Source organism: Betta splendens, chromosome 6, assembly GCF_900634795.4.
Source record: "Betta splendens chromosome 6, fBetSpl5.4, whole genome shotgun sequence".
NCBI classification, from domain to species: Eukaryota; Metazoa; Chordata; class Actinopteri; order Anabantiformes; family Osphronemidae; genus Betta; species Betta splendens.
The window spans coordinates 14772269-14976142 of record NC_040886.2 but is presented as its reverse complement, the minus strand read 5'-3'; the positions used below and the strand labels follow the sequence as shown (position 1 = coordinate 14976142).

General features: G+C 46.3%; 14 protein-coding genes across 46 annotated transcripts; 5 read left to right on the top strand and 9 right to left on the bottom strand.

The window, feature by feature from the left end:
- Positions 1-14693: 14693 nt before the first annotated feature.
- On the bottom strand, positions 14694-22607 carry LOC129604257 (uncharacterized; the record flags this gene model as incomplete). Its single annotated transcript, XM_055509838.1, has 4 exons — positions 21983-22607; positions 21808-21900; positions 14900-15039; positions 14694-14790 (listed from the first exon to the last, which is right to left on the bottom strand). Coding segments are annotated over exons 1-4 (648 nt in total), but the record flags the coding sequence as incomplete, so codon positions are not given.
- A 1256-nt stretch (positions 22608-23863) lies between these two features.
- On the bottom strand, positions 23864-71948 carry LOC114857087 (contactin-1a-like). 3 transcript variants are annotated; one of them, XM_029153221.3, is made up of 24 exons: positions 71802-71948; positions 44563-44694; positions 43507-43545; positions 38136-38262; positions 37310-37488; positions 36886-36981; positions 36165-36371; positions 35443-35542; positions 35002-35183; positions 34641-34765; positions 34067-34184; positions 33722-33869; positions 32754-32881; positions 32082-32254; positions 31375-31498; positions 29347-29508; positions 29090-29239; positions 28484-28554; positions 28095-28329; positions 27383-27486; positions 26992-27178; positions 26799-26911; positions 26557-26713; positions 23864-25811 (listed from the first exon to the last, which is right to left on the bottom strand). In XM_029153221.3, the coding sequence occupies exons 2-24, from the start codon at positions 44612-44614 to the stop codon at positions 25735-25737; spliced, it is 3054 nt and encodes a 1017-aa protein (XP_029009054.1). In that variant the 5' UTR covers positions 44615-44694; positions 71802-71948; the 3' UTR covers positions 23864-25734. The 3 variants fall into 3 exon arrangements, with proteins under 3 accessions (XP_029009054.1, XP_029009055.1, XP_055365998.1); XM_029153222.3 differs by lacking the exon at positions 71802-71948 and adding an exon at positions 54218-54489; XM_055510023.1 differs by lacking the exons at positions 43507-43545; positions 44563-44694 and having other exon boundaries at positions 71802-71934.
- A 4105-nt stretch (positions 71949-76053) lies between these two features.
- On the bottom strand, positions 76054-125671 carry LOC114856860 (neuronal cell adhesion molecule-like). 13 transcript variants are annotated; one of them, XM_029152673.3, is made up of 30 exons: positions 125501-125671; positions 104083-104160; positions 92542-92695; positions 91568-91673; positions 91042-91235; positions 90578-90700; positions 90057-90227; positions 89557-89613; positions 88648-88759; positions 88381-88565; positions 88079-88213; positions 87850-87993; positions 87663-87774; positions 87409-87575; positions 87185-87332; positions 86984-87108; positions 86751-86780; positions 86020-86121; positions 85671-85868; positions 85393-85463; positions 84958-85183; positions 84746-84861; positions 84461-84665; positions 84238-84360; positions 83664-83840; positions 82302-82421; positions 81295-81456; positions 80618-80749; positions 80452-80530; positions 76054-77984 (listed from the first exon to the last, which is right to left on the bottom strand). In XM_029152673.3, the coding sequence occupies exons 3-30, from the start codon at positions 92624-92626 to the stop codon at positions 77738-77740; spliced, it is 3852 nt and encodes a 1283-aa protein (XP_029008506.1). In that variant the 5' UTR covers positions 92627-92695; positions 104083-104160; positions 125501-125671; the 3' UTR covers positions 76054-77737. The 13 variants fall into 13 exon arrangements, with proteins under 13 accessions (XP_029008506.1, XP_055365989.1, XP_055365990.1 ...); XM_055510014.1 differs by lacking the exon at positions 125501-125671 and adding an exon at positions 107198-107347; XM_055510015.1 differs by lacking the exon at positions 125501-125671 and adding an exon at positions 107141-107296.
- Positions 125672-129213: 3542 nt separating this feature from the next.
- Positions 129214-143360, bottom strand: LOC114857414 (calcium-independent phospholipase A2-gamma-like). Of its 4 annotated transcripts, none has more exons than XM_029153877.3 (10): positions 143200-143360; positions 141650-142933; positions 141286-141435; positions 140490-140641; positions 140252-140346; positions 139294-139465; positions 139016-139073; positions 138576-138770; positions 132080-132275; positions 129214-130940 (listed from the first exon to the last, which is right to left on the bottom strand). In XM_029153877.3, the coding sequence occupies exons 2-10, from the start codon at positions 142862-142864 to the stop codon at positions 130663-130665; spliced, it is 2511 nt and encodes an 836-aa protein (XP_029009710.1). In that variant the 5' UTR covers positions 142865-142933; positions 143200-143360; the 3' UTR covers positions 129214-130662. The 4 variants fall into 4 exon arrangements, with proteins under 4 accessions (XP_029009710.1, XP_029009711.1, XP_029009712.1 ...); XM_029153878.3 differs by having other exon boundaries at positions 141650-142748; XM_029153879.3 differs by having other exon boundaries at positions 141650-142732.
- Positions 143361-143793: 433 nt separating this feature from the next.
- dnajb9a (DnaJ heat shock protein family (Hsp40) member B9a) lies at positions 143794-146848 on the top strand. Its single transcript, XM_029154761.3, has 3 exons — positions 143794-143980; positions 144646-144876; positions 145172-146848. The coding sequence occupies exons 2-3, from the start codon at positions 144660-144662 to the stop codon at positions 145606-145608; spliced, it is 654 nt and encodes a 217-aa protein (XP_029010594.1). The 5' UTR covers positions 143794-143980; positions 144646-144659; the 3' UTR covers positions 145609-146848.
- A 773-nt stretch (positions 146849-147621) lies between these two features.
- Positions 147622-155559, top strand: dnm1l (dynamin 1-like). 4 transcript variants are annotated; one of them, XM_029153471.3, is made up of 20 exons: positions 147622-147848; positions 149077-149221; positions 149788-149817; positions 150358-150404; positions 150622-150693; positions 150800-150886; positions 151270-151432; positions 151515-151635; positions 151747-151878; positions 151977-152183; positions 152274-152394; positions 152479-152634; positions 152735-152824; positions 152905-152997; positions 153265-153315; positions 153555-153626; positions 154367-154540; positions 154646-154755; positions 154844-155003; positions 155137-155559. In XM_029153471.3, the coding sequence occupies exons 1-20, from the start codon at positions 147747-147749 to the stop codon at positions 155191-155193; spliced, it is 2190 nt and encodes a 729-aa protein (XP_029009304.1). In that variant the 5' UTR covers positions 147622-147746; the 3' UTR covers positions 155194-155559. The 4 variants fall into 4 exon arrangements, with proteins under 4 accessions (XP_029009304.1, XP_029009306.1, XP_029009307.1 ...); XM_029153473.3 differs by lacking the exon at positions 149788-149817 and having other exon boundaries at positions 147623-147848; XM_029153474.3 differs by lacking the exon at positions 153555-153626 and having other exon boundaries at positions 147624-147848.
- Positions 155560-155793: 234 nt separating this feature from the next.
- On the bottom strand, positions 155794-167623 carry cald1b (caldesmon 1b). The gene is made up of 28 exons (XM_055509837.1): positions 167440-167623; positions 167199-167299; positions 165727-165852; positions 165130-165442; positions 165018-165056; positions 164173-164943; positions 164032-164067; positions 163887-163954; positions 163567-163810; positions 163342-163467; positions 162712-162755; positions 162557-162635; positions 162334-162468; positions 162077-162238; positions 161295-161366; positions 160625-160661; positions 158508-158514; positions 157959-157969; positions 157824-157865; positions 157700-157721; positions 157557-157614; positions 157358-157474; positions 157213-157290; positions 157026-157136; positions 156829-156938; positions 156671-156761; positions 156423-156460; positions 155794-155980 (listed from the first exon to the last, which is right to left on the bottom strand). The coding sequence occupies exons 2-28, from the start codon at positions 167270-167272 to the stop codon at positions 155935-155937; spliced, it is 3057 nt and encodes a 1018-aa protein (XP_055365812.1). The 5' UTR covers positions 167273-167299; positions 167440-167623; the 3' UTR covers positions 155794-155934.
- Positions 167624-172293: 4670 nt separating this feature from the next.
- On the bottom strand, positions 172294-175381 carry bpgm (2,3-bisphosphoglycerate mutase). Of its 3 annotated transcripts, XM_029154681.1 has the most exons (4): positions 175230-175381; positions 174294-174737; positions 174115-174224; positions 172294-173607 (listed from the first exon to the last, which is right to left on the bottom strand). In XM_029154681.1, the coding sequence occupies exons 2-4, from the start codon at positions 174713-174715 to the stop codon at positions 173432-173434; spliced, it is 708 nt and encodes a 235-aa protein (XP_029010514.1). In that variant the 5' UTR covers positions 174716-174737; positions 175230-175381; the 3' UTR covers positions 172294-173431. The 3 variants fall into 3 exon arrangements, with proteins under 3 accessions (XP_029010514.1, XP_029010512.1, XP_029010513.1); XM_029154679.1 differs by having other exon boundaries at positions 174115-174737; XM_029154680.2 differs by lacking the exon at positions 175230-175381 and adding an exon at positions 174909-175087 and having other exon boundaries at positions 174115-174737.
- Positions 175382-175678: 297 nt separating this feature from the next.
- Positions 175679-178120, bottom strand: LOC114857679 (troponin I, slow skeletal muscle-like). Of its 2 annotated transcripts, XM_055509700.1 has the most exons (6): positions 177977-178120; positions 177127-177171; positions 176890-177021; positions 176617-176706; positions 176292-176465; positions 175679-176126 (listed from the first exon to the last, which is right to left on the bottom strand). In XM_055509700.1, exons 3-6 carry the CDS (start codon positions 176998-177000, stop codon positions 176040-176042), a joined length of 462 nt encoding a protein of 153 aa, XP_055365675.1. In that variant the 5' UTR covers positions 177001-177021; positions 177127-177171; positions 177977-178120; the 3' UTR covers positions 175679-176039. The 2 variants fall into 2 exon arrangements, with proteins under 2 accessions (XP_055365675.1, XP_055365676.1); XM_055509701.1 differs by lacking the exon at positions 177127-177171 and having other exon boundaries at positions 176890-177108; positions 177977-178099.
- On the top strand, positions 177418-188845 carry LOC114857678 (interleukin-17 receptor A). The gene is made up of 12 exons (XM_029154405.3): positions 177418-177511; positions 185644-185761; positions 185857-185884; positions 186017-186160; positions 186255-186373; positions 186460-186583; positions 186795-186842; positions 186936-187093; positions 187200-187274; positions 187354-187423; positions 187555-187650; positions 187736-188845. The coding sequence occupies exons 1-12, from the start codon at positions 177471-177473 to the stop codon at positions 188644-188646; spliced, it is 1932 nt and encodes a 643-aa protein (XP_029010238.2). The 5' UTR covers positions 177418-177470; the 3' UTR covers positions 188647-188845.
- Positions 179491-181573, bottom strand: tnni4b.2 (troponin I4b, tandem duplicate 2). The gene is made up of 5 exons (XM_029154409.3): positions 181446-181573; positions 181217-181348; positions 181020-181109; positions 180758-180931; positions 179491-180649 (listed from the first exon to the last, which is right to left on the bottom strand). Exons 2-5 carry the CDS (start codon positions 181319-181321, stop codon positions 180557-180559), a joined length of 462 nt encoding a protein of 153 aa, XP_029010242.2. The 5' UTR covers positions 181322-181348; positions 181446-181573; the 3' UTR covers positions 179491-180556.
- On the bottom strand, positions 182515-183702 carry LOC114857681 (troponin I, slow skeletal muscle-like). The gene is made up of 6 exons (XM_029154410.2): positions 183666-183702; positions 183537-183578; positions 183315-183446; positions 183145-183234; positions 182905-183075; positions 182515-182824 (listed from the first exon to the last, which is right to left on the bottom strand). Exons 3-6 carry the CDS (start codon positions 183417-183419, stop codon positions 182738-182740), a joined length of 453 nt encoding a protein of 150 aa, XP_029010243.2. The 5' UTR covers positions 183420-183446; positions 183537-183578; positions 183666-183702; the 3' UTR covers positions 182515-182737.
- Positions 188846-188995: 150 nt separating the features above from the next.
- On the top strand, positions 188996-193879 carry zgc:136858 (uncharacterized protein LOC678543 homolog). Of its 6 annotated transcripts, none has more exons than XM_029154401.3 (18): positions 188996-189044; positions 189478-189571; positions 189641-189755; positions 189841-190015; positions 190110-190221; positions 190411-190517; positions 190590-190716; positions 190828-190948; positions 191027-191112; positions 191212-191480; positions 191547-191610; positions 191686-191780; positions 191868-191996; positions 192285-192399; positions 192486-192623; positions 192730-192896; positions 192986-193068; positions 193185-193879. In XM_029154401.3, exons 2-18 carry the CDS (start codon positions 189499-189501, stop codon positions 193375-193377), a joined length of 2169 nt encoding a protein of 722 aa, XP_029010234.1. In that variant the 5' UTR covers positions 188996-189044; positions 189478-189498; the 3' UTR covers positions 193378-193879. The 6 variants fall into 6 exon arrangements, 5 of the variants coding, with proteins under 5 accessions (XP_029010234.1, XP_029010235.1, XP_029010236.1 ...); XM_029154402.3 differs by having other exon boundaries at positions 188999-189044; positions 189485-189571; XM_029154403.3 differs by lacking the exon at positions 188996-189044 and having other exon boundaries at positions 189051-189571; positions 191212-191348; positions 191421-191480.
- Positions 193880-194008: 129 nt separating this feature from the next.
- On the top strand, positions 194009-202022 carry cnot4a (CCR4-NOT transcription complex, subunit 4a). Of its 5 annotated transcripts, XM_055509696.1 has the most exons (14): positions 194009-194242; positions 194979-195038; positions 195690-195912; positions 196261-196458; positions 196726-196812; positions 196992-197093; positions 197182-197307; positions 197388-197512; positions 197604-197810; positions 197899-197956; positions 198043-198298; positions 198903-199403; positions 199559-199807; positions 200157-202022. In XM_055509696.1, the coding sequence occupies exons 3-14, from the start codon at positions 195739-195741 to the stop codon at positions 200483-200485; spliced, it is 2412 nt and encodes an 803-aa protein (XP_055365671.1). In that variant the 5' UTR covers positions 194009-194242; positions 194979-195038; positions 195690-195738; the 3' UTR covers positions 200486-202022. The 5 variants fall into 5 exon arrangements, with proteins under 5 accessions (XP_055365671.1, XP_029010230.1, XP_055365672.1 ...); XM_029154397.2 differs by lacking the exon at positions 194979-195038 and having other exon boundaries at positions 197607-197810; positions 199559-199792; XM_055509697.1 differs by lacking the exon at positions 194979-195038 and having other exon boundaries at positions 197607-197810.
- The last annotated feature ends 1852 nt before the right edge of the window (positions 202023-203874 follow it).

Sequence of the window (203874 nt, the reverse complement as noted above, 5' to 3'; positions counted from 1 at the left end):
AGACCAACATGAAGCGGGATGTCTGGAGTCCAGTTTAGAAGGAATAGTAATTACAGTCTGTTCTCTCTTCATGTCTCAGTGCGGTGATGGTGAAGCAGCTTCTGTTGGCTGCTTGTTTGGTTAGCTGGCTGGCCGACAGGTTGTGAGAGGCGTCATCTATCACCTGTGAAAAGGCCTGAGGGCTCGGCGCGCCAATCACACCGGTGCCAGATGTTACGGCCGCGCACACACGTACACGCACACGCACACGCACACACACACACACACACACACACACACACACACACACACACACACACGCACGCGCACACACAAACACACACACACAGGGACGTAAATCACACACACACAAACAAGCTGGTGCTCAAACATGCAGAAAGATACGACTGTTATTCACAAGAGAACCGGCTGTACACAAATAAAGATTGTTGCAGAATAGTTCCTGAATGCATAAACCGCAAAAACAAAGAAAAGACCCCCCGCCGGCCCCGGCAGACAAAAACGAAGACCACCTCCCTCCACGAGCAATTACAGCAACGACTTCACGTGTCTCCGTCCCTCGAGGGACCAGACACTGAGAGCCCACCTGTCAGGAACCCACATGCCTGTCCATGATATCGTCGCATGCTCCTGGGAGCAGCAACCCTCAATTAGCCCGACGAGGGGAGCATTCGACGCGAACGCAGGCATCAAACCTTTAAAAACAACTCTAATTAAAGGTCGGGGATGAAAACGAAATCAGAAATTTAAAAACGTAATGTGCAAAAGCTGTCGTGAGGTTAACAGGATCTAAACAATTTTAATAAGCTGGATGATGCAAATGCACGTGCACGCACGCACGCACGCACGCACACACACAAGCGCATACACACACACACACACACGCAAATCAGATTGCTTTCATGGGTCCATTCCCTCCTGCTCCGCTCTCTAACGAACGAACCAATTACTGATTGGAAATGGTCATATTAGACTGTGTAATAACTCCTCTCAAAGCGCATCGCCCCTAATTTGATTGATGACACTTGCAAACGTCCCGAATCCGTTTGGTGCACGTTTTTTAACCTGCAGCATCATCCATATGCAGCTGGCACGGCTCTGAGCGAGGCTCGTTGGGTTCTCCGTGTTCCTTGTGCTGGCGAGGGCGGTGCACGAGCGGCAGGGCCCGTGTAGAGTTAATGGACCTCTTCGTGCTGTGCCTTCGCAGCATGAAGTTGCTGAGACGGACCCGGCGTGATCCCGCCTCGATTTCACGCTCCGGGAAAGTTAAACCGCTACAGCAACGTCAGTGTTGATCTACTGCGTGAAGATGAACTGATGAGCTGCCGTCACCGTGTTCACAAACCTCGGCAGCAGGAACTGCATCCTCTGAATCACGCCGTCGGTCCGAACAATTCACCTGCGATTTCACGGACACACGTTTAAGCAGCGGTTACAACTTCAATGCAGTGGACGAGGGAGACTCATCCTCTGCCAGAGGAGAGACACAACTCAATAAATGATGCCGCCGCGCCTTTGTGGCGACAAAATAAATTTCAATTAAGGCCGTGTGAAATTGGATTTCCTCGGAGCATTAGGGGATTGAGAATCGTTGGAAGGTTTCACGCTTCTGCCCGGGCCTTTTCTCCTGCACGCCTCGGTCCCGGCACCTGCAGTTTGCCGCCGCCCGGCGCCGTCGCCGGCTTTACCGGCAGCCTTATGAAATCAATAACTCACTCTGGACAGATGTGTTTTCTCTGGTAACACCTCACGCCGAATTAATACTGATGATTGCAGGCTGCAGCCATTGTGGCTCATTTTCCTCCACCTGATGACCTTCCGCGGCGACGGCGACCATTTTGCACCCATTCTGTCACGTTCCCCAATCAATAACGCGCAGAGCTCTATATTATGACTATAAATAAACCCTGTGAGGTCCATAAATGACGCTGTCATCCGCGGGTGACGGCGTACCGCCCAAGAATTTAGATGAAGTTCACCCATGTACGATATGAATGTTAGACTGTTACAGGAAACCATTCCTGGTAATATATTGCTTTTATATAAAGGAACAAATGGCTCAAAGGAGACGGGAGCGTTCCTGTTCTGGAGCCTGGATTCAGTCACTGAACAGACCTATCTTTCGGGTGGTCGCTCCATCTGGACCGTCGCACCCTGGGGTTAATCCAGCTACACACGGCCTGTTCTGTGGCCAGGCGTGACCCCGGCCCCTCGGAGCACTGAGCCATGCGATGGCCTCAGACAGCGCCCGGCGCTTCCCACACAGCCTGCGTGTTCGTCACTCTGCCTCGCTCACATTTCCTCCCTGGAAAGAGGATCCTCGCACATTTCAGGTGACATTTCCCTCTTATTCGTCGATGCCGCGCGGTTTCACTGTTGAATGGCTTCCCTGAATGTGCCAGGCTTCAGCGAGACTCATTTTCACAAGGGGCAATAGCGATAAGACATTCACACACTTGGCTCCCGCTGAAATCTGACTCTACAGTACGAACCAGCGTGCCTGAAGCGAGGCAATGAAGACACTGCTGGAACATTCACCTGCCTTGGCATTACAGTAAATATACCTTTCTTTTTGTAGGTACAGTGAGGCTCGAAGCCTCTGATACCACACGTCTCTTGGTACTAAACCAAGCGGTGTCATGAGCTTCCTCATACCCATGTCCTCACTCAGGCTGGCAGCCGTAAGACGTGAGATCTGGTCAGATGGGCTGAACGGGGGGCGACACCAGAGCTCCACCACAGAGCACGGTGTCGTGCCTCCATTTCACACAGTACAGACAGTAGTAACATGTCTAGGGTAAGAATGAGCCTGTCTCTCTACAGCTACAGGCCTTTTACCTTCTACTTCTAAACTTGAGCATCGTCTCATTGTTGATATTGTCCTTGACAAACCAATCAGGTCATTTGCATTAAAACAGCAGAATGATCGGTTTTCTTTCAAATCCGAATTGTTGGTCAAATGTATGGTCAGAAGCCTTGAATCAAAAACCAAACACTGTTACATCCTATTGATTTCTCCCAACACGTGTATTTGCTGCAGGCATCTTGTTACATACTGTATGAGTAGGTGCGTGTTTGCATGCAGAAAGATTTCCTGGATGTCAGCGAGCGCGTGACGCGTCAGCCTGGTTATGAATTCCCGTCGATGACTGCAGCTCATTTCCATATCACTCCTCCCGGTTCACTTTAGAAGCGGGATGGGAGGTTGAGGGCTCTCAGCGGGGGGTACTCGAAGGACGGAGATGGAAAACTAAGTGTGTAAATGTGTAACGCTCAGACGAATCTGAGAAGAACTGATCAAGGGAAATAGAAATATTGGCCCTCTGCAATAAGCGGTAATCTTTTATTACATCTTCACATTCAGCTTCCTGCTCCAGCGTGAGTCACCTTATCAGCGTGAGCAGAGTGTGTAAGGAAAATGCTAAACCTGAGGACACGTCACAGCTGATCGGTGTAGGATGTTTCACTGAATCACGTTGGTGTAAATCGGCCTCATCTTTAAATGCTTTGTTCACTACAGAGTATTAAATGGCAAATGGCAGCACTTCATACAGTGAACTCACTTTGCAGTCTGTGTCCATGTATAATAGCTCCCTGGGCCTCACAGCTGGCTCTGATGACACCCTCCAACGGCTTCATCGAGCAGAGGCCGGGTAATGGCAGTGTGAGCCACCATGATTGTCAGCCTCCATTACTATTCTCACCTCAGACGAGGGGGGAGGAGGGGAGACAGCAGGAAACAGGGAAGGGCTGCTTCGGAGGGACATTAACCTGCTCAGGTTAGGTCTGCTTTATAACACATAGATGAAACTTTGAGAAGATGGTTGGAGACGTACAACTACAATTATCATCATCAGTGCAGCTTTACACCGATGCCAACAAATGACAAGGTTATTAATTAGAGGGATAAAGTAGAGCTGGAAGGCAATTACTTCAGTTGATCTAGTTTCTTTTTCAGACTGGAAGCAGAGGAGATTGTCACAGCAAAGCTAATAAGCATATTTTCAATAAGTGTCAGACTCCAGTTTTAAAAGAAGAGATTTCTAAGGTCTGTTGATTTGTGAACCTCATTTGAAGCCTGCTTGGTGTCGGCTCATTGTAGATGTCAGCGCTGACACATCCGTGGGCTCATAAGTAATAATAAGCAGTATTCCACCTGGAATACACAGCTACAGGAGGAGGCTGCTTGAGCTTCCTCCTGCTAAGAGTGATTCAGTTATTACTTTGGCCTTTGCTTTTCCACGATGACTTTGTGTTTAATAGCTACGTTGAAGACATGCGAGATCAAACCGGGGGGTATTTGTTAATAAGTTCCCTTGATGTAATGTACACAAACAGCATCCACATTGCTTGGGCATCAATCAGAGCTTCATCCTGGTGTCGGCGGAACAGAAGCAGCAACACAAATCAAAGCTAGGCCGCGGAGCGACGCCCTCTATCTGCCCCCTCCCCTCCTCGCGACGCACGCATAAAGGGCATGGGCGGCATAAATTTGGTGCTAAATGGCCCACTGTCATGTAGAAGGTGAAGGAGCACGTCACATCGCAGGCACGAGCAGATGCCTGTGAAGGTCTAATGACGGTGACCGCGTCACCTCTGCCGGCGTCTCCGACGGCGAGCGCACAGACGGGGACGCGACGCCCACGCCGCCAAAACCTGGAGTCAGACTTCAAGCGGCGGTGATGGAAGCCAGATGTGGTGATGTCACGCATCCACGTGCGTTAATCCAATGAACGTTACTGTAGCTCAGCATTAAGACGCCAAAAAGGCAACGACACCAGCGCATCAGGCCTATTAGCGGGATTAGAGTGGGCAGCCGGGGTGGAGTGGGCCCAGCGTGTCAGGGTGGGTGTGGGAGGTGCAGAACGGACGCCGGGTGGCAACTCTTTAGCCCTGATTAGCGTAATGCACAGTGACAACAAAAAGAGGCTGTGAGCATTAATACATCGTCCATCATTGCTAACTGTGGACTGGACCGGGCCGCTTTCCTAATGGGAGCCAGACCCAGCGTCCAAACAGTCAGTTTAACGACAGGATCAGCTGTTTCACTGTGCGTTGGGGCGAAGATGGAATAAAGTGCTTTTTAATTCACAGCACTTTGTGAAAGACCCATCCCCCAAATACAGACGGAACTAAGGATGCAAACATCACCTTGAGCTTCATATAGTAATTGGTTGATCCTACATGTGTAATTATAATGATACAAAAACCTAATGACGTCACTGCTGCGTGACCAGCACCTGAACGTCCCACAGACACCACAGCATCCTGACATGAGCGGCTTTCTTCAGCGTATGACATCATCCAATACGAGTTTGTTCACAAAGAGCGGCTCGTGGAAAACAAACTGTTTAACCTTGGCGTGAATACATTTGCATCCATTACAGCGGGACCCCATATTGTGCGAGGAGGACAAAGAGGAAGACGGGCGCTTCCCGCCTCCTCCCAAGCGGAGGTAGGTCACACGAGTCTACGGAGGATAAGCAGATTCATTAACAGCTTCTGGCAGCACAGGAGACGGGATTAACAATCCCTTTATTCCGAGATGTAATTGAAAATATGGCCCGTGTCATTTTTCACTCAAATGTGATTGGATATGCTCCCGTCGCGTGGAGGCTAGCCGCAGTTAAGCCATAATTCGATTTGAAGCTACAGAACAGACGCCGCGTTAGATGAACGACGCCACTGCAGGAAACAGGACAAGTTTGAAACGTTAGATTAAATGTTAACTATGACTGCATGTGTTGGAGATCCAGTCACAGATAAATCTACAGTCTAATTAGAACAGAGCTGATATAAACAGGTCTCCCATATAGATGCGTGTGATGCTGCTGCTTTCATCATTTAGACTAGTTTAAGTTCATTCTCCAACTCTAACTCCACAGTACGACCACTACTGCATGTATCCTCATGTTTGTAGTTCACACAGCGTGTTCAGCCCCGGCGGAGACGTTTATATCACCTCTGCAGTAGCTGGAGCTTGGAGGAAATGATGCTTCTCACTCAGATGACCCGTCAGGGTACGAGACGCCCGTCCACACTTGTTAATGATGATGGACGACCGTCGCCCAACGTCTTATTACGACGGCGAGGAGCCAGAGTCCAACTTTAATCAGGGCGACATTCAGATGCAGCTACTCTCAGCTATCGCGCTAGCGATCAAAGGTCACGGCGAGGACATGTGAGACGTAACGTGTGACACCAACAGCCACATTGTATCATTAGACGAGAAAAGCGAGAGAAATCAATAGCGTCGCGCGTCACGGCGGTATTAAAATAGCCTGAAACGCCGACTGGCCTTTTAGGACGAGTCTGCAGGCTGAACAGGAGGATGCAGAAGAAGAATGTATGAGCATCTGCGTTGATTACTGTCAGTCCAACACGTAGTCTAACTAAGGGTGACAACTAGCACACACGCTGGTCACTTATTATGGAAGAGAGTCTGACGAAGCGAAGGTGTGAAACAGAGACAACTCCAACAATAAAGTCAAGTCCATGGTGCATTTATTAGGGTAAGTAGGAGGACAGAGCAGGTTGACTGTGAATTAATGTACATATAGGGCTTTGCCATGAATTACACACCATAAATAAACGACTTGCTCTGGAGTTAAAAATCAATGAGAGTCTAATATAAAAGGCGAAGGCCTGCAGGTAAAACCTTCATTGTGACTTATGACACTAATATAAATTTGCCACAAGTGACCATTCGCCGTAGAGGAGAGGTGGCAGAGACCTCTGTAATGACACATGGAGAAAATAATAACTCCATTACCGCCATTGTTATGATCGATATTTAATCCGCGGAGCAGAGGGGCCTTCAGGTCGGAGGAGATGAGTCGAGGCGTCTGGTTATCTCAGCCGGGGAGCCGTCTGATTGGCAGCTGCTGATGAGGCGGCGCCGCTCTCATCCGCGGAGGCTGCCGTCGAGCCTGGCACGACGCCGATGGGACGATAGCGGGGGAGAACTGGCCAAAGACGGGGAGGAGCCGAGGCAATATTCACCGGCCCATGAATCCATGCGACTTTATGTAAAAAAGGCCCCGCCGCCGTGGACGGAGCATCCATCACATCCACCTGGAGCCAGGGGGCGGTGGAAGGTCGCCACTGAGCGTGGCCTGGGCTGCTGGGGTGAACAGGCCTGATTGTGAGAGGTGATTCACTGCATCCTCCGCTCAGGGCTCATAAACACGGAGGCGCAGGATGGGCCGCGCGGCCCCTGTTTTATGTAGATTCTTTGCACCATTAGGTCCATTTGCTGACCTGCAGATCCGACGTGGCCGCAGCAATAAAACACCGCTTTGTGGTTTGTTAGTCAGCTACATGAGAGGATTAGTGAGAGGATTCTGCTCTGCACTGGGGCCAGAGCGGCAGCACGCCGAGGTCAGAGACACCTGCTCATTTTACGGCTACGGAGGCGATAAACAGGCTTTTTATTAGCACGCTTGCAGAAAACCATGGATCCTACCAGGGGGCAGATATCAAAGCCTCTCACTTCAGATATAAGCCAGAGCTAAGCTTTGGAAAAGCTGCAAGTGTGTGATGCTCAAAGAGGAGTCTCCAAGAGGATTTACTGCATCTTCTTCTGTGGCCTTCGTTTAGCACCATGCAGCAGAAAATATGAAATAATAGTTAAATGAGGTGAATCAGAAAGACGTCCTACTAAAGTGTGCTTTGACTAGTGACTAGATTCATGCATCAAACCAACATGAGACCAACATGACTGTGACCTCAGGGTCATGAGCTGAAAATAGTTCTTTATACGACCATTATGAAATTGCGCCACAAAGCCCAGCGCGGGTCCATAAAACAATGAAGGCAGAACAAAAGAAGCCTCCGTTTCTCAGCACAGACCTGATAAACGGCACGTCCCTTTCTCCACCCGCGGATGCAGCACGTCATTAACCATCTGACTCTTAGAAAACACCTCAGGGAATGTGAGAAAATCCACCAAGTTCCACTGGGAGTGTTGAACAATAGCAAAGAACAGGGCGTGTATAAATGGGCTTCATCTCTGGATAATTCATGCTTCAGATTCACCTTCCACTAAAACGACAACTGTGGTTCCTCGTCCTCACAGTGAATCATTCATAAAAACTGGAATTTCCCCAAGAAAGAGAGGCCGCGACAGGCAGAGCCGCTCCTTCACTTCATGCCCATCGTCAGATGAGGTGAGCGCCAGCGTAGGACCAGCACACAGCGATGCTCCCTCCTGCACACTGTAATTAACTGTCAGGGCTGATCTGGAGGGAAGGCCCGTGTCTCACTGTCAGGACCACTCATTAAGAACCTTAAAGGTGTCTGACGGCAACAAAGTCGAATCCGGCGCGGCAGCAACGGCGACGCGTGGAGACGCTGCCTCTGATTAGCTTCAATTAACTAAGCTCTGGAAGAGGTCCCTGTGTTTTCTCATGTTAATGCGCTCCCTGGGCTGATGGCAACAAAGAGCTCTATCCTCCCTCTCCTCTCGGCCGTCCATCAGTCGAGAGAGGAGGAAATCACAATCTGTGCGTCGGGGGAAATGAAGGCTTTGATGCCATCGGTAACATTTTATACGTCGTGGGTGATATCGCTTAATTACGCCGCCGCAGACGTCTGTCCGTGCGGCGCTGAGCTGCTATTATCACGCTGGACATCAATGAGGTAGGAAATTATTCATAATATTTCTGCACATCCTCCGTGTTTTTTCATTTCAACTATTGTGTTCGCCCTCGCCGGCCTCCACTCGTTCACCGCTCCCGTGTTCTATTAAAGCGCTTGTTTGTGATTTCACCGTCTTTGTCACCGAGTCGGAGTCCTCTTCACCGCGTGATGCCTCTTCCCACCTCAATCCCACTTTTCTCTGTGTGTTCAAGCAGCACAGCAATAAATGGCTTCCGTGTGTGTGTGTGTGTGTGTGTGTGTGTGTGTGTGTGTGTGTGTGTGTGTGTGTGTGTGTGTGTGTGAGTGACAACAAGGATCCGTCTCATCCCGTTTGCTTGATTGCAGGCTGCTGTGACGAGGCAGAGACAGGACGGCCCCCGTGACCCCACCCCTGAGACCACCTGCAGCCAATCAACCCTCTCATCAACCTCAGGGAGAGACAATCAGAGAGAGCAGCGCTACAGGTAAACAAGGAGAGGCACGGGAAGAGAGAGAGAGAGAGAGAGAGTAATTAAAAAAACGGGAGCTTATTGTGCAAATATGCATCTAACTGGGGGGTCAATTGGAAAAACGAAGGTGGAACAGCACAACGCGAGAGCGCCGCACGCGAGCAGATGGGCCCGTTAGAAATGAAAGCAGCTCGTTTGGAGTCGCTCGTCGCCCGGCGCCGCAGCCGAGGAGCAGCGGCTGGATATTGCCGAGCGGGTCTGCTCCGCCATGGCAACCCAGAGTAATCAAGTCCATATCTCCTCACCTCCCACCCACTCCTCCCACCGACGGCATCACACGCTGCCAGCTCCGCAGACAGGTCTCCTCCATGGCAACCCACCCTCCAACCTGCCCACTCACCAAAATGAGATTTAACATTACATTAATAGCGGACGGAGGAACCAATAGTTGGCATCTACAGACAATGAGCGCGTCCCCTTGGACGCGATGATTCTGTTACTTCACTGGAGGATTTTACAAAGACTGCAACTGTAATAATCAGTTTGTCTTATTGTTGCAGAAGCTTCTTTGGATTCTCAAACACAAAGGGCTGGTCTGCACCACTCACTACAGCGTGTGTCAAACATGCTTGAAGCCATTTGCTGTGAGAGGCGACCTCAGGACCGTCTGGCTACGGAGTGAATCTGGGCTTTAGTCTAATGATGGGAGCCTGTGTGTGGATTCTCCCTCTCTGTAGCATCCAAGTCCAAACTACTGCTGCAATAATATCTATTTACGGTTTTACTGTAACATCTTGTTACAGCATCTGGGCCAGAACACTTCCGATTGGTCAGTGACACCGATGCGGTTTCAAAATAAGAGCCAAATATTTGGATGAGCTCACATTCAAATGTTGACGTGTGGGTCTAACGTGCAGATTCACCAGCGTGTGGCTCAGTTCTCACATATCAACTCTGAATATGCGGATTTCTTCTCATCTCAAAGCATATTAACATATTACATATCGATGCTCCATGAAATTGAACAGCCTACAACCTTTTACAAACTGTTAACTCCTTTCAGATGCTTCCAGCGACTCCGGAGGACAAAGGAGACGCACTCTGCATCTCCTGTCACTTCACCCAACTGCATCTGCATGCGCGAACGAGCGAAAGACTGAAAAAATACAGTTTCAAGACGCACGGTGCAGTTTTATGGACCTTAATGCGACGGTACAAACGCTACACAAAACATATTGATTTCTGTCAATTAAAGCATCTTTACTTTTCAATGTCAATTCCAAACGCCTATTAAAACTATGTAATGCTGCTGTGTTCTCTCCAGAGGACGATGTGCTGGTTATTTGCAGTCTCTTACGTCTAATAACTCCTGGTGACAGTGTCTCTAGCACAGAGCTCCACTCCACAGTCATCCATAAGCGTAAAGGCCGGGCTGGTGGCGTTTTGACTGTAGACAGGAGTTATGTCTAAAGACAGCAAAACATAATAGGATCTCCTCCTAAATTACATCGGACGTTTTCTTGCACCATCCTGGAGAAACGATGTCAGGACTCGGGAGCGCCTCAAAAATGGGCAAAGGTGGAATGTTGTTGTCCTTTATTGTGGTTTTCTGTCGGGGACCGAGATGAAGAGGCGGCGGCAGAATCATCCCTTACATTGATTTTAAAGGACACGGAAAAGGAATGGCTTCCATCAGCGTTACTGAGGGCGAACAAAGACTTTCAGCTGCGCTGCCTCCGACCAGAGATGAATGTTTGACTGAGGGCTGTTCTCCGAGCCGCAGATCCTAATGATCTGCAGCCGCCGCCCTCCCATTCCTCTTGTGCTCCACGAGGCCCTGCGACTCCACGCTCCGGCCCATCGCTCAGACCGCAGCCTTATGTTGATCCACCGCTCCTCCGCTGCTCACGGCAAACAACACACACAAAACCCACCCAGGATCCAGGTAATGACGGCAGATTGGGACTGAGCGAGGCACCATCAACATGAATATTAAGCCAAAGAGGATTAATTATGTTTATCTTTTAATCCTCAGATGGAGCGCTGCCCCTAAAATAGCAGAAGCAAAGCTCCTGGGCTCCAGTGGAGCTTCTGTCAAACACTGTACAGTCAAATGAGCTGCTAATGTCATGGCTTCCGAGCTATGAACACCCTTTTCCTCCCTTCACTCTCTAAATGAGCATCAAGCCGCTGGTGCTGCGCTAACTAGCGGGTGGAGTGAACCTCCATTAGACCGGCAATTACTGCCACCCCCATTAAAGAGGAGGAGGAGGAAGAAGTGGTCCCGGCTCAGCCGCACAAATCAAAAGGAAATCCAAATATGAGCTTTAACGCTAACCTTTGGCCGCGGCGTCCTTATTAGCGCCGCGTGCTCACCCTCCCCGCCCTCCCTCGACACAACATCGCTGGAGCCGCCGACCAAACGATGGCGGCCATTAAAAACATATCCATCTCAATTAGGCAGCGCATTAAGGCGGTCCCACGTGAGGAGCCCTGCGCCGCTGCCTCTCCGTTCAGGCTCATGACAAAAACCCGGCGCAATGAGGTAATGATCCGCACACTCCACAGATGGGAAATGGGCCCGACTGCCTAATTATACAGAACCCCAACACCGCATCCATTGCACCTTCTATTAGTTTGCCTCCATGCACCTCCGCACGCAGAGCAGCGTCTGCATCCATCAGGTGCGGTTCACAGTCCAACTTTGTGCTCTGTTTGTATTAACAGCCACAGACTCAGTGGAACTTTCTGAGTCAAGGTTAACTCCAGCGCCCGGCTGCTCTCTGGCGACGCGTCCCCATTGATTTTGATTAGCCGCTGTCCTCCCCACTTGGCTACAGGGTAATGCTGGTAATGACAGTCCCTCAGATGTCTTCATGTCAGCGGCGGAGCCATCCGTCAGCCTGCAGTGCTGTGTGAAAGTGGCTGCGGTGCCACCTCCCTGTCTGATCTGATGGATGGAGCCTGTCCCTCCGCTGCCAAGCCTTTTTTCCTTTTATCTGCTGAGGAAAGCCAATCCCTCTAGATCCACCTATAATCAGCCCCCCCCCCCCCCCCCATCCCCGACAAGAGCTCAGACCCCACATCTCTTCATGCTTAATGTCAGATAAGAAATTGTTTGTGTAATATACAGCCCGTGTGCGGAGCCCTTCTGAGAAATTGCGGGTCTCCAACCAGGTTTACAGCCTTTTACCGCTATTTTGTCTTTGTTTGATAGATGGATTTTGATTTGATTGCCTATTTAACCTTGAGGGAGGCAGAAGAGCGGGAGTGGGCTCAAAGAAACGAGAAATAGACCTGCTACTGTTGTTGGATGTACTGGGTAAAAAATAGGAGCACAAACAGGCGGTGAAGCTCCTGCAAGATGGACTAAAAGCCTGTGGGACGAATAAAACCATGGAATAATGTCTATACACACACACACACACACACACTACAAACTAAACACACAGACATGTCTTCCAGCAAGGACTTAATCCACACATAATGTCAGTGTCAGTGGAATGTCAAGGGTAAGATCTGGCGTCAGAGCATGTGAAGTGTTAGTGGGAGGTGAGGTCTTCTTCTCAGACCAGGCTCATTTAAGCCGTGGACCTCCTCCGCCGCAGTTCACTGCCCCGCGTGTCAGCGGGAGCCCGTGTGTGACGCGCCGGGCTCCAATAAAACCTTAAGTGAGCAAAAATGTCTTTCATAAAATGTGTTGGTTCAACAGCTTCATCGTTCCGGCTGCAGCAAATGTCAAACACGAGAGTTTTACCGACTCTGTCAAAGTCTCTCGTAAAACGGCCAGTAAAACTTTATTTGGCCCATGAAATCGAGTATTTGGTGCGAGCGTAGTGGCTCTCAACCAGTGGGTGTTGATCTCCTAAATTAGGACAAAAACTCTGTCAGTGGAGACTTTTCCATTAAAGCTTTGCAGCTTTTGTCAAATATGATAATACAGCAAATGATGTGGTTTTCCCCTTTTCTGAGTCCTAGACCATAATCTCCTTGCCCTTCTGCAGATTACCAGCAGGAACCTTTAATTAGCTCTGCAACAGTTGAGACAGCTGTTAACCTGGACAATCTCAGCCAGCAGGCCTCACGACATGGAAAATAAAAGCGCACACTGGCGCAGCCAGGACAATAGATCACAAGAGGCATCAATAAATAATTACATTTAAATGTCTCCTAATGAGTGGAGTTTGCTGACTGGGCCGATGTTTATGGCCTTTGATGAAACTGCGCGCACAAAGCATCTATAATACAGAATGTCATAAAAGACTGGCCTGTTAATGGCTCTCAGCGCTCTGACTGCCATGATAACAGCATCCTCCATTACACTGACGCCGTGCTACGAGCTGATAGGCAAACACACCTAGAAAACGCACCGGCAACAGCTCCGCGTTCATTAGCTATGCTAATTATGCATCTGATGCTACGGGGAGCGAGCGGCCGGTTTTATTTAAAGTGGAAACGTTAAAAGGGTTCAGCTCCATCTTTACATGAGCACAGAGGAGGACGACGTGCAGTAGCTCGGTGCTAAAAGATCGTTCTGACGGTGAAGTGTTGCCTCTTCTCTCACACAAACATCTTATTTTTACCTGAGCCACAGCGAGACTGAAGAAGTTGGTTCTGCGCAAAGACAGATGTGAGCATCATGTTTATTTGGTTTGATCGAACCAGTAAATAACCACTTCTGAATGTATGTAGACACTAATGAGGTCAACCCAAGTGTGTGTGTGTGTGTGTGTGTGTGTGTGTGTGTGTGTGTGTGTGTGTGTGTGTGTGTGTGTGTGTGTGTTGTCTTCCTTAACCTTGACTTGACTGACAGATGTGGAGTCAAATAACTGGGGAAACGGAGGATGTTGAATCACGGCGTGTTCGACATGAAGGCCGTGGGTGAGACGCCTTTCATCTACATGGGTGCCTGCTTAATTATTCATCAACCATGTAAAGCAGAGTGTGTGTTGGTGTCTGGGGCACAATGATGAGCACGTCGAGACACATGAAGCAGGTGTAGCGGTGTCACAGCACAGCATGTGGCCCCACACACACACACACACCACTGACAGACAACTGCTACAAAACACAAGGGAGTGTTTCAATTTAATGGTGTCACGCAGGGAATGAGTTTGAGGAATGAGAAGACAATGGGCACACACACACACACACACACACACACACACACACACACACACACACACACACACACACACACACACACACACACACACACACACACACACACACACACACACACACACACACACACACCTGTAGAACAGCCTAAGTCACCAGTGATTGACCCGACACCAAGCTTCCTTTGTGCTCATTGTGGATATTTGCCACCATGAATGAACACGGTGGAGTTGACAAAGCTCCACTAGCTGGAGGTCAGACTGAATTTAGAGGTGAACCTTTAAAATCAGGAGACACAATAGAAATGCCAGGAATGGGATGAACTGATTTATTTACCTTTGCCTGTGAACAAATCCAGTAATGACTGTAATCCAGTCTAACCTGTGTGAAACCACTTGGATCATTATGGACTGGGAGTAAACCTACGAAATAAAGATAAATAAATAAATAAATAAATAAATAAATAAATAAATAAATAAATAAAGAGTCCTCCGTCGCCGGCCGTCTTTGCTGCTCATCGCGCTCGTTCATTCGCCACAGAAGACGACGCCTCCAGCAGCCGCGGGCTCTGAGCCGGAACCTCCAGAAAGGAGATTAAAGGAAATAAGAGATAATAACTTGGCTCACATCTGAGGCTCGACGGGCCCAATGTGAGCCGGACGCGAGCTCTCACCGCTCATCACACTTACACATCAAAAGCAGGGACACGACTCAGGACGCCGCTAATTCCGCCGCGGACCGTCGGGCTGAAAGACGCGCGGCCGGATGACGTTTGATGTTGATGCTTCACCTCCGGCCGCTCGGATGCGGGTGTGGGGTGCAGGTTCGCCTGGTTAGGAAACAGAAGGTTACTTACCCCCCCCCCCCCGCACGGACACGTATGAAGAATGGCCGTGGACGGGGCCCGACAGCCGCCATCCATCAGCGCGGCGACGGCGGCGAGGCTCCCGCTCCATCGCCCCCCACTCCCACTCGGAGCGTGTGAATGAAGATGGTCAGATTTGGGCGGCGATAACAGCGAGCGGAGTGGCCTTTGGCCCCGGGCAGATCAATCAGTGAGCCCCTTCTGATCATTACACCCCCCCCCTCCTGCACGGACACCAGCTCAAAGTATATCAAGCAGCAAATCCATGGGGCCCTTAGGAGAGCATTGCAGCTCACAAACAAGTGCTCCTCGCAGACTAAACAGACCCATAAAATCCCCATAGAAGAGCCAATTATGCCAGGAACCTGACATCTCCCCGTCGTAAAAGCTACAGGAGGCCGTAACTATCGGACAGAGCGTGAAATACAGCCCGTTGTTATCGCCGCCCATTTGAGGCGATTAAAAGCCACCCTGGAGGACTGAGGGGGGTGAGGGGGGCATCCTGAGCGCCCCTCCTCACCCCATGGCACCGCTCCTGGGGGGGGGCTCCCAGTGCCCAGCAGCGCTGTGTGCCAACGGCAGATTTACCGCCCGGCGTCCGCAGCTAATGCACCCACATTCTCCTGCTTGACCCCCGATAGAAGCCTGCTTCATTATCATCATCAGCACTGGCATCGGAGACGGAGCAGCTTGTATTATTCATGGGATCACCCACATTTCCTCGTCCAAACGCCAGATACATTATGCAGAGAGCAAGCGCAGATCTGATTTATGGCCTTTTGTTGTGTACAAACACACACACGCTGGGAAGATGGAAATACTGTATTTGAAATAACGCAGCTTCATAATGAATAAAAAGACGAGCAGGCGAGCCAGGAATGAAAATGCAGCTGCCTCAAAGGCCCAGATGACTGCAGACAAAGGGAATGGCAAATTATACAATCGCTCAATAGCAGTGAACTTTGATTCTCCGCCGACATCCTCTGCTCCCACAGACCTGCTGGATTCCACGCAGCACGAACACACACTGTCGCCGCCTTTACAGTACGTGCGTCACCAGCGTTTATCAGCTAGAGCCAATTAAACAGCCCTAAAAACAATAAGGAGCAAAGCTGCAGAGCACAACAGGGTCCAACTAGTCACTGTGATTAGCCACAGTGCGGCTGACATCGATTCCAGCCTCCCTCCGCTGGGCTTCATCTAGAAAAGGAACCACTGGGCAAGTAAACAAAAAGAAACACGCAGAAAATACTTCAAACCATTGTTTCTCACTTTCTCTTTCCAGCACTTGCACAAACGCAGCAATTAGATGTATTCATTCCAAATCTCCCTCTCGCCACACACACACACACACACACACCTCAAATCACTCATCAGTAATCTGCGGGAGCTCGAGACTCTGATAGTCCAAGACTATTGATTTCAAAGAGCAGCAGCACTCAACGGTCATTTGCAGTGATGAGGGAAGACAGTCGCAGCCAAAGCACCCCTGGCCTTCATTAGGAGCCTGAGCGGAGGAAGCCGGCTCGTGAGGGCCTGTTGAAGCCTAATGAACAACTGGCGCGGGCTAATGGGGAAAACAGGCAGGTTTGTCGTGGTCGTCCCAGTGGGGCAGTCTCTGGTTAAACAACTAGAAATCACATCCACCGCGGCTTCTATCAATAACCCAAACTATAGCTTGTGCAAACTTCCTCCCGACAGCTCGATGCTGTTCTTCTGCAGAGCGGAGCATCAAAGGCCGCCGGCGCCGTCTCTGTATGGGCGCTTCCATACGTGTGTGATCCATTTCATACGAAGGCGCACAACAGAGGCGGAGCGCATAGCTTAGATGAGTCACACCGAGGAGCGAGCGAGAGGGGGAGAGAGAGAGAGGGGAGCAGCACATCGCCACAAAGCCTTTCAAGTGTTCGCTGTGTTGTCCTGAACACAGGAAACCAGGAGCAAAGACACATCTGTATGGAAACATCTGCAAAAAGCCTGTTTGTGCTTAGACTACACTACATATAGGAATATGTGATATATTTAATGCGTCTATATGCAACTTTAACTATTCAACTCAGATCCTTTGTAGATTAATTTCTTTAATTACAAGCACCATCATAAGGACATTGTGTTGAGTGTTGGCTTTAAATGCCATTTATGTTTAAGTAGAAACAACATCTTCACGCAGCTGTCAGATGTGCAGCCAAACATCTGAGCACATTCTCCTCATGCAATCGACTCCTCTCCGTCCTAATTAACTTAATACGTATAAATAAACAACTCTGCCAACATCTGTAACAGGATGCGACCGAGTCTGAGGCACGCGTGTGCTTCCTGCCATCTACTGGTCACATGCTGCCATTACATGTCATGTGACTCATGTTAGAAGGAGCGCGCACACACACACACCTATTTAATATCATCCTTTAAGTTCTGGGTGATACAAAATATCAAATCCATCACAGTGTCTGTCACTAAGTCGTTCTAAGCGACCGGGCCTCAATCAGTGTAACGAGGAGCATTTGAGCGGTGATGTCGCTCGCAGAGCTTTTCTCTGTCTCTGTTGTTCAAAGACTTGTTTTCCAGCATCCAATGATGAACCGAGTCCTTGAGTCGAAAGACAAGGGAGATAGAATATTAATAAGGCAGCGTTTTGCTGGAGATGGAGAATGAGGAGCGGTGACCATTATTTTGGCTGCTCAGCGAGGGAAACTCTCTGGGTTCTGGTACAAAGGCAACAATTTGGGAAAAGAACAATAAAATGGCACCAGCTGCAGACGGTTCTGTTCAGCCGGAGATTCAACATGGCGATTAACTGGCTACACGGCGCTGGAAGGAGCCCTGACGGCCCAGAGATAAGCTGGGTTCACACGCGTTCTTTTAATTTGAAACGAGGGCAACTCCCCGAGTATCAGATTCCCTTATCTTCCGTGCATGACGTCGAAGCCACGCCTCAAAGATCAGATCTTGAAGTGAAACCACGCGCGGCCAGCGTAGGTAACTGTGACGGCTGCAGCTGATCTGCCCGTTCGTGTTCCTCCTGATTCGCTCTCTTGGGCCAGAACTCAAGGCGGTGGCTTCATTCCGGTCCCGTGTCCTGGCAGACGCACAGCAGGGTGCCAGTGTTTGCTAGCGCACCTGGCGCATCACACCGCTCATCACCCTCCTCAGCACAGGTGCTGCGATGATGCTGCAAAGGGTCAAAGGTCACTTCGTCTCTGGTGAAGGTTCCCAGGCACAATACGTCCAGAAAAAACCTGCGGTGGGAGCTTCATCATCTGATTAAACGTATGATCCCACGATACAGACTTCTTTGACTCAGTCTCACTGTGGAAGGTCTGACCACAACCTTACAGTACATCATCACACTCATTACAAGCTGTATGGAGAGTCCCGATGATGGAGTGGCCGCCGCCGCTGTGTGTGTGTGTGTGTGTGTGTGTGTGCGCGCGCACACACATGCAGCTGGCCGTGTGCATGTCTACATTATGCTGACTCAAGGCTCTCGGGCTAATCTCCCAGTAACAGCTGGAGGCTCAGCCACATGTTTATCAGATAGAACTCACTGGGCCCACGCGAGTTCAAAAGGCAGCAGGTCACTGACTAACCCAAAGTGATGGCGCAGATGGGAACAGAGGGGGCGACTGGACTTCAACCCGACCGCACGTATTTAGGTGGTGATTCAACTTCACAACAAGTCCCTTTCTCAGCGCTGAGGCAGAACGTTTGTTTGAACGATGGTGGAGGCGGAACGTGAGTCAGGAGCGTCTACATGAACGCGTCGGACGTGAAGGGAACGACCTGGAAAGTTCATCAGCTTCCTCCGACCCCTCTTAGACGCCATCTCTGTTCCAGATGTTGAACCTCGTCACTGAGGGGGGAACGGAGCTGAACCGCGCGGCCGTCGGCTTCCTGCGTTACACCTGAGAGCAGATTCAGCCACAAGTCGGTGGATCAACAGCTGCTGCCTCAAATGTCCACAGGTCAAACACGGGCAACAGCTGATAATGAGCAACGCATCATCTGCCGAACATCTGAGGAGCTCAGCTCGTAAACGTCAGCATCCACTGCTCTGGATGTTTTGATGCTTTTGAGCAGCTTCCAAACGAAAACAGCCGCCTTATTTTTCATTAGACGCATCTAATTAGGTGCACGTTTCATCAGCGGCGTGTGAAACAGAGCCGGGTCCGGGCGCTTCGCGGTCCCGCCAACATCCACTCACATGTTGAAAAGGGCCCTTTGAGCCGGTCAGGACCGGAGCGCTGCTCTTTAGCAGCACGGTGGTCCTCAGTGGAACACTTTCCCTATTCACACGTGCCGCCTGCAACAACAGAGCGGCACCGCTAAAGTAAACACGCCGCTGAAATATCCCAATCTCAACATCTGCCTCGTTACCAGCACGGGCACGGGCCGGGCCGAGCAAACACCTACGAGAGCGCTGCGAAGCGTTCAAACAGGGAGACGCTCAGAGATAAGACGCTAAAGCGCTGCTAAAGACGCACCAGATAATTATGGGCTTATCTGAAATGAGGTTTATTTTACCAGAGGAGTCCAAGCAGACCGGCGGTGTGTGTGTGTGTGTGTGTGTGTGTGTGTGTGTGTGTGTGTGTGGCGCTGCAGAGGAAACAGGAAACGGAGCGCAGGGCGGTCCCGCTGACAGGCGGAGGATAAACAGCCGGGGTGTAAATTCTGTGTAATGACGTCCTAAACGGAGCAGAACCGGCGCAGGAAACACCTCCGTGGGGCTCCGCGTGCCCGGGGGCCCGGCTGATCCAGGAGCAGCTCCCGCCCTCGAGCAGACGGCAGCTTTAAACAAATGACTTTACGGCGTTTTCCGTCAACGCCACCGCTCTTTCCCACTTTCTGTGGGTGCTTTAGGAACTGGAGCACAGAGACTGTGAAGCTGTCTAGACGTGCAGTAAAAGACTCATGACCGTTGGACATCTGCCTTTGTTTGCAGCACTGCACAGAACCACCCCCCCCCCGTGCTCAGGTAGTTCAACTTTTCATTTTTCACTTGTTGACGCTTAAACGTCTGCGCTCGTCATCGAATCAACCGACATAAAAGCAGAGAGCTCATAAATCTCCGCCGTCTCTGTTCCTGAGGAACATTTTCTTGTCGTCTGTCATTTTGGAAGCAAACAGTCCGTCGTGCTTTCATCCCCCGACACGCAGCGATGAGACCGATACTCTGTAGTCTGAACTCTCAGAAACTAACTGGTTGCTGCAAGGTCTCGTCTTTGTCCTTTGGGACAATGAGGATGAAGGAATGTTTTTTCTCCCCTTTTCGCAACAGTGACTAATCCCGGTTCCTCCATTATCCCCCGTCATCTTAGCAGAACCGTCTGACTCCGCCGAGCGCATTCACTGTCAGTGAGCACTCAATCAGATGCATCTAGATCAGGTGGATGTGCCCAGTCACAGCAGGGGGGGGGGGGGGGGGGGGGGTCAGCTGTGTCCTCAACCACGCTCAAGGAGCTGAAGCAACACGATTCTGCACCAGCTCCAGAGGCCCAGCAGGAGCAGAGGACCTGGTCCATCACTGTCTGGAGTCAGGGAACAGTCCTACAAATAGCATCATGAACATTTTAGCGCAGAATGGAGACGTTGGACGGGTGTAGACGGCAGTCGGTGTCTTATCAAAAGGGCAATTACGCCCGTTTCCAACCACACAAAGCAGCGTCTTTGGCTGCTGCTCGCATGTTTTGCTCCTCTATTGTCCGCGCCGACCCTAAACACGTCGCTTCTCCAACAAAGTGGATTTCCACTTCACTGTAAAAGTTTGAAGTGCACCGCGTCCGTCTCCGCCGGCGGAAAATCCATTTGGAGAGCGAGGGGCGACGACACGCGGCGAGAAAACTATTAGAGACGGGTTTTTAGACGAGGACAGAAAATAAAGAGCTGAAAATAGACGTGGCGCTGCTGCCCGGTGCTGGCGGAGAGAGAGAGAGAGAGAGAGATTTTCCACATTAATCAAAAGTGAGCGTCTCTCTCTCTCTCAGCGTGCTGCAGGCAATTAGAGCCGTGCTTTATGTGGCCATTACCACCATTAAACCCGTCCACCCTCGGCTGCAGCACAAACAGCGCTCCGTCCAGAGCAGCAAACTTCGAGGCTACTGCACCTTTAAGATGATTAAAACTAGGCCTATTATTAGATTTGGCTCCAATAAATGATTCCCGGAGACAAAGGCTCAGACACCGTGAGTTCAGCCCATTCATTACACACCGACACGGAGGCTGTAAACCATTGCAGGCGGCGTCAGGCCCGAGGTGTCGGTTTAATCCACAGAGACAACGGAACACGGCACGTCCGCATCCCGCTTTGTTCAGAGGCCTCGTCCACACTGATGAGACCGTGAATCTTCATGACCGCTGCGAGTTCTGACTTTGAACTTTCCAAACAATCATCGGATGAGCGGACACCCAAAGACAACAAAGCCCGCTTCAAACGGCTCAGCTGGGCTCCCGTGGCCCGGACTTATGGCGGGCCCCAAGGGTCACTAGAACGGCGTTTTAAAAACGCCGTTCTTTTGACCCTCTTGGCTTGCCATACGGACTGGCCCTGCTCCGTGGCCACGCTCGACCCAAACTCAATATTTACAGTGAGGCAGCAGGTGAAACTGGAGTCAGGTTCTGGAGGGTTCTCACAACGTTCGCACCAGGCCCAAACACTGACACGCAGAACGTCGCTGTGTCTGCGGGTCTCGGGGAGGCACCGCACGGTTGCGGGCTCTCGGTGACGCACTGTACCTCTGCTCCGACCCGCTCCTGCGCGTCTCCCTCCGCACGTGTCGCTCCGTCCGCTATTCGGCTCCGCGCGCTCTCCGCCGTCCTCGCGTCGCCCTAGAGCACACGCACACGTGCGTGGGTGGGTGGGTTTGGTTCGTTAACAGCCGTTAATCGCGCCCGTCGCCCTCGCGCTCACCTGGCAGTAGCCCACGACCTGCTCCGCGAGGCCGCCGACGCGCAGCACGTACTGGTGCAGCCTGCGCTGGTGCCTCAGCGCCGCGAGCCGAGCCTCGTTCTGCAGGGACGACACCTTCGTCAGGAGCGACTGCTCCCTCCGGTTCCACCGCAGCCTGGACATGCGGAGGTCATGCTCCAAAGTGGCGCTTCTCTCCTCCAGCGCGTCGCTGAGCGCACGCAGCGCGTCCACGCAGCGGTGCCCCCGAGCGCCGGCGTCCTCGGCGGAGAGCGGGAGTCCGCATCCTCTGCGGCAGACCGGCTGCGTCTGCGCCTCCATCGCGCCCCGGGTCGAGACGTGGACCGGATCTGGGTCCCGGCGAGCGGTCGGACAGCGGCAGGAAAGTTCCGTGCGCGCCGCAAATAGTTTTGGCCGCGGGAGCGCGGAAAAAGTTTGAGGAGCCTCGCGCGAGTCCCGCTGCGCTCCGCGCTTCCCGCACGTGTGACGTGACGTCGCTGTGGGCAGAGAGCAGGCGGCTTCACCTGACTCACTCCACGCGTCACGGCGCAGAGGCGACGCGGTAACTTGCTCCTCAGACCAGCCGCGTCGTTTGTGATCAGTTCAACGGGCGCAGTTTGATTAATGGAGTGCAGGTGTGTTGGTTTCTGAGAGGTTGCGTTATAAAACCTCACCAGCAGAGGTCGCTCGTTTTCTGGCGCTTATGTTAGTTTGACCATTGTGGCCCTTTTATAAACCGTATAACCACATTAAATGTATAAATCTGCTTTTTTTCCTCAAGGTTCCTCAGTAATGACACAACACAGTCACTGCCTATTGAAACCCTTGCTGTAACACAACATGTGGTGTGGCCCGTTTCACTGACAGCGTGACATACTGCAGGAATGAGCGGCGGCGTCACATGTGAGGGCTCCCAGCGACGCAGTCTGGCTCCAGGTCCCGGTCTGTGTGCAGCACGTGAAAGTGTGTTTGTGTCTGAGGTGTCAGGGAACAGGTGGGGTCTCACAAAGGCAACGACACACACACACACACACACACACACACACACACACACGGCGTCAATCACTGCAGATGAAATAATACAATAACTGCAGGTGTGTGTTGGGGAGAGTGCTACACAACCACCTGTGATCACTTATCACACAGGCCAAAGTCTGGACTGATGGGACAAATCTGGAAAAACATCACGGTAGGAAATTCACGTTCCTTTTGTTCCCTCCATGATCCGATCTCATTGAACGACCTGAAACCGAGAGGAGGCTTGAAGAATCGCATTCATTTGTTTTCGACTTGATCCACGAAGAGAAGTGAAGTGAGATCAGGCCACTTTTCATCTGCCGGACACCTGATAGGAGGCGGCAGCTGTTTCTGCCTGAAAAGCAGCCTGGTCTGTAACAGCACAGATCCAAACGCCGCCACCGGTTCAGTGTCAGCATGAAATAGAAACGGAATGAAAGTAACTCATTAAATTAGCGACTCTCTGGAACCGGTCTGACGTTACGGATCCGAGGCGGCGCCGACCGTAGGGGCTCCAGTACTTCATCACATCTGAGAGCGCAGCGGCTCCTGAGGCCCCGGCGACCTGATCCTCAGCGGAGAATCCGTCCCGGTCTCAACCTCGGACACATTTGCTTTGTGTTCTGTGAAGTGTTCAAAGTGAAACTGTGACAGTGGCTGGTGAATTAATGCACCAGAGCAGCTGCAGCTGCTGTAGATGTCATCTGTGGTGTGTTTATACTGTAGTCCATAACACTGAGATGTACTGTATATGTACAGTACATATATAAAGTACTTTATATATGTACTGTATATATACAGTACACATATAAAGTACTTTAAACCAGCAGCTGAGTACATGAAATCAGATTAAAGAAGCAGAGCGAGTCAGTAGTCAACTACATCTTTATTGTTCCTTGTTCAGTCAATGAAAGGTTCCAGTTTCCTCCCTCACATGTGCTGTTCTCAACCAGCGAAGCACCGAACTGTACAAACAGCCGAACACGCCGCCGCCGCCTCTAGAACCCCACACACCAGGACCTGATGTGAACTGACCGGTTTAATGGAGCTCAGCAGCTACTGTACACGTGACTGCCGTGGACCGACGCTGTTCGGTCGTAAAGGGGTGTCACTCGGTCGTGGAATGTATTTTACCGCACGCGAAGCCGATCCGTCGCAAAGAAACGCACCACTTTGGTCTCCGACGTCATGCGTGTTAGGATGGAGAGCCGCCGCTTCGTCAGCAATGTCAGCGTTCAAGGCGTTCGTGCATTTGGCAACTCTTTTTATGACTTGTTGCATGAAGGGAAACTGGGAAAAGCACTTTGTGGTGGATGTTGATTTAGTCACAATGTAGAAGCCTGGTCAGAAATCAAAACTGCTTTTCATTCCGCACTCCAAATAAATGTTAAAGTGTCTAATCGGAGGTGGGTGAAGCCACATATATAAGAGTCAAAAACAATAGTTGATAATGTTTATATATTTCTGATCATTGGATAATCGATCTAAACCGTGCAGTGGAACATCGTGAGCTCTTTGTGGGCTCTCACCGCTGACGTGGAGGGTTTTTCTTTTCTGCGGATACTGAAAAGTGAATTAAACTGTAGCAGCTTGCTGCAGCGAAGCAAGTTGTCTCATTGGAAAAGAAAGCAGCCACTTTGTCAGACACTCGAAGCCATAAACGAGAGGAGTGAAATGAAAATGTACACAAAATAAAAGCCAGCGTTCTACACAAAGCTCCAGCTGGTTCCTCCGTGGTCAAAACAAAAGAGGGCGAACGTGGAGCGGTTTCCAGCCTCGGTTCCAACAGTGACCCAGATTCTACGGCGAAGCCTTGGTCGCCGCACAGACGCACACATACTGTATAACATTTAGAGTCTCACACGCACACGTTCGATGCAGCGGTTGAACTGCACGTCCGACAGGTCGCTCTGTCCTTCGCTTTACATTCAGCTTTGCACACACGAATTATTGTAGCTAAACATGGAACGTAGATGGATTTGGAAGTCAGCATAGATTGCAAGTCAGACCAATCACTTCTCTTCAGAGAGCATCCATAGTATATTAGATAGCAAAACGATATCTGTTATTGAATATATTATTTCAGCATGACATAAATGGCTCTTTTCTCTATGATGCTTGTTAATAAAATCATGTATAAGAGGTTAAGATTCGCTTTGACGGTATCTCTGTAACAGAGGGTTTCTTCATTTAGAAAAGAAAATTACACTGAACTGCAGGTAAAGAATGACATAAAGACAATTTCATAAACTCATACACTTCTCCTTCACAGCTACTCGTTCACCTTCAGCTATGGAATGTCCTGCGGGATAGATTTTACCAAGTGAAGCCGACGCTTCTGATCGGAAAAGTCGGCTCCATGATGTAAAAAGACAAAACATCCAACTCATGCAAAGTGAAACATTTGCACCTTGGTTATGATCCATTACACAAGTTTCAACAAGTCACTGTGAATGACAAGTGCAGACATTTATATAAGGCATATTTAAACAGCTGACATATCTCCTTTGACACTCCTTCAAAGAGGCTTTTGTGGATAAATAAAGGATGTCTTCGTCCATTTCCAATTTTTCCATTTATGTGTCTTTTTCCACAAACATATTCCAGAGGGTGGGAGTTGGAATATAACGTCCAGGGTTACGGGGTCGAACCAAAACATCGTGGAAAGAGTCCTAAAGTCCGCATAGGCTTCAACCACAACAGAGTCCTCCGCTCGGGAAGTGAAGATGGTGCTACATTCAGAGGCTGAGGCAGAGGAGGGCCACCAGGAGCAGGGAGAGGAGGCCGAGAGACCGGGCGGCCATGACACCCCCACCTGAGAGACACACACGCACACACGTCAGTGTCTTCTCCCACTGACTCGCACATTTGTTGGCGATTTGGGGGCAAATGACACTGCTTGAGTGTCCAGCTCCTGCCGTCAACCTAAAAGAGCGTGTTTGGCGTGTGAAGTGTGATATTATGTACCATCTGTGTGGAGGTCGCCCTAAATAGCCCCTCCATTTGTCAGTGCCCCGCATTTGAAATCCCCCTTGGCTTAAATTCCCGGGTTTAAGGAATCAAGCTGTCATTTGGGGTCTGGACTGAATGATAAGGGATGAGGAAAACCACAGGGGGGGTTTCCTTTACTCATCAAGATCAATTACAGAGGCTTAAGTCCTCCTCCATTCAGTCAGCTACCTGTCAGTCTATCAGCCAGTGAGAGGATCCAGTCAGTGGGCTATGAAGGCTTTAGTCACGGACCATAAGGTTTCCCATCTTAGCTTCCCAATCTATGAAACCGAAGTGACAGCTGTGCTCTGGCCCATGGGAACCCTGTGGCTGTGACAAATGATAACCCAGCGCCAACTCTGGACCTGCTATAATCTCCCTAACAAATGGTGGGACTGGAAGGAACGGCCACAGTGCGTCACCTCATGACCACAGTTTGGATTTTCTTACTTAAAAATAACCATTAAAGATTATTCTCATATATTTTTATCATAGATTATCGTCCTCTCACATCAATGTGGAGCGTTTTGCGATTTTGCTTTGAGTGATGTGAGTGTTTCGTCTGGTACCTGTGATGTTGATCCGCGTCACAGCGCCGTCTCCTCCCTCCGTGTGCGCCCGAACCTCCACCACGTAGTTCCCCTCCTCGGGCAGGGGAACCTCTATGTGCCTGTGGCTGGTTATGTACACGGGGCCTGTGGAGTGGCCCTGCTGCCTGCACAGCACCTGCGTATGGACACGAACCAACATAACCAGAACTGTAGTGTTGCATCAGAGGCATCAGTGCTGCCAACGCTGGGATTTCACTCACCTTGTAGCCATTTATCGATGCTTCATTAGCCAGTGGTTCCACGTTTTCCCAGGCAAGATTTATAGACTTGCCCTTTAACTTTTGCCGTATTATTCTGGGGGCTTGGCTTGGAGCTGGTCAAAGGAAATACATGATTACTACTGTGCTTTCTAATGAGATGGTTTACACTAAGCTGCTATGAAGCTCGACATACGGGCTTTCTTGGTGTGGATGCTGATAGTGTTGGAGGGCCCGAATCCTGCAGTGTTGTAGCCCCGAACTTCAACAACGTAGTGTGAGTTGGGCTTCATTCCCTCCAGCCTGGTGTGGTTCTCCCGGCTGGGAACCACCACCCTCTGGGCCCCGCCCTCGCTGTCTTCCTGATTCCTCCAGTACTTCAGCTGAGACGCAGAAGGACAGTAGTTAAAAGGGCTGTGAGTATTATAGTAAATGCTATGGAGGCCCTGAGGACGTGCAAAACACTGAAAAAAAATGTCTGCAATGATTCAAATATTATTATCGAGAATGTTCTGGACTTTATTATCACCAAAACAGACATTTTTAAAGGACACATGCGGCATATGGAGACATTGCTCAGTAACAACCTGGTATCCATCTATATTGCTCTGTGGGAGAGGCAGCCACGACACAAAGGCTTCTGTGGCGGAGAGGGCTCTGCCTTCGACACCCGAAGGGGCTTCAGATGGAGCTGAGTGAAACACAGAGAACATTGTGAAGAGGTGGAGGTGCAGCAACAAGAGGTGGTTTCTGTACAGGACACTGAGTATTTCACATGTATGAATATGTCTTGTTTCATATCAACACACTAAATGGATGCTTGAGCCATGAGCTTTAATCTGCAGCACTTCCTAAACTGTGTTACTATTGGCCTCATTAAGTGAGTTACCACGGCAACAGGGCATCTCTGTAACCCATCAAGTCTGGGTTTCCAGTGGTTATCGCAACTGTCTGTCAGTGAAAGTTAATAACTAGGCTAAATGCTTTGCATCCTTGAGCGAATTATCAGCTTTCTGGTTCATGCTACACGGATCCTGATAATCCCACTGCAGGGAAGGAGAAGGGTGGCTTCACTTTCATGAGGTATTAAAATTCCTCACAGCTATACATGCAGACCTATTAAATGGGTCCTGCTTTACTGGGAACCCTGGTGGGGACGCTGACAGACTGAAATAGCAGCGTGTTGGCATTTTGGCACATTCCTGGTTCTCTGACGCTGAGGACAGAACCAGGATGATACACAAGATTATTCTCGCACACTCTCTAGTGCTGAGAGCTGTGATTCCCTCCAGCACTCACCATCCTGAGCCGAATAAATGACGGCTGTTAGGCTGTAGGGCCCCTCTCCTGCGCTGTTGAATGCCTTGACTTTCACGTGGAACTCTGTGGAGGGAGGGATGGACGAGTCCTTGTGGACATAGCGTTTGGCCTGCGGATCAGCCACCGTCACCTTCATCCACTCGTTGTCGTCTTGGGGTTTAAAGGCCACAATGTAGCCGAAATTAGGCCCGTAGTAGTACTGTGGCTGCACGGGCTGATAGGGAACACACAAACAAGGCAGGTTATGGGCTGCACCAGATTGCCACATTCTCCTCCTTCTCATTTTCCTACACTGCACACTCCACCAGCAGAGGAGCGCAGCTCGCTTCCATGTGCTGCTAAGCTGCCAGTGGAAAGTCCAAACCTACCGTCCATGTAATGGTCAGTTCTCTGCTTGTCCCTCCACCCCCGCCGATGTCCGAGGGCGCCACCACAGGAACTACAACAAGACAGCACAGGCACAACTGTGAGCCCACACGCTAGGAATCCACACGAACAGCGCCAGCCCACACGGGCCGCAGCCGAGCCCTGGCAGCACTACTGAAGCGTCCCTTCCTTACAAATGGAATATCAGTTGTCTTCTCCTGCGCCAAACGCAACACCTTAATGTCCATGCGGGAATCTGACCATAGAGTCGAAGGCTTCAGTGTTTTGCCTTAGGTCGTTGTTTTAAGCTTAAAAAAAAGTTTATTGTTGGCATGTGAGCTCCATATTATAATTGAATTTCAGTATACAGTTTCAGCAAAGTGCTCATTTGTAGAGGTTTGTGTGGTCAGTTTGGCAGCAATAGTAGAAGAAAGTGCAGCATAATGGGATTTCTGCTGACTTACTTCTACCGTGATACTGTAACACAAGTAAACAGTGCAATAAAACAAAATGATGGCTAAATATCAGAATGGAAAGCTGGACTGTAGCGTCTCGCTCTGACTCTTTCATCCATGAACCTCATTCACCATATCAGGACAGACTCTCACCCGCTTCCAGTGTTTTCTCTTTAGGCGACGGGCTGCTGGACTCTCCTGTACCCAGAGTGTTGGTGGCGATAACCCTGAACTCATACTCTGTCCAGGGGAACAAATCGACCACCGTGGCCGCCTCTGCGTTCCCTTCTACATCCGCAGGGGCTGAAGAAGAATGCGCACAGACATTAAAGCACTAGAACCTATTCTTACCACTTCAGTTGACATCAGAGTCAGCTCAGCTTTAACGTGAGCTGCTTTGAGCTACTTACATGTAGTGGCATTCTTCCAGACTTCTTTGGAGAAGGCGTCCCTGTACTGGATGGTATATTTGGAGATGGGACTGTGGTTGTCGGCTCCACGGCTCCACTGCAACGTTACACTCTTGTCACTTTTGTTTATCACTCGAACCCCTCCCGGGGCGCCGGGCGGACCTTGGTATGGAGAAAAAAAAAGAAAAGGCCACTTGAAAGTGCGTTTGATGGGCAATCAACACAAGAGTGGCTGCAGAGGTGTGTAGCGACAAGTGACATTTCCCCGTAGGCCTGAGCTCGAAAGAGTAGAAGGACAGAGAGAGACTACAGAGTTATTGAAAGCTTGATTCAAGCTTCAGAGGAGACTCTTGAAAAAGGTCCCGAGCCAGTGAAGATTTATACAATTCAACATACCTTCAAAATGTCTATTTGACACTAATGAAAAAGCACATGAAGTCGCCCGCGTTTGCTCTTTTTAATCTGGTCTTTAAAGACACTGGCAGGAAGTGATGGATTAGGGCATCGCAGCTTAAAGAGCACTGACATATCCTGTATGAACTTTATCTTAGGTTAAGCTTTTGACTCCAGTATTTTTCTTGCCCCTCTTGATTCTTCCAGTGGAACATAAAAATGGCCTAATAGAAAACCCAGACTGTATCAGGGTCAATCTCCCAACCCGCAGCCTGAGGAATCAGCCAGGATTTACTTTTTCCAAGTCATGAATATGAGCGGAGTCATGTAAGGCGATTAGACGGCCAGAGCTGGACTACGCTTTCCCCGCTCCAAAAGTCGGGACGGAGCAAACTGCAAAAATTCAAACTTTTGTTACAGTTCAATGTAAGGGATGAAGTATGGGCCAGATTCTATACAGCTGCATGTCATGTTGAACGCTTAGGATACTGTGAACTGATGGGCTCCAGCATTAACCACGTTGAATCCAGTTCCTAATTCAGAGGCCTACATTTTAACACTGTTCCTGGCAGGACTGTAACTTCATGCTCCAAAAACACACACACACATGTGAAAACATCTCTCAAATCCCAACTAATAACAAGCTACAGGTGCAGAGGTGTGCAGGACGTCTGCAGCTTCAACACGCTCACGCAGCAGATCTGCTTCCTCATCTGCCGTGATAAATGGACGTCTTTCATCTCCCTCTCGCTCCACTGCTGGCATTTGGCACTCCATTAGGAGCGGCCCAGGGCCCGTGTTTTGCTTTCACTCTGGGAAACGTCACATTCAGCCTCTGTGCGTTCACCTGGCCATCTGTCAAGACCTGCTCTGAAAGCCGCCGCGGCGGGCGCTCACCCAGCGCACAACAGGGATCACTGGCTGCCAGATCGCTGCTAGAGCTCTGGGTGCCTCTTTAAAGAGACCCTTTGTCCGACAATCCTGGCCCCGTTTCAAGGACTAATGGGAGGGATGTAAGGCAAGCTCTCACTCATCGGGATGCGGCGGGGGGAAACAAAGCCCGGTGAATCATCCAGGAGGTGAAATACAGTAAATGACAGACAAAGTGTGGCAGTGTTTACCTTGCGCCGGCTGACGTCCGAATGAGGCTGGAAGGATTGGGCGCCCCCAATCAAAACAGTGCGTCGTGTGATAGAAACCTTTGTTGTTCTAGACACGTTAGTCACTTGACATCAGACAACTAATAACTGCAATTATTTATTATAAATACTGCAATAGCTGCTGCAACGCCAACAGCTCTCACGCTGTATGCAGTGCCACTTTATTCATCTATAGCCAAACCGATTCAAAACTGTCTTTATGACACAGAAACACTGCTTCTTCTGTGGTGTTTAATCACAATAACAGCAAAGCAAGTTATGATAGCAAACAAAGAGAACTGTGCCAACCTCAGGTCACACAATGCACCAACAGCTGTTTGAATTGACTCCCTGTGTTTATACACTGTATCATAAAATAAACAGGGACTGGATAAGGTTCTACTGGAAACATCTACTTTGTGCTGGGTGTGCTTTGGACTTGTGCAGGTTTTAGGTACATGATGACTAGATAATGCGTTACTCATGTGTGACTCACCCCTGACAACGAGGTGAGCAGAGGCCGTAACATTGTCAACGGGCGTCTGTGCGGTGCAGGTGTAGAGTCCGGCGTGCTTCAGCTGGGCGTTCTTGATCAGGAGCTCACCGTTGGAGCTTCCATTCTACACAAAAAAGCACAGGCAACATTGAATTAAACGTAGAACAAAGCACCAGCGATCACGATACAAACGCCGGGCTGAGCGGGCTGAGCTGAACGGCTTCAGATACAAAGGGGCGACCGCTCCACGGAGTGTTTGTTACAGGCAGCGTTCTCACTGTATGATGTAAAAGCTACTATGAAAATATACGGCTGTAATCAAACTGTCTTTGCGGACACCAAGTAGAAGCCATTTAACAAAGGGCAAAATCTTCCTTGTGTAAAAAAAATGGGCCATCATTAATCACAGTCATAATAAGCTGTTTGCCTAGTGGTCAGAGTGACAAATGAGTAATGCTAACCACCAGTTTATGGTTAGAGCTCCACATCATGCCATCAATAATGGGCACTAGAGGAAATTGCTATTAAACTAATATAAAATGTACTATTACACTCAGGGAAGCAATGAACTGGCTCCAAGAGTCATGTTTTTCATTTCAGGTAGTCCAATGAAAACACTAAAAGATCAAGTCAACCCCAAATATGATTTGATCATGGATGAAGTCCAGGCTGGAGCTAAATAGAGTGCAGTGAGTGAAACGTCTTACCGGGGTGCGCTCATAGTGTCGGCTCTCCTTGTGTAGGTCGATAACCTGACCGTCCACGGACCAGATGAAGGTGATGTCCAGGGCGGGGTCATGAGACGCGGCGCACTGCATCCACGCGTTCTCACCGACTTTGACGTCAGCGTTGGACGGTGCCAAGGTGATCTTTGTGGAGTCTATGGCAGAAGACAGAAGGTAGCACCATAAATGGGCAGTAAAGGTGTAGGTGATGCTTGTAGCCTTTGATCAATCAAAAACAGAAAAACTGCATCGTTCAATGTTCATAAATGTCCAGAAGAGGGCAGAAAAGAGCTGTGCTCCATGCACTGCTAGGCAAATATTCAACAGCTGACACTGCATGTCTAAAGAATGGCAATACACTCAGTGATGTTCACGGAATAAATTCAGTCCATTTTTAAGTAAATTTTCACCAAATTTTAAACCCTGCTCCTACCACTAAATATGCAGTGGTCTGTCTACTGCTGCTCTGCTCAGAAGGCCATAATTCAACAATAGGTGTTTGGAGGTCAGGACTGTTTGCTTAAACTGTGAGCGACAGGAGGAGTTGCAGTCAAGGCTGTCATCCATCAAAGCAACACCTACTGTCCTGGAAACATCAGAATAAAGGCACCAAGACATTTATTGCTTGTTCATTTCTGCTTGGATGACACTTGCCTGTGACTAGTAGCGAGCCGGTACTGTTGGCCTTGCCTCGGTCATTCTCGGCAAAGCAGGTGTACCTGCCCTCGTCTGCTCGCGTCACGTTGAGGATCTCCAGGCTCCCATCCTCCCAGATAAACACTCTGGGGAGAAACCACAATTAATTCTTCACACTGCGGAGAAAGCGCTCAGTATATCAAATATTCAGCACAATGTGAAGGTCGAAAGTTGACTGTGTATTATTCCCCGGCTATGTGGATGATGAAAAATGAGGAAAGAACTCTGACTGTCTATCTGACATCTAATGGATGTGTTTCCAAAAAAGAGAACGTAAGAATATGAACTTAAAAATAGCACTAACTTCCACTACAGGCGAATGCAACAGTGTTCTATCAGCTTTTCTCTGCACATTTCATATTTGTGCATGACAGGCAGTCTCGTGCCTGCTGCCCTATCACTGCTCCACACTCTCCCTCACACAGACAGCACCCATACGGCGCATTAGGAGGTGCATGCTGCATAGTAATTTGACTGCTGCTCCTCCTCCATCTAAGTCCCAATATGGTGAATGGGGTTTGTAGGGTGGGGGTGTCAGAAGCCTCCAGATTAGGCTTGTTTAGTCAGTGTGGAGCACAAGGCAGCGCTTTACACATCCAGTCTGACCAGGATGAGCTTTGGAATGAGATTAATGTCAGACGCCGACAGACAGCAAAGTGGTGCATACGTGCCGATCACTTTGAATTTATGTCTGGTAGATTTGGGTGCTCTAGAGCATATTAAGTTCCCTAAATCACTACATATACTTCAGTGTTTTGAGACTCGAAAGGGGATAGACTCTTGTGACTTCAATACATCAGATACTTCTTGTGACAACTTGACCAAGTTGTCGCTTGGCTGAATACTTACAGAGACAAACCCAAGCAGCTTCTGTGAGGGAACTATTCTAAGGTTGATGCGCTCCTTCTGATTAAGAGTCCGCTCACCTGGTGGAGTTGGAAAGCAGCTCCGTGTCTTTGCTCCAGGAGAAAGTGGGCTTTGGAGCCGCTTTGGGTCGACATACAATCACCACCCGGCCGTTTCTAGCTGCGAGGACTCTCTTCACCGGGCTGTGCTCGAACGTGGGCGCGCAGGCTGGGGAGGGATGGAATGAATAAGTAACATTTTCAATCATCCCCAATCTATGTGCACTCCATCTACGTAAATCCACGTTTTGCTCTGATATTACACGCCACGCGTCCTAATGAGCTCCAATTAGTCAGCTGGAACGGTGACCTTTGAACGCCTGACGCAGCCATTTGAGCCGTGGCCGCAGCCAGAGTTTGACTCACCGAACACACGCAGCTCTGCGTTGGCATAGACGACGCCATGGCGGTTCTCTGCCATACACTGGTACATCCCAGAATCATCGAACGTCAAGCTGCTGAACCTCATCTCCTTCCGGTCCAACTGTGGAAAACAGCGGGAGTCACGTTTCTGCGTGTAGTTCAAATCCCCTCAGCAAATAGTTAAAATCACGCTGCGCATTGTTGACATTCACACAGGCAAAGATGACAATTATGTAATTTGACATGAAGGCAATTTAATTATTGCATAATGATGCAGCCAGCGGTATATATCAAACAACCTCCCCCACTCTGCTGTCTCCTGGGTATTTTTCAGGCCTGATGACAGTTGCTTCTATAGAGAGTGAAGCAGCCAATGCTGGCACTCGCTCGGTAACAAGAAGTATTTTCTCCTGACATGATGTGTACCCACGGCGCCAGCTTCCTGTCACTGCTGCGCTACTGTAACAACCCTGGGCTGCTCACTGAACAGACTCGGCTGCCAAGGTGGCTCTGTGTGTTTTACGACCAGAGCTAAATTGCTCAATTATACAACAATAAGGATTGCGCTGGGTATTACCGGCTCGCCGTTCTTCAGCCAGCGGATGTGTGGTTTGGGCTTGCCACTGGCCACGCAGTTCATGGTGTAGTCACTGCCGAGGTCTTTCTCTGTGCTTCTGATGTGCTCCACCCACTCAGGAAAAGCTGCAAATGAAGAAAATCGGAGCTGAAGTAGCTGAGAAAAATCCAGAGGAGATGCTCGAGGCATTAGAGTAGGTGTTAGACCTAAAAAGGGGGAAACCTGAGAAAGTGCACCAGGAACTCTAAGAACAAGGAGCTGTTAAATATATCCTCCACAGAGAGTCTTAGAACGGAAAACAGCTGATCAAAGACTGCAAACTGCATATTTTCATTGTACTTTCATTGTAACACACTCGTACCTTCTACATACACTCGTGCCGTGTGATGGTCCTTCCCTTTTGAATTCACGGCTTCACACCGATAAGTCCCTTCATCTTCAGGCTGCACATTGAACAGGTGAAGCTGAGCCCCTGCCATCCGCACCTCATGACTCGGGGGCAGATTTCCTCCTATCCGCTTCCAGTGGATCTCAGGGACGGGGCTGGAAACAGCAGAGAGGGAGAACAAAAATACACACGGCAGTCTTTAACTAATGCATATGCATCATCATCCTGAAATATGCTTTATAAATCATTCAATACAAAAGAGGGGAGTCAAAACTTTTTCCAATCAATTTATCATGCATATCATTTATGTCTGGAGAGACCAATACTTTCTTAATGTAGTCAGTAGTCAATATGTAAGTACTGTAAATGATGCACCACATAATTCATACATGACCAATAGCGTCTCTCACTTACTTCCCCAAAGCAAAGCACTCCAGTGTGATATTCTGACCGACCAGAGCTGTGGTGTCTGGGAACTTGACTTCGAGGTCAGCGGGGTATTTCCTGTTGGGACCTGTGAGGAGCAGGAGGACAGGAGGACAGAATTATGACTCAATTTGTATTATCTCAAAAAGCAGCTTCCCCAACTTGCAAAATTACTAATTCAGCCTCACATGCAAGCACAAACAACGCAGAACCAGTCGAGGTCACACTAAACCCAGAAGGCGTCCTATAATCCATATATGCATGAGAGAACCCAAACTGTTCAGCTCAGTTCATAACCTTTTCCCAGGAGCAAAACATTCCAGCTCACTATTTGTGAAATGCTATTGCCACAGGTGAAAATGGCTTAATGGCAAAGAGAAAGTCTGAGGCATTCTGGGTAAATCCCTGAGGAGTATGAGTTATAAGAGTATAACGTTCCCGTTTGTTCTTCTTAACACCCTGGCTCCGTTTAGAGACAGTTCTCCTGTGTCACTCCACTTCTGACATACAGTTTGTTGCAGTCAACAACAGCGGTGTGACCTTATCGCTTTTAGTATGATGAAACATAGAGCCTTCAAGAGTAAAAAAAACAAAACAATGATGCAGTGTTTCCCTGCAACCATTACAGAATGTCATTTCATTATCAGACTGTTGTTGCTAAGGTCATAAACAAGCAACAAGTAACAGAGAGTAGGAACAGAGGTACTAACGCTCAGCCTGAGGCACTAAGGGAATGTAGTTGGAGAAGACACTCTTGGAAATGGATGGGCTGGACGCAATGCAGGAGTAGTTGCCGGTGTCTGATGAGTCCACCTTGGAGATGTGAAGGTTACCAGTTTTCTGGGAGACAAATCGCCTGTTGTCCAACGGGATGAAGGTGGGAAATTCATTGAGGATCCATCGGAACGACAGATCAGCTGCGCAGCGGGAAACACAACAAACACCATCATGTTTTCTGGCTTGTTTAATGCGAAATTGGGCATACTTTAAAATATATATATATATATATATATATATATATATATATATATATATATATATATATATATATATATATATATATATATATATATATATATATATATATATATTTTATGGTGGATGAAACAAAACCAACACAGGCTGCACCCTGAGAATAAAAGTGAGAGAGCAGATATTTTTATATCGTGAAGGGCATGAAGAAGGGCAATTCAACCTCAACAGGGAACAAAATTTGGTTCATTCCATTTTTTGACTAAATTGGTTCATCGTTCATCATTGGGATGTAGAAAAAAATGAAACACAATATGTCTGATATCAATCACACTTACACAGATAAAATCTTCAGTGCACCTGACTTACTGTACACACCTACAGCAGAATGACATCCACACATACAATGAGAGAGAGGAACCCTTCAGTAGATTCACACTCATGCATCAGGTACCACACCTGGATAATGCGGTGGGGGGGCACAAAGCAGCACTGCCCCTTGTCCCTCTTTGACTTTCACTGTCTCCCTCTCCTCTGACGAGAAGAGATCGAGGTCTGAGAGAGGCAGACGGAAAATTCAGGTGTAAGAGCGTTTCACACTCAACAGCTATTCCACTATTACATGACATCTGCTACGGCCAACTTTCATAAAACCTGTGCGTTCATGTAACAATTGCTTTTGAAATGAGCTCTAGTGTTAAAAAGAAAAGTGCATTATCCACAGTAGCAGTATGAAGTTATAAATGGCCCCTTCCACTCCACTTACACTTTTGCACCAGCTGCCCTTACAATTCCCAAACACCTAATGTGCATGAAAGTACAGCTCCAGGCCAGTTCTGTTATGATACCGTCTCTAATTGAGCTTTTACATTTGGCCACTTACATCCAAACTGGACGGAACCCTCCTGGCTGATGACCGTCCCATAGGGGTTCGTCGCCAAGCAGCTGTATTTTCCTTCATGTTTGGTTTTGATTGGGCTGCTGATGACCAGGTTGCCTCCTGCTAAGCTGTAGTGGCTGTCCTTCTCAGTCAGATCAATGAGCACATTGTTCAGTCTCCACCTACGAGGAAAGCAATCAGGGTCAATGAAGAGATGCATTAAAGCCGTTGGTAACTACTACAGTACTTGATTCTAAATACAACTGTTTGTGGCATGTAAATGAGGTACAACAGAGACATGTTGAGGCTGTTCTTTTCAGAAATGACCGGTAGTGTATCTATAAACCAGGAGTTGCTGGCAATAACAAAGGCAATATTTAGAAATACATAAGATAAACAAACGCTCTTAAACGCTGAATACAAATTATAGTCAAGGCTAATTCCTTCACGTCTGACATCTAATTCTCTCTGGCAGTAAAGCTGAATTGGGGGATGCGGAGAAATATCATTTACATACATTTACATCTAAATTGAAATAGATCTTGAAAAAGGCTTTCAATTTTGATCTGCAAGATAAGGGGAAGAAATGATGGCAATCCTGTCTGTGCCACAGCTTGTTTCTAAGCTATTTGTTATATTCTTGCGTGCAATATTTTGGCATTTAATTTATTGTTCGCCTGAGGAAAAAACACGTGACAAACGGCATTTTGAGTCACTAGTGGATAGTGGCTGTACAATATAAACGTCCCAGTGAGTTGTGAGCGTGAAGAGGCACAGAGAATGCACAGTGGGCCGTAATGAGGCTGGGTTTATGGGGAACATATGTTACTTGTATGTGGCAGGTGGATTGGCTTGAGCGCGACAATTCATGGTGATTTTGGCCTCGGGCGACTCCTCCGGGTAGATGGTATCCACTGGCTGCTCCTCAAAAAACGGCCCGTAACCTGTGGCTTCATCTGCCGAAAATAAACAAACGAGACCAGGCAACATGAGAACAAGCTGGGTCTGGGATCCAAACAGGAAATATCAAGGCGTCAGAGCTCTGGCAGTTCTGGGGCAGTTCTATCAAAAACTTGACAGCTGGGATCAGATGTACAGGTACCGACAAATGACTAGACTGACAGACTGCGCCTTGTAGCATGTCAGCCTGGCGCTCAGAAGCTGACTTAGGATCAGTCCTGGTCATCGCTAATCCTCGAACCCAAACAAACTCACACTCTGTCCTGATGCTGAATATTAAAACCCTGCTCGATTTCAAATCACATCACACTAATGATGACTGTGTTCTCACAGGTGCCAAACCACAATAACGCCTTCATCTGTTGCCAGCGGATATGATGTTGTTACAATTACAATCGCAGCAGCTACAAACAACACGTTGACTTAGCATAATCCAAGAGCCTTCCGTACTGCATGCGTCATCCTCAGTGTAGTGAAGCAACCCTTGATGCAAATGCCTCTCTTGGTTCACTGTGCCTTTTACGCCGCCAACGCACACATAAAATTAGCCACAATTACTCATTAAACAGACAGACATCACGAGCGGTGGCATGAATAAGACATAAACACAATGCTGAGTTATGAATAAGCGATGAGGCGAAATGTTCCCAAACGCTGATTATTCTCTCAGATCAAGTGTGTAGGTGACTGCAGGAATACAAATGTGAGGCGAGCGCACACGCGTGTGTGCGAGCGCACACGTGCGTTATGTCCCTGCGCGTCTGAGTTCTAAGAGAGCACAGCTGACACCTCAATGGGGAGAAGCTGCCGCTTACAGGCAGTAATATCCTGCTCCTATTCAGTCCTGCACTGCACCGACTATGAAAACGTCAGAGTGACAGACAGTGAGAGACCTTTACAAACCTGAACAAGAAGGGCCTGTACTCAAAATATTAGTCCATTCTCTACCACCTTCTACTACAAAGGCAGCAAAATATGTGTGTGCAGAATATTACAATAATAAAGCGGTAATCTCATACTGTATATATTAGAGAAGTTCAACACAAGTACTCTAAAACTTAAAATACTGCATGAAACCATTTTGAGCTGAGCCGAATCGTAGATGATTCAATTCAAACCTGTATGAAAAAGGATCAGGAAAGCAGCTGTGACCTGTGTGGCGGATATTAAGACTCCATTCACGCACGTCAGCTACCAACCGTAAGCGAGCTTGACTTTGATGCAAATCCAAAGCACTGTGGGTTATTGATGGTTGAGACAGAATAAGAGGTGCCATAAATGGGCCATTGTGGGGCTGATGGGAGGCACTTTAAGTGGGAATCCATGTCCTGGAAACAAAGGCTACAGTGGAAGAAACAAGGGGAAATGAGTACAAAAGGAGTGGAAGGAAACAGGCTCCAACAAAGGCGAACGGTTAAACCTGCTCTACTGCTGGATTTACGGTGTAATAAGCTGTATTATGTATATGTCACATAAAGATGAATATGAAGTATGAACTGCAGGGGCTGGAGGAGGGACTGAGAAGGCAGTTGGAGTGTTACTGGGCAGGACGAGCGCTGGTGCTGCTCCTATACGCTGCCTGTAATGTGGGCTGGGACAGATGGTGAAGGGGAGTAAAGCGGCCACATAAGGCCCAGCGCCTGGAGACACGCGCAGGCCTCACACGCTCCCTTTGCCTCGTTTCACTCTCTGTCCGTCTCTAACGCGCTGCAGCTCCGTTCGGTCCTCTGTAGCTTCAACCTACAGCTACCGTCACGGTCGGCTCCTCCATCTTTGCCTCCTCTTCACCTGCGTCCTCCCTGAGATCCCAGTGTTAGCAACTGGCACGATGTCCGTTTGCTCCCTCATACTCATACATCCCAACGTCCAGGATGATTCCTCATGGAACGAAGCACAGGCGTCGAGGCTTTATCCACTGCATTGCCGCGTGCTCCTCGTCTTGTTTTCCCAAAAAACTCAATTCCTCATTTTTCGCTCTGCCTCCTACTCTCAGTCGCCTCCTGTTTTGTGTAGCGCACTGATCTGTTTTGTCAAAAACACAGCAAAGCTCTCCCCAGCTCGCTCTGCAGCCCTCTTCCAATCTCTGCTTTTATTGTTTCTTCTAATCTGTGAGTCTCGCATGCTCTGTTTTCCCTCTATGCGAAACTCCTTCCCCGACGCTATTTGGCTTTGAGTTGCTCTGTTTACGCTTCCAGTACATTGGTGAGAGGCCACCTTCCACACGCACATACACAGGTTTGTCCATCCACCCATCACAAATCAGTGACTGATGCTAACATTACAGTCACCTTCATCTAATCCTGACCTGCACTAAACCGAATTATAACCCTGAAAATGCTCAACATGTTCTCACTAATAAAGATGTCAGCGCTTGATGGGAGTGATCAGACTTGATTATCAAACGCAGACTCCGTTCTAATGGAAAGTGGGTAAGTTTAGACTCTCATTTGAATTGGAAATACCAAGAAGCATGTTATTTTAGGCACCTGCTCTCTCCACTAGCATCGGTTTATAAAGGGCATAAATCCATAAATTCTTTACATTAAAACAGGCACATAATTACCCCAACTCCCAAATGAAATGAACCCTGTGATGATTGCAACCCACTCACAGCTGTGGTTTTCAGCCACAGCTGCAGAATGATTTGTCTCAGTCTCCAACTGGGACAGTTAACATATTGTTTCCTCAAGGCACCAAAGCACAGGGTAGCAGTAATTATCAACAATCCTCTGAGCCATAGTGTACAGTGAGGCATGGTGGAGGACCGAACTGCCCTTTAGTCAAATATCAGCTGATTTACTATGCGCTGAATAAATGTTATTAAATTATTCTGCTTCACAGGGAGCAGGTTATTTGCAGAGGTACGGCCAGTGTCAGTTACTGTGTGCTCAGGTGTGGTGCCATCTGCTTTCGCAGATTCTGTCACAAACAATTAGACTCTAGAACAACGTCTGCAGCACAGAGGAGCTCTTTCAACATGACTCTGAATTTGAAGCCAATGTTCACAAGCCGTAACATATCACTCTGCTTTGGAAGAATGCATGTTTTATAAAAGTGAATCAGTGGGATCCCTGCGTTAGTTTAACGTCCAGCAATGAAAAACAATATCTAGAATTACAAAGAACATAAAAGATGAAAAGCACATCCCCTGTTGGATTGAGTGTGGTCCTTAAAAAGGTTTTCAGACCGCTACAGTTCTATGAGGAATACAAAGTGGATCCATGGTGTTTGCAGTGAACACCTGCTGTGAAAAATTTCAGCGCTTTAAAAGGCCTAAAGCGTCCACACACACACACACACACACACACACACACACACACACACACACACACACACACACACACACACACACACACACACACACACACACACACACACACACACACACACACACACACACACACACACACAGCATTGTCCATTTTCAGTTGTCCATCATTCAGTGTGTTCCACTCTCCAAAGTGTCTAAGCGTCTAAAACTTTAGCTCTAAGACAGGTGCTCAAATGAGCACGCACCTCCTCAAAGCTCAGCAAAGTCACTGTATAATGACAGTGACACAGCACGGTCAACACCATCAGTCTGACGGGGTCACGATACCAAGCTGGCACGTTGGGTTAGTGCATTATTAGTTTTTCAGCCGGAGTTTGGCAGGTTGTAAATGTATAAAGTACAGAGCATATCGCGGAACAGCTGCCAATAGTTAGACAAGTCACTGTTGGCACATTGATACTTTTTTAATGCTGTGTAAGCTACAAACCTCTAACAGTCAAAAGAGAAAGATACTGGCTGGAAAAAGCCTTTAACCGCAGAATGATGGGCACTGCAATTGATAAATGATGAGCAGTTGGGATTTAGTGGTGTATTTCAGCTGGAAGACTGCCTGCGGTGATCTGACCTTTACGGAGCGTGTTAGCAAGCCTTCAGCTCCGTCAAAGTTTGACAAAGTGCTCAAAAGAATCAAGCCAGCAAAACATTTTCTCCTACATTTCAGTGTAGAGTGGCCTTAAACAGTGCAGCCTATGGTGTTTTGGAGAGAGAGCAGACTACGGGCTACATACAGGGTTTTTTGGCCTGGTAGCTCAGGTAGTAGTGCGTCGACCTCGGAAAGCAAAAGGTCTGCGGTTTGATCCCCCGCCTCGGCATCGGGTGTGTCCCTGAGCAAGACACTTCGCGCTAGCTCCCCGAGCGCCGCTGACGTGGCAGCTCACTGCTCCCCCAAGAGGGATGGGTCAAATGCAGAGAACAAATTTCCCCACTGTGGGACTAATAAGGGTTAATTTCTTAATTTCTTTCTTTCTTTTCTGCAAACAAGTAGAGGTGTCAGGTGACACACTAGAAATCACAAAGACTGAAACAAAAGCGAGCATATGGTTGGAAATGACAAAAAAACGTTTTCAACTCTTTGATTCCATCCAAAATTCAAACTGCACGCAGCATCACAACTTCCCACGCCGCAAATCAGCAGCTGCCCTTTTCCAATTTACCCCTGGCTGACAGTCTGCCTCCACTTCATGACCCTCACGAGAGACTAACCCTGCAGGTAGCAAACAACAGTATAGAACAACTGTCACCATCCAGCAGAAAAAAGAGATGGCTCTCAAATTATGATTTAAAATATAATATCTGTGCTGTCTTTGTTGGTAGAGTACATCTTTATACTGTATCTAGGAGATTTGTTGATAATTTGCCATTATAGTTGAATTAACGGAAAAATAACATTTGGGTAAAGACATTATTCACTTTCTAGCCAAGATTTAGACAAAATAATCAATAGGGACTATTTCTGGACTCCCTCGCTTGGCACGCTGACTTCCTGGAGTCTCTGTTGTTTGAATAGAAACTTCACAGTGAAAGCCCACTAAGCAACAGTCCCGCACACAAAGATTTACTGCACATACTTCAGCTTGGTCAGGTTCAACAGCCCCACAGTGAGTGATACAGTAGCTCAGTCTCTCCTCTACTAATGCAGCTTCGAGCTTCATTTGCGTATTGCAGTGCAGTGTCTCACACTTTAACCGTCTCTACTACTAAGACTTAGACTACTGTAATAGGAGAAACCCAGAAATATAAGCAGTGGAAAAGATCAGGGCTCCCACATTGTTCCACAGTGTTATAGATGCGTTGAATGACACACAAAATAACATTTAAGGTCTCAATTCTTTACTGTAATTTAAAACTTCAATGGTAGAATAGAATTTAAAGGCACTGAAAGTATCAAGCACCCTTTCTTTTTTCTTACCTGCATAAAAGTCAGGTACCTCCTCATGCACTGATGCATCTATAAGAAAATACATTGCATTAGTATTGTAATACATAATAATACAGCTCACTCTGGTTTCAAACAAGGAGAATTCAATATTCCCCACCTGAAATACAGTAACAGCCATGGATTGCTGACTGGTTGCAGCCATACAGCTCAGCCCTGTGTGGGTGAACGCTGTATAGCCAGTGTATGTGTAAGGTGCAATCATGTATGCAGTGTCTATGTACTTCTATATTATAGCTGCAGTCAGCCGAAGAGCACTTCCAGCAGAATATTCTAAGCTTTAGCTACACTGCTGCCACAACCTTTGTGATCTCAGCTCCAATGATTCAACAGACCCGTGTAAAAAGAAAGAAAAAAAAAACGAAAGGTCCTTGATCTCAAAGTCTTGTGGAGAAAGATGTGATGTGAAGCCAGGAGAATTCCCCACACAAGCTACTATTTTTTGGGTCATGTGAAATCCAACGTGAAACAAGTGCGAGTAGCCCAAGGTACGAGCACAGAGCAGGTTGCACCGTTTTTAGACAGGTCATTTTCAGGCCTGCTGTTTTCTGTCCTCTTTGCTTTGTGTCCAGGCCACATCAGTGCACAGCAGCGTTGCCCAGCCTGTATAAAAAGGCTTTGGACCTCAGCCCTAATATTTTCTGTATATCAATGACAGATGCATACACAGCTGGATTGTATCAGCTCAGCTGTTTGACCATATTAAACTATCCTTTAAAGAAAAACTAAATCAAGCTTTATTTGATTTTGTACCGTGCACATGATCAAATCCAGTTCTGCAGATATGCCCATGCAGGTTATTGTTATTAGTTCTGAAGGACGGTAGTTCATCGACTGTAAAATCTTTGGCTGTCACGTGAGCCCCCTTCCCTCCCATCTCCTGGAGCTGCCGCCGGGTTGCACACGCAACTGTCGTTCTGCTCCTCGCGTTGCTCTTTTTGAAACACAGGTAGAAGCTCACGCTGCAGCGCCTCCAGGTTATTCTGACCACTAATTCAGCCATTCCCTTTCGGCTGATGGGCTACTGACCTGCAGAGAGGAGGAGGGCCAGGAGGTGCAAGAGCAGCGTGAGGTGAAGCATGATGCTGATGTGAGAACCACCTGCTGGGGTTACAGCTAGAAGCTCAGCTGATGGAACATTAGCAGGACTGCCAGGTTTTCCTTGAAAAGAAAAAAAAGGAAGAGAAAGAGGATGACACAGATTGTCAAATGATGGTAAAAATAATGATTCTGAGACTGTTAAATGACAGAGATATGATAAAAGCTTCACTGCCACTCACATGAATGAAATAAATAATTTGGCATGAAGAGGCTTTTGACCTGAGGCTGTTGCTTTAATTTCACAAAGCCAATATTTACTGTTTGACAGCAAAGTGTAGCTTTCAAACAGCACCAACATACCCCGAATAGAAAAAAGCATAGAAATGGTAAAGCCTTGGTAATATCCATAAACTGAAAAACAAAAAAACATTCCTACACTGTCTCAGCACCAGCAAGATTCAGCAGTCAGCCTGTGCCCCCATGTGGCAAACGCCTTCACCGCCTCTCCGCGTGCTCTTAGCCTCCAGGGCCGGGCCCCTTGATTAGTCGACCCCCCGATGACTGATATTTGGACAGTTACCAGAGGAAGCTGTGTCCGCAAGCATTTCTCTGCTCACACCAGTGATCACCAGCGCCAGCACCCAGGCTCCCAGTTAGTAACGCCATGTAAGAAGCAACAGCTGTCTGAGTTACAGTAGGAGAATGCCGTCAAAACGAGGAGGACGTGTAAATGTCTACACATCAGGTGCTTCCTCCTGCATGGACCTCATATTTAAATACACTCTGTATCAGAGAGCAAACACAACATAGATGCTAACTCTAACACCTTCTGGACTGAAACAGAGGGTTGGGAGAGATGATGTAAATGTGGGTTACCACTGACAGAGCAAGATGAGTCTCTTTAGACTGTCCAAGGACTTTAAGTGATGTTCAATTAATTAGCTAATTAGTCACTTAATTACCATTTACACCAGTTATAAGAATAAACCTTGAGGGAAATTAGACGGGATAATGTGTCAGTTATACTTTACCACACAGGATAAGCGTGTATTCGTCGCATTAACATAAAGTCTTTGACCTGATAACTGAAACAAAAATACATCATTAGTATCATTTTTATCTGTCTGTCATGTTTTGTAGTGCTCGTTAACCAGAACTCACAACCAAATTCAACATATTCATATATATATGTACTTGTAGTATTAATCCCAGCATCACTTTAGTTCTATAAGACCCGTCCGCTCATCCCCAGGTCGTGCTGGGGTGTTTTGTGTTGATTAGAGTGTAATTGAACATGTGGCAGACACTATTGATTCTTTGCTCACAGCCTGAGGTGTCAGCTGGCTGAGCGTGACAGCAGGATTGAGATTTTAGTCTCCAGACAAATTGAAGTCTTATTACAGCAAATGGATTTCACTAAAAGGTTGTCTGTGGAACAGTGTAGCTGCGCAAGGCTCGAAAACAGGCGCACAACAGAACATTCCAAAACACGCACAATGAATTAAGCAAAATTACTGTGGCAGCATATGCATATGACGTGAAAAATCAGTTGACCATAATGTCTGAGCTGTTTCAGTTTCAGGGAAGGAATACAGAGGGAATTTAATTTTCACATTGGCCTGTATCTTAGCAACACCTTTCAAAAGGAGCAGTTTGTGTGCTGCGGGGGGCCTTTTGTGACCAGCCACGAAACCGGGCTAACACTTATTTTAATGTGGAACAACACTGTTGTTGTGGAACAAAGACCTGGGGAGCCCTGCTCACCTATTAGACGCTGCTATCTGTCAAAGCCTAGGCTCGAAGGCTTCACTGAACGTCAATATTGTTACTTAGGTGGTATTTTAAATGATCATAACAGATGCACTTAGGTGATTGGGTGAAACAACAAGGAGCCTCATTACAGTGTCACAACACAGTGAAAGTACTGATCCCCTTTGTCTATTAAGAAATGTGACTTAATTGAAATACTGTAGAGAAAGCATTGGACCAGCACCACACAGCTCCTGTAATAAGCATTAATGGGCCCTCCTACCTTTCCTGTCTTATCTTCGCAGCCTGAACACACTTGATGGGAGCGCTCCAGTCATCGCAGTAAATCACAAGGGCCACATGTGACAGCCCTCAAACAAGGCCATTTCTTCTCCCCCATAAATCACACCCTGGATGTTGCCAGAGCTATTACTGCTTATGGTTTGATTTTGGTGTTTTTTCTTGTCAAGTTTTTTTCCACTCCCACCTTCGCTTTGCTCGCTGAATTTCAATCTCTTTTCTCTTTTTTCTTTAACTCCCTCTAGAATTTTCAACCTCATTGCTCTCAAATCAGAAATCTATATTACTGCAAGTTGAGGCTGCTGGGGACAGATTCTGGGAATATACGGCTGCACTCAGACCAATACTATCATCTCTGCTTCTTAGCATGACCCCATAAACCCCTCGGAGTGGAATAAGCCAAGGGAAAGTGAGTGAAACCCCTGCTTTTCTGTTCCAAGTCTTCCCGTCATATCCAGATCCAGTAATGTGTGGGAGGAGGAATGAAGGGAAGGACGACAGGAAGCAGCAGAGTATGATCAAGATCTCGAGAGAGTGATAGTGTTATGGACAAGGGTCAAACTGGACTGAACTGTATTTTAAAACACACTCACTATGAGTGGGGAACAGGCTACAAAGGCCTTCAAACTATACTGGGAGGGAGGACCCAAATGCACGACCCACAGACAGGACTGACAATAAGTGATTTAATAAATAAATAGAACATACAGACTGAGAACAATACAAACTAAGGACGCTGCGACTGCAGGATAAGCCAGAAACAAAAAATGCAAACTAACACATATAACTCACAGGTAAAACAAAAGATCACTGCAGAGCAGGAAACTAAGTAGCCATACTAAAACACAAAACATGCAACCAACAGTATCCAAAACAAACAGTGAACAAACACACAAACCTGGACAGAGCACAAGAGCACGACGACACTGCAACACGTAACAAGTAACCCATAACCAGTAACACGTAACGAGTAACGAGTAACGATTAACAAGTAATGCACCAACAAAGACTGTGCACAAACTGAGACCTTAAATACCAGACAAGACAGGTGAACCCAATCAAACTAATACAGGAAACACAAGACAGGAAACAAGGACACAAAACCAAAAGGGTGAAGCCAGGCTGCCCCTGGTGGCGTGGAAGCCGAGTCACAACAGAGCCCCCCTCTCAAAGCCGGCTCCCAGACGGCGAACTCGCACAAACTAGACGAGCTGGGCGGGCGGAGGGAGGCGAGGAGGAGGGCCAAACGAAAAGACAAAAACACAGACAGAAACGAGAACCCAACATGACAACCAGACAGTAAACACTCCAAACAAAAATAACCCATAACATCACAAACAGTTGTATGATCAAAACACAACCCCACTAACGTAACTCCCAAAAGTAACCAAGTCCAAAACAAACTGAGGAGTCCTCCACCAGTCTCATGGTGGGTGCCAACGAGGCAGGGTCCAACCCAGCAGCCGCTGGGAGTCGACTGGCACTCCTGGTGCCCCTGAACACGGGTCCAGCTCCCTGGGTGGGCGTCGACGGTAGAGGCAGGGCCAGCATAGCAGCGGGAAGTTATGGCGGCAAGGCGACCAGTCTGGTGGCCTAGCCCCCATGAGGCCCAAGGCCACTCGTGGACCACCGCGACGACGAACGGGAACCAGCGGCGTCCTCCTTGGACCACCGCGACGACGAACGAAAACCAGCGGCATCCTCCTTGGACCACCGCGACGACGAACGAGAACCAGCGGCGTCCACCTTGGACCACCGCGACGACGAACGAGAACCAGCGACGTCCTCCTTGGACCACCGCGACGACGAACGAGAACCAGCGGCGTCCTCCCTGGACCACCGCGACGACAAACGGGAACCAGCGGCGTCCTCCCTGGACCACCGCGACGACAAACGGGAACCAGCGGCGTCCTCCCTGGACCACCGCGACGACAAACGGGAACCAGCGGCGTCCTCCCTGGACCACCGCGACGAAACGTGGCCTCCACTGGACCACCAGGAACCTCAAGGGTCAAACGTGGCTTGGCGACAGGAACCGTACGAGGTGCTGCCCTCGGGGAAACAAGAAGCAGCCCCACCATCAGAGAAGCGCCCTTCTTGGAGGGCAGACGTGGAGCCGGAACCGGAGACGAAGCCAGACGTGGAAGTGGAGCCGGAACCGGAGACGAAGCCAGACGTGGACGTGGAGCCGGAACCGGAGACGAAACCAGGCGTGGACGTGGAGCCGGAACCGGAGACGAAACCAGACGTGGACGTGGAGCCGGAACCGGAGACGAAGCCAGACGTGGACGTGGAGCCGGAACCGGAGACGAAGCCAGACGTGGACGTGGAGCCGGAACCGGAGACGAAACCAGACGTGGACGTGGAGCCGGAACCGGAGACGAAGCCAGCGACGAAACCAGACGTGGAGCCAGAGCCGGAGCCAGAGACGAAACTAGACGTGGAGCCGGAACCGGAGCCAAACATGAAGAGGTGAAGGCAACAGCTGATGTGCTGTCGCGCTGAATCGCACTGAACGGCGCCGCCACCTTATGGCACCGTGGTGCAGGTACTGGGAAGTTCGGCTGCGGCGTTGACGTTCCACGCCGAGGGGCCGAAACCAGAACCAGATGTTGTGCAACGGGACTGCCCCGCTGTATTTCCACGCCCTGCGTCTCCTCCAAGCGCTGGGGCCGTGGAGTTGGCACAGCAGTAGTGAACTGCCAATCTGCACCCGTCGACGCTTCCTCGTGGAAGTGCCTTGGTGCAGGAGTAGGAGTCTGAACAGCGGCATCCTCACGCTGTGACTCCCCATCCAGTGCTCCCTCCCAAGAGCGCTGGGTAAGAGGGTCTCCCGCTGACACGGTTGCCGGCCGACGGCCAGTGGGCTCCGACACTTGGTCCTCCAAGTGCCGGTCTGGAGGAGCGAGAACAGCAGCCCTCCATTGCTGTCTCGTCGAGCGCAGCGTCCTCCGCCTTGAACGCTGACGTCTCGGGGGCTGTGCAACAGACGCAGTGAAGTTCGTTGTGCGAGCCGAATCAGGGACGCCCATCTTCGCGCCAACCCACGAGCTGGAGATGAGCGACTGTCCATGGAAGTCTGGGGGCCCGGTACAAAAACGAAACCCCGAGTCTGGAAGAGGGGGGCGAAATAGTGCGCGTTGTAGCTCATCGCGCATCGCACCCACCTCAACCCACAGCTTTGCCACACCCGGGAACTCAAACAACCAGGGTTCCTCCCACAAAATGTCATCCAGCAGCTCGACTGCTACTAACCTGGCCTCCAGCCTAGGAGCTTCAGTGGCTGCTTTCAATATGACCCCGTAGCGCATCAAAAAGTGTGGGGACAGATCTGGTCTTGCTGGATCCATGGCACTGAACTTGAACTGGACAGGACACGATGGCACGTTAACAAGTGACGAGTAACAAGTATGAGTAACGCATAACGAGTAACGAGTAACGATTAACAAGTAATGCACCAACAAAGACTGTGCACAAACTGAGACCTTAAATACCAGACAAGACAGGTGAACCCAATCAAACTAATACAGGAAACACAAGACAGGAAACAAGGACACAAAACCAAAAGGGTGAAGCCAGGCTGCCCCTGGTGGCGTGGAAGCCGAGTCACAACAGATAGAGAGAGTGATAGACTTCAAAAACAAGCCGTTGATGCAAAAACCCTGCCCCCTTGCCTGAGCGTTAAACACACAATCAACACCCCCATCACAGCCAGTCACTAACAACAGATTTGCAGTAATCCTGCAAAGGATGGGGTTAACACTGGATTGGTCTTAATCAGATAGAGGAGGGAAAATGAGCACTGCTTGGACACAGTGTCAGCTAATGCCACACAAAGATCCAGGAGGTCACAAACACTTCTGACACACAGTACACACACACACATCGTACTGTTTGGGGCTAAAATGATTAGTCAGCTAATAACTGAACAGCTGATTGATTGAATGCAATCCAAATTCAGCCAGAAAATCCAACTCCAGCAGTATATCAGAAAAAATGCTAATGAAATCATTCCCAAATATGAAAAATCTGCTGTGTAGACCAGCAGATATAATGTGTTACTGATACAGAGGCATGAGACACGAAAGGCTACATGAACAATCTGTCTGAGTCAGTCTGACTCAATCAGCATTTTGCAATTGAGCAGATAAGATTTAAACTCATCACCCAATGCTGCTGTGGGAAAAACAAGGGAGACGGGAAGAATAATATCGATCCAGAATAAATGAAGATGAAACAGTGGGATGCTGGGCCTGACATCATCTCCTCAGTCGGCTACAAAAGGCATTATGTTCTGTGTTCACTTGTCACCATTCTTTTCTTATTTCTATTCATTAAATTCTGTATTTAATGCTTTGCGGCTGTGGTGGAATACCACATTATTATAGCTTTACGTGCTCAGCCTTTATTAATACAATATGTGGAAGGCAGAGGAAGAATGTGTGCAGCAACAGAAAAGCAAAAGGCAAAAGGTAAAAGGCGAGAGGCAGAAGGCAGCAAAGCCTCTCGGTCACAGCTCTTCTAAAGGTTGGGTCCTTCAACATCTCTATGCTTCCATCCTGGCTTTAATCCCATATATTCCCAACAGACGCTGATATAAACACACCATAAAACTACAGTACAGATCATCATGGTTCCTTTCTTTCAGCCATCAACGGTTTTTTTAACCTTTTATACACATAAAAAAAAGGGGAACAGACACCTGATATGACAATATTTTTTTATCAGTCAGGGTGAAACACAAGCTGTTTCATTTTTATACCTTATCACCAACAACAGTGATACGTTTAGTCTAAGTTGAATTATTTATGACAAAAAAAACATGACTTTGATTTCAGACCGAGCCTCAGACAGGCTGTGTGTCGCTGAAAGGTGCAGTCCGTCTGTTCCGTATCTCTGTGGACAAGAAGACTGGGCTTGTCTACAGACAAACAGGTTTGTAGCGTATCTCCCAGAAGACCGAAAGAATGATTCGATTAAATAAAAGGATACAGACGCGGGCAATTCAAGCCTATTACACAGCGGCTAAAGCAATAACCCCAAGACACACACAGCACCTGCAGAACGAGGCCCTCCCCACGCTTTGTACAGTACACGGACCCCCTGCTGCTACAGTAAGCAGGAAGTGGATTCAGAACGTGATAGAACACTGGGATATAGCGCTGTTTCAGAAAAACTAGATATTTACTGCAGTAGGAAGATTTAATACACCTTTAAAAAGATGTATTAATTTGTACTATAATGTAAGAAATAACTCAATGCTCCAGTAGTGTCTGCATCCATTTTTCAGGCTGTCTGTGTTTCATCTATTGCATAAACTGCTTCCAACTGTAGTATATTTATGTATCATATTATATAGTATATATTATTATACAGGCAGTCACCAATCTGTTCTGGTCATGTTAAGGTGCAGTGACTGTACTATAACCCTTGTATTTTGGCAGAGTCGTTGTCTAAGGAATGTCTGGGATAGACTCCAGGAAACAGACATTTACTTTTGAGTAAACACTTATTGTTGGCCAGTGGTATCAGGCCAGAAGTTAGAACGAAACCAGATGTCTAGCTGACGTAGGATCAGGGTCTATAAGCTTAGAGGGGCAGAGCCTCACGGACCGATGGACGACTTGCTGTCTGGGACGATGGGGTTCTCACTCATGCAGGAACCAGGCGACTTCTCACCGCTGCTCTGTCCTTTCTTCCTTGCTGAAAATATTATGTCACCACTTGTAATAAATTTGAGATGTATCTGTTTAAACGTTAATGTAGTGGTGGTTTGAGTTTGTCCATTTCAATCTGGCAGCTGTAAATTTACTACACAACTGTTCTTTTACTCCATCCTAAAAACAAACTAAACACCTCATGCTGCCTAGAGCTGTCAGACTCAGAACGAAGCATAGTTCACAATGTAATCCTGCTGCACATGATCCGTCATGGCGCTCACCGTGCCACTCTGTCTGGCCCCCTTCCTTCACGCTTTCATGGTCTCTCTGGGTTTCCCTGTCTCTCACCCAACAGACGCAGTCGTGCTAATGCGAGCTATTTATCTCCACCCCTGCAGTCAACACCAGGCCCCCCATGGCCACACAGCCTCAGCAACTTCAGCTGACCTGAATATCAATGACAACAGGCATTTAGTCAATGGAAAGCGGAGCTGAAGAGCAACGAGAATTACAGAGCAGGTAGAGGCTGGTCTAAGGTGCAAAAGTGAACATGACCTGAATTATAAAAAAATGATTATGAATTTCATCTTCCTCTGTCAACCATCAGAAGAGCCATAATTTGGTGCTGTTAAAGGCTGGAGGAACAAATCAAGAACATGACAGCGGAACGTTTAGCTCAGCTCAGTAAGTATATGGTTCCACAGAGATGATTTATAACTGTGCTTTGTACAAAATCCTACTGCTGCTTTATTCATCTGACCTTCCTTGACTTCACCTACTGAGTGATGCTGCAGCGAAATCAAGTATTAAAAAGCACTGCAAATAAGACAACGGAATAAAACCAAAGAGACTAACATTCATCTCTACTACATGTTTCACCAGGGGATTCCCCCTGACCCAGAAAACTGAACAGTGAGCGTCCAATCCGAGCAGCCAAGGTTGTCAAGAAAAGAATCCCTGAGGTTGTGAACCTGTTTTACCCATTTCCCTGTCAAGTAATGTCTATCTGTCTATTGTAGCTACAGTATAGTAGTTTTACCTTTCCAAGATTATAACAATCTGTGGTGCAATAAAAAGGTAATGCTAAATATCAGAAGGCAGCTACTGTATTATTACTGTTTGCTTTCAACCTGAATGTCCCCTTACATTTTTACAATGATCCCTTATAACACAGAAATGCAAAATCCATGGCTGCGTATATCAGATTCTCCTTTAGGATAAAAAAATGAGCCTTAAAATGTCAGTTACTTTAAATGTGCCTCCAAGTAAGGAAAGTATGTCAAATCATGAATGATAAATAGTGTCATACACGCAGAGGTTGGAGCAGCTTCGCACACCACAAACGTGCTTAGCTTAATTACCTCATCACATATCTGTCCAATAAAGCCATAAAGACACAGGCTAAGAGGATTCTGTGGGAGAAACACTGACATGCTTCACAAGTTAAACATCTTCACTGATGCCGTAATTACAAGGTGGAAGAGCTGTACAGATAAAAATGAGCGGTTCCTATATACAGTAGCAATTAAAGTGCACTGACAATCAGTCCACTCAGACTTCACAAAGGAAGACATCGGTGGGACAATGTACAGTGTTTTTATTCTGCATTGCGTAGCTACAATAAATGGAAACAATGGAAAGATTAATCTAAGTCCAGTTCACCACAGCATTTTCCATTCATGCCTTTATTGGATTAGTGGGGGTGAATCCAACATTAGGCCACAGATTAATTTGACAAAGGGAATGTTGAAATGTAATCATAAAATAAGCCACAATCACCCTCATTAATTGCATTATGGTCCTGGAGAAAAGGAGGTTACCTTAACTATCAGGATTAGTGAAAACCCATCACCACCCAAACTGCTGTACACCAGAGCCACAGTAAAACAAACACAGCTTAGAGTGAGCACCATGTGCCTCTGCTCAGTGCTTACCTTGCTACGGAGAAGCTATCATGCCAGCGGCTATGTGACGAGATGAGCTACTTAGCAGCCCGTGTCCTCAACATCCCCTCCAATAGGCCTTCCCTGCCAAGTGTCCTAAATACTCTGCTCCATTGTCTGCCTCAGAAAACAGAAATGCTGCTGAATGGAAGCACTCTCTCTCCGAGGTGCAGTGCAGGAGGGAGGGTTGTTTGGAAAAGAAAAGGCTAATTCCCCGAGCAGGACAGGGAGCCATGCAAATGGGACACCAGTGAAGAAGCCTCCCTGCAGTGAGAGCGCTGCACGGAGGGGTCTCCGCTCGTCACCGCGGCCACGCTGGGGTTTAATCTTTTAAGCCCTCCCATCCCACTCGCACACGCTTGCAGACACACTCTAGCATACACACAAACTGAAAGGGCAGCCCCTGTTCCCTGCACCCACTCTTTAACCCAGTCCTCCACAACCACAACTTCAGTCTCGTCATTAGTCTGGCATCGGGCCGGACGTATCACCGGCACTGTCATATTCATCATCTGTCACAGCAAAATCCTTCTGCCCCTGGAAAATATGCTGAACACTGCAGAGCAAGTGACTTTTTAGTACAACACCAGAAAAGTGCTGGTCACACTGTTTTGTTGTGTAACCCGCTGATGGTCCCTGTGATATATTTTGCTTTTTTAAAAGTTGAATTAATTTCCCCAGTCTGAAGTCTATTCTACAGGATATTTTCCTTTGCCCTTTGCTTTTTACTCTCTAAGGAAATTCATGATTAACAGAGCTCCTCTTTGAACTACATTCATCGTCTCTCTGTTAAAATTCGGGGGATCATGTCTAGTTTTACCTCTATGAATGAAAAAGCACAATGAACATCTCAGTACTTGCTAAAACCCACAAAGACCCACAGAAAAGGCCAACAAAAGATTAAAAGCAGATCAATACAAAATGTTATTTTAAAATGTTTAATTTTTGAGCCAGTGTATTTTAACATAACTACATTCACAATGAAGTAAAGTTGACAGGTAACAATTACACTGCTCACCCAATAAACATACTCCTCTCAGTAGTAATATTTTTCAAGACCATGTAAAATATTAATTTCCACCAATACATTTTTTACCATTTATAAATGTAATTTAACTCAAATGGTTAAGTATTATTCCAAATAAAAGCTCCACTACTAACACTTAAAAGGTTAGACCGGTGATTTTTCAAACCGAAGGGTCATAAATAAGTCTTTCTGAAGAGGGTAGAACGTTGAGTGGGAGAGATAAGCTAAAATAACAAATGTGCCTTTACTCAAGAGCCATTAAGCAAGACACTGAGCCTTAAAGGTCTTGAGTGGGGCTGCTCATGGGCAAACAGGGATGATATATTATTCAGCTGCTCCTACTTGTGAATTCCTAAATTCGTACTCTGTGTGATGACATTAGGTTTAAGTGAACTCCACTCTGTTCTGGAGATGGGAAGCAGCCACCACATATTCTCACACAGGGAACTTGCAGTGTGTTGCACTATGCTGTGCAAGGGTTGCAGGGACTTGGTCGTGGGGACAGATTTAACAAATCTGTGCGACTTTCCCTGTGCTTTATGCCTGTATAACTACACACGGGGTAGCGCTGTGTGTAGCTAAATCTGACAAGATGAAGAATGTAGTCAGGCTAAAAACACTGCACTGGGACAAGAAAACACAGCTCTGCAGTATATTGATTCAATTGACCAGGTTTCACATTGTTAAATAATGCAAAGATCCCAAATCTGTCCAGATAACCTATTACCATCCATAACTGGGTAATTCTTAATGAGTAAAGGGAAGGAAATGTCTTGGCTGAGAGAAGCATTAACTTTGTGGGTCTTTCGGTACAGAAAACAACCACAGTTACTGTAGGTTCACTTAACCTTCAAGTCATTAAAGCTAATGGTTCAGGTCAAACGGGCTACAGATGACCCTTAAGACCAAATCCTACCTAATGGCTTACACTTCCATCAACCAGGACGGTTAAAGTCAGCCATACCTTTCCTTTCTCAGCTCCTATTCATTAACCATGAGCTGGCTGGATAATAAAAACCGATCCCGATCTCTCAGGAGCACGTGGAGCAGGGCGCTGAGTGCAGCAGTTGAGCAGGGCTTGTGTCTGGCTGGCTCCAATGCTTAGTTGTTTTTTTCTTTCAACGTGATTTACCCAATATTTCTGACTCGGTAGAATCCCATAAGTCACTGCTCAGGCAGCGGTCCATTCGGCCTGCGTGAGAGTTGTGTGCTTTTTCATGCTGCTGTAGAATTCTGTGGTAATAGAGAAACTTAACACTGATGGAGTTCATGTGATCCACATTAGAGATAAGTCTTTTAGCTGTCTGACATCTGCTGTGCCCTGGTTTTATGCCCACCACGTCCGATGTGGTGTTGCATCTCAACCGTATAATTAAAACACTGGATGCATGAAAAAAAGCCTGTCCTCCATCGATCTGCCTCCCTGCTTGTGTGTGTTGCGAACTAGTGCATGTGCGTAGATGTGAAGCGTCAGCGTGTGGGTCATCAGCTTCGTCTTAATCAATAGATAGTGAGCCATCAATTCCACGGCAGGTCAAAACACTTTAGTGATTCAGAACCTAGACTCGGGTTTACTGCTGTTGTTCATGGTTGATCTCTAAAAGGGGGCTCTGCAAAGGCTTTACTTTAAACTAAACCGTCCGGATCGGAACCTTTCTTTAAAGCCTTTTGTTGCTGCTCAGTGAGTCAAACACAATAAAAGCAGAAGCCGACAGTCAACCTGTGACTTACAGTAGGGGAGGAAATCAATGGGTGTAACCTGTCCACCAGCTCTTTTGTGTACATGTTAATTTGAGTGTCGCGAGGTTCGGAGGTGAATGAAGATACCTTGAAAAGCAGTCGGCTCTTGGTGCCAGTGCTTTCCCAGTATCAGCTGGGACATGAGGGAAGCGGTACGAGACAGTTGGGCTGTTTAAAAATGTAACAGGCGAGAAAACATCCAAATACAAACAAACCACAGTTACCACATACAGTACGACCCATGCGTGAGAGCATCCACTGAAGCCCTGAAATCCTAAGGAGAGAGGTTTGGAGAAATCAACTCTCCTAAAACAGCAAGAGTGACGAAAATTGGTTTTCACGTCCTTTATAGACAGGAAAATTCAAGCTTATGTTATCTCACCTTGGTTTATCGCTTCATTCAATTCACTGCTGCATTTTCCAGAATAATTTGGACAACATTCAGAATGCTCGATTCAGTGAAAATAACCCATCCATCACTTTAACACAGTGATCAAACAGCGCAGTGTTGGCTTTCACATGAAAGCACAGAGAGAGAGCTTGATTCTGAGGGTGAGGGGAGCATGACAGACGTCTGTTCATGGAGCAGGCCAAATGAAAATTATGCATAGAAAGTCATTACATAAAGGTCACAGTGACACATTATGTGTTCCTTCACTCTTGAAGCGGCTTCTGAGATGAAAAAATACTACACCACAAGCTACAGTATATTTCCAACCATGCAATAATATTCACGGCCAAATACACAAACAATGCACATTCAGTGTACAGCATTTAGTAACAAGACACAGTGGGAACATGCATGTAATGTACTAACAAACCAAAATGTAAACATCACAAGACTCATGCAAAGAAGAAAGGCCCCAGATGCTACTGGTAAAATGCCCCCCACCAACCACAGACTGAAACACTGTAAAGGAACCACTGGGAAGCCCACACAAACAAACACAGTGCTGCAATAGGTCCAGATGCATCGACTGTATGTGAGCAGCGCCGCAGTACTGAGGTACGACGCTTCTTTCTGAGAGGCAGATAATGAGCTGTTCCCTTGGCACAGCACAGAATCCTGGCACTAGCGGAGTTGAGCTGTGTTGGAGAACACACACACACACACACACACACACACACACACACACACACACACACACACACACACACACACACACACACACACACACACACACACACACACACGCACACACACACACACACACACACACACACATCCCTGCAATAACTCAGGAGAAGCTAGCAAGCTTCCTATCGCTCCTCTCTCTGCTCTGGCTGCTGCACACTATGTATACAGAAGCCAAACAGGGAGCCCTCTCTGCCACCCACCTCTGTTCCTGAGGCCTGACTTGCACACAGAGGAACCTCACAATGCCTGTAGTTTGTGTCCCCTTGGTGCTCAGTTGGCAGCCGTGGAGCCAGCTGTATATCTCTCCTTTACACTATTCCCTAAGGATAAACGGCTGGTCTGCTAGTGCTGGTTAGCAACTGCTGTCATGGCACCCTGCCCCTTCTATCACAGGCTGTAAAGAGCACAGAAGCCCCCCACCATCGCGTACACCCTCACAAACATTTAGCTGTCAAATCATATGGCTCCCCAGCTGTGACCCCACATCACAGAGGAGGAGGAGGAGGAAAAGGAGCAGGAGACGGATGAGGGCTAAGGAGGGGGTTGGGGGTGCATGTGTGTTTTCCACGGAGGATGAGATAACAGGGTATGGCCAGAAAGCATGGCAACTGGCAACATGGCAAAAGATCAGTACAGTGGGAAGGATGCGTAAGCAGGGAATAATAACGAGAACTGATACCAAAGTTGAAGGGAGGCAAACAGGGAGTTTGATTTTAATAGCTACAAGGACTGTCCATTCCCTCAGCTGGAGGTAAACATCACAACACTAGGAACCAGCAGCACCATAAAAAGAACTTGCCACTCATTTCACCTTTACTTCCTCCTACTCAACTCTTCCTCTTATCCATTATGCTCCTCTGCGTCCTCCCATCCCTTGTTCCTGTTGTTTCCCATTATCTTGCACCCCTTATGTCACCAGTTCATTTAATCCTTCTTCCTCTTCCTCTTCTCATTCATAATAGATCGTTTGGAGATATTCCTTTCCTGTAGTGGGCCTTACGCCCCTGGAGCCAGTCAGCCTGTATTGATTCTTGGACCAGAGGAGTCATCAATGCATAGATAATAAGCTTTGAAGCTCCCCCGACTCTTCTGCATCCTCCCACTGTAAATATCTGATGGAAGGTGCCTACAATGAAAGATACTGAACATTCATTAGTTTAGCATCAAAAATGATGCAGGTTGTTTATGAGATTGTGTTCTGCGTTACACAATGAAAGCACAGTGGTTTTAGGTCAATGTCCTCCTCATGGCCGTGACGCACGTTATGTCACTAGGAGCCACATTAAGCAATATTAGACTAGATATCTGCCCTATGCTCAGGCCAGCCTGCCCCTCCTTTGACTCAGGGTTCCAAATATAGGTCAACTGGCATTTAAGTGACTGATAAATGTCACAAGGACAATGCTGCTCTTTTTAGGACTGGACAAAATATGACTTATGCCCTGCAGCACCAGCACGTAACAATGTTCAGTACAATGCAGATAATCCAAAAATCACAAAGTGAAATCTGTAATCCATCTAAAGCACCGATGTCTATACAGTTGGAAACCCGTAAATGAAAGGTTGCTGAGTTGAGAGGCATTGCATCTTGAGAACTATGCGAGGGAGTCATTAAATAGGGCAATTTTCATGCTCGCTGAACAAAACACATACAATTTGAAGTGTGCAGCCAGACGCGTGACGACAGGCGGGAATTTATCAAGGAAATAACTTCCCAGCCGGTAAAGGGAACCTGGAATTCTATATTGGCTTTACATTAACACAACAAGAAACAATGTGATAATCTCCTTCAACGCCGCATTTTTACATACAGTACAGTACTGTATGTAATAAGACTAGGTAAATTACAAAGTTAGGAACTAGTAAGGAACAATATTTGTAAAATTATACCTGCTTATTTAAAAGAAACTCCAGATCCCTCAATATCGAAAATGAGATAAGACAAGATTTGAATATAAACAAGCATAATCAACATATCAATAGAAGATAATGCTACTTTTTACACCACGGTATTGATATTAAAATCATTCTCTTTCCGTCACACATGCTACTTGCCACTCGGTCAAACTGTGCCCGTGTGATCACTGGAGCACTGGTGACAGTAACAGTGACATTTTGCTATGTTGTTACATCTATGTTCACAGCTTTTGCAGTATTCATGAGACAAGGCTACCCACACTAATGATACTGCAGACTTTTATCCACATGCACGCATGCCCACACAAAAAGACCGAGGCCCCTGGGGAGCGAGCCAATGGTAACAGAATGCGCGTGTCCCATCGCCCGAGATACTGTATGAGCTTTTCATCCTGGAGTGGCGAAAATAGGTCTGACACTTAATTAGCGAACACGGTCACAGCACAGAACCCAGGTCCCGTCTTTGTGTCTCCCTCTGCTCTGGAGATTTCACACCATCTCCCCCTCTCTCTCAACAAATGCAGACATGCACAGATGAAAACAAACATGATCTCCTACAACTTCATGTCAGAATGAGCAGACAAAAATTTAGGAGGATTCCTAAAGTAGGAACTGTTACCAGAAACTAAAACAGAACTGATTGTATGTGTTTTAATGGCCGTAATCTTTATTGTCCTCGACAAAAACTTAAAAAATAGTCAATCTAGAGTTTCTTCTCATCCACATGCTTTTTAGTTCTTTTTCAGCTTTGTCAGTGAAACCTGGCAACTCCAGAGTGATTGAGGTTGTGGGTGGATATGTTTAAACAAGGAGGAGCGAACAGGAGTCCTGTCCGTTCCCTCGCCTCAGCACTTATAGTGATTATGAAATGGCACAAAAATGTACTTTCTAAGCACATTAGACTACAACGACTATTGACACACAATTACAGTCAGTGATGGTCACAAGATGCTGCACACTGCAAGAAAAACAGCCGCATCTCTGTGGATGTAGCTGAATTATGTGCCAGTGTTTGACATTTATTCACCAATCCAGTCGTATTTTAGAAGGCTCTGACTACGCCTGATAGGTGCTATCAGCGTAGCTGAGGTAAGTCTGAGTCACACAGGCTGATTAACGGAACTGTATAGATTTATTAATCTGGTACTAACCAGTGTGTATCACAGCAGCAATTAATCCATAATTAGGAGGATTACAGAAGAAACCGTTTCTCTAGTTCTTTATTCCTTTTCCCACTGTTTCAGTTCCCAGATGGATGAGGTTGCTCTCACGCTCTTCACTTTTCCTTTTGTCAACAAAGCCCAGAAAAACATCAAAATCAACAACGTTCTGAGAGACCCGATATTTTATGTTGTTTTCCCTCAGTCCTAAACACATTACTGAAAACAAACATTTGACTGGCCAAAATAAAGGCTAAATTTCAATATACTAAATAATGTATATAATGAATAATGAGCTGGCTGGTATAGTTTACTTAATACGGACAGAACTAAGGCAGAGGGACATATCAGTAGAGATGCTTGTAACACAAATGTATTGTTGGTCCTGGCATTTTAATTGGTTTTCCATCAGTAAGAAAAATATATGGTAGCAACAGACTCAGACTGACTTAATTGTTCCACCTTTAGTAACAGTGGGTGAGCTTGTTTTCTCTGTTCGTACTGTGCTTTTATGTCCTTTTCCATTTTACTAAAGCGAAAACACCCTGGGCATTATTTTACCATTGTCATTGCCATTATTTTCCTGCTCTGAGAAGATTTCTGCTTGCATTAGGATCTGCACAGACTCCATGTTGCAAAGGAAAATCTGTGAAAAAGTCCATAAGGTCGTTTAGCGGATCTTTTACGGATGTGCTTTTAGAATGATGGCTGTATTTCTTCGCCACGTCCAACATTTCTTCTTCTTCTTCAGCCAAATCTATTCCGGTAAGGAAACATGTGGCCTCAGCTTTACTCTTATTCTAATATCAAAACTAACACCTACAGATGACTACATGTATATTAAAACATGTTCTGCATGTGCTGAACATTTCAGAATGATAATTCGATTTAGTGACACCACTGTGGCTGCTATGGCTCTGGTGCCAAAGCTGACACAATGCCAAGGGCCTCCTTGCATAATTTCTAGGTTTAAAACTTGAGGAGTCCTGCAGATATTTATTCATTTCTTATTTGTCATGGTCGCATACTCCCATTTAGGCAAATATGGATGGAAAGGTGACACATTACACATGGCTAGAACACTAAAAGTAGAGGAACATGTCAGCTACATTGACAACATCTGTTTGGACCACAAGAAGAGGGAAGAAAAATAGACCAACAGGCATTTTTAGAACTCTCTAATGCACCAGACACATGGTGAGTTGTTTACTTTGGTAAATTCTAAGTAAATCATTTATTGAACTAGCTGCAGCAGTATACCAAAAATGAAACATCATTATTCCAAGTGATTTTGGAAATAAATAAGTCATTAAATACTAAGGAATTATGATTAGCACAGATTTAGCCTCCTCATATGAGGTGGCATGTACTGTATAAGATTTAAAGATTTTCCCAAGCAATATTATTCTGCAGTGGAACTTTAGGGCTGAGCAGTTTAAGCAGAAGGCTCAGACACCTCCTCCAGAGTTCAAAGTAGACAAGACAAAGCCTGCTCTGTGAATCCATTGACTGCCATACTGTATTAGCCTGTGCCAGTGCTTTTAAGCAGTGCCATGCATATTCATGGTGGCCCATCAGGAAGTCTTCCTCCACTACATGTGCCACTACAAGCTCCTTGGTCTTTCTCAATGGGTGCATTTATGCGTAAAATAATATTCTCATGTTATCTGGCACTCAAGCAGCTCTTCCTTGAAATGCTGCATATACTATAACAAACAGTCAGCGTGGGCTCTTGTTGAAAGCGCCAACAACTGAGTATAAAGGTATGCAAATATATTTAGACATGTTTAAACATGATCCAATTTAGTTTTTTTCTCTGTTGGTTGCTTGTTTATTTAAAAAAATCAATGGATATTTGCTAAGGCTTCATCTGGACCAGGCCTTTCTATCATCACGTCGGGAACAGAGCGTCCATGTCAACAGACCCAGTCACCTGTGTTTACTGCCAAGCACATGGCCACAGTCAGACAGCCTGTTGGGAAGCAGCGTGTGTGTCGACTGACAATGAGCGCAGCCCGAGTAAAGACCTGAGTCATCTGGTGCTTTTTGGCCAAGTCACGGCATGCGATCACTTCCCATAACATAGAACAGGTGCCCCCTTAAACAACAACACAACAACAACAAAAGAAGGGGGGGGTGTACTGAATGTGACAGCTCACTGTGTAGACAGGACGTGTGTGTGTGTGTGTGTGTGTGTGTGTGTGTGTGTGTGTGTGTGTGTGTGTGTGTGTGTGTGTGTGTGTGTGTGTGTGCTTCCACTGAATTCAGATTACAAGATTATTAACTCTACATAAGAAAATCATCTCTTCACTGTAATGAGGCTGTTTGCACTAAACCCACCTGAGGCTCAGACATCATCTCAGCCGTCCACCCAACTAGACGGCTAACAGCACTTACTATCACACTTGCCTTTCCTCCAGTGCCCCGATGAAAGCTAGACTAGGTTAAGAGACATTTCACATATTATGCTTCAAACAGATGTTTGTGCTCTAAAAGTGCTGCCTGTACGTGACAGCACTGAAGTGTCTGGTTGTATATTTTGTATAACGCTTGAGGTCTATTTTTAAAATGTTAAAAAACAGCCTGCAGCATTATATTCATCGGATCAGAACATTAAAATGCATAAAAGAACATAAAGAATGTTAGCTTGTTTCAGTTTTAGCCTTTTGGCATTTAGAGGAATACTTTCTTTTTCTTTCTAGAGAATTAGATTAAACGATCCATTTATTCATGAATCATTCAGTCTATTGTTGTGCATACTGTATAAATTGAATAGAAAGCTGGAGCTAAGAACCCGCTAGACGTTAGCACAAATTAGCATAACTGAAAACAGAGGAAAACTTCAAACCCAGCTGGTGTCATCTGCTCTGGTTCTGGTCATTTTCTATCAAATCATTTTCTCATTACTGTGTTTTGTTTATTTTCCTGAGGGAAATGTGATTCATCAGTTATTTAGCGTGATGCTGTTGTTTACTGTTGCATACATGGAAGCCTTCCTAGTTGCAATAGACTGAAGTCACATAATCATAATCTGTTTAGTCATGCATGGATGTGAATAACATTATGTACTTCAGCAGACTCTATAAACAGCCACTTTCAACCCCTCCTCCTCTCACTCAGTCATATGGAGGAGCAGTGTTTTGCTTTGTCCCCTGTGTGTGTGTGTGTGTGTGTGTGTGTGTGTGTGTGTGTGTGTGTGTGTGTGTGTGTGTGTGTGTGTGTGTGTGTGTGTGTGCAGATGGGAGTTATGTGTGCTTGCCGTGACACGGTCTGTCCTCCACACACCACAGCCCTGTGTGAGCAGCGTGAGTGGAGCTGTGTGTTGCAGATAAGAGTCACACTACTGCAAAACGGGGTGAGTCGGGGTGGGGGGAGCATGTGTGAAAAGAGCTCAGGAGAAAAGAAAGGAGTGCACATTCTCGCAGTCAGATTCACCTCTGGATGCCCTTTGCTCAACTCTGTGCCACTGCACCTTTCTCATGAATAATCCAGGCAGTGACACTAGCTGCTATCCTACTAACACATTTCATGAGGCTCTACAGTATGGCAGCTGGCCACAGCCATGACCTACTGAGCTGGGAACCAATAAGCTCATTCATTTGCATGCATGGTTTATTTTTTTTCCCATAATAATGAGATACAGTATTTCCACTTGGCAGGGAGAGGAAGCTGTGACTGCTGGTACATCCCTCAGTCTAGACGGCCAATAACAGGAATTATAAGGTGGCCATTTGCCTGTTTACTCTTCTTATAAATTCCTTTACAGGGAGGCTGAATTGTACAACAGAAGAAGAAAAGGGTCTGTAATTAGCATGCTGGGTTTCCTTCCATCTCTCCTCCCTTTTGGCATCAGGGTGACTCGCTCAAACAGTACTCTGACTCATGATAATTAAAACACAGGGAGGGTATACACCGCAATCGCATTTTATATTTCATGGGATAATATTAGCTGCTTCTTCTCAGAGGCGATTTGCTGTTGCCAAGTGAAAATTGTGAGAATAACGTCAACAGCATGAATTAGCAGATTGCAACAGAAGCTCCTGAAGCTACAAACCGAGCCAGGGAAAAGAATCTGGTGCATAATTAGTGCACAAGTCTCATGCATAAGTCAGCCAGACTCCCTCACAATGCTGTGTTCAGATCTGAATAATGACACGCCAACGGAAACAACTGTAGTGCTGGGACACTTAAGGGCAGTTTGTCCAAAGCTATTAGCGCTGGCGTCTGGTCCCAGTAGCTCTTACAGAAACCATGACGCAGGTGGTTACATCAACTTGTAGGGTTCCAGCCAGATGTGACAGTATCATCATGTCAGTTGGACATGTACCTTGGCAGAACAGGGCCTTATACTGTATATATACACTGTGTATGTATATATATATATATATATATATATATATATATATATATATATATATATATATATATATATATATATATATATATATATATATATATATATATATATACTGTATACGTAAGCATTCTTTGACCCCTTTAGTCCACATTCATTAGCTATGCAACAAGAGGGCTGATTTAAGACCCTTTGAGGGGAGCCAGCGAGACCAGGTTTGTTAGTGTGAAACAGAAAATCAACCCGTTTGTCGTGCTCACACACAGCGAATGCTAATGTTGCCGGTATCAATGGGCTCTTCATGTAGAAACACAACCGAAGGCCCAGCTGACCAGCAAAGCACAAACACACCGGCAGCACAGCAAGAGAGCCAGAAGAGGACAGTGGAGGCCCACAGCCCAGACCGGCACCAGCTCCGCTTTTATTTCTGGTTACACTGATCTCAGGAATGAAGGAAGAGCTCCAAATGTTTTGTGTCCCTCTGTTTCATTATACCTCTCATTCCTCCTTCCTTCCCCTTCTCCTTTTTACTCAGAGCTGGGCTGAAAATCAACACGCATTCTAAATAAGTATTTAATCAATACAGACACGCAGCAGCTCGGCGAGAACCATAATAAGCAGCAAATACACAATCAGCAGGACAGCACCCTAGACCCTCTGAATTTTTAAATGATCCTGTCTGTAAGAGACTGTTCCAGAAATGAACATGATGCGATGAATTACTCAGAAAGCACAGTGCACAGACAATTATTTTAAAAATATCACCAAATACAGTAAGAATATTTGGGGATATTAATGCATGAAATTCTACTAAAATAGATTAATAAAAACATAGCATCACTGTAAAATACCAGTGGGTGGTCTCAAAATGACTGCAGGTAAACAAAGAGGCAGATTGAATAATGGCCATAGAAATAGCACTTGCAGAGGCCCCATAGTGCTATGCTCCCCATCTCTGGCAAGTATAATGGGATTTCTTTGGTTTAAATGCACTTCACTCACTCTGTTGAGCCAGTAGGAAACTAATCTATTGATCCACAAACAATTTAGCTGTCCAGCTGTCCAGAGAGTGGGAAAACAGGACGCCCCTAAATGTATAATGAGGCTTCCCAAGTGCTAAGCTTCTTCAGTATTCACTCCATGTGCCAGGAGACCTTCGCCTTTGGACTCTCTCTGCGATTACTCTTTTATCCATACAGTTCTCACAAATATGGCCCCTCCCACAGGCGGCTCAAGGTAACGCGCTTCCTCCCAAGGACGTTTTTGATTAGAGTAAGGATCCCCTTTGACCCCATCGGGCTTTCATTACTTGCAACATACAACTGGTGGCGGGTTCACGACTTGAGTTTAGTATGCTGAGCTGTCGACCACAGCACAGCAAGCATCATCACTATAAGGCTACGTATACTGTGATTAGCATATCAAGCCTTTTACGCTGCAGTAGCATGTAGGCGAAGTATCATGGCAACAGGCCTGTAGACAGCGCTCCAAGCCTGGCTGGGCCCTGACAAGGAAGATAATTTTGTGCCTAAGTGGACAGCTCGCTTCACCGCCGTGCTTGTTCTTGATCCCCAGGACTATAAGATAACAGCTCAAGCCTTTGAATCGACAGTAAGCTTTTACATCCCCACAATGAACCAAGATTAAAAAGGATTAAATCCAAAAGAATGTAGAGCTTTGCCGAGAATATCAGTGATAAAGGATGGTCTCTACACTTTGAAATGCTGCTACATGTAAATAACACCATTTACATGCAGACTATGGTATCTAAGGGTATGTCAAAGAGGCTATGCTAAACCTTCCAGCAGCAAAAAGTGATCATTTTTCTTTCAGTCTAATTAAATATGAAGTCACTAATCTCAGACACTTAAAGGTCATTACAGATTCTGTCATTAGTAGAATTTAAGATGCAGGAATTTACTCGTAAACAACTGTTTTCTACATCGTTGCCCCCTGATTGAAATCCCAGGGAATAAATTAGATGTGCTCTATTGATTTTCAAACTGCATGAAATAAGCCATCTCTTGGACCAAAGTAGCGTGTAGTGTTGTAAACAATATACTCACTATATGTGACTGCTCCTGTGAAGGTGTAAAAACAGATGGCTTTAAGACTCCCGCGTGAGAAATCAGTCCTGTGCGTGTAACACGGTATTGCTATGCGTGAAATGTTAAATTAGCAAGAGATATTCTTGAAATTGATTAGTTAATTAAGGACCTGGACTTGTTAGCCTTCAAGTGCTGTCACTTTAACTTACTGTCAATATTAAGGTTCAGCCTCTTAAGTGCTGGCTAGTAGGAGCCGAAATGCAATTAGCTACTTAATGAGCAAATAACTCTTTATATTATTGTGAAAACTGAACATATCCCAGTGAGTCCGTGCTGCTAAAAAACAAACAAGCAATTTTCTGTGCTGGCATTGTGATAGAAAAAGCCAAATATTACCAGGAAAAATTAAAATAACTGATTGTGCCATTAACAAGAATTACTAGGCAAAGGGCACACATCTGTAATCTCCCTCTAATTGAGTCTGTAAATCCCTGAAGATTTGCTTTGATTGTAAAGTCTAATAATATCCCAGAGAAAACTGAGTGAGAAATCATAAACAACACATGAAATCTTGTCAGATTTAACCTAGTTACAGATTCCATTCCTTTTCAAATGTTGCATGATGCTGATCACTATCTCAAACTCATCAGATACATGAACACTACTGTAAATGAATCAGTTTGCATAAACAATGCTGTTATTTACTGTACACAGCTTGTCACTGACCTCTTTTATCTATCATTGATGTTTTTTATAGGCCAGTTGTACTTTTTCTGATGTTTTGCTGAAAGTGCATTTTCTGTCACAATGATGTCATTGATCAATGTCATTCTACAGAAACTTCCCTGTGAGTGGCAGAGGAAGTAACCAGCAGCTTCTAGACACTATCTGCATGTGCACATCACATTATCTCAAAGGAGATGGAGCAATCTGATGCTGGACGAGACATCACCTGGCAGACAGATAATCTAGAGAAGAGTCCCCAAAGATGCCCGTCACTTTATCGAGCAGCTAAATGGAAGTGGAGCAGATAAAAGCTTCTTTGATAAAAGACACTTCATGTTACGCGTTCAGAGCTACACCACACAACACAATGCATTTACCTGGTCACTGTATGAATAATATTTCTGCAAAACTATTAATAGGCGAAAAGACAGTAGGTCAAATCAAACACATCTATTTTTACCTGCAGAAAATGTAGTGCATTCATGTAAATCCAAAAAAGGCCATCAGCGCAGGCTGTTGTGTATTATCCTCATCATAGAAACAAGTGATTCCATTATTTCTGTGATGTATTGTATAAAAGTAACTGGCCTCCTGAAGTGCTATTAGACATCATTAGATTCATCGTCTTCATTACAGATCGTGTTAATCATTACAGGCCTTACACTACACTGGTATAGAACATCCAGAAAATGCCCCCTCCCCCAGTTTCATAGTCTAAGATGTTTCAGGAACTGAAAACAGGCAATTATAAGTAATTTTCCATTGTTATCTTCAAAATAGGGTGACTCCTTTCTGCAATCTGCCAATTACGCTAATTCTTTTGGCTTCTGTTGATACGTGCATGACCACTTCGCAAGACGACTAGAATAACAAAACTGCTGAAAAAATAACATAGCAGGAAATAAGATTCACGATCAACAAGTGGCATACAAATGCACACTGTGCCCACTTAGCCCCGTCTCTTCACATGAGACCTATGGGGTCACGCGCATGCAGAGATCAGGGAGCAGGTCCACAATGGGAGAATGAACGGCAGGCGCTGCACACTGTACTCTACAGCAGGGGACAGCAGATGAGGACTGAGACCCTTTCTCCTCCGTGGGCTTGAACAGAGGAGAGGCCTGTATCCAGGCAAACACAGAAGACGTCATGTGTCTGCGTTGCTGTCGTACCATTAGTGGCTCTCACTATTGAATATGAATATTGCTGAGCCATCTAAAAGGAGCACGGAGACTAGAGCCTCACGTGTTTTGTCAGCAGGGCTGAGGGAGTCCCTTGTTTAGAGGTGCAGTGCAGAGAGTCTCAGCAAAATGTGCTGCTTTTTGCATTTCCATACACAATGCTCACACGCATGGACCGCCAGGTCTTGCTATATTCTGTCCTAGCATATCTACTTCAACAATGATAGAAGTCCATGATGTATGTGTTTTTCTCAGCATGACTGACACTGTACCCAGTGTGGCAGAATGAGCAGCTCCTAACAAACCATCCCTCCTGCTGCCAAATGCCGGCGCTCCTAATCAGTCCAGAGCCTTTTCAAAATCACACACGAAATCTGTCTTCCTTCATTCAGCTAATGCTTTGAGTCCTTGCCCAAGACTTTGTCGTCCAGGGCTCAGAAGGACATCTGGAAACAAATCTAATCTCTTAAAAGAAGTCTAAAATACCTTAATCTTACATGGAAAACATCCAAGATTCTGTACTGAGCACCAAAATCATAATGTCTAAAGACCATGTTGTTTGACTGACACTGGGAAACAAAACAATCCTTTTCCTGCTAAATAATACAAATATTCACAAGTGAATTGGAGATAGATTGGTTGAAGACGGCTCAAGTGCTGTTAGCTTGTCTACAGCAATATGTGACAGAAGTGTGTGACTAAATCTTTAAACCCAAAGAGAAGCAAGACTGTGACACAAATGGGAAGTAAGGCTGTAGCCTGTAGAGTCAGCAGAGAAATTTGCAAGCACAGTTATTTAAATACAGTAGTTCCTCATTAGTCAGGGGAAAAATCGTATTACAACATTTAAAATTCCACGTATTGTGGCGCAAGAAGTTCAAATGCAAGATGCTGCTTTGGACGCAGGGGACTAGACTCGATCGGAGCAAAAGGAATTCATTCACCTACATGAAGGAGAGGGTCTGTCCTCGGGGGGTACACAGGACAGCACGGCATGCATTAGCAGCAGTCAGAATTACAGGCTTCGCAGGTGGCCGTGGAATCCCTCTGACATTTTGCGCCACACTTATTGCTCTGATTTAGTCATGACAAACACCCAACGAGGGTCCTCACACGTGACACCAGTTCAGAAACGTACATCCACACAGTGTGTTAATCACAGACCCGTGGAAGATACAGAAAACACAGGTAATGATCCGTAGAGAACTGTAAACAGCAAAAGAATATAGAAGTAATTTCCTCCGCCAGTTTAGTGCTATTGATTAGAATGTGAAATGCTATTAGAAGCTAATTTCAGCAAAGTACAAGAGATGCAGCAGCTTTAGTGGCGTAATTGATGCTGTATTGTTTGTTACAGGATACTGTATTTTAAGAAATGCACTTAAGGCAATCTTTAAGAGCATTATAAAGACTGTTTTATCTATAGCTAAAGCCATTATGTTAGTGGTGAGTGGTCATTTATATTTTCTATTACCTTACCCTTCCTTACACCTAAAGATCTCTTCAAGCTCATTATTATAGCAGCACGTAGGATGAGCAGGCTCTCACCACTGAACCCTCCTCATCTCCTGACTCAGGACGCGCCCACACACCTTTCGTGGCACCTGACGCCCTGACGACGTGAATGTGCCATTACACGGCGCTTCGGCTGGGATCTGCCGGCGAAGATGACAGAGCCGAGTCACACGCCTCAATCAGCCGCCGCGCTGAAACCAAGACATGCGTCTTAGTTCCACCCCAGATGAAAGCGCTCGCCGCCACGGGGTGCTCCCTAATCTCTTGGCTTTGAGGCGGGCGGCAGTTTGAATCATCGGCATGTGCGGCGCTGTTAGGCGATGGCCTCTGGCGAGCTCCAATTAATGCTGGATTTAATAAGGAGACTTACTCCAAGCCCGTGTGCTGCAAAGAGTTAAAGCATTGCAAAATCGGTACATCGACTATTTTTTTTTTTTTTTGCGGGGGAAGGAGGATGCACGCCCGCCAGGATGTGCAGCGGATCATGTAACAGCTTCATCCCCGCCGCACCGCGATAAGTCAAACCCCGCAGCCTCCGTATCTCCCCGCATCTGTCATTAGGACACAAACGGCCAGCGCCGCTTCCCCGGAGCCACGTCGGTAGCCGTTCTGCATTGCGGTGGGCTGAATGGGCTCCATCCCATCCGCGCAGCCCACTCAGCCCGTTGTAAACAACACTGATTTCAGCTGTCAAAACGCAGCGCCTGGCGTCCCCGCAAATGATGTCAAACGCACAGTTTCCCCCCGCGACTCCGGCCGCCGTGCTCACCTTTCGTAGCCGCGTCCGTCCGTCCGTCCGTCCGCCCGCGCGCCCGTCACGATCCGATCCTCGCACCTGCTCAGCAGCGCGTCGCCGGACGCTCGGGAGCGGGGAGAGAAAGTGGCGGAGCCGCGGTCCCGTCCCCGTGGGTTGGATGGCGGCGGCGTCTGGCTGCGGACGCAGGGGGCGCTGCTCCGTCCTCTTCCGCAGGAGGGGCTCCGTCCCCGTCGGCTCCGGCTGCGCGTGAACGGGAACGCTGCGAAGTTCACACGCGTGACACCTTAATACAGCGCAGTCAACATCATTTATTATGGATGTTGTGACTCAGCGTTGCCTCCACATGTGAGCTTCGTGCAGCTGTTGCTGCCTTTCATTACGCTCAGATTTAATGTGCTTTCAAGCTGTTCTCCACGGTTTACCTTTAATTTACATGGAGACTTTATGAATGCACCACTGTCTAATAGATAATCCTCTGATGATGTGCTCTGGGTTTTAAAGCCTGTGAGTCAGCGTTTGTTACCACAGAGCATCGCTGTGTTCATCAAAAGGCTCGATTTCAGTCATTTCTCCTCAAACTGGACATTCTGCCCTCGGGCTTGTACCACAGGGACACAGCGTTCTATTATATCAAAGATCACCACCAGACTCGAGGGGAAACCATAAACATGTTGTGCAAAGGTTGAGCACATTTCTGACAAACATCATGGCACAAACGACTGTTGTTGAGCAGCGGAAGTGCTGAAACCTACGACTGTTAGCTAACTAGTTGTTAGCACTAGAACTCGTTAGCTAGCTAAAGCTGTAGTTTAGCTAAATTAGCTAATATTAGCTAAAATAGCTAATACGTGCCATCGGATAAATTAGCTAATATTAGCTAATATTAGCTAATATTAGCTAATTTATCCAATGGCATGTTATACAATTCATGACTAATAGGATTACATTAAAATATTACACATATTTGAATACTTAAACATATGTAATAAAGGTCAACTAGCTCAGGTACAACCCTTGCTCACTGGCTCGTGGCAGGATGCAAACAGTGGAGTTAACGGTAATTGCAGCTTTTATCCAAGCATACAGTAAATGTGCAGTCATCAGGCTTAAAGCCGTGGAGGTTCTGTTGAGCTGCACATCATCCTACTTAGGCACAAGAGCTAGATGTACTTTCCACACTGTCCTAAATGAATAGCTTGTGTGGACCTATTAGTCATTTGTGCTATTGATTTACGTTACTCACTCTTCCGTGATGGAGCGGTTCCATCTTACTCACTCCTGAGTCTGTTAGAGTTACTTACCTCCCAGCTTTAAATATGGTAGTTTGGGTTTTTGTCCTGCATTTCCCCACCTGTACACCAGGTGTCCCCAGTCTCCGCAAACACCTGTCTCGTTAGCTGTTCCCGCTCACGAACTCTGACCTCTAGCAAACGCTTATTCTTGCCAGACTGTTTGTATGTATTAGCCTTTCTCTGTTTGTAGCTCAACCAGTCTGTGTCTGATAAATGCCCTTTGTCTTTTTGTGTTTCACTAACAATGATTGTCATTTTTTTATTTGTACCTCCGATGCTGCCTCAGTGTCACAATCCTAGTTTCACAAAATATGCCAATGATAAAATGTATTTTTATTTGACAGGAGAAACCTGATGCACTCCAGACAGCAGTATTATTCCCAAAAGGCTCATTTAGATCACAGTTTATTTAACAATGTGGCGCTGAGCTACTGTAGGAATTACTTTGAGAGAAAAATTGTCCCTGTAGGAACAGTGAGTTTTATGCATGATCCAGACTGACATGTATTCTGCAGAAACATCTTCTTTTGCATTCTTTGTTTTCGGTTTCAGCTCTCAAAACACGAGCAGATGAATTGATCTGCATGGCTAGACAGCAGTAGGAGTAAATAAGAAATGAGTGCGGCTGCCTCCCGCATGTAACCGTAAGCCTGTTTTTCATCAGGCTGATATCAAAAGGACACGACTACTAATTACAACGCCTTGCCCATGTGTTAGTCCAAACATGAGACCCTCGCAATCCCCTGGGATTAGATCTAAATCTTGGATGTAAACACCACACAGCAAATAATAATCTGCTGTGGCGTCTGCTTATAAATAATGCAGGAATCTTTGAAAAAGACCAGGGTAGAATTAATTGAAGGACTTAGCCTCTTTGGCTGAATTTAGGGCAACATATCAAAAAACTTCATCTGAATGGAATCAGAAAATGACTTTACATGAAGGTTAGAACTCTGTATCGTGTTGAGTGTTGCTATTCATTCCCTGAGACTGATGTTTGTTTTTTTTTATCAAAAGATGTTTAGTTGTTATTAGAGGCATGCATCATAAGATTCACTACAGAGGAAATAGCCAAGGCAAGGGGATTTGGAGAAACTGAGGAAATTCATGATCAGACAAACAGAGCTGCATAATACAAGGCCCAAAAGGATATTATTTTGCGGTTGGGTTATCCTACATCTACGTGGGTTTAATCCCCAGACAAACACTTTTGTTCCTCTTATAACATCGAAGGCAAATAGAGACAGATCCTGCTGGTGAATAACACTGTTACAAGGCCCCGGTCTCTGGGGTGGCAAAGAGGAACAGCAAACACCCTGCTGTCTGGAGGGAAGAATGGGTGGCTGTCATCTATGTGCCTAGCAGAGGACGAGGGAGATGTATGAGGAGGAGGGGCGGGAGGAAGGGTAAATGTGATTTAGCCCCAATGATCTCCATGGGGAGCTCATGTAAAAAGGTAACCCCCCACCCAGTCCAAATACACACGGCACATGGTGGGGGCTGCTTGGGGAATAGGAATTGGTGTGGAGAGGGTTATAATCCTGGCGCTGTCATAATAAAAAGGGGAGCGTGGGCTGATAAAGGGCGTCAGATCAATGGAACAAAGCAACCTCGCTTTATGCACCGTTCATTCAACTGGAGTGCAATCATGGCTGCCCCCGTATCAGCACATCATCCTTGCCATCAGACTGGGATGGGATGATACCTATAAACTGGAAGGTGGATTATCTCCCTTTAGTGTGGCTTTTTTTCAGTTTTAAGCACAGCAAACCTGCAGCAGCAAACTGTTGAGGTTACAAACAGCCTGGGCGGACGGAGCCATATGGAAATGTCACACGGTAATCATAAACAATTATATTCCTGGGCTCTGAGGGCATCAGAAAAGGGCAAATTTACATAAAGACACAAAGGCTCCTCTTACACTTAAAGCAGAGCCACTGTGCAGCTCTGTACACATTTAGAAACACTGGAACCTTAATGATGGTGCTTGCCTTTAACAGCCATTCCGCTATGGTGGGAGATTGATTGTGAAGCTGCTCATCTTTCAGTGGAGTACCACTGATGCTAATGATGCGCTTTAATGCTTCCAGGTTGTTTGGAAACAGGCCATCGCAGCTACTGTAGCTCATCAGCTTTCCCCACATTGGGAGCGGACTTCATGTAGACATGAAATCAGCCGTGGATCAATTCGAAGCAGGCGTCCGTCGTGGCAGTAAATCTACAGCGGACGCTGGACGCAGAGGAGGTGGGACGGGTAATGGATGCTACGGCAGACGTACAGCCGACACAGGATGAATCCACTGAGGCTCGGATGAGGGATGAGCGGCGGGAGGGAGGGAGGCAGGGGTGGGTGGTGGGGGTTCAGAAGGCTAATGGGGCAGCTGCTTGTTGGGTGGCAGTGATCACCAGTCAAAGGACAAGTAATGTGATTCTGTTGCCATGAAAATAAATAAGCCTCTTACAGGAAGCTTTTGTAATTGAGGGCCGTGGATGTCAACAGAGGGCCAAAAAATGCTCTCAGATGTACTTTATCGACATTTTGTACGCTTCTTTATGAAAACTACAGTTATGTTCATGGCTTCTTTTCGATTATTTGTGACACAAGCCTGTTGCTTGTTTGAGCCATCAGCGTGAGGGTTGGTATCAGTAGGTGGCAGTAAAGTCAAGGGGGAAAACCTGTCAACAACAAGCCAAAGGATGAATCATGCGTCAGCAGCTCCAAGGCCTCCGCTCGTCAAGATCGTCTTCGCTGACAGTGAGAGTCGTTTGTTTTAGCAGAACTCTTTTTGATGCACAAAGACGAGAAAACGTCAGCAATGCACAGACGTGCAGAGCAGAAGGCCATGTTTCCACCAATGCTGTTATTAACTACAGGCAAATAGTCCCAAACAAGTGTTGTTGTGGACATACAAAAGTGGACGTATAAAAAGGTGTTGGGTATAGAAATGAGTACTTTTAAAACACACGCCAACTGAAGAATTAAAGCAGATATTTATTTATTCATTCACCCATTATATGTCCAGTAGCTTGAATTTCATACTTGCACTAAAAGAAGAAACTTAAATAGAGACAAAGAGAGTATCTGTTAGTACAAATCTGATTCATAAATACAAAACCATATGCAATACTGTCAGAAAAGAGCATCATTTGGCAGTTTGCCAGAGCAGCGCACAACCAACACATATCAGAGTGGAGTAATTCTGTGCACCAGTTAACCTTAAACTACTAGATACCAAAAAATGTTACTCCCCGACAAGCAAGTAAAACACAATCAGGATTTTTTTTGTACTTTTCTGTTCAGTTAGTAAAACAATATTGACTGGGCACAGCAAGAAAAAATGAATATATATGCTGCAGATATTCTCTAAATACAGGAGTCTATTGTTCATACAGTGCTATAAACAAGTGAAACCGCACCATGCACAGCTGCTTTACAAGCTCGTGTCCCTGTACAATCAGCAAGGTATGTACAAAAATCAACACATATTCTACATGTCTTAAAAAAAATAAAACTTGATGCAAGTTAAGAGAAAGGAAAACTTGATCCCATCCACAGGCCCTCAAGTGTAGTTAGTACAAGTGAACGATTGAAGAAGTGAATGATGTCCTGTATTCACATACACACGCTCACACACACGCCCAGAAACTCGTAGATCTCCAGACATTCTGTCACTGCAACACTGCAGAAATACAATCAGGTGCTGCACAAGTTACCTGCAGACCTCGATGCAAAATAAATGCTTTGAACAAGCTCCTAATCCGATGTGGCTGCGTTTAACGTCTTGGAGGAATCAAAGCCAGTGCTCTCCCTCAAACTGGGAGTGTGTTTCACTCCACGGCGTCCTCATCTCAACCCTTTACACACATGCTGATCACTTTGTTCCTCCTACAGTCTGTTCCAATCATCCAACAGGAAAGAGAATGGATTTGTTGAACGTGTGTTTTGGGGGAAAAAGGCACTACCTGCTGAAGGAGCACTGCAGGAAATGACTGGAGCTCTGTTCCTCGCTGATCCTCAGATCAGGCTGATAGGAGGAGCGTGCGTGCGTGCGTGCGTGCGAGCAAGGCAGAGGTCACGGGGTCACGTAGCTCGTCGTGCAGCTTCTGGATCGTTCGACGGATGAGGACGACGCTGCTGTCTGCACGGCTCCCAGAGTTCAGTTTACAGTTTACACTATGATCTGCTCTGTGTGTAAATGCATGGTGAACCTAAATGCATTTCATTACATACAAACTCCTGTACAAGCTTCTGGGTTGGAAAAATACACAATGTAATTGTAATTTACTGTAGACACTGATTACTATTTGAACATAGTATATAATATAACTAATAGTTCAGACAAGCACTGCATAGTCCATCAGAGATTCTGGTACAGTCAGAAACAACCGCTTGTTAATATCAATATTATTGTTATATATGGATTTAGATAATATCAGGTAATTCATGCGCTGTTAAACTCAAGCTCTGCTTCCCACGCCTCCATAACGATTCCCACTGAAAACAAATGTCTCTGATTGGTCGACGGTTTTTCACGTGCGCGCTGAGGATGGACGTGAGCTCGTAAAGCCGTGCGCTGTCGGGACAGCCCTGTAATAGAAGTGTGAGCACTGAGAAGTCAATGCAGCGCCTCATACGGGTCTATGAGGACCCACTGGCTACACAAAGGAGTTTAGTGAGTTCATGGCGTTAATGGGGGAGGGGGCCTCAGACCTCTCAGGGCCCTCACCAGTGTCCCTGCTGACACTCTTTCCGCTATACTGGCCGATAAATGAGCCATCCTCGTTGAACTGTCCGTCTTCTCCTTCCCCGTAGTCAACTAAACTGTCATCACTGTCGTCTCGCTTAACTGTCCCATTAGACGGCGTGCGGCTCCCTTTTAACGGTTTATGGTCCTCATTGTCACTGAAGGAGAAAATAACATGCAGGTGTTACAAGTGGGATGATGAGACAGATGCAACATGGAGATTAATGATCACTTTTTTAGATGGAGCATCCAAGTGCTAATAGTCGCCTTTACCACGACCCACTGTATGGGTGTATGATGGGCCGGGTAAAGGGAAGGTGAGGTACGTTTCCAGATTTCAAATAGAATCCATAATGATCAGCTTTTATTAATATGCAACAAGAAGAACGTTTGAAATTTGGTCTGCTCCATGTCTAAAAAAACCTATGAAGCTATGGATGATTAGTTGGTTTCTATCAAGCACCAGGGGAATAAAGCTCAAGCAGTCACACCCCGTTCAAATTCCCCCTGAAACCAAGTGTGAAGTGATTACGTGTTACGAAAGCCCCTCCCCCTCAAAACCGAGGTAGCGATGAGAAACAGAAAACCCAAGGAAATGTTATGAATAAAGCAAGGTTTCAGCCAAACATCCTTCAAAGCGAGCACGGCTAATAATCACAAGTTGGCAAAATGCATGGAACATCTGCAAAGAACACTTTCTTTGGATATCACATAGTTGGAAACATTCCACAAACATGAGTTGAACGTCAATGAGAGACGATCACAAAGCCGTCATAATGCTCAAATGCTTTGATTCAAACATAAGTGGTTTACATTTATGGATTTCTGACATTATAAAACCTTAACTGACTCCAAATGCACACGTGTGCGCATGATGACGACTCTGTGAGCACACATTGAAGTGGATGAGCTGAGAACCCGGGGTGCATGTACAGCGAGCGAGCGTCCTTCCTCCACGGCGACTCCACTACTCACTGACCCTCCTCCCATGCTTCGCGTACAGGAAGTCGCGCCTGGAGGCCCCGCGCGCCATCGACGCCCTTACCTGTTCTTCAGACCTACACCTTCGCGATCGGATGAGGCCGAGATCCCACACAACAGAGCAGCGCGGCTGCACCGTGCACGCGCACCGAAATGTGAAAGATGCACCTCCATCAAGAAACGAACAGCTCAGAGGAGATAAGTTACGGCTTTATTGACATACTGTAACATTCCAGCTGAGCTTAATGAAACAGCATGGAAATAAATTATACTCTCACCAAGGCACTAGAATAGCTGTACACTTTGCCTTGTGATTTATCGTCTACTGTCTGTACTCTGACTCTGTCCTTTGGATTTAAATAGGTTTGTTTTGTAATAACTAGATGAGACCTACTGTAAAATATGGTCATATACTGTATGAGTCTCTGGCTGACAAATCCCACAAAAAGACAAAAACCAACAATGGATTACTTCTACTTGCATCGTGTCAACTTTGTGCTTAAAGCCGACAACACAGCGGAGTTTGGCTCGAAGCACAAAGCTCAGTGAAGGTTATTTAGCTTCTAAAGGCATCGCCTTCAATCTGGTACATAATGTACTGAAAGACATTGTTGGTCTTGAGCTTTTGATGGTACTTTTTTTGAATGTGACCAACCTCACCCTTTAAAATCATTATTGTTAAAGGATGTCTACCGTTTGGACTGTTAAAACTGTGCTAACCAGCTGAAGTGCTCTCAGTGATCACCGCTTCTCTCAAACATGCAGAAAATGTCATACTAGGTTCATATGCATCTATAATATGTCTATATATGAACAATAATCCCATCCATTACATTATTGCCTACAGCAATATCCAGCATAAAATCCATAGAACACATTTCTGTTTACATAATACAAAAAGGAATATAAAATATAAAAGCAAGACCATTTTATAAATCGACTTATAAAACAATATTCAAAAATGCTTGTTATACAGAAGTAAAGTGCTTTGTTTTTCTTTCTTTTTCTGCGTGCGATTGGAGAAGCAGGCTACAAAGAGGATGCTAACAAGCATAACTGATCTGAGTTAGCGAGAAAGATGGCTTGAGTGGGTTTAGTACCAGGGTGATGTACGTATGTGGAGAGCAACACACCAGGCAAAGTGTTAATAGTACACATACTGTACACAGGTTTTATGAGTAGCTTATTAGTTGGACTGGGATCTGACGATTGGGATGGAAATGGTCCAGCTCTATTCTTTTTTTTGTCATACAGTAACACACTCAAACCCTTCAAATCCCCTAAACCTGAAGAATCCTGCTTCTCAAATAACGCCAGAATGTGATGTCAAGCACGCACACGACACAGAATCCAACACCGGCGGCTCCCGGGACGAGGGGCCTGAGATCTTGTGCTCCGTGGCGGCACGGGGTCCAGGTTCTTCTTCTCGTTTGCAATTTCTGTTACTGGCGATCCCGGGTCGTTAGTGGGAGGCTGCAAGGGTTGGGAGGAGGAGGGGGGGGGGGGGGGGGGGGGGGGGGGGGGGGGGGCAGAGCTCCAACCCAGTCAATGAGAGCACATCTGTGCACAAATGCAGGGACGGGGCAAAGGCTGATGGGTAAAATGGGCTCTGGGTGCTCCAGAGGCCGGAGCACTTTCTCTCACCTGTATTCCCCAAAAGTACAGTCATCTTCTTTCATGGGCTGAAACTCTGGGTCCGTGTGCGCGTCCTCCTTCTCTTTGACTAGAAAAAACCATTCAGACAAACCAGGTTACAGGATAAAACCACTACACCTCCGTTGGCTGCATCAGTTGTGGGCGGAGCACTCACCGGGGTACTTCCCTCCCTTGTTCCTCTGGATGAAGCAGATGATGAGGAGGATCAGGATGAGCAGAGCGATGGCACACATGAGGCCGATGAACCACCCCTGAGTGGCGATGTCCACCTGCCTGCTCGCCACAGCTGGCCACAGAGGAGGAGAGGAGACCTTCACACACCCAATGTAAACCCCCCCCCCCAGCGGGGGGCGCTAGCCATCTTTTAGTCAGGAATTCATTGACGTGAGTGCATTATGTTGCAGACAAGGCAAACTGGGTGTTAGAGGAGCTAGACATTAACTAAAGCAGGCTCATGGTGACACACTGTTGAAATAAACGATAGTGCTAAATGCAGGAAATGTGCAAAGTGCCTCCATAAGACAAGCACAGATACACAGAGACACAGACAAAGACGTTACACACAAACACATGTTTACTGTATCTGAGGTAGACAGCAGGTTGGACACTACTAAGGTTCTATATTAGAGTAATGGCCACGTTTCTGCCCGACTGGTTGTAGTGGTTCTGCCCAACCGAGCCTTCATCATGCACGCTGCTAAACACATCCATCACTGAGGCACCACCACACGTCTGTCAAACCCATGCACGGCCCGGGTCGCTGCGCGCCGAAGCGAACGCGTGACGCGGGGCCCGGCCACGGTGGACGCGGCCGCCCGCGAGGAGCCTCACCTGGGAACTTGACCAGCAGCTCCTCGGAGTGGTGGAGCGGCTGGTCGCGGTGGCCGCTCGCCACCACACGCACCCTATAGGAGAGGCCCCCCTTTAAATTCTTCAGCACAACGTTCTGAGAGCCGTTGACAAACTCTTTCTGCCACTCGTCTTCACCGTCACCTGCAGGGGGACGTTCATGGAGAGAGGCACATTTGTGGGAGCGAGCGGCGAATGGGCAATGGAGGCTGCGACTACATGGAAGCTAATGGGTTGAATGAAGTCTGCTGAATGGATGTAATGTCTAGAATAAATGTAATAGTTCATATGAGTGGAACGATGCCGTTCTAAAGACCCATTAAGTCTCTAAATGAATTACTGTGACGCAAGAATCTCCACAACGTCTCAACAAAATCAGGAAGTTCACACGTGTAGCATTTCATTCCATTCCGTTTATGGAAACTGTGGTTTCGATAGCTTTAGCCAATTTCCTTTCAGGACTGTTTCTGTAAAATTTGGACAGAACTCAGAACCAAAGATCATCTAGAGGCCAGAATTTGATATAATGAGTGCTAAATGCTACACGTTTTGACTGATGGTGTATATGAAGGATTCTACTGATGTGACTTATGAATACAGCATTCTCTAAATGACTGGGGTCTATTACTATGAGACCCCTCCTTGAACTGCCTGAACCGTAGGCGTGAGAGACCCCCACTGCAGCGGCCGAGTGCGTTCCTGCCTCGCTGGTGCTAAACAATAGGCGGCGTTTCCAAATCGCCTGGCATGAGAGTAGTATTTGTGCTGCCTTTTACGGTGTTTGTGTTTCTGAATGAGCTCCAGCGAGACCGTGGTGGGAAACGCACGCACCTCTGGTCTGAGCAATTAACAGACAGCCCGGTTTATCACGTGGGGGTCCGGCCTGGCTGCCAGGCATCCTACGCACTTGCACAAACAGTAATGAAGTAGGGGTCTCTTGCCACCTATGTGCAGCACTAACACAGGCGAAGGCGTGTCGCGTTGCTTACTGTTTTCTACTATGTATTCCACATAAACATTTTTCTCCGAGCCCCAGTACTCCCAACTGATCAGCGCTCCTTCCTCTCCCACCGAGGAGCTAAGGTTCCCAAAAGGACTCACGGGCCGCGCTGAGCACACAAGAGAAGAGACTTAAAGTTACAGAACAGGCCAGGATTCAATCACTGCCGTCGTATAACAGGAGGTGATGTGAGGAGGAGGCCGGGCGATGGGATGTTTTCTGTAAACCACACCAGACGCACACACAGACGCAAACGCTGCGCACATCAACACATACAGACAGACAGACGCACACAGACATAGCAGCTCATTCACATGCAAAGCAGCCCGTCGCCGTGCAGCGCAGCATCGCCAGCAGCCGCCGCGGAAGAGGTGAGAGGCGGTGAGCGACGCCGCAGGCGCGGCGAAAGGGAGGAAGAGAGCAGCCGGGCGCTTTGGAAGCACTTGTGTAGTTTTATCACAAGACATTAAAAAGCACACGTCACACGGCACCTCTATCTGCGCGGCTTTGAACTACTTTGCCCGGCTTTGAACCTAGCGCTGCTTTGTGGTGCGCGGCGTAATTTAAAGGAGGCGAGGGCAAAGAGGAGCGCGAGCGGTTCTGAGGCCGCGGCCGGATCCGTTCAACATGCACCGGCCCAGATACGGCGGCGTTGGACGCGCGGCACTGCAGCAACTGCATCACAGCGAGACATTCAGGCGATCATGCTGCGTAACGGGAAAGTGAGTAAATGAAAGGGGATCGGTCTGAGGCTGCAGAACAGCATGGGTCACGGTTCAACGGGGTCGCTCCCCACTGGCCACAGGTTTACATGCACAGTATTACGCTCAGTAAAACACAAATGCTAGGAAACGTGCCACACAGACAAATATCAGGTTGAGGAACCAATGTTCACAAACAACAGATGGTTTTATCGCTCATCATCATTTCATTTGGAAAATAGTGAACAGCTATAAGAGCAATTTTACAAATGCATTAAAATGAATTATTAGTGATCTTAAATAAGTCATTTAGTTAAATACTTGATACCACACTGCAACAACAGCCAAAGTCTTATTGAAATTTAAATATTTATGGCTAATAGTGAAGTAGGTGCAGCCCTGATGCATGTTCAGAGCAAGTCAGCCCGAAATCAGGATGCGGTGATGGAATCTGACTGGGTTCTATACATAAGAAAAACACTAAATGCTTAAGAAGCTTTTTTTTAACCACACAACAAATTCATTAAATCATCCACATCCAGACAATGTGTGTTCGTCTGATCGTCATACCTGAATTATAGGAAATGTTGAGGAACCACAAATACTAGTCAGGTCATTTGCTTTGCAGCCGGCTACAGTTTCTGACTTACCCTCGTCCATGATGATGACAGCTTCCTGAGAAATGGCAGGGCCTTCTCCACTGCCTGTTCGCGCATTCAAATAAAACTTGTAGCGTGTGTTGTACTTGAGGTTGAGTAAAGTGAGTGAGGTCTCATTGGGGGCCAGAGCCATCTCCATCACTGGGCCCACCTCATTGGAGTTATTAACTACAGGGGTGGAGGGCGGGTGGCAAGAATGATGGGATGGAAGTGGGTGGAGGTCAGAAAGTAGCGATGCAGGTTGGACACAAGCGTGATGAGGAGGAGGAGGAGGGGTCAGAGTGTCAATGATGAGGAAAAGTGGAAATGAAAACGATTGGAGCACAGAGATGGGGGGTTCAGGAATAAAAGGTGGGAGTGACAAAAGTGGATTTGTTAATTTGTGTTGTAATGTAACCATAATAACATCATAATAGGAGCATGCTTCAAATGCTCGTTCATTTTAATGACTGGGCCTGAACAGGGTGACACATGAGAAAGAATGGCTCAAAACTATAAACTACATGACGGAGGGTGATGCTACTGTTACTGTTACTGGCCCAGGCTTTTAAAGAAGGCGTCTCACCTGGCTGATACTTGAGCGTGTAGCCCAGGACGTGTCCGTTGCGCTCGTGAGGAGGACTCCACTCCAGCGTGAAGGAGTCGGGATTCGGGTCGGTCACCATCAGGAAAGACGGAGCGCCGGGAACTGTGGGACGTGAAACGAACCGGACGTGAGTCGACGCGTTGCCGCCGGACCGGACCGGGCCGGACCGGACCGGGCCGGTGCCGCTGCGAGCGCCTCCTACCTCCTTCGGGCGTCTCGAAGCGGTGCGTGCTGCTGGCCGGGCCCTCGCCTCGGCCGTTGAAGGCCCGGACGTTGAAGGCGTAGCGGCTGAAGGGGCGCAGGCCGGGCAGCAGGCCGTGGCTGCGGTTCCCGCTGAAGGTCAGGACGTGCTCCTCCACGTGGTGCGGGTTGTGTTTGTGCAGCGCGTGCTCCCTCCGGTAGTAAACCTGCCAGGGTTGAAGGGCGTTAACGCGTCTGTCCGCTGGGCCGGCGGCGCCGGAGCACGCGGCCGGTCCACTCGCTCTACCTTGTAGCCTTTGAGGATTCCGCGCATCTCCCTGGGAGGAACCGGGTCCCAGCGCACCTCCGCCAGCGTGCTGTTCTGCACCTCGTACCGGACGTTCTGTGGAGCCGTCAGTGGCACTGTGACACGGACAAGAGCAGAGCGGCTTCAGCCACAGGGGAAACGCTGCAGGTACGGTGCTGTGCCGGCTCGAGGGGGGGGGCGGCGCCACTCACGGTCCTCTCCGGAGTAGCCGTGGGCGACGTCGGGCTCGGGTCCGGCGCCGTGATCGTTGATGGCCTGAACTTTGAGCTCGTACGGGACAAACGTGGGCGTTCCAGACACGACGAACTGGGTGTAGTTGGAAACGGTCACGGAGGTCCAGTCGCTCTCCACCTTCTTCCGCCTCCACATGACTCTGTAATGGAGCCCGGGCCCGTTGGACTGGAGGCCTGACAGCGGCTGCAGAGCACAAAGTTTAGGACCAAGTAACTTAGTATATTACACAGACTATGGTTTTTGTAGCTGGTAATAAAACAGCATAAACCAAATAAAGGCCATAAAAACAGCAATAAACACAATAGTTTTTCACAGTACGAGGACACGCTCATGTTTCATGTCACTCCCCGGACGACGTTAAGGCCTTTACAGCCTTTTAACAACATTATTACCTTCCATGAGATTACGAGATTGTCAGGCTCTGTTCCAAACCCATGCACACCTGTTGGGTTCTCATCTGGAGCTGGAAAACATATTAACAGAGAGAAAATGAAGGAAGTCCTTCCCCGAGGCTCAGATCCACAGGCTGATTTGCTTCTGAAATGATCCCTCTAATAAAAGCGGTCGCGTGCGCAATCTCGTCCCTGTGTGTTTGCTCATTATCGGCTTGGTGTTGGGTTATTATTTGTGGGCGCGCGGATTCGTTTTACGGGCACAGGAAGCTTCGTACCTGCTGGCTCCGTCCGGTACATCCTGGACGGGGCGCTGGGGCGGCTGAAGCCCACGGCGTTGAGAGCCAGCACTCTGAAGGTGTAGTGGATGTAGGGGGACAGTTTGAGGTGAGCCGTGGTTTTGGTTCCGGGGACCTCGGTGAGATTGTGCCAGTGGCCTCGATGGTGCAGCGAGTCTTGATACTGAATCAGAAACTCTGGAAGAGAAAGCAGTTGTTTTAAAAAAAAACAGCCTATAAATAAATCTACATTTTCCCAGCAGCTGTTGGAGACTTTGTGTTGCCGCTGTTCACGCCTACAGGAGAACTGACCCCCACGCTCCTCCACCCACACGCACTGAGGACTCACTCTGAATGGGGCTGCTGTGCTCGTCCCCGGGGGTCCACGTCAGCTGGACGCTCCTCTTTTTCAGGTCCGTGAGCTCGAGGTCCGTTGGGGCGTCAGGTTGCTCTGGGGAAGACACAGAGAATATGAAGGTTTATATGGTTTCGTGCCACGAGAAGATGAACCATCATCACAATAATAATAATGATAATAATGAAGGCCACGTATCAAAACACTTTATTCAGAAAGGCCTATTGCATGACCTGCTTCATTTCACAATGTGTTTTGCCCTTTGTGGCACATGCAGACGCTGCATCATGCATACGAAATCACCCATGTTGAACTTGAGCATCTTCCATAATCACTCTGCATGAAATTGAGTCTCAGACGCACTAGAGGGGCTAAATTTATGCTCATGTTTTGGATTTGTAATGACAAAGTGAAACGCATGCTATGAATAAATGAGTGAAGAAATGGAGCATTTAAAAAGATGCCGAGCGGCGGAGTGGGGGAGGCGGCTGCTTCACAAATGATCGTTGCATCGGAGTGTGAGCCCAAATTGCTCAGAGGTTGAATGCATCCGCACTTACAAAAGATTAAAAGCATAGGGTTTTTAAAGATTAAGAATGAAAAGCTGAAAAAAAAAAGACGAAACAAATCCTCTGTGGTTTTCAAAAAACAAACAGCATCTTCAGGCCACAACATGCGACATCCAACAACACAAGCCCACGTCAGCGGAGCACATCTGGGTTTACCGTAGGCGACAGCTGGAGTGGGCGTGGCCTCTGCCAGGTACGAGCGCAGGAGTGAAACAGGAAGTTTAGTGGTCAGTCAGCAACACAACAAACACGATCTGCTTCGCCAAGAAGGCACCAATCAAATATTAATGCTGCTGGCACCAACCTGGACGTGCTGAAAAGGAATAACTAGTGCATTATGGGACAGATTCGCTTTACTGGGAAAGACCTGACATGGAAACGGTTCTTACCGACGACGGTGAGCTCGGCGCTGGCGGAGTCGCGGTCCAGAGTGGTGTTAGCGATGCAGGTGTAGACGCCGGCGTCGTCCTCCGTCACGTCGGCGATGGTGAGGCTGTCGGACTCCACGGTCAACCTGCACACACATCCTGACGTTACGACGCGCGGCCCCGACCGCGACCCGCGAGCAACCGCAGCGAGAGCGCGCCCACCTCTTGTCCTCAGGAAGCTCCTCCTTGTCTTTGAGCCAGGTGGTGGAGGGGACGAGCGACGGGTCGTGCTTCACCCTGCACTCAAACACCACGGAGCGGCCCCTCTGCACCACCTTGTACTCCGGCTGCTTCAGGATGCGGGTGGGCTCTGGCGGGAGGGAGGACGCTGTGATTCTGCATGCGCTCCCCCACCGGACCAGCGCCTCTGTTGCGCGAACCCTCACCTTTGACCTCCAGGTACACGTGGTTCTCGTAGTTGCCGAAGAAGTTCTGGGCCACGCAGGTGTATTTGCCGCTGTGCCGAACTTGAGCCACGTGGATCCCCAAGGTCCCGTTGTCGTGCACCACGTACGGGTCTCCATCCAGCGTGCTGGAGCGACTCTCTTTGAACCTGAGACGGAGAGCGGTGCACCTCAGACCCCCGCGGCGTTTTGGACAAACAGTACAACACTTCGCTCTGTTGCGCGCAGCAGCTCACCAGGTAATTTTAGGCACGGGCGACCCAAAAGAAGCACAGTCCATCAGAGCCTGGTGATTTTTGATGACCTGGTAGACTTTGTTACTCGGTGTCAGCACTCTGGGAGACTCCGCTGTGAGAGCGAGGCAGGTGTTACCACATTTAAGCTATCGACTCAAATCAAAAACACTGGACTTTGAGTCCTTACAGAGAACATTGACGAAGGCGTTGGACAGGAGGTAACCGTAGTCGTTGGACACGTTGCATTGGTAGACGGCGCTGGAGTCGGTCTGCACCTCCGTGAATATGATGGAGTCGCCCTCCACCTTTCTGCTCTCATCTTTCGGCGCGTCTGTTTAAAGAGAAAGCTCCACGTGGTTAACGGGTCGGAGCCGGCGGATGCAGAGCCCGGTCCCAGACCTCCAGGGGCCACTCACTCTCTATGGGGACGCCGTTCACGGTCCAGGTGATGGCGGGCTTGGGCGTGCCGCCGGCCCTGCAGGTCAGCACGCCGTTCTCCCTGGGAGCGAGGACGAGGTTCCGCGGAGGGCCGGCGAGCCAATATGGAGCGGCTGGAAATAGAACGGGGTGCAGCAGGAGGCTGGAGAATTAATCAGTGAACACACCGGCCTGCTGGCACGTGCGCATAGATCATTTATGAGATAGGGGCAGAGGGGAAAATGAGGCGACGGGGAGAGGGAGTGAGTGCGCCGGTGCAGGAGCTCCATCAGTGACAAACCTCTGACGGTGACGTGGATGGCGTGCTGCGCGGAACCCAGCCGGTTCTTGGCGGTGCAGCGGTACTCGCCTTCGTCCGACTGCGACACGTTGACTATGCGCAGCGTCTTCTGGTAGTGAGGGAAGGACGTGCGCTCGACGGGGAGGACGCTGCTCCTTTTGGACCATGAGATTTCAGGCGTGGGCCTGGATTGGAGGACAGAGTGGAAACGGCGGTGATGACACTCGAGCCTCCAGGACTAAAGGAACGGCGGAATCTGTCACTTACAGCCCTTCAGCAATGCACTCCAGCTCCAGCACTTGTCCTCTCAGCACCATCTTGGAGCTGGAGGGGCCAGATGGGATGAGGAAGGTTGGCTTCCTCTCCTCCAGTGGGTCGTCTGTAGTGTCATACACACACACAAAGATGCACAAAGACAGTTATTACTTCCTCCTCTGCATCGGCCGAGCGTGAGGACACAGACTCACACCGCGGCTCTGCATCGTGCCCCGCGGCTCTACAGCGCGTCATCGCCCACGGCCGTTGTGGTATTTTATGTTTGGATGTAAATTTTATGGCCTCGTTGTGTTCTATCGCACTGCTTTCTGCGGGTGTTTACTGCCAATTAATTACCCTCTGAGGTTATACTAAAGGCTAGAATTAATATGTCACATATAATTAGGTCCCAAAATGAAATGCAACAAATTGCCATTCCACTGGCAAAGAAATCATTTGCTAAACTAACAATAAAAGCGAAAGAGAATGTCAACAATGATGGTGATGAGTATATTATTCAAGTTATATGGAGATAAACTGCAGATCTTCAAAGCAATGAGAAATGAAAAATGGATGAAGTAATAATAAGATGAATGGAAGACAGAGAAATAAAAAGTAGGTGTGCTCTAATAGGCAGGTAAAGAAATCACATGAAATTATTTATGATGCAGTAGATTTCATGTTGAAAAGAGGTTTGTTTGGAAAGAGCAGGTATAGGGAACAACTGGAATCTTTGGGTTCAGTCAGTGGGTCACAGCTTAGGTCTGGACACTAGGGGGCGCTAGATCTCACCTCTGAATAATAGAGCATGATAGTAAAAAGCCTTGAGGTTGTCAGGTTGAAGGGTTTGATGTTAGTGGGTAAAAGCTGGAGCTTAGAGCTCCTGGTCGGAGGTGAACAGTAGGAGGTGCCAAAACTCACCACTAAATAAATCAGTGTCATTGTAAAAAGCTGCCATTGTGTCATTGAGTGCATCCACTGGAACACAACAGAAAAAAAATCAAACACACAATCAACAAAAGGAAAATCAACAAAAACAAAAGCTGAATGGTGAAAACAAAGACATGCACGTTTAAAACTGCCCTGAACAGAATCAGCAATTACTTAACGGTTGCAATTAAAGAGCAGTGAGGGGAACGGCGCGCTGTCACACGCTGAGAGAAACGAGGGCTCTCTGAGCCGCTGCTGGAGCCTCAGAGCGCCATCAAATGAAAGCCTTGCTTCCCAGCAGACAGGGCAGGGCTCTGACAGTGTGTCTTTTCAGTGGGATGACGACCGCCATCAACTCCAAGGATGGGATCACAGACAGCAAACACTGTTCCCCGCCTGCAGTCACACCAGCGCAAAACACCGGAGAGGAGCTCGAAACAGCGCCCGCTCAGCGCGCGCTCGTCCATCGGCGCTCACGCCGTCACACTTACGGTTGATGACCTTGACGGTGATGGGCTGCTTCTGCTGGATGGTCTGCGTGTGCGGGAAGCGGGCGTAGCAGATGTAGTCGTTCCTGGAGTCCTCCACGAGCACGTTGGAGAAGTACAGGTCTCCGTTGAGCGACTGCGACACCCTGCTGCTCTGAGGCAGCTTCTGGAAGTCTGAAACGGGCCGGAAACGCCGTGAGCTGCCTTCATTCTGTCACTGATAAACAGAAACTAATCGCCCCGTACTTCAACAGATGTAGCTGCAATGCTATTAAGTAAAAGCAGAAGTGATACAATCAAAGACGCTTAGAGATGATTTGTTTTTAATCTCATTTCCAAGTCTTCGTGGAGGAAAACAGGAAAAGGCTTCAAACATCTGCATTCTCAAATGGGGAAGCTTTGCCTCATTACCTTCGTAATAACAGGAGGATTTGATTCTTAGAAGGTAGAAAAAAGGAAACATCACCCGGACATAAACAGAATCTAAAATGCAGGATGCGCAGCTAAAAGAAGGAAGGACTCACTGTTGTCCATCCAGAAGATGATGGGAGGCGGCAGCCCAGCAGGGGGTCGACACGGCAGCACCAAGGACATGCCCTCATGGACAACGATGGGCTTGATTCTCTCCTTCGACCACAGAGGAGACCCTGGATCGGTTGGAGGACACGGGCGAGGGGATGAGTCACTTGATTTGAGACATTTATTTTGAAATGTAACAGTAGCTGACACTAATGGAGGCATCGGGACCAGAGGAGAGGGACTGTTTAATGCTCAGCTACAGGAACAGTGTGACAGGAAGTTCAGCTCTAGTCACTAGTTACACCCGGCACGATAAAACATGCTGGTTCCCACATGCAGCCTTTACCTGTCAGCAGCGCTCTTATTATGGAAAAGGCAACTTTATTGTTAGAAAAAGAAAAAGGCGTGATGTGAAATATGCGCGTCATTAGCATATTAGCCAAGTAGACTGAAACGGCCGCACACTTACGCGACTGTCGCACCACTATGTTGTTGGACACGGCGGTTCCGTGCTTGTTCCTGGCCGTGCACTGGTACACGGCCTCATAGTGCTCGGCCTTCTCCCGGCTGATGTCCACCACCAGGGTGCCGGAGTGGGGCTTCATGGTCACATTGGGGTCCTCGTCGGTGTCAAAGTGGGTCCCGTTCCGCGTCCACAAGAAGCTGAGCACAAACGTTTGTCGCCGCCGCGTCAATAATTGCTGTACGGTAGTTGACACTAAACTAACCGGAGGAGGGAGGTGGTTCGAGGCTACCGACTCAGAAGGACTAATGAAGCGCCAGCCTCCGGGAAGGGCAGCATGCGCTGAATAAAATGATCCACTGTAGATGTATGAAAGTTGGAATCTACCACAACTTCCCTCATTATACTTCAAACTAAATTTCTGGAGACTCGCTGTCACTGAGCTTTTTTTTTTTTAAAGTTGAATTTCACAGATGGGGGTTTGATCCACGCTTGGAGTCTCTGCATGCTCATTCACATCACAGACTCCTACCTGGGATGAGGGTTCCCCTTGGCCTCACAGTGGATTACGATGCTCTCTCGTGGGTCGATGATGTAATCCTTGGGGGACTGGTGAGTTATGGTCGGTGGCTGCGACACTGGAGGTGATCAGAGAGAAGGCGGCGGTTAATCGGGGCCGCGGCTTCATCGCGGAGCCTGTGACGGCTCCGCCCGCTGCATGCAGACCTGCTGTACCGCACGGCTGCCAGGCGGCCGTTTGCTGACAGACACAGAAAGCTCTCATCACGGGTGCGACGGCAAACGGGCATGCAGAGCGCAGGTACATTTCACTTTGCTGTAATGATCCGAGGCCTAATGCACTCCTCTCCGTACTGGGGAGATGACTAATGGGCCAAGACAAAACAAATTATACAAGAACTCATGCCGTTTGCAATATCACTCGATGGGAAAGCCTGCGCTGCACAAACACACGGAATGAAAACGGCAAAAAACTACATGAAGAAATCAAAGCATGCGATACAATGCAGAACACTCCAAACCACTCGCATCTGCACAGTGAACGCGCAGACCTACTTCAAACAGTCCGCGACAGACCTCACACTTCAAACTTACATTTCTCCAGAACTTTAGTGTTTTCCCCCAAGAACCAGCAATGGAACGGTGACAGTAAAGAGAACCAGACATTAGCAGGAGAAACATGCTTTCTGCAATATTTATGCCTCAGAGCAACATTTGGACAAAGCCCGTCCCCGCGTGAGGAGAACCGGCCTCCAGACCAAACATGTGGAAGGTCTACAGGAAACAATCATTCACAGCAAAACACTGTGTCTGAGCACTGAGGGAATAAAACAGGAATCTGGCAGAGACTGATTACATCAATAAATGATAGAATAATAGAAAAATAACTGCAGATTAGAAAAGTTATTTTGATGAAAATAAGGAGCAGAACCACCATATTTAAAAACCATTTAAATGAACCACTCAGTGTGTGACCTGGCGACTTACGGTCGAGTGGGACGTCCAGAGCAGAGGCGAGCTGTCCCAGCAGCACCAGCAGCACCACGGCCTCCATCCTCCTCCACTGCATCATCGCTGTGTGACGCCAAGCTCCGCCCACGAACGCGACCGCGGCCCCGTCTCCTCAGGTTCACGCCCGCAGCTGCAGGAAGAAGGAGAGAGCGAGGCGTGAGAGGGGTGAAGTGGGACAGCGAGCGCGTCCGCTAGGCGAGGACGGCGGTCTCAACGCTGCGGTGGAACAGCTGGTGACAGAGAGAGAGAGAGACACGGGGCGAGCGACGCGGGCGCTCACAGATCAATGCTCGTTGCCGTGCAGTTTGTCAGAATCTATACTTCGGATCTGGTGCACTCCAACGCCGGCTCATTCCGCCCGCGGCCACGAGGCCATTAGGCCCCGGTGCCGTATCGATCACGTCACAGGCACAGGACGCGTCACGGGACAAGACGAGGGGACCGGCCTCGCTTCCCATCTCACTCCATCAGTCTGTGTGATTGACTGGCCGGCCGAGTGGCCCCGCGGCCAGCGGATCTGCGCCGGGGTCAGATTTCAGGCCGCGTCACGTGAGGCCGGGCAGGTCTGGCATCCTCACAGACACCCTCCAGAAAGCAATCAATCCACAAGCAATTATTCCCCCGAGACAAAGCAGAACAGGCACGAACGCAAAAGCGTTGAAAGAATCACTTTCAAAGACATGAAAACCACGAGGTCTGAACTTCAGACTAATGGTATAACTGCTGAGTGAAATTAATTCTGTTTTTACTGACATTTGCTGTAAATTATTCACAGCTGTCGCCACAGAATGATCAGCGGCGCCTTTGTTTTTTAATGCGGGTGTGGGCACAGCTCGCGACTGACGGCTGAGAAGAACAGGGAAACTGGAAGGAGAACTGTCGCTTTCTGCCGTTTGAACATCTGCAGCCGGGCCTGTTTGCAGGGGACTCTCCTGCCCAAGGCATCTCTCGCCTGTTAAAATGCCACAGCTTAACTCACAGCTCACACAGACTAATTTCCTGCACAAAAAAGCGCCATCAAATGTGATATATTCATGCAGCGTTTGTGAGAAATCAAACAGAGCCCATTGAAGGTGGAGCCTTTGGGTGTGTGGGCGGGTCCGTGCTGGAGACGAGTGGTGGAAGCTGAGTCTGGGACCAGACCCAGGCTGTCGGGCCCAGGCCTGACCCTCCTCAGGGATCTGATGTCTTTCTTAGTGCCGCCCTGGAGTCACGTTCAGGACGAGCCCCAGAGCTGGTGTCTGGTGGCGTGGGAGACCGAGGCCAACATCTGCGCCCCCAGCTTCCACTCCACCTCTGGAGGACAGGGGGGGTATTAGCCGCCCAGGGCAGCTAATCACGCGCTGCGCTCACCATCATCCACACACAACTTGGGGGGGGGCAATTACATCAAGCTGCTCTACAGGCTGCAGGCAGGTGGTGCTGAACCTGTGCCGAGCTCAGAACCTGCGGCAGACTGTAGCAGGCGCGAGAGGAAAATGGGAAAAATAAAATACACCCCGAGCTCGGCAATGCACAGTTAGAACGCGACGTACAAAAAAGAAAAGCCTGTGACAGCCAGAGAATAAATGTGTTAATTATAAACGTTACGGTGAATCCCTAAAAGCCGGGTGATTCTTATCTGGAAGGGAGCCAGGGTTTCATCCAGGATTCATTTCCCAATTTAATGAGGTGTAGAAGCTCGTCTCCAGCCGGTCAGCGTGTGTGTGTGTGTGTGTGTGCATCCTGGGTGTGTGTGCTCGCGTTCACTGTGTGTGTGTGTGTGTGTGTGTGTGTGTGTGTGTGCTGTAATTATCCCTGTGAGCTGCAGTGATACGAGGCCAACCCCTAACAGCGGACTGACAGTGGAAACTGGAGAGGGGCCGTTGAGATGACGAACCAGCCACCAGGGCCTGACGCTAGCCAGTGTCTGCGCCAACAGTGAGAACAGGCTTTAAACTCGAGTATTGAGCTCCTTGTGTTCCTGGTTCCTGCTGCGCGTAATGCCAGCACCATGAACGCAAGGTAAACTGCACAGACAGAAGCCAGCCTATTTCACAGTCCAATAATTCAATGCTACACATACTCTAGAAATATCACTATTGTTGAACGCTCGCGCGCACCTCGTGCTGATGGGACCGAAAAAGCCAAAGTCAATAAAGCTTGTTTCACTGCAGGCTGCTGAGCACAGATGAAGCCACAGCGCCAAAAGCTGTCCGACAGCTGATGAAATCGAACAGGAAGTGGTCCTTTACAAAAGGGGGGGGGGGGGGGTCAGAACAGGTAGCAAAGGACCCGTTCAACAACGATTAACTGTCACAAAGTATACACGGAGCAACTCGTTTAGCTCAGTTTTTGGTCTCCACCACAGGAACATGTAACTGTAGAATAGTGTTTTAGTTGGTTAGTGGTAAAATGATTAAAAGATAATTCACACTTTTTTCTTCTTTCTTTAAAAGCCACTACAGCAGAACTAGTGGTGGTTTCGCAGCACAGGGAAAGTCTGCAATGTAAATGCCAGTCAGGACCGTGGAGAGAACACTGAGCCTCGCATTCAGGGCGCCTCTTCAATTACCCCCGTCTTTTCCCCAATGCCAGCTCCTTCAACATCCCAAAACTAATTGGTTTTATGCACGTCAGACATGCCACGCACTCGGCACCGGGCACAGAGGGCGCATTCACGGCGGCCGCGGGTCGGTGCACGTCTGAGCACACGGAACACGAGAACCCGAGCCCACCCAGCGCTGAGAGCAGACACCATATGCCCAACGCTACCTTCCAGCAAATATACTGACATTCTGTGTGACGAACACCGCAACAGCGACACGATAGCTGGGGTTGCGTCACCGCTGTATAGTTTTACCATCTATGATGAAAGAGCAGCCTTTCTCTCACGCCGAGCGCCGTAATTAACTCCCATAATCAGGGCTATTGATGGCTCACGCAATCAGGGGTTGGGAGCCTCGGTGCGGCCTTAATGGAGCAGCAGGGATCCCCCGCAGACGGCGGAGCGTGGGGCTCTAATGATGAGAATAGCTCAGCGCTCAGGAAGGTGGTGATGAGAAAACGGATACAGATGGAGGAGTTTATTTTCCCGAGGCCGCCGGCGGCTCCCGCTGCAGCTCAGGATGCCACTATTCATGCCCGGCCGCGTTCCCATTCCTCTGTGCTGTTCAGCGTCTACGAGGGGAGAGGGAGGTCCCTTCAAAGGCCACACAGGATAATGAGCCAGTCCTTCATTTGCTTACCAAAGCCTGAGAAGTCACGACCAGACAGGATGTGAATACAAACCAAGGTGACTGAACAGTCCCAGTAGATGCTTACACGCAAACTAATGCAGTAATACAGTTATAGCCATAACATATGAGGGTCAACATGTTATGGCTTTGACTGATACTTCTCACAGGCATTTTATGTAGAGCTGCAGGATCACAATAGGAATTCCACGGACCGGCTTCAGCACGCTCGCCATAATCTCCTCATTAGCTTTTATAATTGGGAACCATATGCAAATAATTGGTGTGCTTAACATATGAATTGGGGGCTTGTTGTTTGGGAGAAGACCCAGCAGTTCAAAAACATGGCGAGGCCCTTTTATCTGCACTGTAGAACGGCAGAATGAGGCCCCTTCACCTGTGAATGTGCTGTTTTCTTGCTGGAAAACCAGGCTCTAGTAGAGAAATGGGGATATTTAAGATCAATTGTTAATCCGCTTTTTAAGATTTGTCTCTTGAAGGTGTCTCATGTTATGAAATCAAGCTTGCAGGAGCCCTTTAAACATGTGTTGCTCCAGTTATCAATCTACCATTAGTGCTAATGCGCGTCTGAAACGACTGAAGCGTGTCCGGGTATTAGTCTGGTCCTCCTTCCTCAGACGCCGGCGCATCGGCATGCACCGCGCTCCTTCCTCCCCTCACGCCTAGAGCTCCCTGGGATCCGCTCGCTGTCGGCCCTCGGCCCAAACGCTGATCGCTGCCAGGCCTCCTCGTCAGCATGCAGCCACCGTAGGAGCAGCACCGCCGGGCGGAAAGACGGCGTGGAGAAAATACCTGCCTTCATCTCACCAATGCTAAATATAACGGTGAGTCACGTCCTCGCACGGCGGCAGCACTCATAACGGCGAGGGACGCATTCCCTCTCACCCCTTAGGAGAAATTAGAGGTCTCTTGACCTTTTACTGCCTCGCGCTGCGGCAAATGCTACAAATCATTAGTTAGTAAAATAAGAGTGACAGCAAGGCCACGGAAAGTTAAGTCCCCAGAGCCTGTTTGTGCACCTGACTCGTGCAGCAGCTCATTACCCGAGAATTAAGTACGTCGAGAGAAGCTCTCATTAAAATGAGATCGCGAGGCAGCGCGACGCTCAATGAGCAACTCAGAAGCTGAACTTGACCTTCGTTTCAGAGCTGATCCACAGTAGCTGCTGCTTAAAGGAAGATGCTCGTGCACGTGTGTGAAATCACTTAAATGCATCTGCATATGCAGCCTCCTCATTGTTTATGAGCTGCTGAGACAACGCAGGACATTCACATGCCGTCAGAGGCCGATTATCGTGAGCAGATGCAGGAGAACGGGAGACACGCAATGACTAGCTAACCGCTCAGAGGTCTGTACAACACACAGTCGCAGACACGTAGCGGCTTTGTGAAAGCAATCAACAACCAGCCGTCATCAACCCTCCTGACTTCCATACGCCGCGCTGCATGTGGCCTCAGCAGCCGTTCAATTGGCTCCCGGAGCCCCAAAGTTCAGCTAATGCTGCAAAATGTGTTACAGTTAAATATAGAGACTCTTCATGCACTTCTCAGCAGAGCAAAGCCACTCAATAACGCACTCTAAAAGGCCACTCCGTATCCATGGCAATGCTCCGTGCTCTCCCATCGCCATGCCGACAGAAAGATGTCAACCCTCTCATTAAACACGGGCAAATGAAAAAGCGACGCAGACAAAGAGGCCGAGGCCCGATTGTGGTTTGAGGAGAGAGCTTGGAGAGGGGAACTGTACGCTGAGCATCTGCTGAAGCCCCGCATAAAAACAGTCTCAACCTCCTCAGAGCTCCACAAAGGAGGCGTGATTAGAATCTCAGTTTGCCGTCGCGTCTGCACCGGATGGCTTACTACACATGTGAAGGGGTCTCTCAAGATGGGGCCAATATCTGGAGTTTGCTTTAAGCTTAGGCTGCAACAAAAAGGGGCCTGTGTGAGACAGTCAGAGCAGGAAACGTTCACAACAGACGCGCACAAAAAGGCGGCAGCTGCTCTTTGTGGCAGATGAATCCCCGTGGGCCGTGTCAGCGGCGCGAACACAGAGGAAGCGCTCGCCGCGAGTCAACCGTGGACGCGAGCGGGCCTTTTCTAGAAACGTGAATGTGCTGATGCGGCGCAGGCACAGGCGCGCAGGCGGGTCGTCCGGGGCCGGCGGCGCTTTGCATGCGGCCGCTCAGCCTGGAGAGAAATCCGCTGACAACGTATGATGATAGAGCGCCAACACTGACTGTGCAGCGCAACAATTACCACCGACGACGGCGCGAACTGCAATTGACCGGAGGGAAAGTAGCAGGTGGATGGAGGCAGCTCTGCAGCCAAAACAGCTCCAATTCAACAAAGGATTTCATATAAATGAGTACAATACACTCACTGGCCACAGGTAGAGTGCATTCCAATACAATACAGCAATTCATTCTACTTTTACGTATTCCAATATGAAATAAGAGGATTACAGAAGGAAACATAATTCATCCTAAGAAACAATGGAAGAGCTGTATATTACAGTACCAAGGCACCACTAAACATCCACCCATCTATTATCTTAACAGCTTTTCCTGTAAAGTGCTGGAGCCAACCCCAGTCGCCAGTGGAGAGAGAGGCTCGGTCGCCCGTCCATCACACAGCTAACAATAGCAGTCCTAGAGGTGGGACCGCATCCTGGACCGAGTGATGGACCGTCCGGAGATAACACAGCATCAGGATGTGAAACCGTAAGCACCACCTCTACGCTCACAGAGCGCCTCAACAGGCCTCCTCCTCCACTCCACCTGTGTCTGTGAAAGGTCAGCGCCCCCCCCCTCCACCCACAGCTCCCACTCCCCACTCCCAGTGCCAGGAAACTCCATCAAAGAGGGGCTTCAGGCCTCTCAAAACCCGCCATTGTCTCCGGAGGCTTCCCCACACCGCGGCCCGTCCATATGTAACACTGTAAGAGGAGTTGCTCATTACTTCCCCGTCCCGGCTTCCACTTTGTCTCCTTTGTGCCGCTGACAGAAGAATCGAGTTGCCCGGGCCGGCAGATAAAGGCGAGTGGCGTTGTAGAGGCGAAGGAGGAGGAAACCAAGTAAGAAAAGAGCTTCGTGTTCAGGCGTGGACGGGAACAAGGCCCACGGAGGGCGTCGGACGCGGACCCCGGTCCTGTGGCATCGCACGGTACACGCCGTCACCTGGCGCGTCACCGCAAGAGCCGGCATCTGTTTAAAGTGTCACAACTTGCCGAGTATTGACTGATAGACACACCACAATGTGTGTGAATGTCAGAGCCATCCATTAGCACATAAAGGAGGCACTATGTAGCTCTTTCTCTCTCTCTCTCTCTCTCACAGCCTCCTCAGCTCTATTCAGATACTGCAGGTGAATACAAATCATTTCCCCTCCGCTGCCTCCCAAAAGGACTCACCATCCAATTTCAGACACAAAGGACACAAACAATAGTTCTTTCAAAGTGTGAGAAAATCAAATCATGCTCTTTTTTAATGACACAAGACGCACTCAGAGGTTAAACCTTACAAAACGCTGAAGCAAAAATGGTTTTAATTGATTTTTTCCCCCTAATGAAGGTTGAACGGTTCAAATATGCTCTACCTTAAAAGTTCATAAAAAAACTGTTTACAATATGTTTAATTTTTGATTATTCATCAATCATCATTTATTTCCTAATGAAGTGGTGTAATGAAAATGACATTCTTGCATATCTACCCATCCCATATGTGTTTACTTACTGTATTATGATCATTTTAATAGACTCATATTCTTATGCCTGAATAGAGCAGCGTGTGCGTCACCTCAGGCATTCACAGCACTTTCCTGTTATGATGCCCATGAGTGCAGAGGATCCTGGGTTCTTTCAAACTCTGTTGCAGAGGGGTCTGTCTTTCCAGTCTTCACTGTGTGTTTTAACTTTCAGGAAACAGAATAATCCTGGATTCTTCCAGGATTCAGTCAGTTTCACAATCCGTTTATTTCCTGACAACTTCAGACCTACAATTAGCGGTGAACAAATGCAGAAACAGAGACGCGGCGGATGCTACAATGTTGCCTTCTCCATTAGCATAGAACAGCTGAATTATACACAGTATCACTCAAGTCAAATGATCAAACAGAAAATCCCCCGACGCATGCAGAAGCGCTGCTTAATATGAGAATAACGTGTGTGTTTGTGCCAGCTGCACTCATCCAAGCGCTCTTCCAGCCAAGTGTGAATGAGCTTTGATTACATAGGCCTGAGCTGGCCACGCCGTTCCACTAGTCAGGTTTTCATATGCTAAACTCCACAAACAACTCAAAGAGGACAATTCATCACAGATAGGCCTGAGTAAACACCTTTCACTGTATTTGAATTAAAGAGCTGCGCTCTGCGTTTTCGTTTGAAATCTCCCCCTGCAAAGAATTTGATCTAATTAAATTCTGCGGCTGAGCAACGTGTGATATTTTAGCTATAAATGAAATACCACGGGGACAGAGAGACAACACGTCCCTTTAGGGAGTGGAAGTATTTCAGTTAGGGAGTAATTGGGTGACCCTGTTTTCTTTTATGAATGTAACAGGGAATTTTAAAGATTAAAGCACAAGGCAAAAGCCCCTGGTGGCGACTGCTGGCGCTTCACTGAGGCTCAGTGCGAGTAGCTGCTGTATGTGTCCGTCTCATGGGCCCAGATGACTGAAATGTCAGCTAATGAGTATTAATGATTGACACGGAGGACTTGGCTTCCTCATAAAGGAGGTCCTTGATGTGCCATAAAGCCGCTACAAGTTGACGACGTGGCGTGAAAGCATATCAGGGAATTTAGGAAGTGAAGGATTCCTGGTGGTAACGTTGAGAAATGTCCCTGTTTCATATTTGCTCTGAGTCCGTCGGCGCTCGGTGGCTTTTGCCCAGCGGGGCCCGCGGCTCAGGAAAAGCTCTCCATCCTCACACATCATCCGGCCCCTTCAGGAATAATGGCTTCGACGAGATCCGCTCCATCAGCGCTCGCCTGTCAGACCGCGGTTCCGGAGGAAACATTTTCCCCATTTACAGTAACACTAACAGTGGGAGCGACTTCCGCTAACAGCCTCTGTCCCGTGTCTGTGTTTAGACGGGGCCGTGGGCTGAGTGCTGCCCGATGCCTGAGTAAACCTGTGCTGGAGATGGAGCGCGCCTCCGCTGCAGGTACGGGAAAGGTCAGGACGGGGGGTCGGAGCGGCCCGACCGCACGAGCAGCGCGACCCGCCTCCAGGGAAGGATGCCGCGCTTCAGTTTGTTGGAGCGCGCGGGGTTAAAAAGGACAGAAGAACGAATTAGGTCTAAAACAGATAGCGTCTCTGCAGGGACCGCGCTCCCTCCTCCATCGTATCCACACATGAAGGATGAATAAGTGCAGTTTAAGGTCACCTACATGCGGCAGAAACATTAAACAGTGTTGAGTTCCGCTGATACAGTATCAGATGTTGTGCACGTTGACACACAATAAACTATTCCTGGAGAAATGCTAGCGATACTGCTGTTTTTCGTGCTCCAACATGTCGAGGAGCCTCTTGTGTGAAGCAGATTTTCGTGGCGATAAAGGCGGGTCTTGTTTAGCCTGAAGGCACATCGCAGCGGCGGAGACGCGGGTTCAACGCTGTCCGTACCCGTCCGCTCCTTCTCACGAACAGGTCTGAATACGCGAAAGCACCTGAAGGTGATGAGAGGCGTAGAAACAGGCAGAACGTCTGTTGGTTTAAGCTGAATGGAAGCGTAGCCGCTCAACATGGTGATAAAAGGATAGAAAAAACAACCGACTGTATTCACAGATGCACAAACGTGCATAATTTCAGCCCTGTTGAAAATCAACAACCAAAAAAAAAAAAAAAAACAGCAGTGTGGAAATTCATTCTAGAAATAAAAAAAGCAGAGGCTAGGTTTTATTTACCGAGCGGCAAAAATCCCCAAACAAAGTCTGTCCATGTTGAGCGCGCTCACAAACACAGCGTTCGCGGTTCCTTTGCTCCGCTCCTCGCGCTCGACTGGCTCAACTCCCATTAGAAGTGTCTCGCATGCAGGTGAGTGAGGGGTTACATCTAAATTCAGCCATTTGTATTCCAGCACAACGCCCAGGGAGCAGGTTGTTGATAGTGATGAGCAGATGGACTTGGCCTTGAACCAGGACCCAGAGCCTCACACACACACACACACACACACACACACACACACACACACACACACACACACACACACACACACACACACACACACACACACACACTCGCACACACACACACTCGCACACACACACACGAGCACACACGAGCACACACACACACACGAGCAGCAAAGGTAGAACAGGCCTGAAGGAAGGTGCAGATGGAAGCAGGAAAAACGAGGGCGAGGATGGAGACGCGGCGTCGCTCCCTCAGACTCCAGGCTGTCGGCGTGTCCGTCGAAGCCCACTTTCTCCCTGGAAGATGGAGGAGAGCGGAGGTCCCTCAGGACGGGCTTCTTTCACATCACTCAGCCTCTTACTCCGCCTCTCCGCCTTTGTCTCCGTCCATTCATCTGTTTGTTTGTTCACGTCTTCTGTCCGACGCTTTCCGCGTCTTCCGTCACCTCCCTGTCGCTGCTTGTCAAACGAGCACTGAGGTCCTGGAAGAAGCGGCCGCCGCTCCGTCACGTCCGGCCCCCGGCCTCTTTCTCACAGTGGCTCGGTTTAAACACGCCGCGCTCAGAGACCCCCCACGGAGCGGCTGGTGGGGACGGGAGGGGGTTGTGTTCATTAAAAGTCGGGGCGCTAACAGAGTCCATCCTGTGAAGCAGCACGTAACAGATGGCTTCGATCCCGAGAGTCTGGAGTTCACGGCGGTGCCTCGACCTCCAGGCCACATGTTCGCTTCTATTCGCTTTCAAGAACCACTAAATATTTGGTTGTATATCATCGGATGCGCACGCGTCAGAGGGTGGTGGACGCTGGCATCTTCCCCGGCCCCGCTCTGCCAGGCCTGTGCGGCCATCTGCGCTCCTCCGCGCATGTTTCAGCAGCTTCAATCACCTCCGGTCCGATCACACGAGGCGCCGGAACGAGGTCCGGTGGCGCCGTGGTCTAAAAACGGCCCGGCTTGTGCATTTGTTTGCATTGTCTGTCCAATAGGGCCACTGGTATAATGAAAGAGTCACTTCCATTTTAAATCCAATGTGCTGGAGTTAAAAGTGGAAAATGCACCAATGGAAGCATCGGATGCAGCCGTTTCATCTGGGGCCTTTATTGTGAACTATACGTGCAGAGACACTCATCAGGCCAACTTTGATATGTTTCCCGTCCACCTGGCATCGACACAAACAGGCACCAACAACAATAGCAAAGTCCCTGAATGCCACATGACAGAAACCAGTGAAAGGCAGCGGTTTGAAGGTAAACAGAAACCTCTGCGGCCTTCTATTGTAGCGCCCGGGACGCGAATGCCGCGGCCCACAATGGCCCTTTCATGCCCGAGTGTGTTTCAAAGTGCGGCTCCTACGTGTGGCCTTCCATGACTCATGGAAACCGTAGACTCAGCCCCTCCGACAACAGGCCGTCACAGGAGGGAGACGGGGAAGTGAGCGCCCCCCCCCCCCAACACAGCACCGCACCAGCAGCGGAGGCAGACGAGTCCCTGGGCTCCGCGCTCGGATCCCGTCCTCTCGTCACGCTTCGCTGGGCGGTGGACACACATCACACCGCGTCATCTCAAGCCACAGAGCATTAGATCAACTCCCGCTGAGTCGCAAGCACACTTTCTTCCCCCCCGGAACGAAGGGATGAGCTAAAGGTCACGAGGGTCACCTTCTAAACCCCTGTTTAACCTGCCAGTCAAGTCTCTGGGCGCTAATGCACGCGGAGCCTTTTTAGTTCTTAATTGCGCCTCGGCCATTAAAGGGCTTTTCTGCCTCTGCACGCTTTTTGATGTCACAGTGGCACTGAGCACAAATTGGGCTCTAAGTGCTATCTGCTGCATCAACGCCTGCCGTCCGAGCGGTGGGCGAGGATGAGAGGGCGTGTTACCGTGACAACCGTAAGCGCCGCGCAGAGCGGGACACCGGAGCCCTCGGCGTTTTGTTGCTTTCTCTCCCCTGGCAAAAGAAAAAGAGAGCGAGCGGTGGCCTTTGCCTGGCGGACGGAACAAAGCAGCGGAAGACGGGCCGAGCTGGTCCGGTCGGGTCCACGTTAACACACTGGCAGCGTCACAGACGCAGACATTTGGTCCGCAGACGTTCGCCAGGCACAGCACACAGGCCGACATCTGTGCAGCAGGGAGAAAAACAAGAGTTTCCAACTCACCAGAGAAAGTCCCGTCCTCGCGCCGCTCCTCCTCGCTGCTGATTACAGCCTTCTCCTCCCTCCGTGCGTTTCTTGCGTCTGCTCGAAGAGAACAAGCGAAATTCAGCATTCATTATTCAGATTTCCCCGCGACTTTGAGGCGAGCAGATTGGAAAACCCAATCCTCCGTCCTCGCGAGGGACCAACAAGCAGCGGTGAATTTGACTGCGTTTGGTTTTATTCTAATCTGCTGAATCCTGTTCATATTGGACGCGTCCCGCTCTGTCGCACCCCCACCCCCCGAAACGCTCGGCCTTGTGGAAGCAGAGACCCTCTAAAAGGCGCCAGCGATGATCTCCGAGTGCGTTGACTCACTTAAAACATTCCCGACTGCGACAGGTTTTGGGGGAGAGGAGGAAAGCAAACATCCAAGCTGTGTAAACCGGCGTGTGGACATGGATTTTCAAAGGCTGGAGTGTGTAATCCAAAGTGATAGACACAAAACCCAGTGGCTGAGAGCCGGGGGAGAGGAGCATCTCCTCCTCCTGCCTCGTCTCATTTTGTTGATCTTTTCTCTCCCCCGTCTCTCGCTCGCCCGTCTCTCTCTCGCTCGCCCCTTCCTCGCTGCCACCCTCACTCACGTCCTCCTGTCTTCATCCCGCTCGGCGCCGGCTTCGTTTGCCTCACACCTCCAGCGTTACCTCCCGCTCTCCCACCTGCCATAACCAATACCCCCCCTCCTTCCTCCCTCCTCTCACTTCATCGCCTCCTTGTTTCTGCCTCAGCGGTTCTCCAGCCTTTGGGCCGGGATCCCACGCAGAGGCGGAAAATCCGCTGAAGCACGGCATTCAAAACACTGATATCAAGACGTTTGTCAATGCACGTCTAGGGATGAACTGTGATTTCTATGAGGTCACAGTGAAGATGCCTCTCTCCACGTGACTCCTGCTTCTTTCCTCCACCTCCTGCTGTGACGCGTGTCAGTACGTGTGTCTGGGCATATTTTCAACTGGAGATATGTTTCAACAAATGTTTTCTCAAAAAGTGAATATACGACATGTTGAAGCAGAGAGAGAGGATGTGAGGGTGTGTTACCATGGCAACCATACGCCCCGACCTGACTTGACAGCTCCTCGTAGTGGAAACACGAAACCCTGACATTTGAACAGACGAAGGCCTCAGACCGAAGTCGTTCAGATCTCTCAGGTCTCTCTTCTCCTCAACCGTCATTATCATAAGCGTAACTTTATTTCATTTCATTTCCATCCCCTCCTCTCCTTTCACAATAAACACGGGCACACCAAGCAGAATCGATGGGCGAAGTGATGGAAGGAGCCAATCCAATTTGCTCTCAGCGAGGCCTCATCGACGGCCGCCGCCGTTTCCACGCCGTCCAATACGAACGCTGGCTCCTCCGCAGGTTTACATTAAATCTGCCTGACGCAATCACACACGCTGCTTCTTCAAGTCCTTGTCTCTCAAGAGCCGGATTTCATTGCAATATCCAAAGTGTGATTCTGCACGTCCCCGTAGTATCGGCTTGTTTTCCACGCGATTAGTTCAGACTCTGCTACAATTTGCAGACGCTGAAATCGCTGGCACCGAACACGGAGATATTGCTCCATACAGAATATCACACCAGAAACCCCGGTCTTCCCACGGGACTGAGTTTCAAAGGATCTTGACCCAGATTTTAAAAAAACACCGACACGCATCTATTCTCTGGCAGAACCTCATCATATTACTGCTGACACCGGCGCTGACGCCACACCTGAACACACCACCGCCGATCTGCCATCCTCGCGTTCAGATCCTGTATTTTGACTTTACAGGAACACGCTTTATCAAATCCCGCCTCTCTCTACTGGGACTAAATCAGGGCAAAACATGAGGCAACGGCCCAGATCTATGAATAAAACAAGACGATGACCTTTCAGCATCCTGTTTGACTGAGCTAAACGGCTGATCCCATCAAAAGCAGCCTCCCACCAAGACGTCGAGCCAGCGACCCGGCCACCCCACCACCCCACCTCCACCCCCAGGAACCAAAGAGCCCAGTCCAGCTCCGCTGCCATGGTGATGGGCAGAGGGACGGACGGACGGACGGCTGAAACTGTAAACAGCCGGAGATGGGATGGCGACAGAGAGCAGCACAGAACTACAACACTCACTGCATCTCCCAACGATAGAAAAAAATAAATCAACGAGCAAACAGACAATGAGTTTAGAATCTGTTCCAATAGGGATTTAAGGTTCCTCCTGCTCCGAGAGTAAATTCATCCATTCATGTTTTATTGCACCGTAATCACTGTGACATGACATATTAACAAAAGCATGTGCAAAAGAGGATAAAACCTGTGAAGCACACGTTGAGAATTCTTACTTAACTTTATAGGGAGTTCAAAATAAAAAATACAAGTAAACATGAAAAAATATTTGCTATTAAATAATGCAGATGCGCTGCATTTAGTCCAGTTACAAAGTTGATTATGTTCAGACAAACACGTTGCACGCTGTATGAATAAACCAGTGCACAGGTTAAAGAGGAACGCTTCGCTGCACATGACGCCCGATAGCGAGGTCTCACATCTCTAACGAGTGTCTGCTGGTTTTCTCCTCGGGGCCGCGATGTTTAGCGCCTGTGACGGGAGAAGACTCAGCGCCGCAGCCTGTGGGTTTAATTTTAGACTCCTTCCTAATGAGGGGGAGCGAGCGTGGCTGCGGACGGAGCGACCGTCCCACAAACAATTAGAGCCGGAACGCGCGCTGGCTTTGCCTGTGACGCATTTACATTAGGGGCACAGGCGCTTCTATTGGCGCCACGACGAAGACGGGCTGAGACTCAGCAGAGTCAACAGCAGAATATGTGCTGGAAGTACAAAATATATATAAGAGCTGGTCTCTGCAGAACGTTTTATATCATTTATCATTTTTTTATATGATTTCGTTTTAGATCATTTAAACCAAACTGCTCGTTAAACTGAGCCTGAAAAGTTTGTGGTTCTAAGTTCTAAAAGTTTTATATCATCGAGAGCGGTTTTAACACACAAAAAAAGAGAAAATCCAGCCAAATGATCACCTTCCTCCTCCTCCAACAGGTAGATGAGCAGCACCAACAGCACAGGGAGTACGTCACCTTGCGATGTGAAAGCATCAGGTGGAGAACTTCCCCTCGGCGCGTGCGTCCGTCACTCGGGTCTCATAATCCCACTGGCTGCGTCCTCCTCCATGCGTCTGCAGTGACTGACACACAGCGAAGCCCGAGGAGCCCATTCCCTCACAGCGATCACCCCCCGGCCCTGCTCCTCCTCCTCCCACGTCCCTCCCCCGGCCCCCCTCCCAGTGGGATTAAAACAACCTTTTGTCTCTCTACAATAGGGGTTAAACATTTCCTGGTATCACATGAACGCTGAAAAAGTTACCGCGCGGCTTTTTAGCCACGTTTGGCCGAGTCTCATATGAGATGAGCCGTCTGATGCAGGATGGAGCCGTAACGCAGTTTGTCAGGGCATAAAAGCTGAGCCGCGGCAGTTCTCGCAGGTTAAATCAAACGGCGCACTGAGAGCTAAAATAACTGTCAGCCGCACTGACTGTGCATGAGTCAATGCAGGTTTGTAGTTCAATAGCGGGTGGAGGTGGAGAACCGGCAGCGCGGTGATGCAAATAAAGGAAAGCGCCTGGAGGCTCACGCTAAAGACTTCCTTTCTCATACAGCGCTCACCTACACTCAGCAGATGTCCCCTGCAATCTAATCTAGTCCACTCAGAAAGGGGGCGGCTTATTTATTGCCGACTCCTCGCCGGCATTATTGCGACCTGCTTTAAAAGAATAGACGTGGTAAAAAAAAAAAAAAAAAAAAAAAAAGGTCTTTTGGTGTGTGTTAGCTATGGTTCCAGAGGCAACAAAGACAGGAGCTGCCCTTTGAAAAGAGTCACTATTCTCTAGTCCGGTCCTAAATAATGCTCCGCTCGCTACAAAAGCACAGAAATGTAACACAATACACCTCAAAGGACATTGTCCATTAAAGTGAACAATGATTTCAACTCAATCAGCCCAGAAAACAAAAGCATCCTTTCACATCCTTCATTCATTGCTGGGCTGGAATTCAACTAATTGCAATTACTTGGGTCATTACAAAAAGAGAGAGTGATAATAAAGTCTACAACTTTGATTTCACAGGTGATGCTCATGTTTCAGACTAAAGCAAGTGATGCATTCACGCAAACCTCCCCTCAAAGTTGAAGCTGAAGCCTTTTAAGAGCAGACAGTGGCAGAGCAGCTTCCTGTGGTCTCTGACACACCCTGATCCAGCAGGACTCTCTTTACTTCAGTGGCTCCACAACGCGGTCCCCGTTCAACGTCCACCCGCTTACAACAAAGCAGCCGCCTCCGCATCAGAGCGTCGGTGGTGGTCAACACACGTGAAACCTGAGCTCCGGAATTCGGCCTTCATCGGCTAATGAGCGGCTTGGGTCGATCCCCGCGTGGACGTAACTCAGCGCGCTGGGCTTTCTCAGCAGGCGACGCCGCGGCATGAGAAGGCGGTAATTTAAAAAATGTATCATAAATAATAGCATTGACCGTGGCGGACGTCTGTGAGGGGGATGATGGATAGCAGAGAGGTGTATGGATTATGGTATGAAATGAGTGAAAGGGCCATATTTCATGGGGAGGAGGGCGTGATTGACCAAGTCTAATGGGCATTATTTCTGCACACTGACTCCGTTGAGCAGAGACACTGGGCGATCCCAGTCGGCCCATTGCTCCCGCAAACTCACACTGGGACAGGACCGGCACCCTCCCTGCTCTTTGTCACAACACCAATGGAAGAACAATATTTCAATAGCAACTTTTTTCAGAACAAAGTTTCTGCTGCAGAACTGCTCCCGCCTAACTAGAACTGCACACTGTCTGTGTGTGTGTGTGTGTGTGTGTGTGTGTGTGTGTGTGTGTGTGTGTAGCCGCACGCACTCGTCTGCCAGTGGGTGTTCATGGCAAGGACTCCTTTTGAGTTTCCCATTCAGAAATGTGAATGGGAGTGAAATATGATTGGTTCAGGCAGAGAATAAAGGCCCGGGTTCACAAGGCTATCGAGGCAGGATAGGGGACACTCCAAATACTTCAGTGCCGTCAGGAAAGAATGAGAAGCCGTGTAGGAGGATTCCGGCCTCTTAAGTTTTGCTTCTTACAAGTCATTTTCCAAACTGGTTTGTGCGGATCCTCGCAGGATTATCGCCTTATGTCACATTTGCTGCTCTCATCAAAGTTAAAAAGGTTTGAAGGTGATTCTTGAAGCCACACATCACTTCATCCACGTCGGCATCAGTTTCATCATAACTGTTAACACAATAACGCACTGTTGCCACACAGAAATGATCATACTGTACCATGAGGCCGACTGTCACAGGAGCCACGAGAAGGAATTTTACATTTAGAGGAAAAGATTTTCATTTCAGGGGGACAACGGCAAAAACAAAGACGACGGGGTCTTAAGGGAATTTACATTAATTACAGCAAGAGGCCCACAGGGACGGCCGTGACCTCTCCTCAGAGCTCTGAAAGTAAAAAGGATCCTGATCCCGCCCATCCACACACACACACACACACACACACACACACACACACACACACACACACACACACACACACACACACACACACACACACACACACACACACACTGATGGGGAATTGGGGAATGGTGGGACCCGTTTCCATGGTGCCATGAGGCTCACTGACAGGGCTGGAGTGTTAACATGCTCGCAGACAGAGGAGAGGATGATGGGAAGAAAGAGAAACGGAACACACACACACACACACAACACAAAGAAAGTGAAAGAGACGAGGAGATTTGCCACACAGGCAGCAGACCATCCCTGAGGTTAAGGACCTGTGGTGGCGAGCATCGTATTTCTTTTTAGCTTCACTGACACAATTCAAAACACACAATAGTGCGACTGAACAGAAGCCAGAGCAGCACTAGTAGCTGCTTTGTTCCCTTCCTCCAGTTTACAGCAGCTCTCAACAAAAAAAAAGGGAGCGAGGACACATTTCTACAAACCCCTCAGTTAATAATCTGACAGAGCGCTTTACTTCACAGTCACGATATTAAATATTAAGCGCTGTGATTCCGGTGTTTACGTCTTCATCCCCGTGCCTGTTCCTGTTTACTGAGCTCCCATTGGCCGGCTGCCTCTCAAGCGCCGGGCCCAACTGCGTGCGAACCGAAACTGGGCTAATCAAGTCAATCTGTTGGCGGCGCCGTAGTCGCCGAAGCTGTGAAATCCCTAAAAATAGATACGACATCACGACGAACAATCAGAACCATGTGATGATACGTGTTCAGACAAGTAGTAAACAAAGCAATTGTGTAATTCAACCTGTTAAACAGTGTGTGATGAACGTTAATACTGTATACGCGCCTGTGCTCTGTTGTGTTACCAGAAAAGAGCTTAAAAACACGGCAGTAATGAAACATCAGCCTCCTCGCTCCATGGGCGTAATAAACATTAGACCTCAGGAGACGTAAATGTGTTTTCTGTGGCTGTACAGAGGCGTCTCTCTGTTGTTTGCACGACCTCCCTGTACAGAGTTAATGCCTTCATTCTTCTTGGTGTCTCGTTAAATGTTGACCCATCTCATCATTTGGCCACCAGACATGGATTTAATCGGCATGTGGCTTTTCCAATGCATCAGCTGAAACAGGAACCTTCCTGCTGCCAGTGTATGTCATATATGGCATCAGTCAGTCATGTTATAATGAGGCACCGTGTGTGTGTGTGTGTGTGTGTGTGTGTGTGTGTGTGTGTGTGTGTGTGTGTGTGTGTGTGTGTGTGTGTGTAGAGCACACGCTGAGGACACGAGGGGAACCGGTCCAAGCGGGAGAGAAGAGCCCACTGAGCAGGTCTCCTCGTCTATATGCTCCACACGGTCACCAGTAAGAAGCTCATCCTCGGTCCAGTGAGCAGCACCACACACACACACGCACGCACGCACACACACACACACACACACCTACACACACACACTGAGGAGGAGACATACGCTCTCTGGGTCTCCCAGTATGTATGTGTGCCCATCCCTGTGTCCATATGCATCTACAGAAGGTGCAGGCATGTGCGCACCTCCCTCGCTTCCCCACCAGGCCCAATTTCCATCAGCCGTCTGTGTGAGAGCGTGCGATCGATGCTGCACAGGGCGAGTCATCCAGGCTGTTCATTACTGTTGGCAACACTGCAGCCATAAGCACAAACAACCTGCCCCGCTGACACGCTAGCCGCTAGCCGGGTTCAAGGCTAGGCCGACGCATCGGCCCGTCGCCTCACGAGGAGCTGCAGGTTTGGAGTCTGACCTTCAACTCCCACTCTGGATGTCATTAGTCTCACTCAGCAGACGACAGCTGAGCGTCTCCAGGAGGCGTCTTTGAAGTGCGGTTGGCGGCAGCGGGAGGGGGGCGGGATCTCCCCTCTGCACCTCCTCCATCGTCTCATCCTCTCCCACCTGTCTCCCCCGACATGGGCGGAGCCTCCCAGGACGCACGCCAGCATGATGCTGGAGCGGCACCGACCTGACAGGTCTAATAGGAGAGGGTGCCTGTAATGGTTGTCAAGACATTTCTCCTAAAACCACAAGCGTCAGCCTCCCGGTTCTGCAGAACCTCAAGTCAGGGGGCCTCAGGTGTTAGTGGGAGTTATTCCGGGATCCACACGAGTCTGAACAAAGCAGAGACGCAACGGACTCGTTAATGCTGGTGAATGTGCAGCTTTTCCGTCCTCGGTGCACAGAGAATGAATAAAAGCTGGCTTCGCTGAATAAAACACGGCTCCAACCACGTCCACGGCAGACGCCAGGGCGCCGCAGGTGCCGAGACGCGACGCAGAGGAGCGGAGTTTAATGGAGAGAGGAACAGCGATGACATAAAGAAGCGTGAGCGCATCAGAAGAATGAAAACTCAGTAGTGGTTGAAATGTGTTTAACAGGACGCCGTTCTCGTCCGGCTTCGCTCCGTGACCGCGTCCCCCTCTCTGTCCGTCCCCCCTCTCGCGTCGCTCCCCCCCCCCCCAAGTCCTCCCACCTCCCTCCCACCCCCCCCCAGACTTGGTGTGCTCCGGTGCAGGTGACGGCCCGGGGACAATGGGACATAGGGCATCAGTGGTCCTGTCCGAGCGCTGCTCAGCAACAGACGGCTGCAGCTCCACTGTGGCACAGGGAGGAGAGAGAGAGGAAGGAGGAGCGCGAGGAGCGAAGACGGCGCGAGGAGAAGGAGGAGGGTGGAGGAGAGAAGAGACGGTGCTGTTCAACAGATGGATAGTGAGCAGGAGAGACTGGGTTTTCTATGGCAACGGCGTGTGTGAACGCTGTGGTGGTCGCGTGTAAAGTAAAGCACGCTGGGCCTATAGGCTGTGCTCCTATAGCTGCCATGTGTGGGCAGGACTGCAGACGGGGCCGCCTTTTAATTACAGAACGGCTCCTTCCTCCTGTGTGACAGCGTCTCACACAGGCACACACGCGCACACACACACACACACACACACACACACACACACACACACACACACACACACACACACACACACACACACACACACACACACACACACACACACACACACACACACACACGTCGCACCTGCCAGGAGCCAGATTGGATTTACACTGCATCAATAATTCACCCGCACACACATCCCTAAACAAACGCAGGCCGCCTTTGAGCGAGCGGTCGCGTTTCCGTTGGACAGCGGTCGCGAGCTGCGAAAGCACGCGTCCGGTTGACTTACCCCACGTCTTTACAATGTGAATGATCCCGGTTATTAACGCAATCAGGAGCCTGCAAACACAGACAACGGGGAGACGTTTTGCTCTAAGCCAGTTTTCTATTCTTAGAAACACCTGAGTAAAAACAACATCCCCGGGCTTCCGTTCCTTCCTCACTCGTTTGGCTCCATCAGAGACGGGCTGAGCATCAGCCACGCCGTCGGAGGCAGCCTTTCATCTCCTCCGCAGGGTTGTACATTAGGATTTCAGCTGCCCTTGTTTTTAGCAAATGAGCTTCTGTTAGTGTTGTTTTTCCCCGGACTCAGCCGATGCCTTGTTATTTCTCAACAGTGGGATTAGACGTAGAGATGTCACCACTGAAGTGTCCTGCCTCAAAGTTTGATGCCTCTTTCCTTTCACCCATGGGCTGTTCTGGTGATCAATTCCTCCGCTCCGGCAAATATCATTAGTCAGGGCCCACGGCCATGTTTTAATGATTTACTTTGTTTGATCAATGCCAGAAGACATAAAGCTGGCCTTAATATAAAAGGCAGAACAGCAATATTTATAGAGGTGGAACAAGCAAATATTTGGTATTGATTTCAAAAACAAATGCCACGTACTTAAAGTTTAATATAGAAAACTAATTTACTACGTTAACTGGGAAACAATGGACCAATACATTTTTATGGTATTTGCTTGGTCATAAGATCATTATCTACACGAAAATAATAATAATGAGCAGTTGATATAACATTAAAACGGCCTGTTACTGGACCGAAGAGATCTCCCAAAACCAGGCATACGATCTGGTATTTACAATGGAAAAGCTCAACTATTGATCAAACAGCCCATTAGCACTTTAAACCAGAACTTTATTGGAAACGCTTGAAGTCGATTCCTTTCAAATGTTTGGAGAAAATGGATGCTCTGCTGCGCTGCCTTGGGATAATGCACTTACAGTGGACACATGCTTCCATTAGACCGCCGACTGTCCATCAGCAGCGTCAACATAAACAATAATGGCCGACCTTGGGAGGCACCGTCTACGCATTCTCCCTCCAAGTGCATTCTTGGGAGGCGAGTTCGTTCCTTGGCTCTAGTAATTTATTCACTTGGATGTCATGCTCAGGAGGGGGCAGGAATTTTGAGGAGTGTGTAACAATTGGGCTTTTCTCTCCTCGAATCTGCATAATTATTGAGGTTAATTCAACTCGGCGCTTGTGCGCCATTGTCTTTGAATGTGGCTGCCGCTGCTTAAATGAATAAATTAGCGACAAAAAAAACGGAGCTGACAGACGAGTTCTGCCTGAATGCGCGGTGTCAGAGGAGCTGGCGCAGAGGATGAGAAGCTGCTGCGAGAAGAGACCTTCCCTTGATTTACAGGGAGACAACAGCCCTGTCATTTACAGGCATTCAGGCCTGGCTTCCCTCAGAGGCCAGCTGTATCTGTGCTGCAGAACTGGACCGTGTTCGTGTCTGTGGTCTGTCTCAGTCTAGATAAGGAAAACCGATACTGCTGCAGTTGTGACACGACACCTTGTACTCTTCAGGGGAATGACATAACAAAAGCACAGATGGCAGCGTCACGACGAGGAGGCCGCAGGATTTAAAGGTGAACAGATCACAGAAAGAAATGGAGTCTGCTCAGATTAAAAGCGTAGAGATAGAAGTAATTACAGTTCATGAACATGCAAACCAACTTGTTCCTTCTTCTACTGAAACCCAGTCCTCCAGCTGCAGTGCTATAAACCCTCTGCACAGGCAAACCTGCCTCATACACCCACAGCGGCTTCCTTATTTACTGTAGTGCCGTCCGTCTTGTGAAGTGGGACTGGAGCAGGGTTAATGTACTTAAACCCGTCCCCGTCTGGGCGTCTATGCGTGTGGGGCCGCCGTTATTTGTCCAACTCTCGACATGATAGATGTGTCATGCGTCCTTGGCATGATGACTAACGACCAGCTGGAGCCAGAGAGGATAAGCCCTGTGAATGGGGGGGGGGGGGGGGGGGGTGTCTGAGGCGAGGACGCCTCAACTTGAGGAAAAGGTCTGAGTGCTGCCTGTCTCCTGTCTGGGCTGTGGGAGATTTTGACTGGCGAGCGACCGAGTGCCTGAGTGCTCAATTAGCGACTAAGAGCCGGGCTCGGTTCCTTCAGCAGAGCCGGGTCCACACCGCTGCACTTGTGTTTTTATATATAATGTGCAGGTTGGGGAGTGCTCCACTAACAAAGAGCAAGATAAGAGCAGACGGGTCCCAACCACACAGAGGGAGGCAATTATTTAACTGTGGGACTTGTTCCAACACTTTTAGTTTAGTTTAGTTTCTAAAGTCAGACTGTTGATATCAGCACCTAAAGCCTGTGTTTAGAGTCGGGGACTGCTTTCACAGCAAATCCTCTAAAAAGTTTAGTCCACCAACAGTTTAAACATAGTTTTAAAGCCTGATAAACGTCTGAACTGCAAGTGTCCTGGATATTTACCTGTAGGTGTAACTGCTGACAAGCTCATTTGACACCATAGTAATCTCTATTCTATTAAGCATAAAAGCCCCGGCCTCAGAAGAATAGGCTGTATCAGCACTTTATACTGCGTTTCCTCTCTCCCTGCACTGATCACAATGCCGGTTAAAGCTGCCCGCGCCGTCCCCTTCCACAGTGCACTCATTACAGAGTGGCAAGTCAAAAAGCCCCACACAGTGGTCGGCATCCTGATCCCGGTGAGCCTTTCACATGGTAAACAGTTTCAGATGGGCCCAGCATTGTGCTGCCATAATACAGCATCTGCTTTATGGCATGGAAAAAATGCATTGTCACCAAGCGGCGCTGAAAGAGCCATTGAAGGACGGCCAGGGCTTCAGTGAAACACTGAGGCTTTGACCGTGACACAGGCTGGTGGCTGACGGCTCCAACGCTGAGGCTGCGAGGAAGAAGGCCAGCCAAGAGTATGAAATACAGGTGAGGAACACTGAAGAGGTGGCTGAGCAACTTCCCAGTCTGACCAAAGTGAGAGAACCGGGTCAATATGCTTATAAAAAGACTGGCATCCGTCTCAGTGCAGCAGTGCAGTGGGTCAGATACTGCAGTGAGCACTGGAGCCCGGCCAGTTGGGAACGAGACACTATGCGGGCGCCCACAGACGATGCCTTATCCCTTAACTTGCCATTAAACATTTAGTGCAGCACGCTCCTGCACCGTGCACAGGCGAGAGCTGCTGCTGCGTGAGTCTATGAGGGGAAACGTCCCCGCGTCACACAAGTGGGTATTTATGCCACGTCTGCCGACGCCGTCATAAATCACCAGCCACAACGTGCTGTTCTCAAACGGCACTGCAGCAGAAACATTAGGAGAATTTGAAGGAGGCAGAAATAAGAAGTTATTTAAATGAGGCCATGGGGACTGGTAGATGCTCTCTTGTGTGATATTTAATTCCCACCCTGCCATATGGTCAGAGACATACTGGGCTAAGTGGTGGAGCAGGTCTGAAATGGTCATGTGACAGCCACAAAAGCAAAAGGTTCCGTATCACAACTATCTCTAAAGTGAATTGTGCCTATTCTGAAGCGTTTCCTTCCTCATTTCCATATCAAGCACATGCTTCAGATTCTGCTAATTTTAGCATTACAAAACACAGATATGCTGAGGTTGCTCCAGTTTGAATTCGCAGAGGCCCAGTGGTGAATGAAGGAGGTTAGGCGTGCGATTGTCCAATGTTATGTAAAAAGGCCACTTTTATACCATTCCACCATGTCCGATGTGAAAAAAGAAGCGACGTGTCAATCACAGTGAGGAGCTATGACGAGCCGTCCGGGGCGGGTGCTCTGCAGCCACCTACTCCATCACGCTTCAATTCCACACAATGCGAGTCAAAAGTTTCATGGGACGATGAGGTTAAAAATGGACCTTGGCCACAGAAGAACATTAGATCAGTAGGTTTTATTCACAGTCCTCTTTACATTCTCTGAACCAGTCATTTGGAAGGAACTCAGCTAGCGACTGTCAAGGATGCCAACATCCACAATTCACATCCAAATTCCGATTTCAGCTGAGTCACAGCTCGTCTAAACAGATGGAGAGAAACAAACTGTGAAGCTACTGTTCTGAGGCCAGAAGAGCGTTTTCAGCTTTTGCTTTTGCAGCTCCAGCTGCGTTTTGATGCTGAACTGTGAGACGCATCTCGCAGGAAATACGCAGCAATCAGACGAGAAAGCAGGAAGAGACGACAGCTTTGACCTGGAGATGCCGGAAAGAGGAGCGGCTCTTACAATCTGAGAGTTCACACGGGCACAGGTCAGTGAAACGCATGGGGAGAGGACGATTCACCAAACCTCCAGGAGGCGCATTGTCCCCAGGATCTAAACAACAGGGCCGTAATTCAGACTTGGCTGCATCCTGGAAGGACGGAGAGCAAGTCCTGGTCACCGTCTCTCACCCCATCCTGACCCCTCACCCTCTTCACCTCGTCCTCCTCTCCCATAGACCAATACCTGATCAATAGCGGCCTCCTGTTGTGCGTTATTCTCCTCAAGGAGTGCCAGTATCGAGGAGCGCTGAAAAGCAAAGACCACAGTAAACGTGTAGTTTCTCTCAAACAAAGGAGCAAGAGAAAAGCAGCCCTAAAACCAATCCCACATCCTAAAGTTGGGACAGGATACTTTGCTGGGCTTTATTTCTCTGTGAGGATGAGGGGGAGGAGAGTCAAATGCTCTTTCAAGGCATGTTTTCTGTTCTCTAATCTGTCTGTCGTTTCCACCCATACAGACACACTTCTAATTTGACTTCAAAGCGCAGGGGGGATTGCAAGCGATACGGATGAAACTCAGCATGAAATCAGTTTTTCTGTCATTATCTCTCAAAAACACACAGACAGTCCCGGAGCCATATGCGCTTGTACTTGCCGCCTCGGTGTAGAACATTAACGCAGACCAACTTTGGGAAAACCGAGGCTTGATTTGAAGGGAGGTTACCTGTCATGTTCCTCCGCTCCCAGGATGGTGCGACTGAAATACTCCTGAACCCGGGGAGATGTGGGTAATCACTGCCATTGGGCTGATTGATTCAGTTTGCAGGGATTTCATCATCAACCCCCTCTAGTCAGAACCAGCTTCAGATTATGGGAGTCTAGTTATCACTCTCCCCCAGGGTTGGGTTTAGGGTGCAGGGCCTGGGTAATCCTTGGGAGTTTGACTTGGGTCGCCTGAGGCCTAATTAGATTTCTTCTTTCAGTGCTGGTGACTGTGGAGAATCCAATCAGTGCGACCTCCATGTAGTTCCCCTTTTCTGCTCCGATTCGGTACATCAGTGAACGCCTACGTGTTTACAGAAGAGACTATGCGAGATTGGAAGGAATGGTACTAGTTGCCTTCAGATTCACCCTCAGGACATAAACATGTAAGCTACTAAAATGATGCCAACCTAACACACATCCAGATAGAGTCCAGAGGAATTTATGAAGTAACCTCAAGGGGAACAGATTTTTGGACTCTGTCTAATCAGTCGAACTATTAACTGAGTGACAATAATTAAATCAGACAGTTGACAGTAAAAAGATTAAAATTGGAAGGTTAATGTGATCATGCTCCCACAATTAATGGAGGTATGTTATATTTTTTTTTAACCAAGTGGCATATTGTACATCTAATATGAGTCCAATGTAATTTGATTTTGTGGTGAATATAGATCAAGTCATGGATTCTATTTTACCAAAATTATACAAACTTGAACCAATATCTTCAGTATCTTAGACACATCTGTCTTATAGTAGAAAGTTGAGTCTTGACAGAAGTGTTGACAGATTCATAAAGCAAATCAAACCTTCAGGTTTGGCCAAAAACATCAATCTTCCGACGTGATGCTACATTTCATAACATTTCATTAGAACAGATAAGTCTGTCCCTTTATTTCTTCATAACTTCTAGCAGGTCTGCGTAAACTCCAGATCAGATGAGACCTCAAACCAGTTAATGTAGAATAAAAGTTAGCAAAGGTAGACTGAGAGTTAACTGAATGAGAAAGGTAATAAGAGCTGGAGAACGAGGGGAGAGAGACTGAGGGGGATCAGTGTTGAATCGGCTCTCAGGCCAGTGGCTGCTCTTTATTTAAATCCCATAGCTACAAGCTCAGATTATAAAACGGGTTTAATAGTTCTATAAGTATCCTAAGTACAGTGCTACGATCTGAGTCTAGCTTTGGAAATAAGACTCCACTCTTAGTTATTATCATTCAATCAGGGGAACTATTATGTTAAACCTTATGTGCCGAGTTTAACTTGCAGGAACAGAAACCAGGGGCCAGTGCTGCCTCTCGGTACATTAACAATTTCCTCTATTATTCAACACCAATCGCATTGCATGAAAGCATTGCTGAAGATCTAAAGACTGACCCGTGACATTCAGCTGCGCCTTCCACATACCTAGAAATGTCAAACACATTCAGCATATTGACTTCAAAACCATAAACCGCATGAATTCCACCTCAGTGGCACAATGTAAATGGCCAATGAGTGAGAGAGTCCTATTTTCCTCCCAGGATGTGTGGAGGTGTGCCCTCGGTCACGCAGTAGCCCCTCTGAGTAACATGTCCACCAAAGCACTGCTAACAGAGCCATGTGGTCATTGTGCCCTGAGAGGCCCCAAGGCAGCCAACCCCGAAGACCCGAGCATTAGGTCTGCTTCACACCAGAGTCTTTTCAACCTCTGCCAGCACAATACCAACTAAAACCAATATGAGAGATGCCATTCATGGCCAGATCCACGCATACAAATGGTGGAACTGTGTGGTAAAACATACAGAAACCTTCTCCTTCTGCAGATGCCCACTAAACTAAAAGATGATTAGTGTCATCGTCTCTTTAAGAGACTTTGCATTAACACCACAGGGTTTTGGCAACAGCCAACAAAGACTCATTGATATTTCCACACAGATGAAGGAACGTAAGAGTGAAACAGCCCAGTGCCGGTCCAGACAGCTCTCGGCCACACTAGACGTTTGATTGGGTTATCAGGCTGGCCAGCCTCAGAGGACATCCTGATAAACGCAGTTGCCATTTGTCCATCCTCCCCAGCTGTAGCCCACAGCCAGGAATTATCTGGGTGACAATAACATTCCTCCAGCTTCTAAAGATGCCCGGTGCTGAGAAACCAGCAAAGGACTGACCACAAGCAGATTACGCTGATTGCTATTCCATCACTCACGTTTGATCCTAAATTGCTCTGGCAAGGGGCCGAGCGCAGTCAGCTCCGTGCTGGATGTCCTTGGGCTTCCGTTAATAAATCTAATTTTCTTGTAGTGGTTGAAAACTTAAAGGGCCGATATAAAGGGCGTTCTAGGAAAACCTGGTGAACTCAGCATCCTTGCAGGTCTAGTCGACATGTATTGTATGTTGGTTCAACAATGTTTTAATGATTGATTCTCTGACCAGCTACTAAAAAAACTAAACTCAAAACAAATAACATAAGCAATGATGAAGACAAGGCTGGAAACTCCCACATCCTAGGAAACACAATGTCACTGCCTGTACCCTCAGTATGAAGCTTCCAGGCAGAGTGACTCAGTCTGCAAGCAAAGATGCTTCATGCTGATTGTTGGGGATGTGTTAACTACTGGCTCACTTGCTTCAGCTGTTTGGTGTAAAGGCAGGAAAAGGGATTTGGTTTAAGAGCTCTACAACATTTTATAACCTAATGGTTTCCTGACCTCAATCTTCACTACTCAATCTGATGCCTGGGCAAAGATTATCTGCATATAGATTATGCTTCTTACACAACTCAGGGCACGAGGGCAAATAGAAAGGAAACAAAAATAAAGCAGCCGCTGCGCCTTCCTTGTGTATTATGCTTTGGGGATGTCTGGAGGGACGTGCGCATTTATCTCCTCCTGAATGAATGGAGGAATCGTAGATCTACTCTTGGATTTGTTTACCATCTTATTCCTTTGTCTGCCTCTGAGGAATTTTTTCTTCCCAGGATTCCTGCGGCTGTGTTTGGGGGGTTTAAAGGATGAAAAAGACAGAAAGAAAAGCCCATTGGTCTCAGCGCCACAGAAACAGCATCCAGAGCCAAGCTGTCATCCCACTTGGATTAAGAACCCTTCACTGGTGGCTGCAGAGCTGCTAACATGGTGTCTTACCCTCAGCCGAGGTGTGGGAGGGGGCAGAGGGGCAAGGGCAGGAGAGAGTAAGACCTTGAGGTCAGTGATCCTCCTGAACCGTAGCAAAGCCACTTTGCGTTTCCATGTCAACTTCATTCGTGAGCTGACAACTAAGTGTCAGCTTCTTTCCTGTTGATTCAATCAGAGTTGCATCATGTTCTGGGACCAAAAAGATAATCTACGCTTTTGCTCCACTGATCTCTTCAGAGACCCCCACTGCTACCAGTTTATAGGATGTAATGATTAAAAAGAGGGTGCAGGGAGTGTGGAGGCTCGTGATTCCTTGGCAGGGCCGTTCTTCAAACCTCTAATGTTATAAGCAGAATAGGAGCTGCAGTGATGTATTTGCTGAGCTATTAGACAACACAAGTGGGCTGCAGCGCTGTGCCAACAGAGAGTGGGATGTGCAGCTGAGTTTTTCTTAAGCTCTATGCAAAGAGGAGGAAGATGGAGGCTTGAGAACAGAACGCATTCATGTAAACACTCTTCTTGAATGCGCTGTCATTTTGGCGAGGGTACACCCTGCCGGTGGTGCGGAGTCCACCTCCTGTTGTTCGCTGGACAGGAAAGGGAAGCACTGGTCCCTGTTATGTGCTGCCACTGGGCTGCTGACTACCACTCCAACATCTGCTGCCCATCCAAAGCTGGCCCGAGCTTCAAGAGGCCTGAGGCATTCGAAAGCAAGGACTGCCTCTTCTGCAGGAACAACCCTTTGAATAGTAGCTCCCACAGACGAACAGTAGCTCCGACACCCACTTTTCTTTTGTGGCCGTTGCAGCCACCCCCTTAGGAAGGAAGCCTCCAGAACAGCCTCCCCACCAGTGCAGACAGAGAAAACAGATCCCCTTTGTTCCCCGCTGCCCCTTCTCAGCATCAACCGAGGTACATGATCCACCCCTCCTCCCTCCTAAAGCTCGGAGAAGCTGCAAAACACTCCCACTTTCTTCTAGTGGGTGGAAAGACAGCTGAGCATCTTAAGAGAATGTGCTCGTAGCGCACGTCTCGTTTGTTCAAGACCCTGAACTCGAGGTTGACTGGGAGTCAGTTCCAATGTTATACGGCACTAGTTAACATGTCAGGCGCTCAACTGGGGGTGGAAGGAAACATAAAACCCACAAACATTACATACCATTATCCCCTTGTGAAGGGCTCTCTATTGCTGTCACACCCTGGCAGTTGTTTGGGACAGAAGACAGCGTCTCTATTTTCTTTGTTCGCACTAAGGGGTGTAATAACCTGACGCGGGTGATAAGTGGGATAATAAGCCTTGAGTGGTCGCGCGTGATGACAGTCACGGTGCACATCCCTGGTGTAATGATTCAATCACAATGAGCTGTCCAGGAACAACCACACTGACCACTGCTTACCCACCATCTGTCCAAGAACCAACAGCTTCATGAAAGACAAAGAGGAAGATGGAAGGTGGGGACTACACTTGAAACTGTCCACTTTTTTTACATTTTTACAGCTTCAGATTATCTGCCTCAAATCCCAAGGTGATGTTTTTAAATCCATGCTTTAGTACATAACCCCAAAAGCTCTAAAACTAACAGTATATCCTCATGTTTTAGGAAAACAAAAAATCCCATTTATTCACATCTTTCGCATGACTTTAGGCTTCAAATAGTTCCCCTAATCAAGGTAGTGACTGATCAGGGTCTAGAAAAAAAAAATACCAAGACTCACCAAAGACCAAGGTGAAACATCAACATGTTTCTTTCAATTTTTGACAAGTCCGGCGGCGTAGTGAGGCACAGGTTCAGCGTGCCTCCCCCCTATGGTGCGGCAGTAATGGCTGTCTTTATGTAACAAAACCAGCCATTGACACGGCATCACCTCCTGCGAGCCGGTCAACTGAACACCCGTCCAGTTTTAGTAGAATGTACAGTCTTTAGCCTTTGTAGTTTTAAATTATATTTATTAAATTATCTGTTAACAAAATTCTTTTAATTTGACTGCATCAATTTAAAAGCCAACCAACATTTTAAGCAAAAATGGCAGAAATAGGAAAGACGCTGCACATCTTTGCATCCAATTACTCAGGTAGCATAAATCATCAAATATCCATTTGTCATCATCTTCTCATGATAAGGCGAAACTGGCCTGGATGTAAACATGCAGCTGTGTGGAGCCGGTTTTCAGGAATGTGTCGATCCCCATTAGAGCTGCTGCCTAACCGAGTGTGAAACTCTAATTGCACCCACCAGCTTGCACCCATACACGCTCCACTCAGAGGGAGCGAGAGGAAGGGAAACCCACGCGTGTCCGTCTTTGCATACGCTCAGACTGCTTCCGCTCGCATTTGTCCAAATCACGACGAAGGCGGCCATGAAGCGGGAGGACGTGTTCCCTCGGTTCTGCTCTAATGAGGCCTTCATCGGCCCCAAAATGAGACCAACATGCTTGTGACAAGAGGTCCGGGCCGCGTCCGTGTGACTGGCCCGCCGGGACGAGGCATCCAGAGCGCCGTGTCACTAATGGATAGCAGGGGCCTCCGCCGGTCCCCAGAGGGTCGGCCTCATCACAGTGGAGCAGCACACGTGTCTCCAGAGCCGCTCAATCATTCAGTCAGTCAGCCGGAGTGACCTATAACGGCGTGTCGTTCAGACGCGCCTTCCCAATTTCAAATGACAAAGGAATTATGGTGGCATAGACAGGTGGGAGGCCATCACACACCTCCCACGTTTGTTGGGAGCACACTGTAGATGATCCGGGCCATACGAAAGTGCCCTGGGTTCAACTCAACAATGCTTTTTTGTCAATCATCTATTGATTCAGCTCAATTTCTTGTTTGACTTGAATGTCGCCGTCCCCAGATCAAGACAATCCTCGAACGTGTCGCATCTTTTAGGTCCCAGCACTGGGAGGACACTGGGTTTCTTCTGTTTACTGGCCAACACGGTTTAAAGGTCATCCCTTCGTCCGTGTTCAGATGAATCGACCGAGTGAGAAGCTCCCAGATTCCCATCAGTCCCTCTGACAAATGATGTCACCCTCATTGCCACCAGTGACACAGAACCGGTCCCCCGGGCCGCTCGGTCCCGTCCTGTGGTTGGCCGGGTTCACCGTGCCACAGACGGCCGCTCACAGCAGCGCCGTTTCTCACATCAGGCCGAATAGTCCTCGTGTTTCTCCCGCCCACGGAGGCGAATCGGTGGCATTTTCCCTCCAACACCCAAACTTTTCCCACAGCCCCCGGAGCCGAGCCGCGCGCCAAAGCTTTTAGGTCAGCGGTGGGACGGAGCGGTGCCCTCACAACAACTCCGACCAACATGTGTCATGGTAATCTCTTAGTTATGCAAATCTTCCCCCGCCCCAGTGCCGTTTTTTGTCCAGGGTGAAAGTAAAGACGGCGGCATAATATAGGTCACTATCTTGTCCTGATTTCTCCACACCGGTGAAATGAGCCTGATGTCCACGGTGACAGCCGCTGCTACACTGGAGAGGCCGCCCAGAGACCAGCAGCCACGTTATGTGCACCCGTAAAGTGGCAGCGCACAATTTGCCGCCTGTTTCTGAATGAATGCAAAGTAGACATAAGGGCGGCGATAGAGGGATATTGTTATCTTCTTAAACAGATTACCAGCGGTCTGCCCCGAGTGAATAAACATTACTAGAAAGTGTGTCAGGCCTTCCAGAGACAATAAAGCACAGGTCATTAGCATGGCATTAATTTGGCGACGTGAGCAGCGGAGAAAGTGTCCAGCCGAGGCATGTGTGCGTGAGACGAGCAGGAGAGGAGGAGGAGGAGGGTGTTATTGTTGCGTGATGGTGATGGTGAGACCCCCCCCCCCACTTTGAGTGAAGCTTTGACCATGAGGAGGAGGAGGAGGGGGGTAAAAAGGGGATTGGGTGACAATGTGTGTTTTTCCTGGTATAACGAGGACTTGGCTCCATGAAATGAGCAGCGTGGGATGAACAGGTACAGTGGCACCAGAATCTCAGAGGGGACTGTACTGTAATTATCAGAGTGAACATGATAAAAGGGAAATGAGAGCAAAGGAACAGTGGTCAAACAAAGCGAGACGGTCGTGTTGTGAATATGACAGAATTTATGCACGGGGAGAAAATCAGCTTAGGACGAGAGGGATTTTGTTTGCAAGGGCATCAATTTCATCAACACAGGACGAAAAACAACTGTCAACTCACAGCCCCCCCCCCCCCCTCTATCTATTAATCTATCCGAGGATCCCAAACAGCGGCAAACGCGTAGACGAGAGAAGTGCCGTTTTTCTCAGGCTGCGCTGTGTCAAGCCTCGTGACAGTCGTGTCGTGGAGGTGAACACCTGCTCCAGCTCCTGTCCGCTCTGACGGAGGGAGCCGCGGGCGAACGCGTTCACGCGCCTCGGCAAAGTGCGGCGCGTTATTAGAGACCCCGCTTTGCAAACATCCGCCGGCGCCTCGCGTCCTTGAGCGACGCTGTCAACCGGACAGAGACGCCGCCGGAAGCCGCGCAGCCCGCGTCTCTCCCCACGAACTCCTGACGGAGCTGGGAGCCCCGCGGCACGTGTTCGCGACGCGCGGTCACAATTCCGCTCACCTTCTCGCCTCCGGCGGCGTCTCCCGCGCGTCCAGTCCCACCCGCGACGAGGCGATGCCGTGCGCTGGCGTGATTCACGCGGAGTCCCGTGGAGCCTCCTGCACTTGCCTCCGCTGCCTCTCAGTCGTTGGTCCTGTTCGCTGCTACCAGTTCACCGCTGCGCGCACACGCGCATATAGTGGCGGGGGCGCGCAGCGGCGCTGTGGGTCTTGCGCACGCCCATTGCGCGCACTGCAGCGCCGCTACAGTTGCGCGGTGGCCTCAAGGCGCTGAACCGTGCTGGTGAATTGCTTTGCAAAAAGACACATTATTAGTATTTGATCCAGATGGACAACAGCTGGACAGTTTTAGGCTAAACACGCTGAAAGTTGTCTTTTAAAGCGCTGCAATGTCCTTAACAGCAGGGAGCCGCTTTTATTATCTCAGCTGATTTGTCATCGTTAGATTTAATCATCATAAAAATGTTACAAGAACTAATAATGTTCAACACTGGAACCGTCCCAAGCCTCAAAGGCTTAATAATCCAGTGCATTTTATTAATGCTCACAAAATGAAAAAGTGAAATGAGAACGAGCCTGAAATCATGAAACATCAACAGACTGCAATTAGTCAAAGTGATTCTGTTTCACCTTTAAAAGGGGGAACTGGGCTCCAGCTGTTCTGGACCTTTGCTGCTCAGAGAAACCAGCGCGGCCTGTACTTGTTCCCCCCGAGAGCCGGGCTGCACTCATAAAGGCGCAGCATCCAGTGGGCTCAGCTCCGCGCGGATGCGCTGCCGCTCAGTCCACTCTCCGCGCGTCAGGCGCATGCATTATCCCGGGCTTAGCGGCAGCAGCCATCTGCAGCCATACATCAGAACGCTGAGAGCCAGTGACGCGGCCGTAACTAGGATAAGCCCGCTTTGGCAGGAATATGGGGGTTTCTGCCCCGAGTCGCCGTCCAGAATGTGTTTGACAGAGATTAGCTGAAATTAGGCTGCGACACAGATCTGAAGCCAGATGGAAATCGGTGTAATGTTAAATATAAAAAGTACGACACCGCACCATGGAACGCTTTATGTGTAATGCATTGACAGGAATTTGGGAGCAAGTGGAACTGACAGGCAGCCAAGGTCAAAAAGCAGTTTGACTCATGATGGACTGGATGAGCCACAAGAGGAATCGCACTCACATGTGCCTAGTGAAACGTGTTTTAATTGCCCTCGCTTCTCATTTAAGATTGCCTCCAGACACGTCTGCAAAGCTCTGGAATCTCATTAAAGTATGCTTTTAATTTCTCTCCTGCGTATCATCTGCAGCATACTCGGAGGGATCTCCGCAGGTTCAAGGATACGTAACGTAACGCACATCAGTCTGCGACGAGTCTTAAAGTGAATCCTGTGTTGAAACGCAGAGACCCACCGGAGGAGAGCATCTCTGCATCGCTGCGAACTCCAATTATCATGTGTTCTCCTGCAGCAGAGACTTGAAGTCCTCGCCTCGCCGAGATGCAAATCTGCGCACGCGGTTGTTGTGGAGGAGAGCGGGACTCATCCGGGCCTGTTTTCTTCACACGTCCAGTGTTGTTCCTTGTTATTCTGCAGACAACAGATGCAGCGGCGGCAGCAAGCCGACCATAAAGTGACCCAGCTCCGCTCCGAAGTGTGATTAACACAGATCAGCAGAGTCCGACCTGACATCAAAACAACATCACATACGTGGGGTGATTGTGTGTAGACACATCATAAATGAGCCAGAGATTCCAGACAACGTGTGTTTATTAGGATTTATCATATTATTGATCGTGTGCTTCGTGTGTTTTTTGTGCTGGTAATCATATATTTAAATTAAATTCTTTAAATCTTATCTGAAGATCAGCCGCCTTCTCCGAAACTCATTAAGTGCTAATGAGCAGGGTTTATTTGCTGCAGCTAAACGGGGTTGGGGTTGGTTGAGTAGCAGCCACCCCGAGAATGAACATTTACTACAGAGCAGCAAACACAGAACAGTGTCAGAACCTCCCAGTGACACGTTCCCAGCACAGACTGGAAGATTGTATTTATATTCACAATCCAGAGGTTTGGCCAAAGGTGCAAAAGAAATCTAATAAGCCATGTGATTACTGCCGTGGGGCAAGTTTGTGAGTCAGATCTCTTTACATCAGGGGAGGATGCACTTCCTCTCTCTGCCTGCTGCATTATTATATTAAGACTTCTCTCTATTGAGTGGGAGCATCATTTACTGGCTCCCTAATTGTGTTAACACACAGGGGGCAGGAGCATGACATGAATCCAGTAAATCCACCACAGGGACCCCCGCGTGTGTCAGCGACTAATCTGTTGGATGTGCAGGTAACATGTACTTATCTGAACTCTGGCATCAAACAAGGTAGATTCTTACGCAAAAGCGTAATAAAATGTACAGTTTTTACAGCGTGTCTCCAAAACTCTCACAAATGAAGCAGATGCCATTATGTCATGTTTATTTCTTAAAATTGGCCATTTAGACATTTAAAGTATAAATGTAAATTTGTTTTTATGTTTTTATTGCCCTTGTACAACTGTAAAAATTTTAAACCAAATATAAGCAAGAATCAATCGTGCCTGTTGTTATACGATAATAATAAAGAGGATCATAAATGAGAGGATTGTTTTCCTCCTGGGCTTCTTAATCCTCTGATTTGTGGTGCTGTGTTGCCATAATGATTAAAAGAATAAATCTCTCTGGTGAAAAATATCAAGTAATTTCTAATAAAGATAAAAGGAGTTTCACTGATGAACAGCAGGGCCTGGTGATTATGTGCACACATTCAGGCATCAGCAGCCTAATCTGCTTCTGCGTCTCTGTTGTACAGGACAGAACGTTTCTTTATTTTCTGCTGACCACACTTTCAAAGTACTTAATCTTAATAAATTGCCCAGCGATAAGTCTGTGCGTCAAGGAGACGGCATTATTCTCCTTTATCTGCTTTTCTTCCACTTCGCTCTAAATCGAAAATACACGAATGAGCCAGATCAAAATCTCTGAAGACATAATATTTTACCGAGCGAAGGCGCGGTCATCTTCGCGCTGGCGGCTCAGTACTTACACCGACTGAGTCATCGCATCCCGTTCAGATTTCAGATACCGTTTCTATTTGCTTCCTCTGTGATAAGACAACGTAGGAGTGCGGCCTACACGCTGCATCGCGTCCTTCTCGGACTGCTGATGTGGTTCGCCGCGTCCTCCACCGTCTGCCGCCGCTGTGTTTTCGTGCGTGTGAGCAGCCGGTCAAGAACTGTGTCAGAGCACCGTGTTTACGCTGGAGGGAAGCGCCATCCATCAGTGGACAGGGCTGTTACCCAGGTGTCTGATCGCAGCCGTGCTCAGTCATCTCATCTGGCCTTCCTCTCCTTTATGACAGGTAGCTCAGGGACACGGCCCTTTAAATTACCTTTTGCTGAACAAGAAAAAAAAAAAAAACACATTTACACACAGCAAATCACATATTTGAGTCAGAGGGAAAACATCCAGACGTGCCTGCAGCTTTACTTGTCTAAATCGAAATGTGCCACTAATGAAGCCAAGCACCTTGGAAATTGAGAAGAGGCTGTGTATCAGTCCAGATCTCTGTTGGAGTAATTAAGCTGCTGTGAGTACAACTTAGCACCGTAATATCTGCATGTTTCCTTCTGCCTAAAACGATCCTCTGATTAGAACCAGCTAATCTTCACATAATTAGGAAGCAAGACGGAGCAAGGTTCAGTGATGGGTTTTAATTACACACACTCTCAAAGAGTCTTTACACATGACCAACAGGAGAACAGTGGAATTATATTGATCTGCGTCCATTTACATCAGGTCCTCTGGGTGTGAACGACACATTACTCTGTAAACAGTACTCGACCGGGTCAGGCATGGAAATAAACACGCACGGTGCAAAACGCGGCAACACGCGGCAACACGCGATCCTTTTCAGCCAAGCATTGTCATTTCAACGTGGGCGCTTCAGTCACAAGCTGCAAAACTTCAACAACGGCGATAATACAGCAGAGCGGAGATTGAAATGCAGTAGCGATGCGTCAAGTTTTTGAGGAGAGGCATCAAAGAGACAGAGGGGAGACGGAGGACAGAGCAGAACATGTGCATCGCCAGTGGGGAATCCGTAAAAGCAAACAGACAATCGAACATGCACTGACAAAAGTGTCAACTGAAGACACTGGAGCTAAAATAACACATGCGTTATATCAGTAGGAAGCAGAGGCTCCTCCATGGGCAATTATAGGGTGTACATAGTAAACCATCATTATTCAATAGAGCTAAAAGATAACTATATTATATATTAGAATTAAATATCAGAGTAAATCTTCCATCTTATACTTTGCTGCAGGTTTTAGACGTTAGTGAGTAAAACATGTTGCATAAAACAAGGAGGTCTCATAAACTAAAACATAGAATTACACAGTTGACCAGTAGCTGCATTGTTAATGTGCAAATGTTTGATTATCCTCGAGACCATTTACAAAAAAAATGTTTTTCAGTCATTCCGTTACATTCCTGTTTTACAGCGTTGGCAGCTTAGATCAACAAACACAACATTAATGATAAAAATCCCCTTCAGGCATGTTTCTGTTCAAAAAAACAACACAGGATGGTGAGTTTACGCTGACTGAAATGACACTTGTGTAAAAGAACCACGTGGTTTAAAAAGTGCTCCCATTGTAAAAACATTTAGGACCGACCACAGGGCCTTTTTTTTTTTTTTTTTTTTACAAGCAATAGGTTTTAGAAACGATGCTTACTTGGTTTCCTACTAATTAAGTGAAAGGTGTAGGCTAAACATGTAGCTACAGTGAAGAGGTGGTGGGGTTAATGCACCTCTGTAGGCGGAGTCTGTTTCCAGTAGACCGCACCAGCTGTTAGCCTCGGTTTCCAGTCTAATCCTGAAATGTTGGCAGCATCCTTCACTTCAAACAGCCCCAATAACCACATCTTGAACGGCAAACACACAAATGTATCGTTAAAAGTGAAGCATGACTGAGGAGAAACTAGTGTTTGGCATGTTGGCCGCATCACCTTGTGCATTTAGACATACAGGTCAATAAGTTAGCAACTACGAGACCTTAATCACGGAAAAATGACACTCCAGGTAATTAAGAAGAAGGGGAAAGTTTCCGTTTGAGGTAAAAGTGGCTTATGCTGGATTTAGGACTTGGAGGGATACAGAGACAGACCGTTGTACATGTCGGCCTTGAACCTGAGCCACTCCGCCACCCTCTGGACGGAGCCCTTCTCCTGGGTGAGGATGCGGGCGACCTTCTGCAGCTTCTGCTCGTTCTTCTCCAGGTAGCGGGCGCCCTCGGCCTGCAGCATGTTGAGCTTCTCCTGCCGGTTCTCGTCCATGGAGATGTCCTCACTAATGTACGGGTTGAAGCGGAAATACGTGTCGGCGGGCAGAAAGGCGTCGAGCATGGTGTGAACCTCTGGAGGGAAGTGTGTAAAAAAAAACGAACAATCATAAACACATCATTAACTCTTTAATAGTTCACAGATGTGCAAATTCTGTGTTAAGAGTGAAAAGGGCATGGAAAAGTCAAGGCTTGTCTTATTCCTGAGAAAGAGTCACGTGTACGTGCCCAGGGCTCAAAGCGTGAGGTAATACAAAGTAAAAATATCTGGCTTGTCAGTTTTCAGCTGCTGTGTCTGAAACGCATACAAACAAGTAGAGGGTAAAAATAACAGTAAATATGCCTGAAGGATGCAGAAAGTTGCTCCCACAATAGTTTCACAGTTAAGGGGTCCAAACATGGATCCCATTAAAACAAGCTGCCTTTGAGGAAGCAAATAAAACAAGTAATCATGTTCTAGAATTAGAGTCGTTTGGGGACAATTATTCTGCATTCATAATGAATCAGCAGTAAACAAAGATGAATAGCTTGGTCAAGTGTCTTGTTACAAATACTAGATACTGTACACCTAAGACAGAGCAAGAAACTTACGAATGCGGGAACAGAATGGAAGCTTCCGAGAGACCGAAACAAAACAAAAAAATCTGTGATAAACATACTCGCTAATCTGCTCTTTCTAAAGGACAAAGCCCGTCGGAGAGCCGGGGGAAGGCTTAAATCCAAACACAGGAGGAACAAGTGCGGAGACGCATCTAGGTCACACGCTCCAGCACAGCAGCAGCAACAGGGAGGGGCCGAGCCACATTTAGGCCCAGCAGAGGTGCTGTGTCCAGAGGTGATAAGGAGACAAAAGAGGCCCGTCCAGCACAACGTCAGCCTGCGCTGCTCCATGATGACGCAGAGACATGGAGCACAGTTAATCCACCTCTACAATTTAATCTTCAGATGTTGACATAATTATGAAAATGTAGCTAGATCAGCGCTGCCAGCAGGTCACACTGGTCACACTGGTCCACATAGAGTAACCAGAGGACTCTCTGGCAACTTTCATCTTTTGACTGATGATGACATGATTTCTGGGTCCTTTCACCTGTCTGCCAGTGGATTTGTGGTTACAGTGTTACAAGTTGAACTGAATCAACAATATAACACACCTTTGGAGCAGTGGTGTAATGAATTACATGACACTAAAGAGTTCGCAGTCACTGTCTTACCCTCGGTGTCTGTGGCGCTGCTGATGACGTTTGTGATTTTAGTTTTGAGACTGGTGTAGGTGGCATTCGTTCGGCCCGGGGTTTCGAAGCGGCCGGTGCCCAGTGACACCACACACTCCAAGGGTGCGTTGGGCCACAAACACTTGGACTCATGGATAGCCAGCGCTGTGGGGTTGTTAATCAGCAGGCCTCCGTCCTGTGAAGGATTAAGAACAAGTGCTGCGTTAAAGGCTTTTATGAGCGGTTAATGGGAAACCAGTAAATTGACAATTGTAACTTAAAAACGCAACACAAATTTAAGCAATGAATGAATGAAGTCTAAAACAAAGAACACATGTGGTTTCGAAGCTACAAAGTAAAGACCGAAGCTGTGTGGTTTTTATTCCTCTTTTCTCTCACAATCAGATTGGCTTTGATATCGAACAACTGCCTAGAAGTGCTCCTTCTTTGGATCTATAGTGTACCCAAGGCAATGGGGGAGTAACTGGAGAGGCTGTGGGGTCTGTTAAATAGGCATGAGGGTGAGGGGCCGCGGGCTGGCAGCAGGATCAAACACAGCGGGGCCAGCGCTCATTAAAGACACCAGGCTGGTGGGTGGGAGCCGCGGGGCCCCTGGTGTCTGGGGACACGCAGAGGGGAAGAGTGCTTGTTTATGGGACTATTTGTATGTGCATGTTTGATCCCAGGCTCGCGCCTGCTTACAGTCAGCGCGTTTAATAACGATGGTACAAGTTCCTGACAGCATTTGTCAAGTTAAGGATTGAAGAGAAGAGAGGAGGGAACTTCATATTTCCTGCATTAGTTTCCCAGGCAGCACTGTTAAGACTCCAACTAAACGTTATATCTTGGATTCACCATCGACTGTATGAATATTTTAAAACCTGTACCGCAAAATGTAAAATTGATTGTGGTCCATTTCACAAACAAATCATCAACAAAAATACTGTTAATCACAGCCCATACTTTCTGTATACTTTCTAATAGTTGTTATATTGAAGTGTAACTTGACAATCAAAACATAGTGATGAAAATTATAGAGGAAGCATCTTTAATTGGTGGAAGTGATCTGTTATGATAATGTACGAAGTGAATTATTTAAAAGCCTTATACTGGAGGTTAGGTATTAACAGATAGAGCAGACATCTCGCTGCCGGAGATGGAAGAGACAAAAAGAGGGTTTCACTCTGCTACAGAGCAGAAGTGCTGATGCGGTCGTTTGTCCAAGGCGAGTCATTATGCACCAGTAGGGCGTCTGGCAAACTGAGAAATGAATCACAGAAGAGGCCGTAAATGCCTGCATTGGAGCTGTTCCTAATGGAGACTTAGAGGAGACTTGCTCTGCAGTGAGCACCAGACGAACCCAGCTGGAAACAAAACAACTAAGCAGTTTTTTGTTTTTTTTTTATCAGTCACGCCACTGAAAGAGGCTCCGTTTTCTGAACTCAGCGGCAATTATGGCGGCGGTCTGGGTCCAGTTATGGGTTCTTTGTGCTGATAGCTGGAGGCAAGTTACCCAGGCAGTGACCAGCCAGGCACACAGAACCAGGCGTGTAACACTAGGAGCCAAGCACACAATGCGTCTGTGAGTCCCAGAGCTGAATGCTTCAACTTGTCTCCGTTTTAGTGCACCTGCCGGAGCGACTCAGAGCTGGTGAGCAGAGTCCATGCCTTTAAGGAGTTGAGAATAGACAAACGTCAGAGATGGGTAGGGTATGAAGTTCCACATAAGGAGAGTGTGAAGTCTGGCTTCTCACGGAGGTGTCCGCCGTTGGCCCAACGCCACATTCTCACACAAGAGCCTTATTGGATCAGCAGTCACGTTAGAGACAATGATTGACTTAGGCCAAACTGCAAATGAGCTTTCCATAGAAAAAACAGCCAAACTCAAGCTGTCTGTCAAACAAACAGCACGACTCGAGCCAAAGGTCATTTCCATTTGTAAGGATTTCGAGCTGTAATGCTGCCTGTATATACAATGACCTGATCCCACAGAAAACCGCGCAGTCGGTCAACAAATAAATGTCCTCCGTGGGTGCACCCTGTCAATCAAGAGCGTCTAGAGGCTGTCTGACCCCAGACGCTGAGAGGAAGCAAAATCTGGAAATGCCAACGTTGAATGCTGGCTTCCTGAAAGTCTAAGAGATTTCCTTCGACGGCGTCCTTTGATGCCGATGGAGACTGTTGCTGACACCCCAGAGGATCACAGCTCGGCTGGCCTCCGTTCGGCCCTCCAGGGTCTAAAGGCTGATTTTGAATCAGCCATTATCAGTCTTATTTCTTCTGCACACAAACAAAAGCAGGTTCTCAACTAATTAGGCCTCCTGACACCTATGGGAGCCGCCTGAACTCCTTCAGCCAATTAAAATAAAACATTTAAAAAAAAAACGTTTTTGTGGAATGAAACTACTCCGATGACATAGACTATGATAAATAAACAAAATGAAGACTTGCACAATTTATGGCTCTATTTGAAATGTTTCCACTGCCATTAACTTTTGGGAGCTTATCGTCATTGTGCCAGTTTAAGCTGTCTTAGAGGGGGAGTGCTGATTTGAATAGGAAAGAGGTGCTATCTTCAGGATCAGTAAAAGTCATTTCACGCTCGGGTGTATGTCGGCTCACATTAGCTGGGACAGCAAACTTCATCCTCTTCATACAGCCACTGTGCCTCTGCGTCTCTCCCGCTCTCTAACCCAGGGGAAGACCTCAACGTTGGCCTGCGTGAGGGTCACACTGAGTGGCTGCAACACGGCAGAGAACAGAGTGCGTGCTCAAATCTAATTAAGGTGAGGCTTTGGAATTCATATCACGGCCCCCGATGAGCAGCTGCTGTCATTACGATGTCTTCTTTGACAAGGCTAAACACTGAGGCAGGAAACTCTGTCATGATTTATTAGGACGTCGCTCAGTGAAGAATCAGGGGCTCACTCGTTTCCTCAAGCCTGTCACAATAACCAGTTATCCACATATTGGCACATCATTGGTCAAAGTACATAATTAGGATGCCATTAAAATAAAGTCGATCGCGTCCCAACACTTTGCATAAATCTTAAATTCATTCACAGTGTCGCCACCTAAGAACAGTAAATCTTCTCATTAAGTGGAATGAGCAGCATCCGGTGCACGTAAATGCTACTGTTACCATCCACAGGAATGTGAGTGACACGAGGATTCAACGGCAGTATCACTCTTAAGTGGCAACAAGGTCAAGGCAGGGGTCTTCACGCCACATTGTGTGATTACGTCGAACCGTTCTGCTCCTCGCCTTTTTGCTTTATTGGCCCCAAAGGTCATATTGAGGTTCAAGTCATCTTCCCAGGCTGTCGATAGAGGAGGGGCCCGACTCTGCCCCAGGCGGGCCGAGCAACTGAGATCTACTGCACACAGTTACCTTTCTCCCCACACATGTACAGCCAGTATTGAATAAAAGAGCCATGTCTGCCAGCTGCAGCCCTTCAGATTACACCGTGACAACTGGTACAGTGATATAAATGAGCACTGAAACCCCTCATTCATATTTACTTGAGGCTGCACACTCTCTTGAGGCTTTATGTAGATATTTGACAACTTCATATTAGAAAGCATAATGTTACTGTCCATCACAATAAACCATCTACTGGACAATTTGTGGCTAATTTCCCTGCTGTGCTGGAGGAGAGGTGGCTGAACATGCACTTGCATACCAATACCCTGTATTGCAAGGTGTAGAGGCGCGACTCATTCTAAGAAGTCTCTGCTGGTGTGCTATGAAACGGCAAAGCGGCTGGAGATGGAGGAAGATTTGGGAAAGCTTCCGCGCAGCAGTCAGTCAACATAATCAGTGGGCCGACCTAATCCCCAAACAAGTATGCCGGCGCAATCATGCGTTTGTGCGTGTGTGTGAAAACGTGTACGACAGAACAAAGAGTCGTCAATGAGGAAGCCGCGCAAATGTGACAATGAGAAATCTGTGTGTGTGTTTGAGTGATTATACTCAAGGGACAGGATCCTTAGTCTGTCTGCAGTCGGGCTCCATCCTCCTGCAGTGGAGCTTAAAGGGGAGGATGAAGTGGTTAAAGGCTCTGACTTATCCTGTGTATTGCTTCCCGGGGCCTCCAACATAACATCTAGTGCCCTTTATGACGTAAAAAGAGAAAAGGATCGTCTGACAAGTTGGCATCTGTAGAACAGCACTTTTGAAATGACACAGTAATTATGAGACCTTCACAAAAAATCTAACTGTTTTAGCTCAAGCTGCCACATTAAATGACTTCTTAGCCTCATTTATGACTCATTCCCTCTGTCATTCATCAGTGACAAAACCATATGGCACTGCTGATGTGACCTTCCCCTTTCTGGCTGTTTGAAGACTTCCTCCCAAAGAGTGGTGGCTTCTTTGAGACCCTAAGAGCTCACACTGGGGGTGTCGGTCCACGGATCCCACCATCAGTGGTGGCAGAGATGGGCGCTTCAGGAGATGCTATGGCAACAAGGCAGACAAAAAACTGGGCACTCTTCACGTGACCTGGCATTGATTGAAAATATACGTCCACAACCTTTGTAATAACTAGACCTTTAACCGGGAACATGCACTTCCCTTCTGCCCTGATCTGCTCCGTTTTCCACTCTTTTCCTACCAACCAAGGCATCCTCTCAAAGGCTATGGCTTCAAGTCAGAGGCTTTGATAATACTATAGCTGCTCTGCTTCAAAGGTCTTGCTCCAAGATTCAATTCCCCCAAACGTAGCCATTCCGACTCTAAACCTCTGTCTCTGTCAGATTCCTGCGCCGGTAAGAATCACAGAAACATCAATGAACAATCACAACTTTCTTGGAGCGCTGCTTGAGAATTCTGGCATTCGCTCAGCACACGGCGTTGCAGCGCAGCATACAAAAGGGTGACTGTGTGATTCAACTAAGTGGAAAACTCTGTGGGTGTTTGTGGAAAAGAGCAAGATGACCAACTCTGCTGAGAATCCTGACATCACACAGACAGCATGTCATGCTTACGCGCAGAAGCCAGTGTTCACATTCTTCAGGATGCAGGGCTTCCAAAACTGGCCAGCGTTTGGAGGCTCGATGCATCATGTTAGAAAAAACGTCATAATAGAAACTGCTGCTTAACGTCATCCTACAGTAGATCATCAGCACAGAAAGTTAAGGCAGCTCCTGAGTATGTGCCATTAAGGCATTTAATGTCTGTGCACCTTCATTAAAAAAATGTTTATAGCTTAGTTATTTTTTTAAAAACAGAAGCTTAGAGAAGTCAGTCACGGAGGCTCATCCTACTCAAAGCTAAACTCAGCAACAGAATAAAAACAGTGCTTGATACTACGTCAGAACTTCCTTCACTCTTTCACTTGTGGATTTTGTTTGACAGCTGTGTAATGAAAAAGAAACACTTTTTCTAACTGAATTCATGTCAAATGAATTAAATACAGTATATGAATCTGTGATGGTGACTCATTTTATCACAGCAGGAGGTTTCCTGCCGGCAGCTAACTAACAGTGTTTAGAATCGCACTCCCATAATTAGACTGTCAGTCCTTTTCGTCTTAACAAGGCAGATGTAGCGGTTACACAGCGGCGCGTGACTGAGGAGCAGCGCTGGGCTAATTTATTCATTTGAGAGTAGCGTGAGACCTGCTACACATAGGCTGGGCAAATCTCACACCACAGGTGGGTTTTCATCATCCAGTCTCTTTCATTCTCTTCTGCTGCACACCCCCATTCACCTTCACAGGAAATAGCTTCCAATTAAGCGCGAGGGAGCAGCCCACGTGAGATTTCCTTCTATACAAACACGTGTGCCGCTACGAATCTATATTGTGTTTGTCAATTTTCTCACCATATCTGTCTTTTGAATCTTAATTTAACAATCTCTTGACATACACTATGTGACAGGTCAAATACTACTTAAGCTGAATACACAACCAAGAGTAGAACATATATGTCCTGCTGTGTGATTTCTTGCCTTGATTTTTGCACCACGTATTTTACTGACATGGAATAAGCCCTTACTTTAAGGATGAGGCGAACGTTGAAGCTATGCATATTGATCAGTAAAAACACGCCTGGCAGTTTGTTATATTACTGATGGCTAATGCATACCTGTTTAGTGAAGATGGATTTAAGAGTGTCTCACTGCAGCGCTAACCCTCACTCTCCTGTCAAAATGTAACTGACTGGAAATAAACACCGACAGCGAGGAAATGGAGTTCATCCCCACTGCTTGCTGCGCAGAGGATTTTTCTCATTAGGCTTCCCAAAATCCTTCAAACCATCCACAGTCAATACAAACTGTCCAGCATTTGAATCCAGCAGACCAATAAGACACTGTACTAGAGTGGCAGAGGACTTCAGTTAACTTGTAAGGTCGAGGCGAGTAAATATATTGTACGACTGAAACTGAATATAGGGAGGAAAGTAAAAATAAACCTAGTAGTAGTGACCAAGCAAAGGTTTCCAAACACTATAAAGCATTTAATGCTCTGTTACTGTTGTCAATGGGACTGACCTGGTGGACGTCATTCCCCAAGGTGAACTCCTGGAAATACCCAGGTGCTGCTGATGAGGCTCGGATGGCCTCCCAGAGCTGGTGCTGGCATCCTCCCAGGTAGTGTGAGCGCACCCCGGGCAGCAGGTTGTAGTTCCTGAACACGTATGCCCTCAGAGGGGTGCCCCTGTTGACGACGGTGCTCACTGCTGCCACCTATACGTAAAAGAAACGAAAGACCACTTCACTTTGTTCTAGGTGCTTTTTAAATTCACAACTCATTATTCACATATGGCTTTAGAGTAGATTTCCCTTCTACTTGTCTTGCAGAAACACACAAGATTGAGATAAAGAAAGGAGCTGTCTTTGCAATGTTTCTGTGGAGAAGATGAGGAAAAGGCTCACTGTTCAGAGCTAGATCAGAACAGGAGGGAGGAAATAGTCAGTCTGCTAAAGCTCACCTTGGGGCATTCACGGTTTCTTGAAGTTTCCACCAGAAGGTGAGAGCCCATTTTCTCTCTGTTGATGGAAGAAGCGCGCAATGCTATTATCTGGCTTGGTGAATTTTGGTGAATAATCACATTTCTTAAAACATCTGCAAGCTTTACAAATTATCCTGCATACTGTATATGCTAATAACCATCAGCACTAAGTGTGTCAAACTGTTTCAGTTTAGTAATATTTTCATCCAGTACCCTCTACCATTCCCGATTCCCAACAATAAAACTATGAGACTGACTTGAGGATGTTCTCCCAGGCTTCACTGTCATAAAAAGCATGACTCCAGCTCATCTTGACGGTGCCAACAATAACGTTCTGCTTAAAAACATCTGAGCCCAGCTTCCGGTAAAGATCGTCACATTCTTGCACAGGGATTTGGAACACTCCTAGCATGAACCCTAGAATAGCACCTAGAAAAAGGAAAACGATTCAAGGAGGTAATTGAGCAGGATTATTTTAGCATAAGCAGGTGATGTAAATCTGGCCATTACTCTCAAGGTGTGGAATTCATGTGAAGATAACTGGATTATCAGATGAGATAAACATGATCCTTGAATGATTCCTTCATAAGCAGTTAATGGGATTAAATGACTATTACACTCTGGGCAAATTCTTCTAAACAACGTTGTCTTTCTGATTAAGACTCCCCAACAGGATTAAAAAGGCACATCAGAACTGTGAGGACAGACATAGGGTACATAAATAATGCGAGAGTTCAGAGCAACAAGATGTGGCCCAGGTTTTAAATGAGTGAATTACATGTTACTATATCTTAAAATTAGGTACCCTCAACTGATGGAGATTAAGAATTATAGTACAAAACTCACATGTCCAATGTTCTCAAAAAAATAATATGCAGTTTTTTTTATGTTCTGCAGAAACAAACTGAATCATGGAAGTAGTCAGACGGGCTACAGCACCCTCTAGTGTAAATGCATGAAACTACTTGAAAATCCTGAAAACAAAATAATTCCATCCTTTGCAATATTGTAATTCCATGAACTACTTAAACAAATTTTACCTAATTTCATTTGGCCTATATCATTTAGCAGCAAGCGACGGTTAGCAACAGTGTTAATGATGAGAAAAATGTAGGTCAGAACAAGAGCAGAGCAACAAATGGGTCAGCGTGTGATCAGTGCTGCCAGGCTACTCTTATAATCCACACACAGAAGTAGGGCAAGAGGACAACCCACCTGTGCTGACACCACAAATATAATCAAACAGTTTGTAAATGGGTTTGCCGGTCAGGGCTTCCAGCTTCCGTAACGACTGAAGTGCAAGAATTCCTCTGAAAGCACAAGCACAGACAAATACGGTTAAAACTACAACTCATAAAGTAGCTTTAAAGTATGACAGCTGACATGTGAATGGATTTAAAATATCTGATTTAGTGAGCTACTCCAAGAAAACAAAGAAAGCAAGGAAACGTACCTCAAACCTCCTCCATCTATTGAAAGGATCCGTATACCACGGCCCCTAACAGGTTTATGGTAGCCCACCAAAGCCAGGGCTTCTCTGACTGCTGCCCTCAAGCCTGGGTCACTGGCCTGCTTCAGCCGCAGTAGGCAAGGGATAACTTTTTCCTGACGATTGTATAAACACACCACGGCAGTTAGACGTGATTACGATGTGGTGAGATGTATTTACTTATGCAGTGAGAATGTGGAGGTGCAAAAGAGAAATGTACAAGCAGTCTCTCTGCTGAATTTAGAACAGCCTCCAAAGAAAAGTCAACTTTTCAAGTAACACTGTCTGATTTTCACAGAATAAATCACTCTTACACTAATAAGAGTGGCCTTGGATAAAGGAGAGTAGTGCTGGATAAGCTGTCATCACATATAAAGCTGAGACAAAGGTAAGACTGCTGTATATGGTCTAGATAAAGTTCACTGGGTTTGTCAATGAACACAGCAGCATGTGACCTGCTGCCACTGGTGAAAAATCTGCAGCATGTTTTCCCTGACATAAAATAATTCAGAAAGAAAAGCATAGAGCGATTGTCTACTTTATAAACATTATGATCACATTATGTCAGATATACTACTGTAATGTATGCATAATAGAGATGCTGCTATAAACGCTGCCCTGAGCCAAGTCAAAAACAGCTGACATAAGAGCCAATGCTTTTAAAATGCTAAGCAGCATCAGATACATTACTGATGAAGGACGAAAACGTTCTGGATAAAAAAAGAGATTTTTAATAAAAGAGCCTGTTTAGATTCATCACCTTCACTGCAACACCACGGGTCTCAGGGAATTCTAGCAGATGGTAGCTGAGATCCTCCACTCTACTGATGTAGACCCTTACATCTGATGCCCGGTGTAAAGCCTGGACAAGAGCCCGGGTGCGATTGTCCACACTCACCCTGGCAATGATCTATGGGATGAAAATGGCAACAAAGTGCAACCCAATAAGATCTTGCTTCGAGTCTTAGTTAGAACCCACAAATGTTTATGGCCAGAAACTATGCAAAATAAAATATGAAAATACCAATAGAAATAGGAATCACATTTAGTCTAGTAGAGATTTCTTATTAAAAAGTACATTAAAACTGATGTAGTGGTGTATTCAAAACGGTTTATAGACATACCTTTTCCCTTTGAAGAAGTAGTTTCTTGGCTTTCTCATCTGCAGCCTTCTGTTCTTTACTAATTGTGGCCTCACCCTGTTTTACTGAAACATCTTCGGGCTTTTTTTCCTCTGCAATAGCACTTTTTGACTCCCCTGTTCTAAACTTGGGTACCAAGGGAGCAATGTAGTTTCCCACAAATGCTTGTACGGTTGGAGCAGAGTAAGACAGGTAGTGTCCTAAACCCTTTTTAGAGAGGGGGGGGTTCTCTGTAGCTGCTGAGCCTGTTTTCCCAGAAACTGACACAAGGTCACTACTTTGTTGACCCTGAGAAGAAGCAGAACTTGTGTCAACATTATCCACTTTTTTGCCCTGAGTCGTTGCACTGGTGCCAAAGTAAGAGTTGATGTGATGGGAAAGATAGTTGTAGGTTTCATCCAGGTTGACAGAAAAGTTGCTGGGATGGAAAAGGTCAGTGGGTGGTAAGGATGCCAAGCTCTTGTTTTCAGGATCATTGTGTAAAGATTTACACTCTTCTTCCTTTGTGGCACAACTGGCTTCGACAGCAGGGGCAACATTCATAAGCCCTTTATCCTTATGTTCGTGCACAATTACATTTGTAGAAGTGGTTGCTTCTTGGGTAGAACTCTGAGGATGAGAAATGGTGGCGCTTGCATCAAACATAGCACCAGGACTGGGAAGAGAAGGGGTAGCAGCAGATGTTTTGGTTGGAGTCGATGTAGAAGCAGGCACAGCATTACTGGTGGCGATTGTACTCTCCTCAGCTTTTGAATTGGACTTGAAATCACCGTTTTTTCTCCCTTTTAGAACATTAGGCTTGAGTCTGGCAATTTTGGAGAGAAGTTCTGTGTGTGTCCCACTCACAGCTTTAGAAACTGAGTCTAGAGTGTTCCTGACCCGCGACATGTGTTGGCTCAAACCAGCAGACCAACTTGAAGCTGAAGTTTTCAAATAAATGGGACTGGTGTGGAGTCCAAGTCTCTGTCTAATTTGGTTTGCTTTAAAAAGCCATCCTCTACGACTCCTGCTCTTCGGGTGGTGGATGTGCTTCCAGCTGACACAGGCAACCGTGTAGAAAACAGGCTGTTGAACATGAAGCCTACAGTGAGAAGTACCACACAATAAAAATGAAGGCGCTGATTTGCGAGCATGGGTTTGCCACAGAATAAATGCTCTCAATTTCACCCAGGTATGTGCAGCCCATCTGTTACTCATTCTTTCTGGTCACACGAGGAGATTTCTTCCACAAGAAATATTAGATCTATGCAATCCCTTTTCAATAACCTGGCAATGAATAACAGAAAAAGTGATGAACGAATGGAAACAAAAGAGTGAACATGTCATGTGAAATGACGAAATGAAAAACGATACAAATGTGTGTTTTCACTTCTCAAGTAAAGCCCTTAACAGCTTAATGAAAAAAAACACTAATAATTCAACGTTAGCTAAACGAGCTGCGCTAACCTACAGTACATAGTGCAGTACAGTTGCACATCGAGCTAACTCGCTAAGTGTAATATAGGCCGTGCAAGATAAAAAAAACGCCATACCAGTTATTTTAAAGCGTCGTTTCATAAAAGCCAGGAAACATGTAAACACATGTTTGCGTCGTCACCCTCGACAAAATTAAGATAAAACTGTAAGAACGTATTTAACGCGAAGGGTCGAGGAGACACTTTATATCCAAAATGACGTCAGACCAGAGAAAAACAATAAACACGTGATATTCTATATGCGCTGTGATTGGCGTAGCCTCTTTTTCTTTTGTGGTTTTGAAGTTGCGTTGACTTTTCAATGACTATTACTGCGCCCCTACTGGACAAAACTAACTTAGTAGAGCAGTTGTTGGGTGACTTGCGGCCAACATAGTTTGATATCATAAACTACTAAAATAAAAATCATCTAGGTTATTAAATTTAAAACATTAAAAAGACATACATTTATTCGGATTAATTTCGCTCCTTCTTGTGTTATTTTTTTGCCGAAATGTTTACCAGAAGGGTTGTGACTTTTAGGTAAAAATGCTCTCACTACTGTAGTCGCCTTTTTGTTATAAAGAAAATCATTACTGTTTCATGACGGCAATTTTGTAACATTGAACTGTCCAATAAGTGGCAGCAGTGCGCTGGTAAGACAGTCGGTTGACTGCCGTTAAACCGAGGAAGAAGAATGGCTTATTCAAACGAAGAAGAACCGACGCCGTTGCTAACAACTGTTTAGCTTTACTGACATTTTCTTACCTCAGCTCATCACTGTCATGTTTAGTACTGGAATACCTAGTACGTAGGCTTTGTGTAGGCAATGTAAACAGCACCCTCGTGCAGCATAAAGGTAGGTGATGTGAAACTTAAATAAGTGACAGCGTATAGACTTGTTAGCCACCGTCGGCTAACGTCAGGCGTAACCATGGGAAATATCTGTTAGTGATGACACTTTGTGGGAAAAATAAATATATTACGCAATATCAGTCTTTCTTGTTATCTATCAAATATTTTAATTAGAGTTAACGTTTGGTGGCAGTTTGCCCTTCTGTCAAAACTAACGGAACACCAAAGTTAATTAAAAAGTAATCACTTTAAGTGTGTTCTCTCACTTTTCCTCCCCTCGTGTTTCGTAACACGTGGTCGCTCACATTCTTTACAGTAGGTTTACATTATTATACAATGTTCTATTTATGTAGCATCCATTTCTTAGCGCCCGATTTCTCACTCAAATGAAAGTTAAAGGACTAAATGGACTAAAAGTCAACAACTACACCTTATAGAAGCTTTCTGTTAATGAAGACAATAAAGTGTGTTTTTTAGGGCACTGCACTTGCAAGTGGGTTTCATTATCATATGTATCACTTAAAATTGTTTATAAATGATTACATTTTCAATTATTAATATTTTATTTCAACAAAATGCACTAATGTACAAGATGTCATAACACCACCTAACACGTCTGTGCTTTCTGGCATTTGTCACAACTTAAACGTTTCTTTGTCTTAAACACAGGGAACAGAACAGACATGGCAACTGCCCTGTCTGCTGTAACATATGCATTGTGCATCCTTATGATAACAGAGCTGATACTTGCCAAGAAGGACTACTATGATATACTGGGTGTGCCTAAAGATGCCACTGAGAGACAAATAAAAAAGGCTTTTCACAAGCTTGCAATGAAATATCACCCTGATAAGAACAGGAGCCCAGATGCTGAAGTTAAATTCAGGGGAATTGCTGAAGGTAGGGTTGGATTTTTTTTAGTTAAGATGTAATGGTTTGTTGTATTGATTGTTTGTCTGTGAAAATAATTATTCATGGTATGTATTGCAACACTAATTATAATGTTGGGTCAAATGGCTTTTGTTCCTTAAAACTGACATTTATGTCAATTATCGCATTGTCTAATTATACTGTCATAGACATGCCACTACATATGTGAGTTTGCATTTCATTGTGCTATTATACATACACTGACCTGAGAGGACTCGCTATGCATTTGCAAATACTGAATCACGTGTCTCTTTTTCATGCTCAGCTTATGAAACGTTGTCAGATGAAACCAGAAGAAAAGAATATGACCAGCTTGGTGACAACTTTGAATTCTTCACTGGTGACGCACAAGGCAGGCATAGACAGACAGTTCACCAACCATTCAACTTCAACTTTAATGACATATTCAAAGACTTTGACATCTACAGCCAGAATAGACATGCCCGTCAACGAAGGCACTTTGATGAACACTCCAGGTCCCACAGGGACTCTCATAGCAGACATAAGAGACACTTTCAAGGATGTTTTGGAGGACGTGCCTTCGATGACATGTTTGACGATGTAGAGAAAATGTTTACTTTTGATAGACACACCAAACAGACTGAAAACAGCTTTCATGGTGCATCAAAGCAACACTGTAGAACAGTGACACAGCGCAGAGGAAATATGGTAACAACATATACAGACTGCACCACGTCTTAGGATCCAAAATAAAATAACTCACTTAAAATTGCCTTAAAAAGAGAAAATACAAATGTATTAGGTAATCTGAGACTGTTTGATTCATATGCTGTTAAAATGACCAATGAAAGTGACAGCTGACTCGAAGAAAATAGAAGCACTGAATAACCTTCGTTATCTTGGGTTAAAATTTCAATAAGCTATGTTTTGTTCAAGCTATTTCCTGTTTGCTCAAGGATTTGTAAATAACTAGTGGTATTTTGTCAGTATTTTTCAGGCACCTTCATTTGATGTTGAATGTGAAAGCAGGAGTATTTTACAGTTTTGAAAAATAAAACTCTTATTTTAACAGAAGTACACCCTGCATCAGTTCACCAGCATTTCCCCCACACACACACTTTCTTTTTAGCTTGTTTCGATGGGTGTTGCCATTGTAAGTCTTGATTCACAACTAAAGGCAGAAACAATAGCTGCTGGCTGAGGTTTGCCTATGGTTGTCAAATGGATAGCAACGTCAACAAAAACCCAGGACCCTGCACATGTTGCAAATATTTCAATATGTGTGCTATACACACATAGGTGACTTAGGAGGAGAAGAATTTAATTAGGAGAGAAGTACATTTGAATATAGGCATTTTAATACCTGCAATGAATGTTTGTATGAAGCTTATAATGTTCTGTTTTCAAGACAGTGTCAGACTTTTAGACTTAAAGTTTAAAATCGTTTTGTGGGCAAACTGTACAGAATTGGATTATATTGACAATATAATAATCAAACTATATAACTGCAGCTTCAGCTAACCGATATCAAACGCTGTACAGATAATAGTCATCTGGTGTAGTCACCAGAGGCTGTAATTTCAAATTACAAAAAGTTTCTTTACAGGTGACATCTTGCAGTGTAAAATGTTCTGTACATGTTTTGAATTGAGATGAAGTGTAGGAATACTGTACCACCAAACAAACAAAGTAACCTGTAGACTAGTACTTAGCAAGTTACTGATTCTGCTGATGGCTACTCACCATGTTCTTGACTTTCTTGATAAAAGCTTGAGCACATTTCTGTATGTAGTAGAAATGTCACTTTCACATGTTGTCTGTTACCTCAGTTCTGTAAACCAGTTAGTGATGCTCTCCTTTCACATTGTGCTGTGCAATATTTATCTTTGAGTAGCACTTTACATTTTGAATACTTTTCCAGATATGTGTGTAGGGTTTAAAGAATGTGTTTGCAAAAAATAAATGTGGGAATAAAACAAAATTGGCTTTTGTTTATTTGAATTGCAAGTGTAAGTGACCAAGAAAACAATTGAAATTCTGATGTTTTTTGCTTGTATTCCACCTCTTTCAGACTAAGATGACCAGATTCAGTTCAGGTAATTCCATATCCCACTGAGCACAATTAGAGCAGTGAAGCAAGGTAAACCAGGAAAGTGAGTTGCACAGAAAAAGCACAATATGCTTAGCACATATAATTATGTATTTAATTCAGTTAGTTTCTTATGTGTAACCAGGGTCTGAAAGTCTTTTGTTCTTTTTACAGTAGTCATACGTTCTCTTTTTCAGCTTAGTTTAGTTAGTATAGTTAATATACTTAGTTTCCTTTCATGTTTATTATATGGTAATAATGTTGAAAGACAGATCCTTGTACATCTACATGTGCTTGACTGGCAAAGTTGATTCTGATTTTTGATTTTATTTTTTTGCATCATAATTTATGAATTATGTTTTGTCTATAGACTATAATGAATTTTAATTAATTATTGTTTTAATTTTCAACATAACTCTAAACCTCTGCGTTTAGAGAGTGAAAATAAATTTTTTGAGTAATTAACTGATGACGTCTATTTATGAGATCGCCCACATAAATATTTTGTTGCCGTAGGTACGCGCTGAGACGTGGAAAACGTTTTTTTCATTGGTATAACGTCATTCATAGGAAATGTAGTTCATAAAAGGCACACAGTGAACGCTTGGCTGACGAGAGAAACTCAACGTCCCACAATGCACCCGTGTACAAGCGCATGTGCGCAGTTGTTGGCAGATCTGAATAGTAACCAGTAGCTTAGCCGAGGGACATTGAATGACTTTGTGCCCGTGTGCGGCAGGGTAAAGAAAGTTGTCCAGCGTCTGACAGGTTGGGATTAGAACCGGAGCTAATGGAGGCGCTCATACCTGTCATCAATAAACTGCAAGATGTATTTAATACAGTTGGCGCGGACATAATTCAGCTGCCGCAGATTGTTGTTGTGGGAACGCAGGTAAGAAACGGTTTGCTTTAAAGCTAGGTTCTGTTAGCCTGCGTCAACGTATTGTTTTAGCTATTTTTGTTCCGATTATCGCTGTGTTTCTGTGTGTTTCTTCGTGGTGCAATAGACAGAAACGTGTTGATTAAATTAACAACGCCCTTCGTTTGACTTATTTTACACATTAGTCTTTGCTAACGCAGCAGCCAGATTAGCATTAGCTACATGTAATTTTACCAACTAACCGTAGCACCGTTTGTCAGACAGCTATAAAAAGCATGCAGTATTCACATACATTTATTCTCTATACCCAGCTATTATTTTTCCTTTGAATTCTTTGGTCTACCATGAAGCAAACAAGGAGGCCTGGGGCTATTGATTATTTTCTATCTTGATTAAGCTGCTGTTAATGATATGTTTAAAGAGATTATTTTAGTTGCAGGAAATCTGTCGTTCTGTGCTTTTTGCTCTTTTTTTCGTGTTTTGCTCCACATCTTCAAACAAAAATTCCAAACACCTGCCTGTTCCAGATGTTCAGATTTGCTGCTCTTTGATATCATGCATTCATATTTTTGGCTTTTAGGCTACAAGAAATGTTATAAAGATTTTTTTTTGGTATTCTATAGTGAAAGTTTTATACGTTAAACAAATCATTAGTTGTAGACATTTACAATAATACACTATCATAACACTGCATTAAATAAAGTTTTACCCTGACCATCCAATTACTTTGTGTACACATTGGAGCCTGATTGATTTAAAGCGGCAGGTTTTTTCTTACACGTTTACTTTCACTGGTCAACTAATTGGATGTAAGCGTCTCAGGCCTTTTGGCAGGCACCTGAGGGCTTTACAGACGTTAAGACTAGACCCACTATGCCTGATCTAGTCTGTTCTTTGTCAATGTGGCCCCAGATTTTATTAGGAGTTACCCATGTCAGTAAAACCTGTCTGAAATAAATTTGGTACACATTTGTTATGTTTTCTCGAAGCATTATGATACTATTTTGGTACCAGAACTGAAACATGCATGTGAATTACTGGTTACTCTGGCCATGGTACATTCTTAAATCAATGAATCCCTTCCAGACAACAGATCTATGTGAACAACAATAGCACAGGGTTGATTAGAGTCTTTACAATGTGTCTGCATGTTCAAAATGCCTGTTTATACTGCTCAATGAGTCATGCATATTTTAGTCTTCACTTTTGGTTTTGTGGTTGGCCTTGTTGCCCTTCACAGAGCAGTGGAAAGAGTTCTGTTTTGGAGAGCCTGGTTGGCAGAGACATCCTACCACGTGGCACTGGCATCGTCACGCGCCGTCCCCTCATCCTGCAGCTAGTTCACATTGATGCAGATGACCGTAGGAAAACCAGCGAAGAGAATGGTAAGACCACTGTGACAGCTCTTTGTTGGTTCTGGATCTCTGGTGTTACTGGATGTCTTGGACCTCTTTAGGTACTCAGAGTACTGGTCAGTGTCAGGTATTTCAGATTGCTGTAACAAATGCATCAATAGGCTATCATGACTTGAAATTAGGGAACTGAAACAAAAAATGAGAACTGTGATGATATCATAACCTTTTTTGTGTGTTTTACAATATTAACATGTGTACTATTCCTACTATACTTTCCTAAATGTACCTGAGTACGTCTATCAAGCAGCAAAAAGGACATCTTCACAAACAAGCACAGTATCTGAGCATGAAGCATCACACCTAGTAATTGCGTTGTAATAATAGACTATGGAATGCTGTTCTTTTAAGAAAGGAATATTATTTAATGTAACTCTAAACCATCACCAGATCTTTTGGACGTCTTAGTACTGGAGACTAAAAAGTGCCGGTTTCAGTGTTTGTTGAACACCGTCCTCTGGGAATGGCCTGAGTGGCTCTGCATTGCTGCAGACAGGGAAGCTAACCCTCTTGTCTCCTGTTGTCTTTTTTGACCACAGAATCCAAGAAAAATGGACGCCTTTACAGAGGTCTCCTTTTCCTTGTTCTACTTGTTAATGTGTTGTATAGTGCATAACCTCCCCTTTCTTTGCCTATTTTGCCCAATCACAGCCTATATTTGTGTAGCTTTCCCAGAGCGGCCAAGCAAGTGGCTTGCTTCTTGCTTTTTTTCCATTCAGCCCATGCTATTCCCCCCATTTAGACAATTTTTTTTGTCACTTTAAGGTGCAGTATTACAGTTGTATTTGTTCTTTCCTCTAAGATGAGGTTGTCTTCTTGTCTTTGTCACAGTGATTATTTCTGTTTTTTATGTTTGCAAACTCAGTTTTTGCTTTAAGCTGTAATTTGCTTCCATTTATATTTTAAAAAGACAATTGTTCTACGCTGCTTTTTATTTTTTAATCTTTGGAGCTTTGACCGAAGTGTTTTTTTTCCATCCCGTCTATGCCACTAGAGAAATCCTCCCCTGAGACATTTATCATAGCAACAGTAAAAATAGTAACACTGATCCCATGTCCACATCTGTCACATGAATAACCCAAACATCTTTCCTCAATTTTGTCTTACAGGCATTGATGGGGAGGAATGGGGAAAATTCCTGCACACTAAGACTAAGGTAAAGCCACAAAACAGCCTTTGCTGTGCCTGTAGTGTAAATATTTTATCCAAATAACTTCCATTGGAACAAAGTAGCATTTACACTATGATGAATTGGCAGCCTCAAGAAATGAACAGCATGTGTTAGGAAACGTTTCTTTGTGCGTTATCTTTGTCACATCCTATTTGGTCTTAGTTTGGAGTCATTACATTTGCTGTTTAAATTGTCCTTTCAGATCTACACAGACTTTGAGGAGATCAGGCAAGAAATTGAAGCAGAAACTGAAAGACTCTCTGGCAATAACAAGGTATTACCCCATTAAGAAGGAAGCTTCCAAATGAGAACTTTTATGGTAGAAGAAAGTGGATGATTTTAAAATCTCATTCTGATAAATTAACCACAAACATTTTTAGGGCATTAGTGATGAACCCATTCACCTGAAAATCTTCTCACCACACGTTGTGAACCTAACACTGGTGGATCTTCCAGGCATTACAAAGGTGAGAATTTGATGCTTTCATGTGTCTAACCCTGTGTAACTGAAGAACTCAGAATTATTGTTTAGAGGTATAAAAAACATGTATTCCATATACTCAGACTAGATAAGTGTTGACAAGTCTCACATTTAAAGGCAATATTTTTATTAGGCCTCTTTTTACTGGCCAATAAACTGAGACTGTCTGAGACAGATGCGACAGCACGGTGTGCACGTACGAGGAGGTTAATTATTGTATGTGGGGTTGTTATGTATTATCATTTATTAGTATTATTACTGTATAGACAGCCTACTGACTCAGAATGATACAGATACATTCTTAATACTTTGTGATGAATTCAGCCAACCCTGTAATAGTCTGAAGCTATCGTGTGTCTGGTAAAACAGGTACCTGTGGGAGACCAGCCCAGAGACATAGAGATCCAGATCAGAGAGCTAATCGTGAAGTACATTACAAACCCCAACTCTATCATCCTGGCTGTGACTGCTGCCAACACAGACATGGCAACATCTGAGTCCCTTAAAGTGGCCCGTGACGTTGATCCTGATGGTAAATGCCCTCATTGTTTGTACTCTTCCTTTTTTTACTTTATAGGTTTTTAGAATGTTCCTAATCTTCTTCTAATCTTAAGGTCGAAGGACATTGGCAGTGGTGACAAAGCTGGATCTGATGGATGCTGGTACAGATGCCATGGATGTATTAATGGGGAGAGTCATTCCTGTGAAACTTGGCATCATTGGAGTAGTCAACAGGTAACAGTGCTCTGATATTCAACTTCTTGTTTGCATACAGTTACATGCTTGTAATAATGCACATAACCTGACAAGCTTTAATTTGTGTATCTTCGTTGTGCATCATTGTAGGAGTCAGCTTGATATCAACCAGAAGAAAGCTGTGGCAGATTCTATTCGTGATGAACATGCTTTCCTACAAAAGAAGTACCCCTCCCTCGCTAACAGGAATGGAACTAAGTACTTGGCTAGAACACTGAACAGGTGTGAACCCGAATTCATGTTCTGATTTGAATTTATTTATTCATTTGACAGAGCAATCCTTCACGTAGGAGTAATTTATTCATTTTCCTTTTTTTAAGATTATTAATGCACCATATCAGAGACTGCCTTCCTGAGCTAAAGACGAGGATCAATGTGCTCGCAGCACAGTACCAGTCCTTACTCGGTAGTTATGGAGAGCCCGTTGAAGACAAGAGCGCCACGCTGCTCCAGCTCATCACCAAGTTTGCTGCAGAGTACTGCAACACCATAGAGGGCACGGCCAAGTATATAGAAACAGCGGAACTGTGAGTCATGCTCCCTGAGCTGTATGTACCTTCACACACCACCAAGTGGTGCTAGTTTAAACAAATTCTGCTTACATATCTGTTTTTCAGATGTGGCGGAGCACGAATCTGTTATATATTCCATGAGACGTTTGGTCGCACATTAGAGTCAGTCGACCCTTTGGGGGGCTTGACGACCATTGATGTGCTCACAGCAATCAGAAATGCAACGGTCGGTGTCTGCTTCCTCGTTCACTTCCAAGTTATGCTTTTTACGAGCTGTTCTGAAGACTTACAGTTCAGTTGGCGTTGACAGGGCCCGAGGCCGGCTTTATTCGTGCCTGAGGTCTCCTTTGAGTTGCTGGTGAAGCGGCAGGTTAAGCGCCTGGAGGAGCCCAGTCTGCGCTGCGTGGAGCTGGTTCATGAGGAGATGCAGAGGATCATCCAACACTGCAGCAACTACAGCACACAGGCGAGAAACGCGCCCCTACACTTAGCGTGAACCACGCTAGTTTGGTTTAAATACGTAAAACCAATGGGTGTAATATTATCTGGAACACTTACCTCTGCAGGAGCTGCTGAGGTTCCCAAAACTCCATGATGCCATAGTAGAAGTGGTGACCTCATTACTGAGAAAGAGACTCCCTGTCACCAATGACATGGTGTGGATCTACTCCCCATAAACATGACTCACTTGATTTGTTTATATCCTTATCTGACTATTGAATCTTTCTCCTTTCAGGTACATAACCTGGTGGCCATCGAGTTGGCTTATATCAACACAAAGCACCCTGACTTTGCTGATGCCTGCGGCCTCATGAACAGTAATATAGAAGTAAGACACGCGATTACATTTCTTCTCATGTAATACCTGGAAATGTGTGTGTGTGAGTGAGCCTTTTGTCCTCAAAGTTTGTTAGATGCTGGAAAATGTTTAATGAGGCCCATGTTGGCCACGTGATGGCTGCACGACTGAGCCAGAGCCTCTCCTGCAGTGAGCGGTTGTTAAAAGCCGTCTAAGGAAGGTCCAGTGGCCGCAGGCTCATTGAGATTCATGTCAAAACTCAGGTGGTCACAACGTTATGCCTAAATATTTTCACAGGAGCAGAGACGCAGAATGAGAGAGCTGCCCTCTTCCGTCCCCAGAGACAAGGTACTTGACAGAAACATTGTAGCTTTTACCAGACTCCCTCCATTACTATACTATTACTGCTCTCTATATATTGTACGTACACCAGACACATTCAGCTTTCACTTTGAAGAAGGAACTAACTTCAGTTACTCTATGATAACTCTAAGGTATTCTCTCGTGCTGACGTATACAGTACCTCTGCTTGCAGCTTCTCTAGGTTTCCTGTCCTCTCGTTTCTCCCTGATGATGTCTTTTTTTAGTCCCTAAAAGGCCCAGGTGGGCAGTCTCTGTCTCCCACTGATCCTTCTGCCCTTGAGGGCGAGGTTGTCAAGGTGTGTCCCATTCACTGTGTCTGCCCACATCAGACCTCCTAACCAGCCCCAAATCCTCACTGCCTTCCTTTCTTAAATTAGTGCTACAGTAGCACTGAGTTTCTATTTGAAACTTCTGTAACCTCCTGTCCTAAATTCTACCAATCCCCTACTGAGTTGATGTTGAATCTTTGGTGTCTTTAAATAGGGCAATAAGTAGGGTTTGAGGTGTGTTTTGTTGTTTTGTTTTTTTATCTCCCCTGATCTGAGTTTTGTGAATCGTACATCTGACCTTTTCGCTGCATGCTGTTTGATCAAACAAGAAACATCATGGCTCCTGACTCAGTGGCTGCTGTTGTTTTGTTTATGTATATAATGAGTTTGAGCTTGAATGCCTTGCCTAGTAGATTTGTGATTAGAAAAATAAGAAAATGATGTTAACCTGTTAGATCTAATATCATTTCCATTTAGGATCTGACTAGTAAAGCAACAAACACCTGAAGTGTCTACATTATCCAGCATGGGTTGTGTAATTGAAGCTCACTGCCTGTTCACCAAGCTCATTGCTTCAGTTTTAACCAACAGTACACAACAGTCTGGATAAACCTGTTCATTTAAATAATTTTTATGGCATCGTGATATTAATTATAAATATCATATAAAATTACATTTCTGTCTCTAAGCACTTTACTAACCTAGCTGTATATTTCTAGCCCTTGTAAGGTCCACATCTCCTCACCCCTTGTTTCTCCTCCATGTAGGCTGCGGCCGGAGGCTCTCAGAGCGGCCCCGTAAATGAGCAGATGGAGAGCGGCATGGGAAACTGGAGAGGCATGTTAAAGAAAGGAGAGGAGGGAGCATTTGGTGACAGGGCTGCCCCCCAGAATCCGCCTGCAAGCCCACAGAAGGGTCACGCTGTCAACCTGCTAGATGTGGTGGGTGATGACAACTTCATACGATTATAAAATATAATGTTTATAATAACGGTTACTACTCAACAGCAGTATTATTACATATTGAAATTGTCATTTTATTCCCAGCCTGTTCCAGTGTCCAGGAAGTTGTCTGCTCGGGAGCAGAGGGACTGCGAGGTCATAGAGAGGCTTATCAAGTCCTACTTTCTTATTGTACGGAAAAACATCCAGGACAGGTAAGCGTCCAAATGGCCTTGTCATTTTAATCTTCCACTTCATGGTTATTTAAACCTAACTTATGTGTTTACCGCTGTCTACCTTCAGCGTACCAAAGGCAGTGATGCACTTCCTGGTGAACCACGTGAAGGACTGCCTGCAGAGTGAGCTGGTGGGTCAGCTCTACAAGACGGCCTTGCTGGACGACCTGCTGACGGAGTCTGAGGACATGGCTCAGAGACGTAACGAGGCTGCTGACATGCTCAAGGTACCGTTGCCACTTGGTGATAGGAGGATTTTATGTCATTTTTTTGTTTGATGGCACTAATTGAAACTAACTGGTCCATAGAGAATACTGCTCTTAAGGGATTTTATATTCTTTATTTTATTCCTGCGTGCAGGCATTGCAGAAAGCCAGCCAAGTGATAGCTGAGATCAGAGAAACCCACCTGTGGTGAGGCCACAGCCTCTCTCCAGCAAACTGTCTTCATCCTACGTGAACCTCTCACCCCTGCTGAGACTCCAGAACCTCAGACTGCAGAGACAAGCCCCCTGAAATGCACTGGTGTGGATATGTGTATATGGAAACTCAGTTTTAATGTACAGTCAGTTGTAGATTTAATGAAGGACACTACCTTCTGCTCTGTCTTCATTCAGCATCACACTCACGCTCCTATTGTGGATTATTATATTTTTCTTGTAATTAAGTAATAAAAGTATATCGATAATGTTATACATCACCACTATGTGGAATCTCGCTGAGAAACATGTGCTCTTAATTGAATTAAAGGTAGAAATGAGAAACCCATTCTCCAATAAGTCAATCAGGTGTTTACTCTCAATTCTTCCACTTAAATGAGACATTTTATATTTAAAATGTTTCACCCTTTTGTCTCCACAGTATTAGAAGCACACAATCCTGATCAAACCCATATTTCTTTTTTGTGTTTACATTGTGTGTTTGTGTAGGTCCCTTCAGGAGACAGTTAGTGATCTAGACTTATGAAACGTATGATAACGTATGATAGACTGAATTACACAGCAGCAGCATCACGGGAGCAGGTGTAAAGACTTATTTATTGTTGTCATGTCATGACGTTTAACACATACAGTATACTGTATAGCTCCAAAACACAGTAGACACATGGGCCAGTCACTAGTAACACTGTCGCCTCGTCCCGTCTGGTGCAGTAGCTCCTTTACCTGAGCCGGCCACCCATCTTGCCCTTGCCACGGCCTTTAGCACTGAAAGGCACCATACAAAGATGGAAAGTGACACTGTGTATTTTGGTATGTTTAGTCTAGTTAAGCCAAACAGTTTGTTAATGATGTGGACATTTTTCTGTGCTTACTGCAGATCTGGAGCTTTCACTGACATCATGGTAATGTCAAATCTTAATCTCTGTTTGCAATCTCTTCCGATGAGATTTCAAATAAATGCTGTGTTTCTTACCTGTCATCAGCAACTCTGTAATCAGCCTAGGGCTGCTTTTAGTACTTGTGTAAAGGCAACAAGTGTCTGTATGTGTCTCCGTGCAACAGGAGTTAATCTAATACATACATGTACCAGTAAAGGCACAGACCTGCTCAGCTATTTGTTATTTATTATTAGAATTAAGAAGCAGAGATCTGAGAGGGTGTTTAGTCTCAGTAATCAGAAGTAGCCCACTCAGGTTTCTGTACGTACCTCTGGTGGTCCTGGACTCTGGTAAGAAGCTGGTTAATCTGTGGGGACACAAACCTTGCTAAGCGTTTATATAAATGTCCAGCAGAGGATGCTAATGCCACTGGAAACCCTTATTACAGGAGAATATAATAAAAATGCATCAAAAAATGTTTGGTCGTCTCCAGATGCCTCTCCTGGATGGAGATCTTCCTCTCATCATGAAGAGTTCATTCTAGAGCTGATGAATAGTTTGGTGTTGACTGACTTACGTCATACTTCTGTCTCTTCAGCTTCTCACTGAGATCAAACTTCTCGGACTCTAGGCCCATCAGCCACTGCCACAGCTCGTTGGCTTTCTCCCTGTGGGGTAAACACGCTATCAGGCCAGGGCTGTGGAGGTACGGCACATGCAGAGGTCTGGACCTACTTGAGTTTGTCCTCGCTCAGATGATCCACGCTGAGAGGCTTCCTGCGCTCAGCCAGGATCTTCTTCTTCTTCTCCCTCTCGGTTTGTTTCTTGCCTCGCCTGTTGTCGCTCTGTGTGGAAAAACACACAAATAAATCTAAACAAAACTGGTCTAATACAATATATTAGGATTGAGCAGAGAAGAAGCCGTCCTTTGCCTTTTGTCCAGCGCTGTACTGCTGGGTCATGTTGGACAGAGCCTTCTTCTTCTTGGCGTCCTCATCCTGCCTCCTCCGCTGCTCCTCCTGCTCCTTGCGCTCCTTCTCCTCCTGTTGATCAGCACAGGAGACTCAGTCAGTGGAGGAGCTGCTGTCATAGTTGTATTCCATGGATCCAGGAGCGTACCGCGAGCCTGGCCTGCCTCTCCTTCTCTCTCTCTGCTCGGATCCTGTGCTGCTCCGCTCTCTCGGCTCGACGCTTCTCCTGTAAAAGGAAGCAACATGGTCACCGTGACCAGTACAGAAAACACAGTGACTCCTCACACACTCACAATCCTGTTGACGAGTGCGATGAGCTCCTCCTCCTCCTTCTTCCTCTGGATGAAGTGAGCTTCTATGAGCGACTGCAGCTCAGACAGGTCCTTCTCCTGACGCTTCCTGTGGATGTCCTGCAACCAAGTCAGTCACAATTGGATGTTTCAGTTTGAATCCAACTGGTTGATTCTGTTAAGAAGGAAGCGTTTAACTCACATCAAAGTCCACTTTTTCTCCATCAGGGATTTTGGGAGCAGTAATATTTGTCATAAACCTGCAGACGTGAACAGTTTATTATATAATCTGCAGTAAGCAGAGTTTAAAGTTAGATGCCTTTAAAGTTAAGATGAGACACTTACTTGGGTTTGGGCCTGGACTCGTCTGGAACAAAAAAAATTATATATATATAATATATATAATAGATTTTGTTTAGTCAGTTATTTACATGCAAATATGACAAATGAAAAATTCTAACTTTACCACCTGTTGCTTCCTCTTGTGCCTCCTCTTGTGCTTCCTCTTGTGCTAATGACCAAGAACAACATCAAAATTAAAAAAATTATATTTGTAGTTTTTATATTCAGTATATAGAAACATAAGCAGATGCAACTTTCTCACCTTCGTCCTCTCTTCGGGTCAAAGCAGCAACAAGAGAAAATCATTTTTATTATGATGTGAAAGAACAAATTGATTGTTTCAGACCAAAGATTACTACTTACTCCAGGACTTCTTCTGTGTCAGACATTTTCGTACAGTATGGATGAGTTCTGCAACATGGATCCACATTAGGCTATTTTTAAACTGGTGAACAGGTCTGATCATTAAACACCACAGCAGAGCGTGAGGTGGCAACAGTGAGTGTCTGTGTCGCTTCCAGTTAATGGTTATCTTTAGCCTCACTCATATTTTTGTGTCAAATCAGGAAACAAAAATGTCTCCGGTGTCAAAAAACTAAAACAAGTAAATACAGTTATTTAATATAAAGAATAAAAATTGAAAGAGAAAATTTTATATATAAGTAAAGTATTTGTATAATTTCATCTTTGTTTATTATTAGTTATATTGACAAAACCAGGCAGGTAACTATGATGAAATAATAATAAAGTAATAATCTTAGCTGGTAACAGCAGGTCCTCCCACTGTTTGGTGAGGTGAGAGTGCCCTTACCTGTGACCTGGACACAGGAAGCTCCGAAACAGCAATAAACTAATTTACCCACAGGTTGAGCATCGAGGACTCATAGTCCAGCCCTTGTTCTGCATGTGACCGGGACCCTGTGTTTGGTCAGGCTATTGTTAGACACACACACACACACACACACACACACACACACACACACACACACACACACACACACACAGTGCAGGTGTCAGCCTGCCTTTATAATATCACGGATCCTCAGCTCAGATTTCAACGTGTGGTTAAGAAACAGATGGAGCAACATTTCCAACCAATCTGTAAAAATAAAGCAACCAGGCCACGAGTCAAAGCTTTTGTTGCTTAGCTTTATTTCAGAAGCTTAAAACAGTCATTTCAAGCATTCAACCAACACAGTTCACCACCACACCCTCAGTATGTAAGACTCCCAATGCAGCTTGATGGGTTTCAGCTTCTGACTGACTTTAACAGTAATTACAGGCATTAAGGTTAAAACCATGTGTGTGTGTTGTGTCTGTCTTGTCATGACGGACGAGGGACGCGTCCAGCTGTTACCTGCATTCACTGAGAGGCTGCTATGACACATACCTGCATACGCACACATTGTTTCCTTGTTTACTGTTGGTCAGACAATATATTTTTAACTGCTAAATGTCAGGGTGACAGAAACTCCCGGATGATGCTTTATTATAGGATTCCCATGGCTACATTAGAAGCTGGTACAGTGGGCCGATAAATGACACTGATGTTGTTTAATATTCATACGATCGTCACCTTGAAGAGGTGGAGGCCGAGCGCTGGTTTTGTATAGAGTTAAATCTGTGAATGCCATTCATTAAAGCGGCGAGCGTGCACGACAATGAAGCACGGATGCTTTGTATTAACTATATGATGAGACAACCGGAGCAAAGTAACATTCACGCATCTGAAGCTCTTATTTCAACATTACTGCTGGAGGGACCAACCGAAGACAGATACACAATCCATCCGCCATTAAGCACGTGTCACGTGGACGTTTGTTCTCATATATTCTTTGAATCTCAAGTCTGCATTTAGAAGCATCAATGTTTGCATGAAAGTTAATAGGAATTTTGCTGCAGGACTCGGATGTCTCCGGTGGTGCTCTTTCATTTTGTCCTCATCCTTGGAACTCTGCCTGGCGTGGGGTCGGGTCGGGCTGGATTTAGGCTGTTAAGGTCTGACGCCTGCTGATAGAAAGAGAGACGCGTGAAAGGTGTGTTCATCGGTTCGTCTTTCAGGTGTTGGAGCTGTTCAGTGCTTCTTCATCCAGACTCCTTCACTGATTGACAGCTGTAACGTTGTCTTTTGCCCTTTACTTCTTTCTCCAGTGATCTATTTCTGATGAGGAAGTCGGGAGGATCGCTATTCAGGGTTGAAGCCGACACCCGACAAACGCTTTTCCGCTCTCATTGTCCACGTTCTGGCTCCGTGGCTGCGGGGTCGATTTCAGGCCGTATGTGCAGAAAGACGGCTTCAAACGGCTCAAACGCGGTGAAGCTGGTCCCCCGGGTTGTGAGGACACACGCTGGGCCTTTATCATTAGCACTGAGTGAATAAGCCCAGAGTTTTCTGCTTAAACGGTTTGTAATCCTCCCAGCAGCCAGTTGTAATGTGACAATCAAGCAGCTGCACCGAGGTATGTCAGCGCCGGAGTGAACAAGGAACCGCAAAGACGCGACGGCCGTCCCAGGAGCCTGGAAGGTCCTTTATACTGGGAAACAAGGTCAGGGTGAGGCTCTATAAATATAGACCCCGGTGACACAGAGCTAAGCCCACACCTCAAAATCCTCCGCAGGAGGTTTGATTTACAGGGAGCAAAATGTAGTGTTGGTGAGTTGTGGTCTGTTGTTGTTGTGAGTCCACAGGGGGCAATAAATCAGTGGGAGCACGTTCCCGTACAGACAGAATGGCTGAAGGACACAGACGACTCAACTAAATGTTCTAAGAGATAAACAGTAGGAGCTTGTGAACGATTACAGTGGAAGAAATGTTCAAAAAATTCAGTCAAGGTTGATCTTAAAAACGAAGACATTTGGAAATGATCTGCATCTTTCACGCAAATACATAAACAGTATTAATGTGGTTGTGTTAAAATGTAAACTTACCATTTGTGACAAACTTGCTCTTGGCCCCGAAAGAAACCTGGAAATGTGGGGAAAAGAGGATCAAATAGAAACAGTAGGAAAAATTAGACTGAGTGATGGGGGTTCAACGGGTTTATACTGTAATATTCAGCAACGTTCTTACATATGTCAAAGTTTGAATTCATCTCTCATAATAAAAATGATCAAATAAGTGAAATATTGCTCTTACATAACGAGCATTCAAACACGAGCACATGCGCGCTTCTGTAATGCGACAACCGCCGTGGCACGAAGCCGCGCACGCAGCGGCTAAAAACAACTCAGAGATCACATTCCTGCATGAAACCCATCCACGTTCCGCATTAAGAAACGCTTCACCGCCGAGGAAAATCATTCATGTGCCCAGTGTGCATTCTGTGAGTAACGCGGCGCTCGTGAGACGGGGACCCGTCAGAAATCAGCAGGTCCGTTTCATTTCAGACAACTCAGCAGCAGATGTGCGTTTGTTTGACTTCTGGATGAAACAGAGCAAAAAAACAACTCCATCCCATCGTGCTTGGTGAAGCGTGCGCGGAGTGGCTGGTTTTACCTCTTTCACCATTAGGTCGACTGAATGACACAAAACAGACAGGAAGTCACTATCAGAGCGTCAGAGCGTCTCAGCGCGTGGCTCACGCGGCCGCTGCGTTACCTTTGCAGGTGCGGGGCTCTTCTTCGCTTCCCACGGGCTGCGTTTGGAAGCGGCCTCGCCTGGTTTCACGTCCTGTCACACGCACGCACGCACACACACACACGCACACACACGCACGAGACCGGCCGTGATTCATGTGACCCAGTCTTTCATTACCAGTAAAGGCCCGGCTTAATCATCGTAAACCTGCGTTTGTCTAGTTTACTTTACACAAAAAAACAGTTTTAAATATAAAATATGATGCGCACTATGGTTCCAGATTATGAAATTATGTATTATTTAATCTATTCTCAAAGAAAAAGGAAGGCGCACACGTTGGGCCAAGGTTAAGACATTTGACACTAAAGATATCTCGCTTGTGAATTTCACGTTAGAACAATGTGCACGTCATGCGACCGCATGGCGCGAGCCGCGTCTCCAGAAGATTAGCAGCTAGCGTCCTACTTTAAGAAAAGGGCACGTGGGGAAAGGTCGCCCCGCTTCTCTGCAGCGAATGAACCGGGGCGTTTCTCCGACGCCTGAGCACTTGTTCTTGTGAGACGCTATAATAAGAACTCGTGACGCCGCTCAGAGCGTGATTTTGGTTGTTGTGTCGCGCGCGGGCTGTTGCGCGTTCGCTGGCGGATGCGGTAAGCTGATGTGTCCATGTGGGGGCGCTGGACTCCACGTGCAAAGGTCGGCACGCTGACCCGCAAATAAGCACATTAGCGCGTGCTGCATAGCGGAGGATTACTCGCCGGTGTCTAAATTTGAGCAGCTCGCGTGAGCTCATCAGCTCTTACCGCGGCCTTGGCTGCGGGTGCCGCTGCGGGTGCCGCTGCGGGTGCCGCTGCGGGTGCCGCTGCGGGTGCCGCTGCGGGTGCAGGCGTCTTCTCAGCCTCCGCGGGTTTGGCCATCCAGCTGTTGACGCGTCCGGCCACGCCCCCTCTGATGCCAGCCACATCCTGAGAAAGGAGACACCCCCCGCGGCTCGGTGAGCTCCCGGTGAAGCCGGTGGAGCCCCCATCCCTCCCATCCCTCCCATCCCTCCCATCCTCACCTTGCTGGCCGGCGCCGCGCTCTCGGAGGAGCCGCCCACCGTCCCTTTCTCCCACATGCTCTTGATGCTGCGCGTGCCTCCTGCGGGAACATCTGCCACTGGAGACTTCGGGGTTTTGGGGGATTCCTTGTTTCCCTGCGGTGACAGCGCGTGGGTTTAGTTACTTTCACATGGGAACAACAGCAACACTCATGTCACAGCGTTGGAGCGCTTCTTTGTGGACCTGGATGGCGGACGTGTACTGCTCCAGTCTGTTGCCGATCTTGGAGACGATGGGGGTGTGCGACGCCCTGGATGCAGTGCTGTGAAGATGAGCAAACATGGCTGCAGGAGCATCTGTTTCACTCATTTACTCTCAGTGTATTTATCAGGACTCACCTTTTCTGCGCTGACTTGCTCAGGAATTCGGCCTTTGCCCCGATCTGCACAAAACAGCATGTTGTTAGCTATAAACGGCGCGTGATGGACACACACAGTAGGTTCAGACGTGGTCAAGTTGACCCTGAATGAGGCCAGCGTGTCCTGGGAAGGTCTGAACCGCCTGAGTCATTCAACTGAGCTCCACACACACACATGCACATACACACACACACACACACACACACACGCTAAAAAAATGCTGTTTCACATAAATTTCCCTGTACGGACACCGTTGACTCACATTCACTCACAATTCTCAACATCGCTTCAAAAATACTCCAGCAAAGTCACTGTCTGTTCGACTGCAGCCATATTTGAAGACAACTCAGACCCCAGAGAACATTTTCTGTTTTTGAATCACGTCATCTAATAATATATGGCTGATATCAAAGAAGCAGAAATAGAAAAGGGACGTGATCACATGACCATGGGGGGGGGGGGGGGGGGGGGGGGGGGACCGTCTCCTTAAATGTGAATAATAATTTTCCCCAATATGGGATCAATAAAGTTGATTTTAAATCCTGTTTCATCCATTTGCACGTTTCATCTCGTGTCGCAGGAGTCGATGTCACAGCTCCTCCTCCTCACCTTTGAGGAGCCTTTGGGGCTGACGGCGAAGGCCGGTTTTGTAGCCTCCTCCTCCTTCTGTTTCTTCTTCTCTGCAGCCTCCGCCCTCCTCTTCTCTATCTCCTCTCTCATCCTCCTCTTCTCGTCCTGTCCCCACAAGCACAGAGGTCGTTGTCATTATTTCATCTTCACACCCTCAGTTTTAAGCTGTATTTTCCCATAACCAGCGACCTGGCGCCTCCCCACCTGCTCCTTGGCTTTCTTGTCCTCCGTCTCCTGCTTCCTCCGCCTCTCCTCCTCCTCCAGCACCTTCCTCCTCTCCTCTCTCTTCTTCTTCAGGTCCTCCAGCTCGGCCTCGGCCCCCTGCTGCTTCTGCTTCATCTTCTCGAACTCCTCGCTCTCCGCGTGGTTTCGCCGGCGCTTCAGCTCCTGCAGCTTGCGCTCGGCCTCCTGCCGCTCCAGGTCCTCGGCCTTGGAGGAGGGCGGGTCCCTGGGGAGGAACGCCGTTGGTCTACTGTACACGTGAACGCTTTAAACCCTCCGCTCTCATGTTCGCGCCTCCTCACCTTGATGTCTTCTCTGTTTTCCGGAGTTTACTCTCAGTGACAGCTTCGTTCCGCGCGGCTGCTTCATTCTAAGATAAAGAGGAAATAAAGGCAGACATGACAGTTTGTCCTTCCAGGTTAAGCATGGAGGATTTGGAAGTTTTACCTTTTCCTTAAATCCAAATCTCTTTGGTTTCTCTTCCTTTTCACAGGAGACAAAAAGAACAGGATTAATCCAAAAGTAAAACCTTTGTGAATCACTTATGGCTGTTTAATGTCAGTGTTGATAATGAAACAATCCTCATACCTCTTCTTTCTTTTTCTTTTGTTTTTCCTCCTCCTCTTTTTTCTTCTTCTCCTCAGCCTCCTTCTTCTGCTTCTCTTGCTCTTCTTTCTTCTTCTTCTCCTCCATCTCCCTTTTCCGTCTCTCTTCTTCCTCTTTCTTCTTCTTCTCCTCCATCTCCTTTTTCCGCCTCTCCTCCTCTTCTTTCTTCTTCTTCTCCTCCAGCTCTTTCTTCTTTTGCTTCTCTTCTTCCTCCTTTTTCTTCTTCTCTTCTATTTCTTTTTTACGCTTTTCCTCCTCTTTCTTTTTCTTTTCCTCCAGCTCTCTCTTCTGTTTTTCTTCTTCCTCCTCTCTTCTCAGCTTCTCCTCCATCTCCTTTCTCTGCCTCTCCTCTTCCTCTTTCCTCTGAATCTCTTCCCTCTCCCTTCTCTGCTTTTCTTCCTCTTCTTGTTTCATTCTCTCCTCCGTCTCTCTCTTCTCTTTTTCTTTTTCTTCTTCTTCCATCCTGAGACTCTCTTCCATTTCTTTTTGCTGTTTTTCCTCTTCTTCTCTTCTTTTTCTTTCCTTCTCGTGTCTTTCTTCTTCCTCCATCTCAAGTTTTTCCTGCTTTTTTTGTCTCTCCTCTTCTTCTAATTTTAGCTTCTCTTCCTCTTCTTTTTGCTGCTGTTCCTCTTTCTTTCTCCTCTCTTCTTCTTTTTCCTTGTTTACATCAGAAACTGCTTCCTCATCTGCGTCTTTCATTCCTAGATCAGCATCTGCTTCTGTCACATCTGTTGCTGTAGCTTCGAGCTTCTCCTGTAACGACAATAATGTAAAATTCTGCATATGTTAACATAGCGATCTAGAAAGAAACTAGACTAATGAACTACCTCATTTATTGTCTCTGTTCTTGATTCCTCAACAGGTTCCTGTCAGAAGAATAAAAAATATAAAATCATTTCTCTTATTTACAATAAATCAAAAGCAGGAACTGGTGTTTACCTGTGTTTCATTCTTCTTGTCTTCTTCGTCCTTCATCCAGGAGTTGCTTTCGGTCTCTGCCACCTCCCCCTGGGCAGGTTCCTCCTCCTTCTTGTCCTCCTCCTCCATCTCTTCGCTGTGTTGTTGTGTGCTGGACGACTGCTGCTCTGATGTGTCGTCGGTGCCGTTGGAGCAGGTAACAGCCGGGTCCAGCTCCTTCTGTCTCTCCATGGCCTCCTTCATTCTCTTTTGCCTGCGCTCCTCCCTCTTGGCCAGGCGCTCCAGCAGAGCCTGATCATCATCCGCTCCCGCAGCACTGATGCTCTCCATCCCACTGAAAGACCACAAAATCAACCGGTTCATATTATGAAATTCAAATCTAGTAGGGCTGAATCTCTAAATCTTAATCACAATCTAATTTCTCGAACAATAAAGTTTGATAGAACCACATGTGAGTGCTGGGCGGGATGGTTCTGCTGTGGCTAACCAGAGGAAATATCTGTCAGACAACCACACCATCACTGGAGGCAGCTCCAAATATTGAGGCTGGAGGTGATTGTCGAGTTTTAATTCTATTGCTTGTGTTTATTTATTCATCTTCTTTGGACTGTGTTGTACCTGTCGGCGTTGTTCATGTCGGTGGTGCCGGACTCGTCCGACTCCCTCATCTTCTTCCTCTCCTCCCTTGCCCGTCTCCTTCGCTCGCGTGCTTCCTCCTCGTCATCATCATTGTTGTAACCCACCCTGCAACAGCACACATATAAGACTCTTTCCCCCACCCTTTGAGGAGTCCTCAGCAGGATGTGAAGGACTCTCTCAAACTGGTCTCAAATGTCACAACAGAGAAAAGGGAACTGAGACATAGTTGAGAGTCCCTCCTCTAACTTCATCTCTCTCACACTCGAGGTTTGGACAAGCAGCCTGTGTTCCTCCAAGTGTTACCAGGCTTTACGATGGTGGGGCGAGAGCTTGAAATGGCCCATTGATAGCATGCAGTTATTATTTCCCCCTGCTCTTCCTGAACCCACAACACAATGATTTACAGATGTTGTGAGAGATGGATGGGAACCACAGGAATCCTCCCCGCCGTTAAAACAGAAACAAACACCCAAACGAGACGGAAATCCAACTAATCCTCAGGCAACAGCTTCTCCAAATAGAACTGATTGGCCCGAAAAATGATTGAGGAAGTCGTCGAGTTGGACACTAGTCCGACCGAAGCTAAAGTCTGGCTGGGAGCGCTCTGTCCTCGCGGTGCAGTTACGTTTCCAGATGAGCAACCTGAGGGGCACGAACTCCAGTAAATGGAGGGAAGCGTGTTGAAAGGTGCCTGGCGATCAGAAGGACGGAGAGTCTGAGGCACGGAGGCAGAGAAGGCTTCGCTGGGCAGTAAAAGCATTCCAGCGTCTGCAGCGTTTCCTCAGGCTGCAGACAGGAGCCAGGAGGCAGAGAGGGCAACGTGGGCATGGCTGGGAAAAGTGCATGCAATGCGTTTGTAACTGGTGTGATCTAGAAGCAAATGATGGGCTGAGTTGGGATGAACTGAACGAACTACTGACGAGCTCTTTGTGGCTGGAAATCATCTGGTTATTGATAAATGCTGATGCACTAATGAACAAACAAAATCCAGACAGAACTGGACGTTCTGAGCAGCTCAGTTGTCGTTAATATTGGTTGTTATAAAACCACAGAGGCCACATGAGAGAAGGAGAGGCAAATATGTGAACTCCACCATCAAATATCATCAACCTGTGTAAATAAATTAAGATCCTATAAAGGTTTCTATTAGATGACAACCTTTCATCAAAATCAAGCTAACTCAGCAGTTCTATAATTCTATATTAGTTTCAATGATCCATTCAGTATCTTGAGCTGTTTTCCAGTGAAGGTCTCAGGGAAAGGAGAATTCATCCTTGACTTTGTAATCGAGGATTTAACAATGAAACTAAATTCATGTGTGAATGTCGACATGACGCCATTTTAATATTGACAACGCAAGCAGTAGCAGTCAGCTGACTGAGACAGATGACCGACGTAGTGTGATGCAGCAGGACACGTCTGTCACAATAACAAGCAGCTGATTGACTTACTTCTCGGCCTCCAGGCGCATCTGCTCCCTCCTCTGCCTCCTCAGCTCCATGCGGCGGTCAAAGTCATCGTCCATGATGCCCGCTAGCTTCTTAATGTCTCACTGGAAGACACAAATGTGATGTCAGAGCGTTGATCCACCTGTTGACTCCAGCAACCAGCTGTAGGAGTAACTGACGCCATGCAGGCATCCACCTGGAGCAGCTTCATCACAGAGACCAGAGTAATGAGGTGTTCCGGTACCTGTTTGCTCACAGCAGCCCAGCAGTAGCTGGTGTTTGGTCCATGAACGGCAGCGTGTTTCAGTTTATGCAGTCGGTTTGTGTCTCAGCTCTTCACGGGATTCCTTCTTGTTCTTTCAGCACTGAACTACCAGAAAAGGCAAAGCCTGCTTGCTTCCCCTCGGCCTCCCTCCTCCTCCTCAGCCTCTGCCTCTGCTGCACTGTCCCCTCCCTGATCTCTGCCTTGACACTCAATCAGATTAGTTCTGTTTGTTTGTCTGATCTTTCCTCGTTTCCCTCCTCTAAACTAACCAACACCTCTAATGCTAATTCTCTTTGTTAATCTGGGATGACTTGGCTCACAGGACCAAGTCGTTCCCAGTCACACCAGTGAAGGCCAGACCCTGAAACCAACTAAAACTTCCAGATGTTGCACCTCAGGAAATCATCAGAGACAGAAACTTAAAAACTTATAGAGGTTATAGAGAGGCCGTATCAGTGATGAGTTGTGATCAACAAAATACACAGCATGTTATTGACATGAAGAGACCACGGAAGGTCTGACGCCCTGATGATCATTCATTTAATATAAACCATGCATTCACATGATATAACAACATATAAGAAAGGGTTGAGAAATGATCCTACACTTCTGTTTAAACCCTGCACTGCTGTGAGTATGGGCTGTGCTCTTGAACTGATGTATCGCCCTCTGTCTTCCGTTCTGTCATATATAGTTATGCTTCAGTAACCTCTGTTTTTTGTGCTGTATGTGCATCTCCAGATCTGGAGCCCACCAACAGTGAGCTGTGGCACACAAGCATGTAAGTGTTTAGTTTTCACAATGGCCTGTACCATATACAGTCATGAAGGCTTAAAAAACGCGCTGGGCCAAAAGAGGCTTTTTCTAAAACACTAGTGCGTGTTTACTGAGAGTTAAAAGAAGAGCCCCGCTGGGACGAGCTGACTTGTCACACTTAACCTCCCCACAGGACAGGGAAAGGGATTTATAGCAGCCCATAGATCTGAATCCTGCACATAATGGAGAAATACTAGACAATTGAAGAGCCAATAAAATAAATATTACTTATAAAACATGCAACTCTGTTATTAAGTATCTTTAAAGGGCACTTGTGTCAAAGATCAAAATATCCTTCATGAAATTTCTTCTCAGATGTGAAATGCTAGAATGTCTTCAAGCTGTGTGAGCAACAATGAAGCAGCATCTGTCAGCTATCATTGTGTCTCCCACTGTTTACTTATGAAAGCGCACGCACATAATCAGAACGACCACAACGGCCGACTTTGTTAGACTTTTGTTACTCTCGGGCATCACCACGCTCTTATGCGCGTGCTCTTCTTACATTCCTCCCAAACATTGGAATCCTGCTTTCTTGAGCTTCAGAGCTTCTCAAGGGATCCGTTATCCACAGCCAGGAGCTGGAGGAGCTGGTGGACTCCAGGTAGCAGCAGAAAAGACTGGCCTGCACGACCACAGCTCACACGCAACCATGAGCCAATGCAGGAGCCTTTCTCCTGCATTGGAGAATGGTCATTCGAGAAGAACAGCAAAGAACCTTATCCTAGACTTAGTCAGGTGTGGAGACGCCAGTGACAGTTAGGAGATGATTACACTGACTACAGTGTGTGGTGTAACTGTGATCTGCTCCATGTTGTAGCTCCCTTGGTCAGAATCTACAACCAGGAAGTAGGACGATGCAAGTTCTGCACTTCTATCTGCAAATCAAACAATATCGTTGGGTAAATTCATCAGCTGCTATGTGTTTTTTACCTTTGCATGTAGTGAATAATATTAGACATTCTGATTGATTGGCTACAATTTTAACTTACAGTAAGTGGCATCTGGTGTTTGTGCATTTGGTTTGGAGAGCGGCACTAAATCTTCTATGTTCAATGAGGATAAGCTGAATGTTTTAGCTTTCGCACAACACATCTACTTGTATTTATGGTCCATGGTGTCATCTGTTTAGATCTGTAATCATTGTTACTACTGTCCTCACCTTTATTGGTAATGTATCTAGCTTGTCGTATGGCTGTGCACTTACATATACGGTAAGAGCAGAGCGACTGTCTGGACCTTCTACTGTAGAACAGTAAATCTTTTCATGTTTGTCCCCGTGCGACGTAGCGGTGCAGAACTCACTGTGAGAGTGTGAGAGACTGTGTTTTGTGGTCAGTAACAGCATCATGTAAAAACAGCAGCATGCGATCGAGTAGTTTGCATGAAACAACGTTCCTCGTGAAAGCGTCCGACACAGATAAACAGTTGCCTCTGAAACGGCTGCTTCTTCCACATGACCAAACATGGTCAGACGTGAAAAAGTCCCCGACAAGGACACAAATTCCACAGTCGACAAGCCACAAAACACAGTCGAGCTTCTCTGATGACGCAGTGCGAAGGGACATTTGTGAGAGTCTAAAGGAGTATATGTGGAGACATATAATGATTTAGCTCAGTGCTGTCTCCATAAGCTTTGATTAAATAACGCATTGGACTCATTAAGTCTGTCATTAGCTGACTGGTGATCCCTAAAACAGCATACGTGATCAGACAAACTGTGACACAAGATGCTTAATTCGTCCTAATCAAAGCTGAGTTACAGCTTCCTCCTCGTCCAGAGTTCAGTGGAAACAGATGCAGCCGCTCCTTGTTGCGCGTCATCAGCTGAGACCCGTCAGCCTCCTTTTAAGGAAGCACGGGGCGCTGTAACTTGTCCCTGCTTGGCAAGGTGCGAGGCCGTGGACGCACGGCGTGGTTTACTCTAGGAAATACCTGCTGCTGCACAAACTGGCAATCCAAGAATAACTTGTTTCCATTGGGACTGCAGCAAATCGGCTTTCCACGAGGCTGCTGGAGGCCAGAAGACGGAAGCGGAAGGTTGCCATGGCAACTGCAGATAACAGTCAGGACAGCTGGACATTTTGGTAAATCCTGGCGTTAGGAATGTTATGGTTCTTTACATTGAAGCAGACTTTCTTAACCTTAGATCTTCTATAATTGGCTCAGGATGAAAACCATTTCCTCCCCTGTTCAGAGCGTCCCACCTGTACAACCACACACAACAAAGACCCATTTGTCCTCAGACTAAGTCACCAGTCTGTACCTGGTTCCCATTTGGCAAATTTGATTCACAATTACTTTTTAATGACAACTTTTAAACTCAAACTTGCCGTTTGGGACATTCTGTCTCATTCGTGTTCCACAGCTAAACATGTCAGTAAATACAAATTTCTTCCTCTTTGTGATGTCCTTCTTGTTGTTATTAAACCCCGTGTGCGTCCCTCCGCATTCATGCATGCTGAAAGTTAAAATCAAATCTCTTAAAAACTGCTTCTGCAATAAATCCACAGTGTAAGATGATATTTAACACGTGCACACAGCTGGCTTCACTCTCGTGCTGCAAAAGTATCCTGATTTCTGCAGCAGAAAGAAAGTGAGATGGTCTGTAAATCCAAACACGTTTCCAGTCCCCAGCGAGATGAGCCTGTGGTCATAAACTCACACACTCCAACCCTATGCGGTTGTAGCCTTTATCTCCAATACCATCTAAGGAATAGGAGTCTGACTTGGCATGTCCACCACGGCAAACAGCTTTTCCACAGCCAGATGTCTGCTCAGTGTATGAGTCAAATAATAGTATTTGCTCCAACTGTATGTTGGACAGAGTAGATCCAAAGCGTTAAGGAAAGGATTAATAGAGGAATTTGGTAGTTTCATATTACCAGCCAGCTTAAGGTTTATGTTTCAGCTTAAAAGTATTAGAAATAACCTCTGAATGAGAAGTGTGACTATTCTTGCTGTGCTGGTCCTGCAAGTTCTTGTGGCAACGTGGGTTAAGCATCCTATTCAGGTTCCTCTGCAAAAACGTGTACATGTTTCGTGCTCAGCTTCATAAGAATCTCCTAAAGACATAACTGAATTTCTCTTAGTTTGAAATGTTTTGGTTACTTACATATACACAGTAAATTGTTATTGATACAGAGGCGACATGTTCCAACATCCTCTCCAGATGTTGAATGAATGTCTTAGAGCCGTATTTATAATACAAAAGCATTAACAAGCTGCTGATCATGAACTACACCAGGTTCTGAAGTTCCTCTTGTTAATTAGTTCACATCAAGTGGTGTAGGTGGATCAGCCATCATTAGTGACAGTAAATCACCCACATCTATTCATTCTATGAAACGTCATAGAAAAGGCAAACAGCCGTTTGTGCCTTTAACTATATTACATGTTAGCATCATTAAAAACTTACCAGGCCTGCAGACCACAGTGACTGTTCCAGCTGGAAGTCAGCAGAGAGAGAGCCACCAGAGGTTTATAAACACGGCATGAACAGCCCCGCCTGCTCAGGTCTCTCAGTGATGTTCAAGTAAAACTTTTTAAAATTTAATTAATTAATTAATAACTTATGTTTTAACTTTGTATGTCAGATTCATTCACATTCATTTGCTTTCTTGTAATGAGTTAGTAGAGATGAGTGCAAACTACACTGTTAGCTACATAATTAGAACCAGAATCCAGGATGTCCATTTAGGAGCTTTTTCAGTTATTGGGTTTCTCCCTCGTTCCGTCCAAGTGGTTTGGTAAAATAACCAAAATGGTTGAGAAATGATGAGCCACTCCTCTCGGTCCATCTGCGGCAGACAAGCAGACTGTTGTTTATGTTTCCAGTGGACCCAAGGACCCGGAATCCAAATTGCACACATATCTGTACTTCCCAAACAGCATTGTTGTTTGCTTTCTAATTACTTCAGTAGTGAATTTATAGTTAACTTTATACCATTGTGACATCTGGAACGCTGTCCTATTGAGAAATCAGCAACATCTGTGACAAATTAATAAGAAAAACTATTGTTTTGGAAAATGTTGTTTTATTGAATTTAATTATTCCACTCAAATAGAGTGATGGCAGCAGGAAATACATATAATCTTAGAAGTAATAACAAATACACATGTTAGTGTTTTCCACCCACTACACATGTTCTTACTAGTCCTTTTTGCCCTGACAATCTAACCGACCAGTGTACAAAATTATAGTAACAAAAATACAGAAAACAGGCAACAAAACAAAAATATAAATATCCTGTTCTCACACCCACTAACAGGATTCTGCTGTTACACAACATAATGTGCAGATTCAATCCTCTTTATGCATGAACAACACAAAATTGCACATGTGATAATTATTTGCCATTTTGAACCAAACTAATGAGTGGTTGTCAATGCATATAATTACTAATAACTGTACGCATTATTCATTTTTGCTGCATCATATAATAAATGAACACATGTAAACATCCACTAAAATTGTGTCAAGCATATACCAGCGGTATCAGCAATGGTTGTTAGCCACAGTGTTTACATCTGGGGTGTTAGGAGGTTTTTTAGTGGTTCTGCACTTAAAGCACTTTCATAGCTTAGAATTACCCCATTGGAATGAACAGTCTGGCTATCAATTTAAATGAGGTCAAATCTATCAGAAAACCACTAGCAGCAAGATCAGTTTGACATTTTACTTTAAAGAGGTTTTAAATCATAACTGATTTTAAACAGGTCGCAATAAAGAAGGCACGTTAAAATCCCTAAGTGTTCATGTAACAGACAAGAATATTTTAACTATGAGCAAAATTTTGATCTTTCTGAATAGATCATCATTAAACACTTTCCTTATCATCAATTTTTTACCAATCAGCAGGGTTGGGTCAATGAATAAATAACTATCTCAGAGCATAAGACAACACAACAGGCTGAAATATTAGCTACATAACTACACTTCACAATTCAAAACAGTGCTTTGACAATTACAGTACTTATCTGACCTTTGCTCTGCCACATAGAGCCAGTCGGAAGTTATATACCTATTCTTCTACAACATATTGTTATACAGTGAAGTACAAACACATGTTGAGTCTTGTGTTGTAAATAAAAAGTGCACCCAGGCAACAGACACAGCGATGTACAGTAAGGTTTTACAGCCAGTTTAGTACCGTTAAACTGATGGTTTGGCTTTTCCCTGGTCCTCCACCTTTTTAATGGCCGCCTGAATCTTTGCCTGGTCCCCCAACAGCTGCCGAGGTTTTACAGACCTGAGGTTTTCATCCAGCTCAAGAAGCACAGGTATCCCTGTCGGTAAAGTCACACCGGCAATGTCCTCATTCGATATACCTGTTAAAATAAGGACAGTGTTAAAGAAAGTCTTAAATAAAAAAGGAGCTGGAGACAACTTTAAGAAGCTAGACGACAATTTGCAGTGGTTTATTTTGCATTAGTCTACGGTGATGGAATAATTTGCAGAAAAGATCTAATGACAGATGTGAGGTTACTACCACATTAAGATGATAACATAGTTCCAGGAAGTTTATGTCTTGTGCTACATTCAGTCCACATATCTTAAGTTAGTGAGTGGCCTGCGGCACGTGGTGGGCCCAACGCTTACATGTGGGATAAAAAGGTCAGTGTAACATAACCTCCCTGGCCTTTTTATAAAAGTTCAACTTTCCATTTCTGGAGCTGGAATATTTCCTTCCAGATTCAGTGACTATAATGACAAATGGTAGTGTGCAAAGCCCTTGGTAGCATTTTTAGTACTTTTGTACTTTTGATCTAAATGCTTTCATCCAACAAAAACATACAACAGCACTTTTTAAAATAGCTTGCTATTCATTTGCATACCTTCCAGATGTTTCAGCAGGGCCCTGCAGCTGTTACCGTGAGCTGAAATGAGTACAGTCCTGCCTTCCTTTATCTCTGGGACCACGGTGTTGTTCCAGTACGGCAGCAACCTGTCCAACACCTCTTTTAAACTCTCTGCACGGGGAAGGTTTTCTACTGGCACATCACAAGTGCTGTACCTGCGGTCGTTGTATATTTCCCGAAAGTAAGGATGATCTACATCAATGGGAGGTGGAGTCACATCATAGCTCCTTCTCCACAACTTCACCTTTTCCTCTCCATGTACTGACGCCATCTCTGCCCGGTTCAAGCCAATCAGGGCACCATAGTGGCGCTCATTAAGTCTCCAGGATTTAACAACGGGAACCCACTCCTGGCCCATAGCCTCCAGCACCAGCCAGGCTGTCTGAATGGAGCGGCTGAGGATGGAGGTGAATACTATGTCGAACTTGTAGCCCTGCTCTCTCAGCAGCTTGCCACAGTCATGGGCCTCCTTCACCCCATCGTCGCTCAGTTTCTGGTCAACCCAGCTGCAGAAGCGGTTCTCCTTGTTCCAGGCCCCCTCCCCATGGCGCAACAGAAAGAGTTTGTACCTGGACATCCGAAGCACCAGCAGCAGAGACCTGCACACAACAGTGTGGAAGTTACTGTAATGTGAGCAGAAGTTAAAGCAACAACAGTGCCACTGAGCTACATCTTACAATGTAAGCGGGTCACAGGTTAAACTCGTTAACTCGTCTTATCTGACCTCAAAATTAGGGACTAGTTAGCGCTAGCAAAAGGTTAAAGGTTACCTTTGAACGAGCACAGGCAAAAGGAATGACAGCAGCAGCTCGTGCTCTTAGTAAACGCCCTGACTTGAGAACTGGGCACAACTTAACGTCACACACAACACTTAGAGATGCTACACCTTAACGCTGACTGCTATTATATTAAATGAATGCTGCCGCAAAGCTCTTAAGCTAGCTTGGAGGGAGGGGGCGGGGGGTCGTGCTGTAAAATGACCGTTAGTACTGCTTTTATAGTGTGGCCTTAAATAATGCGGTAAAAACAGCAACATGTGTGTAGAAACCTCAACACAAAAGGTGAATACAAGCGTAAAAACGTCATCTTACCCTGTGTGGGTTTAAATCCAGCCTAAATGTAGCTGCTACGATCGTTAGTGTTGACAACACCGGGCAGACCGCGTACAGCATCGGCGTCAGTGTTGATGAGTGACAGGCTCGCCGTCCAATGCTATTGGCAAATATTACAAATAGGCGGCACCTCTGGTCAACATTATGCCCATATTAGGAGCAGTAGTAACGGCGGGGCACGGTCACCATGGAGGGGGGCGGGAGCAGAAGGAGAGTGACAGCTGAAGCTAAACGGAGCATCGTAGCTAACGTTAGCCTAGCTGCCGGTGGTGTACAGGCTCGAGCGCGTGTGTGCTCACGCGAGAACATTTATACGAGCTAACACTAAATATTATTTATTTACGTCCACCGCTGCAATAAAAACTAAACACAACCAACATACATGTCATCAGTGTTTTGCATGACGTTTCAGGAAATTAGAGATTCACTCCCGGAAAAAACAGTTTTTATTTTTGCATAATATTATATTGTTTTTTTTAACTCATTAAAGAAGGCCTGCAAGTTAAGTTTAAGTTACATTTGCAGCGAAAACACAAAATCACATAATCAGACATTAGTGTTATTCACAGTTTGAATTTATTAATTAGTATAGTCAATTAAATTGCTGCCTACATAAAGACTTATGAAAGATAAACAAAATCAAACACAGAAATACATTAAAAACGCAAGATTTATTGATAAAAGTCAAGCTATATTCCGTTCGCACAGACTGTTGAACAGCTGAGACATGAAACCTTCTGGTAATGCTTTTTAAAATACAGTGAATGAAGGGGTTCCACCTAAACACCCTTACTGTCCTGCATCAAACAGCTTCTTCCTGCCTTCCATACCAGACATGGCATCCACATTCTTACGCCAGTCAGTCACCTCCTCTTTCTGTGGGAGAACAGTGTAATATTGGTTGGTTAAACTAAACTACCTGTTGCATTTATAAGTGCAGTAGTACAAATACCCAGGGGTTTTATTTGTGTTATTATGTGTCCTATGGTATGATAAATAGTGATCGGTACTCGCTACAGAAGCTACAGTAGCAGCCCTCACCTTCTCCTCCTCCTTCTTCACAGTCTTGAGGTTGGCCTTGAAGTCCACAGACTCCTTGACCTTTGAGCCCAGAAGAGCCCCCAGCATGGCGTCAGCAGACACCCTCACCCTCTTCAGGTTCGGTCTCTTCATTTTACCCTTTAGCTCAAAGATCGTCTGAGACAGGTCGTGTATCTTTATGAACAGAAACAAAACACCCTCCCTAAATTTACTATAATTGTTTCTCTTGCAAATGATAATTAGTTATACAGGGTGTGTGATCTTGGTGCTGTAAGTGGAGGATGGCTCAGTTTTGTGAACAGAACCTTTTGCTTGCATTACTTACCTTGATGTCATTAATTTTCACTTTAGCATCAATGTCGTACCGCTCTTCGTCAACCACGTCAATTTTCTGTTGTAGCTCTTTACAAAGGTTCTGTAGACAGAGACCTTCAGTGTATTAAACTCACTTATGATCCTTAAAATAAATTTTAACGGAAATATTTCACATTTACATTTTTAATAGCCGAAGGCTTCGTTTTATAGAGGTTAGGTGGGAAAAAGCGATACAGGGGAAGTATGAAAAGAAGAGAACCCCTGTGTGAAGTGATAAATGTACCTGTAGGTCCTGCAAAGAAAGGCCTGACAGCTGGAGTGCAGGGACTTTCTCAGCGAGGATTCGCTCTCGTTCATCTTTTCTGACTTGCTTGTCATTCTCCCACATAGTCATGGCTTTTTTTAGCAGTTTGGTCTGGTGACAACATGAGATTACGCTCCAGACAATATAGGCTTCACGCTGCTTAAAGAAAAGACGCTTATGACATTGAGATCCAAGATCCTAGAACACAGAAAATACCTTCAAGAACAGCCTGCGAGACGCCGAGATCTTCGGCTTTGATTTCTGGAAAAAAAGATCATCTCATTCAGTTACTGATAGTGATCTGATGTAAAATGCAGAACACAACAGCTCTGTACAGAATGGTTTTGCATGCAGGTACTCTGTCAACCTATTGATTCAGTGTATGCGGTCCTACATCAGCCCTGAGGAAGTAAAGCACTCCCACAACTATGTTTCTCAAATAGGAAGTAAGGCTCTTATGTTGGGACACATCTCATTTAATGTGTCTGCTTTTCTCAGAGGATTCGTCCAGGAGCGTTCGGCCTCTGAGAGTGTGACATACAGTAGTGGTACAGCCTGATATGCCTGATAGTCAGCTGGTGGTGTCTACACTTGAAGCCTGGTAAGCATGATCAACCTTTCCTCACAGGTATAAAAACGTATCTCGTGTCAAGTCATGACCCTTCTACAAACCTGTTTTGTCGAAATCAGCTCCTCCCAATGTCACACCTGAACATGCAAAACTACTCTCACCCTAAATAACCTTTGAAGTTCAAGTGATAGTTTCAGGATTCTGATTTAGTTGTTGTTGTGAAGTTAAAATAGTTTTGTTCCAGTCACATCGGATTAATAAGTTTAATATGTTGCTTGTGTGCTTCTTCACCTCTTTGGGTTTATCATGAAGTGCTGACAAATATAAATGGAGTTTATTTCTATTTAGTTGTTTCAGGGTCACAACACACTATTATTGACGCATGATAAAAAACAAGTGTCTGCTGTAAAGACATGTTCAACACCAATAGAGTTTTTAGTCCAAAAACCTGATTGACTTGATTGATAAATAAATAAATTTAAGATCTTAACTCACCGAAGGCCTTTAGAGTTGTAAAAAAAGTGTCCATTATTCATGGAAAGAAAGAGCAGATGTTCATTATTATTCCGTGTGTGATAAATGATTTAAAACAGTATATAAGGTAGGAGGCTGCTTACTCTTCAGACATGGTTGCAGTGTTTGGTGCCTCCCCTTTCAAATCTAAACATGTAAAAAAGTCAAAATGGCCACTGAGCAATTCGTAACAGTAACGTGTCGCTTGTGTTAGAAACCAGCCTGACACATATGATCATAGATAAGGACTGTGGCACACAATGTACAGCCTGACATTGTTTAAGGTCAAACAAGTTAGTAAAAGTAATAAAAGGTTCTAATCACTCTACTGTAGATATATAAATGATCACACTATTGGAAGTAGACCTCAAAACAAATCCTACACATTTCCGCTTTTGTTGAATGTTTCACTTTGTATAATGCTGTGCAAGATAAAGCTCCTCACCTGATGCAGCAGATACTCACTGGTGTGTTTTCTGAGAGGAGCAGAGCAGAAAGAGAGCAGATATAGAGAATCCAGTGCTCGTGTGAATGGCTCACTAAAATAGACCGTCTGTTCTCACCATTCTTGTCCTGTGTCCTGCATCATATGTTGGAGGTGTGAACATATTTCTTTGTGTGTGTGTGTGTGATATGTGGAATACACATATATTGTAAACAAAAACAGGGTTGGTTTTGTTTTTACTGAAAAAATATTGGTGGTTTTGTACAAAACCACATAACATGGAGATGAAACATGCATTTAAGAAAAAAAATACTAAAACAACACACTAAACACTAAAAATTACACCAAATACTTCACACTTAATGTAATTTGTGGAGGACAAACTATATTTTGCAGCATTCAACATACTTTCAAATGTAATTGTAATGATGCTATTCTGCCACCTCCTGGACGCATTGCATGGAGAATGAATAATGAAATTTCAATCACTAGGATTGTTTAAATAAAACTAAAGAATTAAGCTTTCATAAAATCAACAACTTAATATTGTTTATAATATAAATAAATAAAATAATTGTTTTGTTCCCAAAATTGTATTATTGTATTATATACAATAACCACTTGCCATTTATCATGAGTGTATGTTGCATGTTTGCATGATTGTAAAGAGACAGGAAGCAGTACCACACAGTCCTGGACACCTTCATCAAACCGTTTCCCACCCCTACATTTACTGTATTTTAAGCTTTCTGCCCATACCTGCACAAAGATGCGGGCGCCCTCTAGTGTTGTGAATATGTATTACACACTGTGCTTGAACTCAATTACAGAGATTACAGCAGTTGTTGCAAAGTCTAATGAGACACAATGGACTACTATACATGAGAACCTGTGTAGCATAGGCTAAACATATTTAAATCTACATTGGGCAGAATTAATTGTCATCATTTAGTTTACTGTAAGTAAAAAAATCTACAAAACATAATACACTAAACATGAATGATGTGTATATTGTCAACTAGATACTATATACATATATAGTGTGTTATCTTAAATATATTACAAGCATTCATTTCTTATATATAAATTTAAATAAAAATACACAGAAAATAGTACTAAAACCATGTTTACTGTGTTACAGGCAAAGTATTAATGTGCTTTATGTGTTTTATAGCATGTGTCAACATAACTGAGAAAGTCATGGTGTAGGTGAGAAAAAGCCGATAGCAGATAATCTGGAGGCATGTAGCATGATCATGCTCACCTTGCTGTTAATGTTAACTCAGAATCACCAACAGCGAGTTGCAATCTACTTCTGAAGATTAGCAGATCGGTGCCGCAAAGACAGTAGACAGTGTTTGACACGTACCTACACACAGATGTGGTGTGTGACGGACACAGCATCAACCCTCTGAGAGACCATGGAGTGTTCATACATTTACAGGGTCTATAAATGTCTCAAGAACAGTGGCATGGCATCACCACAATAATAAGGCCGAAAAAAGGGCAGTAAAACGTTTACATAGACAGGCTGCAGCCTCTGGGCGTCCTGCATGATATCAACCACACCTGTTGGTGGAAGTGAGCGATCACACTCATGCTTCAGTCCGTGTCACACACTCACTGAGTACGTGGGGGTTTCGCCAAGTTTCTAAGAAGTCCAAAGGAAAGAAAGGCGTCTAAGCGGACGCTGTCTGATTGCTTGTCCTGCATCTTTATTTATAGAAGAAGTAGCAGAGGTGACGTGTGAATTAGGGCCATCTCAAGATGCCCGTCTATAGATATCACAAAGCGCCGCCAGCGCAGGCTGAGGAGGAATCCTTTGACAAGCACAGGTGCTGCTCAGAACTTGTGTAAACCCGTTGTAAACGGAGCCGTCTGCGTCATTCTTGTAAAAGAGAACAAACGTTCCAGTCATCACCAGCGCATACAGAAGTGTCAAGCAACCCAACATTCCCTGCAGTCTTATGCTTTATTGATTTCTGGTAGGATTAAGGACACTTTGCCCTAAACTATGAAGCTACAGCAGAGCTGATATTGATATTTTTTCCATTGCACACATCAGGTCTATAAACAGTCAGACTCTCTCTGGGCCACGAACAGGAACCACTTTCACATCACACCGACTGTCCTGCATCGAACAGCTTCTTCCTGCCCTCCATTCCAGACTTGGCCTCCACGTTCTTACGCCAGTCAGTCACCTCCTCCTTCTGTCCATAAAAAATATGCACAAACTAATATCATCACTCCCATAATATAATGGTCCTTAAGGCAAGAAAAAACAGATACGCTGGTTTAATCCTGTGTGGGAAACGAACCTTCTCCTCCTCCTTCTTCACGGTCTTGAGGTTGGCCTTGAAGTCCACGCACTCTTTGACCTTGGAGCCGAGCAGCGCTTTCAGCATGGCGTCAGCAGAGATCTTCACCCTCTTGAGTGCAGGTCTCTTCATCTTGCCCTTCAGGTCGAAGACCTTCTGCGACAGAGTTTCGATCTGCAGGAAAGGATGCACAGACGAGATCGCAGCAGATCTCTATGACAATAAATGACGTTTAATGTGTGACGCTACAGAATTAATCAACCTCTTTGCTGTTTTTGGCCACTTTGACTTCGATGTCATAGCGCTCCTCATCTACTACATCAATCTTTTTCTGGAGTTCTCTGCACAGAGCCTGTGGACAGAAATGTGATAAATGACTTTTATCCACTAAGTCCAGTATTTTCTAGTGATTAAAAAAAAAATTGTTAAAAAGAGTTAAATATGACTTCTGTTACGTACCTGAAGCTCCTGAACAGTCAAACCCGACATCTGGAGTGCAGGGACTGTCCCACGTAAGGTGGTTTCTCTCTCCACTGCTTTCTCCTCCTTCTCCTTCTCTAACATCAAAGCTGCCGATTTCAGCAGCTTTGTCTAAATTCATATGGGTAAAAAAAGATCACACACATATTGTGTCACAGTGTTTCCATTTTTCACTGAATTATTGACAGTAGCAACTAAAAACTGTTACCTTAAGAGCCAGTCTGCGCGATGCAGAGATCTTTGATTTTCTCTACAAATATGAAGATGACGCAAAGCTTTAGGTCAGTGATTTTACATAGATATGATATATATAAACATATGTTTCTTGTGCTGTGCTTACTTACTGGTCTATAGTGAACATTATGACGTGGAAGAGGGAAAAGAATAATACAAAGATGAGTACTGATATTACAAAGATCTGAAAATTATATTATGTTATTATTAATATATATTATGTTTCAATAGAGATTGAGATAAAATGATATAGTCCTAAATGAAACTTACGCCTCAGCCATGACCTGTTCTCTGCCAACAAAAGAAGAATCAGACTGAAGCCAATATGATAATAAAACATCATCATTGTTTTTGTTTCTGACACTTCACACGCTGTTTATTTCCTTCACTCAGTCATCCGGACCATGAGGCGCTTTCATAGCAGCAGTAAGCCTTTAAATTAGCGTCGATAAATGCTGACGTGTTGCACATTGTCTGCATGTGTTTCTTTTATGAGCCCAACTGGCATAAATCCAGTTTCAGGTTCAGCGTTAACATTGTTACAGGGATGAAATAATCGGGTAAACGAAATATATACAAACAACAAAACACAAGTTTGATGTCTATTTCAGCTATTCTGTGTAATAACTAGCCTTTTTAGATCAAAGTTCAAATAAATCCTAAATTGTACAAATTAGCTCTGCTTGTCTCTCATAAAGCACCTGCTGCTGATGAAATTACTGATGGCAGCAGGTGAATAATTGTTAATACGCTGTCTGTTACTCGTAGAGAAAAACCGACATACCCCGTTTGTCTCTGCAGGAAACCAGTTGATGTGAGTACTGACTGTCTTTAAAACTACACTCCAATTTAATTACTGCGTTGGCTTCTGAGTGGCCAACTAAAATAGCCTGCCCTGTCCTGCCAGCCAGTGCACTGCAGACCACTGGACGTCTGCACGGCATCACCCAGGACCAGGGTCATCACTGGAGCACAGCTGCCTTCACTAAACGGTGGTTGTGATTGTTTAACTACTGTAACATTGGTGTAAATCGAAGGACAGCTCATGAGCTCATCTGCCTCTTTATTCATGCAAACCGTGTATTATACAGTTTATGGTAGTGCCTTCAGGACAATCAGTGGCATCAGTGAACTTTATATAATGTGAGGATTCAAGCTTTAATTGAAGGTATTTTGGTGCATATAGTTGATTATACTGTACAGAAACAGTTTTATATCATTTGTAATGGAAACATTTCAAGCGTTGACTTCAGACAAAGCATCTTCTTATTGTCCTGCATCAAACAGCTTCTTCCTGCCCTCCATTCCAGACATGGCCTCCACGTTCTTGCGCCAGTCGGTCACCTCCTCCCTCTGTAAAGGCAGAGTTTAGACATGTCATCCATGTGGAAGCTCAGTCGTGTGCTGGAGGTGGTCTCTGGCAGCGCCTCTACCTTATCGTCCTCTTTCTTCACCGTTTTCAGGTTGACCTTGAAGTCGGCCTTCATCAGCTTGGAGGTGTCGCTGTACGCGCCCAGCATGTCGTCAGCCGTTTTCTTTACCCGCTTCAGACTCGGCCTCTTCATTCCCTTCAGCTCAACGATCTTATGACTCAGCGACTGGATCTGTGAACAGAACCTCTCAGTTACGGCAGGTTTGATCAGCCTCTCGTCGACTTCCTCTTTCTCCCGTACCTCTTGATCATTTTTGGCCACCTTGACCTCCATGTCGTAACGAGCTTCATCAATAACATCAATCTTTTGATGCAGTTCTTTGCAAAGATCCTGCAAAGAAAAGGAAATGGTTCAAATGAGTCATTAAATGCTAAACACAGCCAAAACAGCGCGAGCTGCTGCGCCAGTACCTGGAGCTCCTGCACGGAGAGACCTGACAGCTGCAGCGGCGGGAAGCACTCGTTCACCACCCTCTGTTTCTCCTGCTTCTTTGCTTCGCTCTCAGCCGCCAGCATGGACGCTGCCTTCTTCAGCAGCTTGGACTGTCGGACGGTCAAGCATTTTTAACAAAGCTCCAGCGATAACCAAAGCAGTCGGGACCCACATTGGTCACGTTGGTCCACAAGACTCACCTTCAAATGCAGTCGGCGTGTTGCCGAATACTTTGGCTTTCTCTTTAACAAAGATAAGGAAACGTAATCAGATCAATGTGCTGCAGGTTTTACACATTTCTGCTAATGCTGCTGAATAATTTAACATACCGGCCTTCATCATATCATCATCATCATCATCGTCATCATCACGAGACATGAAAAGCAAGCAAACATATATATGTTTTATTTCTTTTCATCAGTCTTTTTTAATAATATTTACTATATATTATACTGTATATATATTTAATATTTACATACGCTGACACTCACCCTTCAGACATGGCTGCAGCTGTTAGAACCTTTAGAGGAGACACATGTTTGAAAAGTCATTTAAAGTATATTGCAGGTGTTTTAAAAACTGAATGACACAGACTTATACGAACTACAGTTAATGAGCGTGATGTTTATCAGCATTAATCATGGTCATAGACTGTTAACGGGGGCTGTTAAATCCCGGTACTTTAGGAAGTTTGTTTAGCCTAATTGTCCCCGGGGGCAGATACAGATCAGATGCATTTCAGGAGCCCTGCTGGACCAGATAATCCCCGGCATTGTTTTAAAGGGCTGACGAGGAGCTCGCTGTGCAGCTATATTTGGACACGTTGCCTCCAGGCTCTGGCATGTAGCAGCTGCTGTGGCCTCGATGGTGCGAGAGAAAGCCAAGCTGCGCAAAGGTTTGGCAGCCAACATAAAACCCGTGAGACCTGTGAGCCTGCTAAATGTATATAAAGTATGATTTTAAACATGAAAGTCCAGTTTATACAGCAAAAAATACAATATAAACAAGCTTTTTGGTCGGTCAGCTGGATCATATGAAATCTTCATTTTAATTAATTACACCTAAGCAGATCATTATTAAATCATTAAATGATGCTGTCAGAGCAGCACATCCCGTTTGTCTGGGTGTGAAAAGTTAAGGTAAACAAGCAAAGCAGCCGACAGAACGCCTGAACCTGCGCCCTCCCTCCAGGAGGCTCAAGACCTCATCACTTATCACACCAGCTATTACCAGCAAACACTGGACTCGCAGCTAAGCCTCAGCCTACGATTCCTCACTTAGAGGATCATCAAAAGTAGTCGAAGATCCAGGAACCAAGCGTTGCTCTAAGGCTTCGACAAAGTGGCGACGCAGCAGGAATTCTCTGATAAAAACCACCTGCAGAATCTGTAGCAGGGTCCAATACAGGCGTCCTCACTGATACAGACTGTAAAGCCAGATCGACACGTGTGGCTGTAGAGACTAGTTCTCAGCAGAAGACAAAATCTCCTGTATGACCTCACTAGCAAATATTAGGTCTCAAACTTACCTTGAATCTATGAGGAGATCAGAGGGTCCAGCAACACGTTTGATTCAGGAAAACAAAGGAGCTATTTATGTTATTAGTGAAAGATTCATGCAGTCACAGCTCATGTGAGTGGCTCACTAAAATACACTCCGTCTCCACCTGACAAACGCTGCCGGACAATGCACAAAGCCTTTTTGATGTGCCCTCTACCCATGACCCATTTATTTCATGTGATTGCATTGCGCACGTCCCACACTTAACTGACAGCTGAGTTATTCTGTCTGCAGATACGAGGTGCTGTGAGTGGAGGTGCTTTTGTTCTGGCAAAGCTTCTATGAAATGTGCGTTTGGGATTTCAAAAAGTTCTAAATCTTTTTGCTTGGTTCTGTTCTTTTACTTGCAGCTAGCTGTCCCTTTAAATGCTCGCGGTCTTAATTCGAACCAGCATGTTGAACGTTTAACATGGGGCCTCCAGATTCTTTGTGGTCCGTCCACAGCTCCAGGTTCAGGTTGAAAAGGACACCAGCAAAACACAAAACGTGAGCGGAATCAGGACGCGTCTCCGCCACTTGGTTTCATCTCAACACCGTTATTTACTCTTGACCTCACAGCTGACCTGAGTTTCTGTATTTTTCACCGACGTGTTCACGGGTTTCACTTCATAGGAAACGAGCATGAACCACAGTTGATAAGGACATCCTTGCCTCCTTCCGGTGTGCTCGCAGTTGAGACCGTTGTTTCAAATGTACTGTAGATGATTATACGGTTGTTCGTTTCTACTTCTCCACTGTGCTATGCAGCTGCACCGTCTATGCCACGATGGGCCACGTTCCGCTTTTCTGTTTCTGGGTCACAGCTGGACTGGCAATGTCGCCTTCACCTTGGATTCTGGACAAACGCCTGAGCTGCAGTCGACCGGTGAGGATCAGTCTGTCGTACAAATGAGCAAGCTTTTAAAAATGAGCTGAAGTCAGCTATGAACCAAGCTTCACATGGTTTCCCTGTGTTTTCAGATGGAGGGTCTGGACCACTGTCGAATCAGTGAGTATCATTACAGTTGCAGTCAGTACTACAGAAGGTATAAGTACTGACTGTACTAGTAGCAGCACATTCACATTAGTGGATTGTGTTGGAATAGAAACACATTCATGTTCACTGTTATGTATGTACCAGGTGACTGCTCAGATAAACTCCTGGCTGAGTCTCGTCTACTGGTTCCCACCGGCCCAGACCTGGTGGACGAGTATTATGGAGTTGGGATGGACAAACATGGGCTCGTTCCTGTCGTCACTGTGCAATGGAAGCTGAAATCAGATGGTACAGAATGCTACGATGTGCTACAGCAAGCCAGCGCTGTTCATTTGAAGTCACCCTGTAATTTGCATTAAGGAAATGATGTTTTGTTTCACAGCTAGTATATTTAATCTTAATGGATCAGAGATAAGTATTCTAGATGAAACAACGAATCAAAGTATATGTGTACAGTATTTCTTCAGTATCCACCAACAACTGGCTCCCAACGATACACGGGTGAGATAGGAGCATTTTTCTTTTGTTGTATTTTTAGAATATAATCAATACACACAATAATATTCACCTGTGACTAATTTTATTAGTGGACCTTTTCCTTGGATGGAGTTGTGGTGGAGCCTGAGCACACATACAGCGTGTCAGTGTTAAATTTACCTCAACCCAGGATTGGACATACAGAAATAAGCGTAAGGCAAATTACAGTCCCAGGTGAGAGCTCTGCACATCACAGGTATTCAAAACATATTTCTACTAAATTTGTATAAACCTTTATTTATCTCAATTAGATAAAAATAGAATGAGGTTGTTCTTCCTTCAGTGTTACTGCTATGGGCTTCTCTAGTTTGTATACAGTACTTTAACACAATAAATGCAGAAAGGATGGATATTTTATACTCACCCATATTTATTCTATGGACAGGATGTAACAATAAGACAATCCAAACAGCCCGAGTGTGTCAGGAAAATGGTAAATATTCATTTTCCTACAAGCCACAATGTTCACGCGAGAACTGGAAACTGGGTTGATCTGGACACTGTGCTGTTCCTTCTGTGCTTTCAGGGAGTCTGTGGGACCCCAGCACGACCACTGCTGTGTCTGTTGACAGAGAACATGAGAGGTTGTCCATTATAGTGACTTTTAAGACAGCACAGTATTCAGAGAACTATCAGGTTTCCATCCAGAGTCACCACTTCTACTGCTCAGAGAATGTTTCCATGGTAGGTAATCAAGACATCACTTACAGCAGATTTAATATATAAGAGCTTTGACACTTCTTGTTGTTTAGAGGTTGTACATTCATTCAGGATGTGTTTGTCCAAACAGGAAAACAGGACATCAGTGAATGTGACCTTAGAGTTTGGTTTGTGGGAGCTCTCCCAGTGTGAACTGCTGTTGAGAGTGAGCTCCACTATAATTTATTATCCCAACATGTAAATTACGAATACACTGACAAAAAAACTCTGTTTGTTTCAACCAGATTCAGCCATTTTTTGTACAGTGCAAAAATGACTGTTGGAGCCCCACAAAAATAATCAATTACTGCCACTGTGAGTATCATTTTAGATGCGGACGAGAACATCTACACTACAGGAATATATAGACTGTCAATTATCAGCCTCACTGGCATAATGACGTTTTAATTAGCTGTGTAAACATGGATACTTCTTGTGGTTTATAGATTATCCTCCAAGGACTTTAATTATAAAGGCTGTCGTGGTGCTGCTTTTCATCTACGGCTTCATTGTTTATTCACTGTGGAGAGCAGTTCATAAAGGTTTGCCCTTCTATAGATCCGCTGTATCAAATAGAGGGTACGTCTAGAACTCCCACGTAATCTCTGGAGTGCATCTCTCTTTCAGGTCCCGTGAACACGTCCTCCTCTGCCGCTAAAGAACAGCCAGAGGGCTCCCAGGTGCGGGAGAGGAAGCGAGTCCTCGTCATCTACTCCCTCGACCACCCCTTGTATCGAAACATTGTTCTCAAGTTTTGCGCCTTCCTGGTGAGCACGTGCGGCACCGAGGTGGTGCTGGATCTGTTGGACTCTACCCGACTGGGAGTGCTGGGGAGCATCCAGTGGCTGGATTGGCGCAGGCAGCAAATGCAGAGCTCCTCCGATAAGATACTCATCCTGTGCTCACGGGGGGTGCAGGCCAAGTGGAGAGCCATGTGCGGCGACAAGCAGGTTTCTCTGCGAGAAGACGCCCGCTCACCTGTAGGCGACATGCTCACTCCAGCGCTCAGCCTCATGGTGCCTCACTTCATCCGATCGGCTTCTTTTGAAAAGTACATCATAGCCTATTTTGATGGCGTTTGTTCCGAAGATGATGTTCCTTCACCTTTCAACATCACAGTGCGCTACAAAATCATGAAGCAGTTTGAGGAGCTCTTTTTCAGGATCCTGGACACAGAAAAGCACCGGCCGGGGAGTGTGAACTGCATTGAAGGGCTCTCAGAGGACACCTATCACCAGTGCTCGTCAGGCAGAGCCCTGCGGGACGCGATACAGGCCTTCAGAACCTACCAGCTGCAGCATCCGCAGTGGTTTGAGGATGAGTTACTGGAACGCACAGAGCAGGAGGTCGAGGAGGCCTCTGCTGTAACCTATGGGACTGCAAAAACCCAACACCTACTTACAAATTCTATACCTGACTCAACCCAAGTCCTCAGCCTTCTAAACATAAAGGAAAGCGACTTCACTGTAGAGAGAACGACACTCTACACAGAGCAGCTGTGTATGAGCTGCTCGCTTGAAGTCAACTCTGTGATTTGACTCCACTCGGGACAAGCTACTGATGAAAACGTTCATTTGATGTTTGTGCTGTGCGTCAGTGCTGAGGCACAGTCTCACAACACAGATGTCCTGTATGCAGCTGTAACAAATGTTTAACTACCTGCAAAACAAGAGGCAGGAAGTAGGTGCATGTATGTATCTGGATGCACAAACGTATTAAAGATTATCATAAACTGTTGTTGCGGGTTTGTCTTCTTGTCCATTGTGCAGAACACTTGCATTTGGCTCCAATGCTGATTCTTTTTAACCAAGAGACAAAGCGGAAGCAGTTCAGGCCACATCTCTGTGGTTGATGCCTTTGGGCTGGGTAAACATTGTCCAGGTCAAAGTTCCATCATGTGTCCAGCATTTCTCGGATTTTGGCTGCACTGGAGAAGGTAAGCTCTCTTGTGTATTTGCTGTTAGTATTGCAGCTGAAATATTCAACACAGTTGGCAGAAAACCAGAGAGTTAAACATTTATAGTGTAGGTTTTCCTTACCCTGCGAGTGTGATACGCTTTCAGTTTGCAACCTTTAGGGTGTAGATGCAGAAAAGTAGGAGGAAAGTCAACAATACAGGCAATTTGGGTATTTGAGAGAGGCATCAATGGTGAGATCCCCAAACAGACAGACAGAAAACAGCCGGTTTGTGCTGGTGCCACTGGTGAAGTCTGTTTGATTGCGTCCTCAGGAACCTGAAGGGGTACTGTTGACAACATGACGATATGAATGAATGCTGAAAGGTCGACCACTAGTTCACTCGCAGCAGTAACAGAAAGCTGATAGAGCTGAAGGTGGGCTGAGGCGGCTTTTTCACCAACTCTAATTAGTTTTCAGGGTTTCTGAGCAGAATGAGGATGTTGAAGAGAGCCTCCGCCCTCATCCTGAGGAAAGGAACCTACCAGAGCACATGGAGCAAAAAGGGTAAATGTGCCAGAGTCCAATGATAGTTACTGGATTGATTCATGCGTTCACCCTCAACTCTCTCCTCAGACAACCTCTTTAGAGTCCACCCATCGGTGTCACAGGCGTTGGCAGAGAACAAACCAGTGGTGGCCCTTGAGAGCACTATTATCACACATGGCATGCCCTACCCACACAACCTGAGGTTCCCTAAGAAGCCTTTAAATGTCAACAAGCTCTCACGTTTGTTTTAATCACTGATAATGACCTTCAATAACCTCATCATCCAGCACAGCGAAGGAGGTGGAGGCCATTGTTCAAGCTGAAGGGGCCACTCCAGCTACCGTCGGGGTGATCGAGGGTAAAGTCCATATTGGACTTTCATCAGAGGAGCTCGATCAGCTCGCTCAGAGCAAGAGGCCGCTGAAGGTGTCCCGCCGTGATCTGCCATATGTCATCAGCAAAGTGAGGAGAAAGCACACTCGTCCACCCCAATGCCCGTAGACCTCCAGGGCCGGAGGTGCCGTTGGTTCTTCAGTGTTAGCATTTCTGTTCCCAGGCACTCACTGGAGGAACAACGGTGTCAGCCACTATGATCGCAGCGCATCATGCTGGAATCCCTGTGTTTGTGACAGGAGGCATTGGAGGAGTTCACAGAGATGGAGAGAAGAGTGAGTCGACTCCTGTAGGACACGCCAGTGGCTTCTAAGTCAATCCAGCATCAATTAACCTGCTTGGCCTAGTCTGAATCCCAGTCTGTTGGGAGGTTCACTCGTGTATTGTATTTGTCTTTGGCCTCTCATTAAAAACAGGTCATTTACACTCAGGTAATGTGTATTCTTCACATTTGACTCGTGCAGGTCTGGATGTGAGTGCAGATCTGACAGAGCTGGGCAGAACCCCCATCGCTGTGGTCTCTGCTGGGGTCAAATCTATTCTGGACATCGGACGCACCCTCGAATTTCTGGTAAGAACTATTATTCATTTTACAATGTTCACCACCAGCCAAACCTTTTTGGCCGATGGTGTTGCTTTTCAGGAGACACAGGGCGTGTGTGTGGCCACGTACGGGCCAAACCTGAATTTTCCAGCCTTCTTCTCCTCACAAAGTGGATTCACTTCCCCGTATCAAGTCGACAACCCCGAGGAGGCAGCCACACTCATCAGTACGTCAACACGTTCATATTCAATTAGGATCAGTTGGGTGTGTTCAGCGCAGTGTGACCATGTTATATGTATGTGTTTGTGTTTGCATGTGCGTTTGCTGTGTGTTTCAGCGAGTGCCCTGTCTCTGGGCCTTCAAAGCGCTGTCCTGTTGGCCGTGCCCATCCCAGAGGAGCACGCGGCAACAGGCCGACAGATAGAGGACGCCGTCCGGGCTGCGCTGACCGAGGCGAGGTACGCGGTGCTCCACGTCCGTGCTGCTCTATACACACAGACTGGCCATGACTCTTAAAGACTCTGCTTTTCCCTCAGAGCTAAAGGGATTACAGGCAAAGATGTGACGCCATTTATTCTTCAGAAGGTTAATGAACTGACTGAAGGAAAGTCCCTTCAGGCCAGTATCCTTCAGCGAAATTGCGTCACTCACCACTAGCACAGATAATATCAATATTATCTTTATCTAGTTCTACATTTCCCTTAACCTGTTGTTTTCTTAGACATTGCTCTGATTCACAACAATGCTAGAGTTGGAAGTAGGATCGCATGTGCTCTGTCAAAACAAATGACTGAGAGGAGGTTTAATGGCAAAATCCACCATCAAGGAAAACCTTTACCCAACTCAGGATCTGATATTGTGAGTATAAACTCTTATTATGGATGTTTTTTAGCACATTCTGGTGCCCATACTGTAGCTTATTTATTTCAGGTTGTTGTAGGAGGAATAAATGTGGATTTTATCGCTAAAGGAAAAACTAAAACCCTTCATGTAAGTGAAAATCACAGGTACAGTATCTGTTGCTGGCTGTAGCTGAACACTTGTTGCTTGTTACAGTTCGGGCAGACCAACCCAGGAAGTGTCTGTCAGTCATTTGGTGGTGTGGGAAGAAATATTGCTGGTGAGTCTTTATCTGATGGTGTACACACGTTTCCACCAGCAGTTTGCGTCTGACGCTTTGCTGTTTCCCTTCGAGACTCTCTGAGTCGTCTAGGTCACAGACCCTTGTTCATCTCCGCTATGGGGGCGGATTCACACAGCGAAGCAGTGCTAAACTACTGTAAACACATAGTACGTGAACCACAACAACTTACTTTGAATCGGCCTGAACTTTTACCAACTTGAAATGCGCTAGATTTTCTTTCCACTTTCTATAAGAACACGAGCGCTGTGATGAGGCTGAAAGACCAAAGCACAGCTACTTACTGTGCTGTGATCAGTGAGAGCGGAGAGCTGAGTCTTGGACTGGGTGATATGGACATTCATCAGCAAATTACAGAACACTATGTAAGTGTTTATTTTTAGTGATAAAAATAAACACGGGATAAAAGAACAAACTGTAAAAAATCGTTTAAATTACTTAATAAGAAACCACTGAGAAGTTAGATGGTCATAAATATAATTACTACGTTGTGTTGTGTTGTGTTGTGTTGTGTTGTGTTGTGTTGTGTTGTGTTGTGTTGTGTTGTGTTGTGTTGTGTTGTGTTGCATTGTGTGATCATCTGTGAAGAAGGAATAAGAGGCGGACATGTTATTTATTAAGTTACTAGTTCTTGTTTCTGAATGTTTATATAGGTGTCGCAGTTTGAGAAGCAGCTTTCATCAGCCACTCTCGTGTGTCTCGATGGAAACATCCCTGTCGCCACCATCGACTATGTTTGCTCTGTTGCCAAAAAATACAACATCAATGGTACATGATGTTTATAGTAATAATACCTCTATGGGATGTTTATGTCATATGTGATTTGATCTGATTTGATTGATGTCATTTGTCAGTTTGGTATGAGCCAACGGATTCGGAAAAGGCCTGTAAACCTTTCCTGTCAGATGCCTGGAGGTCACTGTCATATTCGTCCCCAAACCTGGCAGAACTGCTCACCATGAACAAAACACTGGGTCTCGCAATTCCTGAAGGTAATTGGTTTATTTTGTTCACATATTCCCACTAACAGCTGTTATAGTTTGTTTTCTTGCTCAAAGAGCCACTGCTGAAGATGGGTTTTGACTTGTGTGGCTGCAGAGCTGCCCAGCTCACTGGAGGAGGTGCTGAGCGTTGCTGTGGCTCTCTCACGCCCCCTGCTGGAGCACCTTCACTGTCTGGTGGTCACTCTGGGAGCTCATGGGGTGTTGGTGTGTGGAAATCATGATGCCGGCTCAGTCAACATGCAGCCAAGAAAACAGAAAAGTGTAAGAAGCTCCTGAAATACGTACTGAAAATGAAAACAGGGTGAGTGGTAGCAAAGCTTAGTTTCACTTTACTGTATGTTCATTTACAGAGGAGGCAGCTTTGTGCTCTGCATTACCCAGCACTGACGTTAGCAGCTGAAGAGACAGTGAACGTCTCAGGGGCAGGAGACAGGTGTGACAGCTTTCTGTTCCCTTCTTGTTGTAATTTCTTAATTTTTTATAACTTTATAGCTTAATATGTTCCCCCACATAAACATTTAAAGCCACTCATCCCTGCTCTGTCTGCAGTCTCGCTGGTGCCTTGATGGCAGGGATCCTGCAAGGGCGAGACACAGACAGCTGTGTTCGAATGGGACTCTTGGCCGCGAAGTTGTCGCTGGCATCCCCGCATCCCATCGCTCCCACGCTAAACAGGGAGTCTGTGGATCCAAACAAAGTCCAGGCTCAGAACTGGCTCAAACCGAGCTTCATGTGGATCTAATAAAACAAGTTTTTTTTAAAATGAGTTTAAAAAAAATTGTTTGTTTGAATTTGTTAAAAAGACCTTTCCTGCAATCTAAATTATACTCTACAACAGAATGTGATACAGCATTACAATTCCTGTATAATTTATGTCTTAACACCATAAATACTATGTTACTGGATAATGCTTAGCATTTAACTCTTTCTTGCATTAATCATGAGAACCTCAGGCAAGACTTTTTTTCCTTAAATATTTTTATTTCTGCCCATGCAAAGAATCTTTGCACATATAATATTAACATCTGAAAGTATTATACTAAAGTTTTTATACAAATGGTAATATATCATCCTTCCATTAGTATTTCATTCTTAAAGTTATTAACTTTAAATTTAAATGTGAAAAGGTTTCCCGTTTATCTTGAATAACTAAACAGTAACTAATTTAAACATGTGAATTGTTGGGTTTTGCCTGTATTTAAGTGCAGCATATAAAATATTAAATACCCAAATATGAAATACCAAACTCTAGAAAGTGTTTTCCTTACATCAACGGTCCTAGTTTAAGGCAACCAAAAACTCTATCTCCCATAAAGCTTAGTCTACTTGCGCATGCTCAGTGGCACAGAATATTTGCCCCCATTCCCTCCTCCCTACTTTAATGCTAGCTAAGATGGTGGTTTGAGCGTAAATTGTCTCTACAATACCAAGAAAAGAAAGGCGCAAAACATCTTTATAGCCTTTTCGTTACAATAGAATTACACACTTACGGTTATTTTAACAGGCCGTTTATAGTAATTTTGACATTTTAGATACATTGGCTCGCAGTCCCCGCCCAATTTGGTGTGACTCCCTTGGAGTGGAATTCTAAGCTAAATACGGACAGGGTAAGTAACGTTAGCGATAGCCAAGTGGCTAACTGGGTTAGCCAGCTCCGCCTTCCCTTAGTAAATAAAGATCGTGTATGTCTCTTATGAGTTACCACACTGACACAAGGACTTTGTTGGGCCCATTCGGTCATTGGAAAGATAATCGTGGTATTGCGAAAGCACTGTCAATTGTTTACAATGCCAATAACCTGCTTCTAGTTCAGCGCTAGCCTGAGTAGGCCGCGTCGTAAGCTTGGCTCCAAAACCCTGTACATTTTGACGTGAATGTAGCATGCTAGCTACGCCTATGCTAGCGATTAGCTTTAAACAAGCTGTCAGATATTACGTAGGAGAAAGCGTAGCAGTGTGTCAGATATTCTTTGAAACATCCAATGTCAACATCAAGGTAAAATCAGCATATTTAAGGCCCTCGTTTGTGGTTAAACGCAGATTTGCTTCTGGATATTCGTTATTCGTTAGACCGGCTTCTTTTACCAGTTCGCGGCTAGCGTTAGCTTAGCTAAGCGTTAGTCACATAACATCTGTCATAATGTACGGTCCAGAAGACAGAGCAGCTAAAGTTACCAGTCTGGCTTCAAACGCGGCTTTAACAATCAGCTGATATCCATGATGAAGCGGCGTGTGTGTGAAACAGTGCCCATAGTCTTCATTTATTAGCACAGTATTGCTAAGTACTAAACATTTGGGCTTTTCCCTGTTATCGTGTCAACTTTACATTGTCGGCTTTTTTCAGTCTGGCTTTGCCGTTTACTTCGCCCACTGGCAGTGGTGTTGTCACGAAGAAACCAGACAGTTCATCTGCTTTTAACCGGCGATTTGTAAATAGACGCGGTTCGTTGTAGTTCCTTTTAACTCCCAGGCTGACTTGCTGGAATTTACAATACAAGTACGAAACCAACTTAACCACAAGGCCATTGATTTCATGTGCATTCTAGGTTTCTAGCTTCTATTGTGCATCTAGCGAAATTTAAGGCACAGTAATACTGCAGCACGACTAAAAATCCTAGCTTCATGAAGGTTGTGTTTTTGTTGGTTATAGGCATTGGTTAATAGGCAATGGTAATTTTTGTTTGTGCTTGTGAGCATCACAGGTACCTAGAGCCCAAAATTAGGTTTTCAGGTTGCTTGAGATGTCCATCCACCAGATCTATAGTCAGTGTTGACCACTATGTTCACATTTAAAAACATTTGGTTCTTGTTTACATTTGTTTCCACAATTTATTACCTAAATGATTCACGAAGTAATTTAAAATGTTTTAAAATAAATCAGCTTCTCTTTCAATAAAGTATTATGATAATACCTGAATTATGTCTTCATTAATGAATGATGTATTACAGTAGTTTTAACCAGGACTACGTATAGAACCTTTGAAGCAATTCTTTCAGTTAGATATTGTAAACTTGTGGTCAGAAACCTCAGTTTCATGTGATTTTTATTTTTTAGCCCTGTGCTGTGTAACGAGCTTCAACACTCAACCTCGCCGTGCCATAGGATGTCCCACAGCCCTGAATTGAAGGACGACCCCATGGAGTGCCCACTGTGCATGGAGCCGCTGGAGATTGATGATGTCAACTTCTTCCCCTGTACCTGTGGCTACCAGATTTGCCGTTTCTGTTGGCATCGCATTCGCACAGACGAGAACGGCCTCTGTCCTGCCTGCAGAAAGGTGAGGAAATGCTGAGACAATGTGTGTCATTCAAAGATGAATTGTCTTTTATAGAGAAATTTGAAGTACGAAGAAGTATTGGAACTATAGTGTAACAACCGTCTTGCCTCACCTGAGCTGCCTTAGTTTTCCTACTAGCTGTTTACCTACTGCGTTTTGTAACAAAGACCAGACAGTCAGGAGACACGGCAGCAGAAATGTTATAACTCATTACTATCTTCAATTACTAGTAAAGTGCATTTCACCAAGTCCCAAAATGTTCATTTAAATAACCAATAGACAGACATGTCAGACCCAGTTTCTCAGAAATATATTTGAACGACATTTATCCTTCAAAATTTTTTGTAGCCATACCCTGAGGACCCAGCTGTGTACAAGCCTCTGTCACAGGAGGAGATCCAAAGGATAAAGAATGAAAAGAAGCAGAAACAGAACGAGAAGAAGCAGAAGGTGACAGAAAATCGGAAGCATCTGGCTAGTGTCAGAGTGGTCCAAAGAAACCTGGTTTTTGTTGTGGGGCTCTCTCAGCGACTTGCCGACCCTGAGGTGAGCACATCATCACTACTAATAAGCTTATTGACTTACTTTTGACACTAGAAGGTTGGAAATGTTGAGTTCAATGTGAATACCACAGGAAATGTTAAATACTGAATGATGTTGATGGTTGAATTTTATTTCCAACTTTAACATGACGGATACATTAAAAAACAGAAGCACTATGATAGGTGATTTTAGTACACACACAAAGGTTCCCAAAGGAACTTGAAATTCACCTACAACCCTGTAATGAGTCTTCCTTTTTTCCTTTCTCAGGTCCTAAAACGACCAGAATATTTTGGCAGATTTGGGAAAATTCATAAAGTGGTGATCAACAATAGCACATCTTATGCAGGTTCACAGGTGAGAGATTGGGTCATCAGACTCCTGTGGTGGTTTAAATTGGACTGGTGACCAATGAGTGTATGTTTATGCTTTTATAGTCGAAACAATTGACTAATAAGCAGACAGGCAACGTCAAACACATATCTACAGTGGGCCTGTGTGACTTGTATGTTCACTGAAATGATTTTTTTTTTCAGGGGCCTAGTGCCAGTGCCTATGTCACTTACATTCGCTCTGAAGATGCTCTAAGAGCAATACAGTGTGTGAACAATGTGGTTGTTGACGGCAGAACACTCAAGGTAATGATTTACCCATAGACCTCAATTCTTTTACCCGTAATTTACATGTTAATCTTGTTCATGGTTCTGATTAAAACTTTTTGTGTAGGCTTCTTTAGGCACAACAAAGTACTGCAGTTACTTTCTTAAAAGTATGCAGTGTCCCAAACCTGAATGTATGTATCTACATGAGCTGGGGGATGAAGCAGCTAGCTTTACTAAGGAGGAGATGCAGGTAAGGTTTTATTTGTGTTTTTAAATTGTGAGTTGGCTGTGAAGTCGTCTGTGGTCCTATGTTGTGTTGTTTGATTGTAGGCAGGGAAACATCAAGAATACGAGCAGAAACTCCTCCAAGATCTCTGTAAAATTAACCCTAGCTTTCTACAACCACCAACATGTGGAACAGAGAAGTCAAAGAGTAAATCCAGCTCCACACAGAGGTTGTTTTTTTATTTATTTTATTCTGTTTTTGTAGTGTTATTTCTTCCACTGTAGATGTATGTTGTACTAAACCTCTCTCATGTTGTGTAGCAGAACAAACAACAGCAATGGTAAAGATGGGTGGCCTACACTGTCGGGGCATAACAAACTGGCAAATGGGCTTTCAGAAGACCGCAAGTCCCCACCGCTGCTAGACTATCTAGACCAAGAAGTTACATCAGATGGGCTAGATCCAGAGTTAGGTCCGGGCCAGCACACTGCCCTGTCACCCTTTTCATCTAACTGTGATAGCAACAGGTACAAAAGATAATTTCTCAATAACAAGGTTTTTATTCAGTTATCCTTCATAGCTTCATCATTTGCAACTTGTGTTTTTTGTCGTTAGTCCTAGTGACAAACCCCCAGAGTCGATTGGTATAGTGAATGGAGAGACCTTACAACAGGTAACATCTTAATCCCTTGCTATTTCGATCTATATTTGTCAGTCCATCACCTTTTATTGTTGAAATTTTGTTTTGTCTTTTTCTAGATACCCACCAGTGACTCCCCCTCTCCTCCCCCAGGCTTAACTAAACCCAGCCTGGTGGTGCCCATCAGCGTTTCAGACCTTACAGCCCGTTCGCCCTTCGAGGGTGCGGCAGCTGAGTCGCAGTCACTTTTTTCAGACAACAGTAACTTCAGACATCCTAACCCACTCCCCGCAGGCTTACCCCCATTCCCCAGCTCCCCTCGCGGCAGCTCTGACTGGCCCATGACCCCTGAACCACAGAGTCTCTTTACATCAGGTACAACAGAAGTCAATTTGAAACCTTTAGGATAAAAATATGTAATTGGTTGCCAAGCAACGGGCATTTTCAATTATCCCTTATAATAAAATTAGCAAATTACTTAGTGCTTATTAAATAAATGAGCCCACCTTCCCATAACTGACGTAAGTGTTTATCAGGAACCTCATCACCATTTAGTCAATGAATCATTTTTTTATGGTCCTTTTGTGGGAGTGAGCCATTAGTCACTACTGAGTGACACATCTTTCAAATTACTGTGTGTTGGTTTTAACACTCTTGCGATCTTCTGCATGACGGCATTAATGTAAAGCTGTTTTGAGTCTGTCACTAAAACCCTGAACAAAGCAGGACATTATAAGAATAGCATGTGTACAACTTCTTACTATGTCCAGACCATTGTCTGAAGTTTGTGTTTGAGATCAGCTTTAGAAAGAATATGGGAGACACACAAATATAGCTTGTCTGTTTCCAGTGATGTAACTGATCCAAACTTTGCAGCCTTTCAAAGCAACAAACATCTGTCTTCAGCTAATCACGTCACGCCAATCAAGTTTTCACAACAGTATCGCTGAAGTAACTTTTATTTTTTCTTTCCTCACAGAGACAATACCAGTGTCTTCTTCCACAGACTGGCAGGCAGCCTTTGGCTTCGGGTCATCAAGCAAACAGCAGGACGACGACCTAGGCTTCGATCCTTTCGACGTCACCCGCAAAGCATTGGCTGACCTAATAGAGAAGGAGCTGTCAGTCCAGGATCAGAACGCCTCATCCCCAGGTCCCCTGGCCCAGGGGAGCAGCCATGGTGTCGGCCTGCCGCCCCCCAACCCTAACCCCAGTGCCTCTCATCACTTCCCCAGTGGCCTGCCACGCCTCCCCCAGCTCCACCACAGAGCCATCTACAGCTCCTTCAGTTTCCCCGGCAGTCAGAACAACCAGGCCAGTCAGCAGCAGTCAGCCACCAGACACCCCTGGATGGGCGTCCCCATACGAAATAACCTCACACACTTGAACCACTCAGCCACTGCTGCCTCACACAGTAATTTCCTGGACCTGAATCTGCCCCCTCAGCACAACACAGGGCTGGGAGGGATCCCCATCTCAGGTACCAGACACATGTCCTGTGTAACCTACGCAGGTTAAAGCAGAGATCAGTTGTGTTACATAATGGTTCTATTAAATGTCACAATGTATGTACACTTGTAGATACAGTTCTGTTTGTGATCAGAACCTGAGGATCCTTTTTCTTCTCCTCTGCAGAAAACAGTGGCTCTATAGACGGCTTAAATGTGAAAGAGTGGCAGGACGGTCTGAGAGCTCTCCTGCCAAACATCAATATCAACTTTGGGGGTCTCCCAAACTCCTCTTCCTCTTCATCCTCCTCATCCTCCAATAGTGTTAATCACATCGGTGGGCCGGTGGGGCCAGCAGGCATTTCACACAGTCTTAGCTGGGACAGCACAGCCAGCTGGATGGATCCTGCTATCATCACAGGTACAAAGACTAAGTGTATGTTTGCCAGCTACATGTTTTATCTTTATCTTTATTTTTATCTTTATTATGTTTCATGCATTAGTGTTTTCCCACTAATTGTTGTTTGAAGTTGAAAACTTGGTGGTTGTAAAAGAGAAATAAGATATACTTTTATACTTTTACATGTCAGTTTGGCCTTGAGGAATTTTTATGTCAACCACTATTTAAAAGTCAAAGTTTTTGTCTAACCACTGCATTAAATCAAAATGAAAGAAAATGTTACTGCAACATCTCAGTAACGTCAGTGCTGTTGTGTTGAAACGTTTTGGTGGTTCTCATCGTGTTTTGTCATCACTCACTGTTTTTCACCACCCATCCTTTCCAGGCATCCCAGCCACGGCAGGCAGCAGTATAGACTGTCTCCAGGACGACAACCCACCACACTGGCTCAAGTCCTTGCAGACGCTAACAGACATGGATGGCCCAGCAAGCTCGTCAGTTCCCCCTCCCCAGCCCCTCCACAGCGGCCTCCTGGACGCCCACCTCCCACTCCACCACAGAGCCGCCGCCGGCTGGGCTCCCTACCTGCCCCCTCTCACAGCCAACCCTTCCAGCCAGTTTCACTCCCCTCCCCCAGGATTCCAGACCGCCTTCAGACCCCCAGGACAGCCTGCCACAGAGCTGCTACAGAGTGCCGCTGTGGATCGCCACTGAACACAGACTACAACAGACACCCATCCTTTCCCCCACTACAACATTATACCCACTCATCCTGTATCCCACTGCCCTGACCACCCACCCTACCCCAATGCAATACACATCAATCTGCAGAGTATGAAAAATTATTAACAAAGTAACAACCATGCTTTCTTCTTTTTCTCTTTCCTCCTTTTTTGTCGACTCCGAAGGCCTTTTTGTTTTCATTTGTTGCACACAAGTTATCTGTACCCTTTGTCTGCTGCCATCACAACTCCTTAGACTGACTTCTGGGCATAACGCAGATGATTTATGGTGTGGCTTATTGTTAATGGAGAGCACAAGAACCAGAATAGAATCAAGTGCCCAGTAATGACACAAGTCATGGCTCCACAAACCACAAACAAATTAGATAAAGTGAGGTCTTTTTTTAAAAAAGTAACCGATTAAGCATGAAAAGCATTTGTGTTTTTGAAAGTTAAAGTCACGATTCGTTTTCAAGGAATGAAGCAAGCTGTGAATCTGCTCGTGAAGCTTTGCCCCAAAGACCCTCATCTTTCCCACTTTAACAGGAGACTGTGAAACGGTTAACCCTTACAGCTAATTTGTGAAGAACACAAGGTGAGAGAAAAGGGGTGTCGCTTAGCTTTTTACAGAGTGGGTTTGAAATAATTGGGGAAGGAAGCTGTGATTGGAGTGAATGCAGATGACACCGGGGATTTGAGGGCACAGGCTATGCATGGGCTCTCTGTTAGGTAGAGACACAAATGGCCTGTTTAGGAGGCCACTTGGCCCCCATTCCCTTTAGCGGAGGGCTCCCACTGGCCCGGTACTGCTGCAGGGAAAATTTTGCTAAACCTCTGTATCAGAGGATAGAGCACTGCCTAACCGCAGGGAGCCAGGGCTTTGGGAAATCGTGGCACACATCCTGAGCACTAGGGTTAGACTCTTAATCACAGTGCCACTGTGTGGTACCGACAGTAGCTAGCCCTAACATGGACAGCCACAGTAGACAGGACAATGACTAAATGGAAGAAGATACGTGAGGGGCGCTAAAGGGTTAAAAGATCCCTTTGGTCGACCCACGAGGGCTTAATTGAGGCCTTAAACTGAACCGAAGACAGGAAGAAAGGCGAGTCAAACATCAATGATTGCTGAAAAGTATGCAATATTGTGTGCTTGACTTCAGCAATGGCATGAGTGTCATAAAGGAAAGCGCTGCAAGACGAGTACTGTAGTAGTGATTCACGGAGCACTCAGCCTTTAGGATTTGAGATCAACCTCTCTGACCACCGCCTTTTTCTTTTTGAAGTCTTAATTCTGATCTGTGTTTGCGCTGTCTCTCTCTCACCATCCCTCCTCTCTCCCTCCTGCTCTTCCCTGTTTAACAGTATTCACAAAAATGAACAAACTCATCCAGGAGAAACCAACACAGTCATACAATGGGTTTTAACATAATGTTGCAAGAAGAAAAAATAAATTGAGGCGCTTAAAAGGAAGTGAACTGCCCTCTGCAGGTCTGAAAAAATGAACCTTAAATAAAACTGAAAACTCAGCTGCTCGTTGTCTGGTGTTGTGTTCTCACCATTCAGATTGTTGCCACCAACACTGTTCATTGCACAGGAGGCTCAGCATATCATTCTGGTTTGTTTTTCCAGTGTCTTCCACTAGTAGGCAGATCACTTTATGTCAATGATGAAGCTCTGCAGTCAAAACTTCAGCCAGGTATGCAAGCTTCCACAAAATACTTTTTGTTTTGAGATGGATGTGAAGACCAGCTTTTAATATGCACGTTCTCTGAATGAAAGCCTACACAAACAGTTTTTTTCCTTCTGTTTTCCAACGCGTCGTCTCTTTCAGTGTAGTGGTCCAGCAGCAGCACAGCGCGCCTGCATATCTCTGCACTACTCCTGGCCGATGCAGTGGTAGATACCTGCAGCAGAGGGGATGTTTTCTTTTTATGTAATGATAATGTGACTCAGCTCGCAGAAGCACAGTCCACACGGAAAGTGACGTCATTACTGCAAGAAAATGCTTCATAGAAAGTCAAAAATCAGTTATTCATAATAAATGTTTGCAGAATAGTATTAGGTTTTATAATGAATATTCCACCTTTAGCAAAGTCCCATATATGAACAAACAATGTTTCCAAGCTCAAACACAAAATGTCTTTATTTACAGACCTGGAAAAAAATACAAAGCAAAAAAATGGAAGCAGTGTTTAATTAATGGGTTAAAACCCTCTTTGGCAGCAGTGAGCTCTAGCAAGCACTTCCTGTATTTATGAGTCAGGAGGAACTGCCTAAGCTCAGCCATATTTTTACTACATCTGATGTCAAATACTGTTGAGGTTGTGTCACAGCTCCTCTTCAGGTCTGATTACAAGTGAACCCCTGCAAAAGGTGGATTTTGTGACTCCCTTCTACAACGGCTTCTTTTGTTACCTCATCACACTCTATGAATGAGTGCTGCTGTATAATTTCTGTCATTTCCACACTCAGGGTCTTGACTAATTACTACTGCTCTGGTCTCGGCATGTCCGGGGGTGATGGAGAAACAGTCGGCCGTGGGATGTCTGACGCTGCCCCCTCTGGTTCCAGGCTCCAGGTGCTGAGGAGGCACCAGCAGAGGAAGGTGAGTGTGTGAATAATGCTGGCATGCAGCAGATTCAGGGGCTGTGTAACAGTGAGTCAGCAGCAGCATGGGGTGGGGTGGAGGGGGCAGCGCTGCTGAGAGCCTTTCCCGACCGACACACACTCGTGCAGCCACTGCAATGAAACGTACAGGAGGCATCTTTGTGATGATGCCTGACACATTCAAAAATAGCATCTGTTTTTTCTGTAGCTACACAAAATGATTCCTTTTCTGCTGCAGTGGAAAATTTGCCACTAAAACATGTTGGACTCAATAAGTGCTCTGTTATTAGTTTATTGATTTGCCTGCTTCACTGAAACTGCATATTTGTGCTTATTATTATTATATAGGGCATAGAGGATTGGGGAGAGTAATATGAAAAGCAAAAGTGGCTCAGGCTGTCGTAATAAATATTTATTTTTTTACTTAAAAGCACTGATGTGGGTTTTTACAGCACCGGGGCTTCAAAGTCAAAATCTGTGGTCAGGTGTTATGTCGGGACAAGCTGATGGTGTGTTGTCCTTGTTTGTCAGCTTCCACAGAGTGGCCCTCTGCAGGGGTTCAATCTGTTAAACTGCTGAAATCTGGCTTTCCTGGAGGACCGCAGCCGCTGTGACGACATGTGGAGAGGAAACGGCGAAGCTGCAGCAAAGCAACCTGTCGCGGGAGCCTCGGCTTTGTTCGTTTGATCCATATCCTGCAAATATGTCTTCTAAGTAGAAATGGGTCCAGGCATGTAAGGGTTAATACAGACCTTAAATTACACTCTCTCC

What these genes read in the sequence shown, in the direction of transcription:
- dnm1l (XM_029153471.3), top strand. Translation starts at nt 147,747, where the DNA reads ATGGAGGCGCTCATACCTGTCATCAATAAACTGCAAGATGTATTTAAT. An exon ending in TCCTGCACACTAAGACTAAG is followed by an intron (nt 150,405 to 150,621) that starts GTAAAGCCACAA and finishes TTGTCCTTTCAG; the next exon opens with ATCTACACAGACTTTGAGGA. An exon ending in TCCCTGTCACCAATGACATG is followed by an intron (nt 152,825 to 152,904) that starts GTGTGGATCTAC and finishes TTCTCCTTTCAG; the next exon opens with GTACATAACCTGGTGGCCAT.
- LOC114856860 (XM_029152673.3), bottom strand. Translation starts at nt 92,626, where the DNA reads ATGATGCAGTGGAGGAGGATGGAGGCCGTGGTGCTGCTGGTGCTGCTG. An exon ending in CACCGTCAAGGTCATCAACC is followed by an intron (nt 89,614 to 90,056) that starts GTAAGTGTGACG and finishes GTTGTGTTCCAG; the next exon opens with TGGATGCACTCAATGACACA. An exon ending in GCTGCTGGTCAAGTTCCCAG is followed by an intron (nt 80,750 to 81,294) that starts GTGAGGCTCCTC and finishes CTCTGTGGCCAG; the next exon opens with CTGTGGCGAGCAGGCAGGTG.
- LOC114857414 (XM_029153877.3), bottom strand. Translation starts at nt 142,864, where the DNA reads ATGAGTAACAGATGGGCTGCACATACCTGGGTGAAATTGAGAGCATTT. An exon ending in TATTTGTGGTGTCAGCACAG is followed by an intron (nt 139,466 to 140,251) that starts GTGGGTTGTCCT and finishes TCCTTTTTCTAG; the next exon opens with GTGCTATTCTAGGGTTCATG. An exon ending in CAGCGCCACAGACACCGAGG is followed by an intron (nt 130,941 to 132,079) that starts GTAAGACAGTGA and finishes ACTTCCCTCCAG; the next exon opens with AGGTTCACACCATGCTCGAC.
- cnot4a (XM_055509695.1), top strand. Translation starts at nt 195,739, where the DNA reads ATGTCCCACAGCCCTGAATTGAAGGACGACCCCATGGAGTGCCCACTG. An exon ending in TCTGTCCTGCCTGCAGAAAG is followed by an intron (nt 195,913 to 196,260) that starts GTGAGGAAATGC and finishes AATTTTTTGTAG; the next exon opens with CCATACCCTGAGGACCCAGC. An exon ending in GGGAGGGATCCCCATCTCAG is followed by an intron (nt 199,404 to 199,558) that starts GTACCAGACACA and finishes TCTCCTCTGCAG; the next exon opens with AAAACAGTGGCTCTATAGAC.
- zgc:136858 (XM_029154401.3), top strand. Translation starts at nt 189,499, where the DNA reads ATGAGGATGTTGAAGAGAGCCTCCGCCCTCATCCTGAGGAAAGGAACC. An exon ending in CCCTACCCACACAACCTGAG is followed by an intron (nt 189,756 to 189,840) that starts GTTCCCTAAGAA and finishes CTCATCATCCAG; the next exon opens with CACAGCGAAGGAGGTGGAGG. An exon ending in GAAAAACTAAAACCCTTCAT is followed by an intron (nt 191,481 to 191,546) that starts GTAAGTGAAAAT and finishes TGCTTGTTACAG; the next exon opens with TTCGGGCAGACCAACCCAGG.
- bpgm (XM_029154679.1), bottom strand. Translation starts at nt 174,715, where the DNA reads ATGTCCAGGTACAAACTCTTTCTGTTGCGCCATGGGGAGGGGGCCTGG. An exon ending in CCTGCTGAAACATCTGGAAG is followed by an intron (nt 173,608 to 174,114) that starts GTATGCAAATGA and finishes TTATTTTAACAG; the next exon opens with GTATATCGAATGAGGACATT.
- cald1b (XM_055509837.1), bottom strand. Translation starts at nt 167,272, where the DNA reads ATGGACGATGACTTTGACCGCCGCATGGAGCTGAGGAGGCAGAGGAGG. An exon ending in ACAAGAAAGCCAAGGAGCAG is followed by an intron (nt 163,468 to 163,566) that starts GTGGGGAGGCGC and finishes TTGTGGGGACAG; the next exon opens with GACGAGAAGAGGAGGATGAG. An exon ending in CACCCGCAGCCAAGGCCGCG is followed by an intron (nt 161,367 to 162,076) that starts GTAAGAGCTGAT and finishes TGCGTGTGACAG; the next exon opens with GACGTGAAACCAGGCGAGGC.
- LOC114857679 (XM_055509700.1), bottom strand. Translation starts at nt 177,000, where the DNA reads ATGACTATGTGGGAGAATGACAAGCAAGTCAGAAAAGATGAACGAGAG. An exon ending in TTTCTTTGCAGGACCTACAG is followed by an intron (nt 176,707 to 176,889) that starts GTACATTTATCA and finishes CTCTGTCTACAG; the next exon opens with AACCTTTGTAAAGAGCTACA. An exon ending in TGAAGAAGGAGGAGGAGAAG is followed by an intron (nt 176,127 to 176,291) that starts GTGAGGGCTGCT and finishes GTTCTCCCACAG; the next exon opens with AAAGAGGAGGTGACTGACTG.
- dnajb9a (XM_029154761.3), top strand. Translation starts at nt 144,660, where the DNA reads ATGGCAACTGCCCTGTCTGCTGTAACATATGCATTGTGCATCCTTATG. An exon ending in ATTCAGGGGAATTGCTGAAG is followed by an intron (nt 144,877 to 145,171) that starts GTAGGGTTGGAT and finishes TTTCATGCTCAG; the next exon opens with CTTATGAAACGTTGTCAGAT.
- LOC114857681 (XM_029154410.2), bottom strand. Translation starts at nt 183,419, where the DNA reads ATGCTGGCGGCTGAGAGCGAAGCAAAGAAGCAGGAGAAACAGAGGGTG. An exon ending in TGGCCAAAAATGATCAAGAG is followed by an intron (nt 183,076 to 183,144) that starts GTACGGGAGAAA and finishes TTCTGTTCACAG; the next exon opens with ATCCAGTCGCTGAGTCATAA. An exon ending in TGAAGAAAGAGGACGATAAG is followed by an intron (nt 182,825 to 182,904) that starts GTAGAGGCGCTG and finishes CTGCCTTTACAG; the next exon opens with AGGGAGGAGGTGACCGACTG.
- tnni4b.2 (XM_029154409.3), bottom strand. Translation starts at nt 181,321, where the DNA reads ATGTTAGAGAAGGAGAAGGAGGAGAAAGCAGTGGAGAGAGAAACCACC. An exon ending in TGGCCAAAAACAGCAAAGAG is followed by an intron (nt 180,932 to 181,019) that starts GTTGATTAATTC and finishes CCTTTCCTGCAG; the next exon opens with ATCGAAACTCTGTCGCAGAA. An exon ending in TGAAGAAGGAGGAGGAGAAG is followed by an intron (nt 180,650 to 180,757) that starts GTTCGTTTCCCA and finishes TTTTATGGACAG; the next exon opens with AAGGAGGAGGTGACTGACTG.
- LOC114857678 (XM_029154405.3), top strand. Translation starts at nt 177,471, where the DNA reads ATGCCTGATAGTCAGCTGGTGGTGTCTACACTTGAAGCCTG. An exon ending in TGGCTCCCAACGATACACGG is followed by an intron (nt 186,374 to 186,459) that starts GTGAGATAGGAG and finishes TAATTTTATTAG; the next exon opens with TGGACCTTTTCCTTGGATGG. An exon ending in GCTCAGAGAATGTTTCCATG is followed by an intron (nt 187,094 to 187,199) that starts GTAGGTAATCAA and finishes TTGTCCAAACAG; the next exon opens with GAAAACAGGACATCAGTGAA.
- LOC114857087 (XM_029153221.3), bottom strand. Translation starts at nt 44,614, where the DNA reads ATGCTTCACCTCACGCTGCTCTTGCACCTCCTGGCCCTCCTCCTCTCT. An exon ending in AGAGAAAACACTGGAAGCGG is followed by an intron (nt 28,555 to 29,089) that starts GTGAGAGTCTGT and finishes GTCTTGTTGTAG; the next exon opens with TTCCTGTGGTGGCGCCCTCG. An exon ending in CATCGATAAATGGCTACAAG is followed by an intron (nt 26,714 to 26,798) that starts GTGAGTGAAATC and finishes GTCCATACGCAG; the next exon opens with GTGCTGTGCAGGCAGCAGGG.